At 44.4% G+C, this 288358-nt stretch overlaps 8 protein-coding genes across 13 annotated transcripts in view; 5 read left to right on the forward strand and 3 right to left on the reverse strand.

The window, feature by feature from the left end:
• Window positions 1-25863: 25863 nt before the first annotated feature.
• Window positions 25864-107965, reverse strand: cwc27 (CWC27 spliceosome associated cyclophilin). 3 transcript variants are annotated; one of them, XM_060909070.1, is made up of 14 exons: window positions 107711-107965; window positions 107363-107459; window positions 103030-103142; window positions 102637-102780; window positions 102379-102477; window positions 102203-102303; window positions 101193-101262; window positions 100482-100558; window positions 100356-100380; window positions 100101-100249; window positions 53924-54021; window positions 41211-41320; window positions 40813-40919; window positions 25864-26237 (listed from the first exon to the last, which is right to left on the reverse strand). In XM_060909070.1, the coding sequence occupies exons 1-14, from the start codon at window positions 107750-107752 to the stop codon at window positions 26075-26077; spliced, it is 1395 nt and encodes a 464-aa protein (XP_060765053.1). In that variant the 5' UTR covers window positions 107753-107965; the 3' UTR covers window positions 25864-26074. The 3 variants fall into 3 exon arrangements, with proteins under 3 accessions (XP_060765053.1, XP_060765052.1, XP_060765054.1); XM_060909069.1 differs by having other exon boundaries at window positions 100356-100383; window positions 107711-107964; XM_060909071.1 differs by lacking the exons at window positions 107363-107459; window positions 107711-107965 and adding an exon at window positions 104149-104259 and having other exon boundaries at window positions 100356-100383.
• Window positions 107966-108251: 286 nt separating this feature from the next.
• srek1ip1 (SREK1-interacting protein 1) lies at window positions 108252-111641 on the forward strand. Its single transcript, XM_060908505.1, has 5 exons — window positions 108252-108316; window positions 108925-108972; window positions 109086-109241; window positions 109692-109755; window positions 111125-111641. Exons 1-5 carry the CDS (start codon window positions 108304-108306, stop codon window positions 111285-111287), a joined length of 444 nt encoding a protein of 147 aa, XP_060764488.1. The 5' UTR covers window positions 108252-108303; the 3' UTR covers window positions 111288-111641.
• A 17828-nt stretch (window positions 111642-129469) lies between these two features.
• Window positions 129470-134022, forward strand: LOC132873469 (placenta-specific gene 8 protein-like). Its single transcript, XM_060909075.1, has 5 exons — window positions 129470-129561; window positions 130467-130561; window positions 131761-131885; window positions 133602-133716; window positions 133918-134022. Exons 2-4 carry the CDS (start codon window positions 130477-130479, stop codon window positions 133704-133706), a joined length of 315 nt encoding a protein of 104 aa, XP_060765058.1. The 5' UTR covers window positions 129470-129561; window positions 130467-130476; the 3' UTR covers window positions 133707-133716; window positions 133918-134022.
• A 1704-nt stretch (window positions 134023-135726) lies between these two features.
• cops4 (COP9 constitutive photomorphogenic homolog subunit 4 (Arabidopsis)) lies at window positions 135727-142811 on the reverse strand. The gene is made up of 10 exons (XM_060909074.1): window positions 142726-142811; window positions 140910-140989; window positions 140354-140505; window positions 139710-139813; window positions 139458-139611; window positions 138020-138170; window positions 137764-137934; window positions 137258-137373; window positions 136187-136271; window positions 135727-136101 (listed from the first exon to the last, which is right to left on the reverse strand). The coding sequence occupies exons 1-10, from the start codon at window positions 142809-142811 to the stop codon at window positions 135968-135970; spliced, it is 1233 nt and encodes a 410-aa protein (XP_060765057.1). The 3' UTR covers window positions 135727-135967.
• Window positions 142812-145115: 2304 nt separating this feature from the next.
• lin54 (lin-54 DREAM MuvB core complex component) lies at window positions 145116-169045 on the forward strand. Of its 2 annotated transcripts, XM_060909083.1 has the most exons (15): window positions 145116-145298; window positions 146737-146794; window positions 147870-148590; window positions 151578-151695; window positions 152363-152502; window positions 152909-153052; window positions 156584-156794; window positions 156895-156968; window positions 164226-164423; window positions 164510-164601; window positions 166176-166247; window positions 166336-166438; window positions 166642-166779; window positions 167219-167421; window positions 168233-169045. In XM_060909083.1, exons 3-15 carry the CDS (start codon window positions 147889-147891, stop codon window positions 168429-168431), a joined length of 2394 nt encoding a protein of 797 aa, XP_060765066.1. In that variant the 5' UTR covers window positions 145116-145298; window positions 146737-146794; window positions 147870-147888; the 3' UTR covers window positions 168432-169045. The 2 variants fall into 2 exon arrangements, with proteins under 2 accessions (XP_060765066.1, XP_060765065.1); XM_060909082.1 differs by lacking the exon at window positions 146737-146794.
• A 7934-nt stretch (window positions 169046-176979) lies between these two features.
• On the forward strand, window positions 176980-179394 carry inip (ints3 and nabp interacting protein). The gene is made up of 4 exons (XM_060909086.1): window positions 176980-177134; window positions 177470-177566; window positions 178153-178240; window positions 178331-179394. Exons 1-4 carry the CDS (start codon window positions 177110-177112, stop codon window positions 178424-178426), a joined length of 306 nt encoding a protein of 101 aa, XP_060765069.1. The 5' UTR covers window positions 176980-177109; the 3' UTR covers window positions 178427-179394.
• On the reverse strand, window positions 178895-203391 carry LOC132873475 (uncharacterized protein KIAA1958). Of its 2 annotated transcripts, none has more exons than XM_060909084.1 (5): window positions 203206-203391; window positions 199933-200953; window positions 184013-184180; window positions 180554-180760; window positions 178895-180003 (listed from the first exon to the last, which is right to left on the reverse strand). In XM_060909084.1, the coding sequence occupies exons 2-5, from the start codon at window positions 200936-200938 to the stop codon at window positions 179696-179698; spliced, it is 1689 nt and encodes a 562-aa protein (XP_060765067.1). In that variant the 5' UTR covers window positions 200939-200953; window positions 203206-203391; the 3' UTR covers window positions 178895-179695. The 2 variants fall into 2 exon arrangements, with proteins under 2 accessions (XP_060765067.1, XP_060765068.1); XM_060909085.1 differs by lacking the exons at window positions 178895-180003; window positions 180554-180760; window positions 184013-184180 and adding exons at window positions 184601-186925; window positions 188464-188781; window positions 188919-189029.
• Window positions 203392-222768: 19377 nt separating this feature from the next.
• erbin (erbb2 interacting protein) overlaps window positions 222769-288358 on the forward strand; it is a 144345-nt gene continuing 78755 nt past the window's right edge. Inside the window, exons 1-2 of one of the 2 annotated variants that reach the window (XM_060909099.1) lie at window positions 222769-223332; window positions 270980-271063. The gene's annotated coding sequence lies outside the window, so the exon portion shown is untranslated. The remainder of the gene's footprint in view (window positions 223333-270979; window positions 271064-288358) is intronic. The other variant, XM_060909100.1, reaches the window with a different exon arrangement.

Genomic DNA, 288358 nt, shown 5'->3' on the forward strand with positions numbered 1-288358 from the left:
ACGAGAATAAAACCCAACTGCCCCCTTCATCACAAGAGTAAAACCCAACTGCCCCCTTCATCACGAGAATAAAACCCAATGGCCCCCTTCATCACGAGAATAAAACCCAACTGCCCCCTTCATCGCGAGAGTAAAACCCAACTGCCCCCTTCATCGCGAGAATAAAACCCAACTGCCTCCTTCATCACGATAGTAAAACCCAACTGCCCCCTTCATCACGAGAATAAAACCCAACGGCCCCCTTCATCACGAGAATTAAACCCAACTGCCCCCTTCATCACGAGAGTAAAACCCAACTGCCCCCTTCATCACGTGAGTAAAACTCAATTGCCCCCTTCATCAGGAGAGTAAAACCCAACTGCCCCCTTCATCAGGAGAGTAAAACCCAACTGCCCCCTTCATCAGGAGAGTAAAACTCAACTGCCCCCTTCATCAGGAGAGTAAAACTCAATTGCCCCCTTCATCACGAGAATAAGACCCAACTGCCCCCTTCATCACGAGAGTAAAACCCAACTGCCCCCTTCATCACGAGAATAAAACCCAACTGCCCATTTCATCACGAAAGTAAAACCCAACTGCCCCCTTCATCACGAGAATAAAACCCAACTGCCCCCTTCATCACGAGAATAAAACCCAACTGCCCCCTTCATCACGAGAGTAAAACCCAACTGCCCCCTTCATCACGAGAGTAAAACTCAATTGCCCCCTTCATCAGGAGAGTAAAACCCAACTGCCCCCTTCATCAGGAGAGTAAAACCCAACTGCCCCCTTCATCAGGAGAGTAAAATTCAATTGCCCCCTTCATCACAAGAATAAGACCCAACTGCCCCCTTCATCACGAGAGTAAAACCCAACTGCCCCCTTCATCACGAAAGTAAAACCCAACTGCCCCCTTCATCACAAGAATGAAACCCAACTGCCCCCTTCATCACGAGAATAAAACCCAACTGCCCCCTTCATCACGAGAGTAAAACCCAACTGCCCCCTTCATCACGAGACTAAAACCCAACTGCCCCCTTCGTCACGAGAGTAAAACCCAACTGCCCCCTTCATCACGAGAGTAAAACCCAACTGCCCCCTTCGTCACGAGAATAAAACCCAACTGCCCCCTTCTTCACGAGAATAAAACCCAACTGCCCCCTTCGTCACGAAAGTAAAACCCAACTGCCCTCTTCGTCACGAGAATAAAACCCAACTGCCCCCTTCGTCACGAAAGTAAAACCCAACTGCCCTCTTCGTCACGAGAATAAAACCCAACTGCCCCTTCGTCAGGAGAATAAAACCCAACTGCCCCCTTCATCACGAGAGTAAAACCCAACAGCCCCCTTCATCACGAGAATAAAACCCAACTGCCTCCTTTATCACGAGAGAAAAACCCAACTGACCCCTTCATCACGAGAATAAAACCCAACGGCCCCCTTCATCACGAGAATAAAACCCAACGGCCCCCTTCATCACGAGAATAAAACCCAACTGCCCCTTCGTCAGGAGAATAAAACCCAACTGCCCCCTTCATCACGAGAATAAAACCCAACTGCCCCCTTCATCACGAGAGTAAAACCCAACTGCCCCCTTTATCACGAGAGTAAAACCCAACTGCCCCCTTCATCACGAGAGTAAAACCCAACTGCACCCTTCATCACGAGAGTAAAACCCAACTGCCCCCTTCATCACGAGAGTAAAACCCAACTGCCCCCTTCATCACGAGAATGAAACCCAACTGCCCCCTTCATCACGAGAGTAAAACCCAACTGCCCCCTTCATCACGAGAATAAAACCCAACGGCCCCCTTCATCACGAGAATAAAACCCAACTGCCCCTTCATCACGAGAGTAATACAACTGCCCCTTCACTATGAGAGTTACTTCCTCAAAGAAAACTAAGTGGTTGCCTGATTTGTAAAAAGTGAATCATTCCCATCATGGGGAATCGACTCCAAAGCTTTAGTGTTGACTCTTGGGTTTCAGTTCAGTGAATTGATTCTTTTGGGAATCGACTCAGCACCTTTGATGTGAACCGAATGTAGGATGAAAAGATTATATATATATATATATATATATATATATATATATATATATGTGTGTGTGTGTTTACGTTATGCCGATGCTGTACAGTGTGATCTTCACTTTCAGCGATGTCGCAGCACGCCTCAGAACTCTGATTGATAATAATAAAACTGTTTCCACCACAGAATTTTATCAATCCCTGTTGCATCCTTATTTTTTTCACATAATCCAGTGCATAAAGTCCTGAGGTTCTGTGGTTGCGTATCCTGGTGTGTTCAGAAGCTCACCATCACAGCAGCGATGACGAGCTTCAGACGAGCCATGGATACGAGTTGGAGCTGAAAGGTCGAGTGTGAACACGTGTGGAGACTGCGCTTGTTATTTCAGCAGCGATTCCCGTGTGTACGATTTTTTTTCTTTTTCATTTCCGTTTCCGGTTGAGAGTACGTTGTGTGCATTCTGGCTGCCGCTTCTCACCGGAGCTTTTTTATTTTATTTTCTCTCTTTTTTTATTTGTTTTTTTTCTGTGTGATTGTGTAGTTTGATGTTTATTTGAGTGTTTTGTCCGCCGGTTGTGGCGTAGCTCCGGACCCAGTTTTGGGCTTCGGTTCCCTCCAAGCCTTGGGTCGCTGTGGGTGATGCCTGAGCTCCCAGCTATGGACTCCAGCGAGCTCATTGCTCATTTTAACACTGTGGTTGTCCAGTGCTCTGTGCTTTAATGCTTGGCATGATGTTCCAAGCGATGTTGCTTGGTGGCGTCTCGGCGGCTGTGCAGGCGGTTTGGGACACGCCAGCGCTCTGCGTGGCGGTGCTTCTGTGCTCGCTTTGTGGAGCCATGGCGTGGTGTTCGAGCGATGTTGCTGGCGGAGTCACAGTGGCTGTGCTGGCGGTGTGGGACTTGTTTTCGTGCACCTTTTGGTGGGACTGTGGCTGCTACACCACTGGAATGACATCCTGACCCCTATTTGGTGGACTTTTTTTTTTTCTTCTGTCTATAATTGTAAAGCGACCTTGGGTTTTGAGAAAGGCGCTATATAAATTGAACCTATTATTATTATTATTATTACTGTGCTCTTGGAGAATTAGGACAGTGATGTTTCCAGGCCCAGAGGACCCGAACACAGCAATAGCACTTCAGTGCATCACACATGGTTCTGATAAGAGCAGGATGGGAACCACAAATACCTCGGCTAAAAGGATCCGCCTCCATAAACACCATCATTACAGAGAATGATGGCAACTTGAGGTGATTTGTTCGAGCAGAAAGCACACAGTATGAGATTAAACATGTGCTGGAGTTTACTGTGACCCTCAGGCCAAATGTTCATCAAGAGCCTGAAGAAGAACCTCTCATCAAATCCTGTGGTTACCTCCTGAAATCCAGACCCCCACACAGAGGCATGTGCACATGCAGAATCCGTGGCTGGATTTGTGCTGCTGTTTTCCTGATAAGATTCCAGAGGCTGGTTTTGATCCATAGCACTAAGTCCTGCGCTGGGCCTGCTCTTCTTCTCTCACAGATTAGCTGGTGAAGAATGTTGTCTGTTCAGCTGCAGGAACCTACACCATCAGCCCCGGGTTCTATGAAGACAGAGGTGTGAATAAAAAGTGATGGCGATATCTGGAGGTGTGAGGATTAACTGTAACAGCAAGCAGCTCCTCACCGAGAGATGAAAGTGACACCCAAGTTTTCCCATCGGCACGGCCATAAGGACCCTGAGTGCTGATGTGAACGAACAGAGTGGCGGCTGTTGAGCGGGAAAGTGCTGCTACAGACAGGTATGACAGACAGGAATGCTGATCTGAGGTCAGGTGGTCAAAACTCCAGCACGTCCTATCAGTTCAGCTCATTCAGCAGCCTCGGGCAGATTTAATTCCCAGGAATTTTCCCACAGTCCTAAAAGCAGCTCTCTGATGGAAAGAGAACGATCCGACTCGACACGACTGCTCGGGACACGTCACACACCAGCCATCCTGATTATATCAAGATAAAAGTTTGGCTCAAATTCATTTTTTTAAACTTGCATCCTTTGATTTAAAACTTCTGTATAAACCTGTTTTGAGGGCGGAGCTATGAATAAACATTCTATGAGCAAAATATCATCATATTCATATATTCATATTCATATATCATCAATATCATCTGGAGTTTGCATGTTCTCCCCGTGTCTGCGTGGGTTTCCTCCGGGTGCTCCGGTTTCCCCCACAGTCCAAAGACATGCAGTTAGGTTGGCGTGGGGCGGCCTTGGGCTGAGGTGCCCTTGAGCGAGGTACCGAACCCCTGACTGCTCCCCGGGCACTCTGGTGTGGCTGCCCACTGCTCTGAGTGTGTGTGTGTGTGTGTGTGTGTGTTCACTGCTTCAGATGGGTTAAATGCAGAGGATGAATTTCACTGTGCTTGAAGTGTGCATGTGACGAATAAAGGTTTCTTCTTCTTCATATGTTGAATCAATCCTGATATGAGATCCACATGAACCTGTGAGCTAAGTCAGAGAATTGAGCTAAAATCAGTGTACTCAGGTTGCGACATCACTAAATAACTTCACAGATATGCAGAAGATTAGATGGTGATGGCTTTAACCGGAAACTTGTTGCTGCAGAACCTTTTTAAAGTTCACTAATGAATTTGGTGTATGACATCACAAAATAACCACGTATTTGAACCAATCACAGTACAATATGCAAATTATCTAATAATAATAACAACAACAATGATGATGATTATGTTGATGATGCCACCCTACCTGCAAAATGAATGAATAAAAAAAACAGTTTGCAGTGCTTGAATATCCTTCTAGATTTGGACCAATTATGGTCTCGTCTCGTCTTCTTCCGCTTATCTGGGGCCGGGTCGCGGAGGCAGCAGTCTAAGCATGGAAGCCCAAACTTCCCTTTCCCCAGACACCTCGGCCAGCTCCTCGGGAAGAACACCGAGGCGTTCCCAGGCCAGCCGAGAGACATAGTCCCTCCAGCGTGTCCTGGGTCTCCCCCGGGGCCTCTTCCCGGGGGGACATGCCTGGAACACCTCCCCAGGGAGGCGTCCAGGAGGCATCCGAAAAAGATGCCCGAGCCACCTCAGCTGATTCCTCTCGATGTGGAGGAGCAGCGGCTCTACTCCGAGCTCCTCCCGAGTGACTGTGCTTCTCACCCTATCTCTAAGGGAGTGCCCAGCCATCCTGCGAAGGAAACTCATTTCGGCCGCTTGTATCCGCGATCTTGTTCTTTCGGTCATTACCCAAAGCTCATGACCATAGGTGAGAGTCAGAACGTAGATCGACCGGTAAATTGAGAGCTTCGCCTTTTGGCTCAGCTCCTTCTTCACCACGACGGACCGGTAAAGCGACCGCATCACTGCGGAGGCTGCACCGATCCGCCTGTCGATCTCACGCTCCATCCTTCCCTCACTCGTGAACAAGATCCCGAGATACTTAAACTCCTCCACTTGAGGCAGGACTTCTCCACCAACCTGGAGAGGGCAATCCACCCTTTTCCGGTCGAGAACCATGGCCTCGGACTTGGAGGTGCTGATTCTCATCCCAGCCACTTCACACTCGACTGCAAACCACCCCAGTGCATGCTGAAGGTCCTGGTTTGAAGAAGCCAACAGGACAACATCATCCGCAAAAAGCAGAGATGAAATCCTGTGGTTCCCAAACAGGATTCCTTCCGGCCCCTGGCTGCGCCTAGAAATTCTGTCCATAAAAATTATGAAGAGAACCGGTGACAAAGGGCAGCCCTGCCGGAGTCCAACATGCACTGGGAACAGGTCTGACTTACTGCCGGCAATGCGAATCAGACTCCTGCTCCATTCGTACAGGGACCGGACAGCCCTTAGCAAAGAGCCCCGAACCCCATACTCCCGAAGCACCCCCCACAGAATACCACGGGGGACACGGTCGAATGCCTTCTCCAGATCCACAAAGCACATGTGGACTGGTTGGGCAAACTCCCATGAACCCTCGAGCACCCTATGAAGGGTATAGAGCTGGTCCAGTGTTCCGCGACCAGGACGAAAACCACATTGTTCCTCCTGGATCCGAGGTTCGATTATTGGTCGAATTCTCCTCTCCAGTAACCTGGAGTAAACCTTCCCTGGGAGGCTGAGAAGTGTGATTCCCCTATAATTGGAGCACACTCTCTGGTCCCCTTTCTTAAAAAGAGGGACCACCACCCCAGTCTGCCACTCCAGAGGCACTGTCCCCGACTGCCATGCGATGTTGCAGAGGCGTGTCAACCAAGACAGCCCCACAACATCCAGAGACTTGAGATACTCAGGGCAGATCTCATCCACCCCCGGTGCCTTGCCACCGAGGAGCTTGCAAACCACCTCAGTGACTTCGGCTTGGGTAATGGACGAGTCCACCTCTGAGTCATCAGCCTCAGTCTCCTCAGTGGAAGACATGACGGTGGGATTGAGGAGATTCTCAAAGTATTCCTTCCACTGCCCGACAATGTCCCCAGTCGAGGTCAACAGCTCCCCACCCGCACTGTAAACAGTGTTGGCAGAGTACTGCTTCCCCCTCCTGAGGCGCCGGACAGTTTGCCAGAATTTCTTCGAGGCCGACCGATAGTCCTTCTCCATGGTCTCCTCGAACTCCTCCCAGTTCCGAGTTTTTGCCTCCGCAACTGCCCGAGCTGCAGCACGCCTGGCCTGCCGATACCAGTCAGCTGCCTCAGGAGTCCCGGAGGTCAACATGGCCCGATAGGACTCCTTCTTCAGCTTGACGACATCCCTTACTTCCGGTGTCCACCACCGGGTTCGGGGATTGCCGCCACGACAGGCACCGGAGACCTTGTGGCCACAGCTCCGAACAGCTGCATCCACAATGGAGGTAGAGAACATGGTCCACTCAGATTCAATGTCCCCCGCCTCCCTCGGAAGCTGGGAAAAGCTCTCCCGGAGGTGGGAGTTAAAGACCTCCCCAACAGAGTGCTCGGCCAGACGTTCCCAGCAGACCCTCACCATACGTTTGGGCCTGCCAGGTCTGTCCAGCTTCCTCCTCCGCCAGCGGATCCAACTCACCACCAGGTGGTGATCAGTTGACAGCTCAGCCCCTCTCTTCACCCGAGTGTCCAAGACATAGGGCCGGAGATCAGATGAAACGACTACAAAGTCGATCATCGACCTCCGACCTAAGGTGTCCTGGTGCCACGTGCACTCATGGACACCCCTATGCTTGAACATGGTGTTCGTTATGGACAAACCGTGACTAGCACAGAAGTCCAATAACAAAACACCACTCGGGTTCGGATCGGGGAGGCCGTTCCTCCCAACCACACCCCTCCAGGTGTCACTGTCGTCGCCCACGTGAGCATTGAAGTCCCCCAGTAGCACAATGGAGTCCCCAGTCTGAGCACCCCTCAGTACCTCTCCCAGGGACTCCAAGAAGGCCGGATACTCTATACTGCTATTTGGCCCGTAGGCACAAACAACAGCAAGAGCCCTCTCCCCAATCCGAAGGCGCAGAGAGGCGACCCTCTCGTTCACTGGGGTAAACTCCAACACATGGCAGCTGAGCTGGGGAGCTATAAGCAAGCCCACACCAGCCCGCCGCCGCTCACCATGGGAGACTCCAGAGAAGTGGAAAGTCCAGCCCCTCTCGAGGAGCTGGGTTCCAGAGCCCAAGCTGTGCATGGAGGTGAGCCCGACTATCTCTAGCTGGTACCTCTCAACCTCCCACACAAGCTCAGGCTCTTTCCCCCCCAGCGAAGTGACATTCCATGTCCCAACAGCCAGCCGCTGTGTCCGGGGATCAGGTCGTCGAGGCCCCTGCCTTCGACTGCCACCCAATCCACACTGCACCAATCCCCTACTGCTACCTCTGTGGGTGGTGAACCCACAGGAGGTCGGGCCCACATCACCTCTTCGGGCTGAGCCCGGCCGGGCCCCATGGGCAAAGGCCCGGCCACCAAGCGCTCGCATACGAGCCCCAACCCCGGGCCTGGCTCCAGGGTGGGGCCCCGGCTGCGTCATACCGGGCGACGTCACGGTCCTTGCTTTTTTCTCCATAGGGGTTTTTGGTGAACTGCTCTTGGTCTGGCCTGTCACCTAGGACCTGTCTGCCTTGGGAAACCCTGACAGGGGCATAATGCCCCAAACAACATAGGTCCTAGGATCATTCAAGCACACAAACCCCTCCACTACAATAAGGTGGCAGTTCTAGGAGGGGACCAAGTTCTCTGAGTATCAGATGCTCAGTGTACAGCTCTCACCCAAACCTGTCAGAATATTTTATAACCACATCTGTTAACATTAGTTAAGTTTAAAAGCTTAGTTTCTGGGTAACATCGTCATTCAGGAGTAATTTGCACATCATACCAATTATGGTATGATGTGCAAATTACTCCTGAATGATGATGTTACCCAGAAACTAAGCTTTTAAACTTAACTAATGTTAACAGATGTGGTTATAAAATATTCTGACAGGTTTGGGTGAGAGCTGTACACTGAGCCTCTGATACTCAACTCCACATCTGTGATTAATGTTTACTCTCAGTTAGCTAACCAGCTAACTAAATTAGCTCATGTTCATAACTTTAGGGCTGTTAGGAAAGACAGGAGGACATGGAGATGCTTATAATTTGCATACTCATGAATATTCAAAATATCCTAGCATTTTGATAAGGGTATTTATGAAGTAGAAGCAGAGGAGTAGAGATATTTAGATATTATACAGTTAATTATTCAACATACAATTGTGATATGATTTAAGAATTAATGATTATATTATTTTTAAACTTTACATGGGGTCATTTGATTTACAAAAAAAATAGAGCAGTGAGAGAAACAAACTCATCGTGTGTTTTATTTATACGGACAAAAATGTGCTGAAACACTGAGTGAATAGAAGAAGAAATCTTTATTTGTCACATGCACACTTCAAGCACAGTGAAATTCATCCTCTGCATTTAACCCATCTGAAGCAGTGAACACACACCCAGAGCAGTGGGCAGCCACACCAGAGCGCCCGGGAAGCAGTCCGGGGTTCGGTACCTCGCTCAAGGGCACCTCAGCCCAAGGCCGCCCCACATTAACCTAACTGCATGTCTTTGGACTGTGGGGAAAACCGGAGCACCCGGAGGAAACCCATGCAGACACGGGGAGAACATGCAAACTCCACACAGAAAGGCCCTCGCCGGCCGCTGGATTCGAACCCGGACCTTCTTACTGTGAGGCGACCGTGCTAACCACTACACCACCTTGCTGCCTGATTTACAGATCCTGCAGCCTAAGGCTTGGGTGTGTTTGAGTAAAACACTTGAAAAACCTCAGGGTTGGGTGTAAAATCTTTTGATTTTCTCCTACAGTATAACAAACAGCTAAACCGAGACGCTGTGGTCAAGCTGGTCTTCTGTTTGCAACAACCCCCAGTTTAAGATTAATGATGATGGAGCACCTTTAATATAAACCTAATAAACTCTGTAATGGGGCACGAGCTCAGCCGAGCACAGCAAAATTAAATAAACGCTGTCCAGCACTGCGAAGTCACTTTAGAACACGCCCCTTTACATTACACAGCCTTTTGTTCTTGGAGCATCGACAGATAAGTAGATTAAAGAGCAAAGCTGATCAATAGACAATCACTTAGTGTACGAGAGCTGTGCCAGAACCGAGTCGCACTAACCTCAGCCCAAAGCAGCATGGCGAGAGAGAGAGAGAGAGACAGACAGACAGACAGACAGAGAGAGACAGACAGACAGACAGACAGACAGAGAGCGAAAGAGACAGACAGAGAGAAAGAGAGACAGACAGACAGACAGACAGACAGAGAGTGAAAGAGACAGACAGAGAGAGAGAGAGAGACAGACAGAGAGCGAAAGAGACAGACAGACAGACAGAGAGAGAGAGAGAGACAGACAGACAGAGAGCGACCCCTCACAGCTTACATCTATAATCTCCTTTCAGAATTCATCATAAAGCTAATGATCCATTTCCTGCTTAGCATGCAAAAAGCAGTGTAGAATGAAGCAGAAAGGAAAATCAGTCACACACACACTGGAATTAAGTTCCATATAAAGTGTTAGATTTATGCTGATACCAAAACAATTTAACACACCAGATAGATAATAGAGATTCTGTCCAAGTCTGAAGAGTAATAGATTTTTAAAATGAACATGTAGCTGAGTGAAACTGCAGCTAAACAGGAGCACTAATATTATATATAGGTGTTATATTTATATATTTCATTCACCCTCCATCTAGTGTACGATGGGCGTGGTTCTTGACCTGAGACCCTACTGTAAGGGTTTTGATCTCATCTGACACAGCAACCTCCCAATAACTCAAAATGGAAATTAGTACAAATTATAAACTAATACAACGCCAGTTCCAAAAAAAGTTGGGACAAAGTACAAATTGTAAATAAAAACAGAATGCAATAATTTACAAATCTCAAAAACTGATATTGTATTCACAATAGAACATAGACAACATATCAAATGTCGAAAGTGAGACATTTTGAAATTTCATGCCAAATATTGGCTCATTTGAAATTTCATGACAGCAACACATCTCAAAAAAGTTGGGACAGGGGCAATAAGAGGCTGGAAAAGTTAAAGGGACAAAAAAGGAACAGCTGGAGGACCAAATTGCAACTCATTAGGCCAATTGGCAATAGGTCATTAACATGACTGGGTATAAAAAGAGCATCTTGGAGTGGCAGCGGCTCTCAGAAGTAAAGATGGGAAGAGGATCACCAATCCCCCTAATTCTGCGCCGACAAATAGTGGAGCAATATCAGAAAGGAGTTCGACAGTGTAAAATTGCAAAGAGTTTGAACATATCATCATCTACAGTGCATAATATCATCAAAAGATTCAGAGAATCTGGAAGAATCTCTGTGCGTAAGGGTCAAGGCCGGAAAACCATACCGGGTGCCCGTGATCTTCGGGCCCTTAGACGGCACTGCATCACATACAGGCATGCTTCTGTATTGGAAATCACAAAATGGGCTCAGGAATATTTCCAGAGAACATTATCTGTGAACACAATTCACCGTGCCATCCGCCGTTGCCAGCTAAAACTCTATAGTTCAAAGAAGAAGCCGTATCTAAACATGATCCAGAAGCGCAGACGTCTTCTCTGGGCCAAGGCTCATTTAAAATGGACTGTGGCAAAGTGGAAAACTGTTCTGTGGTCAGACGAATCAAAATGTGAAGTTCTTTATGGAAATCAGGGACGCCGTGTCATTCGGACTAAAGAGGAGAAGGACGACCCGAGTTGTTATCGGCGCTCAGTTCAGAAGCCTGCATCTCTGATGGTATGGGGTTGCATTAGTGCGTGTGGCATGGGCAGCTTACACATCTGGAAAGACCCCATCAATGCTGAAAGGTATATCCAGGTTCTAGAGCAACATATGCTCCCATCCAGACGACGTCTCTTTCAGGGAAGACCTTGCATTTTCCAACATGACAATGCCAAACCACATACTGCATCAATTACAGCATCATGGCTGTGTAGAAGAAGGGTCCGGGTACTGAACTGGCCAGCCTGCAGTCCAGATCTTTCACCCATAGAAAACATTTGGCGCATCATAAAACGGAAGATACGACAAAAAAGACCCAAGACAGTTGAGCGACTAGAATCCTACATTAGACAAGAATGGGTTAACATTCCTATCCCTAAACTTGAGCAACTTGTCTCCTCAGTCCCCAGACGTTTACAGACTGTTGTAAAGAGAAAAGGGGATGTCTCACAGTGGGAAACATGGCCTTGTCCCAACTTTTTTGAGATGTGTTGTTGTCGTGAAATTTAAAATCCCCTAATTTTTCTCTTTAAATGATACATTTTCTCAGTTTAAACATTTGATGTGTCATCTATGTTCTATTCTGAATAAAATATGGAATTTTGAAACTTCCACATCATTGCATTCCATTTTCATTTACAATTTGTACTTTGTCCCAACTTTTTTGGAATCAGGGTTGTACTTTAAAATTTTACAGTGCATTTGTATTCTATAATCTACAGTTCTGTGTAAAAGTCTGAGACACATGCAAAGAAATGCTGTCGACCAAAAACGGCTTAAAAATAATAAAATGAAATGTTTCAGCATTAAAAAAAATACTATAAACAGTAATCACTAAGCCATAATAAATGAAATAAAATCAATATTTGGTGTGAGACGACCCTTTGCTTAAAAAACAAAACAAAACATATATGTATATATAAATCCGTCTGAGGTCCAGTGAGGTCAGTTTTATGCTGAAATGATCTGTAGGTTTTCCTGAGCATCTTCCAGAACCAGCCGCAGTTCTTCTGGACACTTTGACTGTCTCACTCACTTCTTCATTTTACACCAAAACCCAGCAGCCTTCAGTATGCTTTCTTTTTTCATCTGAAAAGTGTCTCTTATGGAATATGCTGCTCAGATACAAACTTTTTTTTCTGTAACATTTAATTTTGTGTTGGAAAACAAATGCTTGGACTCTAAAATGTTTTTGTACTGACTCGATAATGTAGAAATCATAAAATAGAAATCTATAACAAAGTCTGGATGAAAAAAAGGGGGGGCTGAAGACTTTTGTACAGTACTGTATATAAAAGCAAAAAACTCAACAAAATGGGTGAAGCTTCTTATTTAAAGGTTACATAAAGCTTTTGAACATCATGCTTTAATCGTTAAACATCTAAAAGTGAAAAGACACACGAGTTCTTTAGATTTTCCACATTTAACAACAGTTTTCTGTGTCGGGGTGCGTCAGGGTGTGTAACTGCACTTTAATGACAGGGCTGGGCTTGTGTGTCACACTGCAGCAAATCAATATCAGATAAATATCCAATAGCTAATGGTCAGGCTCGTCTGCTTTGTAATATCTCCTTGGAATATCAAACATTTCACACTGAAAGCATCACCTTGGTGGGCGGAGCTTTCATTTCTTGTCCTGCTTTAGTAAATATAACATTTAAATATCTGTATATGATATGATAAACATGGATCTTTGCTGTAGATGATCATGTAAAGGTGGTTAACCCAGTGAGATTTTCTCTTCTACACTCTGTAACAGGTAGAATTTTCAGCAGGTTTGGATTTTAACTGACACCAGAACAGCTGCAGTCCAGCTACAGACTGAAACATCACCGTCACGGTCTGGTGAGATTATACACACACTGCAACATACAGCATGAGGACTGTGTTTTTTGTTTTATAGTTTTGGAGCTATAAACCACAAGTGTACCTCACAAACACACGTCTGTTTTAAACAGCTGCTCTGTGCTGCAGTGTGCGGAGTAACGGCCACTCGGGTGAAGGTGAGAGCACAGAACTACATTCTAAATAAAATCAAGTAAAACTCTCCTATTCACATCTCTCACACACGCACACCTGCACTGTGCACATCCTGTACCGAAATATCACATCAGCGACTGCAGCAAAAATTCCCAGAGTCCAGAGTTTTCCCTTCAGACTGAAAAACGTTGTGGAGAAACTATTCCAAGCGTGGACGTTGGAATGGACGGAACGCTGTGTGGGTGTAAATACGGAAATAAAATACACAGGAAGTGAAGTTGGCAGGGAATGATTCTGGTGAACTCATCACTGATTGACGCTGTCTCTCCTCATCTCCGGTGCCTCGAGAGCGTCCTCCTCCTCCTCCTCCTCCTCCTCATGCCTGCCCAGTGTGTAATAAACCCAGAGAAAGAACAGGATGTTTCACTGAAGACTGAAGTGGGTCAGTCACTATCACAATAGCAGAATCTCTGAAATGCTGAGCTTTTATCCTTTCCAAGAGAAAAATTGGGCTTCACTAAAACATTATTTTTTTTTATTACCACAGTATGTTTAACTGCAGAGTTTAAAAACAACTTTGAGCATAAAATTATAATATTTTCAATGTAATTTTCTGGGTAAAAGTGAACAGTGGGACAGATTATAGTGGTGTAAAATGGAGGATGTTTTAACAGAAATGTTCAATGATTTTGGAAAAAGGAAATTTCTCCAAAACTGTCAAATACTAAAGCTCAACAAAACCTGTAGAGAAATACTGACTGGTGACTCATCAACGATTCACGGCTCTATTTGTTGGTAATAACACAGAAACAGCAGTTTGTTACCTGAAGATCAGCCATAACTGTTAAATCAGATGATGAGAGCTTACACACCGCTGATGCTGCTGAGAGTAAAGGGGATAAAATGACCCCTGGAGTCCAGAAGGCTGTAGAGCGCATCCCTGAGTGTTCTCAATGCACCCTTTGGTCAGTTATTATCTACAATCAAGATAATATTTTGTTAAGAGCAGAAAGCAACATGGCAGATGTAACAGCAGATGTTTATATGAGAGTTAATCTCACAGTGAGGATTTAATCCTGAAATTACACACCTCAGGATTCAGAGCGCAGACGTTACAGTGAGATCTGTTCAACATGAGAGTTGGTCTAAAACAGAGGCATGTCTCAGTTACGCTCAGCTCTGTACTAAACGTATGTTTCTGGTATGATATTGGCTCAAAGTGAAGAGCAGTGTTGGGTCCAGACCCACCATGAGCATTTGATGAAATCACTGAACTTAACCTGGTTGGGAAAAGCTGCACGTTGAACTGAACTTTCATGTTGGGCGTGACTCCACGTTGGGCCGACCACTGAGTTTGGGCAGAAGCCCCTGGTGGTGGCTCCATGGTCAGAAAGTCATGGGGTCAAGCCTCAGTACTGCTATATGGCCACTACTGGGCCCTTGAGCAAGGCCCTTAACCCTCTCTCCTCCAGGGGGCGCTGTATTACGGCTGACCCTGTTCTCGGACTCCAGCTTCCTAACAAGCTGGGAAATGTGAAGAAAAGAATTTCACTGTACTGTGATGTAAATGTGACAAAGTTTTCTTATTATTATTCTTATTCTCTTCCTGCGGGGCAGAAACTGGACGGAGAGTCACTGCTCTCATCTTTTAGGTTTTAGAAGTTGCTTTCTATCACTTTCTATTAAAAATAAAACATAATTGGTAGCCAGACAGTGAAGAGAGTTTACCACAAAACTCTGAGCCATCTAACAAACACAAGCGTTATAACAAACACGTCCTGATGTAATCTCTGACGTGAACATACACTCACGACACAGAAAAAGGAGTGGCACCTTCATGCACCTTTTCATCCTGACTATCATCATCATCATCATCTCCAAAACACTTCTGATGACCTTCTCACACAATGATTCAGTTGTTGTGAAGGTCATCTTGAAGTTTTACGAGATGAGATGAGATATTACTGAAAGTGCAAACTTCAATATCAGGAAAGTGTCTTTACTGAAAACAGGTTGGGGGATTTGTTCTGCAGTAACAGGGGAAAATCTACAAAAAAAAAAGACAAACACGGACTTTAGGGGCTAAAGATTGTTCCAAAGAGTAAAGAATGGGAAGAAAAGGGAAAGGAAAGCTTCCACACCCTGACAGAAACCATGCATGGAGTTTTCACCTGTGTAATATTTTACTGTTTTTAAGCAGATTCAGTCAAAGGTCCCTGTTTGGGCAAAACCCCAGAAGGAAAAGCCCCCTGCTGGGCTCCACACTGAGGTCTGTGACTGGGTGAAGCCCTTGGCTGGGTTCCGGAAATCTTCACCTCCTATGGGAGAGTGAGGCTCCATGTTGGGCCAAATTTTTGAGTTAGGCAAAGTCTCATTTTGTGCAAAAGCCCCTGGTTGAGCAAAATTACCTGATTGGGCAAAGTCACATGCAGTGAAGGAGCCTCCAAAAGGGCAGAAGCCTCCTGCTGGGCGAGCTCTGCTCAGGTAGAAGCCCCTACAGGGGCAGAAGCCTCTGGCTGAGTAAAGCTCAGAGAATAAGAATATCTGAAGGTGCTTCCTGTCGCTGCGCCTTTACCTGTCACTATGAACTACAGCGGTGCCTGAAAGTTTGTGAACCCTTCAGAATTTTCTATATTTCTGCATAAAATGTGTTGGAAAGCATCATCAGATTTTAACACAAGTCCTAAAAGTAGATAAAGAACACAAACTGGACAAAATTATTATACTTAGTAATTTATTTATTGAGGAAAATGATCCAGTGTTACAGCTCAGTGAGTGGCAAAAGTATGTGCACCCTTGTTATCAGTATCTGCTGTGAGCTCCCTGTGCAGTAATAACTGCAGCTGATCATTTGCTGTAACTGTGGAGCAGATCCTGAACATCGTCCTGGAGGAGTTTGATCCCGTCCCCCTGTACAGAGCAGCTTCAGCTCTGGGATGGTGGTGCGTTTCCTCACATGAGCTGCTCACACAACATTTCTACTGAATTAAGGTCAGGACTTTGACTTGTTCATTCCGAAACATTAACTTTATTCTTCTTTACCCATCTTCAGTAGAACACCGTGTGTGTTTCAGGTCGCTGTCTCACTGCATGACCCACTTTCTCTGAGGTTCAGTTCACAAACAGATGTCCTGAGGTTTTCCTTTAGAATTCTTTGGAATAATTCAGAATTCATTGTTCCATCGATGATGGCAAGCCGTCCTGGCCCAGATGCAGCAAAACAGCCCAAACCGTGATACTACCACCACCATGTTTCACAGATGGGATAAGAGTCTTATGCTGGAATGCAGTGTTTCTTTCTCCAAACAGAACACTTCTCATTTAAACCAAAAAGTTCTGTTTTGGTCTCATCAGTCCACAGAATTTTTCCAGTAGCTTTCTGGTTTCTCCACCGTTGGTGTTCTGTGTTCTCCTGATGGTGGACTCATGAACATTAGCCAATGTGAGAGAGGCTGTTAGTTGTTTAGAAGCGACTCTGGGTTCCTCTGTGACCTCGTGGCCTCTTACACGCCTTGCTCTTGGAGTGATGTTTGTTGGTCCACTCCCGAGGAGGGGAACAGTGATCCTGGGGTTCCTCCATCTGTCTGATTGTGGATTGGTGGAGTCCAAACCCTTTACAGATGGTTCTGGAGCCTTTTCCAGCCTGATGAGCTTCAACAACTTTTTTTCTGAGATCCTCAGGAGTCTCCTTCGTTTGTGCCATGATACACTTCTACAACCATATGCTGTAAAGATCAGACTTTGATAGATCTCTCTTCTTTAAATAAAACAGGATGAACTCTCACCTGATTGTCCACCATTGATTAAAAACATCTGACTTTAATTTAGATATAATATTTTTGTCTTATTTGTTTCAGTGGGTTTTCTTTATTTACATTTCAGACTTTTGGGATGTTTTAGGTTATATTTATGCAGAAATATAAAAAAATCTAAAGGGTTCACAAACTTTCAAGCACCATTGTACTGGTCACCATCCCTGCACCTGTTTGCATGTTCTAGGTGTTGCTCTGGATGAGAATATCACAGTAACTAATTGTAAATGTAAATGAGAAAATCCTCTGAGCCCCACAGAGAGGTTTGAGTCTCTCAGGAGGAGCATTATAGAAAACTGGTAACTGTACAAAGAACCCTTGAGAAACTCTTCTTTTCTAACAGTGCAGTCAGAAGTAGGTTTTACCAAATAATCAGAAAATTCTGCAAATTCCATCGAAGTTCTGATTGTGTAATAATCACTTGCGAGCTCTTGTCTCAGGTAAAGCACCATCTGATTTAAGGTTCTCAGTTGTTCCTGTTGCTTCCTGAGCTCTCCGAGTGGTAGACATCTGCTCTGGAGAAACTCCATCTGCTTTTCCACATACCACAATCCCCCGTTCAGTAGCCTACAAATCAGCTGCAGGTTTCTGGGTGACAGTCGACGGGCTGCTGTCCCTCTCACGACACTGCGCTCGCTCCCCCACACCAACCTGGACAGAACCATCAGAAAATGAAATGCTAATTAATTTGAATCTGCCTGAAACATTTCCTGTCAGGCAGCGAGTGGACGTGTTTTTCTCCAGAGAATGAAAATGAGAAGCAGATCCATGCAGCCGTCTCAGTGTGGCTTCGGAGTCAGACGGAGTCTCTCAGCTCGGAGGACGTGTTGTTCCTCAATCAGGGCACCACTTAATCATCCTGAAAAAAATACTAAACAGCTGAAAACATAAAAAAAACATCTGTTTAATATCTAAATGTTCTTAAAGACGTCACCTTTAGCAACTGTTTCAGCCAAAACGTAGTGCACTGAGAGAATTACTGTGATGAAGTGTGCACTAATGAGCTGTCAATTTGCCTATGGCCACCAATTTAACCTTAGCTTGTGCAGAAACTTGCCAACAGCACACACAAGGCCTTTGGGTTCATGGTGAATGAGGTCCAGGTGAAACAATGCCTAATCAGGTGACATTTAAAGAAGTCCTTAATTTAAAGCCTAAAGCACAGCAAGCAAGAAAGAAAGGATGGATTTCGGGTTTCTTGTGTGTTCTGTACTTCAGATGGAATGAGAAGTCGAGGAGAAATTCACTGGCTGCCAAACGGTACGGAGTGAAAGCTTTAACCCTGAAAAACACCCGACTCATTCTCTGACTGTAGCACAGCTGCACAGCACACATTTATTTATTTATAATTAATGCACTCGTCCTAATACTTTATGGTTTCTGTTATTTACTTATATTCAGTGGCTAAAGCTGGAGCTCCTGATGAGTTTATGAGCAAAATATTCACACAAAATCCCCCTGAATAGAATAATAATATTACAGCACTATGAATGAACCATCGAATTGTGTCGTGTTTTTCACCTCAATAAATCACTGCATTGTCTTGTGACAGTGAGACCAATAATGAGAGACACATCACAGTTATAATACACCTTTATTCCTTTCTTTGACGCCGCATGCCCTGCGCCAGGAACACCACCAGCACATTTATTATGGTGTGAGTCTGCTGGGTGCCTGGGGGACAGCAGTGAACCGGCACTTTCACTTTACATCACTACTGTAGAGTTACCATCCAATATCACACTCCGTACGCCAACCAGCTGTCTGGTTTCATCTCTCACAGCCACACACAGCACCATTAGGACTAATCCCCATGCACCTGTTCCTGATTAGAGCTCAATCACAGCGCAGACATTTATATAAGGACTCTGAGTAACTTTGTGAAAGCCTTGTATTTTGTGTCGCTTTTCTGGTTTTGACCCTGTTAGTGTTTTTGGACTGTGAGTATTGTATCCCTCTGATATCCTGTCTGTATCTCACTCCACCACTGCCTGGTTTTCCACTCGGCCTTTGTCTCCGTTTTGGATCTGTTTGCGAGCGTGTTTTCAATAAAACTCTTCCTGCACTTACATCCATCTATCGCCCCTTACACAACACAAACTGTCACCTGTCCAACAAGTGAGTGGACTCATAAAACTGTTTTAACTCGTTTTATATGAAACTGTCGTGAATATTTTCTGTAAAATGTGTTAGTAAATAATCCCACATTATTTTTTAAAAAGCAAATTAAAAATAAGTGCTGGATAAAAACCCATCTGTCTTATGGAAATAAAGATACACCCTTCATTGTCTGGTGGTCAAATGTTTGAGAGATGTTGCCCTGCGCTTAGGATCGGGTTCCCTGTGGTGGGACACGTACATCATTTGTCCGATCAATCCATCAATAATCAGGTCGCTGAATTACTATATTCTCTTCAGTACGGAGCTGTGTGCGCAAGGAGCTCCACTAGTCATGGCTCATTCATGGGACTCGTACAGCAGACGCTCCACTGATAATAAAAACACTTTAATTAACATTGATTTAGTGAAGTTTTCTGCGAGGAGGAATGTGTTTAGTCTCCAGTGTCAGCGCTTTGTAACAGTCAGAGGTGAAGCTGTAACTCTTCCGCCATCTTCAGGACAGACGAGTTTACACTTCTCCTTCGCAGTTTCTCGGTAACATCTGTAACAAGCCGCATTTGGTTTGAGAGAGAAAAGGGAGGCTGTGAGGGAACGACTGCTTGTAGTTGTTGCTCATTTGGATGTTTATGACACAATGTGTGACCTTTTAGGACCTTTGTGGCAGAGCCTGGTATGGTTGGAGAAGATGCTTTGATCCCTTGTCACCTTCTAAAAATCAGATTTGTATAAATGTGTATAAAGATGCGTCACTGCTGTGATCTAGCACAAATTTAAAATGCAAGACCTCGACAAAAATCTCACATCTTCATTGGATTCTTCTGGAGGCCAAAGGTTAAGCAATGGTGACTGGAAGAGCTTCACGTCCGAGTTCCTGAAAGTCTGCAGGATGACTGTAGTTAATGTTTACAGAGATCGCCTGCCGTCTTGTTGGAGGTTGTTATGGCTGTGACTCAGTGGTGAGTAGAGGCTTCTGAGAAGCTGAGCAACAGAGACATGTACTGTACTTCATTACAGCTTCAGTGTAGAATCTATTAAAAGCTCCCGGAACGTGGCGTGTACAAACGTGTACATTTTCCTGAGAATATGGAAAAGGCCTTAAATGGACATATTGAGTGGGAGGTGAAGGAACAACCAACCGGAGTGTTATTTAAAGCAGAATGTTCACTCAGTCCGATGCGAAATATTTCTGAGGTTTCCTTTTTTGACTCTGACCTTGGGCTTGGTGGTAGATTCACAGATTAATTTATTGTTTTGACTGGTTCGTCTCTGCGCTTTAGAAAGTTTGGGAAATGCTCTTCATTCCGAATCGGTCTCATCCAATTCCTCTGGTACCGAGGTTTTTCATGAGCAGTCTAGTCAGGATCCAAAAATCTGGCCAAGGCTGGAGAGAAATGAATGTGTTTTTGTTAATGGTCCAACACCCCCTTCGAAGTGGTGTTATTGTGCAATAAGATCACATTCCCTCTTCCTCTGCTCTACGTGTTGGCAGCTCTTTGGCTCCGGACAGTTCCCCATCCAGCAGCACGTCCTTAATGAGGTGCCAACAGGATGTGTCCATGGCAGCCATCTTTAACTCGGACAGCTGGCACCAAGCCGCAGGGCCACAGCGTTCGGGATGCGACGGAAGGCCAGCAGCTGCCCCACTTCACTTCCCTCAGCAGAGGCAGAAAGAATAGATGCGGAGCGTCTCCAGAGGAACGTGCTGACCACATGAACACGAGGAGGAGAATAAATCGGAAAGAAGGCACCATTCAGAGATATTTATATGAGATACTCTTCCTAAACGCTGCTCTGCTTTACAGCCGCTAATGATCGCCTTTTAAAAACAAATGGAGAAACCAGAAACACAACGGCCCCGGGACTGCACTTTAATAAGGAGAAGATGGTGGAATCATTAGTGTTGGGAATTTTGCCTAAATAGTAAAATGCAGAAAAGCCTTCTGTAAGAATCTGAACAGACATTTAAGGCCAAAAGTATGTACACCCCTAACCATTACACCCATGTGTGCTTCTTTTCAAAACTGTTACCACAAAGTTATAGCTAAAGGAAATATTCAATATTTAAATGATACTGGCTGGCTTTTTTGTGGTCTATCAGATATATTCCATTCAGCTAGCATGATACTGAACGAGTTGAAGACAAGTGGCTGAATGGAATATATCTGATAGACCATGAAAAAAGCCAGCTATTATAATAATACATACACACACTTCCAGTTTTTTGATGTCCGTCGATATGTTTTTCTCTTGTAAACAGAGGGGAACCGTCAGGGCCTTCGAGGCCTTCAGAGAAGCCTAAACATATCAGCATTTCAAATGTTAGATTTAACTGCTTTCATTCTTTCATAATTCCATTATAATTATTCTTTTCTAATTTGGCCTCATTTTCTATCAAATGTGCTTCAGAAATGAAAGGGTTACTGTCCTGAAAACATTAAAATCGAGTTCTCCAATGAGATTGTTTTGTTTGTTGTCTCTAGGCTGAGAAGAGTTTAGAGCTGCTCACTCACTGGTTCGGACTTCATTGCCGGGACAGAAGGCCATGGCAGTGTATGTTTATGTAGACAGATGAATTAACCAAATCAGATTTTGATTTATAGTGGGCGGGACCAAAAATGTATCGCCCTCGGCCTTCTTGAAGGCCAACGTGAGCTTAACCGTGACTCGGCGCCATCAGCGCAGCAGTGACGTCACCTTCCAGCCGGTGTAGTGTTCATCAGTAATGTTAGCAAATGCTAATAAAGCGGTCAAGTCAGTACTATCGAGAGCAAGTAGCACAAGCTAACAACCGAGACTCTTCTTCCACGCTGCACGCTCACCACAGTATTTTTCACTCAGACTTAAGGATTCATTTCCCTGTGGAGTTTACTGAGTTACTTTTAAAATCAACATTGACAGCTACACACAACGGAGCGACCTGGCAGACAAAATTCTCTCAAAATCTTCCATATTTAACGAAGCAAGCCTGGTGGCCATGTTTGTTTACAAACTGTCACAGTCACTCGCTAGCGAGGAAGTTTTACATCTCCAACGTGTCTCTTTTCCAGTTTTTCTATGTCCATTGGTATGTTTTTCTCTTGTAAATACATGTGAAGAATATCTAACGAAGTTTTGGGAGCCTTTTGGGTGTTCAGCACGTCTTTCTCTTTCCTGGCGAACAAAGAAATGATTCTGTGCATGCGCAGCAGAAAACTCTCTCATTGGATATTTACATCAGCTCTAACATGTGATGTCATGTTGTCTTGACAACCATGCAATATCATAAACCATATTCACTGTTCATTCTCCATTGGGTAGAGTGACGGAATACACGTAGGAAAAGCGATATGCTAACAATATTGCATGCTATCAAACCAAATGAATGAAACCCGCTAAAAGGGAATAGAACGTTTTTATTCCATCGAAAAAGTGTCCTGGATGTATAATAATCATGAATATTGAAGGAATAAGAAGAATATTGAATTCATAAAAAAAGAACGATGTGCTTCAGCTTGGGTTCTGGATTCATCAAAAATTACTAGAGATTCTTCAGAACCAAAAAATGGCAATCTGCTGGCTGGTGTCCCACAAGGTTCCCCGTTAGGCCTCCTGCTATTCTTCCTTTGGTCATGCATTTCACAGAATGTTGGTTTTAACTTCTAAAGAAACGCCGATGCTGGGGACCAACTTTATGATGGAGGTTTGTCATTTGATTTCAGTGCTGTTGAGTTCTGAACTGGGATCATGGGAATAAAACAGCGTATCCTGAAGCACTTTGTTTCTTCCATGAAGTGGAGGTTACAGTGACTTTCCCAGACTTGAGTGCTGATCAACAGTTGGAGTTTTTTCTAATTATACATCCATCATGGTGCAGATCCAGGACACATTAGAGCTGTGTGGTTTGTGGTGGAATTATTGCACGAGCTTCATGTCAAGCGCTTTTACGTCTGAGCAATGAAATCATCCATTCCAAGCAGATGGGCCGCAGGAACATCATACAACACATGATCGAGAGCGTTCTCATCGTGATCGTTATCAGACTCCCGGCTCGGGTTTGACGTGGAGCGCTCACGAGACCGCGGCTATGGGTGAGAGCTCATTACTGTCAGTAACGATGACAGAGTGTGTTTGCTCATCTTTATTCTTCACTCTGCAGAAACTCCACTGTGGAGAGACGAGGAGCTGTGTGTTTTTCTCACCTCTCTCTCTCCATTAACAGATGGAATTGGGCTCTAGAGCAGCACATCTCTGTTGAGCGTCACACATGTGGAGAGGTGTGAGATGAGTGAAGTTTTTCAGGAGGTCAGTGATGTACCTCATTCAACGTCCTCCAACATCTTCCACACCTCCTCCTCCGTCCACCAGATCCTCCGCCACTGCTGCATTCTTACAGACAGAAGAATTCAGCGCAGCATCACACACATCATGATAAATCACAATTTGTTGTATTTGATGTATAAAACTGGATGTTTCACAGGACTGGAGTGACGTTACTGTGATTCTCTCTTCTGCATGATGACATCCCAAGCGTCCGGGCAGTTCTTCACCATGTCAGCATCATCATCACGGGAATTTCCTAAAAAAAAAAAAACACCCCAATGACATTCTGAGATCCTGCATACACAAAAGTGACTCATGGAATTGTACACTGGATTCAGGAATCTGGTGAATTCTTCTACGTGAACATGGTTAAGAGCTTCACACTTATATGATCCCAAAGTTGGTCCTGAGTGAGGATTTGGGCTGAGATCCAGCTCGAGACTGAGAGGTGACGTTACCTCGCTTGTGCTTTACTCAGTGGAAGAAGATGGCCTCGTCAGCTGTTTTTACTCTCGGTTTCCAAGGACGGGACGATAGCGGTCAGGGAAGAGATAATATCATTACTGAGCCATTTCATCTCCGGTGAGGTGCAATTAAGTCCATGGGGTGACTAACACGTCCCGATGTCCTACAGACCAAAACCAAAACATTTACCTAGTGATATAGTTCTGAAATAAAAAAAAAAACAACAAAGTCCATGATGAGCTAATTAGTGTTTCAGCTCATCAACAGCGGATCATAGGTTTAAACACAGCAGAGATGACAGATTAAATAAAATCGTTTTTGAACTGTTGAAGTTAACATGGAGCAGTTTGGGTTCTTAAACCCGCTGATGCCTGAATGCCAGGTAACTATGAATAAAAACTAATTGCCTGGAGATAAAATCTCGGCCTGGGTGCCTGGAACACTGATCCGTTCCCTCCTGATTATCATCATATTTTATAAAATCGCAGCCCACACACACACTTTCCCCTCAAGCCTCGTCCTCGACTCCAATGTGACTCAATGAGTTTCACTGCAATTTCATACAAACCCCATGTTTCCTGTTTTACAGTGTTTAATTATCTGGACTAAATAACTGGTACTCTCTCAGCACGCTCTTCACTGTGGGGTTTTTCTTTGTATGGTTCCTCTAATGCTTAAACACTTACTGATTTGTTCTAAACAAACACGTTCAGACGATTCAGAAATCAGATCAGTTTAATTAAAATGTACAGTCGAAGCAGTAGCAGTAGAAATCATTATAGATTTCAAACACGACAGTAATTCAGCAGAAAATACAGGAAGTGTGTGTGAAATGGCCTGTGAAATCGAAGCAAGAGATGCCAACAGTACTGGAGGTAACGTGAAATGTTTGTCATTGTTCGGGACGAGGCGGACAGGTGAAGGGAATCGGCGGAAATAAGTCTGAACTCTCGCCGTGACTCCGATGTTAGAGGAGCCCGTATTCACGTGATGTGACTGCTGCTGCAGCGACGTGAACTCAGTAATAACACGCTGAAAGCTAAGGAGCCTCAGGGTTCTCCAATAGGTCCCCTGTGAGTGGTGGAGTGGAGAGACGGAGCGAGGGAGTGAAGGAGCAGTAGCTGAACTGGCCTCAGTGCTTCAGAGTGTCTTCTCACCTGGTTTGAATTTGCAGCAGCTCCGAGTGAGCGGCTCTCTCACTGTAACATTAACTCTCCTTCCTGTTCCATATGAAAATTTAAGCATGATCTCAGGGGAGCAGTAAAAGGCAGCGTGCTGGCCAAACCGCGCTCCTGGTCACACGTACTTGTGGTAGATCATTTAATGGAAAGCACAGTCAGACGGCATCATCTGTAGGCCCACGAGGCTCCTCTCCTCAAAACACAGTCACAGGCCAATTAACAGCAACGGAGATATTTCAGAACCTCACCACTGGTTTCTGATCATTTATTTCCCACCTTTTTCACCCATTCCATCCAGCAGGAAGATGATTTCATCCAGCACATTCAGCTGCAGGATGGTACAAAGTGAACTCCGTATCTCTATCCGATTTCACCAGACGGCCATCTTACATCATCTGAGGCCAGTCGGGTCGAGCTCAGAGACTCATCTGGTTTCATTTTACAGGTTGGAGGCAGATGGTGAGGGAGCAGGTCCAGGTTTAATACGGCTCTCTCTCAGTGAAGATCTCAGGGAGCAGCAGTGTGGAGTGACGGAGGAGGACGAGGAGAAACGCTGCTGCTTTATCAAGCTCCTTCACCTTCTCCTTCAGATCATCCAGAACTAACTCAACCTCCATGTGCTGGACTACAGCTTCATTCTCCAACATACAGATTTATTCTCAAACAGCTCAGTTGTTGTGAAGTTCAAAGTGAGTAGAAGAAAATTACAGAAACACAAGCAGTGACTTTTTTTTGAAAACATCACAATATACAGTTTTATGGAAAAAAATCTTTTATTAAATGGACAACTCCAGCTCTCGTTTTGACAAGGTCAGATTTCCCATCTTCTCAGACGTGTCCTTTATTTTAAAGCCGTGTTGGTGATGTTGAGCGAGGTCGAGGAGCAAGGTTGAGGAGCGAGGTCCGTCCTAAACAGAGGCGGAGCACAGCAGGACAGGAAGGAGGAGGTGGTGATGGTCAGGAGATCACCTCTTGGCCTTCTTCTCCTTCAGCAGTTTCTTGCTCTCCTCTCGCCTGCGTTTGTTGACAGGGTTACGCGGGTCATAGATCTCGAACGTGTCCTCGTCCTGCATGTTGGCGTCCTTCACCTTCCTGGTTTGTTCATCAAAATGCAGTACATGTGCCATCCTAAACCAAAAGGAAGGAAAAACAAGACCATGAGAAATTCCCTTCATTACAACACCTCCTTCCACCCCTTCGTCTTCCCTTCCTTACACTCTTTCCTCCTTCCTTTATCTGTTCTTCATTCCTTAGACCCCCTTCTTCCCGCCTTCCATCCTTTTCTCTTTCTTTACGTTTCATCCTTACACCTTCCTCCTTTAGTCCCTCCATCCTCCCACGTCCCTCCATCTACCCTTCCTTACAGTCTTCCTTCCTTCTTTTCCATCCCTCTTTATCTTTCAGATCCTTCCCTCAGGAACAGATTTGGAGCGGACCTTCACAATGAAAGCTTCTGCTTTTACAGTGAGATACAGAAATAAAGTCATAAATAAATATATTTACTAAATTAGCATCTGATCCAACTCTGACACCGAAACAGAAAACCTTCTGACTGCCCTGTGACCCTCCAGGTCTGAGGTGTGTGCAGTGAACAGTGCAGAAGGTAAGAATCTTTTCACTGCGAGTTTCTGTTCGTGGGCTGGAGCCTCAGTCAGACAGCAGATGCTCATCTGTCTTTCATTTCCCACAAAACCCCACTCTGTATTCACAGGTCTGGCGTTCCACAGCCGAGAGGACAATACACCAGCCACGGAAAAATGCACAGCTTTACATTTTTGCAACCGAGCACCAACGGAGAGAAAGCCGCTATTGCTTCACAGGGCCTCTTGTGGAGGGAAAGGCACAAAAAAAGACGACACAACAGCCAAAAAACGAGACAAAGACCAGGCACAGACACAGAAAACCAAACCAGCAGAGCAGCTCAGGGACGTGAACACAGCCCAGCCCAGCCAAATCATCTCTGCAGACACATCTGTCACAAATTTCATCAACACTGAGAACATTTTAAACATGATTAACTTCATCTATCACTGTGTACGTCACATTCAACAACCATCCTGAGACCCAGGAGGTTACACACACCACCAACACGTCTGTCGAATCTCAAAGCACTCAACACGTCTTCACCCTGAAAGAGCTGGATCTCAACTGACAATCGTTTAGTTTCTAGAATCAAAACGCCATCTGGAATCAGGAACGCTCGCGTCAGGAATGTGGGACTGAACGCCAAAACAACTCCAATACAATCGTTAAACAACAGTTCTGGACCTTCAGCAACATCACACTAATGTCACATCTTTGTCATTAAACTTCTGAGATGATATTAAACAAAGAAACGTTCTCTCTCACTCAGACGGCCGTCTCGTGAAGCAGATCACAGACAGAAAACTGTGCAGCAGCATTACGTTCACTAAAACACATCACTGAGAGGAGGGTCCAGGTTCAGGCTGGTTCCTCCAGGGTTCTTCCTCACGTTCTTGCAACACCGTCACTTCCATCACCTCCGGCTCGTGCGGTTGGATCTGAACCTACAGCTGGATTCATTCCATCTTGCTCACGTACATTACTGTGTGTAAACATGTAAAAATCTATATGAAGCCCTTGATGCCTGATTTACGGGACGCACTGTAAAGATCTCAGAGTTCATGGAAGTGTTCTGTAGTTGGGAGTCAGTCACGATTCCCGGCGCACAACCATGTATAGAACTCTGTGTGTGTGTGTGTGTGTGTGTGTGTGTGTGTGTGTGTGTGTGTTAGAAGTCTGTGTGAGCAGCGACAGCTCATCTCCAACATGATGGTGGTTCTGCAGCAGCACTCCTACAGTGTGAGACAGGCAGCTCTGATAATCTGTCTGGCAATCTGAGAGAGAGAGAGAGAGAGAGAGAGAGAGAGAGAGAGAGATGAGGGCTCCTTCACTCCTCCTCAAGCCTCGGCTGTGACACCAACGCAGCAGCTCTCAGAAGCCCGTTTCTCCTGGATTTATTTGTCTTGCGTGTTTGTAAAAGAGAGAGAGATGTGAGTGTTTTGGGGAGATACAGACACAGATGGAATAGTTTACACTTCTGGCCCAGATTTTCAGTGTCTGACCTGTTATAACCCATGTTCCGTTCAGTGGGGCACCGATGAGCTACACACACACACACACACACACACACACACACACACAGTATTTTCACTAAAGCTGCTTCAGGGAGGCCCTGTCAACTCCCCCCCCCATCTACTCTCTCTCTCTCCATCTCTCTGTCTACTCTCTCCCTCCCTCCCTCTGTCTGCATTTTCTCCCCCTCTCTGTCTACGCTGTCTCTCTCCCTCTACATTCTCTGTCTACTCTCTCTCTCCACTCTCTCCCTCTCTGTCTACATTCTCTCTGTCCACTCTCTCCCTCTCTCCCTGTCCACTCTCTCCCTCCCTCTCTGTCCACTCTTCCCCCCCTCTCTCTGTCCACTCTCCCTCTCTCTGTCCACTCTCCCTCTCTCTCTGTCCACTCTCTCTCTCTCTGTCCACTCTCTCTCTCTCTCTCTGTCCACTCTCCCTCTCTCTCTGTCCACTCTCTCTCTCTCTGTCCACTCTCTCTCTCTCTGTCCACTCTCCCTCTCTCTCTGTCCACTCTCCCTCTCTCTCTGTCCACTCTCCCTCTCTCTCTCTGTCCACTCTCCCTCTCTCTCTCTGTCCACTCTCCCTCTCTCTCTCTGTCCACTCTCCCTCTCTCTGTCCACTCTCCCTCTCTCACTCTGTCCACTCTCCCTCTCTCACTCTGTCCACTCTCCCTCTCTCACTCTGTCCACTCTCCCTCTCTCACTCTGTCCACTCTCCCTCTCTCACTCTGTCCACTCTCCCTCTCTCTCTCTGTCCACTTTCCCTCTCTCTGTCCACTCTCCCTCTCTCTGTCCACTCTCCCTCTCTCTCTCTCTCTGTCCACTCTCCCTCTCCCACCCCATCTCTTTGTCGTCTTCTCCCCCCGTCTACTCCTCTTCCACCCATCTACTCCTCTCCCCAAGTCTGTGCTGTGAGGGGAGTCCTGAGGTTATGGTGGAGCAGGTGCTCACGGGTGTAGGCGAGTTGGTGGGATTTGTAAACATTATAATCAGCATCACAGATGAAGGTGGCCATCATGTTTTTCGTTAAAGAAAATCCCTGGTTGATTAACCAACTGAACATGGAATCACAGTAAGTCGAGAACATTTTTTTCTTCTCACCACCTTCTGTAACCGGCCGAGTTACGATTTCAAACGTCCCACCTTTCATAACCGATGAGGACAGAGCACGAACTTTCTCACTGCTGAAAGTCAGCAAGTGGCATTAAAATGGTGCCATTAAACCGTAAACACCTGGAACTGAAACACGTCGTGTTGCTCAGGCAACACGTGCTGATATTTCTGAAGGAGCCCTCGTTAGAAATCTTCTCCGGAGTCACACATGAACGTCAATCCTACATGCTGCATCACTGCTGAAAGTCAGCAAGTGGCATTAAGGAACATGAAAACATGAACATGAAAGACTGAGCGTGGAGATATCAGGCATTAAAGGTTCTTCTGCCCAAAGTACAGGCTAGTGAGGAAGCACGGCTGAGGGGTGTGAGGGTGAACACCCGGCAGACTGGGGTCACTACAGGAGGCGTGGCTACTGCTCGATCTGCTGCTGAGGAGGAGTAGGCAGGAGAAAGCAGAGATCCTGAACCTGTGCATGAGGACTGTGCTGAGCTCCAGGCTGAGGGACAGCGTTGCTGAGGAAGTTGGAGTGGACACACAGGATGGTGATGTGGTGGAGGTTCTACACTACAGACAGTAACAGTGTAGCTGTACAGAAAGAGGACATCAGTACAGGAAGTGCTGGTGTAAAAGCAGGAAACACTGCTGCTGTAATGATCAATGGGAGCCTGATAACGAGGGACGCTGGTGTGGTTTACAGAAAACACCCGGATAAAAAACAACTGACAGAAGAATCAGTGCTGATGAACTTGACAGGGTTTATATTCCGAAAGCAGATAGGAACACAATGTTAAGGAGTTTTATATCCCAGTGGCTTTTCAGATCGCCACATGGTCACAGCAGATTTTCTGTTCTCCAGCACTGCAAAGTCCAGATCTTACTGATATTTTAATGTAAAGCTGCTTCATGATCAAGATCTCGGTTTTAAATGCACACTATTTTTGGGAGGGACGGAGACGGAAGGAGGGAAAGTTTGCTTCCTGGTGGGATATTGGGAAAACACAATGTTTTGCCAGAAATACACCACACACACACAAGCAATAACAAAAGGCACAACTGAGGAGCTCAGGAGAGAGAGATGGGAATACTGGAACATGAAATAATTACTCAGAACCACACAGGGAAGAGAAACTGTGTAAAAGGAAAAAAGAAGGCACTAGATTCCCATCTTCATGAACAGGCTCAGGAAGCCCTCATCAGAGCTCACATCTCTAACATCAAAGACACCGACGCCCCCAAGCTCATACTTCTTCAGCCTACAACAGAGAACCAGAAGCAGACCTCACAATCAGATGGTGTACCCAAAGCGCCCTGATGGAACCACAACATCAGCAGAAATGAGAAAAAAAAGTGTCAGTAAACTTTTATAAAGATCTATACCATGCAGATGTCACTGACCTGCAATGCAGAGAAGAGCTTCTGAAAGATCAAATAGAAACACTGGACTTGGACACCAAACTCCAAGAACTAACCGTTGCGGTACAGCAGTGATCCACTGAGCCACCAGAAACACTAAAATCAGAGAGCTCCAGAGGAGAATAGTGGACTTTCTGGACACGAGTCCCTGTCTGTACCTGGGGTACAGGAAGGAGGTCAGGGCTGGATCGACCTGTCCACTCAAATAAGGGTTTTGCTTCTGCAGAGAGTACAGACTCTGCTCTGCAGAAAAGGACTGACGTAGACTACAAGAGCCTGTCTACTCTTCCATCAAGTAGAGAACATGGGATACGACAGACACCTGTTTATCCTGAACTTAAGTAAGATTGATACATCAAGGGCTACTGTGTGTTTGAATCTCAATGATGCCATAGCCATCTGTGGCCGGGAGCCCAAGACAGCAAAATTGGCCTGTGCTCTCAGGGAGGGAGGGGCGGCATACTCTCATTCTCCTATCAATTACAACAACACAAACCAATCACGGGCGTCTGTGAGCTCATGCATATGGAAGTGGGTGGAAAGAGCTTTCTTCCGAGTGTGTTATGTCACCCCCTAATGTTGCATAAGCAGCAGTTTGAAAAGATGCAGTTGGCTGGCATCACATTCCTCGGAGGAAGCACGTGATAACCTTCACCCTCCCTGGTTGGTAGCTGTTGTGTGATAGGAGAGACCTGTCTGGTGGGTGGGAACTGGCCATATCTAAACTAGGGAGAAAATTGGGGGGGGGGGGGGGGGATCCACAAATCAACAGGCAATCAACCATGTTCCTGTCTGAACGAGGAGCCCTGATTCAACAACTCACTGATCACAGCAAGAGTCTTGACATCCAGGAGGGTTCACCAGCACCTTCACACAGCTGGACTAGCCGAGCTCAGAGGATTGAGGTCTGGTGACTCCTGGAAACCTCTCACTGTCCTGAGTGAGGAGACAGGAATCCAGTCCTAACATCTACTGCAGGGAACGCTGAGAGAGGTGATCCTAGCACTAACTCCAAAGTTTAGGGAGGCTCTAGAGCAGGGATCTGGAGGAGATTGGTTACACTTCTTCTCCCTCTCCATTTCTGCAGGGGTTGAAAAAAGGAAAGAAGACAAAAAACTCCTCTCCTTTAGGACACCACGGCTGATGGACACTGAAAAGCCTCCAAAAAGGCTTTGTATGCAGTCAGTCCATCGAAACTCTGTGGTTGGTGTGAAGGAGTCGAGGGGATCAGACGTTCTAGTCCCAGGCTCTTCCTTCCCCATGAGGCTGCTGGAGGTCCCTGTACAAGCCCCCTGTGGAGACGTGTAAAGCTGATCTACAATGCCTTGCAAAAGTATTCATACCCCTTGAACTTTTTCACATTTTTCCACCTTACAACCCCGAACTTAAAAGTTTTTTATTGAGATTTTATGTGTAGACCAACACAGAGTAGCACAGAATTGTGAAGTGAAATGAAAATGATAAATGGTCTTCAAAATTTTAAACAAATAAAAATCTGAAAAATGTGGTGTGCATTAGTATTCAGCCCCCTGTACTCTGATACCTCTAAATACAATCCAGTGCAATCAATTGCCTTCAGAAGTCGTCTAATTAGTTAATAGAGTCCTACTGTGTGTAATTTACTCTCAGCATAAATACACTTGTTCTGTGAAGGCCTCAGTGGTCTGTTAGAGAACAATGAAGAACAAACAGCATCATGAAGACCAAAGAACTCACCAGACAGGTCAGGGATAAAGTTCTGGAGAAGTTTAAAGCAGGGTTAGGTTATAAAAAAATATCCCAAGCTCTGAACATCTCAAGAAGCACTGTTCAATCCATCATTCAAAAATGGAAAAAGTATGGCACAACTGCAAACCTACCAAGACATGGCCGTCCACCTAAACTGACAGAGCGAGCAAGGAGAGCACTGGTCAGAGAAGCAGCCAAGAGGCCCATGATCACTCTGGAGGAGCTGCAGAAATCCACAGCTCAGGTGGGAGAATCTGTGCACAGGACAACTATGTCGTACACTCCACAAATCTGGCCTTTTTGGAAGAGTGGCAAGAAGAAAGCCATTGTTGAAAGACAGGCATAAGAAGCCATGTAGGGGACACAGCAAACATGTGGAAGGTGTTTTGGTCAGATGAGACCAAAGTTGAACTTTTTGGCCTAAATGCAAAGTGCTATGTGTGGCGGAAAACTAACACTGCTCATCACCCTGCACACACCATCCCCACTGTGAAACATGGTGGTGGCAGCATCATGCTATGGGGATGCTTTTCTTCAGCAGGGACAGGGAAGCTGGTCAGAGTTGATGGGAAGATGGATGGAGCTAAATACAGGGCAATCCTGGAAGAAAACCTGTTGGAGGCTGCAAAAGACTTGAGACTGGGAAGGAGATTCACCTTCCAGCAAGACAATGACCCTAAACATACAGCCAGAGCTACAATGGAACGGTTTAGATCAAAGAATATTCATGTGTTCGAATGGCCCAGTCAAAGTCCAGACCTAAATCCCATTGAGCATCTGTGGCAAGACTTGAAAATTGCTGTTCACAGACGCTCTCCATCCAATCTGGCTGAGCTTGAGCTATTTTGCAAAGAAGAATGGGCAAAAATTTCAGTGTCTAGATGTGCAAAGCTGGTAGAGACATACCACAAAAGACTTGCAGCTGTAATTGCAGCAAAAGGGGGCTCTACAAAGTATTGACGCAGGGGGGCTGAATACTAATGCACACCACATTTTTCAGATTTTTATTTGTTTAAAATTTTGAAGACCATTTATCATTTTCGTTTCACTTCACAATTATGTGCTACTCTGTGTTGGTCTATCACATAAAATCTCAATAAAAAACTTTTAAGTTCGTGGCTGTAAGGTGGAAAAATGTGAAAAAGTTCAAGGGGTATGAATACTTTTGCAAGGCACTGTACAGTGGAGGGCTGTACATGGAGCCATGGCCACAATCAGACACATAGCGCATATTGACTCCACCACAGCTATGGAATGCTCAGTCTGTGATCGAGAGGAAACGCCACACCACCTGTCTCTAAGGTGTGACAGACTGGGGCTGATGTTTAATACACTGCAAACATGGACAGGGAAGTTGGGTCAAGTACTGACAGAGAACCCATTCGTCTTTGGTCCAAAATACTCAGCTGCACAGAAAGAAACCATCAGTGTGATCAGTTTTTGAATGTCAGGGCAGACGAGCGACCTGCCTCACACAGGCAGTGGAGCACTGAACCCAGAACACCAAACCCTTCTGAAGGTCAGACTTGGGACTGAAACTGTTTAAACATGCAGACTGCAGGACGTCTGTAAGGGTCGGGGGCAGGACGAGGTTTTATACTGTGATTAAAATTAATTACTAATCTGAACGTTTTAGCAGAAACACTTCCTCGGGATGCCTGCATTTCACTAATAAGGTTTCATTTGACTTTTAAAACCAAAGTATTTTGGATCGATTCGTTATGTGTGTGTATTTATTTATGTTTTTATTTGTCTTCATTTGTGGATTTGTTTTGGAATCGCTTTCCTTCAAGTCATTACTATGAAGCGACACAATTTCACTAAATGTTCCTTAAAGTGAAATGAAGAGATTTAAATGGGAGTTTAATCTGTAAATTCGGTGTTAATTTTAGCCTAAAGACAATCTGAATCATTTTCACTCCTCATTAGTGTAAACGCTACGAACCCATGCGTTCATATCCAGAGCGATATACGGGACCCAGAGACGTCCTCGTTTACTCCTAAAGGTCCAGAATTATCAGAAAATATATCCCAAAGACTTTTCAGTGCTCTGTAATAATAAGTTTAATTGATATAGCACCCTGCTCAAAACTCAAGGACACTGAAAGAAAAAAGAAAAGCACTTGGAGTGAGAGAGTGATCTGCCAGAAGCTGCTTCCTGAAATCATCTGGAAGGAAAGGGCCGAGAGAGAGAGAGAGAGAGAGAGAGAGAGAGAGAGAGAGAGAGAGAGAGAGAGAGAGAGAGACAGACAGACAGACAGACACTGGGCCCAGAGGAAAATACAACTGATTACAACATGGCTGAGGAAAAAACAAACTAAGTGATAAACATCTGTGTGTGTGTGTGTGTGTGTGTGTGTGTGTGTGTGTGTGTGAGTGAGTGAGTGAGTGAGTGAGTGAGTGAGTGAGTGAGAGGGAGAGAGAGAGAGATCTTTGATAGCATGAGGACACGAAAACAACAAACTCATCACACAAAAAGTAAAGTGTATGTCCTGCTGCTGCACTGGGGTCAGAGAGCACGTCAGTGTGTGTTAATGATCTACTCAGCGGTTCACGCCATTTGCCTCCCCCCCCCTTTGTTGTACCGGAGCCCCACCCCCTCCGAGCAGGGCAGGATGAAAACACATCAAGAGCAGCGAAAAATATGCAGTATTTAGTCTTAATATTTAACCAAGTGTGAAATGAGACCCAGCAGACTCAACATTTGCTCAGTGTGTGTGTGTGTGTGTGTGTGTGTGTGTGTGTGAGAGAGAGCGCGCGCCTGCTGCTGAGACACGGTAATTAGTTCATTTTTGTTGTCCTGAGCAGTAGCCTGCAAATGGATAGGAATGTGTGTCGGAGTGTATAGACAGCCAGGAAGTTGGGGGGCTCTCTGTCCACACACACACACACACACACACACACACACACACACACACACACTCAGCCGGGACATTCAGCAGCCGCACCAGTAGGTGATACTATGAAAATAAACAGTGTGGAAGTTCATTAGTGCTGCGCCAGTCAAACCTGCAAGTGTGTGTGTGTGTGTGTGTGTGTGTGTGTGTGTAAGCAGCAGCTGAGTATTTTTTCTTTCTCTCTCTCACACACACACACACACCTGTACTTCTATCTTTGTGGGGACTCTGACATAATACATTCCCTAGCCCCTTACCCTCGGAGCTAAATGACTAACCCCACCCCTTACACTAACCCCACCCCTTACCCAAACCATCACAACTAAATGTCTAACCCCACCCCTTACCCTAACCTAAACCTCATTCTAACCCAAACCCTAAAACTGAGTCTTAACCCTGAAACAGCCCTCTGAAGAAGTGAGGACCAAACAAAATGGGGGCAGCCATGCCTTAAGGTTAGAGAAGCAGCCTTGAGTCCAAAGGGTCACTGGTTTGATTCCCAGGCAGGAAAAACGAACAGCTGAATGAACAGCACTTTCCCCTCCCTCTATATCATGGCTGAAGGGCCCCTGAGCAAGGCCCCTAACCCGTAACTGCTCCCTGGGAGCTGTAGCACAGCTGCCCACTGCTCTGGGTGTGTGTGTGTGTGTGTGTGTGTTTTCACTGCTTCAGGTGGGTTAAATGTAGCGAGGAATTTTCACTGTGATGGAGTGTACATGTGACAAAAATAAAAGCTTCTTGTCTTAAAAAAAAATGTCCTCACTCTGTTGGTAAAAAACATATGTAGCAAGGACACACACACACACACGTGGTGAGAAAAAATTAATGAGCATGAAAAGAAAACACACACACATACACACACACATATATATATATATATATATATATATATATATATATATATATATATATACACACTATATTATATATATATATATATATATATATATATATATATATATATATACACACACACACACATACACACACACACACATTATATATATACACACACATATATATATATACACATATATATACATATATATATCAGCTGGATAGTACAGTGGTAATGCTCACTGACTACGACGCAGGAGATCAGGGTTCGAATCCCGGTCGGGGCAAAACATCATCCAGTAAGGGTCCTTAGGCAAAACCTCATGATACATCAGCCTACCTCAGGAATGAGTGAAAACATAACTGATAGAGTCATCTGCGTCAGTTGCTAGGGAACCAGGGCAAACTGATGAGAAATGGGCTACTGGAACAAGACATCGATGGACGAGGACAGAAAATACGGATTTGCTGGAATGCTACTATACAAGCAATCCCAGAGAGAGGGGATACATGCAGAGAATGTGGGACCATTGGATACTTCGAAACCCACAATCAAGGCTAACAAAGAAACAGCTATTAGCCCAGTGTTCCAACACTTTAATGAGAGATTAATGAAATACAACAACGATGCTACGGCAAGGGGGAGCCAGGAAGACAGGTCAGCGGGGAGATGTCATCATCCCCACAACCAGAGATTGGGTACCAAGCCCCAACACAAGCCTCAACACAAGAGCTGCTGACCTGAGAAGGAAGATCGTGACCCAACTGGAAACCTGGAGCCCCCGACGAATACCGAAGCTGAGTTGCCAAGTACCTTCAGAAGATCTACTAGTAGATGTGAATGCTGCTCTGAAGACAATCTCCACAAGAACCATCACTGAGACCAACAAGCTAATACACAGTACAGCAACAGTAATCATGGAGATGCTTGGACACAAGGTGGGCTCGGGACATAACAAACAGTATCCACCATGGAAGAGACGATTAGAGGCCAAGATAAAGGCAGCAAGGAGAGAAGTTAGCCAGCTAGCTGAACTACAGAAAGGGAACATGGTGAATAAAGGGGCGCCCAGGAAGTACAACTCACTCTCCATACCAGAGGCACTCGAAACTGCCAAACAGCGACTAACAGCTCTGGCCACCCGGTTGAGGAGATACACCAAGGAAGGAGAGGCCAGGAGAATAAACAAGCTGTTCTCCACTGAACCAGCCAAGGTGTACTCTCAATGGCAGGGGAACAACAACCGGTCAGACCCACCAAGAGCTGAGGTGGAAAAATACTGGAAAGACATATGGGAAAGAAAGGCATCACACAACACCGATGCCCAATGGTTAGTGGACCTAAGAGCTGGCCACAGCAACCTCCCAGAACAAGAACCAGTAACCATCTCAATGGCAGACGTCCAAGAAAGAGTGTCAAAGATGAAGAGCTGGACAGCACCAGGCCCCGATATGATCCATACGTACTGGCTGAAGAAGCTAACTGCACTCCATGAACGCCTAGCAGCACAGATGAACCAGCTGGGACCCACCCAGAATGGCTAACCCAAGGCAGGACAGTCCTAATCATGAAGAACCCCCAGAAGGGACCCATCGGCCAAATACCTGTCTCTGCACAACATGGAAGGCCCTGTCAGGCATCATTGCGGCAAAAATGAGTAAGCATGTGGCTCAATACATGAGCGAGGCACAGAAAGGAATTGGCAGTAACACCAGAGGAGCCAAGCACCAGCTACTGGCCGATAGAACAGTCGCCCGAGACTGTAAGAAGAGACAGACCAACCTGTGCACTGCCTGGATTGACTACAAGAAAGCCTACGACTCAATGCCACACACATGGATACTGGAATGTCTGGAACTGTATAAGATCAACAGGAACCTAAGGACCTTCATACAGAACTCAATGGAAATGTGGAAGACAACCCTAGAGGCCAACTCAAAACCCATTGCCCAAGTCAACATCAAGTGCGGCATATACCAAGGAGATGCGCTATCACCACTGCTGTTCTGCATAGCCCTAAACCCCCTCAGTCAGATCATCACGAAGAGCGGCTACGGGTACCGATTCCGTAGTGGGGCAACAATCAGCCACCTGCTCTACATGGATGACATCAAGCTGTATGCCAGGAATGAGCGAGAAATAGACTCGCTGATCCACACCACCCGGATCTACAGCGATGACATAGGGATGTCATTCGGATTGGACAAGTGTGGCCGGATGGTCTCAAAGAGAGGCAAGATGATCCGGACTGAAGGGATTGACCTACCAGAGGGCAACATAGGTGATATCCAAGACAGCTACAAGTACCTTGGCATCCCACAGGCTAATGGAAACCATGAAGAGGCCACAAGGAAGTCAACCACAGCCAAATACCTCCAGAGAGTAAGGCAGGTCCTGAAAAGTCAGCTGAATGGTAAAAACAAGGTCCGAGCCATCAACATGTACGCACTACCAGTCATCAGATACCCCGCTGGTATCATAAACTGGCCAAAGGAGGAGATAGAAGCCACAGATATCAAGACTAGAAAGCTCCTCACCATGCATGGAGGGTTCCACCCCAAGTCCAGCACCCTGAGACTATACACTAAGCGGAAAGAGGGAGGCCGAGGGTTAGTGAGCGTCAAGACCACGGTCCAGGATGAAACATCGAAAATCCGAGAATACATCAGAAAGATGGCCCCAAAGGATGAACTGCTAAGTGAATGTCTCAGGCAGCAGAACCCTGATGAGAGTGCAGAGGAGGAGGAGGAACAGACAACCTGGAGAGACAAACCCCTACATGGCATGTACCACCGTCAGATAGAGGAAGTGGCTGATATCAAGAAATCCTACCAGTGGCTGGATAATGCAGGACTGACAGACAGCACAGAGGCACTAATCATGGCAGCACAAGAACAGGCCATAAGCACAAGAGCCATAGAGGCCAGGATCTACCAGAGTAGATCAGACCCAAGATGCAGACTGTGCAAAGAAGCCCCTGAAACAGTCCAGCACATAGTAGCAGGGTGTAAGATGCTAGCTGGATCAGCGTACATGGAGAGGCACAACCAAGTGGCTGGGATAGTATACAGGAACATCTGCAACCAGTATGGAATAGAAATACCCAGGTCCCAATGGGCCATACCACAGAAGGTGGCTGAGAACAACAGGGCCAAGATTCTGTGGGACTTCAGCTTCCAGACTGACAAACAGATCCTGGCTAACCAACCGGACATAGTGGTGGTGGACAAAGAGCAGAAGAGGGTGGTGGTGATAGATGTGGCGATCCCAGCTGACGCCATCATCAGGAAGAAGGAACATGAGAAACTTGAGAAGTATCAAGGGTTGAAAGAGCAGCTGGAACGGATGTGGAAGGTCAAGGGTTGCGTGGTCCCCGTGGTAGTGGGGGCACTTGGGGCAGTAACCCCCAAACTGGGAGAGTGGCTCCAGCAAATCCCAGGAACAACATCTGAAGCCTCAGTCCAGAAGAGCGCAGTCCTAGGAACATCGAAGATACTGCGCAGAACCCTCAAACTCCCAGGCCTCTGGTAGAGGACCCGAGCTTGAGGATGACATGGATCCCCCCCCCGCTGGGGGTGAGAAGGAGATTTTTTATTTTTTATATATATTTGTGTGTGCGTGTGTGTGTGTGTATATATATATATATACACACACACACACACACACACACTATATTATTTATATATATATATATATATATATATATATATATATATATATATATATATTTTTTTTTTTAATATATTTGTGTGTGGTGTGTGTATATATATATATATATATATATATATATATATATATATATATATATAATATATGTGTGTGTGTGTGTGTGTGTGTGTGTGTGTATAATAAAAGAATGACAGAGAAAGTGTGTGTGTGTGTGTGTGTGTGTGTTTTGTCTTGTTGAACTATATTTTCCCAGAGCAACATATTCAAGTATTTTCTTCATAGAAAGCAAGAAACCACGAAGAAGTATAAACTCCTCTGTGCTGAAGAGGTCAGAGATCTTAAAGTTCCAGCTTCACCTCTGACTGATACACAATGCTCACACTCGAGACTCCTTAGAGACAACACACACACACACACACACACACACCTCCTCACAGTGAACTTCACCACACCCATCATTTTGTAAACCTGTTTGTGTGGAGTGTGCGCCGTAAATGTGACCAAGCCGTTACTATAGAAACGATGATGTATTAGAACGAGCGTGTTGTGATTTGCAGCTTCAGCCTCCAGTGTGTCTGTGGGGATGAGAGCAGAGATTAAACTGTAACTCAGCAGAGGAACATCTGCACTTGTGTGTGAGATAGAACCACATTAAAGCCAGGATACAGAACCGAGAGTAAAAGGGGGCAGGGCTATGTTCCCTCGATACAACACCACACCCAACCTGCCCTTATTAACATACCCACATTCATATACTATACGTTAAAGACACACCTATTTCCTGTTATTTCCATATATGGGCTGGACTTTATTTACAGACAATGCTGGAAATAATTTTGGGAACCGTGTCAGGAAGAGACGCTCTCACTGCGCCAACTATGACACGTGTTTGTGTTACGAGGCATCACCATGACGACACTCGTTAACGTAAATGAATAAAAGTCTCACCATCCTTTATCATCATCCTCTCCCAGCTCTTCATCCTCAGGGGTGTCTGGAGTTTCAGAAATAGCTGATGACAGCTTGGACCTAAACCGATCCAGAAGAGCGAGTGTCTTCAGGCAGAAGAGAAAAAAGAAATGTTGATTTGTTCAGGACAGAACCCCCCCCCCGACTTTAACATGTCCATTTTAAAAAGATGTGCTGTTTCAGTCCAGCAGGTGGCGCTGCAGAGTACAGCTAATTTCATTGATCCTGATTAGTTTTGTAAAATAATAATAATAATAATAATAATAATAATAATAAATACATTAATAAATAGATTTTTAAAAAAGAACATTGGCTCTAAAGTGCGGCGCCACCTGCTGGACTGAAATGGAGCTCTGTTTGATGTTTCTGCTCCTCACCTGCGCCTCTCTGCCCGAACCCTTCTTCAGCTTCTGCATCCTCATTTCCTCGTACTTCTTCTTGCTCTGCAGGTACTCGGACACGGCCTCGCTCACCGCCGCCTTCTCACCTTCATAACACAACATCAAACAGAGGTCAGACGCATTTCTGTGTCACATGACAGTTCTGAGTGAAACTGGCGCTGCGTTTAGCTCAGTGATGGAGATAAAATATCAGAGCTGCAGTATTTTATGTTGAGATTATAATATTTTGTTGTAGTTACTGAATCATGTGATTTAAGATCAACAACTGAATAATAATCTGAGGTTAATGAGGTGAATAAGTGATGCACAGACTGGAACGGTCTGATTTCACACTGACTTTCAGACAAAAAACTAATTATAGCACAGTCAGAATAAACAACAAAGTCAAAAGGTCAAGGTCAGGATCAAAAGGCAAAAAAATTAGCTAGGTCAGAATAAAAAAAAAAGGACATTTGAAAGATCAGGATGAAAAAGAAAAGAAAAGAATTTGTAAGATTAAAAATAATTTTAAAGGATCAAGAAGAGGATCAAAAACATCTGTACAAGGAGGACAGAGAGAGAGAGAGAAAAACTGGATCAAACAATTCAGGATTAAATTTTTTTTTTAAGTCCTAGATAAGAAAAAAAATTGCTTCTAAACCATATTTAAAAATCACGTGAAGTTCATCAAGGTGCTGGATTTAGTTCCGATCCCATGGTTAAGAGTGTAGAGTCCAGGTCTGTCCCACAGCATGCTTTACTTTTAGAGTAAACATTTTATTGAGGAAAGAAGTTCACAGATTTCTCCAGACTTTCGATAAAAGAGTTCTGGAGGTGTAAAGGGTCAAAGTTAGGGTTAGAGCCCAAAACCTCCATCTCTGCCCTTCAAAACACCGTGCTGCAAATGCACAGCGTCACATCCCGTCAGAGTAACACACAGGACAGAGATGATGACGTACTGACATCCAGAACCGGTCCATCTGCAGCACCGTGTCCAGGTGAACAGGAGAATCGAGCCGTGGAGCTGAAGAAGCGACAGCTCCATTACAGAGTTCTCCAAAACAACACAGCTGTTCCTGAAAAAGCGACGCTGGATGAAGCAAAACACCAGCTGGTGGAGATGAAACGGGAAAAGTGAGTAAAAAAAACACAAAGAGACACAGAGACTGTGATGGACTTCCTGTCAGGACAGGACGCAGGTTTATAGAAAGACAAACATTGATGATTTAATTCTTTAAAGCTGCAGGGAGTCTGATGGGGACGAGCTCACAGACAGACATCAGCTTGGAACAAGAGAAATAAAACAAATCAGATCATTAAACACACACACACACACACACACACACACACACACACACACACTACACTCCTCAGTTCTTAAGTTCTCCCTGTGAGGAACACTAACCCTTTAGTCTGTTTTCCTACAGAAAGTTGTTTTTTTTTTCCCCCCAAGAACCCTGAATGATCCAACAATCTCTTAAAGAACCCTTTTGTTCCGAGTGTGTGTGCGCAGTGCAAATTACTGCTCTTGATTTTCTTCTCCAAGTTCAGACCCAGTCAGAAGTTTAATATTCAGTTCACTGTTCCACTCAGAGAAGAAAAAGGTTGAAGGTGAATTAAACCAGATTCTTGTTCTGAAAGATGAAACTGTACACTTTAGAACCTGGTTCTTACACTGGTGCAAGATGGTTCTGTGGATCATTAAGTGTTGTTAGAGCTTTAAAACAGTTCTATATGGAACCTTCTCTGAAAGGGAACCAACTGGTGGAGGGGTTCTACTGGAGACATGACCAAGGAACTGTCAAGAGTCAAGAAAGAAACATTCTACATCAAACCTCCTCTGATTTTATACCAAGCAACTAAAAACCCAGCATCTGAAGTGTGTGTACGTACACACACACACACACACACACACACACACACACACGTGTGAGTCCAGGCTGCGGTGGATTTGGAGGAGACAGTGAGGGCGGAGTCGCTCTGTTGACTCTGGTGTCTGGAAGCGTTAATGCACCGGTGTAAATGTGGGCAAGCAGATGGCTCTGATGTCACACAGGGCGTGGCCAGTCCTCACTGCACTGCTTTTCAACTACACCTGCAGTACACTGCTCACCTGCTTGTGTCAGGTCTTACACACACACACACACACACACACACACACACACACACACACACACGTATTCACCTCAACGCTGCCGTTCCTCCTCTCAAATGGGACATTTATTTGTTTTTCATATTTATGTCACACTGAAAAGCACACGGACGAGAGGATGGAAATTTGTTTTTCAGCCACACACACACACACACACACACACACACACACACACACACACACACACACAGAGAGAGAGGCCTTCAAGCCACCACGACGCAGGGTCTGCTCAGCACCAACCAAGAAGGTGGACATTCATAAACTCTCCTCCCCATCAGTGTCCCTCCAACTTCACGAGAAGACTGAAAACACACTCCACAACATTAGCACTGAAGGACCATCAGTGGAGGAACATTGGAGGACACTAAGAGACGCTATTTATCAGTCTGCAGAGGAAGTACTGGGTTTTGCGAAACGCTCACACCATGACTGGTTTGATGAAAATGACACCACCATCCGCAACCTCCTGGATCGTCTTCACTAAGCTCACATCAGCTACATCACAGAGAAGACATCACAAACAAAAAGACACGTACCTCAGACTGAAAAGAGAAGCACAAACTGTACTGAGAAAGATGAAAGATCGCTGGTGGCAAGACAGAACTGCTGATCTACAAACAGCCTCTGACAGAAAAAGACACTAAGGCCTTTTACGACGGACTGAAAGCTGTGTATGGACCTACCTCCCGAGGTAGCACACCACTATACACAGCTGATGGACAAACCCTCATCAAAGACCAAGCTGGCATATTTTCTCGATGGGCTGAACACTTCAACGGAGTCTTGAATCATGTGTCAACCATCTCAGACAATGCCACCTCACAACTTTCCCAAAGACCCATGCATCAAAAACTCGACAACCCTCCCACAGTAGCCGAAACCATCAAGGCCATCGAACAGCTCTTTAAAGGAAAAGCAGCCGGTGCTGATGGGATACCAGCAGAAATCTACAAGAGTGGAGGAGACCTCTTAGCAACTAAGTTGTGTGGCCTGTTCGGTTCAATCTGGGAGGAAGAATCTGTCCCACAAGACTTCAAGGATGCACTTATCATGCACCTCTACAAGAATAAGAGAAATAGACACAGTTGTGATAACCACAGATGCACATCACTCCTCTCCATAGCTGGTCAGATACTTGCGAAAATCATCATCAAATCACCTCACCAACTCCACTGCCAATAAAGTCATCCCAGAGAGCCAATGTGGGTTTCGCACCTCACGAGGCACAACAGTCATGCTCTTCTCAGCCAGACAAGTGCAAGAAAAGTGTGTAGAACAAAACAGAGAACTGTTCATGGTTTTTGCAGACCTGACAAAAGCCTTCGACTCGGTCAGCCGAGAAGGCCTCTGGAAAGTTCTCACCAAATCTGGATGTCCAGCACGAGTCACCAATATCATTTGATCCTTCCACGAAGGCATGGTTGGTTGTGTAATCGATGACCGCTCGGTCTCAGCTCCCTCTGAAGTCAGCAGTGGCACCAAACAAGGATGCGTCATGGCTCCCTTGCTGTTCAGCATTATCTTCTCTGCCATGCTGGATGTTGCTTTCAGCAAGTGTGACACTGGAGTGATGATTTGCTTCAGGAGCAATGGAAGCATCTTCAACTTGAGGAGACTAAAGGCAAAAACCAGAACCTCTTCCATGCTTCTCCATGAATTACTGTATACGGACGGTTGTGCTCTGATTGCTAATTCCTTCGAAGATGCTCAGCACATCGTTGACGCCTTCTCAAGAGCATGCACCCAATTTGGACTCACGGTCAGCGTCAACAAGACTGAAGTGCTGCACCAACTAGGACCTGGATCACCTCCTTCTACTCAAACCATCACTGTGAATGGAGAACCACTGAAGTCCATGGAGAAATTTTGCTACCTTGGAGGAATCCTAGCACAGAATGCAAAGATCACCACACACATCACCGCACGCATCAGCAAAGCTAGCTCTTCTTATGTTCGTCTCCAGCACTGCCTTTGGTCAGATCACAGCATATGACTGAGCACAAAAATTCAAGTGTACAGGACAGTGGTTCTAAGCACATTACTATACGGCTGTGAAACGTGAACACAATACCGATGCCACAAAGAGGCTGGAGCAATTTCACCAGCGCTACCTTCGCAAGATCTGCAACTTGACATGGAAGGACAAGGTCCCGAACACCACCATTTTAGAGCATTGTAACATCACAAGCGTGGAGACCATCACCCGAGCCCAACTGCGATGGTCAGGACACATCACGCGCATGGGAGAGGAGCGAATTCCAAAGGCCCTTATGTTTGGGGAACTGGCATCAGGCAGCCGATCCCAAGGAGGACAACGCAAGCGCTGTAAAGATGTCCTGAAAGCCACCCTGAAGGCCTACAACATCGATCCTTCATCTTGGGAGAGGAAGGCCCAAGACCATGCCCAGTGGCACAAGATCTGCTAAGATGGCTGCAAAACTGGGCATGGTCTTGGGCCTTCCTCTCCCAAGATGAAGGATCGATGTTGTAGGCCTTCAGGGTGGCTTTCAGGACATCTTTACAGCGCTTGCATTGTCCTCCTTGGGATCGGCTGCCTGATGCCAGTTCCCCAAACATAAGGGCCTTTGGAATTCGCTCCTCTCCCATTCTTCTCCGTGCTCTCGCAGAAGGCGGTCGCATTTCTCTGTCTCTCCCTTCCCTTATCTTTCCTGCTTCTGCTGTCTCGTCTGTCTAGTGTCTATACTTTGAGACTCTCTCCGCACTGCTCTCCAAACTAAAAACCATGGAATTGATAAACTGGTCTCTTCACGCAACTGACACAATCTTCTCGACGAGAAGCCTGGGTTCGGGGGAACCAGCCTGTCCTGCCGGAACGTTCGCAGCTGGCTACATGATAGATGCGTGGGAGCGGTGGCAGGTCATGTGCCTGGCAGTTCTTTCTGTGGAGGACATTGAAGACATCTACCTATTCGGAACCATGATTACAGGACTTTTGCTGATTGGATTAGGCATTGCCCTGGTTTATCGAGGAAATCAGAAAACGGTGACAGCTGTTCAAAGCCCCATAAAGCTGCCCGACATTATTGAAGCGGTGGGCAGAGCTGTCGGCACTCAGAATGTGGCTATTCAGAACTTGAACTGCAACATGGATAACATCATGGAGAAGCTTTCGGCTTTGCAGAGGAAAATGGATTCGAGAGACCAGTATTGACAATCAGAGTAGTCGTGTAAAGGAATGCGTCTGCTCGACCCAAGACCAAACAAGCCCAACCTTATCTGCTTTTGGCTCCCTCAGACAGCACTGGCCTTGGCCAAGGCTGTTGCTGGGACAACAATTCCCCCCGGAGGTCACTGCTGTTAGACTCTCTCGTATTCCTCCCCCCTCTTCCCGTGGTCGCTGCTGCACCCCCAGTGTGACAAGCGGATGCATGACCAGCGCCATCATGGCTGCAGGAGTGGCTTGCACTGGGTTACCTCTACCTCTTCCCCTCCCTCCCTTTACCCCCCACCCCGATCGCCCCCCCTCAAGTCCCGAGTTTTCATGTTGTAAAGTGTACTTGTGCTATTTTGTGCTTATGTGCTGAGTTTTTTTTTTTTAATGTTCCCACACTGTACTCTTCACAGGAGCATAGTGTGGGGGTTGCTTTGTTCTCCTCCCCTCTCCTCAGGTTACTCTATATTTTTTCTTTTCATCCCTGTCTTCCTGTCCTGTTACTCCCCCTCTGTCGATTGTGTGTGTGTGTGTGTGTGTGTGTGTAAGGACAGGTTGATGGTCAATTTCACTGGTACTTGTGACTAGTGATAATAAAGGGTTCATTCATTCAAAACCTTTGAAGAAAAGAGGACTACCAGGCTGATAGAGAAACACCTGCGAAGGCATCATACTGCTGCTGCCCCCGCCGCTGCCCCTCAGCTCATCACCATCACTTCATCACTTCATCTGTGATGACTGCCAACGCGTGTGTGCTTTGGACTCCTCAGCCATCACAGGCATCATCACTAAATGACCGGGAGAATGAGATTCGTCGTCTGCAATGACTCAGTCCACCACCACCATCAGTCCCCGCAGTCACACTGCTGCCCCCCTCCCCACCATCAGTCCCCTCAGTCACACTGCTGCCCCCCTCCCCACCATCAGTCCCCGCAGTCACACTGCTGCCCCCCTCCCCACCATCAGTCCCCGCAGTCACACTGCTGCCCCCCTCCCCACTATCAGTCCCCGCAGTCACACTACTTCCCCTTTCTTCACTGACAGTCCCAGCGGCAGCAGCCAGCTCTGCTACATGCTGTCTGTGAGGACAAGTGACCCGCTTGTGGCCCACATCCCCACATCCAAAACATGGGTGGCATGGTGGTGTAGTGGTTACACGGTCACCTCACAGCAAGAAGGTTCTGGGTTCGAACCCAGCGGCCGGCGAGGGCCTTTCTGTGTGGAGTTTGCATGTTCTCCCCGTGTCTGCGTGGGTTTCCTCCGGGTGCTCCGGTTTCCCCCACAGTCCAAAGGCATTCGGTTAGGTTAATATGGGACGGCCTTGGGCTGAAGTGCCCTTGAGCAAGGCATGTAACTTCCAACTGCTCCCCGGGCGCTGTTAGCATGGCTGCCTGCTGCTCTGGGCATGTGTGTGTGCTCATTGCTCATGTGTGTGTTCACTGCTTCAGATGGGTTAAATGCAGACAAGAATTTCACAAGTGTGTGATGAATAAAGTTGTGCTTTCTTTCTTTTCTTTTTTTCTTTCATGCTCCCTGAACTCGCACACACCATGTAAAACCTTTCCTCATGTTTAACATGGAAGGAAACTTCCAGTATTTGAGTTGGGAAGTCCAGAAACAAACACTTGTCTCCGTAGAGACCGAATGTGTTTTAGTTTATTGTTCTTAAGCCCCGTCTACACGATCATACATTCGTCCAAAACATTATCATACAAACGTATGATGATGTTCAAGTTTGTATGATCATATTGTGGATTTCTGTCCACACGATCATACATTTTGTATGTCACATGACAGGCAGTGTAGATCACATGACCCGAATTAACAATCTGATTGGTGGATGACCCAAAGTGTTGTAAGATGTTGTGAACATTTGTTGGAAAGTAGAAACACGATTCTAAAAATTTGAACATCATCATACAACGTCATACAAGTATGACGTTGTTCAAGTTTGTTGGGAAAACCGTCCACACGATTATACATTTGTCCATGAACATCATCATACATTTGTATGACGATGTCCATGGACAAATGTATGATCGTGTAGACGGGGCTTTACAGCCTAAACTCACCATCCGGAATCCGCTCACGAATTTCCCAAAGCGCTTCAGTTCTCGCGCCAGCACCTCATTGGGAATAAACGGAGGGACTCTGGCCACGGTGACCTGGACAGAGGGCACCGCCAGCAGGGAAACTTGTATAAACTCATTGTTAATGTATATATTGCTCTCTGTGAGCTGATTAACAAGCTCCTGATGTTTCATAAACACCACCACCGCTTTATTCACGCGGGAGGCGCACACGATGTTTCCATAACCCACCTGTGTTCCGACCACGAGCAGCACCTGCTTTACCGGAACCGTAGGTTGTGGTGCCGCCCTTACTCCATGCTTCAAGGACAGGGGCAGCATCCCGGAGGACGCCATCCCCGACAAACAGCCAACAAACAAACACACACACTAAACCACACTACCAATAACTACAAAATACTCAGAAATTAAATATCACAAGAAAAAACCAAGAGAAAAGTTTAGAAAAGAAAGTTGCAGGCTCTCAGCCAACACTCACCACACCCTCCACCAGCAATCTCCCAGCATGCAGTGCAGCGAGAGAGAGACAGACAGACAGACACAGGAGAGAGAGAGACAGACAGATACACACAGACAGACAGTGAGAGAGAGAGAGAGAGAGAGAGACACAGACAGAGAGGAGAGAGACAGACACACAGACAGTCGGAGAGAGGAGTTGTGTTGGTGTGAAAGCCAGTGGCTGCAGTTGGTGAAATGTTTCGTCTCTGGTGTGAGCGAATAGAAAAATAAACAAACAGAATGGAAAACACACACAGAAAAGACTAAAGCCCACGTCTGTATAAACGTCTCAACAGCACAGAGACATGGAGATACAATCAGTTTGAGTTTCTGGAAGTTCTGCACTCTGATCAGAAGGTGTTGATTAATTCTCTACAACAGGAGCTCTGACTGCAGTGCAGCTTCACATCACAGGGTTATTTATAATTAATGCGCTCACTCTGACACATTATCATTTCCATAGTAGCAGTCATTCACAGGGGCGTGTCCATAATTTCTGTAAGGAGAAATGTGTGTGGTTTCTGGAAGGAGTCTCCAGTGTAAGCGCTGTGTATCAGTCAGAGCTGAAGCTGGAACTGTAAGATCTCTGAGGTCTTCAGCACAGAGGCGTTTACACTTCTTCTTCTTGGTTTCTGTGGGTTTTTGTCTTATTAACTTGGAGAGAGAGTAAAGCGAGACCAGTGAGGGAATGAGTGTTTATCGCTGCTATCACATCCGTGAAAACAGGAACTCATTCGTTTCATGAACATTAAATGTAACTAAATAAATAAAATTGTAATAGTTGGTAAGTTTCTGTGGTGCAAGAGGAATAAAACACTTGGGGATGTGTTCTTAGAGGAAAATAATCAACTCCACTTCATCACAGCACCCTGTTACTCAGTATTTCACTGTAACACACACACACACACACAGAGAGCCTTTGTGTTTCTGAAGGTCCACTCTCTGAGGGCGTGTGATGTGATTTATGGGAGTGGAGCAGTGGCGTGTTCCGTGAGGTTCTCCTGCGTGTCAGTGGAGTGATGAGGCCTGGGGATAGTTCAGGAGCAGTTTCGGTTCTCTGCTCTGACGGCAGCATTCCTCCCTCCTCCTGTCACTCCAACACACAGACGTGCTACAAATCGCTGCCTCATGTTGTAGCAACGCCGGGTTGTTGTGAACGACAAACACCTCATCATTTGGAAGGTGGTTTATTTTTTCTTCCATTCACATCAATCATCACTTTCATTTTTCTGAGAGTTAAAAGGAGGTGAGATGTCATCAGTCTCTGGAGGATCAGAAGCTGTAGGAAACGGTTCTCGCTGCTCAGCGCTGGCATTCAAGGCTTCAGAGATCAACACCTTAGTGGACTGAACCATTTCTCCTGACTCGGGGGGGGTGACAGCAGTAATCTGCTCACGACTGAGGGACTTCAGCAAATACTGCTCTCAACATTTTAACAACAACAACAACAGTTATGTGGGAAAAAAATATAAAATCACGTAAAACACAATGTGCTTTATTTTAAAAACACAAGATGGTGGTGTGATGAAGTCAAAGGGTTTTTTTTTATTCCTCTTATCCCACAGCAGTTTAACAACTATTACAATTTTATTTATTTAGTTGCATTTATTGATCATGAAAGGAGTGAGTTCCTGTTCTGTCTGATGTTATAGCAGCGATAAACAGTCGTTCCCTCACCAGCAGCTCTTTATTCTTTCTCCAAGTTACTAAAACAAAAAAATAAAAGCAGTTTGTTCCATCATGTTCTTGAGAAATCATAAAGAAGAAGAATAAACTCCTCTGTGTTGAAGATCTCAGAGATCTTAAAGTTCCAGCTTCACCTCTGATTGATACACAGCGCTCACACTGGAGACTCCTTACAGAGACAATACACACACACACACACACACACATACACCTCCTCACAGAAATTATGGACATGCCCTGTGAATAAGCCGTTACTATAGAAACGATAACATATGTGAATGAGAGCATTAATTAGAAATAACCCTGTGATGTGAAGCTGCACTACAGTCAGATCTGCTGTTAGAGAGAATTAATCAACACCTTCTGACCAGTCAGAGTGCAGAACTCAGCGGCTCTGGGCTCTGCAGATTGTCACAGAAACACTGCAGAGCTGCTTTTAGTATCAATTCCACTGAAATGCTAAAAGATTTTTTAAAATAAATAAATAATCATCTTTGTACTATTGTCTTTCCACATCGGCGGTTTTGACGGACAAGGCGCCGCTGAAATAAACGGCCCCTCCCACACGGAAGCATAATCCATATAAATAACTCTGAGCGGTAAAAAGAACGCTGCCACATCAATTAGAGCGGGTATGAAAGTGGACAGCGTTTTTAGCGTGTCTTATTTTTGGCTCTGACACACAACGGCCGAGCCAAGAAAGAGAAAACCAGAGCAGACAAACATGCTATAATTTATGTCCTGAAAATTGAAGAGATGCCTGTCGAAAATAATAACTGCAACCCAGAAAATAGGTACAAACGTCTCTTTCGGGGGGGGGGGATTGGTCCTCCGGGCTGGTCCATTTCAGAAAAGACAACTGGCTTTGTCCTCAAGCAGGACAGCAGCTGCGAAAGCAAGTGAGGCGACTTTATCATCAGGACTCCGAGCTAGTGCGGAGCTCAGAGCTCTGAGTGGAGCAGAGAGGACGAGAGGACAAGAGGAGACGGAGACTGAACTCCACGAAGAACAGAGTTAAAGCTGGAAACCACTCACAGGACTGTTCCATTAGTTTGTGATGAAAAACAGAATAAAACACTCTGAGCTGCTGAAAATGGAAGATTGATGGATGTGGCATGAGAGAAGCAGCAGCATGTGCTAATAACCAAACACACACTCAGGACATCTACACTGGGTTTTATTCCACCACCATCCCTCCCCCCATCTGTGTGTGTGTGTGTGTGTGTGTGTGTGTGTGTGTTTTAGATTCCTCGATAAGTAAATTTATCAGATTGAATTTAAATGTGTGTTCGGAGTTCCAGTGCTTTTCCCTTCAATTGCTTGTTTTTTTTGTGGTATTTTCTTAGCAGTTGCCAGCACACAAACACACACACACACACACGGGTAAACCCACCTCGTTCAAATGGCCTGTGACCCCCCCAGTGCGGTGGCGGCTGTGGACGAGACGATGTCCAATCTCCAACCCAAACAGCAGTGTGAGCGAGCGAGCCGAATTCCTCCTGCTGTAATTTCATTCTTCTAAATAATGAAATAAATACAGAAATTCCGCTGGGGCTGTTTTTCATGTTGGCACAATCTGATCCACGCTTCCACCACAAAATATAAACACAGATATATTACAAAAGAACCCTAAACGTTTAAATATTCCATACCTCAACATAAAGACACGGAACACTTTCATTTATATTTTTATTAAAGATTTCTGAAATAGTATAAACACGCTCGAGGCTGAGCCTCAGGAATGAACACAACGTCCACGAACTGCTCGAGTTAATAAACTTTACAGTGAAGAGAAGGAGAATGAAGAGAAGCAGCAGATCAGAGTTAAAGAATAAACAGAGCTGTACACCGACATGAAATAAACAAACAAACAAGTAAATAAAATTGCATACACATAAGAGACACGATAAACAACAGCAGGATCTTTATTTCCTCAACACAGGATCGATTTCACACAACCATCACACCTGCACCTCTGTTCATCACCAAGTATCCATAACAATGAGGCTGTGTGTGTGGTGTGTACACACACACACACACACACACACACACACACACATCCTGAAACACTGAACACGCCACACTTCAATCGAACCCATGCCGCGCTCCAACCAGCCGGCCCCCATGCCATGCTTTTACTGAAACGTGCGGTTCTACACGACACAGATGAAGCAGTTAGAGAAGAAAAACTCTTCTGGAGCTCACAGCGTGAGAAGTACGAAGTCACACAGAAGCTCTGTGCTCATGTTTAAGCAGTTCTGCGTGCGGTACATGCGGAACCCGGGTGTGTTTGACAGCAGGGAGTTAGAGTGTGTGTGTGTGTGTGTGTGTGTGTGTGTGTGTGTGTGTGTGTGTGTGTGTGTGTGGCCTGACAGAGAGCAGGAACACACTTCATCATCAGCTGACAAACACCAGAGAAGCAACACCAAAAAACCCTGTCTGGTCACACAGTGAGAACTCCACATTTAGCCTGGCTGAGTTTCAGAGCGCACACACACACACACACACACACACACACACACACACACACACACTCTTAGCTGTTCCTAACCCTAAAACACAGGGCCAGATTTAGAAATACAGCACTGTTTCAGTTTCCTCAGTTTGGCTTGTTTTAATTTAGTTTTAGCCTTTTGAGAAAAATAAATAATAGTTATAGTCATATGGCTTTTATTAGTTTGGGTCTATATTAAATTTACAAAAAACTAGAGAAGTTTTATATAACAGCACATCAGGGCCATTGTAGATTTAAAAAAAAAAAAAGAAAAAGTGTAGCTGAGAGAGGGGGTAATATTCCGAAGGAAAAAATACAACTCAGAATTCCTTTTAATTTTGAGATTAAAGTCATAAATGTATGAAACTCGGATGTTTTCTAAGATCATAAAGTCATAAATTTCACAAGGGAAAAAAAGATTCTCAGAAACAACAATCACATGCTGCAGTGCATTCTGGGAAATGTCGTTGCAAATTTCAGTGCTTTATTCCTTTACATTGCACAATAGAGGAGGAAAGACTAAAGTCTCTGTAAGTCTCCGCTCACCCGCGGCGTCTGAAAGGTGGATTATTATTCAGCTGTCGCTTAGCTTTGGTCAACAAACTGGTGGTGCGTTACCTGCGCTGGTCTCCTCTGGCTTCTTCGTCTCCTCTTTCCGCTGCTTGATTGCGAGGAGTTCCTTCTTCAGCTGACGAGCTTCTTTACGGAGTTCATCTCTGCAATCAAAAAAAAACACAAACAAACTCCAGCCTGGATTATCTAAGAAAAAGTAATGAAACAAAAAGCACAACCTTACAGCATTCTCTGAAAAACAATCAAATTTCATAAACATTTTAATGAACCACATTAAATTAAATCACTCTGTTCACTGAAGTGCGACAAAGCAGGAAAATAATCAGAAAAAAAAAGTGTAAAATAAGGAAACAAAATTTTCTGGTTTCATTTTAAAACCATCTCAGAGAACACACTCTGGGATTTTTTTTATTTCACACTCTAGCTACAAATTTAAATATGCACTTTATTTAAAGGAGTAGAAAATGCAAAGTAAATCCATGCACGGGTCGGTAGCTTGTAATATTGAGAGGCCGTAAGAAAAGTTTCAGGCATGTTTGACCATTTATAAGAAAGTTGTGAGTGTTTTCGTATCGCTGCTCTAATGCCACCAGGACGCTGCCATGTTGCCTGTTGGAAGGGCGATGCGTGACGCCATTTGGGCGCAAGGCTGAGTGTCGCTCTTCAGTACTGAAGGGGCAAAGCCAAAGGGCTGCTAAGGTGACGATGTTGTGTTTTTGTTTTTTTTTTCACTAAACATCTGAAAGTGTATTAATGAGCTGCAGCCCTGACTTATGGACAAACCTGAACTCTTTACCATAAAACGAGGCTGAAACTGTGTGTTGTTCTACTCATTAGCACGCTTAGCACGCTCTCGACTCATTCATGAAAAACTTCATCAAGATGTCCCCAGGCTCGCCTACCGTAATTACCGTAGTAGACAGTCCAACCCCCGCGGCAACACAGAAAGAGGGGAAACGCACACTGCTTTACTCTACAGGATTCACGTGAACATTACAGGAAAATGCACTTGTACGGAAAAAGGTGGAATTATTGCCAGAAAGCCCCGAGCTGCTGGTACGGTCTGGATTTATTTGGTAAAATTCATACATGTAAAAGATACAGTATAAATAGCACAGAGGACAACACAAAGTATAAAACACACTTATTTCCAATGTGGTCCTCTTGATAACCGCAGGAAACAGAATATAAGAGACAATAATAAATTGACAAAATTGTATAAACAATGATGAAAGTCATCAACAAAAAATATGCTAACTGTAATCATCACAGAGTGCAACTAGATTACAGAAACGGCACCAAAATGATTAAAAATTAGTTATAGACATCATAAAACTGGGTTTGGAATTTACTCCATAAAAACCGTTTCACCTGTTTCTTAAAATTCTCACGTGTTTGACTCGGTTGCAGTGATGGAGGTCGGCTATTCCACAAACACATTCCTGTAAACCTAAAAGAACTCCGAATGGTTTCCGTAAAGTGTGACGTCACTTATGATACACGGCCGTATTCGACAAAATGGACCACAGCGCCAGCGACACTTCACTGATTTCCTCGAGTATTTTGGACAACGACACGAATAGCGATGATGATCGTGATAAACAAGCATTACCGTATCAATTAGTTACACACAAGTGAACAATATTTATAGAGTTGTTTAGTTCGTCATTACCGAGGCGTTTCTGACAAACACTGAATCAAAGCAAGACACCCAACAAACATCAAGCTGCTTCGCTTCATCAGCAGTTATTACGTTTATGCCCAAAGGAACTCAAAATAACAATCACGCTTAATAAAAACTTAGGGAAGCCATAAAAAGTGTTTTCTTACCCTTTGAACTTCTCTTTTGCGGACTACTGACCGTGCTGTCTCGTTTGTCTTGTCCGCTTTTTGGCTGAAGATGGTGGGAACCGCATCTGGACTCGGCGCTGGCGTGTACGGTATTCCTAATGCCGGGGCATCAGAGTTGTTCGAGTGAAACAATTTTCTTCAAAATGTTCCGAGCACACGAGCTGCGTAAAGCAGTGTTTGTTTCCCCTCTTTCTGTGTTGCCGCGGGGGTTGGACTGTCTACTACAGTAATTACGGTAGGCGAGCCTGGGGACGCCTTGATGAGGAAGTTTTTCATGAATGAGTCGAGAGCATGCTAAGCGTGCTAACGAGTGCTTATGCTGCCAGGAACGTGGAAAAACTCGCGCACTTGCCTCTTCAACAGATTTCGGTCAGTCAGATTGTGTGCAGATCTGTTTGTAGGTTGTCTCGCGAGGTTACAGTCCGCAGAATGAGGCGTCACGGCAGCGCGACTCGTACCGGGGATAGAAATATGAAAAGTTACCTCCCTGCATTCAGTCACATAGGAGTAGATCAGCTGTTCTCTCTTCCCTCACTGTTTATCAGCGACATCAGTATTATCTTTCCCCCTACACGTTTCTGTTAGAGAAATAGAATTTTTAAAAAAAAAATTTATATAAACTTTTAATGAAATAATCTCCAGCTAGGGGCAGCTTCAAGTCTTACTCGCTATGCGGAGCTTCCGTGTCTTGCGCCCAAATGACGTCAGAGCACTGCCGGAAACGATCGGGGGGATTTTTCTGATTTGGTTAAAATATTTTCAATGGCGGCTTCCATGAAATCGTCCATTCTGCATAGAAACTGACTTTCGGAGATGGATATCTTAGTTGTGTGAGCTGCTTATTTTCAATTATTCTCATGAATCGTTAGTTTATATCATCATCTATCTTCATAACTGTATTTTAAAAATGGGTTTTCTTTTCTTTTAAATTAACCAAATGACTTCTAACACACAAACCCCGCATTCAGACTTTAGGCCACACCCCCACCTGAGCCTGATGCTGATGTGGAGTGACTGAACCGTGTGCTAAGGTCGAGAACCCCACAACTGGGCTCTTCCTTTCAGAAAAGGTTCCAAGTAGAACTCCAAGAAGCCTCAAATATCCAAACAACCCAAAAAGGTTCCTGTGTAGGACACTGTACTAGAATGTTTCCCCATCAGTAAAGGTTCCTTATGGACCTCTTTTAGAAGTATAGGACCATTAAGGAATGCTTCTCTTAGGACACTATGGGGAAAATAAAAGTCCCCTAAAAGGTTCTTCAGGTCATCTCTCTGAAGTAATGCTTACAAGCTCTATGTAGAACATTTTTAGAAATCTACATTTCGAAATTATACAAAGAATCCTTGAGGAACCCTTTTTCTGAAAATGTTAGGTGCTCGAGTTTGATTGCCAAGTATAAATTATGGGGGGGGGGGGGGGGGGGGAGTACTCAAATAGTTGCAACTCTTTTTGGAACCCAAGAAACCAAGTTCTTTGGTTCATCCTTCTGAGGTAACATTTTAAGGGAGGGTTCCCCCCCCCTTTCAGAAATGGTTCCAAGTCTTTGAGAAATTTAGATCCCTTTGCAATTCAAAAAACCCTAGAAGAACTCTTTTTCTAAAAATGTTGTGCTCCTAAAATTGGATTGCCAAGTATAATTCAGGGGGAAAAGGGTCCAGAAAAGTCTCAAAGCAGATCTATTTTAGGAAGCCAAGAACCGTTAACTAATCCAAAGAACCCTTGAGGAATATTTTTTCTAAGTGTGTGTAGTCCCAGAATTGGATTATGAAGTACACTTTTTTTTTTTTTTGGGGGGGGGGGGGGGGGGGGGGGTGGACAAAAAAACCACAACACTGGGGTAAATTAAGCAGACTAAAGTGTTCTTCAGTTTATCCCTTTTAAAAGGTTCTGTGTAGAACCATACAACAGAGTGATTCCCCATCAGAGAAGGTTTTAAGAATTCTCTTTAGAAAGCTAGAACACTTAAGAACCCAAAGAACATTTCTGAGAGTATAGCACTGGTCCAGAATTTGATCAAGTACACTTTTAGAAAATAGCGGGATAAATTATTCACTCTAAAGGGTTCTTCAGCTTGTCCCACTTAAAGGTTTTCTGTAGAACCCTACAACATGAGTCTAATCTTTCAAAAACAGGTTCCACTTTAGAAATGTAGAACCCTTGAGAATAAAAGGGAGATGCATTAAGCACCATAAATGGTTCTTTGGCTTGTCCCTTTAACGTTGTATGTAGAACCTAAAAACAGATTTTCCTTTCAAAAAAAAGGTTCTAAGGAGAACACTGAGGAAATGAGAACTCTTAAGAGTGCAGTCATCAGTTCTAATCTAATAGACTTTTTGTCAAATTCAGTGCCTCTCCTCATGGTCTGTGAGCTCCCCATTCTGTGTGCACTTAATAATTAAAAAAAAAAAAAAAATACCCTCTGGTGTTGACACACAGCCCTGGTTCTTTAAATGGGAAACAAACAAAAGTGGTTCAGACTGAGACACACAATACTACTTCAGCCAATCAACACCAGGGGCAGTGTGTTCATGCTCATGCACAGGACAGGGGGAAGGGGAGGGGAGAGATATGGGAAAGGGGACAGTGGGAGCAAGAGGGACGCTGATCCACACTCCAGACCAATTGGTGGCAGTAATGCACCAATTCAGTCTTTGCCAATCACCAATAAACCTCAAAGAAGAAGAAAGAAGAGCGGCCCATTGGCTGAGAGCAAGAGAAAGCATTGTAAGCAGTGGGTGTGTGAGGAAGTGGAAAAAATAAGCTGTATCCAGCCAGTTCTCCCATTCATCCTGCTTTCCAGTGGCTGCTCCCTGGACAATAAACTGAACTACATCCGACTCCAGTAGACTCCTCAGAGGAGTTTATTCAGCTAGACAGCTTGCCTTGGTTCGTGACAGAAATGCATCTCTCTGTGTTAGGGCTCACAGCGGGTACTTGTGTGTTTACATCAACACAGAATGGTGCAAGAACTTGGTGCTGGTTTCTAGTTACTGCTAATCGCTTCATTCACACTAGAAATGCATACTTTTTTCTTTAGTAATTACTGTATTGTGATATTTTCACATGTGCACTTTATGTAGACATGTGTAGTTCTGTGGTGTTGTATGCAGCACCATGGTCCTGGAAGAACATTGCTTCTTTCACTGTGTACCAGCTGTAGATGGTTGAACTGACAAAGCCACTTGACTTGATCATGGTATTTGCTCATAAACAATTGTGAAGGGTTTTATAGCCACAAACTTAAAAGCACAAGTTTCCTCGCACACCGGGGTTATTTGGATTGATGCATAATTCTAAAATGCTATGCTAGGTAATGTTACAGTCCTTGTTAGCTTAGCGACAAACCTATGATCCACTTTTTGGTCACTGTAGTTCTGTAAAAACAAAAACAAACAAACAATCTAAACAACTAACTCTCGCTAGTTTTTACATACTTGTGGTTTGGATGGTGTGTATATATACAGTGGGGCAAAAAAGTATTTAGTCAGCCACCAATTGTGCAAGTTCTCCCACTTAAAAAGATGAGAGAGGCCTGTAATTTTCATCATAGGTACACTTCAACTATGAGAGACAGAATGGGGGGGAAAGAATCCAGGAAATCACACTGTAGGATTTTTAATGAATTAATTGGTAAATTCCTCGGTAAAATAAGTATTTGGTCACCTACAAACAAGCAAGATTTCTGGCTCTCACAGACCTGTAACTTCTTCTTTAAGAGGCTCCTCTGTCCTCCGCTTGTTACCTGTATTAATGGCACCTGTTTGAACTCGTTATCAGTATAAAAGACACCTGTCCACAACCTCAAACAGTCACACTCCAAACTCCACTATGGCCAAGACCAAAGAGCTGTCAAAGGACACCAGAAACAAAATTGTAGACCTGCACCAGGCTGGGAAGACTGAATCTGCAATAGGTAAGCAGCTTGGTGTGAAGAAATCAACTGTGGGAGCAATTATTAGAAAATGGAAGACATACAAGACCACTGATAATCTCCCTCGATCTGGGGCTCCACGCAGGGGCTCCACGCAAGATCTCACCCCGTGGGGTCAAAATGATCACAAGAACGGTGAGCAAAAATCCCAGAACCACACGGGGGGACCTAGTGAATGACATGCAGAGAGCTGGGACCAAAGTAACAAAGGCTACCATCAGTAACACACTACGCCGCCAGGGACTCAAATCCTGCAGTGCCAGACGTGTCCCCCTGCTGAAGCCAGTACATGTCCAGGCCCGTCTGAAGTTTGCTAGAGAGCATTTGGATGATCCAGAAGAGGATTGGGAGAATGTCATATGGTCAGATGAAACCAAAATAGAACTTTTTGGTAAAAACTCAACTTGTCGTGTTTGGAGGAGAAAGAATGCTGAGTTGCATCCAAAGAACACCATACCTACTGTGAAGCATGGGGGTGGAAACATCATGCTTTGGGGCTGTTTTTCTGCAAAGGGACCAGGACGACTGATCCGTGTAAAGGAAAGAATGAATGGGGCCATGTATCGTGAGATTTTGAGTGAAAACCTGCTTCCATCAGCAAGGGCATTGAAGATGAAACGTGGCTGGGTCTTTCAGCATGACAATGATCCCAAACACACCGCCCGGGCAACGAAGGAGTGGCTTCGTAAGAAGCATTTCAAGGTCCTGGAGTGGCCTAGCCAGTCTCCAGATCTCAACCCCATAGAAAATCTTTGGAGGGAGTTGAAAGTCCGTGTTGCCCAGCGACAGCCCCAAAACATCACTGCTCTAGAGGAGATCTGCATGGAGGAATGGGCCAAAATACCAGCAACAGTGTGTGAAAACCTTGTGAAGACTTACAGAAAACGTTTGACCTCTGTCATTGCCAACAAAGGGTATATAACAAAGTATTGAGATGAACTTTTGTTATTGACCAAATACTTATTTTCCACCATAATTTGCAAATAAATTCTTTAAAAATCAGACAATGTGATTTTCTGGATTTTTTTTTCTCATTCTGTCTCTCATAGTTGAAAATTACAGGCCTCTCTCATCTTTTTAAGTGGGAGAACTTGCACAATTGGTGGCTGACTAAATACTTTTTTGCCCCATTGCGTGTATGGGGGGGGGGGGGGGGGGGGGGTCTGCATGTTGATCGTTTAATGATGTTTATTATAATGTTTGTTTTACTTCAGATATAAGAAAGAAACATTCACTAGATCCCACTGTATTTCTCTTTTGGTCAGTGAGGCCAGCTGTTAGCGCTGTTGCCTTGGCAATGTGGACCCATGGATTTGGGGTGGAGCTTCTGACAGACCACTGAAGGGAGGTGTGTATTTGTTTTGCGGTAGAGTTTGAAGATCAACAATCTTTCTCTGGAATTGAAGACTTGTCCTTTTAAGGTTAAAGATGATGGGGTTTTGTGTTACGACATTAACCACGCTGAGCATCCTGCAGGAATTAAAGGGTTAAAGGGAAGCAGGGTGACTCAGTGTGGTTGGCACCATTCCAGTGAGGACCTTCACACCCAGGAAGAGAGAGACTCTCGGTGTGTGTGTGTGTGTGTGTGTGTGTGTGTGTGAGATCAGTTGTTCAGTGGTTTCATCTGGGAAGCTGCCAGTTCCCGACTCTGTGCTTTGCTTTAATGTGGTTCCATGTGTGGACAGGCGTGTCTCTGAGAACAATGAGAACACTGAGTGCTCTCCCTCCCTCCCTCCCTCCCTCTCAGTTTATTACCTCAGGTGTGAGACAGGTGAAAGCAAATTTGATAAAGTGTTGCTTGTTATTATAGCTCGTATATCAGCGCTGTAACAGTATTGTTATTGTGTTGTGACGGATGTGCTGGCTCGACGCTCGGAGATCCGACACACCTTTAACCTCACTCCTGTCTCTCACTCTTCCTGTGTACTCACGGCTAGAATGCAGCTTTGACACCAACAAAACGCAAATAAGTGCTAAACTGCAGTTTTAGAGATGTTTTTCTTCTTCTATATCTTTTTATTTTTCCTCGCTAATTTTTTCCTTTCTAAAGGATGCAAGAGATGTTCTCAGCTCGAGTTTTACAGCTCCAACCACAGCATCCTTTCTAACAGTGCCAGAACCCTGGCCTGCCTGGAAGCCACATAGAACACTCACTCTAATAAGGCGCCAGTCGATTTATTAGAGCGGTTCATACTCTTAATGTACATATTATCCCCCAACACAAAGGGAGCAGAGAAGATTGGATTCTCTGCCTGAGGTGCTTGTTCGTTTTATATGAATGCTCGCTAACCATTAAGTGCAACATGAGCGCGCAAGTTGGAACAGGGTGCGAGTTCAGCTCTGGAGACGTTGGCACGGCGTCCTCATGTTCTCGATTCACTGTCCTACACTGCTCCGAGAGAAATGAGCTGTAAACCTCAGGACCAGCGCTGCGTTCCACTGCATTCTGCTTCACTGAGCATGGAGCAGATCTGCGCTGTCATTCTGCAGCAAATAATCTTCACACAGGAGTTTCATTGGAACTGTTCTATTCACAACGTCTTTCCTCTTTAACCCAAATGAACTGCAGGAACAAGAACGTGTTCGGACAGTAAAAACGTGTTTATTTTGGTTCTGGAGCTACAAAAAAAAAAAAAAACAACACTTACAAGAAACTGAATCTTCTAGATTGCACTCATTACCCAAAAAGCTGCAGCTATTTTGGTCAGCTAAACTGAAGAACCTTTTTCCATCAAATTTCCCTAAAAAGTCTTCATGTAGTTGTCACCTTTATGAGTAAGATGATGCTGATGGGTTTCCTCTTTGATCAAATCAATTGTTTACAACTTTTTTTTTAAATGCCCCTCGAGATCATTTTACACTTACAAACGTAAATTTACACTAATAACCGCTCATCCTGCATTCTGGATTCCGATTTACCCAAATATGTTGATTAATTTTCTATGACAGCAGTTCTGACAGTAATCAAGTAAAGTTATCGTTTCTGTAAAAACAGCTCATTCACAGGGACTTTAAAAATGGATTAAACACACGTGTAGTCACGGATCTGGTGACGCGTTCTCTAATTTCTGTGATGTTTCTGGAAGGAGTCTCCAGTGTCAGTGCTGTGCATCAGTCAGAGGTGAAACTGGAACTGTAAGATCTCAGAGATCTTCAGGACAAAGGAGTTTACTCTTCTTCTTGGTTTCTCAGTAATGTGGTGGAACAAGCTGCATTTATTTTGTCTAACTTTAAGAGGGAACAGAGACAGTGCGGTGAGGGAACGAGTGTTTATAGCTGCTATAATGTAAAAATCGAAAGTGATAATTTTTGGTAAATTACCGTGGTATAAGAGAATAAAACATGGGGACGTGCTGTTAGAGGAAAATAATAAACCTTGCGGTAGGAACAGTAACTTCGCTTCATCACACTCATCTAATATTTGAAAATAATAATAAAGTCCAGATCAGATGGCTGCGTTTGGTTTCAGGTTGAAACATGACTACAGAGTTCAGGTGAAGCTACTGAGTTCAGGATCAGAGCCCAGAAACACACCAGAGACGTGCAGCAACAACGACCATCTTTGTTCATTTCATCTGCTTCTTTTGAGCTCGAGCTCTCTCACACACACACACACACACACACACTCCTGCAGGTCTTTGATGTTCCTCCTGTTGGTGTTTGCTGGACCCGAGCACACAGCAGGGATCAGGGCTGTTTATCAGAAGCTCACAGTGGCTCCACTGAGTGACTACAAGCACGTTTTATCTTCACACAGAGCTGAAACGACACACAGCGGCTCATCCACAGTCATGTCTTAAACGTAATGCAGAACTCCAAGTTCCACACTCTTCATTAAAAGACTCTTCATGGGCAGCGCTCGAAACTAACGGTGTCCCGACGTCCCGGGGACCATAAAAAATGTCATCGGGACACAAAATTATCATATCTGGGACAATCCCGGGACAATGGAAAAAAATAGATCTAGAAAAAAAGTTCTACATTAATATTATTTACAAAGCCGTAACACATACGTAGACATTCACCTAATTTGTCAATTTTAATTTTAAAACGTTAACAGCGAAAAATACATAGTAGCTACACTTTCGATGCACCTGCATCCGTAGGCTACAGAGCAGCGCATTCTGTTCTAGAATCTTCGGCCGCATTATATGGACTTGGAATGGAATTGCTACCGCACACGCTGCGCCGACTCTTGCCAGAACAAAAATGCTTAAGTGGTTGAAGCGGACCGACCGCGGGGAAGAAACTGAAAGCCCAGACATAACGTCTCCGGGACCTTCAGGATCCAAAGTGTCATCGCCTGGTCTGCAGGCAACGCTAGCAACTGAATGAACTTAATGAACACTGTTAGACACGTTATAAAATACAACAGGAATGATGTGGATGATATTGACGGAAGATACCGTTCAACAGAATAAGTGAGTTTTCTTGGTGTCTTTCTAGTTCAGAAAGTTTAGTCAGTCAGCAGCACAACTAGGCTCGGACCTGCTGGCACTATGCTGATGTTGCTAACATTTGCACCCACGCTTCGGCAGCGAAAGTTCATAAAATGGATAACGGAAAGTTCATAAAAATGGATAACGGTAATGGTGAAAATTATAAGTTGGCCTTATAAGTGCCAACAGATATTGAAGGTATAAGTAGATGAAATGAACATAAAAGGGGTCTTATTTTCAACTAAAGTGTACTGCAGATGTAGGGAGTTGAAACATTTTCTGAATGAGCTAGTTGGCCCCTTTAAATAAACGGGTATCTATTCATACAGTGAGATCGCCAAAGTTTAATAAACTGAAAATGCAATAACTGTAATTTTGAAGTAGATGATGTATTGGACATGCGTCGCTTGTGTCTTGTGACTTATTGTAAAAATGATATAAAGGGTTCAAAATCGCATAGTTACAAATATAATAGTAACTTCATATGATAATATTAACCACTGGTTATTTCAGAGAGGAAAAAAATGGGGACACTATTGCTTCCATTCGGGACAATACAACACAGAATTCGGGACCACTGGGGGACACAAAGAAAAAAAGTTAATTTCGAGCCCTGTTCATGGGTCCTGCCACTGCTGAAGCTTCTAGAGTTGTCCATCTCACTTCAGGCTCATGAGGTCATTTCCTGCTTCAGACTGTTGGGTTTTTTTGGAGGTGATGGAGAAGGATCAGCTCAGCTTCAGGTGCTGATCCATTTATTCCAAACCAAGTCATGCAAGTCTCTCGCACGGTCACTGTCTGTACTGTATATCCAGTGTGTCTGCACACGCTCTTCATGATTGAGGTCAGTGTTCACTTGGTTCCGGTTTGTTCCGTGGTGTGTTTTTGTGATTTAGTCAAGAATTTCATGAGTTGCTTTGATGGACACGTTGTGCTGGTTCTCCTGAAACTCATGTTAGTTCTGTGGAAGCAATTTTACCTCCACCAGCGTTGTTGTAAGAGGTGATGTTTTCATCTCTGTTTTGTTCCCAGTGTAACTCAAAAAGTAGTGAACAGATTTGGATGAAATTTGGAGGAAAGGTGATCCATGGGCTGAGGAACAACTGAGGAGATTTTGATGCAAATCCAGATGTAAGTGGATCCAGGGCGTGTTTGTCTATTCCCAACGTAACTCAAAGTATTGAGCAGATTTGGATGAAACTTGGTGGACAGCTTTCATATGATCCAAGGTCCAAGTGACTATTTTGATGTTGATCCTGATCAATTTATTGTGATGAAGATAACTCAAAAAGTAGTGGATGGATTTTGATGAAGTTTGGTGTGTAGCTTTATCCTCACTTTAAGAACTAATTAACTTTTGGAAGTGATCTGAATCTTACCCAAACTGGTCTTTGTGCAAGTAATCGGTCAGATTTCACTGCCCGTCTATCTATCTATCTATCTATCTATCTATCTATCTATCTATCTATCTATCTATCGATCTATCTATCTATCTATCTATCTATTTCTGGATCCACATCCCAGATTCATAAACAGCTGGATATTTTAATATGTGGCTTGGTGGAGGTATACACGCTACTGAGTGCCCTTCTAGTTATTAGAAATGGTACGGTACCACTTTCTCCTTTTCCAATACTGCAGACCCTGAGGATCAGCCAGTTATTTTAAAAATATATATTTTTAACCAAAGCTCCTAAAATACAGGAATAGTACAAGTTTAAATATCATTTAAAAAAAAAATTTAATTTATTAAATTGTAATATTTAACTTCATTAAACATTTCTTTTCCGAATCCAATTTCAAATCTTTTCCATTTGTTACAAGACTGGACCAAATTTAAAAAAATAAATAAATAAAATAAAGGGATTTTTTTTGTTTGTTTGTTTCATGTATGAGCAAAATTTTTTTATTTTTGTATCGACCAGGTACTGATTCTGGGTATTGGATTGGTGTCATCTCTAATTTTTATAACAAAAATTCAATAAACCAAGTTCTAAACTTTCTAAACATATTTCTAGACCCATTTCTATGGTTCATTGTGAGACTAAACAAGAATAAAAATGTATTTCAGCTTATGCGTTGAGCTTTAGAAACAAAGACACACACACACACACACACATTATACACACAGTGGTGCTTGAAAGTTTGTGAACTCTTTAGAATTTTCTATATTTCTGCATAAATATGACCTAAAACAACATCAGACTTTCACACAAGTCCTAAAAGTAGATAAAGAGAACCCAGTTAAACAAATGAGACAAAAATATTACACTTGGTCATTTATTTATTGAGGAAAATGATCCAATATTACATATCTGTGAGTGGCAAAAGTATGTGACCCTTTGCTTTCAGTATCTGGTGTGACCCCCTTGTGCAGCAATAACTGCAACTAAACGTTTGCGGTAACTGTTGATCAGTCCTGCACACCGGCTTGGAGGAATTTTAGCCCGTTCCTCCGTACAGAACAGCTTCAACTCTGGGATGTTGGTGGGTTTCCTCACATGAACTGCTCGCTTCAGGTCCTTCCACAACATTTCCATTGGATTAAGGTCAGGACTTTGACTTGGCCATTCCAAAACATTCACTTTATTCTTCTTTAACCATTCTTTGGTAGAACGACTTGTGTGCTTAGGGTCGTTGTCTTGCTGCATGAGCCACCTTCTCTTGAGATTCAGTTCATGGACAGATGTCCGGACATTTTCCTTTAGAATTCGCTGGTATAATTCAGAATTCATTGTTCCATCAATGATGGCAAGCCGTCCTGGCCCAGATGCAGCAAAACAGGCCCAAACCATGATACTACCACCACCATGTTTCACAGATGGGATAAGGTTCTTATGCTGGAATGCAGTGTTTTCCTTTCTCCAAACATAACGCTTCTCATTTAAACCAAAAAGTTCTATTTTGGTCTCATCCGTCCACAAAACATTTTTCCAATAGCCTTCTGGCTTGTCCACGTGATCTTTAGCAAACTGCAGACGAGCAGCAATGTTCTTTTTGGAGAGCAGTGGCTTTCTCCTTGCAACCCTGCCATGCATACCATTGTTGTTCAGTGTTCTCCTGATGGTGGACTCATGAACATTAACATTAGCCAATGTGAGAGAGGCCTTCAGTTGCTTAGAAGTTACTCTGGGGTCCTTTGTGACCTCACCGACTATTACACGCCTTGCTCTTGGAGTGATCTTTGTTGGTCGACCACTCCTGGGGAGGGTAACAATGGTCTTGAATTTCCTCCATTTGTACACAATCTGTCTGACTGTGGATTGGTGGAGTCCAAACTCTTTAGAGATGGTTTTGTAACCTTTTCCAGCCTGATGAGCATCAACAATGCTTCTTCTGAGGTCCTCAGAAATCTCCTTTGTTCGTGCCATGATACACTTCCACAAACATGTGTTGTGAAGATCAGACTTTGATAGATCCCTGTTCTTGAAATAAAACAGGGTGCCCACTCACACCTGATTGTCATCCCATTGATTGAAAACACCTGACTCTAATTTCACCTTCAAATTAACTGCTAACCCTAGAGGTTCACATACTTTTGCCACTCACAGATATGTAATATTGGATCATTTTCCTCAATAAATAAATGATCAAGTATAATATTTTTGTCTCATTTGTTTAACTGGGTTCTCTTTATCTACTTTTAGGACTTGTGTGAAAATCTGATGATGTTTTAGGTCATGTTTATGCAGAAATATAGAAAATTCTAAAGGGTTCACAAACTTTCAAGCACCACTGTATGTGTGTGTGTAAAACATGATTTTTAAAGAATGGTCTTAACTTTTCATTTCTCATCGTGTTCTACTGCACCATCCATAAGAATTCACTGTACAAACACTTTACATTTCATCATCATAAAGTTCTCAAGTCTTGAATATAAAATAAATGCCAAGTTGTACATTAAAATTTTACTAAAACTGCAAATTGCTTCTGACTTGGATGAGAACCCGACCCCATCTCCTTCACCAAACAAGGTTCAACATTCCACAGGCAAAAAAAAAAAGAAAATCCACTGATAACAGCGTCGTGTTGTACAGCGTCACCGGGCTGTGGATGAACGCTGCTTAGCGTAACCTTATATCGCTGATATTCAGGGATCAGTTCTGTTATTAAAGCAAGTGATGCTGAAACCACGTCATCACCATGAAATGGCGTGATGACTTTTTGTTCTGAGGAGTTTACTCGGGTAAACGATCACCGACACAACACGCTGGTTCATCACCATGAGACGGTCCCTCACTGTAAAACCACCTGCGTTAGATTAACACCTGCACGACGTCACGCCTCAAAGGCAGCCTCATAACTAGGGTTGCCAGGCCTCAACAAAACTTCTACCCCAAATACACCTCAAAAACCACACACACACCAACCTGAAACTACTCCGGAACCTTTGCTTTGGAAGAAGGAGTGAAGTTGTTGTCTTCTTTCTGAGGTAAATGAGGTCACTGTGGTGCGTGTGCGCGTTTCTGATCCCATCTATAATCCCCTTTCACTCTGATCTCTGAGCAATTCCAGCGTTATGGACGTGACACTTGAACTCAAAATGGCAACAAATGACCCAGTGCATGTTTTATTGTCTCCCAGTATTTAAACAGGTGTTGCATATTTTAAGGCTGTACCATACTGGAGAAGTGATAGAACAAGAACAATTCCCATAGTGCATCTAGGGCATGCCAGAAAACGCCAATAAAAGATGCGTTATGGATGTGACAGAAAAAGTATCACTTTTCTTGGGTGACTGTACATTATTATCAAACTCTGTGAAATTGTAAACCTAATGTCGAAATGGAGATATCCATTTGATAGAGGGGTCCAAGGTGAATATTAAAAAAATCTTTGTTTAAAATATTTTGTATTTCATGCAGAGTTTCGGAAGGAAAAGTCAGCGTTATGGATGTGACGAAATTCCGTTATGGATGTGACGCGCCTGAAATAGACATGGCATATGTTTAGAAAATCAGCAATTTAACCACCATAACCCTTTGAAAAACTCTCTAAATATCAGCTAAAACTATCAAAGTTCTTAAATAATATTTAGGATGGCTATTGTTTTGCTGTTTTGTGGATTTTAGCATACATTTCTGTGGCTTGTGGCAATGATATAGAATTGTACATGATCAAAGTTGATTTTAGCTTGGGGTTTACATTATAAGAAAGAAAGACTGACAGTGACACATTAGGTTGGTTACAAATTGGTTCAACTTATTCACATCTGTAAAATACAGGCCTAGGTGATATCTCTGGGAGTGGTTTTGATGTATTACATGTTCCTTTATTTTTGCATGGTGAGGTTGACATTTACATGGAATTGCCCCTCTGTAAGATTTTCTTCTTCACTGAAACTATTTCCTCATCGTCCCGACACTGAGTAAATGATCACTGGTACTGCTGGTCCATTTGAACACGTTCTCACAACCTGATGTAGTTCGCCTCCCTACGCAAACAGAATCTGGACCCGAGTCACCGTAATCCTGCAGCTGTATGGTTCTCCCTAAAACACAAACGACTCTGTACATCACAGATGCACCTGCTGCACCGACACGGACCCGCGTCTGCAGATGTTTCAGTTTCAATTAGATTCTGATTGTGCTTTAAAATGGGACGTAGAAATAACTATGCTGTAGTTTTTAAACTAGACCCAAAAATTGCCACCTTTTCAATTTAGCGTTTATAAACCCTACGATCCTGGCAACCCGGAGGAAGCAGTGTATTGTATGGAAATAAACAAACATCAAAGCTTTTTGTTTGGTTAAAAAATGAAACGATAGGAAATGAAGCTATGATCATCCTGTTCTCAGAAGAACCCACAGATTACATGTGGAAACACCTCAGTGATGAACAGCCTGCCTCAACACGCTCCCCTTTACAAAACAAGGATGGCGTATCCATGGCAACAGCAAAACAATGGGTACCTGGCCTTCATGCCAATAAAAGCAGAGAGAAAGAAAAAGAAACTCCACCTGCTCATTCTCTCCAGGGTTCAACAAATTCCTCCCTGAAGCAGCGAGAGCTTCACCATGAAGTATTCTTTTGTTCCTCAGGTGAAGTCCAACAGCTTCCTCATCCAGAGACGCAGAAAAAAGTTGAGAGAAGAAACTAAAGGTGTTCGATCAGTTTCACTGAATTCCTGTTTCAGAGTTTTGGGTCTCCTACAAACACGTCAGAGACCGTGACCAGCGGTCACACAATTCTTACTTACAATAAAGAGGGGGAAAAAAACAAACAAAAAAACACCACAACTTTCAAAGGTCTCACACATCTCCAGCCCAAGTGTCTGCAGTCTTCAAGATTAACTTTATTGTCTCACAAAGTGAGAAATGTGTTCTGGGCCATTCGCCCATGCTGCGGCCACAACACAGAACATACAATACAACACAATACACACACAAAGACATACAAAGGTGCCTAAAAGTGCAAGAAACATTGTGAATGAAAAAAAATAAAAATACAAAAAATAAATGAGTGAATAAATAACACCTAATAGGTGTAATAAAATGCTAAAATTCTAATAAGTAAAAATACTAACCTGTGCAAAACAAACCACCACAAGTCACCTGTGCTCTGGTCTTATCTGACCTTGTTTACCAGCTTAATTGACACCGGAACAAACGAGTTTTTAAATCTGTTCATTCTGCAGTGAGGAACTCTAAACCTTCTACCAGATGGTAGCAGCTCATAGTCGCCATGCATGATGTGTGATGGATCGCAGATAATCTTACTTGCTTGTTGCAGAGTGGCCTGATCATAAATACTCTGAATGGAGAAGCGCTCTTTAACACCAATCATTTCCCAGCAGCATGAATTAGCCGAAGCAGTTTGTTCTTTAGCTGCACGGAGAGGTTACCAAACCAAGCTGTGATACGATACCTGATCAGACTTTCCAAGACTGCCTTATAAAAAATCAACATAAATCTTTGATCAACACCATGAATTCTCAGACGACGACGAAAATGCAACCGTTGCTGTAGTCTGCAACAGAGGCTGTCGACGTGTGTGCTGCAGGTGAGTGCGTGCTCAATAAAGACACCCAGATATTTGTATGACTGCACCTGGGCAACGGCTCGATTGTGGATGACCGCGGGCCTGTGGTCACCCACTCCTCGAGGGTCCAACACCATTTCTTCCGTCTTATTCACATTCAGAACGAGGTGGTTATCGTCGCACCACTCAACAAACCTCTGAATTTCCAGAAAGTGGTCAGATATATCATGATTCTTTTTCAACAGTGATAAAATTGCAGTATCGTCTGAGAACTTAACGATGTGATTGTTTGTATAAAAACTTCTACACGCATCTGTGTACAGAGTGAACAGAACCGGTGAACTCACGCATCCCTGTGGTGCACCTGTGCTCAGAGTTTTAGTTTCAGATAAAGTTCCATTAACACTGACCCGCTGTCTATGATTTGTTAAAAACGAAAAGTACCATTTAATAATAAAAGGATGAACATCAAAATCATTTAATCTGCTAATTAAAAGATGTGGCTGCAGCGTATTAAAAGCTGAACTAAAATCAACCAATAAAAGACGTGCAAATGAGCTCGAATCCTCCAAGTGCTGATTGATAAGGTGGGTCACAGCTAAAATGGCATCTTCAGTACTTCTGTTGCACTTGTGCTGTAAGCAAACTGAAAGGGATCTACAAAACCACTAACTAATGTCTTCAAGAAACTGATCATGATTTTCTCAAAACCCTTCATTACCAACGAAGTCAGTGCAACAGGACGGTTGTCATTATTCTCTTTACAGCTTGCTTTTTTAGGCACAGGAATGATAACAGAACTTTTCCAGATAGAGGGAACAGAATGAGCGTCTAGTGATTTCTGGAAGATGGGACACCAGGCTTCTGCCCGTTCTTTGCTACAGGACTTCAGTAGGCGCCCAGAGATGCCATCTGGACCAGAGGCCTTTCTGGGGCAGATGCATGAAAAGAGTCTCTCCACAGCATGCTGGTCAATAGTGATTACTCCAGGGCCTGATTCAGGTACACCATCCATAGCTATTTTCTTCTCATATGGGAAGTCTCTTGAGTCAAATCGGCAAAAAAAGTTATTCAGCTCGTTAGCCTTTTCCTCCTCATTTAACACACTGATACTCCTCTTAGCTGGAGTCATGTTTGTCATGGTTTTCATAGAGTCCCATAGTTTTTTAGTATTCATACCTGAGCAGTGAGATTTAAATTTCTCCCTCTCCTTCCTCCTAGCAGTCCTTAGTTTGTGATTAAGTTCCTTCTGCGTGTTTTTCATGCTTAGTAAGTCCCCATTCTTAAATGCTACTTTCCTCTGTGCTATGCACTCTTTAATCTCCTTGGAGATAGAAGATTTATTATTTGGGTCCATAGTGATAGATTTTTGAGTTACCACATTATCTTTACAGAACTTGATATAATCGGTGATGGTATCTGTGGCCTCCTCTAGTTCCAGACTATGAAAGAGGTCCCAGTTGGTGCAAGAGAAGCAGCTTTTCAGAGTTCCTACACTATCATTGTTCCATAGAAACAGTTTTAACTTGTGGTTTGTTGCTGTTAAGCAGGGCCTTGTAAGTAGGGATTAAATGGACAGCGTTGTGATCAGAGGACCCTAAAGGAGGTTTAACCTCAGCAGTATAGGCGTTTTCGATATTTCCATAACATTTATCCAATGTGTTTTTTCCTCTGGTATTACAGTTAACGTATTGGCTGAACTCCGGTAAAGTAGCCTCAAGTTTACAATGATTAAAATCACCTAGAATAAAACATGGTGCTTCAGTTGTCTGTGAACACAGTCTGCTATGATATTAGCTGCCTTAGCAGCACTACCCCCAGGCGGGATACATGCAGTACATAATAAAATATTCCCAAATTCATGTGGCAGGTAGAAGGGTCTCAAGCTTAAACATACCAGTTCAATGTCGGGATTACAGACCGACTCTCTCGTGGTGAACTGCGAGCACCACAGGTTGTTGATGTAGACACAGGTGCCACCACCTTTGCTCTTGCCGGAGTTGTCGTTCCTATCGGAGCGCACCAACGAGAAGCCATCCAGGGAAACTAGCGAGTCGGGCACTTTCTCCTGCAGCCACGTCTCAGTGAGCACGAGCAGACATGATTCCCGGTACTCGTGGAGAAACCTGGCATTGGCTCTGAGCTCCTCAACCTAGTTCTTCAGGGCTTGGACGTTACAGAGAAGCATGGAGGGCAATGGTGGTCTATTAGCTCTTCTCCGTGGTCTCTGTCGTACTCCACCACGTTTCCCCCTCTTCTGTGTCCGTCTCCTGCAACCTCTCTCCGGGCGTCGAGCCAGCAGTTCACACGGTAGCTGGGGGGCCGATGTGTAGCTGGTACGGAGAAGCAGGAGCTGGTCCCGGATGTAACTCAGTAGCGCAGTTGGCATAGCGCCAGCACCTTCTGATGAGGGATGGCATGATATAAGCCGGACGATAAAAGCCACAAACAGTCCTCTTAATAAAAGCAACATTGTTTTGCACAATCAGACACCGTGTTGAATGAATGAATGAATGGTTAAAAAGTTTAAAAAGACCCCACAAATAACGAAAAAAAACCCACTAAAACAGCAGCACGAGGTGGCCCGGGTCACAGCAGAGCAGCGCCACCAAGTCTTCTAAAGAAATGCTGTTCTGGAGAAACGCTGGTTCTCGCTCTCTAAAAGAGGTTGATGTTTTTGGGGATGTTTGTGGTCACAGGGTCAACACTCCTAATAAAATATAGGGTTCTTTGGGTCTTTGTGTTGTTCTACCTGAACACTTTGAGAAAGAGAACCCTCCTGTTACAGGGTTCCACACAGAGCTTTCTCCAGAGAAACGAACCAGAGAACTCCTGAGGGAACCTCACTCATGCTCCTTTACAGACATGTAGTTATGAAAGAGAGAGGTTTTATTGTAGGGATGTGCAGAGAATCTTCCCACAAAGGAGAAAAACTGAAGACCTCTCTCTCTCTCTGGTGCCCTCTTTCAGACAGAGAACCACGAGTTTTGTTAGTTTGGAGGAGAGAGAGAGAGAGAGAGAGAGAGAGAGAGGATGAAAAGAGTAAAGTGACAGAATGAGAGTCAAAGAGAAAAACAGAAAATTTACTGAGGAATGAAAGCAGTGTTATGAATAAAAAGGGATGAAAAGAGATGAGGCTTTCGAGAGGAACCAGACTGTCCCTTCCCCCGCTGTCCCCCCAACACGCACGCAGCAGTTACAGTGACGGCCGTGACGGGCTTTTCACAGCTCAGTCTGGCTGCAAGTGTGAAGCTCAAGATGGTTCTAATGGGTTCTGTGTGCTCAGGCACTCACAGGGTGCAATTCTGCAGGAAAACCTCACCCCCTCAGAACCTCACCCTGTTAGGGTTTTGCTGGGATTCGAACCTGGTTCGTTGGTGTGATAATCCAGCAAACCCCCACTAGGCCACCAGGGGGATGACTCAAATGCAGAGGCGTGAGGCGGAAGTAGAAAAAGAATCAAAAGGTTTATTTAAACTATATACACTATATACAGGGCAAAACAAAAGACAAAAAAAAAAACCAAAGAGTATAATCCAAAAGAAAAGCAAAGTGCAAAAATACAAAAGCTAAGAAGATCAAAAAACACAGTACAAAGGAAACTGGAGATAAACATAACAGCACAAAGACTCCGTGACAAGAGGACTGAACTCAGGGGTATAAATAGACAAACTAATTAAGGACACAGGTGAAGATAATTAGGCAATTAACACAAACACAAGACACAGGAACAGTGGCGGCCTCTAGAGGCCAAAATAAACACGACATGAAAAGGAAATAACAGCGGCCTCTAGAGGCCAAAACAGTCCTAGTCCTAACAGGACCCCCCCCTCTAGGAGCGTCTCCTGACGTTCCCAGGGCGATCCGGATGGGCCGAATGGAAGTCCCGACATAGTTCTTTATCAAGGACATCCCGAGCAGGAACCCAGCAGCGCTCCTCAGGACCATAGCCCTCCCAGTCCACCAGATATTGCAACCCGCCGCGGACCCGGCGGGAGTCAAGCAGGCGATTCACAGTGAACACAGTCTGCCCCTGGAAGATGCGGGGGGGTGGGGGGTTCCTAGGGGCAGGGGCATACGTAGACGTCAGTACGGGCCGTAACAGGGAAACATGGAAAGTGGGGTTGATCCTCAGAGTCCGGGGCAACTGGAGCCGGTAGGAGACAGGGTTCACCCTGCGCACCACCTTGAAGGGGCCAATGTAGCGAGGAGCAAGCTTGCGGTTCTCCACCCGCAGTGGAAGGTCCTTAGTGGACAGCCAAACACGCTGCCCAGGGCGGAAAGCGTGTGCAGGTCTTCTATGGCGGTTGGCCTGAGTCTGGTTGGTTCTGGAGGTCTGTATGAGGGTCTTCCTGACCTTGCTCCAGGTCTTGCGACACCGTCTCACATATTGGTTGACCGAGGGCACCCCCGCGTCCTCCTCCTGGTCCGGGAACAGAGGTGGCTGGAACCCGAATTGGCACTGGAATGGCGACAGCTTGGTGGCCGATGACTGCAGGGTGTTGTGGGCGTACTCCGCCCATGGCAGCCAGGTGCTCCACGATGTCGGGTTATCCATAGCCAGGCCTCGCAGGGTGGTTTCCAGGTCCTGGTTGAGCCTCTCCGTCTGACCATTGGACTGTGGGTGAAACCCAGAGGAGAGGCTGGCAGTGGCTCCGATGACCTTGCAGAACCCGTGCCACACTCGGGAGGAGAACTGGGGCCCTCGGTCTGAGACGATGTCCTGTGGAAGACCAAAGACTCGGAAGACATGATTAAACAAAAGTTTCGCAGTTTCAAGAGCAGAGGGGAGTTTGCACAGTGGTATGAAGCGGCAGGCCTTGGAGAATCTGTCAACTAAGACCAAAATGACCGTGTTACCTTGTGACTCAGGGAGACCCGTGATAAAGTCGACTGCCACGTGGGACCAGGGACGCCGGGGAATGGTCAGAGGATGCAGGAGACCCTGGGGACGCTGTCGTGGGTTCTTGGTTCTGGTGCAAACCTCACAGGACAGGACAAATGACCTTACTTCCTGCTCCATGTTAGGCCACCAGAAGCGTCTTTTCAGGAAGTCCAGGGTCCTCCGAGCTCCCGGGTGGGCGGTGAGAGGGGAAGAGTGACCCCACTGGAGAACCTTGGCCCGGGCTTGATGTGGGACGTACAAGAGGCCTGGTGGCCCCGTCCCAGGACCGGGGTCCTGGCGTTGGGCTCGTCGGACAGCCTCCTCAATACCCCAGCGGACAGGGGCCACAATCCGGGACACAGGGATAATAGGCCCGACTTCATTCTCCCTGTTAGTGGCAGAGAACAGTCTGGACAGTGCGTCAGGTTTGGTGTTCTTGGAGCCGGGGCGGTATGAGAGGGTGAAGTCAAATCGACTGAAAAACAGGGCCCACCTAGCCTGTCGAGGGTTCAGTCTCTTGGCTTGCTGGAGGTACTCCAGGTTCTTGTGGTCAGTCCAAACCAGGAATGGATGTTGTGCTCCCTCCAGCCAGTGCCTCCACTCCTCAAGGGCCAGTTTGACCGCTAGCAGTTCTCGATCCCCCACATCGTACCGGGACTCAGCAGGACTCAGGCGGTGGGAGAAGTAAGCGCAGGGGTGCAGCTTTCCTTCCGAACGTTGAGAGAGCACCGCGCCGACACCACTGTCCGAGGCGTCCACCTCCACGATGAATGGTTGGGAGGTGTCCGGGAGAACCAGAATGGGTGCCGTGCAGAAGCGGTCCTTGAGGTCTTTGAACGCCTTTTCTGCCTGAGGAGACCAGCCATAAGATCCACCTGTCCCTTTGGTGAGGTCTGACATGGGTGCTGCCACAGAACTGAAGTTCCTGATGAACTTGCGGTAGAAGTTAGCGAATCCTAAGAACCGCTGAACCTCCTTAACGGACTTGGGAGTAGGCCAATCCCGGACGGCCAGGGTCTTGGCAGGGTCCATTTGGAGTTGGCCTGTCCGTACAATAAATCCCAGAAAGGAGACCTCGGGAACATGAAATTCGCATTTCTGGGCCTTGGCGAACAGATTGTTCTGTAGCAGCCTCTGGAGAACCTGGCGGACATGGTGGCGGTGCTCCTGCACGGTCTTGGAAAAGATAAGGATGTCATCGAGGTAGACAAAAACGTATAGGTTAATCATGTCCCTTAAGACGTCGTTGATTAGGGCCTGAAAAACAGCTGGTGCGTTGGTGAGTCCGAAGGGCATCACCTGGTATTCGTAGTGCCCAGACGGGGTGTTAAAGGCAGTCTTCCACTCGTCTCCCTGTCGGATACGGATGAGGTGGTATGCGTTCCGTAGGTCCAACTTGGTGAAGACGGTGGCGCCTTGGAGCAGGTCGAAAGCTGTGGACATCAGCGGAAGGGGATATCGGTTGCGCACAGTGATCTTATTCAGGCCCCTGTAATCAATACATGGTCGGAGCCCCCCATCCTTCTTGCCGACAAAGAAGAAGCCGGCTCCAGCAGGTGAAGTGGAGGGTCGAATAAACCCAGAGACCAGGGCATCTTTGAGGTATTCCTCCATGGCCTTGCGTTCTGGCTGAGAGAGTGAAAACAGTCTGCCACGAGGAGGGGTAGTCCCAGGGAGCAAGTCGATGGCACAGTCGTAGGCCCGGTGCGGAGGAAGAACGGCGGCCCTGCTCTTGCTGAATACCTCCTTGAGATCCCAGTACTCTGTGGGAACTTGAGATAACTCGGTGAGATCAGGGGGCTCGGCAGGAGACACAGGAGAGCTAGAGAGCAGACAAGAGGCATGGCATGCAGGGCCCCATTCCACAACCTGGCTTGTTACCCAGTCTATGCGAGGGTTGTGGCGAGTAAGCCAAGGAAGGCCTAGAATAACTGGGAACTCAGGTGAAGGAATCAGGTGCAGGGATATTTCTTCCTTGTGACCTTGAGACTGGAGGAAAACTGGAGAAGTAACTTGGGTGACTCTTCCATCACCTAACGCTTGGCCATCGAGGGCAGACACAGACAGTGGGACTTCAAGAGGTGCAGTCGGAATATTGATGCTTTGGGCGAAGTGAATATCCATAAAGTTCCCAGCCGCCCCTGAGTCTATCAAAGCTTGACAAGAGTGGACAGACTCACCCCAGGAGATGGAGACCGGGATGTAGATTCCTTGGCCAGGGAGTCCGGGAGAGAGGGTAGGCCCCGTCACAACCCTCCCTCGGCTGGACGGGGCGGTCCTTTTCCCAAGAGTTCGGGACATGATGCTCGGAAGTGACCAGGCTTGCCACAGTAGATGCAGCACTTGTCCCTCCTTCTGCGCTCCCTCTCAGATGCGGAGAGGCGAGTACGACCCACTTGCATGGGTTCTGGACAGTCACTGAAGGAGGTAGACGGTCTCCAGGTAGAGGTAGGGAGGCTGGGGGGGCTCAAGGCTTGGTGGCGTTCTCTCATCCTGTTGTCCAGACGAATAGCATGTGAGATGAGGGTTTCGAGGTCACTTGGGCATCCAATAGAGGCCAGACCGTCCTTGATGGGGTCAGACAGACCATGGTGGAAGGCTGACACCAGGGCAGTCTCGTTCCATCCACTTACTGCTGCGAGTGTTCGGAACGAGATGGCGTAATCTGCGACGCTTCCTCCTTGCCGGATGGACATGAGCTTTCGGGCTGCGTCGGTACTGATGTCTGCCTGATCGAAGACCCGAAGCATCTCTTCAGAAAACAGCTGGAAATCAAAGCACTCAGGTCCCTGTCTTTGCCAGATAGCAGTAGCCCAGGCTCGCGCCTTACCACCTTATTAGCTGGTAAGGCGCGAGCCTGGGCTACTGCTATCTGGCAAAGACAGGGACCTGAGTGCTTTGATTTCCAGCTGTTTTCTGAAGAGATGCTTCGGGTCTTCGATCAGGCAGACATCAGTACCGACGCAGCCCGAAAGCTCATGTCCATCCGGCAAGGAGGAAGCGTCGCAGATTACGCCATCTCGTTCCGAACACTCGCAGCAGTAAGTGGATGGAACGAGACTGCCCTGGTGTCAGCCTTCCACCATGGTCTGTCTGACCCCATCAAGGACGGTCTGGCCTCTATTGGATGCCCAAGTGACCTCGAAACCCTCATCTCACATGCTATTCGTCTGGACAACAGGATGAGAGAACGCCACCAAGCCTTGAGCCCCCCCAGCCTCCCTACCTCTACCTGGAGACCGTCTACCTCCTTCAGTGACTGTCCAGAACCCATGCAAGTGGGTCGTACTCGCCTCTCTGCATCTGAGAGGGAGCGCAGAAGGAGGGACAAGTGCTGCATCTACTGTGGCAAGCCTGGTCACTTCCGAGCATCATGTCCCGAACTCTTGGGAAAAGGACCGCCCCGTCCAGCCGAGGGAGGGTTGTGACGGGGCCTACCCTCTCTCCCGGACTCCCTGGCCAAGGAATCTACATCCCGGTCTCCATCTCCTGGGGTGAGTCTGTCCACTCTTGTCAAGCTTTGATAGACTCAGGGGCGGCTGGGAACTTTATGGATATTCACTTCGCCCAAAGCATCAATATTCCGACTGCACCTCTTGAAGTCCCACTGTCTGTGTCTGCCCTCGATGGCCAAGCGTTAGGTGATGGAAGAGTCACCCAAGTTACTTCTCCAGTTTTCCTCCAGTCTCAAGGTCACAAGGAAGAAATATCCCTGCACCTGATTCCTTCACCTGAGTTCCCAGTTATTCTAGGCCTTCCTTGGCTTACTCGCCACAACCCTCGCATAGACTGGGTAACAAGCCAGGTTGTGGAATGGGGCCCTGCATGCCATGCCTCTTGTCTGCTCTCTAGCTCTCCTGTGTCTCCTGCCGAGCCCCCTGATCTCACCGAGTTATCTCAAGTTCCCACAGAGTACTGGGATCTCAAGGAGGTATTCAGCAAGAGCAGGGCCGCCGTTCTTCCTCCGCACCGGGCCTACGACTGTGCCATCGACTTGCTCCCTGGGACTACCCCTCCTCGTGGCAGACTGTTTTCACTCTCTCAGCCAGAACGCAAGGCCATGGAGGAATACCTCAAAGATGCCCTGGTCTCTGGGTTTATTCGACCCTCCACTTCACCTGCTGGAGCCGGCTTCTTCTTTGTCGGCAAGAAGGATGGGGGGCTCCGACCATGTATTGATTACAGGGGCCTGAATAAGATCACTGTGCGCAACCGATATCCCCTTCCGCTGATGTCCACAGCTTTCGACCTGCTCCAAGGCGCCACCGTCTTCACCAAGTTGGACCTACGGAACGCATACCACCTCATCCGTATCCGACAGGGAGACGAGTGGAAGACTGCCTTTAACACCCCGTCTGGGCACTACGAATACCAGGTGATGCCCTTCGGACTCACCAACGCACCAGCTGTTTTTCAGGCCCTAATCAACGACGTCTTAAGGGACATGATTAACCTATACGTTTTTGTCTACCTCGATGACATCCTTATCTTTTCCAAGACCGTGCAGGAGCACCGCCACCATGTCCGCCAGGTTCTCCAGAGGCTGCTACAGAACAATCTGTTCGCCAAGGCCCAGAAATGCGAATTTCATGTTCCCGAGGTCTCCTTTCTGGGATTTATTGTACGGACAGGCCAACTCCAAATGGACCCTGCCAAGACCCTGGCCGTCCGGGATTGGCCTACTCCCAAGTCCGTTAAGGAGGTTCAGCGGTTCTTAGGATTCGCTAACTTCTACCGCAAGTTCATCAGGAACTTCAGTTCTGTGGCAGCACCCATGTCAGACCTCACCAAAGGGACAGGTGGATCTTATGGCTGGTCTCCTCAGGCAGAAAAGGCGTTCAAAGACCTCAAGGACCGCTTCTGCACGGCACCCATTCTGGTTCTCCCGGACACCTCCCAACCATTCATCGTGGAGGTGGACGCCTCGGACAGTGGTGTCGGCGCGGTGCTCTCTCAACGTTCGGAAGGAAAGCTGCACCCCTGCGCTTACTTCTCCCACCGCCTGAGTCCTGCTGAGTCCCGGTACGATGTGGGGGATCGAGAACTGCTAGCGGTCAAACTGGCCCTTGAGGAGTGGAGGCACTGGCTGGAGGGAGCACAACATCCATTCCTGGTTTGGACTGACCACAAGAACCTGGAGTACCTCCAGCAAGCCAAGAGACTGAACCCTCGACAGGCTAGGTGGGCCCTGTTTTTCAGTCGATTTGACTTCACCCTCTCATACCGCCCCGGCTCCAAGAACACCAAACCTGACGCACTGTCCAGACTGTTCTCTGCCACTAACAGGGAGAATGAAGTCGGGCCTATTATCCCTGTGTCCCGGATTGTGGCCCCTGTCCGCTGGGGTATTGAGGAGGCTGTCCGACGAGCCCAACGCCAGGACCCCGGTCCTGGGACGGGGCCACCAGGCCTCTTGTACGTCCCACATCAAGCCCGGGCCAAGGTTCTCCAGTGGGGTCACTCTTCCCCTCTCACCGCCCACCCGGGAGCTCGGAGGACCCTGGACTTCCTGAAAAGACGCTTCTGGTGGCCTAACATGGAGCAGGAAGTAAGGTCATTTGTCCTGTCCTGTGAGGTTTGCACCAGAACCAAGAACCCACGACAGCGTCCCCAGGGTCTCCTGCATCCTCTGACCATTCCCCGGCGTCCCTGGTCCCACGTGGCAGTCGACTTTATCACGGGTCTCCCTGAGTCACAAGGTAACACGGTCATTTTGGTCTTAGTTGACAGATTCTCCAAGGCCTGCCGCTTCATACCACTGTGCAAACTCCCCTCTGCTCTTGAAACTGCGAAACTTTTGTTTAATCATGTCTTCCGAGTCTTTGGTCTTCCACAGGACATCGTCTCAGACCGAGGGCCCCAGTTCTCCTCCCGAGTGTGGCACGGGTTCTGCAAGGTCATCGGAGCCACTGCCAGCCTCTCCTCTGGGTTTCACCCACAGTCCAATGGTCAGACGGAGAGGCTCAACCAGGACCTGGAAACCACCCTGCGAGGCCTGGCTATGGATAACCCGACATCGTGGAGCACCTGGCTGCCATGGGCGGAGTACGCCCACAACACCCTGCAGTCATCGGCCACCAAGCTGTCGCCATTCCAGTGCCAATTCGGGTTCCAGCCACCTCTGTTCCCGGACCAGGAGGAGGACGCGGGGGTGCCCTCGGTCAACCAATATGTGAGACGGTGTCGCAAGACCTGGAGCAAGGTCAGGAAGACCCTCATACAGACCTCCAGAACCAACCAGACTCAGGCCAACCGCCATAGAAGACCTGCACACGCTTTCCGCCCTGGGCAGCGTGTTTGGCTGTCCACTAAGGACCTTCCACTGCGGGTGGAGAACCGCAAGCTTGCTCCTCGCTACATTGGCCCCTTCAAGGTGGTGCGCAGGGTGAACCCTGTCTCCTACCGGCTCCAGTTGCCCCGGACTCTGAGGATCAACCCCACTTTCCATGTTTCCCTGTTACGGCCCGTACTGACGTCTACGTATGCCCCTGCCCCTAGGAACCCCCCACCCCCCCGCATCTTCCAGGGGCAGACTGTGTTCACTGTGAATCGCCTGCTTGACTCCCGCCGGGTCCGCGGCGGGTTGCAATATCTGGTGGACTGGGAGGGCTATGGTCCTGAGGAGCGCTGCTGGGTTCCTGCTCGGGATGTCCTTGATAAAGAACTATGTCGGGACTTCCATTCGGCCCATCCGGATCGCCCTGGGAACGTCAGGAGACGCTCCTAGAGGGGGGGGTCCTGTTAGGACTAGGACTGTTTTGGCCTCTAGAGGCCGCTGTTATTTCCTTTTCATGTCGTGTTTATTTTGGCCTCTAGAGGCCGCCACTGTTCCTGTGTCTTGTGTTTGTGTTAATTGCCTAATTATCTTCACCTGTGTCCTTAATTAGTTTGTCTATTTATACCCCTGAGTTCAGTCCTCTTGTCACGGAGTCTTTGTGCTGTTATGTTTATCTCCAGTTTCCTTTGTACTGTGTTTTTTGATCTTCTTAGCTTTTGTATTTTTGCACTTTGCTTTTCTTTTGGATTATACTCTTTGGTTTTTTTTTTTGTCTTTTGTTTTGCCCTGTATATAGTGTATATAGTTTAAATAAACCTTTTGATTCTTTTTCTAAAAAAAAAAAAAAAAAAAAAAAAAAACCAAAGAGTATAATCCAAAAGAAAAGCAAAGTGCAAAAATACAAAAGCTAAGAAGATCAAAAAACACAGTACAAAGGAAACTGGAGATAAACATAACAGCACAAAGACTCCGTGACAAGAGGACTGAACTCAGGGGTATAAATAGACAAACTAATTAAGGACACAGGTGAAGATAATTAGGCAATTAACACAAACACAAGACACAGGAACAGTGGCGGCCTCTAGAGGCCAAAATAAACACGACATGAAAAGGAAATAACAGCGGCCTCTAGAGGCCAAAACAGTCCTAGTCCTAACACACCCCCTCAGAACCTCACCCCCTCAGACACTTCTAATCAGAGACATGAGAAGCTGATCATGTTTACTGTTCATGAACAAAACACACTCAGACTGTCGACCCAAAACTGTCTTCAGTGCCTCCCTGAACCTCTTTCACCTTCTGTTTTTCATTCCCACTCCCCTCGGTCTCTCTGCCTGCCTGCCTGCTCTCCTCTCCTCTCTCGCGCGCTCTCTGCCTGCTCCTTTCTCTGCCTGCTCCTCTCTCTCTGCCTGCTCCTCTCGCTCTCTCTCTCTGCCTGCTCCTCTCTCTCTGCCTGCTCCTCTCTCTCTCTGCCTGCTCCTTTCTCTCTCTCTGCCTGCTCCTCTCTCTCTCTGCCTGCTCCTCTCTCTCTGCCTGCTCCTCTCTCTCTCTGCCTGCTCCTTTCTCTCTCTGCCTGCTCCTTTCTCTCTCTCTGCCTGCTCCTCTCTCTCTCTCTCTGCCTGCTCCTCTCTCTCTCTCTGCCTGCTCCTCTCTCTCTCTCTCTCTGCCTGCTCCTCTCTATCTCCTCTCTACCTCTCTGCCTGCTCCGCTCTCTCTCTCTCTGCCTGCTCCGCTCTCTGCCTGCTCCTCTCTATCTCTCTCTCTGCCTGCTCCTCTCTATCTCGCTCTCTGCCTGCTCCTCTCTATCTCCTCTCTACCTCTCTGCCTGCTCCGCTCTCTCTCTCTGCCTGCTCCGCTCTCTCTCTCTCTCTCTCTCTGCCTGCTCCGCTCTCTCTCCCTCTCTCTCTCTGCTCCTCTCTCTCTCTCTGCCTGCTCCGCTCTCTGCCTGCTCCGCTCTCTCTCTCTCTGCTCCTCTCTCTCTCTGCCTGCTCCGCTCTCTCTCTCTGCCTGCTCCGCTCTCTCTCTGCCTGCTCCGCTCTCTCTCTCTCTGCTCCGCTCTCTCTCTGCTCCTCTCTCTCTCTCCCTGCTCCTCTCTCTCTCTGCCTGCTCCGCTCTCTGCCTGCTCTGCTCTCTCTCTCTCTGCTCCTCTCTCTCTCTGCCTGCTCCGCTCTCTCTGCTCCTCTCTCTCTCTGCCTGCTCCGCTCTCTCTCTCTCTCTGCTCCTCTCTCATCAGTTCATCAGGTTTGCTCCTCCTCTTGTGTGGCTTTACAAGGTTAAGTGTTTTTATGATTGTTCTATAATTACAGCGGAGCAGAGGACAGAAACGCGTCCTCAGTGTCCCTGAAGCAGATGGCTAAAGCAGAGAGAGAGAGAGAGAGAGAGAGAGAGAGAGAGAGAGAGAGTAATAACAGATCATGTTTCAGTTTGGACAGTTCGGGATATTAGTTTTGCAGGTTTGTGCGTGCAGTCTGCAGCACCCGTACACACCAGCCTGAATAACTCAGGAACACAAACATCCCCAGATCTGAACAAACACCATAACGAGCAATAATTCATCACAGCACACAAACGCTGAGGCAGCACTCCACAGCTCCACTATCCAAATGAAATCATCTGTTCATCCGAGGGCAGTAATCAACAAGAACCGAACAGCCCGAGCACGAGGACGAGCACACGGCCAAACGCCACATCCAGAAAATATTCCATTAGAAAGAGAGGCTGGTTAAAGGGCTGATCAGGAATCTCACACACACACACACACACACACACACACACACTCAGAGTGTGAGAATCAAGAACTTCACACAAATGAACACACACACACTCCTGTGAGAAAGCAGCACTGACTGTAGTCTGAGTAACACTCTTTAAAGGTGCGGTCAGAAATTTAACTTCCACACCCTCTATAATAATTATTATTTTGGGTGCATTATCGAGCCGACTAATGATCCAGTAATAATACCCGTTCTCTCTTCCTGTTCATTTCATCAGTCTTTCACCTCCTCCTCCATTTCTGCTCACAAGTGACGGTGTCATTTTTCCATCATTCCACACTCTGTAATCCCGCCTTCAGGACAATAAAGCTCAATTTTCAGATGGCCGCTTTAACCAGGTGGCACATTTTCCACATCCATCAGTGGGTAATTAAACTCGCTAACGGTGCTTTAATGATGAGCTAATTCCACAGCGCACTTATAGACTCCTATTAGCGCCGAACGTATCAGAGGTCTGTTCAGGAATTTATCATGGGCTGATCTTTCCTCAGAGAGAACGTGCGTGCCATTCACCGTGCGCTCTAGAAGCTGGTCATTATCCACGGCTCCAGACTAACAACTGACCTTCAGACTCATTAGCTGGTCATAAAAATATATCCCCCCCCAATCGGTTTAATTAAAATAAGGGTTTTTTTTGGTTTTTGAACGCCAGCTCAGATTGCTTCTGCAGGTGTTTTGTAAATACCCAGTGCATTAGTGGGTTTATTATTAGGCTCTCTGAACCAGCGTCATTTCTCTCTGTTAATACGCTGTGCTTTAGATCTGGGTAACTGAACACTAACCATCACTGCACACCATTATAAAACTATGAAATGATCATCAATAAATATTAATTTACTCCATGTTTATTTCAAAAATTTTGCAGAAACCAGTGAGTGTAAGATAGATTTTAAAATAATTAAAGTGAAAAATCTGGAGGAATCTCAGTTTCCGCTGGAGTCCATGAGAGAGCGCTGGAGAGGAGCGAGGTGAAGAGCATCATTATCATGTACGATGAACAAAATTCCCCAAAAACAAACTAAACCAGGTACAGTAACCCCCTTCCCCCTCCGGTGTCTCCATCAGTGAAAAGCTGACTGGATGTTCTCTCTGGTTTGACCTCTTGCTTCTGCCTTCACGAGCTATTCAGAAGGTCCTACTTCCTACTTGTGAGTCAGAATTACGAGTAAACGTCACATTCATGTTTTATTTTTGGAGTGAAATGAAAAATATCGGTTGCCAGATTTCTTCTCACCATTATGACAGTATGATAGTATTTTTTCTGTACTGCTTAAAAAAAATAAATAATTACATTGCATCCGTTACTGAAACGGTCATCTTCTCCGCCATGTTGGAAGGTTAAAGGTCATCGCAACTGAGAACCTCAGGTATCAAAATTATTTCCTAAGTTCCCATTAAGGTTTACGAGTTGAGTGGGTGCATGTGCAACTTCCAGGTTGGAAACTCGGACTTCATCATTCCTCTCACACGTGAAGGCAGCATTTATCCAACTTCCTGTTCGTCACTTTTTCTTCTTCACTCTTTCGGTTCTTGCTTTGTTTAGCAGCTCAAGCTGTTATAGGTTTAACGCTGGGACTGGAAATTCTGGCCGTGCTCTCTCTGCCACTTGTGCATCTCGATCACTCACCGTAGTAACACGTCTGCAGGATGTCGTCTAACCCTGTGGAAGACTCGGGTCACGCCCACAGGTAGACAGGCAGGTAGACCATCCAATCACTTCATTCAGACCGAAATGGGGGCGTGATGAGGAGCAGGGATCTGAGAGAGACATTTCAAAATGAGTGCAGTTTCACTCAAGGGCGGGGCTTGGGGAGGTGCTCCACCCATCTCTGGTTAGTTCATAAAAATTTCACGACGTAGAGAAGAACTGAATAGTCGACTCTACATCAGCCTTTAAAGTTTCAGGATGATTTTAATCCATAGATGGTGTTCGGAGCCCTTTTCAACCCATAAAATGTTTACTTTTATAAAAATGGTCATTTTGTCAGTATTAACACCAGTAATGATGTTTTTCACCACAGTACAGGCACATCATTTAGTTTACAGCTCAGAAAACACATTTAAATCTGCAGCACCTCTTTAAATCTGCATCTAACAGACCTGAGGAACTTAATAAAACATCACCGGATCGGAATCTGCGCCCCAGGCAGGTAGATCAGGGTCACGAGCCAACTAGTCTTTTTTTAAAATTAGTCAACTCATCATTTTTCCAGTTAAATAAAACACTGACTTACTATTCTGAGATGATTTAATAGTGCAGTTAAATAAAAAAAATAAAGAACACGTCGTACTTGTTATCCGTTTATAGTTACGTTTAATGTGTGTCGAACACGTTAGTTCCAGTTCTCACGGCTGTTAGAGCAGCGACAGTGGGATATAAAGTAGCTCAGATGTAATAGTGTGTGTGTGTGTGTGTGTGTGTATTGTTGCTGCGAGCACCTGCGCCAACTCGATAATCTAAACCACTTTCTTTTGCACTAATCAGATCCCACATGTGAGCCCTGAGGAATGATGAAGAGCGTACGCTCCGCTGGCAGGAGCCGTAAAACGCCGCGTCCCAGAGCCATATGGAAGCGTTTTGTCCCCCTGGTCTCAGTCATGCCCCGTCGTGTTTCACCAAAGTGGTGGCTGCTGCGTTGCCACACCAGGTCTCGCCTCTGACATGGTTTTTCATTAACTCCCCCCCCCACACACACAAAAAAAAAGGCTCCAGACTCACAGACACGGACAACGACGTCAAGTGCTTATTAAGTGTTTTGGGTAGCGAGAGCACACTGTAAAGTTAAATGTGATTTATATGTTAAGAGAGCAGCAAAAGAGTCATGACTTCAAAATTTTATTAAAAAAAAAAAAACAACACTCTGAAGCCCTCAGTGTATAAACTCCAGTCACTGATTTACAGAAAAACAATATGGAATTTCTTCAAGTTACTAACATGTATTTTAATCCCGTGTTGCTGAGGAGTCCTGCACTCTGATTGGTCAGAAGGTGCTGATTAATTCTCTCTAACAGCAGCTCTGACAGTAGTGCAGGTTGATATTAATGCTCTTGTTCTGATACCTTATGGTTTCTATAGTAACAGTTCATTCACAGGGGTGTGTCCAACAGAAGCTTCACTGATAAACTTTAAAAAAAAAAAATTTAATTAATTAAAAAAACAATTTGTTTATGTATGGAAGGAGTCTCCAGTGTCAGCACTGTGCAAGTCAGAATTGAAGCCGGAGTTATGTTTTCTGGCATCTTCAGGATAGAGGAGTTTATTTTTTTTTAAATAAATAAAATGAATAACTTCTCTTCTTCTGAAGTGAATGACTGTTTACAGCTGCTACAATGTAACCGAGAATTGGAACTAATGTGTTTCACAAACATGTACAATGTGTTATTTAATAACTAAAAAAAATATGTAATTGATGTTAAATCAATAAAAACATGTCTTCCACATAAATTTATGAAGTTTCATTCCAAGCTTCCAGACCTACGGTCCATCATTAGCGACAGAATGGAAAGTGTATTCACAAACGTCAACAAACTAGTTCAATCGAAAATTGAAGACGACACATTTTTATTGACTTAATATAATTCCCACATAAAAAGAAACTTTGGATAGGATATTAAATTGCTGTATAAAGAGAATAAAAGTCAGTCAGTCTTTTACTGTAACAGTGAAAACCTCAGTATAACTTCAAGCTCAATCACCTTGCTTCTGAATTTTCGATGCCCCCGACTCCCCTGACCCTGTACGAACCGTTCCAGCAGGACGCAGCAGCTCCACCACACACTCACACTCCATGGTGCAAGATCCTCTCTAGCACTCAGAGGCCACCAAAGCTCATTCTCTGCACCTCCAAAGCACCTGAAAAGCTTCCCTGGGAAACGAGTCGGTGCAACAATGCCGTCTTTGTCCCGCACCAACGCCGTAACACACCAGCCGAGCCTTTGATTCCCAGCCAAGACAAACTGCTGCGCCGGGTTACAGGCCTTGTAGCCAAACATTATGCTTGTGTTTAATATTCTACAGTCTGTCTGCATTTCGCCTGCTGTCAATCAGAACAGCGGGTCGCTGAGGGACGGTGCGGCCATGACTTCATCCTGCTAAATAAGTGCAGGAGCCGCTTTATTACCACTGGAAAATTATTCACACTGACAAACAGCCGATCGGACAGACGATAAGACACTCGTGTGTGTGTGTGTGGGGGGGGGGGTGTTGGTGTGCTGCTTAGTGAGGAGTTTGAGGTTTAAGATGTTAACAGCATGTTTAATCAAAAGCATAAGGACGACCCAAACACACCAGAATGTGAGCAGTGTCTCAGTGCTCGCTGAAGGGAAGTGCACACTTCTCTCTCTCTCTCTCTCTCTCTCTCTCGTTTAAACACCATGATGTTATTTGATCAGGTGACCTGTATTATTAGAGGGATGCTGTAGCTCCTCCTCTGCTCTGCTGTAATTACTCATTCTAAAACCACACCCATATCGCCATCATCTCTTCATTACAAATAAAAATAAACGACAGCAGCATTGATTAACAACAGACATCACAAAAACACTTTACAGAAATCCAGATGTAGATTTGATCCCTAATGCCCCATTCAGAGGTGCAGGAAATATTATGCAGCACATGTTGATTCTGTGATAATCGAATGATGAAAATCGATTATCATGTGATTTTTCAGCACTCCTCCCACAATGGAGGGAAAACAGCAATATTTTCCCCTTTTCTTCAGGATTAAATACAACCCCGATTCCAAAAAAGTTGGAACAAAGAACAAATTGTAAATAAAAACGGAATGCAATAATTTACAAATCTCAAAAACTGATATTGTATTCACAATAGAACATAGACAACATATCAAAATGTCGAAAGTGAGACATTTTGAAATTTCATGACAGCAACACATCTCAAAAAAGTTGGGACAGGGGCAATAAGAGGCTGGAAAAGTTAAAGGTACAAAAAAGGAACAGCTGGAGGACCAAATTGCAGCTCATTAGGTCAATTGGCAATAGGTCATTAACATGACTGGGTATAAAAAGAGCATCTTGGAGTGGCAGCGGCTCTCAGAAGTAAAGATGGGAAGAGGATCACCAATCCCCCTAATTCTGCGCCGACAAATAGTGGAGCAATATCAGAAAGGAGTTCGACAGTGTAAAATTGCAAAGAGTTTGAACATATCATCATCTACAGTGCATAATATCATCAAAAGATTCAGAGAATCTGGAAGAATCTCTGTGCGTAAGGGTCAAGGCCGGAAAACCATACCGGGTGCCCGTGATCTTCGGGCCCTTAGACGGCACTGCATCACATACAGGCATGCTTCTGTATTGGAAATCACAAAATGGGCTCAGGAATATTTCCAGAGAACATTATCTGTGAACACAATTCACCGTGCCATCCGCCGTTGCCAGCTAAAACTCTATAGTTCAAAAAAGAAGCCGTATCTAAACACGATCCAGAAGCGCAGACGTCTTCTCTGGGCCAAGGCTCATTTAAAATGGACTGTGGCAAAGTGGAAAACTGTTCTGTGGTCAGACAAATCAAAATTTGAAGTTCTTTATGGAAATCAGGGACGCCGTGTCATTCAGACTAAAGAGGAGAAGGACGACCCGAGTTGTTATCAGCACTCAGTTCAGAAGCCTGCATCTCTGATGGTATGGGGTTGCATTAGTGCGTGTGGCATGGGCAGCTTACACATCTGGAAAGACACCATCAATGCTGAAAGGTATATCCAGGTTCTAGAGCAACATATGCTCCCGTCCAGACGACGTCTCTTTCAGGGAAGACCTTGCATTTTCCAACATGACAATGCCAAACCACATACTGCATCAATTACAGCATCATGGCTGCGTAGAAGAAGGGTCCGGGTACTGAACTGGCCAGCCTGCAGTCCAGATCTTTCACCCATAGAAAACATTTGGCGCATCATAAAACGGAAGATACAACAAAAAAGACCCAAGACAGTTGAGCAACTAGAATCCTACATTAGACAAGAATGGGTTAACATTCCTATCCCTAAACTTGAGCAACTGGTCTCCTCAGTCCCCAGACGTTTACAGACTGTTGTAAAGAGAAAAGGGGATGTCTCACAGTGGGAAACATGGCCTTGTCCCAACTTTTTTGAGATGTGTTGTTGTCATGAAATTTAAAATCACCTAATTTTTCTCTTTAAATGATACATTTTCTCAGTTTAAACATTTGATATGTCATCTATGTTCTATTCTGAATAAAATATGGAATTTTGAAACTTCCACATCATTGCATTCCATTTTTATTTACAATTTGTACTTTGTCCCAACTTTTTTTGAATCGGGGTTGTATAATGAGTGTTTGTGCATTAAGTCAGGAATAAATGGGGTGTTAAAACACACTTCGGTGCCCAAACTGAATTTAAAAAAAAATATATATAAGCCTCTTCACCATTATTCACTGTGAGAAAGACAAAAATCACAGGCACCGGGTTGCCAGATTGGGTTATAAGTGTCATTAGAGCTCGTTAGTACCCCGACTGAGAAGACGAGGGAGAGGGATTCCCCAAGAGAGTGCACATTCACTGCACGCACACACGCACCTCAGCAGAGTTCTGTTGAATAAAGTGGGTTTGGGGGTTAGTACCCATCACGCCCCAGGGGCTGAAACAGATGAGGTTTGGGGTTAGAAGTGCTCTTTTTGTTCCTTCACACATCAAGCCAAAATCTAAACAAGACCGAGCTTAACACAGACAAGTCATAAACCAAAGTGCAACACACACACACACACACACACACACTCTCATCCAACACACTGAGCGCACTAACGAGAGCAAAGGCCACCATCATTGTCAGCAAATTCGATTGTTTCGACTCGATTCAGAGCTAATGAGGGTCACAAAGGTCTGAGGATCTCACTAACACTAAAGAGCAGCCTGGTAAACAACAACAAATAAACAGGGAGGAGATACAAAACAGAGTTACTGGAACCAACCTGCAGCTGATTATTTTCCTCCAACAGCACGACCCTGAATGTTTTACTCCTCTCACACCACAGCAACTTACCCACCATCACAGTTCATTATTTATGATTAAACTTCTCACCACACTTCAGCCACGTTTCATACTTCACAAAATGAGGTGAGTTCCTGTTCTCACTGACATTATAGCAGCTATAAATGCTCATTCCCTCACCAGTCTCTCTTTACTCTCTCTCTCTCTCACACAAAGTTAATAAGGCAAAAATCACAGCTTCCATCAGATTATCGAGAAACCACGAAGAAGTGTAAACTTCTCTCTGCTGAAGATCTCAGAGATCTTACAGTTCCAGCTTCGCCTCTGACTGATGCACAGCACTCACACTGGAGACTCCTTACAGAGACAACACACACACACGCACACACACACACACACACACACACTTCTGACAGAAGTTGTGGACACCCCCCTGCGAATGAGCCGTTACTATAGAAACTATAACATCAGAATGAGCGCGTTAATTATAAATAAAGCTGTAATTTGCAGCTGCACTACAGTCAGAGCTGCTGTTCAAGAGAATTAATCAACACCTTCTGACCTGCTGAGGTCTGCACTCTGAAGTGTGTAAATGGTTTTTATAAAAAAAAATAAAAAAAAAAAGAGCTAAAAAAGCTATAAACAGAGAATAGAGTGTAAACAGGACGATTAAAAGTGTCAGCCCAATTCCACATAAATATCAGTCTTTGATTTTTATTTCTGTGTTTAATACAGAACTGAACATGCAGCTGATTCGGACTTTCACACACTCGAGTTTCTTCAATCAGTATTTTAAAACTGCACTTCTAGTTTTGAGTCGAGATTTATTTCTGATGTGTGTGTGTGTCTGTGAGATGCTTCACCTGATTCACAATACTGCTGAAAACAAAATTAAAGAAAGTTTTATTACAAAAAGAGCAACATTTATTTTCCTATTCAAGTTATATATTCTTTTTGTTTCATTTTCTTAATAACCAACAATAATTTACTCACATTTGTAAAGGTTGGAGTAAAATATAATAGCCTATTAACTAAAACGAGGGTTATGTATATAACCGCGGTTCTATGAGTTTCGGATGACCGCCAGAGGCGGTGCTTTCAGCACATGGATATCCATCACACGAACGTGCAGGTCGAGTAATAGTAACAACAAAGTCACGTGTGACCTGGGTGACGTCACCCCGTGACCCCGGCACAAAAGACCGGTGAACCCAGGAAGTGACCTCTTGGCAAATCTTCTCGTGTACACTCCGAGTGACTGCCAAGCTCTGGCGGTCATCTGAAACTCATAGAACCGCGGTTATATACATAACCCTTGTTCTATTTCGTTTCTCCTGACCGCCAGAGGCGGTGCTTTCAGCACATGGATGACTAATACCAACCAGGTCATGAGGAGTGCCTACCCGTACTCAGTGCTGCTGCGACGTGCCTGGAATGACGGCCGTCGCCACAGGATTATGTGGAACGACATTAAGACGGTAAAACCTGGTGAAGGTGCAGCTGGACGCCCAGGAGGCTGCGCTGCATATGTCTGAAAGGGGTACGCCCTTCAGTGATGCCCATGAGGCCGCCACGCCCCGTGCAGAGTGCGCCCTGACAGCCGGAGGAATCGGGGAGCCACTGTGCCTGTAGGCATGTAATATGGCCTCGACTATCCACTTGGATAGCCCCTGTTTAGAGAGCGCCAGACCCCTCCTCGGCCCTGTGTGGCACAGAAACAGGGCGTTACTCCTACGGAAGCCCTCCATACGGGACACATACACCCTGAGGGCGCGAACTGGGCACAAAAGTTCCGACCTCTCACCATGGCCCGCCTCAAACGCCGCAAGGCTAAGGGGCTGGTTGACGAAGGTGGCAGAGAGGATCTTCGGGAGGAAAGAGGGGTTAGGCCACAGAGTGACCCCACTGTCGCCAGAGTGCCACTGCAGGCACTCCCCACTGACTGACAGCGCGTGTAATTCCCCGACGCACCTCGTCGATGTAATGGCCAGAAGAAAAGCAGTCTTCAGGGAGAGCCATGAAATGTCTGCCGTGAGCAGGGGCTCAAACGGTGCGTCGCAGAGAGCCTGCAGCACCAAGTGAAGATCCCATGTGGATACCCGGCTCCGTCGGGGGGGTCTCAACCGGAGAGCACCCTTCAAGAAACATGCCACCAAGGGGTGGGACCCCACGGTCCTTCCCCCAACTCTGGCATGCTGAGCAGAGATGGCAGCTGCATAGACCTTGATGGTGGAAGGAGTAAGACCCTTATCAAACAGAGACTGGAGGAACAGTAGAATGGTCGGCAGGGGGCAGCATGTAGGCTCCTCCCCCCCGAGTCAAGCACCAGTTGGAGAAAAGCCTCCATCTGTTGGCATAGAGGGCATTGGTGGAGAGTGCCCGAGAGCTTGCAATGGTGTTGACCGCTGCCGGCTCACAAAGACCTAGCAGGGGGTCCGGCCCTTCAGCGGCCACACCCAGAGCTGCAGACGGGCTGGATCCGGGTGCCAGATCTGCCCTCCCAGCTGTGATGGCAGGTCCGTCCTCACTGGCAGGCACCAGGGGTCGCCGTTCAGAAGTTGCCACAACTTGGGAAACCACACTCGGCCCGGCCACCGAGGGGCGACAAGCAGCAGCCCGTGGTGGTCCGTCGCAACCCTGTGTAGGGTTGGCACGATCAGCGGCAGAAGGGAGAAGGCATACAGCAGTTGCCTCGGCCAAGCATGCGCCAGCGCGTCCTGGCCCAGGGAGCTGGGGCCGTGGAGGCTGAACCACAGAGGGCAGTGTGTCGACTCCAGGCAGGCAAAGAGGTCCACCTCTACCCTGCCAAAACGTTCCCAGATGGCGAGAACCACCGCTGGGTTGAGTCTCCATTCCCCAGGATCGGGGTCCTGGCGGGACAGCAGATCTGCTGCCCTGTTGGCAGTGCCTGGCAGGTACATGGCACGCAGGCTCAAGAGATGTCGATGGGCCCACCGCAGAAGTTGGCCGGCCACTTCCAAGCACTGGAGGGACTTGGTGCCTCCCTGGTGGTTGATGTAGTACACTACCGTAGCGTCGTCCGTCCGCACAAGAACGTGTCTGCCGGCCAGGCCTGGGAGGAAGTGCTGTAGGCCGAGGAACACAGCCCGTAGCGCCGGGTGGAGGTGGAGACCGATGAGCCACCTCTGAAGCGGACGCAAGTCCAGGAGCCCCAGCGGGACCAGAGAGGAGGCTGCCGTAAGCATGCCCAGCAGGCGCTGAAAGGTCTTCAGGGCGAGTGACCTGCCCCGTCCGAAGCGGCCAAGCAGCAGGCGGATGTTGTGGATCCTGGTCTGGGAGGGGGTTGCCATCAACGACCTCGAATCCAGGTGCCTGCCCAAGAAAATCGTCTCCTGGCTGGGCACCAGCGAGCTCTTCTTGTAATTCACCCTGAGCCCCAGCTCTGCGACATGTGAGAGCACAGTTGCGATGTTGGTGTGGGCCTGAGCTGCTGACCGTGAACAGACGAGCCAGTTGTCCAGGTAAGGCAGGACACGCAAACCCCGTGCCTGAAGTGGTGCCAATGCCGCTGCCACACCTGGTGAACACACGGGGTGCCAGCGATATCCCAAAGGGCAGAACATTGATCTCGAAAGCCTGGCCCTTGAAGGCAAACCGCAGGAACTGCCTGTGGTGTAGCGCAATGGGGACATGGAAGTAGGCGTCTTTCAGGTCGACGGTGCAAACCAGTCGCCCGCCTGGATGTGGTGTAAGACATCCACTGTACGCAGCATGCGGAATCTCATGGTCTTCAAGTGGGAGTTGAGGGACCTCAGGTCGAGGATCGGGCGGATACCGCCGTCCTTCTTCGGAACCAGAAATACCTGGAGTAGAACCCACCTTGCTGTCTCTGCCTGTCGACGGGAGAAATTGCTCCTTTCTCCAGGAGGGTGGCGATTTCCTGCCGGAGGACGGGGGACTTCCCCGGATGGCTCACGGTGGGGTGTTTGACCCCATGAAAACGCGGCGGTCGGCGGCAGAACTGGATGCGGTAACCTTGGGTGAGGGTCATCAGCACCCAGGGGTCTGGGGTCAACGCTCTCCAGCGTTGGAGCTGTTCGCTGGAAAAGCGGCCGACCGCCGGCGCGTTGATGTCAGCGCCGCCCAGACCGCCCCCGTCGGTCACCAGGGGGGCGACAAGGAGCGGACTGGGTGTAGGGGGCGGCGCCGCGGGTCCGGGAGGTGGTGGGGCGACGAAAGTCATCAACCCGTCTGGTCTCCTGGCGGGTGCGTGGCCGAGACGGAGTCGGTGTGGGCCCCCTGAAGGACTGGGCAGCGTTGCCGTGGTGGTCGACCTGGCGGAGGCCAGCGAACTGCTGTCACGCCTGGACGACCTGGGCACTCCGGTCCAGGGCTTGTTGAGCGGCCTCGCCAAACAGCTCCCCGGGGACAACAGGGAGAGAGCGCAGCACATGCCGGTCGGGCTCGGCCAGAGGGGACTGCGCCAGCCATATCTGCCGGCGGGCGAGGGTGAGATACGACATCAGCCGGCCCAGTTCCCGCGACGAGTAGGCAAAGGCCTGGAGAGCCGCGTCGCACAGCTCCCGTGATGCCACGCTCGTCCCCTCCAGCGTCTGGGCGAGGGCCAGCAGCAGGTGGGACATGGAATTGTCGATACGACCCATTCGTGCCGCCGTGTCGTATCCCCGCACGATGAGGTCGTCGGTCACACGGCATTGAGTGCGGGGGCATCGGGCGTCAGGCCGCAGAGCCTCGTTGGGCGAAAGGACGAGGGCAGCCACGGAGGGCTCAATGTTGGGCATCTGCTGGAGGCCGTAGGTGGGGGCGTCCTGCATTGCTGCCTGGGCCCTGCAGTCACTAGGGAGGTGGGAAAGGCGTCTGGGGTTCGCCCAACACCTCTGTAACTCCTTGATGTATGGGGCCGAGGGCGGAACAGACAACGAGGAAGGCTGTGTGGAGCCTCTGAAAAAAGCGCTCTGATGCTGGGCCACCGGGGGCGTGTCCAAACCCAGACGGGCCAATGCAGCCCTCAGCGTTGGCTGGATGGATGAGCGTCCGCCTTCCGACGCTGCCACGGTGCCATGGCTGGTGGCCTGGGAGCCGGCCGGAGAGGTGGAGTCGTGACTGTCAGACCCACCGCAGTCAAAGCTCTCCGACGCCTGGATCGACAGCTCATCCAGGCCGCGTGCATCGACGGCCGGTGGCAGAAGCGGTGGTGATGGCGAACGGTCAGGCTGCCAGGCAGATGGGGTGGCTGCGGGAACACTGCTGCCCTGTGGCGGAGGCTGGAGATTCACCAGCAGGGCCTTCATCTCCTCCAGCTCAGCGGACATCACCTCCACCTTCCGAGCCAAATCGCCCGAGCGCTTCTTTTTCGCCTTGGAAGCGGAGACGCGTGGGGGAGCCCCACGGCGCTTGCTGAGCCCCGCTGCTGCAGCCGGCACCATGTCCTGTCCCCCCGAGGCCCGGGGGATGTCAGACAGAGGATCCATCCGAGCTGGCAGAAGGGAACTTAAAAAATAGGGCGAGAACACCCCAATAATTAGTAAGTAACACAAAATAAGCAATCAGGCGGCAACGAAAAACGACCGGGCGAACACACCCGTGGTCGGGAAAAAAATGGTGCGAGGGCCTAAGCGGGAGCACCCGGACCTCGCAAACCCCGAGCCTACTGCCGCGGGTTTAAAAGACAGCCGCAACTAAACAGTCACTCACTAGCGTGAGAAGACATCATACGCCGCTAAAACACACAAGACAGCCGGCCCGTGAGCAGGCCGGAGGCAAGGTTACACAAAACAAGGCAGTCGATAATATTAACAAAGATAGGCGCCGTGCGCCACAGAACTGATAAACAGCGGCGAGAAACACCGCTTTAATTTAAATGAATGAAAACCGCTTACCTGAACGAAAACAAGCCGGCCTCCAGCGGCGAGGACCCCGCCTCGGAGGGCTAGTCAGCTAACTCCACCGAGCGAGAGCGCTCAGCTTAACGGAGTAACAAACAATACGAATACAACACACAAGACAGCCGGCCCGTGAGCAGGCCGGAGGCAAGGCTACACAAAACAAGGCGGTCGATAATATTAACAAGGATAGGCGCCGTGCGCCACAGAACTGATAAACAGCGGCGAGAAACACCGCTTTAATTTAAATGAATGAAAACCGCTTACCTGAACAAAACAAGCCGGCCTCCAGCGGCGAGGACCCCGCCTCGGAGGGCTAGTCAGCTAACTCCACCGAGCGAGAGCACTCAGCTTAATGGAGTAACAAATCAATACGAATATAACGACAAGAGAAAAGGAATTGGTGGACTTAACGCAGTTTCTTGGAGGATGCGTAAGCACAGCCCCAACCCTACGGGTAACGAAACTAACATGGTGCTTTGTCCAAATTCCAATCCAACTCGCAACCTGCAAACGCGAGAAGATGCAAGAGGTCACTTCCTGGGTTCACCGGTCTTTTGTGCCGGGGTCACGGGGTGACGTCACCCAGGTCACACGTGACTTTGTTGTTACTATTACTCGACCTGCACGTTCGTGTGATGGATATCCATGTGCTGAAAGCACCGCCTCTGGCGGTCAGGAGAAACGAAATAGAACATTCTTTTTATTAAAAATGAAAAAGTTTATAATAAAAATCACCCCTTTCTTTAGAAACTTTTCTGAACAAATGTTCAGCAGTCTGGAGAGAGAGAAAGAGAGAGAGAGAGAGAGAGAGAGAGAGAGAGAGAGAGACACAGAGAGAGCTCCAATTTCTTGTTAAATCTATTTGTAGTCAATCACAGCAGCTCCTTCACACCTGTTTTCGCAGCATTAGAGCTGTGTTACTTCCACATATGGTGACGTCGTGTGTGTATTCCCACTACTGTACATTATAGCGCCCTCGGCTGTCTGAACAATGCAATTACAGTGAGGAAACACTAAAGGCCAATTTATGCTGACAACCCAGTCCTCGCAGATAGCGTCTGCGTAGCCCCCCCACCTTCGCAGACGCTCTGCACGCACCTCCCAAAAATTGTGACCACCGCAGAAGCCTCGCAGACAGCGTCGCAGACAAGAGGGCTCTGATTGGTCCACTCTACATCTGCTGTACACGCACTTCTGCTTCCCTACTTTCCCGGTTTGTTTTGTTTTCACGACCGCCATTTTTAAAAACACGAGCGAAGATGGAGCAGCACGAAGAGCGGTTGATCGAGGAAGTGAGGAAGTACGTACATCTATACGACTCCAGTTCTAGTCATTATAAGTAACCGGAGGATAAACACTCCACTAACCACACCCACCAACTACTCCTAGCGATTTCACGACTTTGCGCCCCCTTGTGTTGTGGCGGTGAATAACATCGCGCACGCCTATTACTCCCCGCTCAACGATAAATTACAACTGTCTTGCGACAAGGCTTTCGCAGACAGCTTTTCGCAGAGCATGCAGAGCCCCTAAGATTACACAGCCTGATAATCACCATACATGTTTTTCATCGATTCAAATAATCATAAATTTGTATTACAATTTATCATCATTTTACACACACACACAACTTTTATACATCAGTAACACGAAGTAAACCTCTGATTTCTGTTGAACATTTAATCAGCGGAGGAAAGATGCCGTAGTGTTTTATATTTGGACTGACATTTGTGTTACTGAGGAGTGTCATGTGATTCACTTGTTTCTGACCAGTTTAAAGCGTATTCACATGTCAGAATTAAGATCATCATTATTATTATTATTATTATTATTATTTAGACTCGTACAGCAGCAGTAAGTGACAGGAACAGCATGTTGGATTCTGAAAGCTCGATGGAGAAAGAGTGAAGATCTGCGAGCCCAGGACAGAACTGTGTTCACTTCTGGAACAGCCTTCAGGTTAGACAGTGGTGTAAATCACATCACTCCTCGAGAGGAGACAGAAGAAAACGAAGAACAGAACATACGGCGCCTGCTCTCACTGTTTATGGTGAAACTACAATGCCCCCTGCAGGACACCAGATGAATTACAGCTTTAACACAACCGTGGAAAAGATTTTAGGAATGAGATTTTCGATAAGCTACTCGGCCAGTGAGTGAGAAACGGTGGAACATTAACCTACAGCCCAGAACTCAGAATAAAAGGTCAGGTTTATCTCCTGAGCTTCAGAACAATGTTCTTACCTGCGACTGCTCCTCTTTTCTGTCTCCTCACGCACCTCAGACTTCTCCTCCTCTACTTTCTCTTTCTTCAGCTTTTTTGAGATGCGATCTCTCATTTCCTTCTTCCTCACACTTTCATCCTCCTCCTCCTGGTCCTGTGTTTCATCTCCCTGGACAGCAGGAAGGGAGACAGAGACAGGGACAGGTTTCATTTCTAGTGATAAAGTTGATTAAAAATATATATAAATGCACCAAATAATAAAAGCGCACACACACCTCTGAAGCATCTCCGTGACTCGTTCTGCTGTGAAGAGATTTCAGTTTTCATAACCAGCGTTTCATCCAAACATCATATCACATCCATCCACATTACAGAGACACTGAGGCGTGGCCTCTGCTCACCTGTCCACTGCAGGTACGGAACTCAGCTTGGGGTCATTCAGAAGGTCATGACTGCTTTTACTCTTTCCTTTCATGGTCTGGAAGAAAAAGTGTTGAATAACAATTACACCAAGAACCAAAAAATAATAATCGCCCTGACACCAACAGTACTGACACGCTCCAATAAAACTAGTGTGCAATGAGCGCGCTCGAGGTTAACTCTCTCCAGGAGGCTGCTGTGTAATTTATTTCATAAAAATTATATTTTGATGCTTTTGTACTGTACAATTTAAAACATTTCTTCACATCTTTGGGTGTGTACATGTAGCCGCCCTCCTTCATTCAAACATTTCTGTGTTGATTTAAACGTGTATGCAAGATCTCCTCCTGTTCAGAAATTCACCTGAAAGCCCAAACCTCCTGGCAGAGGCAACCAGGCTTTGCGTTAAATTGTTCTGGTACCAAGCAGAATTTCAGATCAATCTTCACAAGCGGCACTGATTCACCTCCACATTTCACAGGGGATCAGAAACAATCTGGAGACACACTTCACTAACCTCATAGCTCAATTATGATATAAAAAAAACTAAAGCAGCAAAACGTCAAAAATCAAAACAAACCAACTGCATCTGAGGGAAAGCAGCGACTGTGGAGAGGGAGATATTTTACAGGAGATTTCTCTGCCTGATTTTAGGTCCATTTGGATGATTAGCTATAAATATAAAAACTCACCTGGCTGACTTGAGTGACCATCTCCTCGTCCTCTTCCGCCTCCTCGCCAAATGACAGCAAACTGAAATTTCTGATCGGAAAGAAACAAAAATTAAAAAAAAAAAAAAAGCATCAAAAGCAACCCTTTAGTATTTATAATTAATAATAAAAAAAACTGCATTTTAAAAGGTAAACTCAAACACTTTATTCTTTTTACTCTAAACTCACATCCAGTGAAAGTCAACAGGCAGCTGTTCAAACTGTCATTAAATTCTTCAGTTAAAGGTGTAGAAGATGGAACTACTTTTCTTGGTGTGTGCGCGTGTGTGTGTGATGGCGTATGGATACCACAAACGCTTTAGGAAAACCAGAACTACTTTTTACAGGATTCCAACAGATCCCCTTTGGGAAGATTTTCTCTGACGTTCATCTCATCTGATCCTGTGGAACTCCTGCAGATTTACACTTCTGTTTTATAGTCACGTCATTTAAACGTTTATTTAATGACAGAGTTAAACATCTGCCCTGATGCTGTGTGTACAACTCAAACCACTGCAATTAAAGAGTTATTTGGTGAGGGCTTCATTTATTTTTAAAGTGGATAATAATTCACTGTTAATGGTGCGGAAAATGATATGGAAGTACAGTTTCATCCAAAAAAAAAAAGGAAATACTTTAATAATTAAAATGTTAAAGTATCAGCCAGTATTTAGTGAGTTCTAATAAAAACAAAACTCAAAACAACAGTTTCAGATCCTTAAATCATGCTTTATATTTCTCCTAACGGTTCACTATGAGCACCACCACGCTGAAGATACACCACCAAATCACGACTCGGAGAAATCAGAGCTCTTTCTGAGCGGAATTACAACCTGTACAAACAAACATCTTTCCAACTGGGAATTCAGGAACTTCACAACTCCAGCTTGGTCATGAACACAGCATCAGACAGTCAGAGTCTGGAGTTTGAGTTCTTATCAGTAATAATCTCTCTCTCTCTCTCTCTCTCTCTCTCACGCACGCTCTCTCACTTCGTTGCCTTGGACTGAGATTTCTTTCCCTCCTCTTTGTGTTTCTCTTTCCTGACCCGTATCTCACGAGGCACGATGTCATCGAAGGGGGAGTGTAAAACCTGTGGAAGAGGAACAGCTGTTTTAAAAACACGTCACAGATTATCAGATGCTCCAGAGATCAGACGTGGGCGTACCTCTGTAGATCTGATCTTGTGTGGCTTTAGCGGTCGCTCGTCGCTGTCACACTCCACCTCCGCTAATCGCAACATGTTGTACAGCGTGTCACCCGTCACCTGGAACCACGAGCTTCAGTTATTTCTGACAACATTAGCACCGAATAAATCCTCCACATGTTTCAGAAAAGACTGAGGAGGAACTCAAATCATCTCCAAAGGCTTATTTGTATGTGAGAGAGAGAGAGAGAGAGAGAGAGAGAGAGAGAGAGAGATCACCTTTCCAAATATTGTGTGCTTGTTATTGAGTTCATCAGCTCGGCCCAGAGTGAAGAAAAACTGACTGCCGTTATCGTGAGGTCCAGCATTCGCCATCGCCACCAAACCTCTCCGGATAAATCGCAACCTGGAGTGGAACTCATCCTGTACACACACACACACACACAGCTCAAACAAGAGACACACAAACACGTACCGACAGGGACACAGGCCACACCTCCATCAATACCGACAGGGACACAGGCCACACCTCCATCAATACCGACAGGGACACAGGCCACACCTCCATCAATACTGACAGGGACACAGGCCACACCTCCATCAATACTGACAGGGACACAGGCCACACCTCCATCAATACTGACAGGGACACAGGCCACACCTCTTTCGCACCTTAAAAGGACGACCGTAGATGGACTCCCCCCCGGTCCCAGTGCCAGTTGGATCACCGCCCTGAATGATGAAATCCGGAACCACACGGTGGAATATGGTTCCGTTGTAGTAACCTGTCAGAAAAGGTTCTGTTAGATTAGTTTTTATAGCATCTGTGTATTATTCAACCATGACTTCAGATACCATAGTAAATAAAGGTAGCAGGGCTTTACATTAGCACCCGCCCACCCGCCAAATGCGGGTAAAATTGGGCTTTGGCGGGTAATGACTTTAGTCCCACTAGCCACTTTGGCGGGTGGTTTATTCTGTGGTACGACAATATATTTTAATTGTAGTTTTCTCTGAAGGCATCTGATATAATAAACACATTGCAATGTAATATTACGCGCCTACAACTCCCATGAGCACCTGCATAAACATTCTGACACAGCATGTTAGAATTGTTTAGAACGTTCGTTAACGTCTCAGATAAAATCAGTGATGCGGTAACCTGCGGTTAATGAACAAAGCAACAAAAGTTGCTGACGACTGACAAGCGCACTATGTGGCGGCACACAGCTGAGTTTCAAACCCTGCTGCTGAGGGAAAAAGGGGCGGAGATGATCAGGGCTGGAGCAGCATTTTAAAATCACCGAGATCCGTGATGCACAAAGCGCGCCAAAACATTGACATATTTAAATGAGAGGGTGAATTACACATCACACAAGAGATCTATTCCTGAAATTACTTTTAATGGTGTTTGAACTGAATATCGTCAGTTTTGAAAAAAATCATGTATGTGGCAAGAGTAGGAATAATTGAAGCGTGTTTAATGGTTTGATCTGGCCCAAGCAATGAGGACAAAAGATCCCCTAACCATGTAGCCTATGGAACTGAGATACATTAACAATCTGGCATCCGTTACACACAAAAACATTCTGGGGGAAAAAAAAAAAAAATCAGTATACACCACCATGTTTTAGGCAAAGTTATCCAAGGCAAACATAAGTTGAAACTTTCCACTCTATTGCTTTGGCTTATCGAATGATTTATTTTTAAAATCACAAACAAGGCAGGCTACAACTGCGCTGCTTCGAAAATGTAAATTGAACAGCTTGATGAAAGTGCGCTGATGGTTACCATGGAAACCCCGTGTCTGCTGCACTGTTCCTCCCCCGAGTCGCGCGCTCATTCACTTTTGTGTTCTTGGTCTCAGAGCCGCGCGCACCAAACACACACAGAAGACAGAATCAACATTTAACATAATTAACAATGCACTTTTTACGGAGACGTTTTAATGTTATTCTTTATTTTTTTATCCAGTTGAATATTTAGCGTACAAATGTATTTTCAGCTCTTAAAAATGACCGAGGTCCGGACCACAGGGGCCTCAGAGCTGGCTACGGCCACGGAGATAAACAAGACGCTAATAGGAAGATAAGACAGTTCAATGACAAATGGAAGTTCGGGTGAGATTGGCTAGTTCATAGCAAAACCGAAAATACCCTGTACTGCGAAGACTGTGGAAAGTCTGGCAAAGACAGGCACCAGCAATTTTAAACTCGAAACTATAAAGGACCACAAAAAGTCAAATGCACACATCGGTACTATAACATCAAAACAGGTGAAGACGGCTGGTCACTACAGGACAGCATTGCTTTCAGTCCCTGGCTGTCATGAAGTCGGCTGAGCTGGAGAGGATGGAGCTGCTGTTTAGAAACGTTCACGCGAATGGAAAGAAGTTGATCCGCCCCAGCTATCAACTTACGGCCTGCTGGAAGCCTCAGGTCACGAAGACCATTTTTCATGGACCATTCAGACTCATCTGATGATGAATGTAATGAGGACATTTAATGTCTCTCTCTACACATGTTCTCTCACACACACACACACACACACACTATTAATAGATAATACATAATATACATAATAATACTTGATAATGCACAGAATACTTGCATATCAAAACATCAAATATTTTTCAATGATAAATATTCTGAATTGGACTTTTAATATTAGAATCAGTTCAGTTGTACTGAATGATATTTTTCATATTATACGATATTTCATATTGTAAGGGGCTTGAATTTGAGTTCAATAAACAGAATACTCTGTTTATATTTTTGTCTGAACTGGTTGCATGTTTTCATACAGGGAGCGACCTTAACAGCACTGAATACCTGAGTGCTACTGTAGAGATACATTATACGCTGCCGTTCATAATTACATCTAGATCTTCCAAACTTTAAAGGATATGGGACATGAAACATAAAAGCACGCTATATCAGTTTCTTTCCATTAAAAATATGAATTAATTGCATCAACAAATACAAAATCATCTATTAAATTTAGCAAAATCGTTATATTCGTGATGATTATATGGCATTTCTGCTCGACTTCCGATATGCATTTTTTGCAACCGGAAGAGCCGCTGTCACGTGATCATACGTCGCAAAAACTTTCGGGCACAGCACAAGCGGGTAGATGAATGGAGAAGTGGATGACAAGAAAATTGTTTTTATAGTCTTTAAAGTACATTGGACATCATGGTGTATTGTGCTGCTTATGGCTGCAATAATTCCAATGGGAAATGCCCTGGAGTAAGTTTTTTTGCATTCCCCAAGGACCCGAAGCTGAGGAAAGTGTGGGCTCACTACTGCCGTAGAAAAAACTTTGCACCTACTGTTTCCCACAAACTGTGCTCGGACCATTTCACTGAGGATTCTTTCAACATTAATACTCAGGTACTGAGCGATATTAATTGCCAAGCCAAATTTAAGAAGCCGTATAGCCGGGTGCATGGAGGCAGTGATAGCGCCATAATATACAGGGCCTAACATTCCTACAACTGTAGAGACAGTCAAGAAATCCTGTAACATTAATGGACATTTAAATAGGAACAGTCCACCGTACTTCCATAATGAAATATGCTCTTATCTGAATTGAGACGAGCTGCTCCGTACCTCTCCGAGCTTTGCGCGACCTCCCAGTCAGTCAGACGCAGTCAGACGCGCTGTCACTCCTGTTAGCAATGTAGCTAGGCTCAGCATGGCCAATGGTATTTTTTGGGGCTGTAGTTAGATGCGACCAAACTCTTCCGCGTTTTTCCTGTTTACATAGGTTTATATGACCAGTGACATGAAACAAGTTCAGTTACACAAATTGAAACATGGCGATTTTCTATGCTATGGAAAGTCCGCACTATAATGACAGGTGTACTAACACCTTCTGCGCGCTTCGACAGCGCATTGATACCTTCACTCGGAGTTGTACCATTATTTTTTAGACAGGGCGGACGGACCAGGGCATTCGCCCGCCTGGCCGTGCCCGACGAGGAGCGCTCTCAGCCAGCTTGGGAGGCAGACGGCAGCCCCTCCTGGAAGTGTGGTTTTACCATGGGCCTCATGCGGAAAAACGCCGAGGTGCATTCGCTAAGCGACTGAAAGCCGAGGTAAGGATTAGTATTATAATTTTGGGTGTATCAATTATTGATTATCATAATTCTGACTCGTTTCGCCATTTTGAATGTTTTCATCTCGGACTCTGGAAGCATTGTATCTCAATCAATCTCGAAAAATATCAGCAAAAAAAACTAGCTTGCAACGGACTTTAGCTAGATCTATGATGAACTTTCAATGTATGATACAAAAATAATACTTCTTTCAACAGATCATTGGCCTTTGAGCAGAATTGTTTTTAACTTACCAGGAAGTGTTATCCAGCCGACCGCGTTCAGTTTCATGAGGGCTGAATGAACTCTCACTCTCAGAATCATCTGACCCGTCAGAGTAAAGACAAGATCCATGTTCATGTGAATTTCCAGCTATCGGTTCGAATTGATAGGGTCTAACTTCACATCTCTGTGAAACATCGGGAATGTCACTGTCGATGGTGTCCATTTCGGTAACCTGTTTACATTAGATTCCCAAGCGCTGGCTCCTTGGAAAGTTTTTGTGACGTCATGGGTCACGTGACCACCTAGCTCATTAACGAATCATTGTTTTACGCTGATGTATAAAAAAGTTGAATAATGTGATGATTTTCACATTTTTGACGCCCTGCAGTGATTTAGATGGCATTTCTTATGTCCTTTATACATAATTATACCCAGAAAAAAAATCCATGTCCTTTAACGCATCATGGTGAAGAAAAAACTGCGATTTCCTGGCAACAAAATTGTGGCTAGTGAAAAGACTGAATGGCTAGTGACTCGGGAAAACCACTAGCCACAGTGGCCCGTGAGCAAAAAAGTTAATGTAAAGCCTTGCAAGGTAGATGTGTGTGTGTGTGTGTGTGTATATGTGTGTGTGTGTGTGTGTATATATGTGTGTGTGTGTGTGTGTGTGTGTGTTACCTTCCATACAGAGCTGGATGAAGTTCCTGCAGGCTTTAGGAGCCTCTTTAGACCAAAGTTCTACATCTATATCACCTGCTGTGGTCTTTATTAAAACCTGAAGAAGGAATGAAGCTCGTTATTTATTCAGCAATCATCATTACTTTATATTTTCACTCTTATTTTAGACTTTTGCTTCCTATTACTCGTTTCTTACTTAAATATTAAACCATATAAAGCTGGAGTGTCAGTGCGCCGCTTCAGCTGCCTCAACACTCGCTTTAAACACATCAGTTTGTTGTTAATCGTAAAGGTGACAAACAAAAATTTACGTTTACAAATCTCCATGTTGTTGAATTAGTTGCTCACCTTGCCGTTCGTTGGCGGCTCTTGAATATAAATATTACTCATTCTGAAGGTTTATTAGCTGCTCAGTTAATTTCAAAGAGAATAAACACCACAGCACAGAACTGCGCGCTGTTCAACAGTCAACCACTGGTCCAATCCTAAATAACGCTACACTCACTAAACAAAGGGCACTACATATTAGAATTAAAGAGAGATTTCTACACTCTGTAGTGCACTTCACGGAACAAAAGCCGCTATATAGAATTTATTCATGGTGTCACAGTTTTTTGTCCCCCACAGCAACATGCAGAACAATGGCGAGAACAGCGCATCAAGTCAATGTACTGACATCTAGCGGTTCGGAGCTGAAAATCTTTTTAGGGTATAATATATTTTATAAAGATAAAATATACTTTGTGCTTTATTAACTAGAGAATGTATATATTTTTAAAAGAAATACATATTTAGTAAGATATTATAAGTAAGTTCAGCTCCTTCTTTAGCGGCACTGTTTGCTGCCCTGTCAATATTTCCTGTCGGACTCATTTATGCGACGGATCGAATATATTACCGGAAGTCCTGCTGTTTACGAAGATTCGAGAAATTTCGAGTTAATGGCTCTTCCAGGTAAAAACTTTTTATTGCATATATGTATATGTGTTGATTAATAAAGTAGTTGTTTTATAACTTGTATAGTCTTTAATAATTATTAATTGCATGCTTGAGTGCAGTTTTATTATCAGAGGAGTTCATAATCCTGTAGAATTCAGTAAACTTCACTGTTTGGAGTTTTATAAATATTTTTTGATTTATTTGTTTATTGTTAAAGAAGCTCTATAGAAGTTTCACAGCACATAAATATATAAAACAGGTGAAGGATTAAATTCAGGATTGAGTTTACTTGTTCTGGATGCTGCAGAGGATAATAAATAATAACGACAAAGTGTGTGTGTGTGTATATATATATATATATATATATATATATATATATATATATAAAACAAAATATGAATGCATTTAAAGAATAAATGCGAATAAATGTAAAGAAATGGAAACCAGAAGTATTTGAACAGATTGATAAAGATGAATGAGTTTTGTGTGGTGAGCAGAAGTGCCGGTGGTGTGTGTGTGGGGGGGAACAAGCACCACGCCGTCATGTTCACATGTACAGTATTGTGTGTTGTAATTTATGTGGAAATAATAAGTGTTTATTAATCATAACGATGTCCCAGCAGGTATGAATAAGGACAACATCCGTGCTGGGTGTAAAAGATGTGGTTATCGTGAGTATTTATGGAGTTTGTGTCTCAGCACAGTGTTTTTTAATAAACTTACACTGAGCTGTGACTGAGTCAGTTTGGGTTTGTTTGGTTTTTTTTTTTCTTTTCCTCATCAGCTGGACACCTGACGTTTGAGTGCCGTAACTTTGTGCGCGTGGACCCGAGGAAGGACATCGTGCTGGATGTGAGCAGTACGAGCAGTGAGGAGAGCGAGGAGGAAGGACAACAGGAAGTCCGGAAGGAGAAGATCTTCGGGAGCAACCACTCTAAAGGTGAGGAACAGACAGTGAGCAGCTGTGTCATGAAAAATAAGACAAAATTCAGGACATTCATATACAGGAAATTCTGAAAAGAGCTTGTCTGAGGACTGAAAGCACCATTTTATTCATGAAAAATGTTGTTTTCATGCTATAGTGTGGATAATGGATGTGTTGTTTGATAATCAGGTGAATTTTGAGAGCTGAATAATAAAACATTAGAACTGCAGTCACACTAGGGAGAGAAAGTGAACCATAACCCTACAGTGCTGCTGTTTATGGTTGACCTGCAGAAGACGTTCCACACAACGTCACGGCACTGGTGAACCAAACGCTGACTTTGTGTCAGAAGTGAAGAGTCTGTGTTTTATATTTAACATGGTTTCACTGCTGTGATGAGTTTCTCAGTAGAGTGGAAGCTGAAGGAGCCGATTGTGTAACTCTGAGGGTTTTGTGTGTACACAGAGTCAAGAAGAGAGAAACGGAAAAAGAGAAGTAAAGAGAGAGCTCACCAGAAGGCAAAGAAGAGGTACACACACACACACACACACACACACACACATATATACATACATACATACATACATACATCAGTGTTATAATTGCAAAATATCTCCCATTTATTCTGCGTAACACTTGTTGGGTGTTAAACACATCGCTGTCCTCCTCCATAAACACTGTGTAAGGCCAAGTTTACATTAGACCGTATCTGTCTCGTTTTCTTCGCGGATGCACTGTCTGTTTACATTAAAACGCCGGGAAACGGGAATCCGCCAGGGCCGACGTATTCAATCCAGATCGTGTCTGGTCCGGTGCTGTGTAAACATTGAGAATACGCGGATACGCTGTGCTGAGCTCTAGCTGGCGTCGTCATTGGACAACGTCACTGTGACATCCACCTTCCTGATTCGCTGGCGTTGGTCATGTGACGCGACTGCTGAAAAACGGCGCGGACTTCCGCCTTGTATCACCTTTCATTAAAGAGTATAAAAGTATGAAAATACTGCAAATACTGATGCAAATACTGCCCATTGTGTAGTTATGATTGTCTTTAGGCTTGCCATCCTTCCACTTGCAAGTGGTAAGTGACTTGCGCACAGCGGCTCAGTCCCGAATCACTGCTCGTGCGCTTCACTCGCGCGCTCTGTGAGCTGCGCAGGGCCGGAGTGCGCACCCTCCAGAGGGCACTCGCTGTTCAGGGCGGAGTGATTTGGAGCGCAGCCGCTGAGGAGGAAGCGATGAGCCGCACTGACACATTTCAACTTGCGTGCCGAATTAGTCATGTGATTAGCGTATCCGTGTATTGGCGTTGCTGTGTGCACGCGAGTCGTGTATTGTTGTTGCTGTGTGCACGCTAATCGTTTTTAAAAACGTTAATCTGATGATCTGCTGATACGGTCTAATGTAAACCCCACCTCAGTCAGTACATCTGTTTCTCAGGTCTTTATCCTGCCATCCTCACACATGTCCTTGAGATAACGTCCATCATGAGCTTCTGAATTGGACCATCATGCTTTTATTGTGTGTTTGAATAGTTTTCAGTTATATTCCTGTAACAGTGCGTCCCTGAGTGCTTTATTCCCCCTTACACCACCGCAAGCTAATGAGCGTCAACTTAATAAAATACAACCTGAACAGTTCCAGCTTTCCCTCACACCACTGAGACGCTTCCATACATAATAAAACGCCTCCTTAAGTTCAGAAAACGTCACTCTATCGGCAATTTACACACATTTTTAATCTGTTTGTTATTGATCTGTTTCTATAGAAACAGTGATTACAATTTTATAGTAAACTAATCAACAGCGTCTCCCAGAGCAGCACAAGTGTCTTTATCCTTCATGTAATATTTATTGTGTTCTAATTGGTTCACGTTTTTATATTATTCCTGTGTTCAGGTCTCATTCATCCAGTGATGATGAGGTGAGCAGGAAGAAAAGCCACAAGAAGAAAGGCAAAAAAGAAAAGCGAGAGAAAAAGAAACAGCACTTGAAGAATAAGAAGAAACAGACTCAGACTTTGTCCTCGAACAGCTCGAGTGGCTCCTCAGATACAGACTGAAGCTCTCGCTGATCTTCAGCTCCACTTCATCCTGCAAAAGAAAGCGACTCACATGAGACGGCGATCACATCAACAGCGCGTGGGGCTGAGTGCAAAAGTTAGTGCACCCTTGGGACTAAAGGAAGACACTTGACTCTCTTCACTTTCACCAACATTCCTCGCGATTACAGCGTCCTGAATGTGATTTTCTATTTCCTCCTTATTTTAACTCCAGAACCATACCGGGGGGTGCAAACTACTGCACTCAGTTGTCTGTGTAAATGTTACTGTTTCAGCAGTGAATTATTTTCATTTCTCTTCCTCTGTAATTATAGATTGTTGGATTTTGTACAAAAATAAAATCATAAATTCATAGTACTGTTTGTACTTTTTTTGGAAGCTGCTGGACTGCGCAGTCGGTGACGTCTCTCGGAATCCTCTCGCTTGGAAATAAACTTTGGAGTCGAAGCTGAAGCGGTTGAGCGTTAGCGTGAGTTCTGATCGTCTCCAGTGGGCGGGGCCTGTTCCAATTGCACATCCAGAACGTGAGTGTTTTCGGGCCCTCAGTCCGTCGTCGTTAGGAGTGACTCTACACAGGCTTTTGATATCCAGGAAAAATGTAAAGGACTGCTTTTCAGGGACTTTTTTTTTTTTTGACGAAGGATTTGTAGAAATTTTTTTTTTTTGGTTTTTTAAATAAAAAGACTGAACAATGGGCTGGAAACCGTCATCCAAAGGCCGAGATATGATTCCTGACAGAAGAGAACGGGCCGAGACAGCGGGACGTCCAGCACCGATTCTCTCATGTATTTTGGGAAGCTGATAGAAACAGCTGCAGTTCATCAGACTCCATCAGTTCAGTCCAGTTTTGACACGATTTTGTCAGAGCTGACAGATTTCCAGTGCTGGGCTTCGATACGAGCGTCAGGAACGAGGAGTGAGGCTTACAGCGTGACATCATTGTAGAACAGCAGTGTGGCGTCTGGGACGTCCCACGACACCCTGATGAAACGTTGAGGATGTCAGGATGTTTTCCTCGCCCACTTTGGCTCCTACGCCGTGGGCCTTGATGTTCTTCCTGTTGCTGTGGGTGATTTGTTGACCCTCGAGGACGTGAACGATGATCAGTCAGGGTCTAACTTGTGAATTAATGTTCCCAGTCCCCACCCAAAACACAGCAAGAACTTCTGGCACCATGATTGTCCAATCTGAACCTGGTGACTATCATGAAAGATAAAATGATCGCATATCTGATCCCAACATTTACGGAGCTGTCCTGCTGAGATGGTGTGGGTCAGTCAGTTAATTATTGAAATTAAGTGATCAATCTCGTTAAATCAGTCTCATTAAATTTTGAAGGTCAATAATTAAAATGAATCAATCCCATTGAATCGTTTAATTTGACTCGTTTGAATTGAATCATACCATAGAATCAGTCTCATTTGAAGTGAGTCATTCAGTGAATCGCTTAGTGAATCATTTAGTGAATCGTTCAATGAATCATTTAGTGAATCATTTGGTGAATCGTTCAATGAATCATTTGGTGAATCGTTCAATGAATCATTTAGTGAATCATACCATTAATCCTGGTGCTTAATAATAAATTAACAAACAGCTAAATTATGGTATATTTCCAAATTATTACAATCACTTACCATATTACATAACATATGCACCCTTTTTGAATTCTTTGAGAAGATTGGGGACTTCAGATATTGTTGTTCACAAATAAACACAGTTTGTTTAAGAAATGACTTTATTATACAAAGATAAAAAGATAAAATAAATCAATATATACAAGCAGTGAGGTGTGTGTGTGTAGGACTTGACCATGTGTTTAGCCTCGTGTAGCTAACTACAAGTGGTGGAGGCCTAGCTTGTTGGTAGCTAAACAAAAGAATGTTATGTAAACAGAACAAAGGATTAGCTCTGTGTTTAGCCTTGTGTTGCTAGTGTGAGTTTGCTAAAGGCCCTATGGCCTAGCTAAAGTGTGTTTGTTAGGCCTGGTGAGGCCTACTGAGCACGTGTTGCTAAAGACAAGGGTATTAGCCGTAGCTAACTAAAAGCTAGCTTGTGGATTTCTAGCTGAGGTGTGGTTTATCAGGCCTGATGGCCTGCTGAGCACATGGTAGGCCTTGATTAGCTTTGTGTTGCTAAGCAGACAAAAGGGAAGCTGTAGCTAACCCACTAGCTCATAACATACTGAATCCACTGAAATCTTGAGATCAAGATGTATGATAAGAGAACTATATGTTAGTAGTAAAGAAAAGCATGCACAGCCTATCTATTAAAAAAACAATTGAGAGAACATAGATCCAAAATAAATCAACACGCTTAATGTCTAACAGTGTAACAGATAAACCTGGGTTTAAATTCACACTATTTCAATAAAAGCAAATTCCTAAGACTATCCTAATTATGCCCAAATGCCAAAATCTTACTTAATCCTGCCTTTAGCAAGATATGAAGAACTATTCGCCGGTGTAGCTTCGGGCCTCGCCGTGGGAGCACGTGAGCCGCTCGTGATGGAGGCGTAGAAACTTTCGGGTCCAGCGGAGCACTTGGGTGGTTCCCGTGGAAAGCAGAGGATTCTTGGTCCGAACCTCAGCGTTCGTGAGGAAAAGTCTCTGATCAGAATCAGATGCACAGCGCTTTTGAGTTAAAAAGGATTCAATCGCTTCTTAACTTTTAACTGCCTGGGCTGCAGTCGTGACGTCACTTCTAATGCAAGTAAACCGGTTATAACTCAGGTTGAGTTTAAAGATCGCGCGACTCTAGAGTTTACCTTTGCCAAGGGTAAGAAAGAAAATCGCGCTGAGTGATGGATCTTGCAAGAAAGAAGACGTCTTTTGGGTGGAGAGCGCCTCTTTATACGTCCAGATTCATCGGAAGCCAGACGTGAGAGACAAAAATGGTGGAGCTTCCGCTTGGATTTATGCGTGCATGGCAGACTGACGTAGGTGATCCCGCCCACGCATGACGTAGGTCACACGGAAGTTGCTTGGGAATTGTAGTTCTGACACAAGATGTCGGCATGATACCTACAGTCCCCCTTTTGGTCTCAGGGGTATGACGGAGTCGTAGCACTGAGAGCACCGTATCGTATCATTGCCGTGTCCATAGTCCTTGAGGTAGACTTGTCCTGTGCAGTCCATGGTGTCCTGTGAAGACTGTAAACTTGTGAGTTCCAGTAAGACAGTTGGAGACAGAGGCATTTTGGGCATAATATAATCACTATGGGCATTTTGGGCATATAATCACTAACTAACTAGATCAAAATCACATCAAAAAAATTAAACATTGAACATGAAACATGTAGTGTTCAATTTTCTATGCATAAAAAAAGAAAAGAAATGAAGGAAGGAAAGAAGTATTAGTGTTTGGGTTGGCAAACCTAATCTTCTGGGAAGGTGATAGCAGTGGTTGGTCTGGCTAGAAAGCGTGCGCTACTGCGGCTAGCTGTCGGGGACACAGACCATCTTATCTAGCTAGGTGTGTAGTGTTATGTATGGGTTGCCTGGGCAGACCCAGTGGATGTCTTTCGTGAAGGTGCACATCTCTAAGTTTTGTGGATTCACAAAAGTGAGGATAGCACTGCCAAGACTATATGCCAGGTGTATTTGCGATGAATACACACTAGTAATAATAGCGGATTTTAGTATTTTATCTACCATGTTATACTGAAGGGTTACTTCATTGTGTTGGTGAAGTCTGACCGGGAATGTTAGTGTACGCTTATGGTTGAGTGATGCGTACAAGCTAGGTGGACAGGATGGGCCTAGCTGTCGTCCACCCCCTTTTGGAGTGAGAACTGTTCAAAAGGTTTGATTCGATTATCATGGAAATCGATATGAAGGTGTTTGATTAGGCCTAGATGTCCTAATGTGATACGCGACGGGGAACGGTTTTCCCACGATCGAAAGGTCTCGACCAGGGTGGTAGGAACTTCTCTAAGATTCGGGCGTAGTAGGCTTTGTGTCCTTCTACTCTCGAATCGAGATTCTTTTGGGCACCTGTAAAGGTTGACTGTAGGTGGCGTCGTAGGTCGGCGACATGTTGATGTGCGGTGTATGCAATCGTGACGCTCATGGCCTCTGGTTTGTATAGGAGATGCGGGGGAAGAACCGACTCTCGCCCGGTCATCATCCCAAAGGGTGTGACTTCAGTGGCGCAATGAGGGGTGGACCGAATGGTCCTTAGCACCAAGGGAAGTTTCACGTCCCAAATTTTACCATGGTTTGTGATATACTTTCGCAGCATGCTCACAATGGTTTGAATGGCTCGTTCAGCCTGACCAGAGAATTGAGGGTGGGACGCGATATGGAATTTCGCCTCGATGCCTAACATGTTCCACAGCGCAGCCATTACACCAGCAGTGAAATGGGTGTCTGTGTCTGAGTCGATGGATAGAGGGAGATTTTTGCCACTAGGGGGAGTCGCGATGTCAGGTGTTTCGACATCGAACTCGGTGTGCAAAGACATGAACTGAGGTTCATACGAAATTTGATCTCGCGTGGCGCTCGGTTGATCGGTGTTCGCACTAATCTCGTCGCAACGGTTTTGTGCATATTTTGTGGGATCCAACGACTGTGGGGTTTTGTTTTGTGTGAAGTTGACTAAGTTTATGTCGCAGGGCTTGGTTGGGATTGGGTCGCCTTGTGAGAGCCGTGTGTCTGAGAAATGGTGGTGAAGACTTTAGCGCACATGAGAGGTGCGTTTTGTGTTTGCCTTCACCACCAGGGGGGGCCCTACATCCTGACCCTCGCCTGCTGTTTCAGAGGGATCTCCTCCCCCTTTCATGAGATATACCCGTGGTTCCTGGCCTAGTCATGCCAGCAAATAGCTTTTTGCCATTTTTCTTGGGCTCTTTTGTTTTATCTGTTGAGGGGTCTGACGTCTCCTGTAACAGTTCTTTAATCTCAGCCAACTGGGCTTTTAAAGAGTCCAGCTCTGAGGGGAACTCACCAGGTTGGTCTGAGTCACTGTGTTGGTCGTCTCTACCCTTACATTTAGAGCTACGGTCGGACCGCTTCTGCCGTTTCTGGTCAGAGCGGGGATGACGGTTTTGCTGCCAACCGTTTTGTTCCCTACGACCCTTTTCACGTGATGGGCGATTGCCATTGTTACTGTGGACTCGCCCTCGGTCCCTCCTGGCCTTACCTTGTCGATTTTTCCACTCACCCTTGTGATGGCTCGGCAAGGATCGGGCTGGACCGGAATTTTTCCAGGTGGGTCCCCCTTTCGGTGCTTCACCTCCTAAGGTTAGCGGGGGCTTGTCCTCACCCTGGAGACTAAGGACTCTGGGTTCATCATTTCCGTTTGCGGTTTTGACAATGGTCTCCCAGGTCATTTGGGCTAGTCGCCTAATTTCCCTCATCGAATAGCGACCTTGTCGACACGTCAGTGTGACATGGGTCTGCACGCTTGGGTGGAGGTTATGTAAGAAGAGAGATATGAAACCTCTATCTTCTTCCAACCCTGGTGCGCTACTACCTTGGAAATAGGCAGTACGTAGCCGTCTGTAATATTCACGAGGCGCCTCAGACAGTTTTTGTTTGATTTGTAATGCACACAATATCGCGGAGGTTTCGTCCGTGTATGGCGCATATTCTTCCCTCATGTAATTGCGAAGTTTCGAATAACTATCGCGAATGTTTGGGGGTAGTGTCTCTAAAAAGGCACGAACGCTACTACTGGAGGTCTTCCAAATTAGTCTAAGTTTTTCACGTGTTGTGGCGTTCGGCAGGTCCATCAGGCATCGATCAATTTCTCGTAAATAGTTATTTACATTAGTTCTTTGATTGTCGGGATCGAATCGCTCGACATCTTGGGCAAGTAGGTCAATTTGCCGTAGGCGGAGGGCTTGGTGCGCGTCCTTACGCGACGACCTTTGCTCTCCTGAGTACTCACTGTCTGAGCTACTCTGGAATCGCTCCCGCTTCGCACGAGATGCGTGGTCTGATTCATCTGGAGATGGATCAGTGAAACTGAAGCGCACTGACCTAGGTGTGCTACAGGCCTGGGCTCGGGATGAGCACAGGGCGGCTCCATCCTGGCTAGACGACGACGGAGTCATGTAGCGAGTTGATGGAGTTTGGTGGGATGTCTGGTTCTCGACCAGATCATTTACGGTGTCCGGTTCGGACGCCTCTTCCCGCTCTGAGCTTTGGCGCATTGTTGGGGGTCTTTCACGCCCCTCGCGCTGCTCTTGGGGGGTCTGCTCCTGGGCAGCCCTCTTAGCAACCATTTCGGCTTTCTCTAGCCGTTCGGTGCAATCATCAAGGGAGGTCTTCAAGAGCTCACACTCCCTATGTAAATCATTATTATCGGCTGTCAGCTTGGCGTTGCTGGTGGTCAGCCTTTCAACCTCTCCGCGGAGGCATCTGATTTCTGAATCAGCATCTTGGAAGTATGATAGGAATAGCTTACCTAGTGCCGCTTGGACACAAAGTTGTTCTTTTTGGATCTCTCATATGTTTGAGTTATCCAAGTTGTTTTGGCATTCACACTCACTCGTGTACTTAATGTTTGCCTTTTCGGAGGCAGAGTAGTGAATGAGGTCTGCGATGACCTCAAGGAGAGACACATCTTGAGCGTTGTCTTCCATTTTTGAGACACGAGGGGATGCCATTTTACTTAGGCTGGATGCTAGATAATTAATCAAGTTAATTATTAATTTAATCATTATTAATTAACTATGTAATTAATTAATAAGGTTTATTTGGAAATGCTCTCTTATCCTAAGTTGAATAGGTTATGAGTATTGGTGATATGGTTATCACACTACTGTTAACTGTTTTAACACACCTGGAGATATACCTTAGCAGTTGCTGAATCAACTGATAGTTTATTTGTTGTTGAACAATATCCCAGAAGTCAACAAACCAATCTGCCTCACACGGGGCACCAATTTAACTGTGGGTGCAATCAGTTAATTATTGAAATTAAGTGATCAATCTCGTTAAATCAGTCTCATTAAATTTTGAAGGTCAATAATTAAAATGAATCAATCCCATTGAATCGTTTAATTTGACTCGTTTGAATTGAATCATACCATAGAATCAGTCTCATTTGAAGTGAGTCATTCAGTGAATCGTTTAGTGAATCATTTAGTGAATCATACCATTAATCCTGGTGCTTAATAATAAATTAACAAACAGCTAAATTATGGTATATTTCCAAATTATTACAATCACTTACCATATTACATAACATATGCACCCTTTTTGAATTCTTTGAGAAGATTGGGGACTTCAGATATTGTTGTTCACAAATAAACACAGTTTGTTTAAGAAATGACTTTATTATACAAAGATAAAAAGATAAAATAAATCAATATATACAAGCAGTGAGGTGTGTGTGTGTAGGACTTGACCATGTGTTTAGCCTCGTGTAGCTAACTACAAGTGGTGGAAGCCTAGCTTGTTGGTAGCTAAACAAAAGAATGTTATGTAAACAGAACAAAGGATTAGCTCTGTGTTTAGCCTTGTGTTGCTAGTGTGAGTTTGCTAAAGGCCCTATGGCCTAGCTAAAGTGTGTTTGTTAGGCCTGGTGAGGCCTACTGAGCACGTGTTGCTAAAGACAAGGGTATTAGCCGTAGCTAACTGAAAGCCAGCTTGTGGATTTCTAGCTGAGGTGTGGTTTATCAGGCCTGATGGCCTGCTGAGCACGTGGTAGGCCTTGATTAGCTTTGTGTTGCTAAGCAGACAAAAGGGAAGCTGTAGCTAACCCACTAGCTCATAACATACTGAATCCACTGAAATCTTGAGATCAAGATGTATGATAAGAGAACTATATGTTAGTAGTAAAGAAAAGCATGCACAGCCTATCTATTAAAAAAACAATTGAGAGAACATAGATCCAAAATAAATCAACACGCTTAATGTCTAACAGTGTAACAGATAAACCTGGGTTTAAATTCACACTATTTCAATAAAAGCAAATTCCTAAGACTATCCTAATTATGCCCAAATGCCAAAATCTTACTTAATCCTGCCTTTAGCAAGATATGAAGAACTATTCGCCGGTGTAGCTTCGGGCCTCGCCGTGGGAGCACGTGAGCCGCTCGTGATGGAGGCGTAGAAACTTTCGGGTCCAGCGGAGCACTTGGGTGGTTCCCGTGGAAAGCAGAGGATTCTTGGTCCGAACCTCAGCGTTCGTGAGGAAAAGTCTCTGATCAGAATCAGATGCACAGCGCTTTTGAGTTAAAAAGGATTCAATCGCTTCTTAACTTTTAACTGCCTGGGCTGCAGTCGTGACGTCACTTCTAATGCAAGTAAACCGGTTATAACTCAGGTTGAGTTTAAAGATCGCGCGACTCTAGAGTTTACCTTTGCCAAGGGTAAGAAAGAAAATCGCGCTGAGTGATGGATCTTGCAAGAAAGAAGACGTCTTTTGGGTGGAGAGCGCCTCTTTATACGTCCAGATTCATCGGAAGCCAGACGTGAGAGACAAAAATGGTTCTTCTTCTTTGTTGTTTAATGGGCGGGTGGCGCACAACATTTTAGGCGCATTTTCGCCCCCTACTGTCTACTGCTTCTGAGCCAGAGTTTCACTTTCCCCTTAATACTAATGAGTTACATGTGTGATGTGTAGAGTGATGCTTATTCAGATTCTGTTCAATAATCCTGATTCTTTAAGAAAAATTAAGTGTTTTCTGTCTGATACCTGTGAGGATGTTCTTAAGACTAAGTTCCTTTCGCTGAATCCTGAGTTCATGAATTATGTGTCTCCTTTGCAATGCATACCTGCTACAGTGAATTAAGACATGCTCAACTGACTCCTGCTCATTGCACTGCGCACAGAGGCCTGATGGGTGTTTTCCAATGAGATGGAGTGATTTATTTAACTGGGTGTGACCTATTCTAAGCCGGGTGATGATTCTCTCCTCCTTTGTGCCTCCCAACGCTACCCGTCCCCTTAAACCCACTGTTTCCTGCAAGGTAAACAAATGCTTCCCCTTAACTGCCCTTTCCCAGTATCCCTGCCACTCTTTAATGAAGTACTCTTTAATGATTGATTTACTTTCGGATCTACTTAAAGCTACATTCATTATAGGGCTGTCAGATACCACTGCCTGCTTAGCCAGCTGGTCAGCTTCTTCATTACCTCCTATACCCCTATGTGCTGGAACCCACATAAATGAGACCTTTGAGTTTCTTTTATGAAGCCTGTACAGGGTTTCAAAAATCTCAACTATTAAATCCTGTCTGCTAGTAGACCTGAAAGATTCAATTGCCTTCAGTGAGGAGCTTGAGTCAGAGCATAGTATCACCTCCATCACTTGGACACTTTCCAGCCACTGGAGAGCTGCTAGAATTGCCAATAATTCCACTGTAAACACAGCCAAATTATTTGATGTCTTCTGTTGTACTGAGATATGCAGAGATGGGATAACAAATGCAAATCCTGTGCTACCCAACTTGGGATCTTTTGAACCATCGGTGTACACTGGTACACAAGAGCCATAAAATATTCTTATTCTTTCATCCACGACCTGCTTTACATCTGCAGGTGGCTTGCTTGACCTTACTTTATCTAGGATACTGAAGTCCACTGAAATCGTTGGAAACAGCCATGGAGGGGTAACAGATAATGCCACACTGGGGGAGAACTGCTTCTGGGTGAAGAGCATCGTTTCTGCTATGCTACCGCTTCTCCATGCAAAACACTCTTGCTTTGCCCCCTCACTCTCCCAACATGGCTGCAGGGTACCAACTGTGGGGTGGAGAGAAACTGAGTGCCCTCTGAGGTTCACCCAATAGTGCATCATCAGTTGCCTCCGCCACAACTCTAGGGGCATTTCTCCCACTTCCACCTGAAGTGCTGCTACTGGGGATGTCCTAAACGCCCCACAGCACAGTCTCAGGGCTTGCGCCTGGATCACATCCAACTTCTTTAGGCTCATTATTGCCGCTGAATCATACGCCACACATCCATAGTCCAGTACAGATCTAATTAGTACTATATAAATCTTTTTCAGGGCCGACCTGCTGGCTCCCCAGTCCACCCCCAATAGACACCTCATCACATTTAGGATTCCCTTACATTTTGTAACCACATGCAATATATGAGTGTTCCATGTTAACCTAGAGTCCATCCACATACCTAAAAACTTAAACTCTTTAACTTGCTCTATTACTTGATCATACATTCTTAGTAGTATCTCAGTGTTCCTCTTCTTTGTGAAGAGCAAAACTTTAGTTTTTTCAATCGAGAACTTAAAGCCCCATGCGTATGACCACTTCTCCACTAAATGAATGGCCTCCTGCATTTTTGATACAATATACTTGATATTCCGCCCCCGCTTCCATAGTGCCCCATCATCCGCAAATAGTGAGCGACCAATACCATCATCAACCTGTCTGAAAACTTCATTTATCATTATAGAGAATAAAATTGGGCTAATCACACTCCCTTGGGGAGTCCCATTCTCCACTGGATATCGCCCTGACAAAGCTCCTCCTACTCTAACTTGGATAAATCTTTCAAATAAAAAATCCTTAATCCAGTTAAATGTGCGTCCTGATATGCCAATTTCACTTAACCTGATCATAAGGCCTTCCTTCCATACCATATCATATGCCTTTTCTACGTCCAGGAACACGGCTACGACTGACTCCTTGTTTGCCTGGGCTTTTCGAACATCTGTCTCCAAACATATGACCGGGTCCATAGTCCCCCTCCCCTTCCTGAACCCACTTTGATACACTGACATCTTTCCCTTATGCTCCACATAATACACTAACCGCTCTGTAATCATTCTCTCCATTATCTTTCCCATGTGTGATGTAAGCGCAATGGGTCTATAATTACTTGGGTTGGAGGGGTCCCTACCTGGCTTCCTGATAGGGACAATAACAGCCTCCTTCCAATTTGTGGGCAAGATGCCCATCTCCCACACCTTATTATAGAATTCAAGGATCTTCATCATGGCCCTTGGTCCCAGCTGTTTGAACATGCTATAGCAAATATTGTCTTTCCCAGGAGCCGAGTTACCAGACCTCCCTATCGCTCTCTTTAGCTCATCCAGGGTGAACAAGGCATCCATAGTACCCCCATTTCCCTCCCTCCATCTAAACACGTCAGGGTAAGCTGCTTTCGTTTCCCCACGTCCCCGTTTACCCAACTCTGTCAGATTGTCAGAGCTATGTATTTTAATCAGAGCCTTGGCTATCATCTCAGCCTTCTCTTCATCATTCACTGCTACTTCATCTTGTAATTTAAGTACAGGGTACTGCCTCTCTTTACGAATCCCCTTCATACTTTTAATTGCTCCCCAAACCTCCCCAACCGCTGTTGATCTGCCCATCCCATCACAAAATTTTCTCCAACTTTCCCTTTTTGCCTTTCTAACCACCCCTCGTGCGATAGCTCTTGCCTTTTTATATGCCATTAATTTATCAAAAGTTAAAGCATCTCTTAAAACACCCAGTGCTATATTCCTCTCTTTGATTGCCTTACTACATTCATCTGTCCACCATGGTATTGCCTTTCTATTCATTTTTCCACTACTTTTTGGGATACACTGCTCTGCCGCCTCAATTAAAATTGTTCTTATTTCATTATCAGTGGTTTCAATGTCCTCATTAACCTTTACTTTATCAATCTCCATTTCAATTATGTATTTAAAAACACTCCAATTTGCCTTACCAAGTATCCATCTATTCCCAATCCCCCCCCTGTGTTGCCATCCCCCTTAATACAATTCTGCATTCTACTGGAAAGTGATCACTACCAACTGTTGTATCCTCCCTCACCTCCCATTCACAATGGCTTGCAATGTTCCTACTCACCATAGTTAGATCAAGGGCTGACGTGTTTCCAGTGTGTACATCTATCCTGGTTCCCCGCCCATCATTAAGACAGACCAGGCCCCTCTCCTCCATCAACTGTTCCACCACACCCCCATTTAGCTCATTTCTAGTGCTCCCCCATAAAGTGCTGTGTGCGTTAAAATCACCACATAATACAATCTTATTACCCCCCATACCCTCTATGGCCAACAGCTTATTCAAATCCAGTGCTTTGCATGGGTTGTAATAATTAATAACACTTAGCTCACCTTCTCCTGTCCAGATTTCTATTGACACATACTCTTGGTTCTTTCCTATCCCAGCTTCCTTAAATGAGACATCCTCCCTTATAAATGAGGCACACCCACCTCCACCCCCCTCTGCTCGGTCACATCTAACACCCACATATCCTCTAATTCTGAAATCTAAATTTGGCCGCAACCATGTCTCCTGAACACACACCACCTCAGGTTTACTAGGCAAATCATCAATAAATTTCTTCAGTTCCTGCCCATTGGCCAGTAGACTCCTAGCATTCCATTGTAGGATAAGAACCATTACAAGGGCTATCAAGTACCTGACTTCTCTGCTCTAGTCTGATAATACAGCTCCTTGCTTACATCCTCCCATGTCAAATCCTTCAGCCCTAGATTACACACTGCAGCTTTCACTATAATTTGTGTCCTCTCTGATTTGGACTTCACTTCCATTGTTGAGTTCAAGACCGCCACGATAAATGTCACTAATTTCTTCAAGTCAATTATGATCTCCTGATTTAGCCTATCCGGTTCCTTCCTAGGTCCTTGGCTGCTTCGGATAGCTTCCTCACACCCTCTGATTGGTCTTACCATTCTAGCTGCCACCGCATATGTGATCTTCTGTTGAACTCTCACCTGTTGAATTTCCTTCTGCCTTTTTAATTCATCACAACCTCTAAACGCTACACTGTGATCCCCCCCACAGTTGCAACACAGAGGCTTCTCTCGCGCACACTCAGAGTACTCATGATCTTCCCCGCATCTAGCGCACCTGCGTTTCCCATTGCACACTTTTGCCACATGGCCAAACCTTTGGCATTTATAGCACCTTACTGGCCCAGCCACATATTCCCGCACCTTATAGCTTAGGAACCCCAAGAACACATTCTGTGGCAATATTTCATCCTCAAATTCCAGGAGGACGCCTGCACTGTCTCTTCTTTCTCCATCCCGAGTTACTTGCATACGCTTCATCCCTCTTATTCTCCCCCCTTGCAGGTTAGCTCTTATCTCCTCCATTGGCATTTCCACTGGGACTCCCCATATTACCCCTTTTTTAAATCGGCCCCTCACACCAACATAGCTAGCACTAACCACTTTTCGTTGCTCTATGGACTTCAAACCAAATGCACGTTCACTTTGTTCCCTATCTCTGCATATGATCAGCAAATTCCCGTCATTTAAGACCACTCCTCGAATAATGTCCCCCACCTCTTTCCTTAGTACCTTTGTCAGTGTGACAGGATTCATAGTTTTGAGTCCTCCCTGCTCCTCAAATCTTAAGATGACCTTAAACTCATTGTTTGTTTCCTCTCTGCCATGTGTGCTTGTGATTCTTACCTTCCCTACACTACTCTCTGCCCCGAACCCTCCACTGCCTCGTACCTGTTCCACCTGGCTTCCTGTCTGTCTGAATTCCATTGCCTCTTCATTGCCACTTGTCTCGTCTCCCCCCCCACTCTGGCTCCTCCGCAAGACAGATTAGCTTATCAACCGCAGCAGCGGCGTTTTTCTTTCCTTTTTTCTCCATTGAGCTATCTGTAGCTCCATCCGCATTACTTTTCCTCTTCCCCGTCGTTAGGCCAGTTTGGTGTCGCTGAATCATACGCCTCAGAAAATAAACTTACAAAAGCCTCTCTCCCACTTCCTTGATGAAAACAAGTTTAAACCTCGCGCTTCGCAGCCAACCAGATTAGCGGCCAACAAAAATGGTGGAGCTTCCACTTGGATTTATGCGTGCATGGCAGACTGACGTAGGTGATCCCGCCCACGCATGACGTAGGTCACACGGAAGTTGCTTGGGAATTGTAGTTCTGACACAAGATGGCGGCATGATACCTACAGATGGTGTTCGTGAGAGCAGACAGGATGGATGGCTGGAGCTGGGAGGGGAGTGATGTCAGGGTTGATGCACCTGTAGAAGAAGCTGCTTCAGTGACAAAGAGCTTTCCTCCAGATGAAATCTGCCTCACTTTATCTGCTGGTTTGACCACCGTGTCATTCCTGTTGCTGAGATCTTTCAGGGCTGTGTGGTGATCTTTAGCTAGGTTTTATTTATTTATCGATTTGTACAGTGATGGTGCTGTTGATCTTTCACAGGTATCAAAGGTGTCCATGATGAGCTGCTGGAATTATATTTGGAGAAGTCGACGAGAATCCCTGGGCTTCAGGAAGTGTGGATGATGCAGCTTGTTGATTTTTCTTGAAATCAAATTGTTGGTGTTGGTCGTGGTGTAAATTTACTGCAAGTGGTTCTCGTGAGGAGAACACGGAGACCTCGCTGGGTTCTGGTGAGAACGGGTTTCAGATGGGAATGAACGGGTGGAACGGTTCTCCTAAGTCCAGAAAGCTTTTTGCTTTTCATGACTTCCATAAAATGAACATGTCTGACTTGAGTTGCTGGATTAATCCACGACAGTCGTAAAGTAGACTGTGATCAGAAGCAAGAATGTTCCTCACATCGCTTTTAATTATCATTATTTTCTCAGATTGATGGATTGTGTTCACACGCAGCTGCGCTCTCTCTCTCTCTCGTGATTGATGGAGGATTTTTGCAGAAAATGTTCTTTTTCACTGGGAACATTGCAGACTTTTTACTGAACCTTGACCGTCACTGAAGTCGCTACAGGTATCTGTTCACACAACGCAATATTATTGTACGTTTATTTTTAAGGTAAATATAGAAACATTAAATATTTTACATCCGCGTTGTTACTGGAGTGAGCTTCAGTGTTCTTATTATCTCGCGTTTTAAACGGAGTTTTTGTTTCATGGAGGAAGATCAGAATGAAGGCCAGCTCATGGTCTGATTAAAACTATGTTTAAAAATAGTTTTACAGCACATCTCCGATTAAAATAAACCAATAAAAAAATCCTTCATGTAGAGGTGTGTGTGTGTGTGCGCGCGCTCAGTGTTTGGAGCTGAAGGTGTGTGTTGTGGACTTTTGATCCTGCAGCCCGAGGCGTGTCCTCAGGTGTGACCTTCTCCTGAGCTTCTGATGCTTTTATAATGTAAATAAATTCAACATGTGATCAAACAAATCACATGGTTTATGATTTATCACTCAGGCAGAAAAAAACTCTTTCTACGACACGCCGACAAAATACAGGCGTGAGTTTTCCAAAAGCATCATAGCACAAAGATCATCGTTAAATGGTAGATCGAGCATCACACTGAACACACTCTCTCTCTCTCTCTCTCTCTCTCCCCCCCCAGTTAAGAGGCTTTTGGGAAACCCACCGCAGATCAGGATTCGTGCTGAGAATCGGAGACACGAGCACTGAATAAACTACAGATGAAATATAAACGTAAAGAACCGTTTTTTTCTCCCTGTGTGTAACTGGGTTCATGTTTGGGATAAACTCTAAATCACTGCTCACAATTTCCTTCTTATTACCTGGAACCTGTCAGAGTTCCACATAGAACCCATTTAGGAGGCGGTGATCCCTTACCTGTCTGATTAGTCTTTTAAAGAACCCTCTCATTTTAAGTGTGTGAGGTTCAGGTTCTTCATCTCCAACCAGGCGTTACTGGGAAACTCTTCCTGAGAGAAAACCACACTGCTATTGGGGTCCACAGTCCACAGAACCTTGAAAGGTTCTCTCAGACGGTGTGCAGCACAAACTCCAAACTACTGCTCATTACTTTCTTCTCTGTATCTCGAACCTGTCAGCAGTGAAACATGTAGCTCTTGATACACACTTAAACACAAGAGTTCTTCTGAAAACTTTAAACAGATTCATGTTCAATAATTGGAATTTGTGTACCTGTAGAGAAACGGTTCTTTCTAGAATTAAACTGCCTTAAAAGGTTCTACGTTTAGTTTCTTGGGGTAAAAAACCCAACAACTTCAAGGTTCTACTTGAAACTCTGTATAATATGCAAGCACTCAGCTGTACAGATCGACACAGAACCTGAATGGTTCCTCCGAGGGCCAGGGCTTGTTTAAGGTTCTTTGCTTCCTCAGAGAACAGATACAGTAATAATATAATAATTCAGTATCAATAATAAACATGATCAATATGACCCATTCATCGCGGTGCCTGGAAACCCGTGTTATCTTATCAACTGCGTGTCATTAAACTCCGCAATCCCATAACCTCCTTAATGACATGGGGGGAAGAAAACAAAAAACATCTTGCTCAGTGTTTGAGTTCCCTGTAACCCTGCGCTGTTTCTGCAATTTACTGGAACCGTTTATTCATTCAGTGAATACATTTACACTCACTAGACACTTTATTAGGAACACCCTGTTCATACATGTAAGTCATCTAGTTAGAGGAGAACGAACAGCCAGATGGGTTTGAGCTGACAGGAGGCTATAGAAACCCAACGAGCCACTCTTTACAAACAAGGTGAGCAGAAAAGCATCTCAGAACCCACCATCCATCCAACTCTGAGCGAGAACAGCAGGAAAGCAGATTGAGTCTCACTCCTGTCACACAACAACCCGAGTCTCAGGCTACAGTGGACACGGACTCACTGAAAGATCAGATGACCAGTGCCTCAGAATTCACCGTGGGCTCTTGGAGATGCTTTTCTGCTCATCACAGCTGTAAAGAGCAGCTATTTGAGTTACTGTAGCCTTCCTGTTAACCTGAAGCAGTTCAACCAGCCAGTCTAGCATGCTACGGCCAAAGCATGTAGAACTGAACACATGGAGAGTGATTTTCTGTGAGAAAGAACTCCAAGAAGAACTTTATTAGGGAGTTAAGAACCCTTAATAATAATGCAATCAGGTCTTAAAGAGCCTTTTTCTTCCAAAAGGAAAATACTAAATTTATACTTAAACCCCTGCAACAAACCTTCCTTATCTTTAAAAGGAAGCCAAGAACATTTAACGCTAAAAAAAAAATTCTAAAGAACCTTAATGTCCACTTTCAGAAATAAATTATTCTTCACTGGTTCTTTGAATTATTTATATTTAAAAATTCTACACGAAACACTGAAAGGGTCGTTTTGATGACACTCTTCGATCATTCATGACTGGTAAAGGTTCTCTAGTTGTCCCTCCAATGGAACTCCAAAAGGTTCCATGTACAACTCTACAACGAGTGCTTTCCTATCAGGAAACAGAACCTCTTTTTTTTTGGAGGGAAGTTTAGAACCTTGAATTATTCCCTGTTCTCTTGAAGAACCTTGTGTGTTAAATGGGTGAGGGTTAAAATGGTTCTCCTTGGGGTTGTACACACAACATTCTTTGGTTGTTCCATAAAGGTGTAGAACCCTCCAACAAAGACATGGGAGGTGTAAGTGGTCATCACTGTCACCTCACAGCAAGAAGGTTCTGGGTTCAAGCCCAGAGGCTGACGGGGGCCTCCCTGTGTCTGCGTGGGTTTCCTCCGGGTGCTCCGGTTTCCCCCACAGTTCAAAGACATGCGGTTAGGTTAATATGGGACGGCCTTGGGCTGAGGTGCCCTTGAGCGAGGTACCGAACTCCCAACTGCTCCCCGGGCGCTGTTAGCATGGCCGCCCACTGCTCTGGGTGTGTGTGTGTGTGTGTGTGTGTGTGTGTGTGTGTGTTCACTGCTTCAGATGGGTTAAATGCAGAGAGGAAATTTCACAAGCATGTGATGAATAAAGTTGTTGTTGTTGTTCTAATAAAGTGTTCTCCTATTAGAAAGGGTTCCTAGCAGAACTTTTTTTTTTTCTAAGAATGTAACGTTACAGGGTAAGAGTGCAGCACAAACTCCAGATTGTTGCTTTTTAAAACCTCAAACCTGTCAGGAGGTTAACGTTCTCCTGATCATAGCTCTCTTAGGCAAAAGGGATGAAGTTGAATTCAGAGAAACTGATACTGCATCATGTGAATATCTTCACTCTGAGGAAAGGGTTCCTCGTGTTTTGAGAGGGTTCTTCAGAGAACCTTTAGGATTACTCTGAGAGAAGGAACTATGCATCACTGTTGGGTTCTCCTGTAATGTGTAATAACGGGTTAAAGTGGGCGTGTCTGAGCAGGTAAATGAGTGGATGAATAAGTGAACCCCAGGTGTGGAAACTCTGATCCTGGCTGTTATAAACGCCTGTCTGTTTGTTTTATGTTCAGGTGGAAAAAGTAATAAATCTACAGTGGCTTTGACCCTGTGGATGAGTTCAGCACCACCATCACTGGTTATGATGATTATGACGATGATGATGGACTCTTGGACTCTGGTTGTAAAAACTTCAGCGTGACTATAAAATACTCGTCTGTGAGCTGGAAACTTAAACATCGCTGTTTCTTCAGGTGGATCTTCAACCAGGTGAACTTCGTTCTTCTCTCTTTGTCATTTCTTTCAGGTAAATTCTTTATAATGTGGGGTTTATTTCATGTGATGATGCAGTCAGAGTTTAATGAGTTAATTTACTGAATCTTACACGTCTTCCTGTAAATGCTGAACAGGGATCAGCTCTAATCTTCCCCCCCGTGAGACTTCAGCCAGTTCTGATGGAGAGTTTTATACCTTTATCATTTATATTATGATGCAGGAGGGCGGCACGGTGGTGTAGTGGTTAGTGCTGTCGCCTCACAGCAAGAAGGTCCGGGTTCGAGCCCCGTGGCCGGCGAGGGCCTTTCTGTGTGGAGTTTGCATGTTCTCCCCGTGTCCGCGTGGGTTTCCTCCGGGTGCTCCGGTTTCCCCCACAGTCCAAAGACATGCAGGTTAGGTTAACTGGTGACTCTAAATTGAGCGTAGGTGTGAATGTGAGTGTGAATGGTTGTCTGTGTCTATGTGTCAGCCCTGTGATGACCTGGCGACTTGTCCAGGGTGAACCCCGCCTTTCACCCGTAGTCAGCTGGGATAGGATCCAGCTCGCCTGCGACCCTGTAGAACAGGATAAAGCGGCTACAGATAATGAGATGAGATGAGATGAGATTATGATGCAGGAATTTGAAACTTTTGTAAATTTTGTGTGTTAAAAGCTGCTTCGTTTATACAGATGTGTAGATACAAGGACAAAATAAACATATTGACTTGGTGTTTAATCCAATGTTCAAATGCTCAGTCATTAATGTAAAGAACTGAGTGTAGAGACCTAATATTCCTATCAAGCAGTTTATTTATTTATATTAAAAATATTTATTTACATTTTTTTTTTATTTTACACACACACAGACAGTGTGTTGCCGGTTTGTATCGTTGCACTGAGAGCTGTGTGTGTTTCTCAGACAGGAGACGATGGCGGTGACGACTCAGCCCGGACACTTCGTTCCCTCAGACTTCCAGACGGGGCTGTTCGAGTGCTGTGACGACTGCTGCACATGTACGCTCACTTTATTATAAACTCTCACCACCTTCTGCCTCACACCAGCACTGAGTGAATCACAAACCAATCACAGCATTCAGGTTAAATTTAGAGTCACATTTTATAAACCACCGCCCACTTTAATAGAAACGTGTTGTTGGTTCTAAGATCCCTGTTCTTGGCTGCAGGAGTGGAACCCAAAGTGTTCTTCTTTCTGCTGTTGCATGCTGAGATGCTTTTCTGCTCACCACGGTTGTAAAGAGTTGCTATAAGTTACTATATCCTTCCTGTCCATTTCCCTCTGACCCTCTCTTATCAACAAGGCGTTTGTTTCCACCCACAGAACTGTCGCTCACTCACTCAGTGTTTTTTGTTTTCTGCACCATTCTGTGTAAACTCTAGAGACTGTTGTGTGTGAAAACCCCAGGAGATCAGCAGCTTCTGAAATACTCAAACCAGTCCATCTGGCTCAAACCAACACCCAGACCACAGTGACAGAAAGTCACACTGAGATCACAGTGTTTCCCGTTCTGATGTTTGAACATTGTGAACATTAACTGAAGCTCTTGATTTGTATCTGTGGGATTTGATGCGTCGTGCTGCTGGCGAGGGATCGGCTGATTACAGAACTGCAGGGGGATGGAGGGGTGTTCCTAATAAAGTGGCCAGTGAGCGTATATTAGGAATGAGAACGTGATGAAGTGAAAATGAAAAGTGTCGTGCTGCTGCTGAGATCTGACTGAGAATTCTGTCCATCTGATTATTTTAAATATTAGATCCCAGGGCGGGTGATTCGGCTCAACTCCAGCGATTTAATCCGTATTAGTTCATGCAACTTCTCTTCAAAATCAACTTTTAATACTTTTCACAAAATGAAATGGTAAAATATCACGTTTTAATAAAATGACTGTAACTGGTGATGAAACTCTTCTCAGATTCCATGTACATGGACAGATTTATTACTCGCCTCATGTTTATCATCGCTGTAAATGTTCTGTACAGGATTAATCATTAACCCGTTACAGCTCTCACCATCAGCGACGAAGATATGAAGCTCATTGAAGCACAACATCTGGAGATCGGATGGTTTTTAGTCTCTTTAGGTTCTAAACGGTTAAAACTTTCCTTTAGATCTGAGAAAAAAAAAACAATACTGAGGATTCATCCGTCACTGAGAAGCATTCACACGTTCCTCTGTGTGTGTGTGTGTGTCTCAGGTGTGTATGGGTATTTCTGTCTCACCTGTCTGGGCTGTTCCATCGCCAGAGATATGGGGGAGTGCTGTCTCTGTGGAATGGGAATGACCATCCGCAGTGTGTACAGAACCAAATACAACATCAAGGTCAGTCACAAGGTCACGCAGAACCCAGCTCCACCCTGAGCAGGGTAAAACAAATCCGAACTTTCTTTAAAAACAAACAAACAAACAAACCACTCTTTTCTGAAAGGCAAACACTCTTCCACAGGTTCTCCACAGAACCCAAAGGACAAACAGAGGAACAGGTCTCATCTGTTCAAATTCTTATTATTATTACTATTAGTAGTAGTATTATTTAGAATTAATAATAATTAATTCGTTCTAATTAGTAACTGCTAGTTCCTAATAATTCATTAGGAACTAGCAGTTCCTGTCTGTATGACAAACTTAAGGTGTTTTTTTAATAATAATTATTATAATTAATCATTATTATTATAAAATAATTTTAAAGCTTTATGGTAGTACTTCTAAAATGACCTTTGGATTTCAGTCCTGAATGTTTTATGCTTTATTGTGAAACTGAACTCGGGGTCGGACTGCTGATCTGCAGGATCATATCTGACATTTCAATCTGAATTTGATTTGATAAACTGAAGATAAACTGGAAAAAAGGGGGGAAATCTAGAACCCTTAATGTTTTTTTCCAGGTTCTATGCAGAACCGTACAGAAGAGCGTCTCCCTCTCAGAAAGGTTTCCAAACTAGAATTATTTTAGGAAGCTTAGAACTCAACAAACCCTCCAAGAACCTTCTGAGTGTGTGAAAATTATAATTACGATTAAATATGAATTTTTTCTTTTAATTCAATGTTAAAGTTTAATCAATAAGTTCAACAGCAGCACACCGTCAGTAGCGTCAGTCGCGATGCGCTGATCTGGAGCGTTGATGAAAAGCGAACATGTTTAATGTGTTATAAATACAGACACGCTGATGTAAGGATGATGTAAAATGTTTTGTTGACTTTTTTTATTCTCAGTTTGTGATTTATTGCTTCTTGCTTTAGTTAATTTTGGTGTATAGACTTTGTGAAGTGTGGAATGGCACTTTAGAACAGTTTTGAAATGCAAATAAAATTACAACTGTTAATTTAACACTCAGTTCTACTCCTGACGAAAGGTAAACCACTGATGGACGTTTTATAGACTTTTTTTTCTGTCAAAAAGATGTTTGCGGTGTTCATGAATTCCTCCGACTGTCCAGGACTTCAGTGGTTAATCCCAGCCTGCAGCTGAACCTCACCCGGCTCTGGGAGGGGGTTAATATTTAACAGTTATTCCCTGAAATCGAGTCGTACATGAGCCGATTGCGGCTATAATCCGCGTACGATGAGATTGAGTGGAATAACTGTCTATCCACATTCACTGGGTTTTGAGAAACAGAGCGTTTGTATTTTTTTGCGAATTCGATAAATAAAAACTTTATACAAAACATCCAACAAAATCATTTCCGCTTAGAATGTAAACAAACCGGCGAAACGACAGGAGCAATTTGTGAAATATGTGATAATTCTTGAAAAATTTAAAAAAAAAAAGATATGTTCTTACCATCAAATACTTTTATTCCATATTTTGTTGCTTTTTTTATTTTGGGGGGGGGGGTTGTTTTCGAGTAGAGTTTTTATTTCATCCTCGGTTGGTTCAGCAACATGCTCTGCCATTTTGTTTTTCTCTTCTCACAGTATATGAGCTGATATCCGAGTAGTAGAGTAGCCAATCAGAGCGCACATTCTATCCAGTGAATGTGGAGAGAATAATTAATATAATATTTGTGATGATCTGAGGTGTGTGGGTTCTGTTTTCAGGGTTCCCTGTGTCAGGACTTTCTGGTCAGTACTTTCTGCTTACCGTGTGCAACCTGCCAGCTGAAGAGAGACATCGACAGGAGGAAGGAGCAGGGAATCTTCTGAAGCTCATGAGGTGAACTGCATCACACTTTATAGGACACAAATATACACACAGTGTAATGCATACAATATACCGAATATAGTTTAAACATAAATGTACACACACACACACTACAGTGAGTGGTTTGATTCAGCATTAAAGCAGCGTGTGTATTTTATTTCACTCCTGATTGAAGACTCACAACAAACCCTGTGGTTTTTCTTCTTTTCCCAGAATCCTTACACCACTGAAGCTCAATCAGACCTGCGATTTCCCTCATTTTGTGCTCTTTATTAACAGAATTGTGCTTAAAGTGTAAATGTGTGAAAGATACGAGGAACAAATACAATGATTTTATATCGACAATGTTTTTGTGCATTTATTAAAACTGTAATTGTTGATAAAACACTTTACACCATGGCAATGCTGAGTTCTGGACTCTGATTGGTCGGAAGAGAAGGTATTGATTAATTCTCTCTAGCAGCAGCTCTGACAGTAGTGCAGGTTTATATTAAATGCACTCGCTCTGATAGGTTATGGTTACTATAGTAACAGCTCATTCACAGGGGTGTGTCCAGCAGACCCTCCACCAGGGGCGTGTTTAGCCTATTTTTGGGGGTGCTCAAGCACCCCCAAAAACGAGTTCAGCACCCCCTAGCTCAGCACCCTCAAAAACACTGCTTTTGGACATAATTTTCAGAAATAAGTGCCCTTGCGCACTGCGCAATGAATGTGTGCGCGGGCGTGTGTGTGTTCTTGAATTCACCTGTTACGTGATAGTTCTATGAGCAGTAAAATACCTCCCCCCCCCTTGCGTCCCCTCTGATTGGGTTGCCTGTCCGCGCGAGTGCTTGCTACGACATGGTGTTTTTTTTAACTGGATTCCACGCCGATGAGGAACTCGAAGTAGCACCTGAGTATTACTGGCATAGCGAGATGTGAAGGTACGGACTGGAGTTACAGTTGTTAAACACAACACAATAATATGCATAATGCAATATTGATGTTCCCTGGTCTATGAACAGAATGATAAAAACGACATTTATCATCCATATCGAGATACTTTTGTGCAGAGTACAAGTGCTATGGTGCTAGACCACCGTGTGTTAGTCAATTTTATTTAATGTAACATAGCGTTTACTAATGTAAACTAATGTAAAATCATAATAATACACGCTTATTACACAATAACACATTAATTAACAATTACCACTGTTCAAAATGAATAGCTCCAACATTACAAATGCAGTAGTGGGTCTTGTTTAGTTAAAAATATAACGTAAATATCTGTGTCAGTGGTTGTAAATGTGTAGATATCATAGTTTATTGGGTCAGCTTCTGTTAAAACATTGCATAAGTCTAGTCTTGGCTAGTCTAGTTAAGTCTAGTCTAAATGCGGAATAAACGTGGAAACACTGTCGTTCAAGCCAGGTGCCTCTGTCAGCTCTGGGGGCTAAGCACCCCCAAAGATCAGATGCTAGAATCGCCCCTGCCCTCCACTGATGATAAACAGATGAAATAAACGTACGTACTCAGTGATACGGTGATGTTTTCTGTAACGTTTCTGGAACTTTAAGTTCTCCGAGATCTTCAGGACAGAGGATTCTCAGTAATATAAAAAGAGCTATGCACTTTTTTTCTTAACTTCAAGAGAGAATTTGTTCACTTGTAGGTGTGTCCAGTTTTGTTTTTATTTATTTTTAAATCAGATGAGAAACAGTCAGCTATATCATTTCTAACTCTAACTAGTTAAATAATGCGTGTAGATCAGAGTGATTTACACGCTCCATGCTCAGATAAGATTAGCCAAACATTACTTTTCTCTGTAATCTCTCGACACGTTTATGATTCGTGAGGTCGTATAAACGGTCGTGGGTGGTGGTTCCTTTTCCTGAGCCAAACAGTGGTTCTGTATAATTCTGGGATTTGAACTTATAATGTTCTGATGGATTGTTTCAAGGTACAGAAATAATAACTTATCACAAAGGAACATATTTTTTTCTGTTCACATCAATAAATGAGCAGACAGACCAAAGCGAGGCGTGGAGATTTACACACAGGTTTATTCAGGCATCAGGTGACCTTCACATGCTGTGTCCATGTTCACATGGCATGAGCCTCGAACCACCACTCACAGTGAACACACCATCACAGACGTGCTGCGAATCCCACTGCTCGAACAGGAATAAACCAGACGACTCGCTCATGTTTCATAAAGCGTCCTTTAGGAGTGTCTCTGTAAAGCGTGACCTGGAGGAGGTGTGATGTTGGGGCGTGTCTCGGTTTATTGGGACATCTGGGCCTCCATGGCCTGCGCCGTCCACTCGGGTGCCGCCTGACTGATCTTCTCCAGCAGGTTGTTGACCTGGAAGCAGAGCGACTGGATCTGTTTGTCCCAGGTGGGCAGCGGCTCTCGAGCTGACGGGAGAGAACACACAGAGCTCTGTAACTCCTGAAGCCTCCGAGACACCAAGCAGCACAGGGGAGAGAAGATCAGACTTACTCTCAAAGTGGACAATGCCGTCGATCTGATCGATGAAGCCGTTCATACGACCCTCTGTGATCATCTGGGAGGCGATTTTCTCTGCCTGCGTACAAAAAGGAGTTTTAATCAGCCAAATTTATTTCTCATTATGACGTTTAAAATAAATCCACACGGGAATTTTTCTAAGGTTCTGTGTTTTTCTTTAAATCACAGAATTTCTACTGAAACACAAACTTTTTGGCCTGAATAGCTCCTTTGGGTTACACGTCAACTTTCGGGTCATATGACCCCCCCCAGGTGACGCAACTCCACTGGCATCAGGACTCGCTACATAACTCTTCTTAAACAAAATTATTTGATTTATTTAAAAGAGCTGTGTTTTCTCTGTGGCCAAATTATCAGGAATTCATTTATCTAATTATATATATATATATATATATATATATATATATATATATATATATATATATATATATATATATACACACACGCACACTTCTGTGTAAGTCTTAGACACATGTAAAGAAATGCTATCGACCAAAAATGGCTTAAAAAAAAAAAGTTTCAACATTTAAAAAAACAAAACTCTAAACAGTAATCAGTGAGCCATAATAAATGAAACAAAGTCAGTATTTGGTGTGAGACGACTCTTTGCTTTAAAAAAATGTTTTTAAAAAAATCTCCATCTCAGGTCCAGTGAGGTCAGTTTTATGTGGAAATGATCTGTAGGTTTTCCTGAGCATCTTCCAGAACCAGCCGCAGTTCTTCTGCACACTTTGACTGTCACACTCACTTCTTCATTTTACACCAAAACCCAGCAGCCTTCATTATGCTTTCTTTTTTCATCTGAAAAGTGTCTCTTATGGAATATGCTGCTCAGATACAAACTTTTTTTTCTGTAACATTTAATTTTGTGCTGGAAAACAAATGAATGTTTGGACTCTAAAATGTTTTTGTAATGTTTTGACTCGATAATGTAGAAATCATAAAATAGAAATCTATAACGGCCTGTATGGAAAAAATAAAAATTGGGGGGGGATTTTGCACAGTACTGTGTATAGAGCCGAGATGAGGTTTCTTCAGTCGTACCTTTGCAGGTGGGATCTCCAGAAGTGCACCCAGCTCCTCAAACGTGATGTTGTTGTACAGTTTGCTAGCAGAGAGAAGGTTGTGTTCAATAACCGCTCGATCCAGGATACTCGAACCTGAAGTGACGATACAAGTCAAAATAAACTCATCGCATCCCAAACTCTCCATAATCACCCTGGATCAACACTGACTTCCTGTTTCCAACCTGACCCAAATTCATTTCCTATAAGCGCACACCCCCAAGTGGTTTAAATCTCGTTTACTACAGAAACATTCCAACTATTCTTTACATTTAAAAAAATGACAATTTACAGTTAAATGTAAAAAGATCAAATCCTTACTGTAACGTTAATCTTACTGAGACCTGGTTTTGGGTACACGACTCTCTCCTGGTGCCATGCGACTGACTCTTTATTCAGTGTGTGTTCCAGTTTGCATGCAGCACTTTATTACGCAGTTCAGGTTTTTCTGAATCGTTTAACCCGTTTACTTCTCACTCCACTCACCATCTGCTGTGGTGGCTTTCTGATGGGGCATCAGCATGGCAGCGAACTCCTGCAGCTGGTTCCCCCGGATAATCCGATCCAGATACATCTTCTCGAGAATGCCGTAGGCCGCCAGCTGCTGACATCGCTCGTCCTTAAAGAGCGTCGCCAACATCCGAGACCGCTGCTGCCCTGAGGACCCACCGGACCCAGAGTCAGCCATCAGAGCACAAACCTGCAATACACTAAAAACTCGGCAGAAAACGTGCCGTCTCACCTGCCGAGGCCAGGATGGTGCAGTGCAGCGCGTGCTTTAGAGCCTCCAGGCGCTCGCTCTCGTGCACGATGGATTTATAAGAAAGTTCGTTGTAGCGCTGGGCCGCTTCGATAAACTTCCTCCTGTAGTCCAACACTCTGGCATAGCATACCTTTAAAAAAAAAAAGAACGAGACAGTATTTATCATTACTCGGAGGATACAGAGCACGTCTCCACCACTCCACCTACTGTCCGCAACCTCAGACACCTGAGGTTCAGGATTAATGTTCTACAGATTAGACAGGAATTACATGAAGAAATCTTTATCTGGGTTCAGATTACTGACATCACCTCCAGCTCAAACCGACAAGGAGAGCAGATTTTTTTTAAAATAGCACTTATCAGAACTTTAACAACATTACATTTTTTTTTTGTTCAGTTCTGAGTTTAAACACAAAAAAGTCCTATTACACATGCATTTTACAAAATTAATATTTTTAACAATTATTCACCAAAGGTGAAGTGAATATCGCTGAATAATAATCGAGACAAAGTCAAGTTGAAGTCGAGGTTATTATTCCCCAATATTCTGAGCTTGAGGCAGATAATTGTTTTAGTAAAAACACACAGGAGATTACTGCAAAAAAAAAAAGTTTCAAACTTTAAAATCTTCATGTAAATGTAATAACTTTGCGGCGCAGTCTTGTGTCACTTCTCTACACCGAGTCACATAAAATACTTTGTTCTGAAAAAAAAAAAAATCGATAAAATAAATCCCAATCCCACTTCCCTTTAAATAGTTTTAGACCAAACTTCGGAGCATCTTTAGTGTTTTTAGGAACAGCATTTTCTTTCATCTGTAATTCTTCACTTATGGTGACGAAGTGATTGGACGCCATTTTGCCGAGTCACTCGAGGTGATTATCGAGAAATCGTCTAAATACAGAGGTAATTATTGAGAAATCGTGTGTGATGATTGGTCAAGAGATTCTGATTATTTCTTGATAATCACCTCGAGCGACTTGGTGTCCAATCGCTTTGCAGGACAATGTTTTTTTTTTAAATAATCACCCGTATTTATAATAAAACAGTTATCTGCCTCAGTGAATAATTGTTATCATCCAAATTTCTCGACCAATCAGTGCATGCGATTTCCTCTAATCACCTCCGTATTTTTATTTATTTACATGTTTTCAGTAACGAAACGGCGTTTGCACAAAACATTAGTATTAAATGAAACCTAGCACCACTATTATAATACTGGTTACACTGGAATAATCCTTGCTGTATACCTACTCTTGCAGCCCCCGCGTGTGTGATATATGAGAACACATGATAAATTAGACATCTGTCTCGTTTACTGAAACACAAAAACTCTGGCCAATTTAAATTGGTATTTTAAACCATATAACCAGATTTATAAAGCTATTAAAAGTTGAAGCGTGTGCAGTCTGTGCACCTTGTAGTGGATCTGCAGCTGCTCGTTTGTGGACTCGTTCTGCAGTAAGGAGGCGCGGTTGATGTAGGCCTCGGCCTGAACCGGATCGTCGTCCTCCAGGTAGAGCCGAGCGATCTTCAGGTACGTGTCTAACTTATAGTCGACGTTGTACTGTCTGAGAGGAGAGAGGAGACAGCAGGACACTGTTTTGGATCACATTACACGAGTCAAAAACAGGACATGTGGTTTATATCCATTTATAATAAGACTTACTTCTGTCCCGTCTCGAGTGGAATGCCCACTAAAACCTGTGCAGCGTTCCTCCAGTCCTCTTCCTTCTCATAGATCGTGGCTAAATGCTGTCTGATCGACGCCACCTGCAGGAGTGTGCATCATTTAGGACATCATGTTTTACTCCATACAGCACCACAGGTTTATATTACAGTGTGATGCTTATGGAAGGAGTCTCCAGTGTCAGAGGGAAAGCTGTAACTCAGTTTTTCCTCCATCTTTAGGTTTGTCGTTTCTGTGATTTTTATTTTAATTACTTAGAGAGAGAGAGAGAGAGAGAGAGAGAGAGAGAGAGAGAGAGAAAGGCTGGTGAAGGAATGACTGTTTATAGCCATTAGAGAGAAGAGGCGCTAACTTGTGTTCCTTTCAGAAATAAAACCTGGCTGTGGTACAAGAGGAATAAATCAATTTCAGGGTGCTAAAATTAACTCCACTTCATCACAGCACCATCACTCACACTGATCTTTAAGTGAACTAGAATCTCCGGGAGCTTCTGATTCACTACACACACTAACAACAGTGCTGGACCGAGAGGAGTATTTAATCTAACTGATGAGAAGAACACCACCACCACCCCGAGGGGAGCTCTGTGTCAGATCAATACAGAAACAGAGTCTGAAACTTACCTGCTCTTCAAAGGAGATGACCCGGGGTTGGATCTTCTCGAGGGTGAAGTGGTAGATGGATTTCGCAGTGCCGTCGGGTAAATTTGGGAGGTGTGTGCAGAAGTCGGTTAGGAGCTGCCGGGATATGACCAGACTCACATTCTCATTGACCACTGCAGAGGAAAGAGTGAAGAGAAAAAAAAAAAAGTCTGTCTCTGATTATTTTCTCTCCTTCTCCAGTGTACGGAGTGTGAGAGCTGTGTTCCTGTTTCACATCGACTCTCAACTCGACTGCTTGGAAGTCTGACTCTGTTCAAACTTTTCATGCTTTAAACTTTAACAACATGGATATTTACTGGTTTCAACTGAAACCTGTCAGAAGGGGGTACAAACTTTTGAGAACATTAAAGGAAACTCCTGACTGAGAGACGCTGTAATATTTAGACATAATAATATTTTCTTTTATAGAGAAACTATAAAACATTTTTCCCCACCACATGTTGAAACCAAGAGGGTGTAAACTTTTTCACACCACTTTTCCCCCATTCTCTTGTGTTAGCGGTGCTGGAGAACTTACTGGCTTCCACGAAGGCTTTCAGTGCTTCGAGTTGTTCTGTATCTGCTAACTGAAGAGCTTTCTCCAGAATCTGACGGTACCTGAAACACAAGACAAAGTCATATTTATGGGTGGCACGGTGGTGTAGTGGTTAGCGCTGTCGCCTCACAGCAAGAAGGCTCTGGGTTCGAACCCAGCGGCCGGCGAGGGCCTTTCTGTGCGGAGTTTGCATGTTCTCCCCGTGTCTGTGTGGGTTTCCTCCGGGTGCTCCGGTTTCCCCCACAGTCCAAAGTTAGGTTAATATGGGACGGCCTTGGGCTGAGGTGCCCTTGAGCGAGGCACCAAACTCCCAACTGCTCCCCGGGTGCTGTTAGCATGGCTGCCCACTGCTCTGGGTGTGTGTGTGTGTTCACTGTTTCAGATGGATTAAATGCAGAGAGGAAATTTCACAAGTGTGTGATGAATAAAGTTGTGCTTTCTTTCTTTTTTCATTTAAATTCCACATGAAACATGTCGAGAGCCATGAGGTGATTCCGTATGCTGATGAGCTCATGTTCAAGATACACCATGCCTCATCTAAACACACCCAACAGTAGATCAGATAGCTGAACATGGTGTTTATAAAGAGAGAGAGAGAGATGATGGAGCTATGGAGGATCTCCGAGTCCCACCTCTACCCACGCCTGTCCACTGGAACCAGGACGACTTTAATCCGAGGCCAACAGATGCCATGTGTTTTGAGTTATGGTGGATGTATGATTTGAGGTCACGCGTGAACGTTGCTGATGGCAACAGAGATCCCGTTTGTCACCGGGAGACATCGGACATGACTGAGTGGATAAAACATCACCACTGACTCGTACTGATAGAGACGGGGTGTGAAGACGGAATTCTCCATCAGTCTGAGGAAGCCAGGCTGAACATCCACAAGCTGGTGAAATGCCCCCAAAAGTCATATGACTACCTACTCTAACTCCACCCCCTTCCACACGAATAAACTCCAATCACAGGCAGAAACACACTGAGGAACACTCCAGCCCAGTTGGTGGCGGTAATGCTCCTTTAAGTTGGTCGCCAACCGCCATAAAACCCTAAAGAAGAAGAACACTGAAGAACATGTTTACTGCTCATGAGCTGCACTGAGCCAGGGGGCGGGGCATACACATTCTACAGAGAATTTAACTGGATGAACACAAGACTAGTACAGGATGAGTCATAAAAATTGTTTGGTGTTTTTTTTTTTCACCCTACAAGTTTAATTATTTTCCCCCCTCTAGATGTACTGCCACACTGGTGCTACACTCAGAGACTGCTCTGGGACACTAATTTGTATTTCAGGAGCACTTTAAGGGAAAAAAAACACCTCTGAAAATAAAGACTAATGCTCTGTCGCATCATAAAGCTATTATAACCTGAAACAATTATTAACTAGCTAATTATCCATTTAGCATAAATGTGCTAGTGCATTATTTTAGCTACAAAACCCGACCGAGTCAGCCTGCTAACTGCGAAATACACACACAACTCTCTAAAAACGTACAAAAACAAACATTTAAAATATATATATTAAATCCTCCTTAAACACGTCCCTGAGCTCTTTGTCAGATCTCCTGGTTTATAACAGAGAGCTGAGCTAAGCTAATCTGATCTGATCTGATCTATGCTAAGCTAACCGGTAAACTGTAGCTAAATACAGCTGCTTAGCCACTCCACTAGCATTACCAAGCGAGCTTAGAGCGTCATTCTTTTGCACCACAGCGTCAAATATCAGCACCGCTTCCCAAACATCTGGCAGATTAATGAGTGGAAACCCCACAGCTGTAATCTCAGCACATACTTCCCAACGAGGTCTTTGTGAGAGCCGGTAGAGTTCATGAGCTGCGCGAGCTCCTGCCGCACACCAGACGCCATTTTCCTCCTCATACACAGGCAACACTGAGAGCCGCGTTCCAAACACCCCTCTAATCCCTGCGTAGTGAACTACATAGTGTGCAGAAGCCAATAATCCAAATACCAAGGTAGTGCACCTCAGTAGTTATGATGGAGCCGTTTGGGATTCAGCCTATGATTTTTGACAGCATAATCAATGGCGAGACAGAGATCATGAAGATTCTGAGGAAAAAATGCATTTAATCTATAAATATGTCCTTTAAATCAGTGAATAGTCTAACTACACAAAATGCTGAATAAATCATTTTTTAAACATTTATTTCATGATGTATTGATAGAGATATTTAAATATTTAATAATTTAATGAGAGAAAAATAAACATGGAGGTACATCAGGTTCCTGTGGGACTTCATGAAGGATGTTTTTGGTTACTGTTAAATACCATCAGAGTACAGCACGGCTTTCTGTCAGGAGATGGGAATAAAATGAGAGAACTATCAGGAACCATCCAGTCCATTAAACTCCAGAACAAACTCCCAGAAACACTTAAAGTTCTGTGGGTTTCACATCCATGTGCTGATTCAGACACTGAAACCTCTCAATAACAAACTTCTACTATTGAGTCGATAGATAGATAGATAGATAGATAGATAGATAGATAGATAGATAGATAGATAGATAGATCTAATCACCTTTCATTATGAGTCATTTTACGTGTTTATGAAGGGTTTTTTTCCAACAATACCTTGTTTGTTTGTTTGTTTGTTTGTTTGTTTGTTTGTTTGTTTGTTTGTTTGTTTGTTTGGCCATAAACGTACAATAAAAAACGGTACAGGTGTGGCAGGGATGACACAAAAAAGCGTAAAAACTTGTTTCCATTGTGGTCCCTTAAGTGAAATTTCTGTATAACCTTGTAATTAAGAGTCTAAACCATAATAAACCACTGCATTTGGCTGATTTACTCATAAAATCTTTAAAAGATTTATTTTATAATGTGTTATATGGGGTCTTTCAGGATAAAGAGATCTAATATGAAAAGTTTATACACCCCTCATCCGTGATCAATTCCCCTGAAAGGTTTATGTTTATATAAACCTATGTTTATATGTATATAGGAATCATTGTATATAAAATCACTTCATTTTGCTTTTACTTAAGTTTATTACTTAACTTATTTAAATTTATTTTATTTTTATTTATTCTTTTTTTAAAGACTATTTTGTCTTCTATTTTTAGACATGTTTACTTCTTTGATTCAGGAGCTTGGTTGCAAATTTGAATTTCCCTCCGGGGATTAATAAAGTAATTCTGATTCTGATGTTTACACACGTGTTTCCACTGATTATCCAGTGAAGGAATAAAAACTACAAATAAAATTAATTAATAATTCAGCACGCAACTAATGTAGATCTCATGGCTCGAAGATATAGTGTTTATTTATATCTTATAGCTATAAAGATATTAATACTTCAATCAATATTCTACATATTAATATATCTTATTATTGTCTCAATTAAATATAAAAAAGCAAAGTAACAGGATTCAACTCATTTTGTACATATTTTCATCTTTTATCTGTCTTATTTTAATGTTTTTTATTGTTTTATCTTTTGTGTCTTATTTTTTAATATTGTTTAACATTTTAATCTTTATATATCACTAGTGTATATCTATATAAAGTATCAGCAGACAAATGAAACGAATTTTCTACATATTTTCATATTTTGTGTCCTGTTTAAATGGATTAATAGTTGTATTATCTCTACTTATAGCTAGAAGATAAAAAAGATAAAGCATTAATTGAGAAATGAAACTTATTTCCTAGTTTATTCTATCTATCTATCTATCTATCTATCTATCTATCTATCTATCTATCTATCTATAATTTGTACAAGACACAAGATTTAACAGGTAAAATTAAATACAGTGGACAAATTCAACTAATTTTCTGCTTATTTATTATCTTTTATTTGTTTATGTTCATGCTTTAATGTTATTTATTGTTTTTAATCTTCTATCTATTTGATATATTAAAAACTAAAGTATTATCAAACTATTTCAGTTACAGTTTCATATATTATCTGTCTGCTGTTTTTAATTTAATGTTTTATTTTTACTTTTTTTTCTCTTGTTTTCCCCCGTGTATCTCCGCGGATGAAGGCGTCAGCGGAAGCAGCACGAAAAACAAGTTATTTCCCAAATCGCTCAAATTTGGAAATCTGGTGCACTTCCAAAGCTGTGAAATCCGCTTCTTTTTACTTAACGTAGTGCGCCTAAGTAGTGAGTAATGCGTTGTTTAGGATACAGCCGTCGTGTGTCGTCTCCCGTGAAGGCGGGGCCATATTATGGGCTGTTAGAGGTGAAATGGCGCTCGGCGCGGTATTTTAAACAATCCTATTCGATTCCGAAGCCAACTGTGGAAAATGTCGCTGCGCCGAGGCGGACTCACGGGTGCCTGAATGAAGCAAAAAGCGCGTCCATAGTTCCAGAACTCGGCTGTGACAGAGATTTGGCTGCAGTGTAAGGATTGCGGTTCTCCTCAGTGTGGTGTTCGCTGTGAGGCGATATGATATTAGCATGCTAGTGCTAAAGCGGCTAGCGGGCTGAGCTAACAGCTGATGGCTAGTCAGAGTCGCGAGCTCAACTGGCGCTTATTTATTCTCTGGGAAATTCTGTGACTCACAGCAGCGCATGTGGAAGATAATAACTGTAGTCGGTAGTTAAATCGCAGGGAGTCAGAGTTATTTGATTATTGTACGGAGTGTGTTTGTGGAGCGCAGTTCGCTAGCAGGCGGAGATTTCTGATTAGCCTCAGATGCTAACTTGGTGAAGTTTGACAGTGCGCTAATGACAGCAGTGTTTATCACAAGCCGCTTCAGCACTTTACTGAGTTTATATTTATTCAGCAATCTTACTAAGCGTATATTTTTATAGAATCAGTGTGCAGGTAGTGATTGATTTTTTTCAAACCGAGTATATTCGGTTTGTATTTTATTTTTGTTCACTTTTTTACGTTAAAGCTCCAAGTGATAATTGATATCGAGCGTTTTATTATTTTATAGTTTTATTCCTAAACAGAGGTGGCTGTTGATCATGTTACTGTGATGTGATTGTTCCAGATTTATAATCATTATTGCTTTAAAGCTAATAATTGTCACACTAACAGAAGCAAAGTTTGAGGTGTGAAGCTGTGAGAATTTGTTTTTGTTTGTTTGTTTGTTTTCATAATCGCTTTTAAATTTCCTCTTCTTTAACTCGATCCCTGTTTACTTCGAAATAAAAGTGTAAAGATGAATATAAAAAGTGTGCCAACTGTACATCAGCAGTGCACAGGTTCCTGGTTTATGATCAGAAGCTTCTTAAATTCCTTTCCCCTGATCTCACACTCCCGTTATTGGGATATTTATGGTTTTTAGTGTGTGTGTGTGTGTGTGTGTTATTTTGGGATGAAACCCTCCCAGGGTGAGCTCTGTGCTGTTGTTTCTGTGCCTCATACCTACACATGATGTGATGACGAGGTGAAAATGGCGGATCTTTCGAAATCCAACCCCGGGCCTGAAATAGACCGCAGAGGCGCAGCGCCCGACTTGACTTGTCCGGGTTGTTTACTGCTCTTGAGAGCTCTTTTCCCACCGTCTGCACGGATATCTCTTACACTCCGTCACTGTAGCTCCTCAGGATGGAGGTGTAGTGTGCTCTAGTCCCGGGGTGAAGTTGAGTCGGATGCGCGCTCTGAGGCCTGAAAGTGCGACACTGCGATTGTGTTTTATTTACACACTTTGTCTTCTGGTTTATAATCACAGTCTAATACAAGAACAAACACTAAACACTACTCCATGCTTGGAATTGTGTGTATGTGTTTAGTCTTTGTGTTTTATCCTGCACGTCATCTCATTTTTGCAATAACTGCTGTATTATAACGCTATTGATGTTAACTGAATAAAATGATGCCCATCAGGAGCAGTTGGCTGTCCAGCCCCAGTGTTTACGGGCTTTAGGGATTAAAACTAAACGAGGTTGGTTTGAAAAGCAGCTTTCTATATACTAGTGCATCTCAAAAAAATTCGAATAATATGAAAAAGTTCATTTTTTTTCATGATTGAATAAAAATGGAAACTTTCATCTATTCGTTACATGTAAAGTGAAATATTTTGAGCCGTTTTGTTTTGATTATGACACAGCTCATGAAAATCAGAAATCCAGGATCTCAGATTATTAGAATATTTCCTAAGATCAGTCCAAAAGGATCTTATTTAGGATCATTCTCGGGCTGTGTGAGCTCTTAGTTTTTTTTTCTGAGCTTTAATTGCATTGTTTTGTATAATGCTGGGAATACATGTGATGTCACCATAGGCAGAATTAATGCTGGGAAAACGTACAAAAAACAGCATGTGAAAGAGCTGCAGTGAGATTGTGTACAAATAGATTTAACAAGAAATTGGAGCTCTCTCTCCTTTTACAGACTGCTGACAGATAAAGAAAAGAGAAGCAAATGGAGGCAGAGCAAATGTTTATAAGTTTTATTAAGAGAAGACTTTATGAACTTAATTTTTAATAAAAAGTGTTTTGGTTCATTATTTTACTCCAAATAATTGTTGGTTATTAATAAAATAAGTTTTTATTTAACCTCCTAGGGCTTAGCGGTCACATGCGTGGACAGCACTTTATGGAAATTCGGAACAAGAATCCACATATGTGGACATACTTTTTCTCTAAAAGTACATCTTATCAAAATATGATGCTTAGTTTTTATTCTAATCAGGTTCTAATAAGCCCAAATAGCAAAGAGAAATAAAAAATGCATGTAAAAAAACAGCTTGGGCCTTAGGAGGTTAATGAAGAATATTTAAGTTGATCTTGAATTGAATCATGAATAGTTACATGTGTAGTAGGCTAAATGACAAAAGATTTAATAAAAGCATTGACACCTAATTCTTACAAGACACTTTTTTTTTTTTTAAACAATCATATCACTAATATAACAACATGCCTATAACTCGCTGTAAATAGAAACTGACTGGAAATTAAGAGCTATTGCTTAAATGTTTGCTTCTGTTTTTCCTCAACCACTTTTTCTCCCCACTTTTTCAGTGACTGTGTGTGTGAAAACATGGACGTGGTGTCTCCTGACCTGAACAGCATCCTCCCCGATGAGATCATGGACACCGAGGCCATGGAGGAGGACCCCCCTGGCGAGACCTCGACCCCATCCTCCCGCTTGGCCCCTGAGCCGGCTCAGGTTCCTATGGAAACGGAGGTGCCTGAAATGGTCAGTTTGTGTCCCGCTACCACACCGACGCAGAAGACGGAAGCTCTGACTACAACAGACTCGACGCTGTGCAGCATCAGCACCGGGACTCAGCTCGTCATCACCTCTGCTTCCTCCTCCGGCTCCAAGATGGCTACCACTGTGACCACCACGCTGCCCAGCAGTCCAGTAGTAGGTCAGAGTGTCGCTAAGCTCTCTGCCCCATTTACACCAACCAGCCCAGCCAACCACCAACTCATCATCAACAAAGTGGCTGCAGACGGCAAGTCTCCTGGTACCACAGTACTCAAACAGGAAGGACAGAAACTCCTGGTCACAGGTCTGAGTAAAGCGGGCCAGCCGATTGTCCTGGCACTCCCGAACACATGGAGCAAACCAGCCACATCTCAGGGCACAGGGGGTGATGTGAAACCTCAGCCCACGCAGTTCAAAGTGATGTCAGCAGGAGCTAAGCCTGTGATTGGAGTACAAGCTGTGAGCTCGGCCAATCAGCTACTGGGATCCTCCTCTCCTCTACAGGCCCAGCAACTCAAAACTGTACAGGTGTGTGTGTGTGTAAAATGGATCTTGTATTGCTTGGTGTAGTAAATTATTGAGTGACAGGGTGGTGATGAGGCGGGGTTACTATCACCACCCTCAAGTATAATGGCGCATCCACAAGTGTTTTATTCCTCTTGTACCACAGGGCTTACCAGTTTTGTTTATTATCGAATGATGCATCGCACTTTTTTTCATTTGGTTATAAGGCCACACCAATTTAATTAGTTGGTTCTCAGATTTTTTCAGGAAAAATATGAAGCGAGCACGCGAAATAAAAATAAAATTTAAAAAATGCTCTGATGGTAAAATTAGCGGTGGAAATAGAGGGCTTTCATAAGAGAGAGACAAAAAAAGACAATACATTATTGTTACACATTTCATATGGCTCTTTTAATAGCTTATCTTATTTCCACCCATATGCATTAAGGGCTAGCTCTGGCTGCACGTCTTTTATCAGGCAAACCAGTAAACAGAGAGGCTAAATAAACGATTGAATTACAGTCAATTGAACATCTACAATGCACAGAAAAAAAGATTTGACCAGAAGTAGGCTACTTCTGATGGCTAAATACTTTGAATGATTTTTTGTTTGCCCCTCACATCAATCAGTGAAATAAATATATATATATATATATATATATATATATATATATATATATATATATATTAGTGCTGTCAAAAATGTCGCGTTATTAACGCGTTAACTTGACTCAATTTTAACGGCGATAATTTTTTTATCGCGAGATTATCGCTCTGTGACATGATGTAGGTTTTTCATAAGCTTTTGAAACTGCCAGGAACTTGGAACAGAGACTTTGCTTAGAAAAACGATAGCAGCTAGACTGTAATGCCACGCCCCGAACAGCCAGAGTCCTCTGCCCTCCCCCGAAGAGCCATGGTGCTCGGCTTAGGTTTCGTTTTCCCATCGGCGGCTCCAGCCCCACTTTGCAGTGGCTGTGACAAGACGTGTTATGCTCTGCAGTAAAAAAAAAAACATTGGTACAACCAGTGTTCGATCTATGCCGATATTTTCGGGGGGTCCCTTTTTTCCCCTTGGGGGGGTGCTTGCGCTTGTCTCAGAGCGCGGATCTCCATCGCGCGCTCACTTCGGATATGCAAATGCTTCCTGTTACACACGATTGCTATGTGAATAAACATCATTTTGCCAATATTTTAGAGACCCCCCAACATTTCCCAAATCATGTTTTCAAGGGATCTCATGTCTGTTTCAGGGGATCTTGGATCCCCCGAGTACCCCCGTAGTTCGAACGGTGAGCAAGCCCATTCACTTTTTTATGCTGATAAGAGAATTACATGGTTTTTCATGTGACAAAAATGTGCGATTAATCGCGAGTTAACTATGACAGTCGCGACATTAATCGCGATTAAATATTTTAATCGCTTGACAGCACTAATATAAATCAAACCCACCTCCACAGAGCTGTAGTCCAAGTTGGCACATCGCAGGGTAACAAGCTCACGGCATCTTGAGTACAACTGTGCAAAGTTTTCCCCCTCTTGAATTTCGACACACCTGTCAAAGATTTTACGCTTCTGTTCGCTGAATATCCTAACAATCACAAACAGGCTTTGCAGGATTCCCCTCCACAGCCATGTTTCTTCCACAAGCCTTTATCTAAATTGAAAGGGGCGATTTGATTGGTTTTCGATGTCACGTGACCTCAACCTGCAGTCGATTTCGATTTTTTTTTTTTTTTCATTTTGCATTTTCTTCAAGCGGCAATTCCGAGAACCAACTAATCGAATTGGTGTGGCCTAATTGTGAAATATCATCTGTAAAATAATTTAATTCCTGTTATCAGTTGGATTTATAGCTGCTAGAACCATAGATATATAAACATAGACGCCGCATTGAGCTGGTGGCCCGTTGCTGGGATACGTCAGAGTGTCCGTCATATTTGATGTGGCAAATCTTCCCTGTAAACCAATGCAAGTAAATGGACTGAACTTCATAAAGCCCCTTTCTACAATAATATTTAACTCGATGCCTTTTATTCACCCATTAAGACACACACGTATATATTTGGGAAACAAACAGGCATCAAAACAATACACAACTTTTAATGTGATGGTTATAAATAGTGTGCGAAATACCCTGTACACTGCAAACTAGTGACAGATCCGCGATAGATAGCTCAGGTAAGCTAATCAGTCAGCATACCGTAGCAAGCTACCAAAACCTGAGGCCACAATAACCAACCGACAAGACTGAATATGATAAATGATGGAAATAGTGGAAAAACTGGAAATAGTGAATGAAAATAAAAATGTACTGTTTTATTTATTGAGTCGCCACACAGACCTGCTCTCGCTGAATAAAGTGAGCTGAATGAGCGCCAAACTGAGTTCGGCCAGGTTCTAACGTCATACCAAAACAAAATACATCACTGATTCCTTCACATTCAGAAAGGTTAAAAACGTTCATCATACGTTCAAAAACGTTCATCATAGTGTGGCACTGTATTCTCTAATTCTCACTGCTTATAACTCTACACCCCCCCTGGTGGAGATGAGCTGGGAAACTGAAGACTGAAGGAACAGCTCCCTCTCTGATCCTGACTGCCTCACCTGTTCTGTCAAAATCCTTCATATTAGCCACAAAGTCAGGAAAATCTGCTCGTAAAATTACGTTATAATGACCAAATACAATGAAAAGTGTTTTTTTCCAGTCTCACCTGTGAAAGGTAATCCCATGTGATCTCGTTTGGACGGTAAACCTGTTGGTACAGTTAAACGCAGCACATGAATGAGGCATCTTTATTCTCGGCTACTGTCTAGACGCTATACCAGAGACGGTTGAAGAATCTCCACTTTGCCCCATCCAATATGGCAGCGAGGATGACGTATGATTCTACGCAGAATGCGGCGTCTATGTTTATATGTCTATGGCTAGAACACTTGTGTCCATAACATTTTATGTTAATTGTGTGTTGGTGTTGTATGTTCCATTTTCTCCCTGCTTCTGACAGATTACGAAAAAGACCCCAGTCTCCACCGCAGGGCCGATGATCACCAAGCTGATCATCACGAAAGCTCTGAACAACAAGGGACTGACGAGCCAAGCCACCGTCACTCCTGTGGTCACAGGTTGGTCACATGATTTACCTGAAATGTGAGCATGAACCTCACTGACTGCAGTGACGATTCAGGAAGTAATCAGTAATTAATCAGTTTTGGAAAATTAACAATGATTACAAACAGATTCAGTGTTTTCAATGTTGTTCTTCACAAAGTGATTTGGAGGATCAGATAAATGAGACAACTTTCAGATACCCCACGACAACACGGGTGCAGTTACCTGTGTCCTTTTCTCATCACATAACAGCACCTGTAGAAGGAGGAGGAATTTCAGAGAGGACTGGTTTAGAGACTCTCCAAGGCAAAGCTGAGGCCCAATTTAAAATGAATAAATAAAAGCATGGCATGGTCGAGCACAAACCTCAACTGGCATTTTTCAGTGCATCTCATAGATTCTGCGGCATTGTTTATGTTGTACCCTGTGTAGGGAGTGTATATATAGGTTACATTTGGGATCTGGTTAAACTTTTTGGCTAAAGATTATATTTAAAAAAACAATATTCAAACTAAATATTTGTCTTGGAGAAAAGTGAGATGATAAGAGAGAATTTTTTTTGAGATGGTCCACTTTGCGTCTCAAGTCTCGCTTTAGCAGCTCGCAAAAAGACACTCTCAGACCCAAGAGTGCTCGCTGTGTTCTCACCTGTTAGTGAGGTGTTCCTGTCCTTTTCCACAGGACGGGTTCTGACCCAGAGTACACCAATGACCCCTCCACGGACCATCACCATTGGAGAGACCATCAGCACAATGCCTCAGAGTCTCCCCTCCAGCAGCAGCAGCAAAGTGGCCATTTCTCCTCTGAAATCTCCCAGCAAGGTGTGACATTAACACACTGGACATTTAACACACTGTTTAAAGGAGAACTCCACCCTCACACACAGGAAATCACATTTGTGATGGGATTAGTCACTCGGGTGCGAATTTGTTGGTTGGTACGGTGTCTGTGAGAAATTAAAGGTTGTGTGTTACTTAAACATGACAGGGGTAAAGAATTGGAGAAGAAATGAACAATAACGTAAAGATGAGTTACAGCAGAGACTTGGCTCAGCTAGTTAGCAGTGTACGAGATGAAGAACGCAATGGAGAGATGAATGTTTGTTTTGTGAGCTTTAGTTTTATTAATCATCCTGTAATTAAATTATTTGCCGCCTCAAACTTTTCTGCTGTTTGTTCTGTTTTGTGTTCTCTCTCTCTCTCTCTGTGTGTAAACCTCGTGGTGAAGGGAACTGTGGCAACTCAGCCTCCAAACTCTCCCCAGAAACCTGTGGCTGTGCCTCTGAACATGGCTCTGAGTCAGCAGATACTCACTGTGCAGCAGACACCTCCTTCACCAGCTAAAGCAGGAAGCAGTCAGTCCACTGCCCAGGTGTGTGTGTGTGTGTGTCTGTCTCTCTCTCTCTCTCTCTCTCTCTCTCTCTCTCTCTCGCACGCACACGTAGCCCTGACCTCATCTCAAAGTGCTTTGACAATTTGGCACACAAGAAGGAGAAAAAGGGGAAATGATGATAAAATAGAAATAAATAGACCACATGGTGTAAAAAGGGGAAAAACAAATAATGTGCAATCCAAGGAACATAAAACAGGAAAAATCATAAGAAAAAGAATGAATAAAATTGGGGGGGAATAAGAGAAGAATGTTGTAAATTAAAAAGGTATGTTTGCAGCTGTGGCCTCACTAATATTCCCCCCCCTGCAGTTTAGGTGCAGAATGAATGAATGAATGAATGAATGCTATTCTTTTATTTTGGGGGACTTTTGGAATATTTTAAAGAGGCTGATTAGATTAGATAGAACTTTATTGATCCCTTTGGGAGGGTTCCCTCAGGGAAATTAAAATTCCAGTAGCATCATTACAGGATAAACAGAAAATAGGAAAAAAGAGAGAACTTCTGGATAAATTATTTACATATACAAATATATTAAAGATATGAAAAAGTCCAGCAGGAGAGGTATTGCTTATTGTCAGGCTAGGCTACTGCTCCTTCCCGTCCTCTGTCCTCCTGTTACCCCTCCTCCCCCCCCAGAGAGGAGTTGTACAGTCTGATGGCGTGAGGGATGAAGGAGTTTTTAAGTCTGTTCTTCCTGCACTTGGGAAGGAGCATTCTGTCACTGAACAGGCTCCTCTGGTTGCTGATGATGGTGTGCAGAGGGTGACTGGCATCGTCCATGATGTTCAATAGTTTGTCCATAGACCTCTTGTCTGCCACCATCACCAGAGAGTCCAGCTTCATGCCGACCACAGAGCCGGCCCGCCTGATCAGTTTGTCCAGCCTGGATGTGTCCTTCTTGGATGTGCTGCCCCCCCCCAGCACACCACGGTGTAAAACAGGACACTGGCGACCACAGACTGATAGAACATCCACAGGAGTTTCCTGCAGATGTTAAAGGACCGCAGCTGCCTCAGGAAGTACAGCCTGCTCTGTCCCTTCCTGTACAGGTGGTTGGTGTTGCAAGTCCAATCCAGCTTGCTGTCCAGCCACAGCCCGAGGTACTTGTAGGAATCCACAGCCTCCACCTCGACTCCCTCGATCAGAACTGGTCATGACCTTGGTCTGGACCTCCCAAAGTCAATGACCAGCTCCTTGGTCTTCGAGGTGTTGAGCTGCAGATGGTTCCTGTTGCATCACACAGCAAAGTCCCTCACCAGGCTCCTATACGCCTCCTCTCTGTCATCACTGATACGCCCCACTATGGCTGTCATTGGCGAACATCTGAATGTAACACAGCTCCGAGTTGTAGCAGAAGTCCGTGGTGTACAGGGTGAAGAGAAGAGGGGCCAGCACTGTGCCCTGGGGTGCTCCGGTGCTGCTAATCACAGTGTCAGACGTGATGTCCTTCAGCCTGACGTACTGCAGCCTGTCAGTGAGGTAGCTGGAGATCCAGGTGACCAGGCAGGGGTCCACTTGCATCCTGTTCAGTTTGTCCTGAAGCAATAGGGGCTCGATGGTGTTGAAGGCACTTGAGAAGTCCAAGAAGAGGATCCTCACTGTGCCATTTCCCTTATCCAGATGCGAGTGGGCTTAGTGTAGCAGGTAGAGGATGGCGTCTTCCACACCAGCACCTGCTCGGTATGCAAACTGCAGACAATCCTGGGCATGTTGCACCTGAGGTCTGAGGAGGCTGAGGAAGACCCGCTCCAATGTCTTCATCAGATGTGAAGTGAGTGCCACTGGTTGGAAGTCGTTCAGCTTGCTGGGCTGATTCTTTTTGGGGAACTGGAAGGATGTATGATGTCTTCCAGAGGGTGGGCACTCTCCCAGCTGCAGGCTGAGGTTGAAAATACGTTGGAGTGGTTCACCCAGTTCAGTAGCACAGGTCTTCAGTAGTCGGGGACACACCACCTTGTCTGGGCCTGCTGCTTTCCTGGGGTGAAGCTTCCTCAGTTGACCTCTGACCTGGTCTGCAGTGATGCATGGAGGAGTCTGTGTTGAGGAGGGGGCTGCTGTGATGACTGGGGGGAGGTGTGTTGAGGGAAGAAAGAGAGATGGCTGCAGTGAGGGGGAGGGTGGGGGGGACATGGACTGGTTGAAGAAGTCACTCAGTTCGTTTGCCCTCTCTACGACTCTGGTCTTTGTACTGTGGTCTGTGATGGTTTTCACACCTTCCCAGACCTCCGTCATGCTGTTCTCCTTCAGCTTCTGCTCCACCTTTCTCCTGTAGCTGTCCTTAGCTTCCCTCATGCAGCGTTTCACCTCCTGCTGTGCTGCTTTTATCGGCTCCCTGTCCCTGCTCCTGAAGGCGGCCTTCTTCCTGTTGAGGACAGTTTTGACTTCCTGTGTTACCCATGGCTTATGAGGGTAACACTGTACAGTCTTAGCGGGGGAGACCACGTCTGCACAGAAGTTGAGGTAATCTGTTATGAAGGGACATAAAATGACAATCATTAATCAAAGAGAGATGCAAAACCATTAAGAGCTGCTTTAATTAGTTTTATTCTTTAACCAGACAGCTGTTTATTGGTGAGCATTGCCAGGTGCACAGTAAATCAGCCAGTCTGTGTTTATTAAGAGGATGTTTAAACTATGTAATGGGTGGAATTTGATCAGAATTACTTTATTAATCCCCAGAGGGAAATTCAAATTTGCATCCAAGCTCCTGAATCAAAGAAGTAAAACATGTCAAAAAATAGAAGATAAATAGTCTTAAGAATAAATAAAATAAATTTAAATAAGTTCAATAACTTGGAGTTTATTTATTTAAACTTATCAAATTAGTTTATTAGGGTGGCACGGTGGTGTAGTGGTTAGCGCTGTCGCCTCACAGCAAGAAGGTCCGGGTTCGAGCCCCGTGGCCGGCGAGGGCCTTTCTGTGTGGAGTTTGCATGTTCTCCCCGTGTCCGCGTGGGTTTCCTCCGGGTGCTCCGGTTTCCCCCACAGTCCAAAGCCATGCAGGTTAGGTTAACTGGTGACTCTAAATTGAGCGTAGGTGTGAATGTGAGTGTGAATGGTTGTCTGTGTCTATGTGTCAGCCCTGTGATGACCTGGCGACTTGTCCAGGGTGAACCCCGCCTTTCGCCCGTAGTCAGCTGGGATAGGCTCCAGCTCGCCTGCGACCCTGTAGAACAGGATAAAGTGGCTAGAGATAATGAGATGAGATGAGAAATTAGTTTATTAGAAAATATGTCAGCTGAGTGAAAGTAGGAAAAAAAAAAAGCTGGAGACATTACAGGAAAAATGGTTCAGGTTACAACCCCAATGCTACTGGATTCACTCCTTTACTCAACGAGTCAGAATCTTCCTCCTTATTATACCTTTTAATCCTTTTTTTTTTTTCTCTGGAAATTCCAGAACAGGTCACTGGGGTTCTCCTCCTTATCATAAACTTAGTGAGGTTTGAGTGTTTGTGAAAAACCATAATGACATGTCTGGTGTGTGTATTTGCCTCACTTCTCCCACAGACAGTGAAACCGGTGCAAACTGTGGCAGTGGGCGGAGTTAACACACCTCAGTTTAAGACTATCATCCCCTTGACCACACCCCCAAATGTTCAGCAGATCCAGGTCCCTGGCAGCCGCTTCCATTATGTCCGCCTGGTGACGGCCACTACTGGGAGCACGGCCCAGACGGCCAGCGCTAGCACGACCAGCAACCCCACCACCATCCAGCCTGGTACGTACGTGCGTGTGCACACAGAGCTGGAAAAAGTTGTACATTGATTATTTTTATTTAAAATAATGATTGTTGTTGGTTTATTATTATTTTTATCAAGCCAAGCCCATGGTGATGAACCCGGCTGCAGTGAGGATGTCCGTTCCCATCGTTCCAGCTCAGACTGTCAAGCAGGTAGCATCACTAAGTTGGCAATTCTGTTTATATTACAAGCATTTGAGCTTGTTTTTCAGTTTCTCTCTCAATCCATGCAGTTTTCTCAGAGTCGGTTATTGACTGGCTGATCAGTAATCCATCTCAAAGATGCTGGAATTTCAAATCTGACACATTTAACCCCATCACCATTAATTATTAGGGATTTAAAGCAGCGGTGGCTAAAGTGACCTGAACTCCATCCATCTTAAGAGTTGACTTACTCTGGGTCTCTGATGTCATTATGGGCGGAGTCTCTTCACTTGCTCTGAATTTGTGGAAGTAACGCACACGAGTTCAGCGTCTCATCCAGAGGTCATGAGTTCGAATCCCCACAGCCATCTGTGGCCAGGAGTCCAAGAGAACAAGATTGTGCTCCATGATGTCTGAGTGGGAGGAGCATATTCTCTCTCCCCTATCAATCACAGTGACACTCACCAACTGTAGGTGTCTGAGTTCATGCGTGCACGAGGGATCAGAGCGAGCTTTCCTCAGAGTTATGCTGCCCTGTGACGCGGCACAAGCAGGAAAAGGTGCACTTGGCTTCTTGTGTCTCAGAAAAAGTATGGTAGCCCTCACACTTCCTTTTTTGTAGGGTAGGGCTGGCTCGTGGGCGGGAACTGATTAGGGCCATCAGGGAAATCCAAAACAAAGTGAAACGAGGGTTATGTATATAACCGCGGTTCTATGAGTTTCGGATGACCGCCAGAGGCGGTGCTTTCAGCACATGGATATCCATCACACGAACGTGCAGGTCGAGTAATAGTAACAACAAAGTCACGTGTGACCTGGGTGACGTCACCCCGTGACCCCGGCATAAAAGGCCGGTAAACCCAGGAAGTGACCTCTTGGCAAATCTTCTCGTGTACACTCCGAGTGACTGCCAAGCTCTGGCGGTCATCCGAAACTCATAGAACCGCGGTTATATACATAACCCTCGTTCTATTTCGTTTCTACTGACCGCCAGAGGCGGTGCTTTCAGCACATGGATGACTAATACCAACCAGGTCATGAGGAGTGCCTACCCGTACCCAGTGCTGCTGCGACGGGCCTGGAATGACAGCCGTCGCCACAGGATTATGTGGGACGACATTAAGACGGTAAAACCTGGTGAAGGTGCAGCTGGAAGCCCAGGAGGCTGCGCTGCATATGTCTGAAAGGGGCACGCCCTTCAGTGATGCCCATGAGGCCACCACGCCCCGTGCAGAGTGCGCCCTGACAGCCGGAGGAATCGGGAAGCCACTGTGCCTGTAGGCATGTAATATGGCCTCGACTATCCACTTGGATAGCCTCTGCTTAGAGAGCGCCAGACCCCTCGTCGGTCCTGTGTGGCACAGAAACAGGGCGTCACTCCTACGGAAGCCCTCTGTACGCGACACGTACACCCTGAGGGCGCGAACTGGGCACAAAAGTTCCGACCTCTCACCATGGCCCGCCTCGAACGCCGCAAGGCTAAGGGGCTGGTTGACGAAGGTAGCAGAGAGGGTCTTCGGGAGGAAGGAGGGGTTAGGCCACAGGGTGACCCCACTGTCGCCGGAGTGCCACTGCAGGCACTCCCCACTGACTGACAGCGCGTGTAGTTCCCCGACGCCTCGTCGATGTAATGGCCAGAAGAAAAGCAGTCTTCAGGGAGAGCCATGAAATGTCTGCCGTGAGCAGGGGCTCAGAACGGTGCGTCGCAGAGAGCCTGCAGCACCAATGAAGGTCCCATGTGGGTACCCGGCTCCATCAGGGGGGTCTCAACCGGAGAGCACCCTTCAAGAAACGTGCCACCAAGGCGTGGGACCCCACGGTCCTTCCCCCAACTCTGGCATGCTGAGCAGAGATGGCAGCTGCATAGACCTTGATGGTGGCAGGGGTAAGACCCTTATCAAAGCAGAGACTGGCGGAACAGTCGAATGGTCGGCAGGGGGCAGCATGTAGGCTCCTCCCCCCGAGTTAAGCACCAGTTGGAGAAAGGCCTCCATCTGTTGGCATAGAGGGCATTGGTGGGGGGTGCCCGAGAGCTTGCAATGGTGTTGACCACTGCCGGCTCACAAGGACCTCGCAGGGGGTCCGGCCCTTCAGCGGCCATACCCAGAGCTGCAGACGGGCTGGATCCGGGTGCCAGATCTGCCCTCCCAGCTGTGATAGGTCAGTCCTCACTGGCAGGCACCAGGGGTCGCTGTTCAGAAGTTGCAGCAACTTGGGAACCACACTCGGCCCGGCCACCGGGGGGGCGACAAGCAGCAGCCTGTGGTGGTCCATCGCAACCCTGTGTAGGGTTGGCACGATCAGCAGCAGAGGGGGGGAGGCATACAGCAGTTGCCCCGGCCAAGCATGCGCCAGCGCATCCTGGCCCAGGGGACTGGGGCCGTGGAGGCTGAACCACAGAGGGCAGTGTGTCGACTCCTGGCAGGCAAAGAGGTCCACCTCTGCCCTGCCAAAACGTTCCCAGATGGCGAGAACCACCGCTGGGTTGAGTCTCCATTCCCCGGGATCGGGGTCCTGGCGGGAACAGCAGATCTGCTGCCCTGTTGGCAGTGCCTGGCAAGTACATGGCACGCAGGCTCAAGAGATGTCGATGGGCCCACCGCAGAAGTTGGCCAGCCACTTCCAAGCACTGGAGGGACTTTGTGCCTCCCTGGTGGTTGATGTAGTACACTACCGTGGCGTTGTCCGTCCGCACCAGAACGTGTCTGCCGGTCAGGCCTGGGAGGAAGTGCTGTAGGCCGAGGAACACAGCCCGTAGCTCCAGCACGTTGATGTGCTGCGCCCGTGCAGCACCGGGTGGAGGTGGAGACCATTGAACCACCTCTGAAGCGGCGTAAGTCCAGAAGTCCCAGCGGGACCAGAGAGGAGGCTGCCGTAAGCATGCCCAGCAGGCGCTGAAAGGTCTTCAGGGCGAGTGACCTACCCCGTCCGAAGCGGCCAAGCAGTAGGCGGATGTTGTGGATCCTGGTCTGGGAGGGAGTTACCATCCATGACCTCGAATCCAGGTGCATGCCGACGTCTCCTGGCTAGGCACCAGCGAGCTCTTCTTGTAATTCACCCTGAGCCCCAGCTCTACGACATGCGAGAGCACAGTCGCGATGTTGGTGCGGGCCTGAGCTGCTGACCGTGAACAGACAAGCCAGTCGTCCAGGTAAGGCAGGACACGCAAACCCCTTGCCTGAAGTAGTGCTGATGCCGCACACCCGGTGAACACACGGGGTGCCAGCGATATCCCAAAGGGCAGAACATTGAACTCGAAAGCCTGGCCCTCGAAGGCAAACCGCAGGAACTGCCTGTGGTGTGGCACAATGGGAGCATGGAAGTAGGCGTCTTTCAGGTCGAAGGTGACAAACCAGTCGCCCGCCTGGATGTGGTGTAAGACATCCACTGTACGCAGCATGCGGAATCTCGTGGTCCTCAAGTGGGAATTGAGGGACCTCAGGTCGAGGATCGGGCGGATACCGCCGTCCTTCGGAACCAGAAAATACCTGGAGTAGAACCCACCTTGCTGTCTCTGCCTGTCGACGGGAGAGACTGCTCCTTTCTCCAGGAGGGTGGCGATTTCCTGCCAGGGGACGAGGGACTTCCCCAGATGGCTCACGGTGGTGTGTTTGACCCCATGAAACGTGGTGGATGGCGGCAGAACTGGATGCGGTAACCCTCGGTGAGGGTCACCAGCACCCAGGGGTCAACGCTCTCCAGCTTTGGAGCTGTTCGCTGGAAAAGCGGCCGACCGCCGGCGCGCTGATGTCAGCGCCGTCCAGAGCGCCCCCGTGGGTCACCATGGGGGCGACGAGGAGTGGACTGGGTGTAGGGGGTGGCACCGCGGGTCCGGGAGGTGGTGGGGCGACGAAAGTCATCAACCCGTCTGGTCTCCTGGCGGGTGCGTGGCAGAGACAGAGTCGGTGTGGGCCCCCTGAAGGACTGGGCAGCATTGCCACGGTGGTGGGCCTGGCGGGGGCCAGCGAACTGCTGTTACGCCTAGATGACCTGGGCACTCCGATCCAGGGCTTGCTGAGTGGCTTCGCCAAACAGCTCCCCGGGGACAACAGGGAGAGAGTGCAGCACACGCCGGTCGGGCTCGGCCAGAGGGGACTGTGCCCGCCATATCTGCTGGCGGCTGAGGGTGAGATACGACATCAGCCGGCCCAGTTCCCGCGACGAGTAGGCAAAGGCCTGGAGCCGCGTCACACAGCTCCCGTGATGCCGCGCTCGTCCCCTCCAGCGTCTGGGGGTCCATGACACCTGGCTGGCAGAAGGGAACTTAAATAGGGCGAGAACGCTCCAAGTAAGTAGCCCAAAATAAACTATCAGGCGGAAATAAAAAATAAATGACCGGGCGAACACACCCGTGGTCGGGAATATTAACAAGGATGGTGCCGTGCGCTACAGAACTGATAAACAGCGGCGAGAAACACCGCTTTAATTTAAATGAATGAAGACCGCTTACCTGAGCGACAACAAACCGGCCTCCAGCAGCGAGGACACGCCTCGGAGGGCTAGTCAGCTAACTCCACCGAGCGAGAGCGCTCAGCTTAACGGAGTAACAACCAATACGAATATAACACACAAGACAGCCGGCCCGTGAGCAGGCCGGAGACAAGGCTACACAAAACAAGCGGTTGATAATATTAACAAGGATAGGCACTGTGCGCCACAGAACTGATAAACAGCGGTGAGAAACACCGCTTTAATTTAAATGAATGAAAGCCACTTCTCAATGTTGGGCATCTGCAGGAGGCCATAGGTAGGGGTGTCCTGCATTGCCGCCAGGGCCCTGCAGTCACTAGGGAGGTGGGAAGGCATCTAGGGTCCGCCCAACACCTCTGTAACTCCTCAATGTATGAGGCCGAGGGCGGAACAGACAACGAGGAAGGCTATGTGGGACCTCTGAAGAAAGCGCTCTGATGCTGGGCCACCGGGGCGTGCCCAACCCCAGACGGGCCAATGCAGCCCTCAGCGTTGGCTGGATGGATGAGCATCCGCCTTCCGACGCTGCCACGGTGCCATGGCTGGTGGCCTGGGAACCGGCCGGAGAGGTGGGGCCGTGACCATCGGGCCCACCGCAGTCAAAGCTCTCCGAAGCCCGGATCGACAGTTCATCCAGGCCGCGTGCATCAACGGCCGGTGACAGAAGCGGTGGTGATGGTGAACAGTCGGGCTGCCAGGCAGAAGGGGTGGCTGCGGGAATACTGCCCCCTGTGGCGGAGGCTGAAGATTCGCCAGCAGGGCCTTCATCTCCTCCAGCTCGGTGGACATCACCTCCACCTTCTGAGCCAAATCGCCCGAGCGCTTCTTTTCGCCTTAGAAGCGAAGACGTGTGGGGGAACCCACGGCGCTTGCTGGGCCCCGCTGCTGCAGCCGACACCATGTCCTGTCCCCCCGAGGCCCGGGGGATGTCAGACGGAGAATCCAGCTGAGCCAGCCTGGCGGTCCGCGCAGCCACGCTCAGGCACATGCAGTCTGCGCAGGCCATGTCCGTCAGCCCCTGCCGCAGGTGATCAATACCCAGGCATGAGGGGCACTCGCGGTGGCCGTCCTCCGGTTCGAGGGGGACCGGCAGTTGGCACAGCGAGAGAAGAGGTCCATGACGCCTGGCTGGCAGAAGGGAACTTAAAAAATAGGGCGAGAACACCCCAAGTAAGCAGCCCAAAATAAACAATCAGGCGGTAATGAAAAACGACCGGGCGAACACACCCGTGGTCGGGAATATTAACAAGGATAGGCGCCGTGCGCCACAGCACTGATAAGCAGCGGCGAGAAACACCGTTTTAATTTAGATGAATGAAAACCGCTTACCTGGGCGACAACAAGCCGGCCTCCAGCAGCGAGGACACCGCCCCGGAGGGCTAGTCAGCTAACTCCACCGAGCGAGAGCGCTCAGCTTAACGGAGTAACAATACGAATACAACCCACAAGACCGCCGGCCTGTGAGCAGGCCGGAGACAAGGCTACACAAAATAAGGCGGTTAATAATATTAACAAAGATAGGCGCAGTGCGCCACAGAACTGATAAACAGCGGCGAGGAACACCGCTTTAAATTAAATAAATGAAAACCGCTTACCTGAATGAAGACAAGCCGGCCTCCAGCGGTGAGGACGCCGCCCCGGAGGACTAATCAGCTAACTCCACCGAGCGAGAGCGCTCAGCTTAACGGAGTAACAATACGAATACAACCCACAAGACCGCCGGCCTGTGAGCAGGCCGGAGACAAGGCTGAATGAGGACAAGCCGGCCTCCAGCGGTGAGGACGCAGCCCCGGAGGACTAATCAGCTAACTCCACCGAGCGAGAGCGCTCAGCTTAACGGAGTAACAAACAATACAACACACAAGACCGCCGGCCTGGGAGCAGGCCGGAGACAAGGCTACACAAAATAAGGCGGTTAATAATATTAACAAAGATAAGCGCAGTGCGCCACAGAACTGATAAACAGCGGCGAGGAACACCGCTTTAAATTAAATAAATGAAAACCGCTTACCTGAATGAAGACAAGCCGGCCTCCAGCGGTGAGGACACCGCCCCGGAGGGCTAATCAGCTAACTCCACCGAGCGAGAGCGCTCAGCTTAACGGAGTAATAAATCAATACGAATACAACACACAAGACAGCCGGCCTGTGAACAGGCCGGCGGCGAGGCTACACAAAACAAGGTGGTTAATAATATTAACAAGGGTAGGCGCCGAGCGCCGCAGAACTGATAAACAGCGGCGAGAGGAACGCCGCTTAATTTAAATAAATGAAACCCGCTTACCTGAAGCGAAAACAAGCCAGCCTCCAGCGGTGAGGACACCGCCCCGGAGGGCTAATCAGCTAACTCCACCGAGCGAGAGCGCTCAGCTTACGGAGTAATAAATCAATACGAATATAACGACAAGAAGAAAAGAGTTGGTGGACTTAGCGCAGTTTCTTGGAGGGTGCATAAGCACAGCCCCAACCCTACGGGTAACGAAACTACCACAGCGCTTTGTCCAATTTTCAATCCAACTCGCAACCTGCAAACGCGAGAAGATGTAAGAGGTCACTTCCTGGGTTTACCGGCCTTTTATGCCGGGGTCACGGGGTGACGGCACCCAGGTCACACGTGACTTTGTTGTTACTATTACTCGACCTGCACGTTCGTGTGATGGATATCCATGTGCTGAAAGCACCGCCTCTGGCGGTCAGTAGAAACGAAATAGAACTTCATGTTTTGTTGAGTACTTAGTGAGTGTGTGTGTGTGCACGCGCGTGTGCATGCATGTGTGTTGTGCCGTTTCCTTCTCAGGTGGTGCCGAAGCCGATGACCTCAGCAGCTCAGGTGGTGAGCAGCAGCCAGACGCAGCAGAGGCTCATCATGCCGGCTGCGCCGCTCCCTCAGATCCAACCCAACCTAACCAACCTTCCCCCGGGCACCGTGCTCGCTCCAGCTCCGGGGTCAGGGAACATGGGCTATGCTGTGCTGCCGGCCCAGTATGTCACTCAGGTGTGTGTGTGTGAGAGCTGCACTCTAAGCATGCAGGTGAGGAGACACTCACATGGCTCATGGAGTCTTATTGACTTGTTTTATAGCTCCAGCAGTCGACATTTGTGACTTTAGCGAGTAGCTCGGGTTTCACCGCCCCCAGCTCCATCCAGACGCAAGCCAGACTTCCTCTGAATGGGTAACACCTTTTTTTTTTTTTTAAATACGTACATACATGCATGATATAGGCATCTTATTTTATAGTGACGTCTGTTTTAATTACAGAACAAACAAAAAAGTCAGCAGAAATGTTAGAGATGCAGATTTGTCAAATATATTTTATCGCAATATAAGATTAAAGAATAAAAAAGGATTCTTTTTTTTTAATGTTTTCAGTATATTATGTAATAAGCACAATGTTCACACTATAAAGTTAGTTTTCTAATATTAAAGCCTCTACAGGGGGCAAGGGGGGGGGAATTAAGATGAAGAATAAAAATACAATAAATTTGTTGCAGATTTTTTTTATTTTTTATTTCTTTTCAAGGAAATTTCTCTCACTCTCAACAAGCTCCGATATTTGCCTCCACATTTTTGTATTACAGTTTGTTAAAATAATTTAAGATACTGTCTAAAGAAGGGAATAGAAATGTTTCAGGGGGTTTAGGCAGAGACTGGGATCAAGGGCAAGAACCAATGTTCTGAAACACAAAGGCATGATTAAAGAGTGGAGGGAGAAAAAAAACCCCACCAGGTTCACAAAAATGCAAACCAAACAGAAAAAGGTGTTCAGAGGCGAGTGGAATAAAGATCTACATTTCTAAAATTAGCGTTAAATCTGAGGTTGGAGTTACAGTATGTGTGCGAACGATTTTGTGGTGATGGTTGTCTTTGCTGGTGTTTTTATGTGACTGATGGTTACATCCTGTTTGAATAGAGCTATACAGTCCCTGTGTCCGAAATCACGCCATGCTCGCTATATAGTGGACTAGATAGTGAGTTCACCATTTTGTAGTGCTGTCTGAATGTATAGTGAGCATTATTACACCCTATATAGTGCACTCAAAGTATCCCACAATGCATCACCAAGAGTAGTGTACAACTGATGGTCACTAACCAAGCAGTATATCCCATCATGCATTGTGGTCACACTGAAAGAAATCAAATCAAAAGCCTCAAATGTGACTTTAATAAAAGGCAGCGGCAAAGAAGAAAGGATTCAGCATTGATTTTTAAAAAAACTGAAAGATGCAGCAGACACAAAGTACTTTATTGATTAATTAATGTGGGAAATACACTCAGTATAATAGGAATTTATCACAAAAACACACGCAGGTATTTATTATTCTGAGTGAAAACCCACCAGCCGACTGATCTGGCACGTTTTGATTGTGCGGCAGTAATGACGTAAAGAATGGTGTGACGGAGTAGTGTCAGTGTTTTTTACATTTTATCAATGAGCTCATTATATAGTCCTCTATATAGTGAGTAGTGAATGAGCGAGTGATTTCAGACACTGGGAGTGTAAAATTATCATGCTGTGGGCTTTTTTTTTTTTTAAATAAATCATTTTGCCCCTCAGTAAGTTTTCTCTGCAGCTTCAGTGTAATCTTTTTGTTTGGTTTTCCAAACCCCCCTCATTGCTGTGTTCAGGTCCTGTCTCTATAGGATCTCCATCTGTTTAAGGAAAAATAGAATACACACAACATTTTCTTATTTTGTCCCACAATGGAAGTAATAAACTCTAATAAGGATTGTTTGACATTTTTGCAGTTTATCTCCATCAGAGACGACCTCTAGACCACGAAAGCCTTGCAACTGCACCAAGTCACAATGCCTCAAACTGTATGTGTGCTCAGAAAAACTCCAGTTTATTCCCAGCACTCATCTGTTTGTGAAAAATCAGTGAATCTCATCTGCTTTAATCTTTCAGGTATTGTGACTGTTTTGCAAATGGAGAGTTTTGCAACAACTGCAACTGTGTGAATTGCTTCAACAACCTTGACCATGAGAGTGATCGCCTTAAAGCCATTAAGGTACTGAAGATTTATTTCTGTGATTTCTGTTAGTGCTTGTTTTCCTGATTTAGTTGAAATGTGTGCTTGTTTTAGAGCAGGATCAACACGAGGGAGCCGTGCAGGACACCAGGCCTCCTCTAGGACCGGAGCTGAGAATCACAAGAGATAAATATGGCCTCATGAAGAACCACTAACAGGATTTATTTGTTTGACGTTTTCAGGCTTGTTTGGACAGAAACCCAGTGGCCTTCAAACCGAAGATTGGGAAAGGGAAAGAAGGAGAATCCGAGAGGAGACACAGTAAAGGCTGCAACTGTAAAAAGTCGGGGTGTTTAAAAAATTATTGCGAGTGTTACGAGGTGAGTTTACTGTCTGACAGATACATTTTTAATTTTATCGGTTCAAATGGTAAGAAGTCATATTGCAACTTATCATTGCAGAAGATATTGTTACATGCCTAGTTTTATAATTCTTGAAAAATCAGATTGGAAACAGCTGATGAGGGTTTCTTTATGGATTTTATTTATTTTTTTATTTCTCCTTTATATCATTTTTGTAGTAAAGGTATCATGATTACTTTTAATGCAACACTACTGTTTTGACTAAAAAACTAAAATATTTTATAAAAGTAATTTCATAAAGCATTTTTCCTACTTTAGTTGCGCACTGAGCTACAACATGCATAAAATATTAAATACAAATTGAAAAATAAGGAAATTGAGTTTTAAGATGAAATTTCTGTAGGTTGTAGGAATTAAGTGTGTGTGTGTGTGTGTGTGTGTGTGTTCGTTCTCCCAGGCGAAGATCATGTGCTCGTCAAACTGTAAGTGTGTGGGCTGTAAGAACTTTGAGGAGAGTCCTGAGAGGAAGACTCTGATGCACTTGGCCGATGCGGCGGAGGTGCGAGTGCAACAGCAAACTGCAGCTAAAACCAAACTGTCCTCTCAGATCCTAGAGCTGCTGCCCAGAACCACACCGGCCCTCAGCAGCAGCGGGGGAAAGTACGACTCACTAAACTCACAACTCTGTGTGGGAGGGAGAGAGGGAGGGTTCACATCAGCTGATATTTCTTATGAGGTGCAAACTCAATGTTTTGAGTGTTAAAGTATCTCTAACCCCCATTTCCGGTCTGGGCTCAGTGAGTGGACTCCAGGTTTGACTCCACTACACTTCTGTTGACATCGTTAGCCTGAGGGTTCACATAATTCTTCCAACATGCACTGGGACTGTTTAATCATGTTCACTACGGACAAGAACAAAGTGATAATTTGTGTTATTGGTTAAAAGATTTTGTTTGTTTGTTTGTTTGTTTGTTCATTATTGTAACTGAAGATCAGACCCTGATTTCATAAATTCCATTACATGCATTTAGCAGATGCTCTTATCCAGAGGAACATGTAATGTATCCAGAGCAGCCTGGGGGGCAGGTGGGGGTTAGGTGCCTTGCTCAAGGGCACTTGAGCCATTCCTGCTGCTCCAGGGAATCAAACCAGCAACCTTTTTGTCCCAAAGTTGCTTCTCTAACCATCAGGCCATGGATTTCCCCCTATATTTAGGGACTTTGGGGGGGGGGTGTTTTTTTTTTTTTTTTTTTTTAAATTAGATATAAATGCAGGTAGTTCCAAAGGGTCCACTTACTTTTTCTTGCCACTGTAGATCTTCACTTGCTTTTCCTACCAGAGCATGTTTACACACTAATGATCAGATTAGGGGTGTGTGCACAAAGTTAGAGAGAATTATTGGTACCTTTTAGTCAGGCGGGGGTACAAAACTGCCTTTTGGTTATTTAGCAGAATCTCTCTCTCCCTCCAGGTTGCCGTACACATTTGTAACGAAGGAGGTTGCCGAGGCGACGTGTGACTGTCTCCTGGAGCAGGCGAGGAAGGCGGAGCGTTATAACCAGCCCCAGGCGGTGGCAGAGAGACTGATCCTGGAGGAGTTTGGTCACTGTCTGCGCAGAATCATCAGCTCTGCTGCTAAAGCAAAGACGGACTGCTCCATCAACTGCTAGAACCTCACGCACTGCACTTCTGGGAAGGGCTTCAGTGGGGAACTGATCCTGGATCAGATTTACAGACTTCCTGGAACACACTCGGCGTGACTTCCAGGATGGAGCTCATGCTTTTGTACAGAGTGAGACTTCTATTAGCTGACGTGTGTGTGTGTGTGTGTGTGTGTGTGGATAAGTAAAGTGGACACAGAGACAAACTTTATAAAATGAGAACTGCAGTTGCTGCCAGCCTCCTCTGCATTGTGCGCGCGCACATGCTTGTACAGGTTACTTGTGTAGAGAATTGATTTTAGTTATTTTTATGCTCATTAGCCTTTTCATTTTAAACCCACCATCTCATTTTAATTTTTTTTCTCCCTCTGTGCTGTCTTCTCGTCTCCTCTTGCTGTTTATTTACCGCTAATAACCTCAGCTACAATAATCATGACTTGTATACAGTATGTAGCCTTTACTGTAGCCTCTTCATTATGCATCAGTATTTATTTACTAATTACAGGAGTTCCTGAGAGGACGTGGAGTCGGCTTCACTCTCATGTCTGCTTTGTACGATTTGAGTTCCTACTGATGTGAAGGAAGGTTAAAGCATTATTACTAAACCCTGCTCCTCTCTTTCATCTCGGTCTCATTTATTCTCTTCTTTACAATGTTTTTTCTCCTCTGATATCTCTCTCTCTCTCCCTCTCTCTCTCTCTGGAGTGTGTAGACAACGGTAGGTTTGTATCACATTGAATTCCCCCCCCCGTTCATGATTTAACACTTTCAGAAATCGTGATAGTTTAATCGTCTAAACCTCGACATGTCCATGAGGTGAGTAAAAGGGTGTAATCATGTCAGCAGTAGTGATGAACTCAGCTGGCTGATTGTGCAGTAAAACTCAGTAGACAGGAAGTAAATCACAGCAGTAAGTTGAGTGTAAATGTTTAAGTAGCTGATGTGTAAATGTCCACAGGGTCGTGCCCCCCCCGGCTCCGAGTGCTGACTGCAGAAGAGAGAGAAAAAAAAGTGTATTTAATTGCTATTTATTTATCAATCATTTGTAAAATGTTAGATTTGTTTCTTTGAAAGATGATTTAATCCCTTCAGTCATATTCATTTATAAGTTAACTCTTTCCAAATGTGTCATTTTTGACGCATTTCATCAGCATACTTTAATAAATACAGAACTGTGAGCCAAAGTCTTAGGCACCCTATCTTTTTAGTACAAATACCGTTAGTGATGTTTCTCCCCCATTCCTGTATCAGCTCAGAAATTCATCCATCCATCATCTGTAGCCGCTTTATCCTTCTACAGGGTCGCAGGCGAGCTGGATCCTATCCCAGCTGACTACGGGTGAAAGGCGGGGTACACCCTGGACAAGTCGCCAGGTCATCACAGGGCTGACACATAGACACAGACAACCATTCACACTCACATTCACACCTACGCTCAATTTAGAGTCACCAGTTAACCTAACCTGCATGTCTTTGGACTGTGGGGGAAACCGGAGCACCCGGAGGAAACCCACGCGGACACGGGGAGAACATGCAAACTCCACACAGAAAGGCCCTCGCCGGCCACGGGGCTCGAACCCGGACCTTCTTGCTGTGAGGCGACAGCGCTAACCACTACACCACTGTGCCGCCTCCTCAGAAATGTAATATTTCTAAACATCTTTTCTAACAATAACATTATTACACACCACTATTTGTCTTCCAGTAAAGAAAGCAGCACATTTCAGAGAAACATATAAAACAGGCGGCTGCTGGGTTTTACTGCAAAAAAACTGTACTGTACATGTAACTGATGGGATGGAGGGGAGTAACTGCACAGAACACCGACTGGGTCAGGCCTCACCTTATAGGCACCGTGTGAATGAAACTGCAGACACGTTCAGGGTGGATTAGTGACAAAAAAAAAAAAAAGTCTTGGAAAAATATACATACATAGGTCCATAAGTATTTGGACAGTGATGGTTTTGGTAATTGTGACTGCGTACACCACCACAGTGGATTTGAAATGAAGTCATCAAGATGTGAGTGAACTGTCGACCTTCAGCTTTAATTCAAGGGGTTTAATGAAAATATCACGTTAACTGTGTGGGGATTAGTCTTTTTTTTAAGTCCCTCCATTTTCATAAGCTCAGAAATAATCGGACAATTGACAGATGCAGTTTCATGGCCAGTTGTGGCCCATTTCCTCGTTACTTCATGACAAATTAATGAGAAAAGATCTGGAATTGATTCTAAGTGTTGAATTTGCGTTTAGCAGCTGTTCATGGGAACTCTCAATACACAGTCCAAAGAAGTGTCGATGTAAGTGAAGGAGGCCATCATTAGGCTGAAAAAAAAACAAAACGAACCCATGGGACAGAGAATAGAAACTTTTGGAATGGTCACATCAGCAAACTGGTACATTCTGAAAAGGTAGGAAGGAAGGAATGCGCCAGTGAGCTCAGCAACACCAAAAGGCCTGGACGACTACAGAAGACAAGTAAAGTGAATGTAGCGGTTCTCGTATAAGGGTGGAGCACAGAAGACGGCAGGACAGAGTTCAGGTTGGTACAGCGTTTTATTGCTACACTTTTCAGTGAACACTTATTTCGAATTTCACAGACACACACACGCACACAGAATCGGCATCTGGTTCGGGGAAGAGCTCCCTCTGCTCTCGCTCTCCCTCCTTAAGTAGGGCGCGGTCACTGGGAAGACACACAAACACAGGTTAATTGCCCTCAGGTGTAGTGATTCTGCCACTTACCTTCCCTGACTCCACCCTCCTGTCACGGACCAGCGCTTGACCACGCCCCCGCTGCCACATACCCCCACCGCCCGACTCAGGCCGGGTGGCCGTCCGGCCTGCAGCCGACTCCCCTCCCCGACGGGAGAGGAAGTCTGCCACGACCATCTGTGCCCCCGGCCTATGGACCACCTTGAAATTAAAGGGTTGGAGTGCCAGATACCAACGGGTGATCCGCACGTTGGCATCCTTCATGCGGTGGAGCCACTGGAGGGGCGCATGGTCCGAACAGAGGGTGAAAGGGTGTCCCAGCAGGTAGTAACGGAGGGCGAGGACCGCCCACTTGATCGCCAAGCACTCTTTTTCGATGGTGCTGTAGCGCCCCTCATGCACCGACAGCTTCCTGCTGATGTACAAGACTGGGCAGTCCTCCCCCTCCACCTCCTGGGACAAAACAGCCCCCAGCCCTCTGTCCAACGCATCCGTCTGTAACATAAAGGGGAGAGAGAAGTCAGGGGCGTGTAAAAGTGGCCCCCCGCACAGTGCAGCCTTTACCTCAGAGAAGGCCCGCTGGCATTGCTCCATCCACTGAACCGGATCTGTTGCCCCCTTTTTAGTCAGATCAGTCAGCAGGCTGGTGACGTCCGAATAATTAGGTATAAACCTACGATAATAGCCAGCCAGCCCCAGGAACTGTCTCACCCCCTTTTTGGTCTTGGGCCTCGGGCAGACCGCAATTGCTGCTGTCTTGTTAATTTGGGGACGCACCTGCCCGTTGCCCAAGTGGAAGCCCAGATACCGTACTCCCACCCACCCAATCACACTTCTTTGGGTTGGCTGTGAGACCCGCCCGCCTCAGCGACCTAAGGACGGCCCTCAGATGTTCGAGGTGCCTCAGCCAGTCATTACTATAGATGATAATGTCATCGAGGTAGGCGGCCGCATAAGTGGCGTGGGGGCAGAGGACCCTGTCCATCAGCCGCTGAAACGTAGCGGGCACCCCAAACAGCCCAAAAGGAAGTGTGACGAATTGGTGTAATCCGAACGGTGTCAAAAAGGCCGTTTTTTTCTCGGGATAGTGGAGTCAAGGGGATCTGCCAGTAACCCTTTGTTAAATCCAGTGTCGAATAAAAGCGAGCCGTGCCTAGTCGATCGAGCAACTCATCAATATGAGGCATTGGGTACGCGTCAAATTTAGACACCGCATTGACTTTTCTATAGTCCACACAGAACCAGACCGACCCATCGGCCTTTGGTACCAAGACCACCGGGCTGCTCCAGTCACTGTGGGACTCCTCGACGATGCCCATTTCGAGCATGGCCTCGAGTTCTATCCGAACCACCTTTTTTTTTTTTTTTTTTTTTTTTTTGTGTTCGGGTAGCCCGTAAGGGCGGCTACGCACTACCACCCCCGGGGGTGTCTCAATGTGGTGCTCTATGAGGTTGGTGCGACCGGGCAGGGGCGAGAACACGTCCGAAAACTCGGTCTGCAACTGGGCGACCTCCGCGAGTTGGGTCGGGGAGAGGTGGTCTCCACAGGGGACCGGAGAGGTACATGACGCCAATGCCCCTTTTTGAACCTCCGGTCCCAGCTCCGCCTTCTCTGGAACCACCGACACCAACGCCATGGGGACCTCCTCATTCCAGAGTTTAAGCAGATTGAGGTGGTAAATCTGTAGTGCCCCACCCCTGTCCGTTCGCCTCACCTCGTAGTCGACGTCCCCGACTCGCCGTGTGACCTCAAAGGGTCCTTGCCACTTGGCGATTAATTTGGAGCTCGATGTGGGCAACAGTACGAGTACTTTATCTCCCGGTGCGAACTCCCTAAGGCGCGTACCCTTGTTGTACAGGCTGGCTTGCCGTTCTTGGGCCTGCCGCAAATTCTCCTGGGTTAGGTGGGTGAGCGTGTGGAGTTTTGCGCGCAGGTCCATAACATATTGAATTTCATTTTTACTTTGTGAAGGTCCCGCCTCCCAATTTTCCGGCAGCACATCTAGAATGCCGTGCGGCTTATGCCCATATAATAATTAGAACGGGGAGAACCCCGTGGAGGCTTGGGGGACCTCTTGCACTGAAAACAACAAGGGCTCGAGCCACTTATCCCAATTACGTGCGTCCTCACTTACGAATTTTTTAATTATATTCTTGAGGGTGCGATTGAACCGTTCAACTAAACAGTCCATTTGTGGGTGATAGACGCTGGTGCGGATCGGCTTAATCCCCAATAACCCATACAGTTCACGCAGTGTCCATGACATAAATGTGGTGCCTTGATCAGTCAGAATCTCTTTCGGGATTCCAACTCGGGAGATGACGCAGAAGAGCGCCTCCGCAATACTGCGTGTTGAGATATTGCGAAGAGGCACTGCTTCCGGGTATCGCGTTACATAGTCCACCAGAACTAATATAAAGCGGTACCCTTGTGTTGACTGATCTAATGGCCCGACGAGATCCATCCCAATTCTTTCGAACGGGGTCTTGATTAATGGTAGAGGGCGCAAAGGCGCTTTTGGAATGGCCACTGGATTTACTAACTGGCATTCGCAGCACACCGTACACCACCTACGAACATCGCCGCGAATCCCTGGCCAATAGAATAGGGCCATTATTCGGGCTAGTGTCTTATCCTGCCCCAAGTGTCCAGCCATGGGATTAACGTGGAATACCAATTCCCGGCGGCTCTTTGGAATTAAAAGCTGCGTGATTTTCTCTTTCGTCTGAGTGTCCTGCGTCACTCGGTATAATCTTCATAATAGAAAAATAGGGGAAGGATGGGGTGGTGTTTGGCTGGAGCGTTTGACCATCGATTACTCTCACTTGGTCAAACGCATGCCGCAGAGTCTCGTCTCGTGACTGTTCTAACGGGAAATCCGCAAGGGATTCCCCGAGAGAGAGAGAGAGAGAGAGAGAGAGAGAGGGAGGAGGAGCCTGTGGCTCCTCACTCTGACGCGATGACATAGACGGCTCTGTGACAGCTGCTCCCGCCAAGGCGACACTGGGACCTCCCCCTGCTGACGTATGGCAGGACCCACTCGTCACTAAACGGCTCCCCAAATCCCGGCCAATCAGTCCCCAAAATTGAGTGGGTGAGGCGAGGATTAACCGCTGCCTTTACTCCTAAATTTTTCCCCTCGGAAAAAAATGTGGACTGACACCAAAGGGTAGCTGTGAACATCCCCATACACACACCACACACACACACACCTTCACCCCCTGTGCTCCCCCCAATGCCTCGTTTTGCACCAGGCTTTGGTGAATTGAGGTCTGATTACAACCGGAATCCACCAATGCCTGATATGTATCCCCTTGAATACTCACCGGTATGCGATATGCTCCGGCCCGATCGAGGGCGGCTCCTGGTGCATCGGGGATCCGAACCACTGCGCCCACCTCCATTGCCGTGCACTGCTGTTGGAGGTGGCCCGGCTCCCCGCAGTGCCAGCAAACCGGTCCGGGCTTCCTCTCTGCACCAGTGTTCTGGGGCTCACTCACCTGAGGAGGGGGAAGAGACAGACACAGAAGGGAGAAACGGGAGGGCACCGCGGGTGCGGTGGGCCAGCTGGGGTGGTGCCGGCCCCCGCGGTGGGGGAATGGGGCGAGGACAGGACACAGGAGGAGAGGGGGAGAGAGAGAAAAGAGAAGAGGCTGTCTGCTGTCCTGCCACCGGGACAGCCGCCAAATGGTCCTCCACCAGCTCGATGGCCTGATCCAGCGAGGCCGGGCGGTGGCACTGGACCCACTCTGCGGTTCCTGCTGGCAAGCGTGCGATGAACTGTTCCAGTACTACCTGGTCGACGATCTCCTTGGCATCGCGGTTGTCGGCCCTCAATCACCACCAGCAGGCGTCCCGGAGTTGCTGGCCAAACGCGAACGGCCGGCCAACTTCCTCCAAGCGCAAAGCGCGGAAGCGCTGGCGCTGCTGTTCAGGGGTGCGCCCCACACGCTGGAGGACAGCCCGGCGAAGGTCCACGTAGGCCATTCGGCGGGGAGCTGGAGCGTGGCCAGCTGCGCCTCTCCCGTTAGCAGGGGGAGGAGGCGCGCTGTGCGCTGATCCATCGGCCACCCCGAGGTCTCCACGACTTGCTCAAAGAGTGTGATAAATGCCTCGGGGTTGTCCTGTGGGCCCATCTTTGTTAGGGTGAGGGGGGACGGGCCCGCGGTGGGAGCGTTGGTAGACCCCGCCAACACGAGGAGGTGCCGGAACGCCTGTCGATCCTCTTGCTGGGCCAACACCAGGGCCTCGAACCGCTGTTCCTGCTCCTTACGGAGAGTCACTAGCACCTGGTGCTGGCTTTGCTGGGCCGTGGCGAGGGCATGGACCAGGTCAGCGAACGGGGAAGACTCCATGGGGCTGTTTGGCTTCTGCGCTCCAGATCCCGGGTTTCAGCACCACTGTAGCGGTTCTCATATAAGGGTGGAGCACAGAAGATGGCAGGACAGAGTTCAGGTTGGTACAGCGTTTTATTGCTACACTTTTCAGTGAACACTTATTTTGAATTTCACAGACACACACACACACACAGAATCGGCATCTGGTTCGGGGAAGAGCTCCCTCTGCTCTTGCTCTCCCTCCTTAAGTAGGGCGTGGTCACTGGGAAGACACACAAACAGGTTAATTGCCCTCAGGTGTAGTGATTTCTGCCACTTACCTTCCCTGACTCCGCCCCTCCTGTCACAGACCGGCGCTTGAGCACGCCCCCGCTGCCACAGTGAACAAACAGAATTCTTTCCTCAGTGAAGGAAAATCCCTTCACAACATCTAACCAAGTCCAGAACACTCTGGAGGAGGGAAGCTGTTCATCGTCAGAGTCTCCAATCAGGAGACGCCTTCATAATTGTAAATACAGAGGGTTAACCTCAAGGTGCAAACCACTGGGAACATTCAGGAACAGAAAGGTCAGATTAGACTTTGCAGGAACACTTGCTTAGTTCTGGGACAAGATTCTTTAGGCAGATTAAAGCCAGATGAACTTTTACCAGAGTGATGGGAAGAGAAGCGTATGGAGAAGGAAAGGAAGGGCTCATGGTCCAAATCAGACCACATCATCTGTCAAACACAGTGGACATGGGCTGCCAGTGGAGCTGCGTCACTGGTGTTTATTGGTGACGTGCCTGTTGATAGCAGGATGAATTCTGGAATGCAGACAGCTTTACTTTCTGCTCAGATTCAGTCAAAACACTTCAGGTTTTCCTTTAACAAACCCTGAGTTTCTAATGAAACTGTCAGCCATGAAGTGTCCTTTCCTCTTTCACTCAACTGAGGTTGAAGCCGAATTAATTAATTAGGGGGTGTGTCTAATCTCACCCATAAAAACCCCGAACAAACAGCAGCTACACTCAACTATTGTGTATTTATTTATGAATTAAATCCAGCTATAAATTTATTAAAATCAAATTCTTAAATATTAGAATCCTTATTTTCTACGTTATTTAATGGAAAAAAATTAGACAAAAAATAATTATTCTGTCAGGTAACTTATTACACATGCTGAATTTAAAATAGCACTTTATTTACTGATATTTACTCACTCGTGATTATTTGTAAATATAATAAATGCTTTTTCTACAAATGATACTAATTCCTGTAGCCCCACACCATCGAGCGCATAATTTATCATTTATTGAATTTAGTAATCTCACTGTTTGATTTAAAAATAAATAAATAAATAAATAATAAAATGAACAGCTGCCCCAAATCTCACACCCCTGCAATAAAATGCCCGGATGTTTCTAAAGCGTTGTGAACTCTCCCGACCGCTAGGTGGCAGTAGGCGTAGTTTAATAGTGCGTAGTTTATAAACTCTCCCGACCGCTAGGTGGCAGTGTGCGGCGCAGTCTCTCAGAGGAACAATATACAGACTTGAAAACAGAGCATGATTCCGGTATCTTTAAATTAATTTATTCGCGTTAACAGATTTATAAATTAATCAAATCAGAAATATAAATTTACGGAAACTTAACGATGGCGTCAAATCCGCCGGGACAGGGTGAGTTTACATTCCGAGTTCTGTTCGGAAAATCAGTTTTATATCCGTGTGGTTCAGCTGCAGAGTGAAATCAGTTTACTGAAGGTTTATTTTAATTTTCTGAGAACAGTCGGAGTCATTCGGGCAATAAAGCTGTTAATAATAACTTTGGTGAATAATATTAAACTGTAGGAGTTAGAATTCTGACTCTCAGCGCATTTCAGTCGGAATAAAGCTTTAAGCTCTCAGCTGTTACATTCATTACTTTGTTTTTACAGTTTCCACAGTTTAAACCCCTCTTTTTTAGGTAATAATAATAAAAGTCCAGATAAATGTGTGGAATTGTGCTCCCGCAGGATTTCCCAATAAAAACCGAGTGGCCATTTTAGCCGAGCTGGATAAAGAGAAGCGGCGGCTGATCCAGAGTCAGTCCATGAACAGCCCCGGGGCCAGGTGACGCTTTACAATTTGTCTTCTTTTACAGCCGAGTGCAAAAGTTTACACACCGTCAACAAGATGAAGAGCGGTTTAAAGCCGCGTTTCTCAATGTGATCACATTTCTAATAACCCTCGTGTCCACTGGACTGAGAGACTCGGAGCTGCTCAGCATTTTCCTCTTGGGTAGAAACAATGCACCCAGACCACACTGACTCTCTCTCTCTCTCTCTGTTTTACCTCCTCATAAACACCTGATTTACCACCTGGAGTGCTGTGGATTTAATTGTGGTGTGAAATGTGCACCAGTCTCTGTTTCTCTTATGAAGGAAAAAAACATGTTATTGAAACATTTATCAAACGTCATGTTTCTGAAAAACCACAGAAAAGTGGTGTCAACTCCTCTGTGCTGAAGATGTTCAAGAACTTGAAGCTCCAGCTTCACTCCTGACTGTTACACAGCGCTGACACTGGAGACTTCTTCCAGAAATGTGACATCATAGAGAAAAGTTCCCCTCTGAGCATCAGACTCGAGCAGCTCTTGTGTAATTCTGTTTAATCTGCGTCGTGATAATGAGGGTTTCTCTCTCTCTCTGTGCCTCAGTATTCCACTCTCCAGACCTCCAGTGAAGGAGTTTCGGGATCACGCGGAGCAGCAGCACATCGCTGCACAGCAGAAAGCAGCTTTACAGGTAACAACTTGGATCTCTAGTGTTTCACTGAGTGCCGCTAAAATAAAAGTAAATGCACTGTAGCTGAAAAACTGTGATTTACTATTTCAGCACGCACACGCTCACTCTTCAGGCTTCTTCATCACACAAGATTCCTCGTTTGGAAACCTGATCCTTCCTGTGTTGCCTCGACTCGATGCAGACTGATTGGGGGGGGGGGGGAGTAACACTTAAGACATTTTGTCTTCTGCAGAAAAAAAACCCCTCAGTTATTTAAACACCATGTCAGTGTTAACGATGGGTTTGAAACAGAAAATCTCCACCAGTTCCACACTGACTGACGGTTTACCGAGTTGTACTTTTTTTTTTTCATATAAAATTTAAGAAATGTTGACTCAACTGCTGTTGTACATCATCGTATCGCAGGACAGAGGAGTGTTTCAGACCTGAGGCTGGAGTCTGTGGATGGACTGAGGAAGCCCTGCTCTGAAAAATGCACTGATTTAGTATTCAATCAGTTTCTAGTAACATTAACCTTTCTTTAACAAAAACATTTTGTTAATGAGATCAGTTACAAATCTGTCTTTGATTGAATAATTTAGTAATTTTAGTGAACACTGTTTTAGTTGTAATGGTTGTCAGCTATTTAACTAATAACCAGAGCACACATCTGTATCTGTTGATTAAAATTAAGTGACTTTTTTTATTTGTTCTTTTAAATTAATTGTGATTAAACCCTTAATTTAATGCACAGATTAACCAGTGTGTGAAAGTCACAAGGAAGTGAAATCAGTTTTTCAACAAGTGTTATTGCATCATAAAATATCAGAACCAATCAAATATGAATATGCAAATAAAGGCAGTGTCATTTAAAGGGTTGATGTAAACGTACACTGTTTCACCAGCCCCTTCCTCTGGAGTTTGTGGGTGTGGTTTATCATGTGCATTATTCATGTAGTTGAGATGCTTGTGGTTTGTTTTTTTCTTCTCCCCTCTACCCTTTGTTGTGTCAGGACTGGTTTGTAGAAGCAACGTGGAGATGCTCAGGAACACAGTAGGCTGATGATCTTTGTACGCAGGGCAGTGATCCTGCTGGAAACTCTCAGTTCCTCAGCATTAAAATGAGCGCAATATGTTAATGCAATAAAGTGACGTGATGCTGATTTTATGGTCTATGAAGGGTGTGTGTTTTGCATGCAGTGAACGTTTTTAACCCTTTCACTATTGCAGCTTGCTGTTCCAGTCTCACTGTAGAAGGGAAACTCCCATCTGGGAAAGGTTACGCAGTGGTGAAAGGGTTGAACCGTGCGTGTGTGGAACACCGGTCCATATCTGGCACATAGTTAACATGAGACCGAAATCCATCGTCTCTGATGCTGTAGTGTAAATGTTCATGTTAGACTGAAACTGACTCGAGGTAAAGTCAGGAGGAAGTTGTTGCTCTTCCAAACCTGCAGAGACGCTGACAGTCATGTTTTATTTGCTGACGATGGGTAAAAGCTCCCCCTTGGCTTTCATGGCTTTAATCTTGGCCTTGATGTTCTCGTCCATGGCCTGCCTGCACCTCACAGCGTAGTGCGCCAGCGTCTCTTCCTTCTCATCCCACGGAGGCAGAGCGTGAAAAACCTCGGGCGCGGCCAGACTCAGCTCTGCAATGGCTGCCGTCCTGGAGATGGTGTTCCTGTCCACGCCCACTCGGTCAAAGGCCACCTTCATGGAAACACTGCGGCGGAATTCCTGCAGAGCTGTCATGTAGCGTGCAATCACGCCCACCACGTTCTTCACTGCAGGGAACAGGAGAGAGAAAAACGTTCATGAAACCCCACCCTGAGCAGGTTCCCTCAGTTCAACATCAACACCAGCAGGGGTTCATTTCTCTCTCCTTCACTGTTCCACTGCTGCCTTTTAGTCATTTACACTCTGGGATGGTTTTTAAATTTACACCCTGTACTTCCTGTCACGCAAACATCCAACATGCAGAAATGAGACGCTTTTAGAAACGCAAGGGCTTCAATCACTTTTAGAGGAATTACAGATTACTGCTGCTATCATTAGTATGAGCTTTAACAGTCACATGCAGCTCAAAAGGCAATAATTCTATAAAAATATAGTAAAAAGGAATAACGTGGTTAATAAAAACAAATACCTGTAATCCTGTTAAGTAAAATGGGAAAAAAGAGAGAGAAATACACAAACATAACTGAATAAACAAATGAGTAAAAACAGCTGAAAAAAAAGGATTGTAATGTAGTTGTGAGTTGTTTGTGGATTAAAGGGTTTCTCAGGCGTCTGCCCCCCCCGTCCTGAGAGTTTAAATGTTAAAGCCTCACGTACTCCTGACGCGGGTGTTCTCTCCGTCCCGGCTTCGCTTGGAAGAGATCTTGATGGTTCTCTGTCGGTCCAGCGGGTGAACCTCCACCTCTTCAAACGAGTCAAACAGCACCGGAGACTCGAACGGAACCCCTTCATCAGGAAACGAGCTGATCAGCTGGTGAGAACTTCCTGCCTCCATCTGACTGGAAGGATGAACTCGTCTCTTATCTGACGGCGACACACAACACAACACAGAGGTTTAAAAACACTGCGTTCATCCTCCTACAGGACCCCGTCTGCAGATCAGAACCTTCCCTCACGGATTTTATTTGGAGCTTCACTGTGTTTAAATGGAGAAGTTAAAAGATTTAAACACTTCAGAGCAGGCTGTACTTCCTTAGGAGGCTGCGGTCCTTTAACACCTGCAGGAAACTCCTGTGGATGTTCTATCAGTCTGTGGTCGCCAGTGTCCTGTTTTACACCGTGGTGTGCTGGGGGGGCAGCACATCCAAGAAGGACACATCCAGGCTGGACAAACTGATCAGGCGGGCCGGCTCTGTGGTCGGCGTGAAGCTGGACTCTCTGGTGACGGTGGCAGACAAGAGGTCTATGGACAAACTACTGAACATCATGGACGATGCCAGTCACCCTCTGCACACCATCATCAGCAACCAGAGGAGCCTGTTCAGTGACAGAATGCTCCTTCCCAAGTGCAGGACGAACAGACTCAAAAACTCCTTTGTCCCTCACGCCATCAGACTGAACAACTCCTCTCTGGGGGGGGGGGGGGGGGGGGGGGAACAGGAGGATAGAGGACAGGAAGGAGCAGTAGCCTAGCCTGACAATAAGCAATACCGGACAATGTGCAATATAATGTGCAATATCTCTCCTGCCCCCCCCACACACACACACACTTACCCTAACCCCACTTCCCCCCCTTCCTCTCTTCCCCATATCTTATTCTTTTATATTTGTATATGTAAATTATTTATCTAGAAGTTTTCTCTCTTTCTTTTCTCTGTTTATCTGTAATGATGCTGCTGGAATCTTAATTTCCCTGAGGGAACCCTCCCAAAGGGATCAATAAAGTTTTATCTAATCTAATCTCATTATGTCACTAAGAAGCAGTTACAGAGTTACACCGTTACACTCAAACATCGTTAGCCCCAAACACCATTACACACAAACACAGTTTTACTGTTACCCTCAAACATCGTTACCCTCGAACACCGTTATACTGTTACACACAAACACTTACACTCAAACATCATTACCCCAGTACACCATTACAGTCGAACACCGTTACCCCAGTTCAACGTTACACTCGACCACCGTTACCCCAGTACACCGTTACACTTGACCACCGTTATACTGTTAGACACACTTACACTCGACCACCGTTACCCCAGTACACTGTTACAGTCGAACACCGTTACCCCAGTTCAATGTTACACTCGACCACCGTTACCCCAGTACACTGTTACACTTGACCACCGTTATACTGTTAGACACACTTACACTCGACCACCGTTACCCCAGTACACCATTACAACATTACCCCAGTTCAACGTTACACTCGACCACCGTTACCCCAGTCCACCATTACAGTCGAACACCGTTACCCCAGTACACCATTACAGTCGAACACCGTTACCCCAGTACAACAACGTTACACTCGACCACCGTTACCCCAGTACACCATTACAGTCAAACACCGTTACCCCCGTTCAACGTTACACTCGAACACCATTACCCCAGTACACCATTACAGTCAAACACTGTTACCCTAGTTCAACGTTACCCCAGTACACCATTACAGTCAAACACCGCTACACTCAACCACCGTTACCCCAGTACACCGTTACACTCGACCACAATTACCCCAGTACACCATTACAGTCGAACACCGTTACCCTAGTTCAACGTTACCCCAGTACACCATTACAGTCAAACACCGTTACACTCGACCACCGTTACCCCAGTACACCGTAACACTCGACCACAGTTACCCCAGTACACGTTGCACTCGACCACCGTTACCCCAGTACACCATTACAGTCGAACACCGTTACACTAGTTCAACGTTACCCCAGTACACCATTACAGTCAAACACCGTTACCCCAGTACACCGTTAGTCAAACACCGTTACCCCAGTACACCATTACAGTCAAACACCATTACCCTAGTTCAACGTTACCCCAGTACACCATTACAGTCGAACACCGTTACACTTGACCACCGTTACCCCAATACACGTTGCACTCGACCACCGTTACCCCAGTACACCATTACAGTCGAACACCGTTACCCTAGTTCAACGTTACCCCAGTACACCATTACAGTCGAACACCGTTACACTCTACCACCGTTACCCCAGTACACCGTTACACTCGACCACCGTTACCCCAGTACACCATTACAGTCGAACACCATTACCCTAGTTCAATGTTACCCCAGTACACCATTACAGTCAAACACCGTTACCCCAGTACATGTTGCACTCGACCACCGTTACCCCAGTACACCATTACAGTCGAACACCGTTACCCTAGTTCAACGTTACCCCAGTACACCATTACAGTCAAACACCGTTACACTCTACCACCGTTACCCCAGTACACCGTTACACTCGACCACCGTTACCCCAGTACACCGTTACACTTGACCACCGTTACCCCAGTACACCGTTACCCCAGTACATCATTACACTCGACCACCGTTACCCCAGTACACCGTTACACTCGACCACCGTTACCCCAGTACACCGTTACACTCGACCACCGTTACCTCAGTACACCATTACAGTCGAACACCATTACCCTAGTTCAACATTACCCCAGTACACCATTACAGTCAAACACCATTACACTCTACCACCGTTACCCCAGTACACCGTTACACTCGACCACCGTTACCCCAGTACACCGTTACACTCGACCACCGTTACCCCAGTACACCGTTACCCCAGTACACCGTTACACTCGACCACCGTTACCCCAGTACACCGTTACACTCGACCACCGTTACCCCAGTACACCGTTACACTCAACCACCGTTACCCCAGTACACCGTTACCCCAGTACATCATTACACTCGACCACCGTTACCCCAGTACACCGTTACCCCAGTACATCATTACACTCTACCACCGTTACCCCAGTACACCGTTACACTCGACCACCGTTACCCCAGTACGTCATTACACCATTACTGTGTTTCCCCTCTTGCCCTGTTATCACTGTTACATCTTTAGTGTCGCATTGTTATACTGTTACAGCTTTACATTGTTGCTCTATTACATCATTGTTGCGTATCTTTGATAAAACTGAGCAGGTGAACTAAAATTTTCAAAAAATTTAAATTTCCTGAAGAATCACTTACTTGATTTGGAAAATAATAATCACAACTGAACTCCACCTGCACAACAACAGCAAACTATTTTTACGTTTTTGCACACAGTTGTGTGTTCAGATCCGTACCCGGGCGGAGCTGGTCCTGGAGGAACTCGCAGATGAGCTCAGCTTTCTTGGTGAGTTCCTGCTGCAGCAGCTCTTTATCCTGCTTCAGGCTGCTGATGGTTTCTCCCAACATCGCACTTTTATTCCTCTCCACCTGCAGAAGAGCCTTCAGCCTCTCAATCTCATACGCTGACACACACACACACACACACACACACACCTTGATGATCTTGATCACAGATCTATAGGAGGTGATACTGAACACAACCTTAAAAACATTAAATATTTGAAATTATATTAAATTTATTCTTATAATTTTAAATGGACATTAGTTTCAAAGAAAACACAGAAAAAATCCAAACCTGATTTTTTTCAATTATTTTTATTAAAATATTTTGTTAGAAAATAAATCCTAGCGCTGAAAAAGCAAACAGTTTTACAGACATAAGTCCAGACTGTAGCACTCTCGCTCACTCCTGTGTACAAGGACGTTGTTCACGTGTTCACTTACAGTTTACTACCATCTTAACTTTTCACTCTTCACCTCCCTGTACAGACAGAAGGTGCAGGTGTAACGTGCAGGTGTAACATTTCTCAGAGTAAAGAAGATAATTAAAAAAGTGTTTATTCTCTGATGTGGCGACACAACACACACAGGGAAACTTACACAGATGTTGAAGCTCAGCCACTGTTTTATATTATAAACAATAACATGAATAAGATCATTAAAGGGGAAAAAAATGCAAAAGTTTCATCAAATCTGTACAGTGCTACAAAACCAAAATCTATCTGAATAAAGATTTGTGCAAAAAAAAAGACATCAGAAAAATGTGCACACTATTCATCGATTAGAGCAGAAATCTGAACTCATTAAACCATCATCACTGTTCTGAAGTTTATGATAGATAATAAAATATGATGAAATATGCTACAAGGTTCACAAAGAAACTATAAAAAAAGTAACAGTTTATCATCTCTATACTGGCGATAAACGACTCAAACGCTCACACTCTTAAAAGTTCATGTTAAATAATATTTTCTTAGTTTTCGTGTAACAACACGCCCACTTTCAAAAGGGATTTTACTGAAATGTCATTCAACTGCTCCGTGTGTGTTGCAGCCACACGTCTCAGATGTTATCCGACAGAAATGGAGCCGATTTGAAAAGTGCTGATGTTGGTGTGTTTTCACTCACTGTGGTGCTTCCAGACTCATCATCCTGAAGTCAGGAGCTCAGACTCTGATGGTGCCACAACAATCTGAGTAGGAGGGGTCTATACTCTCTCCCATCAATCACAGGGACATGAGCCAATCATGGGTATAGATCTGGATGTACTGTATAAACGCACCTCTATACATACATGCCATCAGTGATTTATTTTAAACCTGCTTCCCCTCTGGACTGTAAATATTTGATACTCTTTCTTTTTAACCTGCTATATGAATATACTGTACTATATTTATTTACTTGGTCCTGTTTGATTTTTTTTTTTTTAGTTAAACATGGCACTTGATGAGGGGAGTAAAACCAATTTCATTGTGCGGGAAACTTGTTCTTCTGTGCACAGGACAAATGACTGACTGTGAACTAATGCATGTGGAAGAGGGCAGACGGCACTCTCCTCAGAGTGGGACGCAGCAGAGCAGCACTTCGAAAAGATGCGATTCATGTGTCTCATGTTAGGGGGCACCTTCACCCTCCCTGTGTAGTGGCCAAGCCCAAGTTAGGAAGAAAATAAAGGATTTAAAAAAAATAAATATTTTTTTTTTAATCTCTTGACTGACCAGGTCATGGTGAGAAAATGAAACTAAGTGCTGGAGAAAACTGAATCTCATTCGCGAGTGAATATGAACAGATTTACTTTGACATGCCGAATGGAAAATATTTCACCGCTGAAGTAGAACTCGGTTCTGTGGCATGGTGTGGTGTGGAGGGGAATACAGTACCCTCACCACACACTCATCTGGTTCTTCTTGGGCAGACTAAATACTATTAAAGTACACTTCAAACAGGAAGGAGCTACTAGACAAAACCTATTTCAGACATTTGACCTTTGACCTGTCCAGCTGGATCAAATCCAAAATCTAATCAGTTCCTCTGCTGGTTATAAAGATCATTAAATCCTGCAAACATTAACCCATCTGGTATGGAGAGATCCTGAGCTATAAGGAGAATCTCAGATGGACAGACAGCCTGAAAACCCCAGCGCGTGTCTCAGGGACCCCGTTAAAGTCCCAGTTTATCTGCGGTGTGATTTTGTGCCTCTGAAGCTGCAGTAAAGACGAACAGCCTCCTCATCCCCAGAGCTGAGCGAGTCAGAGAGCCGATATCAGCCAGGATGGGGAGGAGGGCCATGGGAGACGATCAACACAAACAATACACGGGAAAAATTTCAACCAGCGCGTGTGAGAGCAGCTTTAGTGAAGTTAATATCAAAATGTGAAAAGACAACAGATCTCATCTCGAGTCTTGGTTTCATTTTGTTTTTATAACAGCAGCGTGACGAACACTTTCACCTCATAACATTTTCTGAATTTTCCCAAACATCTGGAAACAAGTGTCAAGCTGTTCTCCAGAGGAAACTCCGGAGATTGTGATGATGATTATACTGCCAGGTGTGTTTCACTCAGCTACACGCAGCACTAATATGATACACACACACGATGAAGCGGATTTAAGGTATTTTTATAAACAATGTTTTTAAAACCTAAAACCTTTCCCTCCGGTACATATCTGAGCGATGACAATAACACCACGCCGCAGAGCCGGAACTCAGATATACGATGGACCCGACTTATGGAACAGATACGGCCCCTGCGCGAGCTTCTTCCTCTGGCCGATTCTCAGTCTGCACTTGTTGATGCATGCTTTCTTCAGTTTTGCCGATTCCACTGGCGTCCAGCCATCCAGCGTGGAACACCGCAGAACGTACGCTGTGAAGGAATTAAAACGAGTTTATTTTAAACAACAAAACAAAACCAAAGCATTCAGAGCTGATCATCTCCAAACCAGTCCATATTTATACTTCATGAGCTCTGGGTCTTTCTGATTGGTCAGAAGGTGTTGATTCATTCTCTCTAACAGCAGCTCTGACAGTAGTGCAGGTTTACATTAATGCACTCGCTCTAATATGTTACAGTAACGGCTCATTCACACGGACTCGAGTATAATCAGTGAAAAAGTCTGTAATCACTGATACTGAAATTTCTGGAAGGAGTCTCCAGTGTCCGCGCTGTGCATCACTCAGAGGGGAAGCTGGAACTGTAAAAACAGAGGAGTTTACACCTCTTCTTCTTCATGGTTTCTCAGTAACATGATGGTATGAATTTTGAGAGCGAGTAACGAGACCCTGCTGAGGGAGCGACTGTTTATCACTGCTTTAACGTAACGAGCTCATTTCAGGAACATTAGCTGTAGCTATAAACGGATAAAAACAATGACATTCCTGAGTAGGTTAAACTGGTAAGGGCTGGTAAATTGCTGTGGTCTAAGAGGAATAAAACACTTCGGGACGTGAACTCATCCTCATCACAACACCCTGAGGCTGATTATTTTCCTCTAACTGCACACCCTCATGGGTTTTATTCCTCTTACAGCACAGCAACTCATCAACAATTACAGTTTTATATTTATTAAAGAACATCACGCCAAACTGGGCGACACGGTGGTGTAGTGGTTAGCGCTGTCGCCTCACAGCAAGAAGGTCCTGGGTTCGAGCCCCGTGGCCGGCGAGGGCCTTTCTGTGCGGAGTTTGCATGTTCTCCCCGTGTCTGCGTGGGTTTCCTCCGGGTGCTCCGGTTTCCCCCACAGTCCAAAGACATGCAGGTTAGGTTAACTGGTGACTCTAAATTGAGCGTAGGTGTGAATGTGAGTGTGAATGGTTGTCTGTGTCTATGTGTCGCCCTGTGATGACCTGGCGACTTGTCCAGGGTGAACCCCGCCTTTCGCCCATAGTCAGCTGGGATAGGATCCAGCTCGCCTGTGACCCTGTAGAACAGGATAAAGCGGCTACAGATAATGAGATGAGATGACGCCAAACTCTTTATAGTTACAGTTGTATGCAAAAGTTTAGGCACCCCTCACTTATTTACACATTTTGTTATCTGTGACGTGAAAAAAACCCAACAAAAATCCCTCCACATTCTGCAAATGCTAATGAACCTGAAGTATTGAAAAGAAAACGCAATTCTTGCATGTGAAAAAGTTTGCCCACCCTTTGGACAGTAAAGTCTAAGAACTTAATTATTTACATTTTTTCCACGAGTAAACTTCCCACAGTGCCTTCAAACATTTATACATTATGTTTCTTTGGTAAAGAATCTGTTTTGTTCAAACCCTTTTATTATTAGACGACAATAAACGTATAAAAACTGGAGCTGCACTGCTGCAGAGCTGCGTGTTCCTGGGAAATTCATCAACACCTTCTGACCAATCAGAATTCAGAACTCAACAGCACTGATGAACTACTTACAGATAATACCATCAACTTTTCTTCTGTCCAGGATTTTTTTACCGTCCGGCACTTTGCCCCTTTTCCCGAAGGCCACGGCTCCGATGAGGTCCTCCTCGGTGAAGAAGTGCTCGAAGAGCAGGTGGAAGAGCCGCATGCTGTCCTGACGGGACTCCTGGTGAATACAGGCCAGTTTATACGGCGGGAGGAAGAGTCCGGATCCAGGGAACAGTTCTTGTTCTCCAGGACGAGGAGGGCTGTGAACCTGCACACGGGTCTGCTCGTGGAACTTCAGAACCCGTGAGATGACGGCCTGGAGGTTCCGTAATGTTCCCGGATCTGTCCAATAATAATAATAATAATAATAATAATAATAATAACAACAACAACAACAACAGATACCGCTTAGTGTCTTAAATAATTAATTTCCTTTGCAAATTTAAATTACAATAAAAGGAAATTTGCATAAATCTCACCCACGCTGGTGATGTACTCCTCCAGCTGCTTTCTCTCTTCAGAATGACTCTCGGCGTTTGGACAGAGCTCGGATGTGGACGGCCAGAACGGTTCCTCCGAGTTCAGACATCCTGCGATCAAGTTTCACACTCAGTTCAGCTCGTACTGTACCCCGGCAACACTAACCACATTTACTGCATGGAATTTAAAGATGAAATCCGTGTTGCAGAAACGTGTGCGTGAGACGAAACAGGTTTGTGTTGAATTTGTGTTTAATCCAATTTACTTGACAGCGTCCATACTGTTAGAGCACTCGCACCAAATACATGTTAGGGAGTGGACGAGGGGATTTAGGTATACACAGAGTAAAAATAAATAAATAAATAAAACAAAACATTTTCAACAAAGAAATTGGAAATGTTTTATTTGCAATTATGCAAAGCTTCATCCAAATTATTTTCCCTAAAAATACAAAAATCTAAAGATTACAGCAAGTACAATAAAAATATAACAAAAGTCTTGCACAACTAACCCTGAGAGGCATTCAGGACGTTTACGCCATCTGCTTTTCAACCTGTAAACATCATCAAAATCACATTTTACCCACAAGACACACGACACACTTCACCAATTCCAATAATCCAAGAAAAAGGTAGAGACTTGATGAAGACAGTAAAATCCACTCACCATTTCTGAGCTCTTATCTCATCGTTATAAACGAAGCTGAAGCTGTCCGTTTTTCATCTGGAGTAAAATTAAAAACGTCCACAGAGCGTCTCGAGTCAAAAAAAAAAAAGTCCTTTATTTTAAAGAATAATAAGAGCTCCGTTGACGGGTTTTTTTTTTAAAATGCTGACCAACTGCTTGAAATTCAGCGTCTTCACGTTTTCAGTAACAATAAGATTTACTGGCGCATTTAATATAAATTTAACTTATAAATATATACACATGTAAATTATGTACAAATGATTTCATATACCGGTATTTGAAAGTATATTAACATGTTTAAAATAATACCACGGTGACGAGAAATAACACTCTCCAGAGATTCAACTGTTAACTGTAAAATACAAACCATACGATTGGCCTTGTGCTCTTTCATAAAATACAGTATAAAATTACATTCTATTGGAACTCTACAGTCAGTCACAGGGGTGTGTATTAGATTCAAATCAGACTGACGATTTTTGAGTCTCCGATGATGGAATCTAGGAGGCATTCATTACAGTTTTCATGTTAAACCTGATGTTTTTTTCTTACTGTGTGTATTTTTGGACATGCTAAAGATGAACATCTTTTTTTTGTTCAAAACACAGAATCGGAGTTTGTTGTAATGACACCACAAGATAAACATCAGTGAGCTGCAGGGTGAATGGTGCCAACTGTACATACACACACACAATGGAGAGCTGTCACAAAAGACAGGCTTAAAGGGGCCTACTTATTTCCTACGTTCAAAAAATAACCAGGATATGTGTAGAACATAATAATAATAATCCACAGTCTCAGTACAATTGTATGATGAGTCTGAAAAAACCTTTTTGGAAAGCTGTGTTTCGGGACGTCGTGCTGTCTGTCAATCATTTACACACACCTTACAGACCCTCAGCACCACCCCTTCACACCACGCCCATCTCAGTCCAAACTCAAGAGTGTAAAAACTCATTACACAGAGAAACAGGAGAGCAATAAAGCGGTTTTGTCTTTAGATTGTTATAACTTGACTTTAAAACAGCTGAACGGCCAGATGTGCTGAAACTGATGTCATGACAGTCCTCGCTAACGCGAACTCTCGTCCCCCCCCAGTTTCTGGGGAGGAGCTTTGTGTGCACAGGTGGGAATGAGGGTGGGGGTCACAGAGTTTAAAAAAAAATTAAATCTTGTTCATCTTGACATATTTAACCACCAGAGATCTAATCTTAAATTTTGACAAATCTTGCCTAATGTACCTTTAAAGGTTATAAATAAGAAAAAAAAAGTGCTTGTGTAAAAATTAAGCTGTAAAAGTGTCATATCACTTCCTTCAGAGATGGAACTACTTTTATTGACATGGTTGTGCATCTCTTTGACCTTCAGGAAAGCGTAAAGTAACCGGAATTGCTTTTTACTGTTCTGCCGTATGATAAGAGATTAAAAGTGCGTAAGCTCACCTTTGGGAAGATTTTCTCTGTTGTTTGTCTCATCTGAACTCTGACACTGTTCCTGTGGAACGTCTGCACTTTTATATTTTTGTTTTATCGTTGTGTAATTTACATATTTAAGTCATATGAACTCACCAGCTGCCTACAGACTTCAGTTCTGCGTGAGTTTGGGGTAAACAGCTTTTCTTTGTTGTTTTTTAATTCCAATTTATAAAGAGCAGAAACAATATGGAAATGTGTCCCACAGCAACTACATTTTCTAAAAATTCTTCTGAACCATCCATCATGTGATGATTCAAATAATAAATGAATTATTTAAGTGAATCATTTAGATAACTACTCGAATCAAACAACTGCTTAAATTGATCACTCAAATGATGTTGTGTTTTCAGAAGATATCTGATTCATGGTCTAAACATCAGGACCTTTCTTCAGGAGATCATACTTTAATGCTTTCAGACCGAACCATTCTCGGGTCTCATTGAGAGGAAAGACCCCCTGGGAATCTCCCCCGAGAACTACACACCTTCAAGGCTTTTTTCTCTTTGCATTCTCCGCTTCAGTAGGAATTCTGAAATGATGCAAGCCGGAGTGCTCGTGTGACTTTAGCAGGAAATGCTAGCAAAGATTTTTATATTTCACTTGGACACATCAAAATCACACTGCGTTTCCTCCGTTTCATGGACGCTCGGTAAAGCCTGGAATTGACTGTCACTGCACTTGTCTGTGTTTTTTTTTCTTTCCATTTTTAAATGCTAACATTAAGAACTGTTATTTGCACAGATTTTTAAAAAGTGGCGGTTCCCACTGCTGCACTGGCCCATGTTCGACCACTCACCATCTGACATCACTCATGGTTCTTCTTGTTCTGGGAGAGAAACTAGGCATGTAATGATTTGCCCAATTCATGATTCGATTCAATTCACGATATTATGTTCACAATTTGATTTTCCTCCATGATATTTTTTAAACAAATTAAATGAAAAATTTTATTACCCAAAAAAAGCAACGTTTATTTTCCTATTCCTTATCAAATTAAATAATCCTTTTATTAAATTAAAAAACCTTTTGTTTCATTTTCTTAATAAACTACAATTATTTACCCACATTTATAAAGGTTGGAGTAAAATATAAAATCACCTATTAACTAAAATATGCATTTTATTAAAAAGTTAAAATTAAAAAGTTAATAAAATTAAAAAGTTAATAAATTAAAGTTAATAAATTAAAAAGTTAATAAATTAAAATTAAAAAGTTAATAAACAGTCTTTTTCTTAATAAACTTTATAAACATTTGTTCTGCCTCCATTTGCTTCTCTTTTCTTTATCTTTCAGTAGTCTGTAAAAACTGAGAGTTCCAATTTCTTGTTAAATCTATTTGTACAACCCCGATTCCAAAAAAGTTGGGACAAAGTACAAATTGTAAATAAAAACGGAATGCAATAATTTACAAATCTCAAAAACTGATATTGTATTCACAATAGAACATAGACAACATATCAAATGTCGAAAGTGAGACATTTTGAAATTTCATGCCAAATATTGGCTCATTTGAAATTTCATGACAGCAACACATCTCAAAAAAGTTGGGACAGGGGCAATAAGAGGCTGGAAAAGTTAAAGGTACAAAAAAGGAACAGCTGGAGGACCAAATTGCAACTCATTAGGTCAATTGGCAATAGGTCATTAACATGACTGGGTATAAAAAGAGCATCTTGGAGTGGCAGCGGCTCTCAGAAGTAAAGATGGGAAGAGGATCACCAATCCCCCTAATTCTGCGCCGACAAATAGTGGAGCAATATCAGAAAGGAGTTCGACAGTGTAAAATTGCAAAGAGTTTGAACATATCATCATCTACAGTGCATAATATCATCAAAAGATTCAGAGAATCTGGAAGAATCTCTGTGCGTAAGGGTCAAGGCCAGAAAACCATACTGGGTGCCCGTGATCTTCGGGCCCTTAGACGGCACTGCATCACATACAGGCATGCTTCTGTATTGGAAATCACAAAATGGGCTCAGGAATATTTCCAGAGAACATTATCTGTGAACACAATTCACCGCGCCATCCGCCGTTGCCAGCTAAAACTCTATAGTTCAAAGAAGAAGCCGTATCTAAACATGATCCAGAAGCGCAGACGTCTTCTCTGGGCCAAGGCTCATTTAAAATGGACTGTGGCAAAGTGGAAAACTGTTCTGTGGTCAGACGAATCAAAATGTGAAGTTCTTTATGGAAATCAGGGACGCCGTGTCATTCGGACTAAAGAGGAGAAGGACGACCCGAGTTGTTATCAGCGCTCAGTTCAGAAGCCTGCATCTCTGATGGTATGGGGTTGCATTAGTGCGTGTGGCATGGGCAGCTTACACATCTGGAAAGACACCATCAATGCTGAAAGGTATATCCAGGTTCTAGAGCAACATATGCTCCCATCCAGATGACGTCTCTTTCAGGGAAGACCTTGCATTTTCCAACATGACAACGCCAAACCACATACTGCATCAATTACAGCATCATGGCTGCGTAGAAGAAGGGTCCGGGTACTGAACTGGCCAGCCTGCAGTCCAGATCTTTCACCCATAGAAAACATTTGGCTGACTACAATCTAAGCTAAGCTCTTCCTGGTTTACGCACTTCCTGTTTCCTGAGTTGTTCGCGCCGAGTCCTTTTTCCCGCGAGTGCCGGCGTTAATTACTAATCCTTTTTTAACTTTTTTTCGATAAATAAATTTCCAGTATCCTCTTCATTTTTATTATACTGTCCCTTTAATTTTTGTACTTTTCATTTTCGCTTTCCTTTTTCCGGTTTTTTTTTTCCCGGTTTTTTCTCTTTCTTTTTTCGGAAGAACGCCGAGACCGGAAGCTTTCTTTTTCTCTCCTCCTGTGTAAAGTCCACAAGCGGAGGCCATCTGATCTGCTTTAATATCAACAGATCTTCATTTAAGGTACGTGAATCTTTTCATCATGGCACACCTTCAGCCTGTTCAGTGTGCTGAGTGCAGGATGTTTAGTCATTCTTCCTCCGTCACTAGCGATAGCTCTATTAGCTTTACTTGTGATAAGTGCAGATTAGTTAGCTCTCTGACAGAGAAGATTACAGTGCTAGAAGCGCGTGTCCAGGCTTTAGAGCAGGTTAGTGAGCGTGAGAACAGTGTAGTTTCTGTTAGGGAAAGTCTGGACGCCCTAGGTGGAGTTAGCAATCCCCCAACTCCGGCATTAGAGCCCTTACAGCGGGGCGAATGGGTGACGGCTCGGCGGCATAAGCGTAGAGCCAAAGCTACTGCTGAGGCTCGCCCACGGGAGCACCACTCCTCTCCGCGTCACGTGTCGAACAGGTTTGCTCTCCTTAGTGATGCACCCACTGAGAAACCTGAAAGAGCTCTGGTTATGGGGACTCTATCATACGGCACGTGAAATTAGCTCAGCCTTTAGGGGCACCAGCAGCTTTAGTCAGGTGTATACCGGGAGCCAGGGCGCCGGACATAGCAGGTAATCTTAGGGTCCTAGGCAAGCACAGGTTTTCAAAGATAGTTATCCATGCAGGAGCTAATGATATACGCCTTCGTCAGTCTGAGGTTACTAAGAGTAACTTTGTAGAGGTGTTTAAATTAGCGAAAGCGATGTCCGATGCTGTAGTATGCTCTGGCCCCATCCCAATGCGGCGTGGCGATGTAGCTTACAGCAGGTTATGGTCGCTGAACTGCTGGCTGTCCAGGTGGTGCTCTGAAAACAGTGTGGGCTTTATAGATAATTGGGCTAATTTTGAGGGCACTGCTGGCCTGTTAGGGCGGGACGGTATCCATCCCACTCGGGAAGGTGCTGCTCTCATTTCCTGCAGCATAGGTCATAGTCTCAGAACAGGCCTAGTTAATTTCTGACAATCCAGAGCCAAGGCCAGGGAGCAGACGAACAGGCTAAACCGACTGTCTGCTAGCTGCACAGAGTCGTCACTCAGGGTCCACTACATCGAGACTGTGTCTGTTCCCCGAGCTCAACAAAAAGGTAGAAATATTCAGAGAGTTTGTTCCAGTAACCTAATCAATATAAAATTAGATCATACTGACTGTACAGCTGCTGCCAGCACCTTTGATCTAAAGGTGGGGCTATTAAATATTAGATCTCTTACATCTAAAGCACTAATGGTTAATGAACTCATTACTGATCAGGAGTTTAATGTACTGTGTTTAACTGAAACATGGATTAAGCCAAATGAATATATAGCATTAAATGAAGCGAGTCCTCCTGGATACAGTTATATACACCAGCCTCGTCTAACTGGCAGAGGAGGAGGCGTCGCGGTTATTTATAACGATTATCTAGGTGTAACACACAAACCTGGTTATAAATTTAATACATTTGAAGTTCTTCATACTCATAATATATGTAGCCTCGAAAAATAAGTCTACCCAGTTAATTCCATTGCTTATTATTTACAGGCCCCCGGGGCCATATTCTGAGTTTCTTTCTGAATTTGCAGATTTTATCTCAGATCTGGTCATTTCCTTAGACAAAGCTTTAGTTGTCGGAGATTTTAATATTCACTTCGATAACCCAGAAGACTCTTTAAAAACAGCGTTTGTGTCCATCTTAGATTCAGTAGGGATTAATCAGAATGTCATAGGACCGACCCATAATGGTGGTCACACCCTCGATCTAATACTAACATTCAGATTAAACGTAGACAATATAGTCACACTTCCACAGTCTGAAGTTATCTCAGATCATTGTCTCATCTCATTCAAACTATGTCTGAGTAATAATATATGCACCTCACCACGCTACTGTATTAAACGTACTTTCACGTCAACTACTGCACAGAGCTTTATAAATGATCTCCCAGAGTTATCAACTTTGATTGGGTCACTGTCAGCCCCTGCAGAACTTGATCAGGCAACTGAATGCTTAGAGTCAACATTCCGCCATACTTTAGATAATGTAGCTCCTCTAAAAAGGAAAATGGTCAGAGACAAAAAATTAGCACCCTGGTATAATGATGACACTCGCACATTAAAACAGACCACTCGAAAATTGGAACGTAAATGGCGTCAAACAAAATTGGTAGTGTTCAAATTAGCTTGGAAGGAGAGCTTCCTGAAGTATAGAAAAGCTCTTAGTGCTGCGAGATCAACATATCTCTCCTCCCTAATAGAAGATAACAAAAATAATCCTAGATTCCTATTTAATACTGTAGCAAAATTAACCAGGAATAAGTCCACTATCAACACATGCACACCTGCAGTATGTAGTAGCAACGACTTCATGAATTTTTTTAATGACAAAATTGAGAATATCCGACAAAAAATTCAAACTACTAATTTAAGGTCAGACAATGTAAGTGACCCTGTAGTTAACAATATAACTGTATCAGATCATCAGTTAGAATGTTTTACTCCCCTAAAAGAAACTGAATTACTTTCATTAATCTCTACATCAAAAGCCTCAACTTGCGTACTAGATCCCTTACCTACACGTCTATTCAAACAGATAATACCTGGAGTAATTGAACCGCTTCTAAAAATAATAAATTCTTCTCTTATGATTGGCTATGTACCCAAATCCTTTAAACTAGCAGTTATCAAACCCCTGATTAAAAAACCTGACCTTGATCCCTGTCAGCTGTCCAATTATCGGCCAATATCAAACCTCCCCTTTATCTCCAAGATCCTAGAAAAAGCTGTGGCACAGCAGTTATGCTCATATTTACATAGGAATAACATCCATGAAATGTATCAGTCAGGATTTAGACCTCATCATAGCACAGAGACAGCACTGGTTAAAGTAGTAAACGACCTACTGTTGGCGTCTGATCAGGGCTGTGTCTCGCTACTTGTGTTGCTTGACCTTAGTGCAGCATTTGATACCATTGATCATTCCATTCTTCTGGATAGACTAGAAAATGTTGTGGGAGTTAAGGGAATGGCCCTCTCCTGGCTCAGCTCTTATCTAACTGATCGTTATCAGTATGTTGATATAAATGGTGATATTTCTAGACGTACCGAGGTAAAGTTTGGTGTTCCACAAGGTTCTGTCTTGGGTCCACTGCTTTTTTCTCTATATATGTTCCCTCTGGGCGATATTATTCGTAAACATTGTATTAGTTTCCACTGTTATGCTGATGACACACAGTTGTATGTCTCTGCAAAACCTGATGAGAGACACCAGCTTAATAAAATTGAGGAATGTGTTAAGGACATTAGGCACTGGATGCTTATAAATTTCCTTCTGCTTAACTCTGACAAGACTGAAGTACTTGTGCTAGGACCACATACAGCTAGAAGTAAGTTTTCTGATTACACAGTAACTCTGGATGGCCTTTCTGTTTCTTCACGTGCAGCAGTAAAAGACCTCGGAGTGATTATTGACCCCAGTCTTTCATTCGAAACTCACATTGATAACATCACCCGGATAGCTTTCTTTCATCTCAGAAATATTGCTAAGATAAGAAATTTAATGTCATTGCATGATGCAGAAAAACTAGTCCATGCTTTCGTTCCCTCCAGGTTGGATTATTGTAATGCCTTACTGTCTGGATGTTCCAATAAGTGCATAAACAAGCTCCAGTTAGTTCAAAATGCCGCAGCAAGAGTCCTTACTAGAACTAGAAAATATGACCACATCACGCCTGTCTTATCCACACTGCATTGGCTCCCAATCAGATTTCGTATTGATTATAAAATACTACTATTGACCTTTAAAGCACTAAATGGTCTCGCACCACAGTACCTGAGTGAACTTCTGCTCCTCTATGACCCGCCACGCCTACTTAGATCAAAAGGTGCAGGCTATCTGCTGGTACCTCGTATAGTGAAGGCTACATCAGGGGGCGGAGCCTTTTCTTACAAAGCCCCACTGTTATGGAACAGCCTTCCAAGTAGTGTTCGGGAATCAGACACAGTCTCAGTGTTTAAGTCTCGGCTGAAAACAGATCTGTTTAGTCAAGCCTTTTGTTAATGGTGTTTATGAGGTAAAGGAGTAGATCTGGAGGATCCTCAGACAGAGTGTTTTGGTAAACTGGGATGTATGGATGCTGTCAGTCCCCACTCGCTTGCTCACTCGAGTTTGTTGACGGTGTAGTGGCTGCTGCTTTATGTCCCGGGGCTCCCTCATGCCTGTGTTACCTTCTGGCTCTCCCCTTTTAGTTATGCTGTCATAGTTAGTTGCCGGAGTCCCTGCTTGTACTCAGTGCAATATGTATACTGTTCCTACTTATTCAGGTGACATTGGGCATACCTAACCACCTGTGTTTTCTTTCTCTCCCCCCCACCCCAAATCTGTCCCTCTGAGTTACATGGAGTCAACAGGAAATCTTTTGGTGGAGACGGTGGGGACCTCGACTGGCTATCGTAGCCTGCAGGGAATCGGCCGTCAGACATTCTGTCGCATGTCCCAGACCCGGTGAAACGTAACTGAATTGTCTTGGCCAGGCCTAAGGGTCCCATCTGCATCTCATCATTGCTGAGGAGTGTGCTCCCATCACCCAATCAAGCATCCAGCCAGAGCAGGTCATGATATATTTTTTACCATATTAACATGCCATTGTGTGTTATGCTTGATGTAAAGACTCTCATCTCTGCGAGCCTACCACACAGATTTAATACTTGTCATTTTTAGGGCATACCTAACAACGTGTTTTCTTTCTCTCTCTCTCTCTTCCCCCCCCCCATCTGTCCCTCTGAGTTACATGTTGATCCTGGGATTGAGATGCTGGCCTCTTCTGCCCCTCGGACCTGCTTGATCCATCCTGGTGCCCTGTGTCTGGTCGGAGTTTTATCGCCCCACTCCTGTGAAGGACGCCCCCATGAGGACAGTTGAGGGTTATACCTGTTAAAACTGCTAATATTATAGTCAGGCTGTCTGTTGTTGCCCAAATGAGGATGGGTTCCCTTTTGAGTCTGGTTCCTCTCGAGGTTTCTTCCTCATGTCGTCTGAGGGAGTTTTTCCTTGCCACCGTCGCCACAGGCTTGCTCATTGGGGATAGATTAGGGATAAAATTAGCTCATGTTTTAAGTCGTTCAAATTCTGTAAAGCTGCTTTGCGACAATGTTTATTGTTAAAAGCGCTGTACAAATAAACTTGATTTGATTTTGCGCATCATAAAACGGAAGATACGACAAAAAAGACCTAAGACAGTTGAGCAACTAGAATCCTACATTAGACAAGAATGGGTTAACATTCCTATCCCTAAACTTGAGCAACTTGTCTCCTCAGTCCCCAGACGTTTACAGACTGTTGTAAAGAGAAAAGGGGATGTCTCACAGTGGGAAACATGGCCTTGTCCCAACTTTGAGATGTGTTGTTGTCATGAAATTTAAAATCACCTAATTTTTCTCTTTAAATGATACATTTTCTCAGTTTAAACATTTGATATGTCATCTATGTTCTATTCTGAATAAAATATGGAATTTTGAAACTTCCACATCATTGCATTCCGTTTTTATTTACAATTTGTACTTTGTCCCAACTTTTTTGGAATCGGGGTTGTACAATCACACAGCAGCTCTTTACCATTTTACATGTTTTTGTGAAGTCATTTACATTATGCTGTCTGAACAACGCAATTAAAGCTCGGAAATCTAAGATCACGCAGCCTGATAATAATCACCATTCTTTTTTTTTATTTCATTGATTCAAATCATAAATTTGTATCATGATTGATTGTTGCTCTAATGTACCAACCCTGAAGTAGGAGCTAAATACGTTCCTCAGAATGGTGCCATAACAACTCCAATCATCCTCATTTCCTGCAGTGTGGACAGAAAAGAGGAGGAACTTCCTCCAATAGTTCTAATAACTATGAAAAAGTTATTATGGTCCAAAAGCACCTCATGGAGGTCTTTGTGAAGAGTTAAAGAATGTAAGATTTATTAAATCTTATCTACAGTATAAAATGTCTTTACCTGTGTCCCCTTTGGGCTCTGTGCTGAGACTCCGTGCTGCTAAAATGTCCATTTCGGGGTGCACCACACCCGAGGGATCCTCAAAGGGCAGACTGAAATCCCCGTTAGGAAGCACTTCCACCATGTCGCTCCTTCCTGGTTGGCTCAGAGACGGAGTGCTCTGATTGGCCGCCACATTGACGTGCGAGTTCACGTGTGTTCTGTTTTGTGAGCCACTGATTGGTGTGTGTACATGTTTGGTCATAGATGAAGAGGAGTTCTCTGGCGGTGAGGAGGACATGCCCACCAGCTCTCCATCCTCCAGGAGCTGTGGATTGTGTGGTGCTGAAGATCTGGATGCAGGTCTAATCTGAGAGGTGGGTTTGGGTGACTGGGAGATGCTACATGATGGTGCTCCCTCTGAAGCAGCTTGTGCTTGTGCATTAGCCACCGTGTAATAGTCTTCAGCTCGCTCTTGCTTGATTTTCTTCGCTCCCAGATCAGCAGAGTCGCCTGAGCTCGGCCCCTTGGTACTTCTTTTTCTGGGCGTGACCCTGGGCTCGGAATCGCCCTCTTCGTCAGTGGCTGAGGACTCACACACGATGTCGAACAGGTGCTCCTCGGCATTGTCGTCCACCTCGGACGGCTCGCTGCAGTTAGAGAAGTCGTACGAGTCTCGGGTCTGGTTCGAGTCACCCTTGCTTGTTTTGGCTGCGCTGCTCAAGAACCTCGGTGCTGAGCTGCTCTGCATGGCCGCTGCTCCCTGCATCAGAGATTCGGAACTGATCCCTCGGCTGCTTCGCTCGTAACACATACGATCCTTGTGGGCAGTTTTACAGGAGGACGTTAAAGGCCAGTGGTAGGCGTGGCCGGCGCCGCAGCCCCACAGTGCGGTCAGGTTTCCGTGAGTTCCCTCTGTCAGCAAGTGCTTCAAGCTTGGGATCAGTGTGCAGATCGTTCCGTGACTGTGCGCCCATTTCACCAGTTTAGATAAGCCGTCAGCCGAAGTGTGTAAGCAGTCCCCCATGATCAGCGTCCTCGCCTGAGAACATTCACAATCTGATTAAATCTTAATTAAATCACAGCTGCTGTAATGTCAATGTTCATTTGTTTCACAGATGCTCCACAACATTATATAAAATATAAATAAACAGAAAATTATCCTTTATCCTGACTGAGTCTCTGTGCCTGATTCCCATCACATAATGGTACCTGTGAATGAAGGAGGCGATTCTCTGAAAGTCTGCAGTGTGGTGACTAGTGTGTGTTAGTGTAACCACCAAACAAGTCTAAATATTACTCAAATTTATTACTTTTTTTTAATGTTAAAGAGCATGTTTTTATTGTGGGTCTCCTTCATAATATGAATCGCTGAACAAAAGAAACTGAGGGTGCCAATACTTTTGTTAAGTGCAGACTTTGTTAGATATTAAAATATGACACAAAACAAGTAACTGTGTCTGGATTTTAAATGCAGTTCTTTCAGGTGTAGACAGTTAGTTAGAATCCTCAACATCATCGTTATAGTCCATGTGATGAACAGGACACAAAGGAAGGGATTAGTCACGGTATTGGAGCACAGTGTCTGATAAAAAGGTGCTATGAATTTCACAGGACCGATGGGAAGCCAGTGTTTAGCTCAAAATATGTCCTTTAGTTCACCGTTTCTCAATTCTGATCCTAGAGAACCCTTGAATTCTCTAGGATCAGAATCAGAAAAATCCATATGTGTTTGATGAGCTTCTATGTTGTGTGGTTAGAGAGAGAGAAGGGAAACACACAGGGCTCGAGTATAACAGAGCTGCTGTGGCTGTAGGCTTTCATTCCATCTGAATAAGAGGCACTTGGCAGCTGATTGAAGATAAACTGATTCAACAAGTGGAAGCACATGTGGCTCCAGCTGTTTGGTGGGAATGAAAGCCTGCAGCTCCACCGGCTCATCTCATTATCTGTAGCCGCTTTATCCTGTTCTACAGGGTCGCAGGCGAGCTGGATCCTATCCCAGCTGACTACGGGCGAAAGGCGGGGTTCACCCTGGACAAGTCGCCAGGTCATCACAGGGCTGACACATAGACACAGACAACCATTCACACTCACATTCACACCTACGCTCAATTTAGAGTCACCAGTTAACCTAACCTGCATGTCTTTGGACTGTGGGGGAAACCGGAGCACCCGGAGGAAACCCACGCGGACACGGGGAGAACATGCAAACTCCGCACAGAAAGGCCCTCGCCGGCCACGGGGCTCGAACCCGGACCTTCTTGCTGTGAGGCGACAGCGCTGACCACTACACCACCGTGCCGCCCCACTCCACCGGCTCTTTCTGGATAATATTAGTCTCCTGCTCTACAGCAAGATTAAAAATAGTGATGGAAATTCCTGCGCTTTTCAGTGAGTCGGATCATTTGGCTCAGCTGATCAATACGAGTCGACTCTTTCTTTCCCAAATGACTCACTGCATTTATCATCTCCTCCTCTGATTGTTGTTCTTTGCATAACTCTGGCTGAACTGTTTAATGAAGTCCGCCTCTACCTTTTAGTTACCAGAATAACATTATGGCGTTTTATAAAATCTATAAACAATCGTTAAATCAGTAAGGTGCTAAAGATGTGTCCTTGAAGCATTTTATTTATATTCCACAGCTACAGGAACAGCACTGCCTACATCTAAAATCCAGAAAGAGGGAAAATACTAACAGCTCATAGATCATATCCACTCTAATCGCTTACCAGAAAGAGCCGAGCCAAAGAGTCGACTCCTACAGGCACTACAAACAACATTAGATGAAAACCTGACTGATGATCTACAGGACGCTCCACACGCAGAAGAGTTATCAGCTTTACAACTTTAGCTCATGGAGTTTTCGTTGATTATTTTGCACATAACGTTTATTTTGGATAAATACCTCACCTCACACTGACGGCACTGAGTCGTTTATCAAGCTAGCATTAAATAAGTCCAAAACGATTTGGCGATAATATTAAACGAGTTATTGTCCATTTCTTTAAATAAGGATGTAACCTCACAGGAAACCGTGTTTTTTTCCTCAAACCTGAGGTATAAGCTGTGAGGTTAGCGCTACCTGAGCGCACAGGTGACCGCTAAATCACACAACTAAAGCTAAGCGCGCTCTTTAATATATCAGTTAAATAAAGACTATTAAATCTGGTTATTAATATGTACACGGAGTCGAGTGCATCTGAATAACAGCAGCGAGCTCGGCAGGGAAGCTAATGAGCTAACAGCGCTTAACAAAGAGCGCTAGCATCAGAGCTAACACAAACATTTACCTTCACACAGGAGAGTAAACACTGACCCAGCTCACATGTGGTGACGTGTTTAAGTCTTCTGCGATATCAAACACCACTTAATTCCTCTTCATCATCGGGTTATACTTTTATTTATTGTTTAAAATAAAACGATGGATATTTTTACGCCAAACAAAAATGGATTCTAGCTCTTTTATTCGGATGAGACTTTTACTGAACGTCACTTCCGGTTACGAATCGCTGCGACATTCATCTAATTATTAATTCTCAAAATGTTTTTGGTTAACAAACTCGATCGTTAGAGGACAATGAGTGGTTATTTTCATTTGAATATTTACACTTTTTATTAAATATGTCGAATAAATATTTTTTTAATGGCCGAACTCCAAACGACTTCCTGTTCTCTGTGAACTGCCCTTTAGAATTTTCTATATTTCGGCATAAATATGACCTAAAACATCAGATTTTCACACAAGTCCTAAAAGTAGATAAAGAGAACCCAGTTAAACAAATGAGACAAAAATATTATACTTGGTCATTTATTTATTTATTGAGGAAAATGATCCAATATTACATATCTGTGAGTGGCAAAAGTATGTGACCCTTTGCTTTCAGTATCTGGTGTGACCCCCTTGTGCAGCAATAACTGCAACTAAACGTTTGCGGTAACTGTTGATCAGTCCTGCACACCGGCTTGGAGGAATTTTAGCCCGTTCCTCCGTACAGAACAGCTTCAACTCTGGGATGTTGGTGGGTTTCCTCACATGAACTGCTCGCTTCAGGTCCTTCCACAACATTTCCATTGGATTAAGGTCAGGACTTTGACTTGGCCATTCCAAAACATTCACTTTATTCTTCTTTAACCATTCTTTGGTAGAACGACTTGTGTGCTTAGGGTCGTTGTCTTGCTGCATGACCCACCTTCTCTTGAGATTCAGTTCATGGACAGATGTCCTGACATTTTCCTTTAGAATTCGCAGGTATAATTCAGAATTCATTGTTCCATCAATGATGGCAAGCCGTCCTGGCCCAGATGCAGCAAAACAGGCCCAAACCATGATACTACCACCACCACCATGTTTCACAGATGGGATAGGGTTCTTATGCTGGAATGCAGTGTTTTCCTTTCTCCAAACATAACACTTCTCATTTAAACCAAAAAGTTCTATTTTGGTCTCATCCATCCACAAAACATTTTTCCAACAGCCTTCTGGCTTGTCCATGTGATCTTTAGTAAACTGCAGACGAGCAGCAATGTTCTTTTTGGAGAGCAGTGGCTTTCTCCTTGCAACCCTGCCATGCACACCATTGTTGTTCAGTGTTCTCCTGATGGTGTACTCATGAACATTAGTCAATGTGAGAGAGGCCTTCAGTTGCTTAGAAGTTACCCTGGGGTCCTTTGTGACCTCCCCGACTATTACACGCCTTGCTCTTGGAGTGATCTTTGTTGGTCGACCACTCCTGGGCAGGGTAACAATGGTCTTGAATTTCCTCCATTTGTACACAATCTGTCTGACTGTGGATTGGTGGAGTCCAAACTCTTTAGAGATGGTTTTGTAACCTTTTCCAGCCTGATGAGCATCAACAACGCTTTTTCTGAGGGCCTCAGGAATCTCCTTTGTTCATGCCATGATACACTTCCACAAACGTGTCGTGAAGATCAGACTTTGATAGATCCCTGTTCTTTAAATAAAACAGGGTGCCCACTCACACCTGATTGTCATCCCATTGATTGAAAACACCTGACTCTAATTTCACCTTCAAATTAACTGCTAATCCTAGAGGTTCACATACTTTTGCCACTCACAGATATGTAATATTGGATCATTTTCCTCAATAAATAAATGACCAAGTATAATATTTTTGTCTCATTTGTTTAACTGGGTTCTTTTTATCTACTTTTAGGACTTGTGTGAAAATCTGATGATGTTTTAGGTCATATTTATGCAGAAATATAGAAAACTCTAAAGGGTTCACAAACTTTCAAGCACCACTGTAAGTAGTGCACATGACTCCAATAGGGAGCAATTTGGGATGTAACAGGTTTCATGTGAAGAAGAAGAAGAAGAAGAAGAAGAAGACGCCTTTATTTGTCACATTTACACTCAAGCACAGTGAAATTTATCCTCTGCATTTAACCCATCTGAAGCAGTGAACACACGTACACAAATACCCAGAGCTGGAGACCCTGGGTATCCAGAGTATGACTTTGGGCAGCTATGCTACAGTGCCTGGGGAGCAGTTGGAGGTTAGGTGCCTTGCTCAGGGGCACTTCAGCCCAAACTCAGCCCATGGCCACCCCATGTGAACCTAACCGCTTGTCTTTGGACTGTGGGGGAAACCGGAGCACCCAGAGGAAACCCACACAAACACGGGGAGAACATGCAAACTCCACACAGAAAGGCCCTGTTGGCCACTGGGCTCGAACCCAGAACCTTCTTGCTGTGAGGCGACAGCGCTAACCACTACACTACTGTGCTACCCAAAAAGATAAGTGTCAACACCACACTTTTTAAAGCTGCACCAGACACTTTATATTTATGGAACACTTTATTTATTCCTGCTACAGATAAAGTTAATATAATACACTACTAAATATTGAACAGTCTCCAGTTTCCAGCCCTCATTCCCTGTATGTTTATTGTGTTGTTCTGTGTATTCTTTGTCCTGAATCATCTCACACTGTTCTGGAGTCTTGTGTACTGTTGTGTTGCACTACGGTCCTGGAGAAACATCATCTCACACCAATGTATACAAGCTGTATAGAGGAATGACAATAAAAACCCACTTAACTTGAAATATATTTTCAAGTGCATGCATGGTTTTGATGCCACATGAAAATTTTCATTTAATTTTTTAAGAAACTTTACTGAAGTGTGCTGATGTGTGAATTGAACTGAAAAGCCTTTCTCTTTCCCATAACTCCATAAAGGGAGTGCTCCTATAATATCATACAATCTGTCTCGTGCTAAATCAGTGTGTATGTGTGAGAGAGAGAGAGAAAATATATATGAATATATTACACAGTGGTGTGGGTGCAAAGATATGAAGTTTCTCTTCGAGAGGTGAATGCATATATCACAAGTGAGCAGGGCTTTACATTAGCACCCGCCAAATGTGGGTAAAATTGGGCTTTGGCGGGTAATGACTTTAGTCCCACTAGCCACTTTGGCGGGTGGTTTATTCTGTGGTACGACAATATATTTTAATTGTAGTTTTCTCTGAAGGCATCTGATATAATAAACGCATTGCAATGTAATATTACGCACCTACAACTCCCATGAGCCCCTGCATAAACATTGTGACAACATTAGAATTGTTTAGAATGTTCGTTAACATCTCAGATAAAATCAGTGATGCGGTAACCTGCGGTTAATGAACGAAGCAACAAAGTTGCTGACGACTGACAAGCGCACTATGTGGTAGCGCATAGCTGAGTTTCAAACCCTGCTGCTCGGGAAAAAGGGGCGGAGATGATCAGGGCCGGAGCAGCATTTTAAAATCACCGAGATCCGTGATGCGCAAAGCGCGCACCAAAAAATGTTCGACATTTAAATGTGAGGGGTGAATTACACATCACACGAGATCTATTCCTGAAATTACTTTTAATGGTGTTTGAACTGAATATCATCAGTTTTGAAAAAAATCATGTATGTGGCAAGAGTAAGAATAATTGAAGCTTGTTTAATTGTTTGATCTGGCCCAAGCAATGAGGACAAAAGATCCCCTAACCATGTAGCCTATGGAACTAATACCCCGTTTACATGTAGCCGGATATCTATGAAGACTCATATTTATTTATGCGGTTGCACCTCTCATTTACACGTAAACGGAGGTTTGTCACTGAAAACGGATATCTTTGAAAACTCCGGGCAAAGTGGAGATTTCTGAAAGCTCCGTTTTCATGCCTGCGTGTAAATAGCGGAAAACGGAGTTTTAGGGTCGCGGTTTTTCAGGCACTTTTCCTCCCAACAAGACAAAGGCTTGCTGCTTACCAACGTTGCCGCCGTCATGTCATTTTGTATTTTCATGATTCTGATAGGCTAATATGGCTTTATACTTCTCCTTATACTGCCACCTATATGTTTGGCATGCCCATAATAGCGCTTAGCCACGTATCTATGCGGATCCGTGTAAATGCAGATATTTTGGAGAACGGTCTGGTGTAATCGTGGATATTTTTGAAAACGGAGAGGCGGGGTTATCCGTTTCTATACATACCCGGGTACATGTAAACTAAGCATAAGATACATTAACAATCTGGCATCCGTTACACCTACACAAAAAAAAAATTCTGGGAAAAAAAATCAGTATAGAGTGCTTCGAGGTCAGCGCGAACCCAGCGGCGGCCATATTGGAAGTCAAAGGTCGCTGTGTCAGTGCATTGTTGTTGTTCAGCGAAGCAAAAAGGGGTGACAATGCCGAATATGTGTGTCATTGTTGGCTGTAGTAGCCGGGGGGAAAAGGGTGGCAAAAGCTTCTACAGACTCCCTAAAGTCGTGACTAACCATGGAATTGCAGCACAGGAGAAAAGCGAGCGGAGGAGACGACAGTGGCTGGCTGCCATTAACCGATCAAATTTAGGACAACTTGACTGTATCCGGATTTGTTCTGATCACTTTGTGACAGGTAGGTTAATATTGTCTTGAATTTCATAGTTACTAAAATAAATGTGATACAAACTATTATCTTTTCTATGTACTTTCAGCAATGATTAATGGATATATTTGTCACATTAGGTAGCTTATGTCTACTGCAGTGCATTGTTGCATCAAATGGCATTTAAGATCTAGGCCTAGTAATGTTTATGTACACATGCTTTATTTCACAAAATGGACTTGGGTGAAACACTAGATAGTTCACAAGATCGATGTATGTCACATGTGGCAAGAAGCTGGGGTCAGCTTTCCATTCCTTCTCACTAACAGTGTATGGATCTACATTCCCAATGAAACGTACCTTCTCAGCATAACGCTCCCGTGCCTGCTTATCCAAACTTTCACAGTAGTGCTCCATCACTTCAGATGTCTAAATTCTTAAAAAATCCAAGCTTCTAAGCCCTCTAACGTGGAAACGAATCGGTGAATGTGTACTCTATGATGTGTACTCTATGAGCGCTCTGGAGCGAGTGACTTCCAAGATGGCCGCGCAGACCGCAGTGTTACTATTTTTAGCATCATCTCGGAGCACTCTATACACCACCATGTTTTAGGCAAAGTTATCCAAGGCAAACACAAGTTGAAACTTTCCACTCTATTGCTTTGGCTTATCGAATGATTTATTTTTAAAATCACAAACAAGGCAGGCTACAACTGCACTGCTTCGAAAATGTAAATTGAACAGCTTGATGAAAGTGCGCTGATGGTTACCATGGAAACCCCGTGCCTCCTGCACTGCGTTCCTCCACCAAGTCACATGCTCATTCGCTTTTGTGTTCTTGGTCTCAGAGCCGCGCGCACCAAACACATACAGAAGACAGAATCAACGTTTAACATAATTAACAATGCAATTTTTACAGAGACATTTTAATGTTCTTTTTTTTTTATCCAGTTGAATGTTTAGCGTACAAATGTATTTTCAGCTCTTAACAATGACTGAGGTCCGGACCTCGGTAGCCTCATAGCTGGCTACGGCCATGGAGATAAACAAGACACGAATAGGAAGATGTAACACTTCCTGATGTGGTTGGAGCACAGAAGCACGGCAGGCTAGAGTTAATGTTTATCCAAACTTTATTGAACTTTTCAGCTTCCTTTTTATCTATCATTCGTTCATTCATTCATTTACTCACTCACTCACACACACATGCATTGTGGTTGGGGAGAGAGCTCCCTTCCTTTGCTCTCTCTCTCCTTTTATCCTCCATCCCTGTAACAAACAGTGACACACACACTAATTGACAGCAGGTGGAATGACTTAGCCACTTACCTTCCCCAACCCCGCCCTCCATTCACAGACTGCTGCTTGGCCACGCCCCTGCTGCCACATACCCCCACCGCCCGACTCAGGCTGGGGAGCCGTCCGGCCTGAAGCTGACTCCCCCCGACGGGACAGGAAGTCCGCCACCACCATCTGCGCCCCCGGCCTGTGGATCACCTCGAACTTAAATGGCTGGAGGGCGAGATACCAATGGGTGATCCGCGCATTGGCATCCTTCATGCGGTGGAGCCACTGGAGGGGCGCATGGTCTGAACAGAGAGTGAAAGGGTGCCCCAGCAGGTAGTATCGGAGGGCGAGGACCACCCACTTGATGGCGAGACACTCCTTCTGGATTGTGCTGTACCTGCTTTCATGCATCGAGAGTTTCTGGCTGATGTACAGCATGGGGCGTTCCTCACCCTCCACCTCCTGGAACAAAACAGCCCCCAGCCCTCTGTCCAATGCATCAGTCTGCAAAATAAATGGGAGAGAGAAGTCAGGGGAGTGTAAAAGTGGCCCCCCACACAGTGTAGCTTTTACCTCCGAGAAGGCCTGTTGGCACTGCTCCATCCACTGGAGCGGATCTGGAGCCCCCTTTTTAGTGAGATTGGTTAGCGGGCCGTAGGGGATTGGTGCAGTGTGGATTAGGTGGCAGTCGAAGGCAGGGGCCTTGACGACCTGATCCCCGAACACAGCAGCTAGCTGTTGGGACATGGAATGTCACTTTGCTAGGGGGGAAAGAGCCTGAGCTTGTGCAGGAGGTTGAGAGGTACCAGCTAGAGATAGTCGGGCTCGCCTCCACACACAGCTTGGGCTCCGGAACCCAGCTCCTCGAGAGGGGCTGGACTCTCCACTTCTCTGGAGTCGCCCATGGTGAGCGGCAGCAGGCTGGTGTGTGCTTGCTTATAGCTCCCCAGCTCAGCCGCCATGTGTTGGAGTTTACCCCAGTGAACGAGAGGGTCGCCTCTCTGCGCCTTCGGGTCGGGGAGAGGGCTCTTGCTGTTGTTTGTGCCTATGGGCTGAATAGCAGTATAGAGTATCCGGCCTTCTTGGAGTCCCTGGGAGAGGTACTGAGAGGTGCTCAGACTGGGGACTCCATTGTTCTACTGGGGGACTTCAACGCTCACGTGGGTGACGACAGTGACACCTGGAGGGGCGTGATTGGGAGGAACGGCCTCCCCGATCTGAACCCGAGTGGTGTTTTGTTATTGCACTTCTGTGCTAGTCACGGTTTGTCCATAACAAACACCATGTTCAAGCATAGGGGTGTCCATAACTGCACGTGGCACCAGGACACCTGAGGTCGGAGGTCGATGATTGACTTTGTTGTCATTTCATCTGATCTCCAGCCCTATGCCTTGGACCCGCTGGCAGAGGAGGAAGCTGGACAGACCTGGCAGGCCCAAACATATGGTGAGGGTCTGCTGGGAACGTCTGGCCGAGCACTCTGTCGGGGAGGTCTTTAACTCCTACCTCCGGGAGAGCTTCTCCCAGCTTCCGAGGGAGGTGGGGGACATTGAGTCTGAGTGGACCATGTTCTCTACCTCCATTGTAAATGCAGCTGTTCGGAGCTGTGGCCGCAAGGTCCCCGGTGCCTGTCATTGCGGCAATCCCCGAACCCGGTGGTGGACACCGGAAGTAAGGGAAGCCGTCAAGCAGAAGAAGGAGTCCTATTGGGCCATGTTGGCCTCCAGGACTCCGGAGGCAGCTGACGGGTATTGGCAGGCCAGGCGTACCACAGCTCGGGCAGTTGCGGAGGCAAAAACTCGGAACTGGGAGGAGTTCGGTGAGGCCATGGAGGAGGACTATCGGTCAGCCTTGAAGAAATTCTGGCAAACCATCTGGCGCCTCAGAAAGGGGAAGCAGTACTCTGCCAACACTGTTTACAGTGCGGGTAGGGAGCTGTTGACCTCGACTGGGGATATTATTGGGCGGTGGAAGGAATACTTCGAGGATCTCCTCAATACCACCGTCACGTCTTCCATTGAGGAAGCAGAGGCTGATGACTCAGAGGTGGACTCGTCCATTACCCATGCCGAAGTCACTGAGGTGGTTTTCAAGCTCCTCGGTGGCAGGGCACCGGGGGTGGATGAAATCCGCCCTGAGTATCTCAAGTCTCTGGATGTTGTGGGGCTGTCTTGGCTGACACGCCTCTGCAGCATCGCGTGGCAGTTGGGGACAGTGCCTTTGGAGTGGCAGACTGGGGTGGTGGTCCCTCTTTTTAAGAAAGGGGACCGGAGAGTGTGCTCCAATTATAGGGGAATCACACTTCTCAGCCTCCCCGGGAAGGTTTACTCCAGGGTACTGGAGAGGAGAATTCGGCCAATAGTCGAACCTCGGATCCAGGAGGAACAATGCGGTTTTCGTCCTGGTCGTGGAACACTGGACCAGCTCTATACCCTTCATAGGGTGCTCGAGGGTTCATGGGAGTTTGCCCAACAAGTCCGCATGTGCTTTGTGGATCTGGAGAAGGCATTCGACCATGTCCCTTGTGGTATTCTGTGGGGGGTGCTTCAGGAGTATGGGGTTCGGGGCTCTTTGCTAAGGGCTGTCCAGTCCCTGTACGAACAGAGCAGGAGTCGGGTTCACATTGCTGGCAGTAAATCAGACCTGTTCCCAGTGCATGTTGGACTCCGGCAGGGCTGCCCTTTGTCACCTGTTCTGTTCATAATTTCTATGGACAGAATTTCTAGGCGCAGCCAGGGGCCGGAAGGAATACTGTTTGGGAACCACAGGATTTCATCTCTGCTTTTTGCAGATGATGTCGTCCTGTTGGCTTCTTCAAACCAGGACCTTCAGCATGCACTGGGGCGGTTTGCAGTCGAATGTGAAGCGGCTGGGATAAGAATCAGCACCTCCAAGTCCGAGGCCATGGTTCTCGACCGGAAAAGGGTGGCTTGCCCTCTCCAGGTTGGTGGAGAAGTCCTGCCTCAAGTGGAGGAGTTTAAGTATCTCGGGATCTTGTTCACGAGTGAGGGAAGGATAGAGCGTGAGATCGACAGGCGGATCGGTGCAGCCTCCGCAGTGATGCGGTCACTTTACCGGTCCGTCGTGGTGAAGGAGCTGAGCCAAAAGGCAAAGCTCTCGATTTACTGGTTGAGCTACTTTCCGACTCTCACCTATGGTCATGAGCTTTGGGTAATGACCGAAAGAACAAGATCGCGGATACAAGTGGCTAAAATGAGTTTCCTTCCCAGGGTGGCTGGGCGCTCCTTTAGAGATAGGATGAGAAGCACAGTCACTCAGGAGGAGCTCAGAGTAGAGCCACTGCTCCTCCACATTGAGAGGAATCAGCTGAGATGGCTCGGGCATCTCTTTTGGATGCCTCCTGGACGCCTCCCTGGAGAGGTGTTCCAGGCATGTCCCCCCGGGAGGAGGCCCCGGGGAAGACCCAGGACACGCTGGAGGGACTAGGTCTCTCGGTTGGCCTGGGAACGCCTCGGTGTTCTTCCCGAGGAGCTGGCCGAGGTGTCTGGGGAAAAGGAAGTTTGGGCTTCCATGCTCAGACTGCTGCCTCCGCAACCCGGCCCCGGATAAAGTGGATGAAGACGAGATGAGATGAGACAGTTAGCAGGCTGGTGACGTCCGAATAATTAGGTAGAAATCTATGATAATAGCCAGCCAGCCCCAAGAACCGTCTCACCTCCTTTTTGGTCTTGGGCCTCGGGCAGGCTGCAATTGCTGCGGTCTTGTTAATTTGGGGACGCACCTGCCCATGGCCCAAGTGGAAACCCAGATACCGTACTTCCACCTGCCCAATCGCACACTTTTTTGGGTTAGCTGTGAGGCCCGCTCGCCTCAGCGACTTTAGGACAGCCCTCAGGTGTTCCAAGTGCCGCGGCCAGTCATTACTGTAGATTACAATGTCATCTAGATAGGCGGCCGCGTAGGCAGCGTGAGGGCGGAGGACCCTGTCCATAAGCCGCTGGAACGTAGCAGGCACCCCAAACAACCCAAAAGAGAGTGTGACAAATTGGTGTAATCCAAACGGTGTGGAAAAGGCTATTTTTTCTCGGGATAGAGGAGTCAAGGGGATCTGCCAATATCCCTTTGTTAGATCCAGTGTTGAATAAAAGCGAGCAGCACCTAACCGATCAAGCAACTCATCCATGTGAGGCATTGGGTATGTGTCAAATTTAGACACCACATTGACCTTTCTATAGTCCACACAGAACCAGACCGACCGTTGGTCTTGGGAACCAGGACCACTGGGCTGCTCCAGTCACTGTGGGACTCCTTGACTATGCCCATTTTGAGCATGGCCTTGAGTTCGTCCCAAACCACCTTTTTCTTGTGTTCAGGCAAGCGGTAAGAGTGGCTATGCATTACCACCCCCGGGGTCGTTTCGATGTGGTGTTCTATGAGGTGGGTACGACCAGGAAGGGGCAAGAACATGTCGGAAAATTCCTTCTGCAACTTTGCTACCTCCGTGAGTTGGGCCAGTGAGAGGTGGTCTCCACAAGGAACTGGAGTGGTCCGCGATGTTATCTTTTTTACCTCCGGCCCTAGCTCCGCCTTCTCTGGGACTGCCTATGCCAACACCACGGGGACCCCCTCATTCCAGCATTTTAAAAGGTTGAGGTGGTAGATTTGCCGTGCCCCACCCCATCCATTCGCTTCACCTCATAGTCGACGTCCCCGACTCGCCGTGTGACCTCAAAGGTCCCTTGCCACTTGGTTACTAATTTAGAACTTGACGTGGGCAACAATACGAGCACTTTATCTCCCGGCGTGAACTCTCTAAGGCGCGTGCTCCTGTCATACAGCCGGCTTTGACATTCTTGTGCCTGCCGTAAATTCTCCTGGGTTAGGTGCACGAGGGTGTGGAGTTTTGCACGCAGGTCAAGAACGTACTGGATTTCATTTTTACTCTGTGAAGGTCCCTCCTGCCAATTTTCCCGTAGCACGTCCAGAATGCCACGTGGCTTATGCCCATATAATAATTCGAAGGGAGAAAACCCCGTGGAGGCTTGCGGGACCTCTCATACTGCGAACAACAGGGGCTCGAGCCACTTATCCCAATTACACGCATCTTCACTTACGAATTTATGGATTATGTTTTTGAGTGTCTGGTTAAATCGGTCTACTAAGCCATCCGTTTGTGGGTGATAAACACTGGTGCGGATAGACTTGATCCCCAGTAACCCATACAGCTCGCGCAGTGTGCGTGACATAAACAAAGTGCCTTGGTCTGTCAGGATTTCTTTCGGAATCCCGACCCGCGAGATAAAGCGGAAGAGCGCTTCCGCAATACTGCGTGCTGAGATATTGCAGAGAGGCACTGCTTCCGGATATCGCGTTGCATAGTCCACTGGAACTAAAATAAAGCGATATCCCCGTGCTGACCGATCTAATGGCCCGACGAGATCCATCCCAATTCACTCAAACGGGGTCTCGATTAGAGGAAGAGGGCGCAAAGGCGCTTTTGGAGTGGCCACGGGATTTACTAATTGGCATTCACGGCATGCCGCACACCACCAACGGACATCCCCGCGAATCCCTGGCCAATAGAATCGGGCCATTATTCGGGCTAGTGTTTTATCTTGCCCCAAGTGTCCAGCCATGGGATTAAAGTGAGTCGCATGGAACACGAGTTCCCTACGGCTCTTTGGGATTAACAACTGGGTTATTTGTTCCTTGGTTTGAGTGTCCTGCATCACTCGGTACAATTTATCTTTAATAATGGCAAAATAGGGGAAGGTCGGTGCTGGCTTGGCTGAAGAGTTTGACCATCAATTACTCTCACTTGGTCAAACACATGCCGCAGAGTCTCGTCTCGCGACTGCTCTAACGGGAAATCCCCAAGGGAATCCCCAAGAGAGGGAGGAGGAGCGGGCTGCTCCTCACTCTGTCGCAGTGTTGATGTAGACGGCTCTGTGACAGCTTCTCCAGTCAATGCCACACCAGGACCTTCCCACGACCTACTAGTGCAGGACCCACTGCGTGTTAAATATTCCATTAGGTTTTTAAATCCCGGCCAATCAGTACCCAAAATCAACGAGTGGGTGAGACGGGGACTAACCGCTGCCTTTATTCTATGCATTTGACCCCTGAATAGAATTTGGACAGACACTAGAGGGTAATGGTGAACATCCCCATGCGCGCACACAATACTTTCACTGCTTGTGCTTCCCCCGATGCCTCACCTTGGCATTGGTGAATTGAGGTCTGATTGCAACCGGAATCCACCAAAGCGTGATATGTAGCCCCTTGGATACTCACCGATATGCGATACGTTCCAGCCTGATTGGAGGCGGTTTCTGGCACATCGGGGATCCGGATTACAGCACCCACCTCCCTTGCAGAGCTCTGGCCTCGGAGATGCTCTGATTCCCCGCCGCGCCAGCACACCGGCCCAGGCTTTCCCTCTGCACTGGTGTTATGGGTGTCACTCACCTGAGGGGGAGACAACACAGACGAGGGAGAGGGGAGGACACCACGGGTGCGACCAGCCGGCTAGGGAGGGGCCAGCCGCTGCCTCCGTGGCAGGGGAACGGGGTGGGGAGGGGGACGAGAGACAGGGGGAGAAAAGAGAGAGAGAGAGAAGTGAGGGGAGACGCCTCATCTGCCTGCCATCAGAGCCGCCTCCAGATGGTCCTCCGCCAGCTCGATGGCTCGCTCCAGCAACACCAGGTGATAACACTGGACCTATTCCACCCTTCCTTCCGGAAGTCGAAAGACAAACTGCTCCAGTGCCACCAGATCGATGATTCCGTCTGCGTTGCGGTTTTCCACCCTCAGCCACCACCGGCAGGCGTCCCGGAGTTGCTGGCCGAATTCAAACGGCCGGCTGACTTCCTCCAATGCCAGCATCCGGAAGCGCTGGCGATGTTGCTCCGGGGAGCGGCCGAGCTGCTGCAGGATGGCTTTTGTCAGGTCAGTGTAGACCAGCCGGCTGTCAGCAGGGAGCTGCGAGCTGCACCTCGCCAGTCAGGAGCAGGAGAAGGCGCGCCGCACGCTGCTCCTGTGGCCACCCCCACGCCTCGGCTGCTTGCTCGAAAAGAGCGAGGAACGCTTCCGGATCATCCTGCGGTCCCATCTTTGTGAGGGTGGCGGCAGCGGTGGTTGACGCCCCTGCTGACACGAGCCGGTGCCGGAACGCCTGGCGATCTTCCTGCTGGGCCAGCATCAAGGCTTCGAAGCGTTGCTCCTGCTCCTTTCGGAGGGCAATCAGCGCTTGATGCTGGTTCTGCTGGGCGGTAGCGAGGGCAAGGATGAGCTCTTCGAATGGCGGGGACTCCATGGGGTGGTTCTCTTCTGTGCTCCCGGGTCTCAGCACCACTGTAACACTTCCTGATGTGGGTGGCGCACAGAAGCACAGCAGGCGAGAGTTGATGTTTATCCAAACTTTATTAGCTTTTCAGCTTCCTTTTTATCTATCATTCATTCGTTCATTCATTCGTTTACTCTGTAGGTGCAATTGGTAATTAAGTGATCAATCTCATTAAATCAGTCTCATTAAATAATACCATTAATTTTGGTGCTTAATAATAAATTACCAAACAGCTAAATTATGGTATATTCCAAATTATTATGATCACTTACTGTATTACACAACTCATATGCACCTTAGAATTCTTTGAGGTTGGGCGACTTCAGAAATATCGGAACAACAAATAAACACACACAATTTCAATAATTAATTGAATTTATTATAACAAAGATAAAAATGAATGGATAATAGCAGTTGGAATCATTATATACAAATATGATATGGTATGTGTGTGTGTTTGTGTGTGTGTGAGAGAGGCCTTATGACCACGTGTTTCTAAGTACAGCAAGAGAGTTAGCTTTGGTTGCTAATTGAGATGTGTTGGCCACGTGTGGAGACACAGATTAGCCTTGTGTCGCTAGCTAAGACAAAGGAGTGCTAGCTAAGGTGTGTTTGTGTGTGGCCACGTGGCCTGACAAAGAGTTAGCCTGTGTGTGGCCTGAACAAAAAGTTAGCATGGATTGCTAGCTAAGGTGTGTTTCTGTGTGGCCTGTGGCCTAAGCAAAAGGTTAGCCTAGCTTGCTAACGAGACAAAGGAATTAGCCGTGTGTTTAGCTAAGGTGTGCTTGTGAGGCCTGTGGCCACGTGTTTCTAAGTAAACAAGAGAGTTAGCTTTGGTTGCTAATTAGACAAAAGAATTAGCCGTATGTGGCTAACTAAGGCCCAAGGATCCTACCTCGTGGAGTTAAGACAAAAGGTGTGTATGTGAGTGTGGAGGAGGGCCGCCACGTATTCCCTTGAGACAATACACTTAGCCCTGGATGCTAAGGAGACAAAATAATTAGCCGTAGGCTAATTTCACTAGCTTATAACATTACTAAATCCACTGAAATCTTGATGAGGTCAAGATATGTGTAATAATGAAATTAAAGTGTTAGACAGGAATAAGAGAGAGAGAGAGAGAGCATGCAAAGCCTATCTATTAAACAATTGAGAGATTAAAACAAAATAGAACAATCATCAATTCAACACGCTGCGTGCCTACAGTGTACACAATTAAACCGTTCCTGAGTTTAAATTCACACTGCTTTATAAAAGCTAATTCCTAAGACTAGGTTTTGCCCAAAATTGCCAGTCTTACTTAGTATCTCGCCTCTACGCGAGATTATGAGATGATGTCCCGAGACTTTTGGAGTTTCACCGTTGTGAAGCACGTGAGTCGATTCCGTGGAAAGCAGAGGATTTCTTGGTCCGAACGCGTCATAGCTCGTGGGAAGAAAGTCTCTGATTAAAACGATGCGCACAGCGCTTTGTTAGAAGGGATCCGGCCGCTTTTTAACTTTAAATTAAACTGCTTTGGGCTGCAGTTTTGTACGTACTTGATAGTAGACAAACAAAACCGGTTGTAACTCTATCTGAGTTTAAAATCGTGCGATTCTGGATTTTTACCGTGGCCAGTGGTAAACAAGGAAATCGCGTTAAATCGTGGATCTTGCAAGAAAGACGTCTGTTCTTGGGTTTGCTCGGCGGAGCGAGCGATCCTCCTTGTGTCCGTGTTGAATTCACGGCGCCAAAAGAGGAAGTAGGAAGCGTTGCTCAGTTGCTTATAGCATCATGGAGGATGTGACGTAGGAAATCCCGCCCAGGCGTGACGTAGGTCAACGCGGAAGTTGACTGATGGGAAATGTAGTTTCTTAAAGGGACTGTGTGTGTACCTACAACTCACACACACATGCATGCATTGTGGTTGGGGAGAGAGCTCCCTTCCTCTGCTCGCTCTCTCCTTTTATACTCTGTCCCTGTAACAAACAGTGACACACACACACACACTAATTGACAGCAGGCGGAATGACTTAGCCACTTACCTTCCCTGACCCCACCCTCCATTCACAGACTGCTGCTTGGCCACGCCCCCGCTGCCACAGAAGATTAGATAGTTCAATGACAAATGGAAGTTCGGGTGAGATTGGCTAGTTCATAGCAAAACCGAAAATACCCTGTACTGCGATGACTGTAGAAAGTCTGGCAAAGACAGGCACCAGTTATTTTAAACTCGAAACTATAAAGGACCACGAAAAGTCAAATGCACACATCGGTACTATAACATCAAAACAGGCGGAGACGGCTGGTCACTACAGGACAGCATTGCTTTCAGTCCCTGGCTGTCATGAAGTCGGCTGAGCTGGAGAGGATGGAGCTGCTGTTTAGAAACATTCACGCGATTGGAAAGAAGTTGATCCGCCCCAGCTATCAACTTACGGCCTGCTGGAAGCCTCAGGTCACGAAGACCATTTTTCATGGACCATTCAGACTCATCTGATGATGAATGTAATGAGGACATTTAATATCTCTCTCTACACATGTTCTCTCACACACACACACACACAATTAATAGATAATACATAATATACATAATAATACACAGAATACTTGCATATCAAAACATCAAATGTTTTTCAATGATAAATGTTTTGAATTGGACTTTTAATATTAGAATCAGTTCAGTTGTATTGAATGATATTTTTCATATTATACGATATTTCATATTGTAAGGGGCTTGAACTTGAGTTCAATAAACAGAATACTCTGTTTATATTTTTGCCTGAACTGGTTGCATGTTTTCATATAGGGAGCGACCTTAACAGCACTGAATACTTGAGTGCTACTGTAGAGATACATTATACGCTGCCATTCATAATTACATCTAGATCTTCCGAACTTTAACGCATCATGGTGAAGAAAAAACTGCGATTTCCTGGCAACAAAATTGTGGCTAGTGAAAAGGCTGAATGGCTAGTGACTCGGGAAAACCACTAGTCACAGTGGCTGGTGAGCAAAAAAGTTAATGTAAAGCCCTGCAAGTGAGTGAAAATATTTTCAACATGAGAAGATAAACTTCACATCTTCACACCACCGTGTAATGTGCTTTATAATATATGGACACATCCACAAAAAATGCACAAGTTAATCAAAAGAATTTTAATTTTGAATCAGTTCGCCATTTTGACGATGCGTCTCGTCAGCTGGAAAACACTGGGAGTGACATCATCGGGGTGAAATATTGGGAAATATTATACATACAGGACACTTTTTCTATGGAATAAAAAACGTGTTCTATTCCCTTTTATTGGGTTACTGATAGCATGCAAAAAATCCTCCATGTATTACACCACTCTCCCCAATGGAGAATGAGCGTACAATATTGTTATAATATTGCACGTTGTCAAGACAACACGACATCACACATTGGAGCTCATCCGAATATCCAATGACAAAACCCTTCTGATGCGCATGCACACAATCATTTTTTTGTCGGCCAGGAGAGAGAGAAGACGAGGCTAATCCACTGCTAGGTTTAAGCACTAAATAAATAAACTGAAACTAAAGACGCATTGAACACCTGAAACGCTACCAAAATTTCATTAGATATTCTTCACACATATTTACAAGAGAAAAACAAACGGACATTGAAAAACTGGAAAAGAGACATGTTGGAGATGTAAAACTTCCTCACTTACCCAATTACCTCTCTGATATGTTGCAGCGGCCTAACCCAATCAGATCTACCAGATCGCAGCAGCAAAATTTACTGGTAAAACCTGTTGTTAAAACAAAGTGTGGTGAAGCAGCGTTTAGCTACTCTGCAGTACAGCTATGGAACCAACTCCCAGAGGACATCAAAAATGCTCCTGCTGTTGGCAGCTTCAAATCTAGACTAAAGACCAAGCTGTTCTCAGATGCTTTCTACTCACTGATAAATATCATCATCTTTACATGTTTTAAACTTTACTTAACTTTTATTCTGTTTTATTCTGCTGTTTTTTTTACTGAACTTTTACTTCATTTTATAATTTTATTTCTACTATTGTTTAATTCTTATTATTTTTCTTCTCCATTTATTTTATATAATTTTATTTTCTATTGTTTACTGTTTTGCTTTTACTTCTGTAAAGCACACTGAACTGCCACTGTGTATGAAATGTGCTATAGAAATAAACTTGCCTTGCCTCACTAGCAAGTGACTGAGACAATTTGTAAACAAACATGGCCGCCAGGTTTGCTTCATTAAATACGGAAGATTTTGAGAGAATTTTGGCTGCCAGACACACACACCTCCCTAAGAATATTAAAAAAATACAGTATTGTAAATGCTGTGTCGATGATGGTCTGAGATCCTCGACACACTTCTCCAAGCTTCACAGGAGTTACAGGAAGAGACTCTGTTGTTCTGTCCAGAAGAAACAGAGCTTTACTTCATGGAGATGCTGATCACAGGAAAACTCTGAAATATTTCTGTTGCACAAAAAGACATTAAAATATAATACTACAGTGCAGCTGCAATATGTTTAAACTCAGACAATTATTTGTTGGATATCTGTTTATAATGAACCCCCCGCAGGGTGCCAATAATTTTGGAGCTGCCTGTAATCATTTGTTAATGCACTAGAATACTTTACTGGCAGTATTTTTGAGCTAAATGGAACATTCTCCCTGCAGTGATGTCTTCCTCCGTCACTAGATGGAGATCAGAGGCTGCGGGTCCCTGAGTCAGGCGCAGCTGCCCGCTTTGCGTTTCTCAGGTCGCGGGGATTCAGTAACTCTGCAGGATCTCCATATTTACATGACTGACAATTATTTATATATAAACAAAGTAAATGATTTATTTAGTGAGTTTGTTTATTAATTTCGAGAGCATTTCTGTGCTTTATCTGTGGAAAATGAACCCTTCAGCTTGAATTACAGCAGTTCAACCTACCCTGGTGACTATGTGTAAGCCCCGCCCCCTCTCTGTGTCTATTGGAGCATTGTGATTGGTTCACGCCTTCCAGACCGACGTGCGTTTGTGTTAAATGAGGAGGAATCGGGGGTGATTTCTGCTGGGCTGAATCTTAAACACCTCCTTATTCCCTACAGAGGCGCCCTACACAAGGTATAGTATAATGAGCTGTACACTCAGCCTAGTGCACTTTATATGAAATTGGAATACAGCTCTTTTTCTTTACTTCTTTTTTCCCATTCGTGCTGATGGCCTGGTGTTTGGGGTTGCCAGTTCCGTGGTTATCCTGTAACTCTCTGCAGACTGAGTCTCATTCTCATCTCATTATCTGTAGCCGCTTTATCCTGTTCTACAGGGTCGCAGGCGAGCTGGATCCTATCCCAGCTGACTACGGGTGAAAGGCGGGGTTCACCCTGGACAAGTCGCCAGGTCATCACAAGGCTGACACATAGACACAGACAACCATTCACACTCACATTCACACCTACGCTCAATTTAGAGTCACCAGTTAACCTAACCTGCATGTCTTTGGACTGTGGGGGAAACCGGAGCACCCGGAGGAAACCCACGCGGACACGGGGAGAACATGCAAACTCCGCACAGAAAGGCCCTCGCCGGCCACGGGGCTCGAACCCGGACCTTCTTGCTGTGAGGCGATGGCGTAACCACTACACCACCGTGCCGCCCGTCACTACAACGTATTAAAATGTAATATTAAAATGAGTAGCATCTTTCCTGTACAAATCTCACTCTTGCTTTTCCATCGATATCACGCACATAATGATGTACAGAACAGTTGGGTCTGATCTCCTGATCAGATTGGATGAGTGGTGTTCTGAGAGTGCTGGTCTCCAGGGATGCGTCACTGTGTGCATCACTCTGCTTGTGTAAAATTACAATCCTAACGATCATTCATTACACTGAACCCGTTACTACACTTACTACGGCGGGTCCATCCAGGTGTTACCATGGCAACATGCACCGCTCTCTCCACCTGGGGATTCTTTGGGAACTTTTTTCAGTGATGGAGCAAAATATAAACAAATTATTTAGCCACACTGGGTCTGAAATGTCACCCACTTGATATTAATTTCTTGTTTATAGAGCTGTTTTATAAAAGCGGCATAATGCTCGAGGTCGTGCTGCTGTACTGAATGTCAGCACTCTCAAAACACTGCTGGTCCAATCAAATTACTGCAGCACAGCTAACTGCTGTACAAAGCTAAACATATCATATAAGTGTTATATATTTGTATGCAGCCCTGTGATGACCTGGCGACTTGTCCAGGGTGAACCCCGCCTTCCGCCCGTAGTCAGCTGGGATAGGATCCAGCTCGCCTGCGACCCTGTAGAACAGGATAAAGCGGCTACAGATAATGAGATGAGGCATTATAGTGACGTCATAGTAATTATTTTGCGTTAATATGTTTTTTTCGGCACATCTGGCAACCCTGCTGATGTTGGTGTGTGTGCGCACTCGAGCTGCTCCATCAGTGGTTCAGCTGCTGTTCGCTTCTCCTTTTCTCTCTGGAGTGTAAATTATATATTTAACAGATTAATTAATGTTTAAGTTTTGATCAGTGAGACCTGAAGCGCTGAATATACCGGACTGCGGCGGGAACACGGTTCTTCTGTGGGCTTTTTTAAAGTTGTGGTGTTTCAGCTTTTAAATTTCAGTCATTGTGGAGAAAAAAACTGGGCTTTTAACTAAGTTAATTAATATTTATCATCTTTAAAGCAAAAAAAAATTTGGGAGTGTTTGTTCTGGAATCGCAGGACACATCAGAAACTAATTTTACGTTGTGAAGTTAAACTTCTCCGAATCCAACTTTTTTTTTTCTGAGGTGAAAAAAATGCTAAGCTAATTCATATTTAGCCAGAGCTAGCTTAGCATGCTAACATTCCTCCTCAGAGAAAGCCCTCGGACTCGGCTACTTTCTCTCACCGCGATGCTTCTGACCTGACTGGATTTAAACATAAAAAATTCGTCATAGAAAGAGAAAAGGTGAAGAACAAAAAGGTAAGAATTAAGCATTAATATAATGTTTGGTGTGTTTTTTTTTAATCGCTATTTTTCTCCTCAGGTAGCGGTGTGTGCGCGCGCGTGCGTGTGTTTTTTTCTGTTCTGCTTCCTTGTTAGCCAGTCAGGCTAATCCTGTCAGGGAGTTATCTTTTTTAAAGTCGATTTTACGGCCGGTTTTAGGAGTAAATTCAGTTGGAATGGCGAAGATGATGTTTTTACCCCCCTGTCAGAACAGGTGAAATAATGTGAAAACACACACACTTCCCGTCTGTCCCCTCTCTCCACTGAGTCGTTACTATGACAGAGCTCTAGCTCTCAACGTTTACCTCAGATTTCACATTTTTGTCAGTTTCTGTGGTTAAATCATAATCTAATTCGCCTAATTATGCTATTTGTGTGTTTCATATACATGTACACATTTATTTATTATTAATCAGAGGTGAATGTTTTGGGGATTTATAAAGGCACATATACTGAATTCGATTGTAGTTTGTCATTTCCGGTTCAGAACAGATCTTGTTTATTTCTAATAAAATAATCTGTATCTGTTAAAACCCCACAAACTGGATTTAGCCCTCTGTCTCTGCTGAAACGAACAGCTTCTATCTACACAAGGACAAGCAGAAAGAGGAAAAATAAAACCATGAGAAGAGAGCTCATCTCTTACAGTGCACTTGGTGAAGGTATTTAATTGTAGATGATTGTTTTACATCATTACCAATACCAACACCATACTCGTGTATAAAACACACGTCACTGGGGTGGTGTTTGTGTTCATTCCACTTTTTTTTTTTTAAACCAAATACAAAATGGTTTCACTTTTTGTATACATGTTTTTAAGGTCATAAGTTTAACCGGCATCATATCACCATGTTGTAAAAAAACAGTCGTCTGGTCGTGAGTTGAGATCCGTGGCCATTTCAGTGTCATTGAGACCAAACACAGCTGACAGTGAAGTTATATTACAGCTACAGAACATAATAATGGACAGAAAAATCCCCTCAGAGCTGACTCTGGAGAATGTGTGTGCTAATGCGAGCACTTTTTCTGTATGAGCTGATTTCTGGATGATCAATGATGGGAGCAGAAATAAGAGTCTTTAATCACAGGTATATCATTAGAGGATCTTCGTCATATAATTTGATGTGGAGAATACACACCATCACACAGTGCTATACACTGATCAGCCATAACATTATGACCACTGACAGGTGAAGTGAATATCATTTGATGATCTCATTACAATGGTGCCTATCAAGGGATGGGGATGTATTAGGCAGCAAGAGAACAGTCAGTTCTTGAAGTTGATGTGTTGGAAGCAGGAAAAATGGGCAAGCATAAGGATCTGAGTGACTTTTTGACAAGGACCAGATTGTGATGGCGAGATGACTGGGTCTGAGCATCTCCACAATGACACATCCTGTGGGGTGTTCCCAATATGCAGTGGTTAGTACCGAACAAAAGTGGTCCAAGGAAGGACAACCGGTGAACCAGTGACAGGGTCGTGGGTGTCGAAGGCTCATTGATTCACATGGGGCAGGAAGGCTAACCCGTATGGTCCAATCCCACAGAAGAGCTACTGTAGCACAAACTGCTGAAAAAGTGAATGCTGGCTCTGATAGAAAGGAGTCAGAACACACAGTGCATCACAGTTTGCTGCGGAGTGCCCATACTGACCCCTGTACACCATTAAAAGTGCCTACAGTGGGCATGTGAGAATCAGAATTGGACCATGGTGCAATGGAAGAAGGTGGCCTGGTCTGATGAATCACATTTTCTTTGACACCGTGTGACCAGCTGGGTGTGTGTGCATTGTTTACCTTGGGAAGAGATGGCACCAGGATGCACTGTGGTCAGAAGGTGAGTTGGCAGAGGCAGTGTGATGGTCTGGACAATGTTCTGCTGGGAAACCTTGGGTCCTGGTGTTCATGTGGATGTTACTTTAACATGTACCATCTACCTAAACACTGTTACAGACCAAGTTCACCCCTTAATGGCATCTGTATTCCCTAATGGCACTGGCCTCTTTCAGCAGGATAATGCTCCCTGCAGTGCTGCAGAAACTGTTCAGGAACATCACAAAGAGTGTTCGCTGGGTCTCCAAATTTCCCAGCTCTTAACCCGATCAAGCATCTGTGGGATGTGCTGGACAAACAAGTCTGTTTCATGGAGGCCCCATCTCACAACTTGCAGGACTTCAAGGATCTTCTGCTCACATCTTGGTGCCAGATACCACAGTACACCTTCAGAGGTCTTGTGGAGTCCAGGCCTCAGTGGGTCACGGCTGTTTTGGCAGCACAAGGGGGACCTACCCAATATTATCCAGGTGGTTTTAATGTTATGGCTGATGGGTGTAGAGTTCACATCGGAGTTCATGACAATTATTTGCTGTGTTCATTTAGCCTGTTTAAAATTAAGCTGCGAGTTTGAATCTTTTTTTTCTTCTTCTCATAATTCATTTAAATCAGTGTCACAAAAGTGGATCATGTTTAATCTTTCATTTAAGGCTAACCTGAAAACTTTCCTCTTTACCTCACACTACTCTTCCTGTTTTGTTTTTTGTCTAACTCCTGTGTAAAGCATCCTTGGGTTTGTGAAAGGCGCTATATAAATTTAACATCTCATCTCATCATCTGTAGCTGCTTTATCCTGTTCTACAGGGTCTCAGGCGAGCTGGATCCTATCCCAGCTGACTACGGGTGAAAGGCGGGGTACACCCTGGACAAGTCGCCAGGTCATCACAGGGCTGACACATAGACACAGGCAACCATTCACACTCACATTCACACCTACGCTCAATTTAGAGTCACCAGTTAACCTAACCTGCATGTCTTTGGACTGTGGGGGAAACCGGAGCACCCGGAGGAAACCCACGCAGACACGGGGAGAACATGCAAACTCCACACAGAAAGGCCCTCGCCGGCCCCGGGGCTCGAACCCAGGACCTTCTTGCTGTGAGGCGACAGCGCTAACCACTACACCACCGTGCCGCCCTAAATTTAACATTATTATTATTATTTTTTATTATTATTTAATGCAACTCTTCCAGTGATTCCAGTGCTCCCTGGACTCCTCTAGAAAAAAATACATTGAATTCTAATTCATATCGCTTTTTATTTGACTCGCCATTGTAGATCAAAATCTCTTATAATTCCTTATACAACTCTGCTCACGGGCGGCACGGTGGTGTAGTGGTTAGCGCTGTCGCCTCACAGCAAGAAGGTCCGGGTTCGAGCCCCGTGGCCGGCGAGGGCCTTTCTGTGTGGAGTTTGCATGTTCTCCCCGTGTCCGCGTGGGTTTCCTCCGGGTGCTCCGGTTTCCCCCACAGTCCAAAGACATGCAGGTTAGGTTAACTGGTGACTCTAAATTGACCGTAGGTGTGAATGTGAGTGTGAATGGTTGTCTGTGTCTATGTGTCAGCCCTGTGATGACCTGGCGACTTGTCCAGGGTGTACCCTGCCTTTCGCCCGTAGTCAGCTGGGATAGGCTCCAGCTTGCCTGCGACCCTGTAGAAGGATGAAGTAGCTAGAGATAATGAGATGAGATGAGAACTCTGCTCACTCAAGTCATTAATGTACTATTAACATTTGTTTTCTTTATTAAACCTTTATTAGTTTTATTATCTATGTAGAGACAGTTACTTCCTGTCTCTACATAGATTATAAATGAAATGAGATCCAGGTGCTTTAATTTGTGTCTGTTGTCCCGGAGAATCGATTCAGCAGGTAACAGGATGCTGAAGCTTCAGAGGGGTTACGGACTCTTGGTACGATGACTTTCACGGTCATTTTATGTCATTAAGGTTCTAAAAATCACTAACTCCGCTCCTTTTGTCTCTGGGATGTGTATCAGGGGTTAAAGTCCCATTACTCTTTAGCTCGTTGCTATTGGTTGTGATTTTGTAAGGAGGTGTGTCATGCTGTTATTATGTGGAATAGCGGGTGCAGGTGGAGCAGTGGTGAGTTTAAACTGTGATCATGATCAGGACGTTAGCTGAAGGTGTTCAGTGGAACAGGATCGCGATGTATTGACCCTTCCCACTCACGTGACCTTCGTAAATGCGACCGCCATTTTGGACATGAAGAAATAACGGTTTATGGCACAGACCCTTTCGGTTCTCGCTCATCTAGCTGCTACAATGACTGCTTAGACTGCAACAATAATACCTAACACACGTTTAAGTATCCGTCGTAAAGACGTGAAACTTGTCGAGTGACGAGTGTGTTCATTGATAAGCTAACACAATCTAAAAGTAGACATACCATCACACTGCCCTGGCGCTGTGTACAGTTTACCTTCTATGGTTTGTGCACTCACTATTTGCCATTACTTTCTCCAACCCAGTGTTCGAACTATGCCGATATTTTCAGGGGGGTGCTTGCGCTTGTCTCAGAGCGCGGATCTCCAAACACATGAGAAGCCTATCTTACACACATCACGCGGACTCCACACACGCATCGCGTCTGAAGTCATAACTCATCAGGGGAAATCGTGTCCGCATTGGCATGTTCAAAAAACAACCTCGCGTCAACAATGATACCACACGCAAGAAAAAAAAACAGTCAGGCTACTCAACACATCTGATCCACAGCAGCACCAAAGCATCACTGGAAATCATGTCAACCACCAGTGTTCTATTTCAACACGCGTCAACAAACAAATGGCACCACAAACATGAACGAATCGGTCAGGCTACCGATTCCAAACCCACAGCAGACGAATAATTAAATGCATCTTACCTTAAAGCAGAATCGACCACAAAGGAAGTGTGTTGGCACTGTTGGCACACTTCCTTTCTACTAGTTTGTGTCCCCAACCTGGCAGCAGCAGCAGTCGTCATATCGGTTTATTTTATCTTTGATGTAAACACAACACTTCGGATATGCAAATGCTTCCCATTACACACGATTGCTATGTCAATAAACATCATTTTGCCAATATTTTAGAGACCATCCATCTTCTCCGTCGGTCAGCATCTGTCGGGATCCGATAAAATGATAAATCTTGCCTTGTGTGTTGATGGTTACTACATCCAGGTGCACAACAATATAATGGCATGATGGAAGCCTTGCTGAAAATAAAAACTTTCTTTGATGGCTATATTCCTTTCGATGCTTCGCTGTCGTTCCTCGTTGTTGGCTGTGGTAGACTACTGGTAGTTCATGTCCAAAATGGCAGCCACATTTGTCGTGACGTCACGTGGGATGGGTCAATACTGTAAGTTTGTCTATAACTCTGAGAACATGCGTCCAAATTATAAACAAAGCTTTTTTTGAAATCTTCCAAGTTATTTGCTGAAAATTTTTTACCCGTAAATGTGCTGTTGTAGTGTCTGCTCAGTAGGGTATTAGGCAGAAAAAGAAATTTACCAGTCAAAAATAATATTTTATATAATCCTGATAAGCGCCGCAGGTGCGAAGACGAGCGCCGCAGGCGTGAAGTCCCTCTAGGGGGGTCTGGGGGCATGCCCCCCCAGAAAATTTTTGAAATTTAGACTTCATTTCCTGCATTCTAGGACATTTTCAGGGTGAAATGGCGTGTAATTTTTGATCAGAAATATTGCATATTTTTACTTTGTATTTTTTTCAGTTTCACTCCTGAATGTATCAGATGTATGTATGGTGTTTGATTTGGTAACAAAAGTGAAAAGAAAATAAACAACAATGAATTGTATATAATCTTTTGATCTAGTTACAGTATTTAATAAAAAAAAAAAAACCAACAGTATTCTATTTTACCATACCCCAATGAACCCCCCTTGTTAATCAATGTATCACACATACCTTTTCTGTCTTTTTGTGGAAAAACGAATCAGTTTTTGTCACATTCAATTTGGGGCGTTTGTTGGGATTCATCTTGATCCAGAAGAGTGAGTCAGCAAAAAAAAATGCGGTTCTCCCGCCAAGAAAGAGGAAACTACAACGCAGGGTGTTTGGCAATTTTCGACCAATCAGAATTCGCGATTTATTCAGTCCGCATGTTACAAGATTCAGTGCGGGCCAAAATGGCGGAAACGATGAAATATTCTGATTTTTCATTTCAAGTTTTCAGTATTTTTCGTATTAAACTGTGTTTCTTACGATTTGTAAATGATGGCGGAACCACACACGGACTGGCCATCGGGAGTAGCGGGAGTTTTCCCAGTGGGCCGGTGGTTCAGTGTGGGCCAGCGGAGGAAAAAAAAAAAAAAAAAACAGTTGCGCGCTGGCCTTTAATATGATAAGCAATGTTAACAGTTTCTTTAACAAACTGTTAACATTGCTTATCATATTAAAGGCCAGCGCGCAACTGTAATAAGCAATGTTAACAGTTTGTTAAAGAAACTGTTAACATTGCTTATCATATTAAAGGCCAGCGCGCAACTGTTTTTTTTTTTTTTTTTTTTTTCTCCGCCGGCCCACGCTGAACCACCAGCCCACCGGGAAAACTCCCGCTACTCCCGATGGCCAGTCCGTGTGTGGGCGGAACATAACTGGATTTATCGGATGACATGTGGGAGTATTCATGTGCGAAAATTTTCGGCATTATCGTCCGTTTCAGTATCCGTCTGTGTGTATACTTGCCCGTTGAAATCGGCAATTGCCCGTCAAATTTACGGGTGGACGGGTCTCTGCCTAATACCTTACTGCTCAGTCAGAAGGTGTTGATTTAATTCTCTGTAACAGCAGTTCTGACAGTCGTGCAGCTGCACATCACAGGGTTATAAATGTGCTGGGTCTAATACATTATCGTTTCTATAGTAACAGCTCATTCACGCCACATAAACAGATTAAAAATGTGTAAGTTTTTTTTTTTTTTGTAAGGAGAATGTGTTTTATGTAACATCTCCTGAAGGAGTCTCCAGTGTCGGCGCTCTGTAAGCATCAGAGGTGAAGGTGAAACTTTAAGTTCTCTGACATCTTCAGGACAGAGGAGTTTACACTTCTTTTTCTTTGTGGTTTCTCAGTAACCTGATGGAACAAGCTGTGATTATTTTTTTATTAGCTTAGAGAGAGACTGATTAGGGAATGACTGTTTATAGCTACTATAACGTAAATGAGATCAGGAACTAACTTGTTTCACAAATGTCACTAAAATAGGTTAAAAAGTATGATGTCATTTTTAAAAAATGAATAAATGGTAAATGTTGGTAAGTTTCTGTGGTATCAGAGCAATAAAATACGTAATGTGCTCTAATTGGAAAATAATCAACTTCCGAGTGGTAACTAACTCCGCTTCATCACAGGACCCTGTGTCACTTATTTTACTGTAACTGCCCCCCCCCCCCCCCCCCCAAAAAAAAAAAAAAAAGTGTGTATTCCTTCTGTAACTGAAATGTGACGCAGGGTTTCAGATCACACCACAGTGAATTGTCTCTCACTCTGATCATGTTCATAACGATTGACTACAATGTTTCCTGTTGATTGTAAATGATTGAGTAAATGATGAAACTTGGTGTTGGTCACCAGGGTTTTTATTCAGAGCAATCAATCACATGCACACGTGTGACTAGTGTTTGAGTTTTTAGTGATTTATTCTCAGGGTGATGCTCTTTATATTACAGTCCTATAGGAATCACAGGGCTTGAGCTCTTTAGCTCGTCTTCCTGACACGCAGCATAGCTCCGACCCAGATGCGTGCAGATGTACGCAGACACTGCAGACGTCTTTCTGATACGTAGGACAGAGGCCCAGAGCCAGGAATAACACTGATGTAAACGTTTGTTGTAGCACTTCAGTGCAGAAGCTCAGTAATGTATTCATATAGTGTTCAGTAATGAGTATAGCTCCTCCTCCTCCACAGGCATCGACAGCAGTAATGCTCAGGTATGTTCACACTCACGAGACAGGTCTCTTGTGCCACTTGTAGTGGGCATGGCCTGTACATATAGTAGTAGCGATATGTACAGGATCCTCTAAAGTTAGTGGGTTAAACAGACATTAAATCAGTTGTGTGGTGATCGTGTTATTCATTCGGCTTCGTTCTTGGAGTAGATTAGCAAAACGAGCTAATTGTACTAGCCATGTACACTCACCAGAGACGCCAGCACTAAGCTTTATTTTTTCTTTCTAATGTTAATGTGTGTGTATATAACAGGAGGAGATAAGAAATATTTCTTCCCTTTTTTCATTTTTATTGTTTTGGTCCAGTTTTTAATGACAGAAAAAAAAATGGTACCAAGCTTTACATTCTCATCATGTTTAAAAAAATCTCTTTAGTAGCCTTAATTAAATATTAATCTTACAAACGAGCATATTTTATGAAATGTTTTATAATTGATTATAATAGTCTGTAAAACATCGGTGTAATCTGCTTTAAGGTCATGTAGTTTTACACATATGTTCTAATAACATGAGGAAGTGAATAAGCCATCACTGTACACGCACTCAGGGTGTGTTCTGTGACCCGACCTGATGTTCTGTGATACACAACATGCACAGTGCATTACTGGGTTAGTATTGAGCTCATAAAGCTGAATAAACCTGAACTTTGTTCTTTAGGGCAAATTTTTAAATACCATCCTGTGGGTCTTCTTCAGAGAAGGCAATCCCATAATTCTGTTCACCGGACATGAGTTTCATGAAAGTCTGAAAGATGTGAGGAAATATAAACTCCACGAGACACATCTGAAATGATAGATAGGCATGTTTATTTTCTCTTCACTAACGTGAATGGGGATGAGTAGTGTGATTAGATGAAGGATAAATGGCTCTAAACACAATGACGCATGAAGAGTTGTGTGGAGAATGAACTGGGCCAGTGTGAGTGTGTTGTAAATTCATCTTTAAAATCGAAATGGATGAACGATCACATCGACTGCGAGGGAATTAATTCTAGAGTTATGGAGCTATAACCGGCCGTGGACAAATCAGTAGCCCAGATTTAATTTCCTGTCTATTAGTTTTGTTAATCGTTTTTGCCTGGTGGACAAGAGGGATCCAGGTCCAGAAGAATAAACCCTGCTGCTTATCATCCTTCATTTGGTGTGTATGGAGTTTAAAGGAGATACGCAGAACCTTTTATTTTTAAATAAATTTCTGAGTGGATAGTATCTCCATGCTTGACTCTTGTGTGCTGCATAAATGAGAAGAAAAAAAATATTTTTTTGAGAGTTAAAACTGACTGCAAAGTTGTCATTGGAGCTGCCCCGCTGAGCCAGCCAGCCCTGAGCGTGACATCACAGCAGGAACCGGTTTTAAGGCCGAGGCCTTTGACAGCTATAGACTGAAGTCATATAAATAAAAATTTATGGTGAAAGTAAGAAATAGCGTTACCGACTTGCTCAGCCAAGACTGATTTGACTTCACTGACTGTGGGTTGACTCTTGTTAAAACAGGATGGGTGTTATAACTTATGCATGTATGTTGCATTTTCACTGATAAAACGTAAAAGGCTAATTAAATAATCAGATGAACTGAGACAATCACATTCTGAAGCAAATTAAATAATCTTATACCGCTAACTTAAACACACAAGTTATATGTATTAATCTAAATGCAGGTAAACAACGAGTGGTGTTTTTGTTGTTTTGTATCCAAATGAGAGTCGGAGCTTACCTGTCTGTGTTCTCACTTCTTGAAGGCCGATCTTGTGGCCAATTTGTTTTGAGACAATCTGACTTTTGGTTACTGCTCGGCTCAGACAATTACTAAAACCCGGGACGGGACGTCACCGGTTTTAGCAACAACTACGGGGAGGTCACTGCCCGAGAGATAATATGTCCCGTTCTGTCCCAGGTTTTAGCAACAACCCTCGGCTCACGCTCTGGGAGAACTGGTGCAACTGAACTTACTTTCCTTTTTAAAAATAAATAAATAAAATAAATACTTTCCCTTTCTTGTAGTTTTCCTTTAATTGTTGGTACTGCACCCTCTTTTAATCCAGGCTTATAGCCAGCGCTCCTCAACAGGTCCGAGGTCTCGTACGAGTCTTCAGTAAAATGTGCAGAGCAGAGGAGAGACCACTTTGTAGGCGTCCAGTGTGCCCATGAATCATTTTAATTGTAAAAATTACTATATTAGATTTATTGTTAATGCTTAAAACTATTCTTGTGCCATTCTTGAGGTCTCAAGGCATTTATAAACAAAAAGTGAGGCCATGGCTCTGCGTATATGCTTTAACCTTCAGTGTTGTGATGGCCATCAATTTTGTAACGCTGTCACACGCGATTCGGATGATTTAACTCTGAGTTTCACAACCCGTCTGCTGTGTGCAGTATCCTTCAAATGTTTTGAAAATATCAGAATAATAAAAAAAAGTTGTTCCAATCAGGCAGTAAATATCATTATAATGCAGATAATACCAAGTCTGACTTTTACTGAATTCCAACACGTCACACAGATTAGAACATTAAACGGTCATGCAGCTTTTCTGAAAAATCTGAGTTAGCGGAGTTGGTTTCAGGTGAGGAGTGATGTTCAATGCTCCCCTACTTGGCCCCTGGTTTTTGGCATCTTTACAGATTAAAGGAGAAATTTCCAGGAGTTTATTCTTCAGTGAGTTTCAGATCTAACTGATGGGTCAGTGTTTATTAGGTGGATTAAAGCTATACAGCCTTTCGATTTCATAAAATCGGTGAAATTTAGTTCCCTCCGAAATGTGGTCATTGTGATTTTATATTTTTATTTCTGTAATATCTCACAAAATATCAGGCTGTTCTGTGGCTGGGAAGTTACTTAATTTGAGGGGATTAAAGCAAATAATGTGCATGAAATTGCTTGCTTTGCGCAGTCAAGGAGACAGGAAGTCCATCCCTGTGTCCAAAATCACTCCATACTCACTATATAGTGGACTATATAGTGAGTTCACCATTTTGTAGTGCTGTCTGAATGTATAGTGAGCATTATTACACCCTATATAGTGCACTCAAAGTAGGTATCCCACAATGCATCACCAAGAGTAGTGTACAACTGATGGTCACTAACCAAGCAGTATATCCCATCATGCATTGTGGTCACACTGAAAGAAATCAAATCAAAAGCCTCAAATGTGACTTTAATAAAAGGCAGCGGCAAAGAAGAAAGGATTCAGCATTGATTTTTTAAAAAACTGAAAGATGCAGCAGCCACAAAGTACTTTATTGATTAATGTGGGAAATACGCTCAGTAGAGCCCTGCACTCCCGCGGGAGTCTCGCGGGACCCGCGGGACCCGCCGCAAAGCAGCGCGGCGCGGGACAAATTTTGAAAGCTCATTGCGGGCGGGACCGGAAGTGCACATATGCGGGCGGGAACGGGAGTGCACATATGCGGCGCGGGTGGGAGCGGTGTTAAGCTGCAGTCCCGCTAACTAAAAACGTGCTTGAAATAAAATTTATAAATTATTAATTTATGTCTATCATATACAATTTGTGCTGGATATTTTATTTGGCATTAATAAAACATTTTAAGATGCCTAAATTTGCAGAGAAAGTCAGATTGCCGGATTGAGTGAGAAATAGCATCTTAAACTTGCCATTGATCACTCTAATGACTCGCAGTTCACACCCAGCTAGCAAGAGAACCATGAGTAAATTGATTTACTTGTTGCGTTAGTCTACAACTTTAACCGGAGAGACAGGTTACACAGTGACGGTAGGCTTGACTCAGTGCTATCCCAGAAATCCTTCCTGTAATATGCAAATTTGGCTGTCCAATCAGAGGCGGCCAAATTTGCATATTACAGGAAGGATTTCTGGGATAGCATTGAGTCAAGCCTACCGTCACTGTGTAACCTGTCTCTCTGGTTAAAGTTGTAGACTAACGCAAGCAGGAAATCAATTCATTTCTTTTACTAGCTTTGCTTTGCAATAAAAAAAAACAAACATTTGGTATAAAGCAAGCCCATTCACTTTTTTATGCTGATCAGAGAATTACAATGGTTTCTCATGTGATAAAAATGTGTGATTTGCGATTAAATATTTTAATCATTTGACAGCACTAATTGTTATTATTAGAGATACTACATGCTGAATTCAGAAATAAGGTAAATAATAACAAACGTGAGCTGTAGATATTTATGCTCAAATCCACTCAAAGTAGGGGGCGGGGCACCATCACGCTGTGTCAAGACAAGAACTTTCCTGAGAAATAACGCGAACGTCTGCATCATGCAGGATTTGCGGGCGGGAGCGGGACAAAATATGGCGGGAGCGGGACTGAAAATCATAATTCTTTGCGGGCGGGAGTGGGACTGCACAATGCGGGCGGGAGCGGGACTGAAAAATCTGACCCGCGCAGACCTCTAACGCTCAGTATAATAGGAATTTATCACAAAAACACACGCAGGTATTTATTATTTTGAAAACTTACCAGCCGACTGATCTGGCACGTTTTAATTGTGCGACAGTAACGACATAAATAATGGCGCAACGGACTAATGTCCAAAAGCGTTTTTACATTTTTATCAATGAGCTCATTATATAGTCCTCTGTATAGTAATTCCCTATGTAGGGAGTAATGAACGAGTGAGTGATTTCGGACACAAGGCATGGACGCATGTGCAGGTTTACCTCCTTCTTCTGGGTTTTACAGCAGCTGGCATCCACAGTGTTGCATTACTGCCATCTACAGGTTTAGCTTTGAGCGTGCACTGACTGTTCCATCATTCTGTCGCTAAACGAACAGCTGATCACACCGAGGTGCTCGCTGAGCGCCCATATTTATTAGTTTGGTCCTGTGTTTCCTTTCCTTCGTATAGGACATAACGTCTTTTCTTCTCGCTTTCTTTCCGTTACTGTAGTCGCTCTTTCACGTTTCATTCGTACACTCATGTCCTCCATTTTTCTCTCCTGTTTCAAATTTGTATCCCACAATGCCTTGTGCAAACGGGGAAAGCCCATCATGTGATGCATGACGTAGTATCTTGAATTGGGTCATGGTGAAGCAGGAAAAAAGTGGAGAATTTAGGGCCATGTGGCGATAAACTCATTAATTGTTCTATTAAAAAAAAAAAACTAATAAAATTGGAAGTCTTTGATTTGAATTCAGTAGCTTTCGGTCACTAAACAAAAATAATTGGGTGTTGGGAAAATTCTTTTTATGACCTACACTTAAAATCTGAAAGGCAGTACAGCTTTAATTGGCACAAACGGATGATTGATGTGAAATAAAGTGCAGCACAAAGCCGTCCTGTGTACTCCGCCTCATGCACGGTGAAACACGTTGAGAGAAAATAAAGAAGCTAATCAGACTCGAGTGTCTTTTTATATGTGTCATATGAGGACAAAGCTCCTCAGCCCAGAGTTGAACCACCGGCCAACCACTTCCTGACTTGTTCTTTCCTCTCAGTGCATTTAAATAAATAAATAAATAGTGTATTTTTAGGCACCGCCTGGAAGCGGAGCTCCCGATGTGTGTAAGTGGTGGCCAGAGCAGTCACTCATCGTTATTCATGCTCTGGGCGGAGCTGTCAGCCCAGGAAGCTGTATTTGTTATACTCCAGATGCTCGCTATTGTGTTTATATTCCCCATGTGCCTCTATCAGAGGTTTAGTGCAGTGTGTTATAAAGCTTTGCTGTGTGTCATCCTGATACAGGGCTTGACATTAGCACTTGCCCGATGACCCGGCGGTGTTTTTTACGTCTTTCGGGCCAGTTCGGGCCACTAAATTTGGCCAAACAGTGGCCCGGGCGGGCCAGTATGTTTTCGATACAAATTAACAAATTTTATTACTCATATTTTACCCAGAATTGTGAAGAAAGTGTTCGTAAAATGCACCTTTTCGATCCGAGGTCCGGCATCTTTGTTTTCGTCACGCTCCGCTCTGCGGCAGGAGTGTGTCGTCTTCGTGCATCTTTGGAGATGTTCGGCACTGTTTGGAAGCATCATTTTGGCGGGAAAATAGCATCTTGTAGACGAAGACGGTTGCGGCAAGGAGACCATCAGAATGGTGAAATTCAAATAGAAATATGTTCAAACTCCACGCTCCCCAGCCTGGCCAAGGCCAGGTAAACAGTTTAAATACGATCGTGCATAAATTAACTATCAGGTGTTAACGAACAGCTTCATTTTGAACTCGGCAGCCAATCAGAGCGTGCGACGTCACGCTCGGTTTACAACTCGCCAAATATGGCGCCGAATCGTAAAACAGCATTTCAACACGCGCGCTTTAGCTTCAGATGGTGTAAAATCATTCAGACTTTGTATAGTAATATCAAAATTTCAGGATACACTGCCAAGAAATATGGCTACATGTGTATCAACTTTTAGTGATTGAAGTATAAATGTTGGTTGCTATGACTGAAATAGAATAACAGATAAAATAATGTGGTAAATTAGATCTGATCCCATATATTATATTATTCAAATATCCAAAAATGATGAAATCTATCAAAATAGCCAAACTCGGTCTACATTAGTTCATTACAACAAATAATAACTATTCTGACCCTCTCTGGTACAACCAGACCATGCTAAACCCAGTATACCCCCAGTTGCTAGGGTATCTGCTGTTGCCATGGCAATGGTTTATGCAAATAAGCTGAATTTACAAAAATTTACTACTAGTTCCCCCAAGGACATATCCTGAAAATTTGGTGTTTATATCTTGTCTTATTAAAAAAAACACATTTCACCCCTTTTTGGCTCACCTGAGCATACCTGTTAATTAGGGTTATAAATCACCCCTGAGCAGGTAAGGCTTTGCAAAAATCTCACTAGATTATTCCCCAAAGTCCACCCTTTCAGGAAATGTATGGTTTGTCAGTGATTCTCATGATATTTTATTAATTAAGAAATAAAACTTCTTCATGGGCAATAAAAATGCCCATTTAAATCCAGCATGATAAGGGTTAGTATGCCACCCTCACCTTTCATCCAGACTTGGGACTGGCCTGTGTGTGTCTTGTGGCTATTATATAAAGGTGTATATATAAAAAGTTAATTGTACCTCTAATTCTGTTAGAATATCTACAGTGGTGAGAATTCAATATCTACAATGCTGAGAATATATGAGCCAAAGTTGAAACCATGACAAAAAAGGAAAATATGTCTCCATCACACAGGGTGGGTTACAGGCAAAGCTTATTCTATAAACAAGTTAGTTGCATGGTGAGGCAAAACTTAGCTTATTCTAAAACTTATACAATCATTAATGTAAAACAGTAATCAATAGCATGTGTTAAACGAACAGAGAACAAGAACAAAGGAAATTTTAAAATGTAACTAAGAAATTGATAGAACAAGAAATGCAAACAATAAAATATCAATGTGAACAAACAATAAAGATATAATAATGTTAGCAAAATATGAATAATCTTATTTTCATTAATTTCACCTTAAAATGCACCAGAATGCACGAATATGAATTGAAAAATCAAAATTTTCCAGGGGAGGGCCCCCGGACCCCCCTCTTTGTGCAAGCACCTATGGTGCTTGCAGCGGCTGCCTGCGGCAGCTGTGGTTCGGGTACCGCGCGCATTCGGGCCACCACATTTTCCATTTGGGCCAGTAACTTTTCAATTCCACTGGCCCAATGGGCCACCAGTGGTAAATGCTTAATGTCTAGGCCTGCTGGTATCATTCATGCACAATGTAAAGTGTGTGTGTTGAGTGTGTTTGGTGCACTGGTTGAACTGTGGTTTAGCATGAGACTTGGTGCGGAGAGGTGCACGCTTGGTGAACTTGTAGAGTTTTGGACCCTCAGTTGAGCGGAACGAGGTGTGTCATGTTCAGAGCAGAGTCTGTCAACATTACTCTGCAAAATTGTGTATTTGTTTACAACCATGTTATGGTAATTATTTTTGTCTTGTGTTCTTTAGTTCTCACGGTGTTTGGTGTTTAGTGTATGGTGTTTAATGTCCGGTGTTTGATGCTATACTCGTGTTCAAGAGGAATAAAACACATCTGCACTTGTCAGAGACTCTCTGCTGTTGTTCTTGATGCCAAGGACTGCTGTAGTGTTAGTAGATAATCTCACATTTATTTTTAATTTGCTTTTTAAAAAATAGTGCTGGATAAAAACCCATCTCTCTTATGAAAATAAAGGTACAAATTTCATTATCCAGTCTTTGAGAGATGCTTTGCATTTACGATTGGGTGCCTTATGATCGCAAAAGCCATCAAAAATCAGGTTGGTACTTTACCATGTTCTCTTCAGTATGGAGCACCGCTATTAATGTGCTTAACTCGTTCACTATATACATTATTACATTCAGTTAGCTATTAACATTTAGTCTAGTTGTTTAGGTTTCTGAGCTAAGACTGGACCGTTCACTTGACCCGTGGATTCGCTGATCTGAGTATAATTGAATTTCTTTATAATAATAATAATAATAATAATAGGTTGGATAATACTGCAGCAGGTTAGTTAATTACAGTGATTATTGGGATGAGTATTGCTCTGAGTTACTGATTTAATTAAAGGACACAGTCTGAGCGGGTGGTGTTGAGTGTCTATCACATTAAACACTGTTTTCTATAAATATTTCTGACCTTCAGGGTTTATTAAAAACACCTCATTAGTTCATTAGAGTGAACCTGCAGCATTTCTAGCTCAGCTCTGTGTATGTGTGCGCAGTGGAAAATTCTTTAATTACACAGCACAGCGTATGAACTGATTATTCTCAGTCAATTAACTGCAGCCAATATCCAATCACGTAATTAATTTGATTTAAAAAAAAAAAACCCTGTTTATTCCTATCTGATGCCGTGAAGATTTAAATTCTCACCTATTCAGGACTTAAAATCTAACACAAGCCATATTCAGATGGGATTAGTTTATCAGCAGGGTGTTAGTTATACTTTTTTTTTTTAAACACGTCTCCTCAGGGATAAAACTCTCAAACATAAAGGAGGAGAGAGTTTCCAGCAGGTTGTATTTTCTGTGAAGCTGGATGTTTGCATCACATGGTCATTTGAGCCGCTCCGTTAGCACCATGGTGGTTGAAGAGGCGCTGAGTGAAGACCAGACACTGACTCTTATTTCAATTTATTTTCTCTGCTCCTAAAAATGCTTCCCAGGCAACATGTAGTCGAGGCCTCTTTTAAAACATCTATTTTTCGTTTGGCGAATCAGGAAGGGTTTAATATCTGGGGGAGGGTCACTGATACATGGGGGATGAGACGAGAGGTGTGTTCATGTGCTATGGGAATTATGGTAAATACCAAACGCCGACATGGAAAGCACACATGAAGCCCCCTCTTGTGGTATTTTCCACTGGGCAACTCGTAGAAAATTTTGATACACGAGTTGCCGAGATGAGATGAACTTTAACCTTTTCAACATGGCGGCGAGCGGTACAAGACTAGCTTATGAACCAAGAAAGAAGTGGTTTTCACCTACGGAAAGCTGACTCTCACCTTTTAAACGGGTCATGTTATATTATATTATTATAATATGTATATTATAGCCCAATACAAAATATTCTGTGGCTGTCCAAAGAACGCCAACAATGATCTAGATACTGGCTACACTCATTGTGGCTGCAGCCAAATTTCCAAAAACTGCGTGGCATTCAATGTGTTAAGAAAATCTCTATTTGTCATGATGAGGAAATATTCAGCATTATTTACCTTTTGACTTTTGATAACTCGTATTCCTGCTGCAGCTGATGAACAAGGCAATCTATAATTGTTTTAGCCAAATAACAGGCCTGATTCTGAATCTGGTCCACCATCTTTAATTTGTCAACAACAACAAAAGCATGTGAACACAACACACTGGTAAATACCACTTCCCAACTGGAAAACATCATCTTCCCATAGCACATGAATGCAGCATAACTACGGCCAGCAGCAGCAGTTGGATGTCATTTCGTCAACTTGCCTTGTTGTTGTTTGGTGAGAAACAGTAGGTCTGTAAAAACACACACGGTTAATCCTGATGGAAATAAAATCAGAGTAGCTTCTGTGAAATGGGAAATGATACCAGGACACCATGTTGGTTTAATCCCGTCTGAATAGGGCTTATAATGAGTGCCACTGTCTAACACTAATGATATACAGAGTTGTTTCCTATATGATATATATTAGAGGTGATAATGAAATCCGATGCGGAGACGGTAGAGCTAATGTCAGAGAGGAAGTGCTTTAAAGCCGTTCTCGCTCTCTCTCTGCAGATTTATCACATTTTCCATGTGACCTCTGTTCTGCTCCACAATCGGGCTGCAGTAAGGAAATACGTTTTGGATTCATAATTCCAGGCGTGTAAGCGTTTTAGTGTATCGGACCTGATACGCTTGCTCTGCCTGCCGAGACACTTAGTCGCTTTAGTTAAAATCCGATACGCTTAGGTTTATACTGATACGTTAAATTTCCTACCCACAAGTAACTAGATACATAGGAAAGCAAATAACAGATCCATTTACATATTGATTGCTATTTGTGTTAAACAAGCGGTCTTTTTTTTTTTTTTCCCCCCCCAATGTTTGTGTTGATTCTGTCAATCTGTTGGCTATGTCAAGATCACGTGTTCAAACCGTCCAATAAAAATATCGAAAGAAAATGTCAGACATCCCGGAATTTTCCGATTCGTTATAAGCGATCTCATTGGCTGCCGATGTTGTCCCCCACCGGACAGACAAAGCCGACTGATTTTAATCACAAAAGCTTGACCTAGTCTATTATCATTATGGCTCCAATCAAAGATTGGTTGACTAAACGTCGACAAACCCACATGAGTGATGGCGCACAAAACCAGACAAATGTCACAACAACGAAAACGTCGTCAATTCTGATCACAGCGACTGGCTCAAAAAGCACTCGCTGGACAATTTGATCCACATCAGCATGGACGACAGCGAGACGGACTATGAGAGGGCTGCCCAGCATTGGGCCGAGCAAAAGCCAAGGAGAATTAATCTGCTTTAAAGGAGTAGAAACTTAATCCATTAGTTTGGGTTTGCAGAAGGATTATGTACTTATAAACACTCTCACGAAGTGAAGTTGTCCAAATGTGTCAAATATAGCATCATTTCAAATAATAATCATAAGCATTTTTGGCAGTGTGATGTCACTGGGATCCATTTAACAAAGGGCGGCTCCGGATTATTCTTTTGTTAAAGGCTCACCGTGACATCACACTGCCAAATACATTTATTATTATTCGCAATTATGCTACATTTGACACTTATTAACAAATTCTCTTCATGAATGTGTTTATAAGTACATAATCTTTCCGCAAACTTAAATTTATGAATTAAGTTTTCTTTTCCTTTTAAATATGTTTTAATCTTAATCTAGTCCATTTAATAAAGTGCCAAAATGTAAACTTTATAATATGCAGTTGCCTGACTTTTCTTTTCAGTGTATCTTAATTATTCATATATTACGGTAATTGCATCAGAAACATTCTAAATCATTACAGTTATAGTAATACAGCAACTTATTTTAAGGTGGCAGGTCTTCGGTTCAGATCCCTTTGTGATCAACAGGAGGTCATGATGATCGATTCTCTTCATTGGGTTGCATAAGATGGAGCAAAACACTGTTCATATTTTCATGCACATTTTTGTTACAACACGACTTGATCATGGATAATTAAGGGATCCCCGTAGATTTTCAGTCGATCATAGACCTCAGTAATCGATAACAAAACAGTTTAACTTGCATGTTGAACTTACCTCATCTCATTATCTGTAGCTGCTTTATCCTGTTCTACAGGGTCGCAGGCGAGCTGGATCCTATCCCAGCTGACTACGGGCGAAAGGCGGGGTTCACCCTGGACCAGGCTTTTAGGCAGGATTTTTTTTTAGGGAGTCTAACTTTTTTGCAGGTGTCACTGTATGTGGCGAGGTGTAGCGGCGCGTTGAGCGCCGCTGGCACGAGTGTTTTAGGGGGTTCCGGGGGTACTCCCCCGGAAAATTTTGAAATTTCTAATGCTCTCAAATGCTATTTTTTGAGCTGGAGTTGCATATTAAGCATGACAAATTAGCTATAAAGCTTTCTGATCGCAGAATACTACATAAATAAAGCTTGTTGTAGCTGTGTTTGTCTCAGTCAGTAGTGCACCTATTGCAATTGCATTACATGTGACAACCAACCCCGAACACAGTGTGACAACCAACCCCGGCTGACCAGTTTTGCTTTCAAAGCCGCTAGCGTCCAAAGATTTAGTATAACAAAGAAAAAAACACACAGGAAATATGGCTAAGTCTTCAAACATTATAATGGTATTCGTTTTTTCAATAGAAACCCATTAATTACAAAGCTAGAAGGTAAAAACCAAGGTACTAAAAATTTACAGAAGAAAAAAAAAAACTTACATGAGTTCTCTTCTGAAAGAAGTTGGAAATCGTTGTTTGCCTTCCTCTTTTCTTCATTTTCTTCCTGTCATGCCCAAAAAACTCAGAAAAATCTATCTTCTATCTTCCTTACCAAATATCCCACGTGTTCGTCCTTTTCACGTGCGTTCTTTGGAATCCCAGCATCCTTTAGAACGTGTCGTATTTGATTATTGTTTAGCCTACTAGAAATACTACCCGCCGGCTCGACTACCACACTCTCCACTACGTAGCCTGTAATGTTGGGAAAATCTGCATGAAAATGTTATTTACTGTTAAAAGGATTTATTCGGGATAAATAACATGTCAGGTAAGGCCGGTTTTCTATAGACTACATTCCACATTTAGCTGCGGCAATATAGTCTACGGCTATATTGTCTGGATATTTATGCCAGTGTCTCCTAGGCATACATCTTTTCCCCCTCTGCTCTGGGAACGCATATTACAAGTGCTTTGTACACCAAATTTATTTAATAACCCATTTATTTATAACGAGGGCTCTCACAACTTTGAAATTAGTGCAGCCATAGAAACGCGTGTTTCTGTAGCTCTGCGGCGGGTGCCTATATTTTGTACTCTGGGCTCGTGCTGTTGCTATGGTAACCCTGGGCGTCTTCGGGAAAGACAGCTGTCAAAGCGAGACTTCTGAAATTTCCAAAATGGCGGTGTCAACAAAGCTTGTAGATCCTCGGAAAGCTCAGACTCGGCGATTTTTTAACATATTCAGCTAAGTTACCGGACATAACACGGGCGGAAATATTAGGGCGTCTTTAGGGCGTCGTACTAAAAAGTAGGGCGTCCAATTTCTTGTTTTTTTCAGTACAGGGCGTCGAAAAGACGCCCAGACGCCCCTCTATCTAAAAGCCTGCCCTGGACAAGTCGCCAGGTCATCACAGGGCTGACACATAGACACAGACAACCATTCACACTCACATTCACACCTACGCTCAATTTAGAGTCACCAGTTAACCTAACCTGCATGTCTTTGGACTGTGGGGGAAACCGGAGCACCCGGAGGAAACCCACGCGGACACGGGGAGAACATGCAAACTCCACACAGAAAGGCCCTCGCCAGCCACGGGGCTCGAACCCAGGACCTTCTTGCTGTGAGGCGACAGCGCTAACCACTACACCACCGTGCCGCCCCGCACGTTGAACTTCAAGGTGAAATTTCAAATGTGTTTACATTAATACTATTTAGGTCAGAAATCATTGAAACACTGGTAAAATCTATCCTATAATCATCATGGATCTAAAACCTCTGAGACCCTGAAAATGCATCTGAGAGCATCTATTTTCAAAAAACTTTCCTGGGGGCATGCCCCCGGACCCCCCCCAGTTTTGCCTCGCATTGTTGGCGCTCAATTGTCTGTGTATTATCATGCCAGAATTTAGGGCTTTAATTTTTTTCTGGGGAAAACACACACACTGTTTTTCTCCATTAAAATGGAAAAGGCTGCTTCAGTTCTAAGTGTGTTAAATTTAATTCACAAATTAATTAAATTTAATTCACTTATACGCATGTGACATTTCTGTTCTAAACTCTATATTCAAAGACATGCATTTAGGTTAACATGGGGCAGCCTTGGCCTGAGGTTGGGCTGAAGTGCCCTTGAGCAAGGCCCCTAACCCCCATCTGCTCCTGGGTGCTGTAGCATAGCTGCCCACTGCTCTGGGTGTGTGTGTGCTCATTGCTCACTTGTATGTGCATGTGTGTTCACTGCTTCAGATGGGTCACAAAATACTTTGTTTCCGGTCCCCGACTCCGACCCCCCCCTCTCAGTCTACAAAACGTTCATGCGACGCACACAGCGTGGTTGTCCCTGATCATAGACCAACGTCCATACGTTATGTATAGCGTGAGTATCTCGCATCATAAACGGGCGATTGTACGCATGCGCGTGACTACCTCTAACAGGAAGCAACGAAAATGGTGGTGGTTCGTGTGCTGAAAGACGCATGTCTTGCACATCGCAAGCCCAGTCTTAGACAAATTATGTCGCTAGAAAAAGACATTTAAAGACATTGAAGATTTGTTCGCTTGTACCAGTAGTTCTAGAGTAAAAATAGAAAATCTACGCGAAGCATCGGTTGACACACCGACAACAAACAGCACTCACTGTGTTGCTTTCAGAGTTCGAGTACTCTTGTGGGGCGCCAGTAATACCCCCAAACATTTTCTTGCGTCAGTTTGTGGTGTCAGAATGCCTCTCAACTGTGCAGATCCTGTTGAATTAGCCTACTATAGCAGTGGATTTGGAAGAACAGACATTTGTCCATATTGTCTTAAAGACTCTGTGTTTAAACCAGATCTGAGAAAAAGATTTAACAGTTTGTGGCAGTGGGGGTGTGGCCAAGCAGCAGTCTGTGAATGGAGGTTGGGGAAGGTAAGTGGCTAAGTCATTCCACCTGCTGTCAATTAGTGTGTGTGTGTGTGTGTGTGTGTGTTACAGGGATGGAGCATAAAAGGAGAGAGAGCAGAGAAAAGGTGCTCTCTCCCCGACCACAACGCATGTGTGAGTGAGTGAAAGAGAAAGAAAGCTGAAAAGCTCAGTGTTTGTGTGTAAACATCAACTCTCGCCTGCCGTGCTTCTGTGCTCCACCCACATCAGGAACTGTTACAGTCCGACAGCAGGTGGAATGACTTAGCCACTTACCTTCCCCGACCCCGCCCATCCATTCAAAGACTGCTGCTTGGCCACGCCCCCGCTGCCACACAGTTATTGAAGTATGTGACGAGTGCCTTCAGAAAGGCATAAAAGACATTTGCTACTCTACTCAAAAGTGTCATTGCCGAATCGGCGCTTGGCGAACCATATCATGCCATGTTTCCCTCTGTCTTGCCAAGACCCAGATGTCTGCAGGGGTGAGATCAAAGTTCTTGAGGAATGTTTTCCTCTGACCTCCCCGGGCTTTCTTTCCCACGATCCTTCCACTGAGGCTGAGGTCTTCAAGTGCTTGTTTTCTCACACAGTGACCAAGAAACTTGAGCTGCCGTTGATCAATCGTATGGAGTAGCTCGCGCTCCATACCGACCTGTCGGAGGACCTCTTCGTTTGTAACGTGGTCCACGTATGAAATGCGGAGCATCCTGCGGTAAAACCACATCTCTGCTGCCTCAATATTTCTACGAGTCTCAGTGGTGAACGTCCATGATTCATAGCCGTACAGAAGAGTTGACCATATATAGGACTTGAGCAGCTGGATTTTGATCTTCATCGAGAGCTTGCGATCAGTGAAGATCGAGCGCATGTTGCTAAAAGCGTCCTTCCCTATTCCAATTCGTCTACGGATCTCTTTCTTACATCGCGCGTCCGAGGTGACAATGGCGCCGAGGTAATTGAACGAGGATACTTGGTCAATAGAGTTGTTTCCATGGCGTAGCTGGCACGTCGGTGGGATCTCCGATTTCGAAATGACCATGGTTTTTGTCTTCTTTGTATTTGACATTAAGACCAAGGCGCTGGCTGGCATCAACCGTAGCATCGAAGAGGGACTGGAGCTCTTCCTCGGACCAAGCCAGCAGGACGATATCGTCAGCGTATCTGAGATTGTTTATCTTGACGCCATTGATAATGATGCCTTCAGGTCTTTCTGCAAGCTCGCGTAGGATCATTTCTGAATAAAGATTAAAGAGGTCCGGGGACATGACACAGCCTTGTCGTACTCCTCGTTTGATTTTGAACCAGTTCGTTGTGCTGCAAGGGAGACGGACGGCCGCTAGTTGGTCGCGATATACCGACTGTACAATGCGGAAGTCCTTGTCATCTACTTAGATACTGATGAGCATCTTAAACAGTTCAGAGTGGCGCACCTTGTCGAAAGCCTTTTGATAGTCAATAAAACAGAGATAGATGTCCGTCTGGTGCTGGATGGCTCTCTCAGACAGCATTCTCAAGACAAAAATCGCGTTCCTTGTTCCTCTGTCTTTCATAAATCCGAACTGGACCTCTGGTATTTCTGGAAGAAGCTTTCGTCTAATGCACTGTAGGACAATTTTCAGCAATAGCTTCAGCATGTGCGACATGAGGCTGATTATACGATGCTTGTCGCAGTCAAGTGTACCAGAGATTTTCGGCAGGGTGACAAAAATTGACTTGAGCATGTCCTGTGGAAAATTTCCCATTTCATAGATCTGCGTGAGAAGTTTCCACACAAGGTTGATGCCTTCCTCATCCAACGCTTTTGAGCATCTCAGTGTATATGCCATCGGGTCCACTTGCTTTCCCAGGCTTCAACTGATGGAGAGCCCATCTTACTTCAGACTTCAGAATGGGCGGACCTGTCACTGCGGACTCCAGGATAACCTCATCGCCTGGTTGGTTGTCGTCGAAGAGGTCCTGGATGTACTCTTCCCACCGAGTTGTCACCTCAGATGTTTCTTGTAGCACTCAGCCATCAGCTGCCTTGATGAGCCCAGAGGAGGGCGTGGCTCGTTTTCCAACAATCTCGTTGATCTTCTTGAACATGCGTTTCGCGTTGAGACTCAAATTCTCGACTTCTTGGCACTCCTCTTCTAACCACTTCTCTTTGGCTTGTTTGCATTTCCTCTTCACTTCCACATTGACTTGACGATATAGCACTGGATTAGACTTTGAAGCTCTACGTTTTTCCATGAGATCTTTAATTTCAGGTGTGAACCACTTACTTGATGGTCTCTTTCTCTTCTCTTCTTTGGGGATGTTGCTTTCGGCCGCCTCAGTGATGGCACTTGTGACATTTGCTACAGGCCATATGGGAAATAGACATTGAACAGCTGATTTTTACAGTTCAACACACACTTTCAGTGTGAAGTTTGTGTATGGTTCGAAATAAATCTTTGAAAGTGGTGTTAAGTGTTTATCTCTGAAAACAGAATACCTGCAAACATGCATTCAAACAGAGTGCTGGGTGGGTGGATATTTTATTGTGAATATGGGGGGGAAAAAAAGAGTGGTGATAGCCATGGAAACATTTCTTCACAAAAAAAAAAAATCCCTACCGACCTACCCTAATTTTTCAAAGCATGTAATAGGAAACAAAATTTTTTTTTTGTTTGGCTTGAGTATATGTGTGATAAATAAAGGCTTCTTGGCTATATCAGGGGTTCTCAACCTCTTCTGCTTTAAGCTCCAGCTATTCATACTTGTAATGAGTCAAGGCCCATTAAAAAGATCCCCAATTATTTTGGCCCATCTATTCTATTAGACTCTAATCTATTGTAAAGTGTATTAAAGGGAGGCGACATCACTCCCTGTTACAGATGGGAGCCCAGAAATTTAAATAACTGCAGTAAAAACAACCTGTTTTTAATTGTAGGTGTTGTATTTAAAACTGTATGGATGTGCCAGAAGCCAAACCCCTGCATGCAGGTCATTCTCAGCCAAAAGGGATTAATGATCCAAAAGTGGAGTCTGGTCCATTAACACGAACTTACTGCCATGTTTGTGTTCAGCAAACAAGCAAGTTATTAAAACCATAAAGTACACTCAAAAGAAGTGGATATAGAAACCACTCAATGGGATTAGATCCTTACACGCTAACAAAGAAGGATTTTTCCCATGAGTTGGAATATTATCCATCTGTTGCATTCCCTGACACCTCAGACTACCTGGTGCTGCAGACATTGTTCTACATGGACACACAGATGAGAACCTGAAAGAGCATGGAGGAGAACAACTTTTTATATGTGGCTGGGTTAAAGATCTGGGGCTCAGGACACTACAAAATAGACAGCGGGAGACGGATCTAAGTGCAGGAAGAGTGTTTATTAGCAGGCGTGATATTTACAAAAACAACACAAACGAAAGCAAAACAAAACCATAAAGTAGAGTATTTTAAACGGCATTTAAACTAATCCACAGCCCAGTGGTGTGATAGTGATATGCCCCCTTGTCAAGCAGAGGAACCTGATTTACACTTGGCATAGGATTTTTCGTGTGCGTGCAGAAGTAGTAGTAACACGAGCAGTATTGTTCACACGCTCTTTGCGTATCTTATGTACATCTGGAAGATTTTAGAATGACATTCACGAGACAGAATCTCGGAGCCAAAACAGCTGAGTCGATCTGTGTCTCTTCAAACTTTCCTCCGTCATTGTGAGTGATGTTATGATCTGCGTCTGAAATCAAAAATTTTAACCTTACCCTCAAATATTTACTAATCTAGAAAATCCAGAAGGCTGGAACACAGAGCAGAGCTTTCTATCCGTGTGCAGGGGACACGAGTGGATTTTAAAACTCAAACCCTGTTAGTGTTAGTGCTCAATAATGTGCATAAGTGTGATTTGAGAGATAACGCAAGTGTGTAGAAAGATGGAGAAATTTGTCACTGAAGTATACTTGTGCAGTGTGAAAAAGAAGAAGAAACCTTTGTCACATGCACACTTCAAGCATAGTGAAATTCATCCTCTGCATTTAACCCATCTGAAGCAGTGAACACACACACACAGAGCAGTGGGCAGCCACACTACAGCACCCGGGGAGCAGTCAGGGGTTCGGTACCTCGCTCAAGGGCACTTCAGCCCAAGGCCGCCCCATATAAACCTAACTGCATGTCTTTTGGACTGTGGGGGAAACCGGAGCACCTGGAGGAAACCCACGCAGACACGGGGAGAACATGCAAACTCCACACAGAAAGGCCCTCGCCAGCCACGGGGCTCGAACCCGGAACCTTCTTGCTGTGAGGTGACAGTGCTAACCACTACACCACTGTGCCACCCAGAAAAAGACTAAAATAACGTATGATATTGATTTAAATGTGTCTTGTCTCAGTGTGAGATGTATTTCAGAATATTAACACACAATCTCTCTTCAAAATCTCAGATGTTCATTTGTAAAATGAATGAAAGACCAGAGCAGATTGAGTGTGTTTTCCTCACAACCCCAATTGTAAATCAAGTGACTCCATATGGGGTCATGACCCCTAATTTATGAGCCTCCTGGTGTCGGGTGTGTTTCACAGCACTGTGGTGTTTTCTTCTTCCTCTGCAGGAGGTTAGAGCACTCAGGCTCGTGACTTGTGACCTTGAGTCTGTAATGTCTAAAAATAAATGTCATTAAAATAAAACCCATAGCTGCAGCTCCATAAATAGATTTGTGTGTGTGTGTGTGTGTGTGTGTGTGTGTGTGTGAGAGAGAGAGAGGAGACTGTGCGTTATTGATCGGCGGCTCTGAGCCCGTCGTCGTCCTGTGTTCCAGGCTGCAGTTCCCTAACACACGACTGATGTTTGTCCTCTTTAACACAGCGCTGCTGTGTGTTCATGTCCTTTTTTTTTTTTTTTCTCTTTTTCTTCTGTTTGTCTCCTGCTGAAATGTGCTCGTGATGCAGCGGTGTGACGTTACACTGCCAGAAAAATCCACAATACTGCAATTAAGATCAGCTACAGATAGAAATAATTACATCACAACTAAACAAAATCATCCCAGTGTCTCATATTGAAGGCTCAGAACCGTTTTCCATTCGTTTAGTAGTAGTAATAATAATAATCGAAAGGACTTATTTTGGCTCATATTTGGACCCTTTTCATGGACCTTTTGAAAATGCAATACAGTCACTCCCTGCAGTGTAGGATGGTGATAAGGGGATTTATGTCCTGTACATCACTGTAGTGTAAATACATCCTAATATAAACTGTCCTTTTTAATGTCTAATTTTATTTTATTTGTTAACTTTTGTGGGTAGTTGCATCAATGTAAATGTTTAGTTATTAATGCCTGTTCATTCTATTCTTTTAAAATCTCAGTAAATATTGGAAAAAAATATTAATGGCGTTAGATTTATTTGTCAAGTTTACACACATCGTAAAAATATGAAAGTGAGGTGAAATTCTTAAGTTGCATTAAACTCTAAGTAAAATATTATACATCACGATTCTCCAGGGCAATTCTACGATGCATGATTAGCTTTGCTAGAAATTTCCCACCAATACTGTAGTAAAAAAAAAAAAGAAAAATCCTGTTCCTTTATTTATATTCAATTATATATTGTTTATTTAATGTCTAAAAAAGGAATAGCTTTAAAAAACCGAAGCAAACAAAAAATAGAGAATCTCCAAATCATCTAAAAAAAAAAGATGCAAAATGTTAATCAAATGAGCTGCTTCGAGTTAGTGCATAGCTGCCAAGTACTATGAATAAATCGTATTTATTACGATTTGTCGTTTTGATTACGAAAATACGAATTTACTACAATAAAATACGATTTTGCCAATTTTCATGGGTCATTTTCAAAGTCTATCACTGGTGGGATTCGTATTTGATAAAACACCGCTTCGTTCCAAGCGGCAGATGCTACGCCAAATTTCATTGGCTATTGCTTGTTCTCTCAGCCAATCAATGATGCTATTAGATCATCCATGGCACGCTATCGTCTGGCCTTTGTTCACGAAGTTTCTGAACAAAGCATGGCGTTTCAAGCTTTTGTTATGAAGATGTAGCGTAGTACTAATCTCTAAAGAAAGCATGGCTAAGGGGAAGGGCCAGCGCTTCAAGGACTCGTACCGAGAGGAGTTTCCCTTCATTTCTAAGTCAAGTAAGGGCGTTCACTACGCGTTTTGTGCTCCATGTCGGCGAGACATTTCTATCAGTCATGACGGGCGTTCTGATATCATAACACATGTGAAAACCTCCATTCACAAGGAAAGCACGGACAATATTTCAAAGACTGCAAAACTAACTAATTTTGTTTTAGTGTGATTTTTCAGGGTAGTTTTGCTAGAAAGCTTTGGCGGCGGGGGGGCCCCGACCCCCCACCAAGACTCAGTACCCAACCTTGTATTACTATTTACAATTTCGGAATGTTGGCAGCTATGTTATTGTAATCATAAAATAGAAATGATATTTAATAAAAAATAATCATGCTATATCAAATTATATTTATCACCATACTGAGATTATACAACCCCAATTCCAAAAAAGTTAGGACAAAGTACAAATTGTAAATAAAAATGGAATGCAATAATTTACAAATCTCAAAAACTGATATTGTATTCACAGTAGAACATAGACAACATATCAAATGTCGAAAGTGAGACATTTCGAAATTTCATGCCAAATATTGGCTCATTTGAAATTTCATGACAGCAACACATCTCAAAAAAGTTGGGACAGGGGCAATATTGCCGCTTTTCCACTACCAACATGGCTGAGTGGGGCTGTTGGAGTTGCATTTCGACTACAACCGCGCTGAACCGTGCTGGCTGGAAGTGGGTGGACACACTGGGTGGAGTTAGCGAAAGTGGGTGGACATCACGTGATGTCGTTAGGTGGCGCAAACAGTGACATCAGTGACCTTTTAAGCGGTAGTCTCACGACCCGGATAGTAAACAATAAACATGGAGGACATGGAGTCGTTAGTGTTGCTGGTCTTGGTGCTGTGGCTTGTTGTCACTGACAACGCCAACAGATACTGGCAAGAGCGTATAGATGAGGCGAGGCGCATAAGGCTTCAGAAATTCTCGTAATTCGTAATTCTTTTTCTTCCGGGTTTACGGTGTTTACAGATCCCAGCGTGCTCGCGGGGCGTGTGTGGGCATGTGAGGGCACTCCTCCTCACCAATCAGTGCACAGGGGAGTGTCTCCTCACGCCCCTAGCCCCACTCCAAAACCGTGCGAGTTTTGGGTGCTGAATAGGGCTGAAGCGAGCTGAGTCGTGCTGCTCTGAGGTAGTCGAAACGCGAGCCGTGTCGGGCTGAGGTGAGCTGAAAAAGGGTAGTGGAAAAGGGCCATAAGAGGCTGGAAAAGTTAAAGGTACAAAAAAGGAACAGCTGGAGGACCAAATTGCAACTCATTAGGTCAACTGGCAATAGGTCATTAACATGACTGGGTATAAAAAGAGCATCTTGGAGTGGCAGCGGCTCTCAGAAGTAAAGATGGGAAGAGGATCACCAATCCCCCTAATTCTGCACCGACAAATAGTGGAGCAATATCAGAAAGGAGTTCGACAGTGTAAAATTGCAAAGAGTTTGAACATATCATCATCTACAGTGCATAATATCATCAAAAGATTCAGAGAATCTGGAAGAATCTCTGTGCGTAAGGGTCAAGGCCGGAAAACCATACTGGGTGCCCGTGATCTTCGGGCCCTTAGACGGCACTGCATCACATACAGGCATGCTTCTGTATTGGAAATCACAAAATGGGCTCAGGAATATTTCCAGAGAACATTGTCTGTGAACACAATTCACTGTGCCATCCGCCGTTGCCAGCTAAAAAACTATAGTTCAAAGAAGAAGCCGTATCTAAACATGATCCAGAAGTGCAGACGTCTTCTCTGGGCCAAGGCTCATTTAAAATGGACTGTGGCAAAGTGGAAAACTGTTCTGTGGTCAGACGAATCAAAATGTGAAGTTCTTTATGGAAATCAGGGACGCCGTGTCATTCGGACTAAAGAGGAGAAGGACGACCCGAGTTGTTATCAGCGCTCAGTTCAGAAGCCTGCATCTCTGATGGTATGGGGTTGCATTAGTGCGTGTGGCATGGGCAGCTTACACATCTGGAAAGACACCATCAATGCTGAAAGGTATATCCAGGTTCTAGAGCAACATATGCTCCCATCCAGACGACGTCTCTTTCAGGGAAGACCTTGCATTTTCCAACATGACAATGCCAAACCACATACTGCATCAATTACAGCATCATGGCTGCGTAGAAGAAGGGTCCAGGTACTGAACTGGCCAGCCTGCAGTCCAGATCTTTCACCCATAGAAAACATTTGGCGCATCATAAAACGGAAGATACGACAAAAAAGACCAAAGACAGTTGAGCAACTAGAATCCTACATTAGACAAGAATGGGTTAACATTCCTATCCCTAAACTTGAGCAACTTGTCTCCTCAGTCCCCAGACGTTTACAGACTGTTGTAAAGAGAAAAGGGGATGTCTCACAGTGGGAAACATGGCCTTGTCCCAACTTTTTTGAGATGTATTGTTGTCATGAAATTTAAAATCCCCTAATTTTTCTCTTTAAATGATACATTTTCTCAGTTTAAACATTTGATATGTCATCTATGTTCTATTCTGAATAAAATATGGAATTTTGAAACTTCCACATCATTGCATTCCGTTTTTATTTACAATTTGTACTTTGTCCCAACTTTTTTGGAATCAGGGTTGTATCATGATGTTGCTCAGCCCTACACCAGCGCAGAGAGTTAACACAGGAGAACCTCAGTAAGGGTTACTGTAAAGTAAAATAGAGGTATAAAGTTTGTGTGCTTAAAAATGAACCAGTAGAACTGGTCTGTGTGCTGAACTGTAGAGTAATGGTGTATAACTTCACCTTAGTGTTTAACTGTATTAAAACGTTATGAAATCCAGAGAATTTATTTATTTTTGCTGTGTTTGCACGTCCTTTACTCTATATAATTTCTTTTCAGCACAAATGAAGCTATAAAGCTGATTTTTTTTTTCCCTCAATTAAATGTGTTGTGAAGCTGCAGAGACACCAAAAACTGAAGTGTCTGTAGAAATGTGTTGATATTTACAGCAGAACTGTTAAACATCTAAATGAAGTAATATAATTTTGCAGTTATTACTAAATTTAAAGAACAGATGAAAAATCTCAGTAGAACCTAATAATAAATTACTTTAAAAAGTGTGTGTGTGTGTAGAAACAGGTTATCATGTTTCCGGTGTAATAGAATGACCGAGTGTGTGCTTCTATTTAGTAATAACGGTGACTCTTAGGTGAAATACCTTTGCAAGGTGTGTACTGTCACTGTGATGGAATGATAATGTGGTGAGATTAGTGTTTATTTCTCTGTATTCCTCACTCGGTGGTGGGGATGTTATATTTCCGTTTCTGTCTGAGGCTCTTGTTGGTGTGACGTCTTGAGATAGTGCTGATGAATGTTTGTAGGGTTTATATGGGATGACGACGATTAAAACCAGCAGATGAACTGATTAGATTTTGATGAATGTGTGAAATCCGGTTTTCTTCATTCGCTGACTTCCTGTTTTGAAGTTTTATTTTAATGGTATTTCAGGCCCACATCAGTCACCAGAAGGACGAGAAGTGACTTGTTGAGCTTGTAGTGTTTTGATTCTCTTTCTCTTCAGGTTGTTGTTTGACAGGAATTTTTTCTCATGTTCTCACCTGTGGTGTTGAGTAATTCCGTGCCAAATCATCAGATTTTAGAGAAAGTTCCCGACTGACCATCTCAGATTTTGTTCATATTTTTTTATTTTAGGCCACACCAATTTAATTAGTTGGTTCTCAGATTTTTTCAGGAAAAATATGAAGCGAGCACGCGAAATAATAAAATAAAATAAAATGCTCTGATGGCAGGGCTCTACACCAACTTTTTTTTTTCAGGAGCACACGTGCTCCTAAGTTAAAAATTTTAGGAGCATAGGGAAAAAAATGGGGGCACAAGTAGGTTTTTATTTTGGAGGTTTATTGCAGCGCAAACCTTAGACACACCAACACATAAAACGCAAAATTCAATTGAGAATGAATGAATGAACGAATGAATAAAATGAATAACGAACAACTGAATGAATGAACAAACAGTAGCTAAACAGAGAGCAGAGCTCAGCAGAGCTAACATCATCATCAAGGACAGCTCCCACCCTGGCTCTGAGTTCTTTGACTTGCTGCCCTCAGGCAGGCGTTACAGGTGCATCAAAGCAACGACCAACAGACTCAAAAACAGTTTTTTCCCACAGGCCATAACCACCTTGAACAATTAGCCTTTTTCACATTACGTCACTTGCAGGGGAACTCGTATCCGTTTTCAACCTTTTGAATGGAAGAAGAGGTATATGGCGGCAACATATGTTAACAAAACTGTGTCATTCACAGATAAGGCCAAAAAAAAAAAAAAGTGTGTTTCAGGTAACACGAAATTCTAAAATAGGGTCGGTAGGTAGGAAAAAGGTTTTTTTTTTTTTTTTTTTTTTTTTTCTTTTTTTTTATTGTTTGAAAAATTTAACACAAACATCTTACAAAATAATATTTTGGCACAGAATTCTTTCAATATACCACACACAAAATGTGTTTTAAACAAATTTTTAAAAAACTTGAAAAATTGTGACTAGTCAGTATATAAATTGAAACACTGAAACATTCAGCATTTTAATACTATAATAGCAGGGTTTTTTCTAGAAAAATTTAGTATGAGGGCGCTCACCATGGTGAGGGAGCGAAGTGGGGGGGGTGCCGGTTGTCCGTCCCCCTCGCCGTGTGAAGCCTTTGAAAAACTGAGGCTACAATGGGACATTCTGAGGCTGAGAGGGAAATTGTAACAAATCGTCTGTCAACATTGAAAAAGAAAGAAGTAATCTTCTTCTGCCCCGGACAGTCTTCGGCTTTCTTCCGCTTCGTGCCGCGGGATGACATCTTTAAATGCCCAAGTGTCAACAAAAACAACTCACGAACTACTTCTGTCAAAAGCTCCCGCGCCGGTGGGTGAAAGGTCATTCAGTCTCGAGAAATCTCGCTCTACAAGTCAGCTGACCTTGTATGTAACCCATGTCAAATCTCGTGAGAGCAGCCGCGACAAGTAAACAACTAAACAACATGGCGCCTCAGTCTGGAAAACGCCAATTCGGATTGTTTTTGCACCGTCTGGTGGTGTATCTACTATGATTGGAATATTTTTGGAGCAATTATAATGTATTTGATGATCAGACACATTGTCACGTGGTGTTGCTGGGATGTTTTCACGGAGTCGGTAAGGGGGCGCATGCCGAGAGTAAGCGGGCGCAGCGCCCCTGTTCCCCGGTTTAGATGAAAGCCTGAATATCGAGGAAAATTTGTAATAAAAACTTTACGGTTGGTAATTTCGCCGCCGAAATTCTTGGTCGGTCGGGTTACCGGAAACACCTTTTTTTTTTTTTTTTTTTTTTTAAATTTATTTGGCCTAAGATTGATGATAATATTGCGCATTGTTGTTTATCATTACATATTGTTAGCGACCATTCCAGTCACCTATCTGCCTTGTTTTGGAAAGGAAGTTTACTGACTTTCTATGGTTGCTACTTGTTAGCCAGCAGATTAGCATGCCGCCTCTTCTTCCATTCAAAAGGCTGAAAACGGATGTGAGGTTCTTCTGCAAGTGACGTAATGTGAAAAAGGCTAATTACACGCACTGACTGATGCCACTTCTGGCAGGTGCAACAATGCACCAACAAGGACCTAAAAGGACAATATTCTCACACTTACCTGATGCAGTGCAATACTTATTACAGTGCAACCTCACAGAGCAACTTTTTAGTTTTTATAGCTTTTGTATATTTTATATTTATATTTCTACACTTTTACATCCATACCCAATACAATGCAATACCAAATACAGTGCAATATCCTGAGTTTTGTAGCTGAACTGAGTTTCTATAACTAATGTGCAATTAACATCTGCAGCTCATCACGCCCAGTTGTGTATATATTCTTTGTTTTTCTGCTGTGTTGTGACATGCACCATTTGTATATACTGTATATTATTTGTTTTTCTGCTGTGTTGTATGTTCCCATCTAAATGTTTGCACTGGGGTGTGTGCTTTCCATCTCGTTATATAATTTTCCCGCACCTTCTCCCGTCGTTCTAGCTTTCTTCACTACACTTTCTTCCTCGTCCGTTCTTTTATTCTTGTTTCCACCATCATTGCTTTTAAAAAAACGCCGTTATTCTCTGCATAGCGAATATATTTCTCAGCTCGGTCCGAACCAGCTCTCAGTTATCTCTCAGTTGAACGATCTGATGAATCCCTAAAAAGCACTTTTCCCACCTAATGCCACACCCACAACATACAACCGTGGGAAAGAGGGGCAATCACAGAAAGATGTGGCAGAACGGCAAAAAAAAGTAACTTTTTCACTTTTTTTTTCGTCGTTCACATGCTGAAAAATTTGCTCGCAAATGCGAGTGAAATGTGCGCACTGTAGAGCCCTGTCTGATGGTAAAATTAGCGGTGGAAATGGAGGGCTTTCATAATAGAGAAACAAAACAAAGGCAATACATTATTGTTACGCATTTCATATGGCTCTTTTAATAGCTTATTTCCACCCATATGCATTAAGGGCTAGCTCTGGCTGCACGTCTTTTATCAGGCAAACCAGTAAACAGAGAGGCTAAATAAACGATTGAATTACAGTCAATTGAACATCTACAATGCACAGAAAAAAAGATTTGACCAGGAGTAGGCTACTTCTGATGGCTAAATACTTTGAATGATTTTTTGTTTGCCCCTCACATCAATCAGTGAAATATATAAATCAAACCCACCTCCACAGAGTTGTAGTCCAAGTTGGCACATCGCAGGGTAATAAGCTCACGGCATCTTTTAGTTCCCCCTCTTGAATTTCGACACACTTGTCAAAGATTTTACGCTTCTGTTCGCTGAATATCCTAAGAATCACAAACAGGATTTGCAGGATTCCCCTTCACAGCCATGTTTCTTCCACAAGTCTTTATCTAAAGTGAAAGGGGCGATTTGATTGGTTTTTGACGTCACGTGACCTCAACCTGCAGTCGATTTCGATTTTTTTTTTCCTTCATTTTGCATTTTCTTCAAGCGGCGATTCCAAGAACCAACTAATCGAATTGGTGTGGCCTTAATGTCCTTGTTACTAATAACTGCTGTGCAAAATTTTAGGCCAATATCTCCACTAGTTTCGGAGATATTAAGCCTTCAAAAAGGGGGCGTGGCCCCATATTTAGCATAAAAACAAGTGTTACAATCAAAACATCCATAGTTTGATGGCTAATAACTTTTGAACTGTTCACACTAAATGGTTCAAATTTTCACACGATTCTTTGATATAACAAGACTCTGTACACAGAAGGAGAGCTTTGTATGTGACATATTTGCAGATTTATGGCGTGCCAAATATGGCTTCCTGGAACGCGCATTTGTTCATAGTAGCACTTTTGGCTCTCTATATCTCCAGATTTAATGACACCAGATGTCTGATCCTTTTTAATATATGAGACACGTTATCGTACTCCTATATTAAAAAGGATGCGGTCGCTTTACCGGTCCGTCGTGGTGAAGAAGGAGCTGAGCCAAAAGGCGAAGCTCTCAATTTACCGGTCGACCTACGTTCCGACTCTCACCTATGGTCATGAGCTTTGGGTAATGACAAAGAACAAGATCGCGGATACAAGCGGCTGAAATGAGTTTCCTTCGCAGGGTGGCTGGGCGCTCCCTTAGAGATAGGGTGAGAAGCACAGTCACTCGGGAGGAGCTCGGAGTAGAGCCGCTGCTCCTCCACATCGAGAGGAACCAGCTGAGGTGGCTCGGGCATCTTTTTCGGATGCCTCCTGGACGCCTCCCTGGGGAGGTGTTCCAGGCATGTCCCCCCGGGAGGAGGCCCCGGGGAAGACCCAGGACACGCTGGAGGGACTATGTCTCTCGGCTGGCCTGGGAACGCCTCGGTGTTCTTCCCGAGGAGCTGGCCGAGGTGTCTGGGGAAAGGGAAGTTTGGGCTTCCATGCTTAGACTGCTGCCTCCGCGACCCGGTCCCGGATAAGCGGAAGAAGACGAGACGAGACGTTATCGTACTATCAGGAAAACGTTATATCTGTGACAAAAATTATACTTGTCTCATATATAGGCCCCTAAAAATGGAAAAAAGCTTGTCGTGTCTGTATTTTGAATGCTTATAGCAAAAAGCTGACAAGGTCTACCAGAAAACAAATTAGCTCAGTGAAAAGAGCAAGGTCTAATTGATGTATGTACCAAATATGAAGTTGGTGCTGTGAAGAAAACTATTTTATTCAAGCTGTTGAATATAGAAGGTTTTAAGATGTGAAAATGCCATTCACAAGGTTACATCACATGCTACATCATTATTAATTCAAATTCTCTTGACTATACATATATGTGGGGCAGCACGGTAGTGTAGTGGTTAACACTGTCTCCTCACAGCAAGAAGGTCCTGGGTTCGAGCCCCGTGGCCGGCGAGGGCCTTTCTGTGTGGAGTTTGCATGTTCTCCCCGTGTCCGCGTGGGTTTCCTCCGGGTGCTCCGGTTTCCCCCACAGTCCAAAGACATGCAGGTTAGGTTAACTGGTGACTCTAAATGCAACAGATTTGTACAGTTTTTGTACTGGGCAGCTGATCCATCACTAAAGTATATAAGTTTTGAAATTTGGGGACTGATGGCGTATTCACACCTACGTTGTTTGGTCCGGACCAAACGAACCAAATTTCCCTTGGTCCGGACCTTTTGGGTTGGTCTGAATACAAACCACCGAACTCTGGTCCGGACCAAACAAGCGGACCGAGCTGCAAGGTCGGACTCGGTCCGGACCGAACTAACCCTGGCGCGGATCTTTTGGAGGTGTGAAAGCAGACCGGATCTAATCCGACGGTTTTGCTTTTTTGTACCTCGGGAGCTTCCGTCATTTGTCGAGCATTATGGGAAACAGAGTCTTGACACTCCACCGCAAAGTGCAAACACTGTTTCGGTTGTCAAGGGAACCTTACAACAGTCGTTCAGTCATTCAGACCAGTGGTAGGCTAGACTACAGAGTACAAAAAATGAGTAGGGGGCAAACGTGGGCCAAAGAAGAAACGCGTACTCTTGTGGATATATGGGCAGATGTCCACATATCTGAGCTTTTGGAGAGAACACACAAAAATGCCGACGTGTTTGCTGTATTCAGTGAGAAAATGAAGGAGAAGGGGTTCACGCGCTCCCCAGAACAATGTCGGCTAAAAGTGAAGAAACTCCGTCAGACCTACATTAAAATCAGGGACATTCTTTCAAAAAGTGGCGGTACCAGCGACGCAAAAAAGAAATTCATCTATTGTGTGAAGAGCCAGAACTGTCACAACATGATGTGCGCTCATCAGCGCTATCCTCCGTAGCCGCCTTGCCCTTTGTCGTCGTCGTTGATAAATTACTTGTACAACAGCATAGTAATCGCACAATTGTGAAAACAGTAAAAACTGGAAAAAACATATAGCTTTGATGACATTAAAAAGAATAACAGCACGGAAAGCCTCCATGACTACTTATGAACTTAACGCTTTGTGCGCGTGTCGTCTCTGACCAATAGCTGAACGACCTCAGGGTGCGTGGCTTTGTTGACAGATTTTGGTCCGCTTACTAAAATGTACAGTGTGAAAGCGAACCGCACCAAAATGAAAAAATAAAAAAAACATTTGGTTCGGACCAAAGCAAGTGAACTATCGAACTATCCTGGTCTGAATACACCCTGAGTTGCTGAATGTATGGAATCACTGCTTTTAAGAATTGTGTGAATGGCTACAGTGTTGTGCTTCAGGCAGTCACTTATGACACATATAGATATGCATGTTGTTTCATATGTCCAATCATCTCTGCTCTTCATGTAAACAGCAAATGGATGAAGGGTGCACTGGCTGTTGTCCCAGTGGTACCCCTGCGCTGCATCCTGTACCAAGAAAGAGTAGTTCTCAGCGAAATCCAAAAGTACAATGATGTAGCATGTGATGTAACCTTGTGAATGGCATTTTCACATGTCTTAAAACCTTCTATATTCAACAGCTTGAATGAAATAGTTTTCTTCACAGCACCAACTTCATATTTGGTACATACATCAATTAGACCTTGCTCTTTTCACTGAGCTAATTTGTTTTCTGGTAGACCTTGTCAGCTTTTTGCTATAAGCATTCAAAATACAGACACAACAAGCTTTTTTCCATTTTTAGGGGCCTATATATGAGACAAGTATAATTTTTGTCACAGATATAACATGTTTTCCTGATAGTACGATAACGTGTCTCATATATTAAAAAGAATCAGACATCTGGTGTCATTAAATCTGGAGATATAGAGAGCCAAAAGTGCTACCATGGACAAATGCGCGTTCCAGGAAGCCATATTTGGCACGCCATAAATCTGCAAATATGTCACATACAAAGCTCTCCTTCTGTGTACAGAGTCTTGTTATATCAAAGAATCGTGTGAAAATTTGAACCATTTAGTGTGAACAGTTCAAAAGTTATTAGCCATCAAACTATGGATGTTTTGATTGTAACACTTGTTTTTATGCTAAATATGGGGCCACGCCCCCTTTTTGAAGGCTTAATATCTCCGAAACTAGTGGAGATATTGGCCTAAAATTTTGCACAGCAATTATTAGTTACAAGGGCGTCAAAATAAAAAAAATTATGAAGCAAATCTGAGATGGTAAGCCAGGAGCATTCTGGTGATTTGGCACAGAAGTACCCTCTTGTGAGAAGTACAGTGTCAGGATCACGAGATGCTGCTTAAACCTGATCTTGCTCCGTCGTCACCGTCTGAATGTGCTCTTGCATCACGTCGCAGTCGAGAGGCTGTACTCTGGCAGGTAGTGTTGGAATGTTCAGCTACCAGTCAGACTTTATTGTGTGTGTGTTCAGAGGACACAACCCCCCCCCCCCCCCCTCCCCCCGGGGATGCATGACATCAATTCACAGGTGCCAATATTTATGGTTTAGCTGTAGTAGTTTTGACCTGTTGCTCTGGTGACACTGGAGACACCAGAGCTTAAATACAAACACAATTGTCCGGAGTAAAGATGCCTGGTTATCTTCTGTCTTACAACACTGATACCGGTAATCTCACAGGTCAGAGTTCATCCAGATAACGCCTCTCTGCAGTGCACGTCTCTCCCATCCCATTCACTTGGTATCATTAATCATGAATTAGGTGTAATGCTAACTGCGTTACACTCTTTCTCCCACACACACACACACACACACACACACACACACACACACACACACACACACACACACACACACAGACTCACTCAGCTTTGTGTTTAAAAACTCATTACAGTGTTCATTTTACTGTAAACTAAATGCTTTTTAGCGATGGCTGGTGCTGGTAGTTTGGGTATCAGCTGATACCTGTCAGCTTTTTGTGTACATGCAAATATATTAAATACAATAAATCTGTTTATACTGTATGTAAACATTTTCAGAGTCTCAGTTCTCCAAGTTCAGTTGTAGTCTTTTCCCTTTGTTAAACTGAATGTGTTTCTTTTCCCCTCTGATCCACCATTTTGTGCCGGAATCTGCCTGAGTTGGATCAGTGCTGTTTGTAGTATTTTGGTGTAAATGCATCTCATACGTAGTTTAGGTTTTCCCCCTTGCACTTTTCTGGACTACTTGTTCTGGTTGATGTGGATTGAGCTCCACCTCTGAAGGTGCTTTCAGACCGAACGGTTCTCGGGTCTCATTGAGAGGAAAGACCCCTGGGAATCTCCCCTGAGAACTACACACCTTCAAGGCTTTTTTTCTCTTTGCATTCTCCGCTTCAGTAGGAATTCTGAAATGATGCAAGCCGGAGTGCTCGTGTGACTTTAGCAGGAAATGCTAGCAAAGATTTTTATATTTCACTTGGACACATCAAAATCACACTGCGTTTCCTCCGTTTCATGGACGCTCAATAAAGCCTGGAATTGACTGTCACTGCACTTGTCTGCCACACCCCCTTGTTTGTTTGTTTGTTTGTTTTTTAAGCTGAACACTTGTGCTACTCCTGGTTCCTCTTGTGCTGGGAGAGAACCTACCCTTAAATAGGAGCTAGAACAGTTGCTCAAAATGATCACAAATTGTTTGTTTGTTTGCTTTACACTGATGCCAAAATTAAATTCTGTATATTTTTGCTGCTTTATAAATAAAATATAAAATATTTAAAAGCTGTACACTGAAACAGGAAGTGACAAAAACCTAAACACACACACAGTTTCTGTCAGTCTCATCGTGTGTGTGTGTGTGTGTGTGTGTGTGTGTGTGTGTAGTCCTGCTGTGTTACGCACTGTTGACGTGAGGATGGGTTAAACAGAGATGATTGTTCTGCAGGAATGTTGCATGGGCCGTTTCACACGAGTGTGTGTGTTCTGGCATTAGTGATGTACAGAGAGTTCAAACTCTCTTTACATCTGATCTGGGGTCAGTGTGCTGAGTCTTTACTTCAGTGGTGCAGGAACTTCTCTAAAGAAAAGTCTAAAAGGTTACGACAGTGGCAGCACTGTATCCGCTGACTCGGTAACCGTGGTTTCAGTATCCGTGGTTTACCCTGGGCAGAAAATATTAAGTGGAAACATCAGAATCTCATTAATTCAAGGGGGAGCATATAACTTTTATTACCGTATATGGTTATAACCATTGTATTTTATTTTATTTTTTACTGTTGTCATATTGTGTGTAGTTTACAAAATAAAACTTTATCATGTGTACAAAATAACAAACTTTTACAGTTTGCTCCTATCCATGATTTTATCTCTCTGTGTTAGATCTTGGGGCGTGTCCCCCACGAATATGGCGGCAAAGACGTTGTAAGGGAGGAGACATCCCACTTTAAGAATCCTGAGTAGAAATCTGTGGGACAAGTCCAAAATATCAGAGATGGTGGTTGTACACACACCTCCCACCCCCTCTCCCCAAAAAAACAATCATCTACCAAACCAGGAAACACATTAGACCAGTCGTGGTGTCGCACTGATGCAAGTGCGCAGTTGTGAATGTGTAGTGGAAGTATACCTTCTGGGGGGGGGGGGAGCTTTTTAAACCTTATTTTGGGGCAAAGACACCAAACTTTTTTTTTTTCTTTAAATTAGATTTGAGTGGTGACTCTGTGCATGCAGGTTTTGTTTGTTTGTTTGTTTGTTTGTTTGTTTGCTTTGGTCCCAGTGGCTGTAAGTGCAGTTATTGCTCCCTCCCTGTTCATTTAGCTGGGCAGTGAGGCTGAAATAACTGCCCCAGGGGCATTACCAAGATATCTGCTGAGTTTGGAGACTTTCCTATCAGGACTCTGACGGTCCCACTATAACACTGATGTACAGTTATCTGTATATCGCCTTCCTCTAACATAATAAAAAGGAAATACAGAATTGAAATACATAAAAACCATGAACCATACTAAAGGAGTGCTTCATGACTGCAAGCTGTTGGATATGGAGTTATATTTGCGTTCGTCTGATTTGTACTTGAGTTTGAATTGGCTGACAAGCTGCTGAGTGAAGAGCCACACTGAGAGCTTTAACCCATCATTTCTAAACACTCCCGAGAGATTTTGTACGATTATAAACACTGAATTGAGATTTTTATAGCACTTTCTCTACAGTATAAACATTTAGTTTTACCCAGGTGATGCTCCTGCTGCCTTTGTGACCCACTTGGCACCTTGTCTGTCTGTCTGTCTGTCTGTCTGTCTGTCTTGCTCTCTGTCTCACTTTTGCTGTGAGCTGTGGTTTTAATCCACACCACAGAGTCCTGCGTACATCTGCCTTCAGTGAGGTAAACGCTGACTCAGCAGTGTCGTTCTGAGAGCCGCCAGCCCCTGCTGAGAAACTCTGATGGAAACTCTGCTGAACACTCAGAGACGGTGTCTCATCTCTCAGAATTTGTGCCTCCAGCAAACACAAGAACATCACATTCTTGTGGAGAACGCGGCAGTCTGTGGACTGGGCCTTCGGTTCCTGTGTTATTAAAGAACAGAAACATCTCATTATCACACGAACTCTTAGTTTCACACACAACAGCAAACTGACAATTATTGATGCTGCTTTATCACCAACTCTGGATTAAACTGATTTTTTAAAAATTTTTGATATTTCTATATCAAATAATGGAAAGAATATTTTTATTTTAGCTGAAATGTATCCTTAAACCTGTGACTCCAATCATTAATATGAAGATTTCTGTAAGGTAGCGTGCGTGCGTGCGGTAGAGGCAGGTCACATCCACACACTATACTCGGCTCATTTTCACTTCCCAGCAGACGAGAGGAACGCCGAAGGATTCTCATTTCCATTTCTGTCTTTCTCTCTCTCTCTGTGTGTGTGTGGGGGGGGGGGAAGGATTTGGAAACAAGTTTCCGCTAAATGCGGGTGCTTTTGTGTAGTGACTATTTATTTATTTATTTATTCATTCATTCATTCATTCATTCATTCCTCTTTCTTCTCCCTCAACCTACCAGCCGCAATAATGGGTAAATAAAAGTAACACAATAAACAAACGATGCAACTGTAACAGAGCTGTTTGTGTCAGTACAACATGGACTGAATCATGACTCGGCTGGTTTCACTCGGACACTTGAACGAGGAGAGAGACTGTCTTCAATTCAGTGTAGGAACTTCAGCACAGAACAGTGACTGGCGCTTAATGGGAAAGAGAAAAAAAAAAAAATGTGTCGTGACATGATGGAGGTTAAGAGGGAAACCTCCCAGGAGGAGAGACCGACCAAAGAGGTGAAGGTCAGAAAACTTTTTAATGAGAAGTGGAGAAAAGTTAACAACGGAGAGAAGGTTTTTTTTTTGTTTGTTTTTCTTATCTGTCCAACTCATCAGCTATAATATAACATCCATCTGTTTGTGTGTGCGTGTGTGTGTGTGATGAATCTTTAACACATGAAACGGATTAAAAACAGTCTGTGTGTATGACGTAACCTGAAGACTACAGAGACATACAACTGTTTAATTCAGTTCAGTGTAACTTTGGACTGATTCCCTCCTCTCTCGTCTCGTCTCGTCTCCTCTCTCTGCTCAGTCAACGCGAAAGGCCCGAGTTTGATTCCTCTTCCCATGGGGAATGAGCTCAGTGTCTGCTGTGACCTTTGACCTGTACTCCAGCCAACACTGTGCTGTTTCAGGATCACACCCGGATCATGGAGTCTTGTGAAAATATGAGCACTGGAATGTGTCTTTATCAGCACTGGTGTGTTTACTGAGTCCTGTAGCATGCGCAGTGAGATTTACAGCCATCCTCCCACGTGCCAGAATGTTGTTCATACTTTCACCCTGCTTCATAAAAACACGCAAACGTCACAGCCCCGCCCTTAATCTCTGCAGTCTGAACTCCGATATCAGAAAGAACAGTTTTATATGTGGTGTAGAAGACACAGGGCTTGCTTTGCGTCTGTCTAACGCTCCCTTCACATGGTGATGAAAAAATAATCTGTTTAAATTAGGGCTGTCAAACGATTAAAAAATTTAATCGCGATTAATCTCAGAATTTCATATAGTTAATCGCGATTAATCGCATTTTTTAAATCTATGTAAATTAATAAGGCTTTTAAAGTGAAATGCTACAATTAAAATGGTGAACACATTTTATGCTAAAAGTACTTGTTAAAAACTGCTGGGACAAGAGAAAATGGTAAGGGAGTTTATTCACTCACATACTAGGCAGTACTGAACATACAAAACACAAAATTGGATTGTGTGATGGATTAGGGAGCTGCAGTCTCAAATATAAAACATGTAGTCACATACTACTGTGTCTCAGTTCAGACGTGTGACAAATGAAATAAAACTTCAATTGTGCTGGAGTTGTATTCAGTCACAGCCTATTGAGGTATTTCACCCACGTGACCAAGTCACGTGATGCAGCCATTTTGGACGGCACGCTTAAGTCCTTCAGTGCAAGGCGGTATGAGGTGGTGGAGACCTTTGCACATTTTAACAAGAAAGTAAGCTGTGATTCGTGTTAAATTGGATCTGTCTTTTATCACAAACACTGTACCCAGCCTTGGTATGGAGCCAAGGTTGTCGACAGAAGTCAACAGTTTGATGAAGGATGACCCCAGCAGTTTGAAACGGTACAAGGTAGGCTATGTTCACAACACTGTCTTGTTACTCGGGGGATCCGAGATCCCCTGAAACAGACATGAGATCCTTTTGAAAACATGATTTGAGAAATGTTGGGGGGTCTCTAAAATATTGCCAAAATGATGTTTATTGACAGCAATCGTGTGTAACGGGAAGCATTTGCATATCCGAAGTGTTGTGTTTACATGACAACGACTGCTGCTGCCAGGTTGGTTGTTGAGTAGCCTGACTGGTTTTTTTTTTTTTTTTTTTCTTGCGTGTGGTATCATTGTTGACGCGAGGTTGTTTTTTGAACATGCCAATGCGGACACGATTTCCCCTGATGAGTTATGACTTCAGACGCGATGCGTGTGTGGAGTCCACGTGATGTGCGTAAGAGAGGCTTCTCATGTGTTTGGAGATCCGCACTCTTTTTTTTTTTTTTCTTCTTTTTTTTTTCTCTTTTTTTCTTTTTACTTAATTTCCCCGTTTATTTCTGTGTCCCGTTTCTTTCTAGCCTCTGTTATTGCGTTTTATGTCTGATGTCTGCTACATGCAACCCTAGACAAATTAACACTGCCTTGTTTCACTGCTCAGATGGGTTAACAAACACTGACCCATTTACTTTTTGCTATATATTTTATTAAAATTGCATTAACTGATAAACTAACCTGAAATGAAATGATCACTGCAAAGTCTGGAGTACTCTGTTGGCTCCCAATCCTGTCTCTTCACAGCTGCAATCCCTCTTGTCTGGGTCAGTAGTAAACCGGTAGTGATGTGTCGGTCGCGAACGATCCGGTTCAAAGAGCCGGCTCTTTGAAGTGAACGACGGGAGCCGGCTCTTCGGTGGGAGCCGAATTAGTTTTTGTCCTTAGGTGACTCAGGTGGGGTTTACATTAGACCGTATCAGCGGATCATCAGATTAACGTTTTTAAAACGATTAGTGTGCACACAGCAACGCCAATACACGATTCGCGTGCACACAGCAACGCCAATACACGGATACGCTCGGCTCCGCAGGCATCCTGCGCTCCAAATCACTCTGCCCTGAACAGCGAGTGCCCTCTGGAGGGTGCGCACTCCGGCCCTGCGCAGCTCACAGAGCACGCGAGTGAAGTGCACGAGCAGTGATTCGGGACTGAGCCGCTGTGTGTGTGTGTGATATCTCAGTGCATATTGGGCATGCGCGTCACTTACCACTTGCAAGTGGAAGGATGGCAAGCCTAAAGACAATCATAACTACACAATGGGCAGTATTTGCATCAGTATTTGCAGTATTTTCATACTTTTATACTCTTTAATGAAAGGTGATACAAGGCGGAAGTCCACGCCGTTTTTCAGCAGTCGCGTCACATGACCAACGCCAGCGAATCAGGAAGGTGGATGTCACAGTGACGTTGTCCAATGACGACGCCAGCTAGAGCTCAGCACTGCGTATCCGCGTATTCTCAATGTTTACACAGCACCGGACCAGACACGATCTGGATTGAATACGTGGACCCTGGCGGATTCCCGTTTCCCGGCGTTTCCAGGCGTTTTAATGTAAACGGACAGTGCATCCGCAAAGAAAACGAGACAGATACGGTCTAATGTAAACTTGGCCTCAGAGAGAGAGAGACTTTCACAAAAAAAGTTGCTGTCCGATTGCGTCTTTGTGTTGTCTATTACCATTCAAAGGAAAAAAAGTAGCATGGTGTACGCCTCCTTTTTTTTTTGGTTGATGTCATTCACAGCTGCGAAAATACGAAAATTGGTGTAATGCTTAAAGCTGTGGAGCGCAGGGGAGAGGAGTCTGTGAGGCACCTGAGGAGGGGAAGATCAGCTGTGTATTTTATATTGGTAATATAACACAGTTTTGCATTATGTTTGTGAGAAAATAATTTATTAATTGGTAAGTAAGTTTTATTTCTATAGCTAGAACATTGTTACACTGCTATACTTTTACAAAGCTTTACAATGGCTACAAAAACTAAAAAATAAAATGGAAAACATCCTATTGATAAAATATAAATAATGTAATTAATTAACTAGTTAATTGCAGCAATTAAATCAAAAATAAAATCTCAGGAGCCGTTCGGGAGCCGAAAGAGCCGGCTCCTTATAGTAAGAAGAGCCAAAAGAGCCGAAATTCCCATCACTAGAAACCGGTAAAAGGAGCGTCCTGCACGCTGTCCCTGTCTGTTGTGGCAGCCCACAGCACAACAAGCAAACACCATGGTTATTTATAGAGTGCTTACTGACAAATTAATCTATTCTAGGTGTCTGTAACACGTTTTTTTTTTCAAGCCGGTTCTCCCTCTCTGTCTGCAGCGTTAGTATGTAGCTTGACGTTCAAAATGGCGGACACCGGGGCGTCACGTGACCCTGTGACGTCAGGTGAAATACCTCAATAGGACTTCACAGTGTTGTGCAAACAAAAATAAATTGCAGTTGGACTTCAATAAAGACATTTAGTGTCATATCACAGTGCTACAGCATACTGACATCTCACTTTACAAAAGTATTTTAGAACTGCAAAGTGCATTCCAAAACCAACTCAATCACACTCTGCTTTTGAAATGAAACTTCCCATTTAACAGACCTTTCGCCATCACTCACACTTACTCTTATTGAAGCAGCACGCGACAAGCCTCAACAGGAACTACGGGTGACTCGCAGGGCCAAATTAGAATTTGCGTTAACGGCACTATTTTTTTTTAATCGTGATAAATTGAGATCGCATTAATGCGTTATTATCACGTTAACTTCGACAGCCCTAGTTTAAATATAATGACGCTGTAATGAGGAGCTAGTGACGGACACAGGGCTGTGGTGAGGTAGTGAGAGGGAGAGCTGAATCAGCTGTTACACTTTCATGATATCTGACTAAATTTATCACAATATCGATATTATATCATATTGCCCAGCCCTTTTAAACATTTCCCTATTCCTGCTGAGAATCTGTTAATAAAAAACCCCAAATCTGTTGTTCTCAGGTGGAGCTGCTGATTTATTCACCTTTGTTGCATGCCTCTTCATTTGCTGAGTGAGATCTTGAGACGTGGATCATAAATGAGAAGGTAAGAGAACTTTGTCTTTCTCCTGCAGCCTCTGTGGATAAGTATGACTTTATAAACATCCTGGAGCTCCAGTTTAACCAAGAGCAACGTCCATGTGATATTAGTTTACAGTTCTGAGCTGATGATTGAGTTTAGTGTTAGCTGAGACTCTGTATATTAGACAGAGGGGTTATATTATCCTGCTGGGCCTCTCGGTTCATCTGTGCTCAACTCGCTGGCTTTTAGTGCGGCTGTTTGATGATGTGTAATAAAAAGCTGAGCGGTTCCAGTGTCGGAGCTCTTTGCTGGCTCTTGTTTTAATACTGTGCTGTAAACGGAACGGTCGACTCTGTAGGTATGTGCTGTTCATACAGAAAGTACAATCGTTCTGCTCTGCATGCTCAAGTGGTCACGACCATAAGTACATGTTGTGCAAGCATCCATTCCTGAACAGGAAGTCCAGACATACCGTAGATGTTTTGTCAGGGTGCAGTGTGTATGTGGTGATTTTATTCTTTTTAAAGATTTTGTGTTGAACACGTTCACTCAGGGAAACGTCTCGACAGCCTCTGAGTGTACAACCCCAATTCCAAAAAAGTTGGGACACTGTGTAAACTGTAGATAAAGTCAGAATGCGATAATTTGCAAAACATGGAAACCCTGTTTTTCATTGAACATAGTACAAAGACAACATTTCACATGTTGAAACTGAGAAATTTCATTGTTTTTTTGAAAAATATATGCTCATTTTGAATTTGATGTCAGCAACACATTTCAAAAAAGTTGGGACAGGGGCATATTTGCCACTGTGTTGCATCACATCTACTTTTAACAACACCCTTTTAACAACAGTTCAGGGTCTCCTTTGTCTTATTTTGCACTTCATAATACACCAAATGTTTTAAATGGGAGACAGGTCTGGACTGCAGGCAGGCCCGTTTAGCACTCGGACTCTTTTTTTTTTTTTTTTTTTTAAACTATGGAGCCATGCAGTTTTAATATGTGCAGAAAGCGGTTTGGCATTGTCTTGCTGAAAGAAGGAAGGTCTTCCCTGAAAAAGATTTTGTCTGGATGGCAGCATATTGCTCTGAAACATGTAAATATCATTCAGCATTAATGATGCCTTCCCAGATGTACAAGCTACCCATGTCATGTGCACTAATGCCCCCTCATACCATCACAGATGCTGGATTTTGAACTGTGCACTGATAAGCCGGATGGTTCCTCTCCTCTTTAGTCTGGAGGACGTGGTGTCCATGATTTCTAAAAAGAATTTCTACTTTTGATTTGTCAGACCTCGGCACAGTTTTCCACTTCGCCTCAGTCCATCGTAAAAGAGCTCGGGCCCAGAGAAGGGGGTGGGGTTTCTGGATATTGTTTATATCTGGTTTTAACTTGCATTTGTGGATGCAGTAATGAAGTGTTTTCACAGACGATGGTTTTCTGAAGTGTTCCTGAGCCCATACAGTGATTTCCACTACAGACACGTGTCTGCTTTTAATGCAGTGTCTCCTAAAGGCCTGAAGATCACAGGCATCCAATGTCAGTTTTCAGCCTTGTCTCTCGCATACAGAGATTTCTCCAGATTCTCTCAATCCTTTAATGATATTATGGACCATAGATGATGTGATCCACAAATTCTTTGCAATTTTACATTGAGGAACGTTATTCTTAAATTGTTGTACTGTTTGCCCATGCGGTCTTTCATAGAGTGGTGAACCCCGCCCCATCTTTACTTCTGAAGGACTCCGCCTCTCTGGGATGCTCTATTTATACCTAATCATGTTACTGACCTGTTGCCAATTAACCAAATTAGGTTTTTTTTTTTTTTTTTTTTTTTTTTAGCATTACACAACTTTTTCAGTCATCTGTTGTCCCTGTCCCAACTTTTCTGAAACATGTTACTGACATCAAATTCAAAATGAGCACACATTTTTCAAAACCAATAAAATGTCTCAGTTTCAACATTTAATATGTTGTTCTTGTACTATTTTCAATGAAATATAGGGTTTCCATGATTTACAAATCTTCACATTCTGTTTTTATGTACAGTTTACACAGCGTCCCAACTTTTTTTGGAATTGGGGTTGTAAATGTGTGTTGTGTTTGTTGTGAATATTAAATTATAGAAAGTTTTTAAACTTTGATGAGGAGGAAGTGATCTGCAGTGTTTATTTCTTGGCTTTTCAGTTGTAATAATTTGCTACATTAAGTACAGAAGTATTTGTAGCTCTTGTTTTTGTTTTTTGCCCTGGTTTTAAATCAGAGCTAACAGCTTGGTTTTGTGTAACGAGGGCGTCTCTTCTGTGAAATGCCATGCCTTCATCTGCACTCAGCTGATTAACCCATTGAGGAATTCCAGACGCTGAGCCAGCTCGCCCCCGGCACTCCCTCCCCCCTCTCCCCAGACTTAACTTCCTGTGAGTTTTGTCCATTTGAGATCACATTTTCTCATACAACTGCTAGACACATTGGACATGAGGGGAATAAAAAGGTGCTCGATTATAGCTGTATTCGTGTCCCAGGAGTGTCGTCAGCATTATGAGTCATGACTCGTGGCTGACGAAGGCGTGAGTTGCCGAGCTCAGGCATAACAGTGCGTGCACACTACTTCCATTAGTGCCGCTATGATCGGGTACAACAGTTTGCCAGTCACTTTAAACGCCGGCCTCTAAACTTCGTGTCTCTGAGATGAGAAACGTGAGAACAGTCAGTTTAGCAAGTTTTTTTTTTTTTTTAATGTAAAATTGTTGAGTTTTCAGTGACAGCAGAACTGAGAAGCAAGTGTGTGTGTGTGTGTAATAACAGCATAGAGACGATGAGAGTGACATCATCCTGACACGTTTATTCACGATCATCTATAATTCACTACAGATGTAAGGAAACTTTAGCTGAAAATGGCGTCAGAGGAAAAAAGGCTGAACATTTGTACCAAAAAAGTGAACTTAGCACTTTACTGGTCATTTTTATGGTGATGAAAATTATAAACTGATTCAAACAGTTGAACAGTGAAAGTAGCAGCCTCACGGCGGTGTGGAAGCATTTCTCAGTTTCTCTGAGAGACACCAGTCAGACTGGGGGAGCACCAGGGGGTTCAACACCCAAACCCTTCACCACTACTGCAATGTTGGGGTTATGTAGTAAATATAATACAGTAAACCAAATATAAGCTTATTAAACATATATTTCTTGACATTTTTACTCTTCAAGCTTTGTTTTCTTAATCTTGAAATAAACACTTAAAATGTAAAAAACAATCCACCAGTAGAACATGAACGTGTAAAAATGTCTATGAAGATGATTAATGATCTATTATAATAATTTGGTTAGAAATAAATATTACTATAACAATTTGTGAATGGTTTTTTGAGTGTGTGAATGGTTGTCTGTGTCTGTGTCAGCCCTGTGATGACCTGGCGACTTGTCCAGGGTGAACCCCGCCTTTCGCCCGTAGTCAGCTGGGATAGGATCCAGCTCGCCTGCGACCCTGTAGAACAGGATAAAGCGGCTACAGATAATGGATGGATGGATAACAATTTGGTTTACTTTAAAACTGGATAAATCTGACCTGTGTAAGATATTTCCACTTGCTGAGACGTGTGTTTTTGTGATTGTGGTGAGGGGAGAATTGGGCTGATCATGTTGTGGAGTTTTGCCAAAATTTATTTGCATCTCATTAACTGAAGGAAATGTTTCTGTGTTTAGAACCTACACACAGATCCAGCACCATTTATAGACAAGTCAGCAGTGAAGGGTTTTATTTTCTGGCTGAATTTCCCACAGGCTGCATTTGTAGTCCAGTTAAGTGCGTGTGTGTGTGTGAGAGAGAGAGAGAGAGAGAGAGAGACCAACAGTAAAAGATGAAATCAGTAAACGCCTCCTGGAACCATAAATGAAACTCTTATTGATGTTTTAAACAGCAGTGTGGCAGCTCCTCCTCCTCCTCCTAAAGATTTAAACTGAGTAATTGGCCCATTGGTGACTCTGCAGAGCTGCCAGGTCTTGAGTACGTTACGTAATACACAGTCTGCCTTGTTTTGCCGGGCCTTTGGCCATGCATCACCATGGATCTGTGAGGTGTTTTGGCGCTGCTTCATGCTTGGCAGCGAGGCTTTACCCGGAAACTAACAGCACTTAAGCGCTTCTTGGTCCAGCCTGTATGTGAGCACTGACTGAGTAGCAGTAAGAGTTCCTGAATGGCCCTGAATTCCAGTGGGTGTCCAGTCTGATCCTGCTGTATTCCATGACCATCTCTGGGCTGTGACAGCTTTTCCTTTTGGACTTTTCCCCTTGTCCAGGCTCCAGCAGAGAGTCTTTATGGATTTAGGCAGGCAGATGGCAGGCGTTTAAGTGGGACATGTTTATGGTCAGTGGGTTCACTCGAGTGAGAGACTCCCTCCCAATCCCATACTGGTCCCACGCTGAAGCTCCAGAGCTGCACAAACACTCGCACTCGGCATACTGTTTATCTGCCAGTGGCCATGCGTCGGAATAAAAATTCCTGCCAGAGAGGAAACCAAAATTCACAACACACTGATGGAGTCCTCATGCTTTCTCAGGGTGAAGAATTTCTCCTGCCCTCTTACTGAAGCAGAACATCACCACACAGTTGATTGGGTGCTGTAACTGGCGTTCTGTGCACACAGACAGAAGTGAGCACAGCTACAGTCTTGTTTCCAGTAAAATAAGGGTACTGTATGGGTCGGGTAGTACCAGTAACTGGTGCAGTACACATGAGGAAGTGTGAGCAGATGATAGAGGGGAAGTGGAGTAGAGCAAATTGGATAAGAACACTGCAGTATCAGTGTTAACAGGTGTGTCTGCCTGCTGGGGCTGCAAACATCACCAAGGGCAATCGTGAAGTGAGAAAACGAACCTGACATCCAGCTTAATCACAGAGGGATCTGCTAATCATCTAATCATGCACCACGTTCTCTACAGACTCCTGCTGCTCCACACACACCACTGATCACACAACAGAGCAACACACACCACGTCCTTTCAACTACGGCTGAACACAAGTTTATTCATGAGTACACCTTTATAGTTTGTGGGAACGTGAATGTGATGTGAACGTTGTGATGACTGTCATGGCGCTGAAAGCTGAGGTGCTGTGCAAACAGATGCTGTAAACTGGTTTATAATCTGAATAAAGTTAGTGAGGTAAACACATCCATTCCAGAAAACTCCTCAGTAAGGACTAGTGTTAACTCTCCAGTTTGGTGATGTTGTAGATTTGAGCTGAGTTTCTGTCTGTAGGTGTTCAAGCAATATAAATTAGGCATGTTGGCTAAACTAGCAACCTTCACCCATTAAATTCTTTACTAACAAGCAACTTTACTGACATGATCGTTAGATATTTATCTGAAATGAAACGAGCGTGGCAAAAACATACCCTTTCTCCCTCATCACCTGTAACCACAACAGTCTTCTGTTGGCATGGAAACATGTGATTCAGTGATATCCAGTAAAAACAAATATTTATGAACACTTTTCCAATTCTGACCTCCAACAGCACAACATGACCTTTTAGAAAAAAGAAAATCCTAAAATTGCGGTGTTCAGTGTGATATATTTTCGTTCCTGGTTTGGAAGATGTGCAGTTTGATTTTGTTTGTTTTCTTTTCCCATCAGCAAAACACGGTTCATGTCTCTGCCTGTTTGGATCGTGTTTTCGTCTCTGTAACTCTGAGAACTTGCTCACGCTGACTGTGTTTCTAACTGAACTAATCGTCACCAATTCCACTCCACTGTATAGTCCTGTCCTGCTGCATGTCCTCAATCATCCTCAGAGAGTGACGGTTATCACATGCTTCTTATGAGATGTTACATCACTGATAACGTCTTCCCAAACTGCTTGTGCAGCACTGTGTAGAACCATGTGGAGAAAAAACTGTAAGCAGTGTCAGAAATCAGAACGTTTGGATCCCGGTACTTGTAATCTCTGCTCTTCACTGGGCTTGGGGGGGAAAATATAACAGATTTATAAATGAAACAGAATTCCTCGAGAAAGATTCAACATCGATTCACAAAACATCAGACTTCTAATTCTACTTATGCATATGCACACATCTATATAAAGTGTGCACCAGTCCTGAGCCTACAGTGGAGTTCTGGACTCTGATTGATTGGTCAGAAGGTGTTGATTAATTCTCTATAGCAGCAGCTCTGACAATCGTGCAGGTTTATATTAATGCACTTGTTCTGATACTTTATCATTTCTATAGCAACAGTTCGTTCACAGGGGCGTGTACAGCAGATGCTCCGCAACCATTTTAGGAGTCTAAGTATCTTTATTCCTCCATATAGAACCCTTTTACATTTGTGTATTATTATTATTATTATTATTATTATTATTCAGGATATGACATGATGGGTCGTGTAAACTGCATATTCCATTCGGGTATTCTGGATTTAGCATGATCTGATTAAGATGTATGGGTGATGCTGATGATATTCGGGTTTTAGGAGCGTTCTATGGATGTGTACACAACACATTCGGACCAACTAGACAATCGGTGTCTGTACGTAAACGGGAATATTAGCGAAATATTAATTTTCGTTATCCACGTACACAGCTTGGTCGGGTTTTTTTGGAATAAGGACAAAAACCGGGATATTTTCAGCAAGTAAACACAGTGAGTGAGTGATGATATGGTGAAGTTTCTGTCAGGAGAAATGTTTTTTTTTAAACATTTTATGGAAGGAGTCTCCAGCGTCGGGTACTAACTTGTTTCATGAACATTAAATGTAACTATAAATAGTATGACTCCTCATTCTTTTAATAAAAAATAATTAAGTTGCTGTGGTTCAAGAGGAGTAAATGCTTGAGGACGTGCTGTTATAGGAAAATAATTGAACTTGTATGTTTTTAAAAATCCACAAGAAATATATTAAATATTTGACATTATATTTATTTCTTTTCCCACAGAAACATTTTGTAAATTATCACTTGATTTTATTTTCCTTAGAGACTGGGAGTTCTCCTTCCTGCATTGTCCTAGTCTTAATAAAAATATATCGTGTCTTGTTCGTTCACAATGGATGAAAATAATGTTCTGTTTCAAAAGCAGCAAGAATTCATAAAAATGTACGAGAAGTAAATAATCCAAAGGTTAACAAATATTTTTGAAACATTTATTTAAACGGCAGACTGTGGAGATTCCATAAAACCTTGCAAAGCAAAACAGTGGAGCAAATTAAATTCCTCTTGTTTGCTGTTGTGCACCTGAGCGCTTGTTGGAGAGCGGCGAGGTGCGTCTGGATGCCTGGGTGAACGTCTTGACCGTGTTGGTGGTGGAGCAGGAGCGTGCCACCGCTGATGGCATTTCTACAAACCCATCAATTACACACGTCTCTCAGAGCCGAGCTGCTCATCCGTCCCTGTCCCTGCTCCGTCCCTGTCCCTGCTCCGTCCTCGGTGCTGAGGAATATTCATCACACCACCCAGCTCAGAGTCTGCCTGCTAATGAACATCACACTCATTCTAGCTCTTAACATTATGCACGTTAAGTACAGACCTGTGCCGAGGGAGACGTCTTCACTGTCCACTTCACTGACAGTGTGTTAATGTGGTGCTTTATTCAGCATTTAACATGTGGAGCTGCACTGAGACACATTTATAATGATAGTGTGTCAACACACAAAAAACAAGTAAAGAGGAAGGCAAAGAAAGTGTGTGTGTGTGTGGTCTGTTCAGGATGTATATCTGAGCACAGAGCTAATCATCTTGTTTCTATAGGAAAGTCTGCGATCGTGATCTCTTTAGTCATATACAGTTTAACAGGTTTTTTTTTATATATATATATATATATATATTATATATACGCACACACAAAGTTTTCATTCAGACTCCTTAGTTGTGTGTGTGCACATTTTACCATTTAAAATGGTAATAATTTGTGCAGTAATGTTTATAAACACCCAGAAAATGAGTAAAACACCTTTATAAGTTTGACCTCATTAAAAATGCCAGCATCACCATGAATATACATGAATATGCAAATTTTGAAACGCCCACCCCATGTCCTCCTCCCAAACCAATATCCAGAATATCGCTAACATGATTTCACTTAGCTGTCCATAAGGAGTCTAACCTGTTAGAACATAATGTTACCATGACAACCACACTGTACATTACTAACATTAAACGTGTCGGATAAGCATGTAGGTTCCACAGCTAAATGTTTCTGGCATGTTGTCCTCAATTCATTCGCATATCTGGATCATGATGGGTTCAAATCATAAGCATTTCAGGACAAGCACATGCATAGCCCCACCCCCTGATTAATAATTATCATTTTAAAAAATGTATTTGAATCTCAAGTATTGATATGTAAGTCAGCTTTGTAAGAAAGAACGTGAATTTAGACCTGCAGTAACCTGAAAATCCAAATCTGTGTAATCAGAATGAATATTTCAGGCCTAGACATTAAGCATTTACCACTGGTGGCCCATTGGGCCAGTGGAATTGAAAAGTTACTGGCCCAAATGGAAAATGTGGTGGCCCGAATGCGCGCGCTACCCGCATTCGGGCCACCACATTTCATGCAGTTCATAATACACTCTGATCATTGATTTTTGGCTAGGAAAGTAGACTTTAGGGGTACATGTTGTTGCCGAGTGTAGCGAGGCTGAAAATTTTTGCAGAATATCCCCAAGCCACATCATTGTAGGAGGCAATAATCATCTCATCTCCATACAAAGTAGGGTCACGTTTTCATGAACCCCCTCCCCCATAAATAATGACCGCCCCCTAAAATTAAAAAGAGCCTTCTCAAGATTATCACAACTTATATTTTGATTTTGTACCTGAAAACAAGACTGACAAAAGACAGTAACTCAGTCCAAATTACCAGCAATGGACTCAAAAACAGTCAAATCAAATTGAAATAAATATATAAAATGTTTTTGCTTCTGAAAATGTGCACTGCACTGAAATAGCAATAAAGTCAATTTAAGGTTTATAATTTAGTGCAATAGCTTTCCTCTTCCACACTCTCATCTAAAATGCCAGGGCTGTACGTTAACTTTTGAAACCGCTTGTCCTGTCGGGCAAGTTGAAAGGAAATTTATTTGTCCGAATGTGAAGTTGACTTGCCCGAAGAAATATTTGAGAAAAAAACCCCACAAACTATTTGTAACCCAACAATCTTTATTGCATTTGTTTCCGAATTCACAACATATGCATAATATCTCTGAATCAAAAGTAATCAATACTTGATATACTGAGGCAAAAGTTCAAAAATATAGTAAAACAGACTGATTGATACCATAATTCACCAATTATTCTGCTGAAGTTCAGAAGCAATATATCCCAATAGAATAGAAATTATGAACATAAAATTAAGAACAAAATGACTATACTATGAGATCCAGAAACACTAACCATTATATACACACAGATCAGCACTCTGCAGTTCAGCAACAAATATCACAAAAACTAACATTAGCATAAAATTTATGACTTGAAGAGATATCACTAGTTTGGACAAGGGAAACAAATAACAATGCTACAAATAAAAACTAACAAAATTGACTAGTACTGTAAATCACTGATTATTATACACTGAAATCGAGTTATCAAATGACAAGATAATATATCTTAACCTCCACACCTCTACTGACTCACAGATGAATGGATACGAATACAGTTTCTATTCATCTTCATCTATCAACCCTTGAGTTCTGCTCCATCAGTTGGACTCCATCAATCATTAATTTATTTTTGAGAAATTGAAAACCAGAAAATTAAAATTATCTATATTTTCATTTTTAAATTATTAATTTTGAATATATATCCTCCACTGATTAATTGCTGTCTAATTATTCATTGTGGCTCCTGTATGGTATTTAATGGTAAAAAAAAGATAATTACAAATAAACCATAATTATATCTAAATTATAGAGCCCTATGTTTCAAATCCCTAAACTCCCATTACTAATTAGTTAATTAATACAGCCGGTAACCTAATTAGCAGCCATTTGACAGCTTGGTATTTCATAGATAACTTTCCCCACTCCTCCCTCACTCCGTCAATCCACACGCATGCAGGCGCGCATTCCCCTCCACACACGCTCGGCTATATAACGAACACCATCAACAACAATTCAAACATTTGGAAATTACCACACACTCAACGTAAATATACAGTTGAATAATGATCCCGCCAACAGAAATGTCGTCAAATCCACGTGTATGACACAATTAAAACCAATCATAAACGACCGTTTACTTTTCAGCTCAAATACACGAAGCGGTATTGGCTGGTTTCGCAAGTGGAATATTGTGCATGCGCACATCGCTCTTTCTGAAGAGAAACATCTGGCGATTCATCAAAACAGTATGTCGAGTGAGATGCTTCGGAAATCGTGTGAATAAACTGATAAATTTGATCTGTAACCCGAATATCGGCGTATTTTGGCACTTTTCCGATTGGACAAGTAACTGAGACGATGAACTTGTCCAACATTAAGCATCACTTGTCTCGGACAAGCATTAATGTCGAGCCCTGAATGCGTGCACATCCTGTTGCCATGGTGTTACATACACTACGTTCAGACTACAACCTGAAACGACCCATATCCGATTTGTTGTGAAATCTGATTTTTTTGTTAGGCCGTTCACATTACCAATTATATGAGACTTGTATGCGATCTCCAATATGAACGGAAAACGACCCAAAAGTGTCCCGCATGCGCAAATTGACACGTAATAAGCACATCTACGTAATACGTAAACAAAAAAAAGTGCACTCTTCAAGTTTGCAAGTAAAGCATGGAGATGAGGCGAGACCTGGCGATGTGGTTTTTGTGGCGGCGGCGGAACTCACACAATAATCTGATTAATGTGGGCAGCAGACTAATGAGACCGAAGGTGTCAAATTACTGGAAATTTCCAGAACAATCTTATAATCTTGTAATACAGGATGGTTTAAGTTATAAATCAGTTATAGAAACTGTTTTATTTAATCAGGCTAACAGATCAACATCCAGGTCCCTACCAAATCCACCATTAGCTCGATCAGTTCTATAAAAGTCTATTTAAATTCTGAAAAGTGTACAAATGTTGTTTTCCACCAAAGAGGCGGGATTAGCCAACGCAGAATAGTGACGTTTGTCTCTTGTTGTTGACGTGTAGGTCGCATGAATGCGACCTGTCCGGTCAGACTGCAGTCGCATGTGAAAATAACGGATATGCATCGGAATTAGGACCACATATCCAAGCGGCCTGGGTCGCATGTGAAAAAAATCGGATCTGTGTCGTTCAGATTGTCAATAACAAATCGGATACAGGTCGCATATGGGCAAAAAAATCGGATATGGGTCGTTTCAGGGTGCAGTCTGAACGTAGTCTAATGGCCCTTTTTCCACTACCCTTTTTCAGCTCACTTCAGCCCGACACGGCTCGCGTTTCGACTACCAAAAACCAGCATGACTCAGCTCGTTTCAGCCCTGCTTAGCCCCTAAAACTCGCACCGTTTTGGAGTGGGGCTGAAGCGAGCCAAACCGTGCCGACTGAGGTTGGGGGCGTGAGCAGACACTCCCCTGTGCACTGATTGGTGAGGAGGCGTGTCCTCACATGCCCACACACGCCCCGCGAGCGCGCTGGGATCTGTAAACACCGCAAACCCGGAAGGAGAATAATTATGAATTACGAGAATTTCTGAAGCCTTATGCGCCTCGCCTCAACTATACACTCTTGCCAGTATCTGTTGGCGTTGTCGGTGACAACAAGCCACAGCACCAAGACCAGCAACACTAACGACTCCATGTTTATTGTTTACTATTCGGGTCGTGAGACTACCGCTTAAAAGCTCACCGAATCAGTGACATACAGAGCATCGTGGACGAGTTCGCGGAGCGCAAGGCTCGCCGTATGCCCTTCAAATAATGCGCGCAGTAGGCTATTGATGTTTTATTATGAGCCATGTACAGTATGTCACCTAATGTTTTTTTGTTTCTGAGTTACATGTTCGTTTGAAGGACTTAATGTACAAAATAACATAGTTGCACCCCGTAGTGTTGAAATTGGTAAACACAGTGCATTCAGTGAGGTTTGCACCGCCCTCCTTTTATTTCTGACTCTTCCTGTCACCGTTGCAACCTCTGAGCGCTCATTCGTATGCCCTTCAAATAATGTGCGCAGTATAGGCTATTGATGTTTTATTATGAGCCATGTACAGTATCCTAATGTTTTTTGTTTCTGAGTTACATGTTCGTTTGAAGGACTTGATGTACTAAATAACATAGTTGCACCCGGTAGTGTTGAAATTGGTAAACACCGCAGTTGCGGACATTTTGTAGCCTAAAATGATGTTATGATAAGCTTTAATAAAGGGCCCGGTCATTTGCCCCGCCCCTGGCCCGGCTCTGACTTGTTCCGCCACTGTCACTGATGTCACTGTTTGCGCTGCTTAACGACATCACGTGACGTCCACCCACTTTCGCTAACTCCACCCAATGTGTCCACCCACTTCCAGCCAGCACGGTTCAGCGCGGTTGTAGTCGAAATGCAACTCCAACAGCCCCGCTCAGCTCGACTCGGCACGGCACGGCTCAGCCGCGTTTGTAGTGGAAAAGCGGCATAAGTGTGTCCCGATGGTCATCTGAGACTTTGGTAAACTCAGCCCTTCTCTCCTCGATCTGGCGCTCGACCAAAATGACACTTCCGAACAGCGCCGAACATCTCCGAAGATGCACGAAGACGACACACTCCTGCCGCGGAGTGGAGCGAAAACAAAGATGGCGGACCTCGTATCGAAAAGGTGCATTTTACGAACAATTTCTTCACAATTCTGGGTAAAATATGAGTAATAAAATTTGTTAATTTGCATCGAAAATGTACTGGCCCGCCCGGGCCACTGTTTGGCCAAATTTAGTGGCCCGAACTGGCCCGAAAGACGTAAAAAACACTGCCGGGCCATCGGGCAAGTGTTAATGTCGAGCCCTGTATTTTCAGATCAGATTCTCTGAAGTCTGATTTTTATAAGTGCTTTTATTGGAAGATTTGTTAAGAAGCTAAACGTAGAATCCCACATTAGCGTCTTAGCTTGTTATGTCCAGTTTCCTGTGTTGAGTGACACTGTAATACACACGCCAACAGAAAAAAAAAAACACAACACACCAGACGTTTTGTCTGAGATTTGGAGTGTTTACACGTGCTGGCACTTTGTGTTGGAAAAAGGCGACACGGGCACGGCTCCACAGCTGGATCCGGGGCTGAGATGAAAGGATTCCGCAGCTCTGTGTGGAAGTGTTTACGGTGTTGGGAGACTGGAGATGTTTCCCAGTACTCCGTTCACAAGCTTCTGTTTTTCCTCCACTTAATCCTACGCCGCTCTCACCGATGTCTGGCCCGAGACGTGCATTAGTGTCCTTTTGGTTATTGTCCTGGATGGACAGTGGCGGATTGGAGGCTCCCACGCCACACTCGGCACTTCTGGAACAGAAAAGCAGGATCTTTTTTCTTCTTCACCTTGAATGGAGTTAATTTGTCAGCTTGACTTCAGTCTCGCTCAACCTTCTGTCTCACTTTCTGTGTCTGTCAGACTGTCTCTCACAACAGGGGTACACTTCTCACTTCCTGTGGTACAATATGGCTCTTCTCAGCAGGCACTTCCTGGGCACCATGTCAGCGTCTCAGTAACACTCATAGTAGCAGAGATGAGAGCAGAAAGGAGACGCGTCCTGACTGAGAGACTCGCTTCATTTCCGTCTCAGTGCCGCTGCATCACGTCTTCAGTTTGATACGGTTTCTTCAGGGGCCTTCAGTTTGCTGTGTTTAGTTCAGAATTGACCGCAGATACACACACACACACACACACACACACACACACACACACACACACACACACACGCCTCCTGACATCTCGTTTATTATTTCACTTGGTCATGTATTGGATCATTGTTGAGTTATTTATGAGTGTGTCAGTCAGCTGAACTCGCCGCATTTGAACCTCATGTCCTGTCACTCAAACTGATCACGGCAGCGTTGAGGAAAGTAACCTGCTTGTGCTTGTGTGAATTTTGTTCAGCTTCCTGCCACATATCCTGTCACTGTACACTCTCTCTCTCACACACACACACACACACACACACACACACACACACACACACACACACACACACACCAGTTTGATGCAGTCAGTGTGAGGCTTAATGCATGTAACATATGTTGGATTATAAGTGAATTTACACTACATAATAATGTTCCCTTTCCAAAAACGGCTCCTTTCATTTCCAGGGGAAACCCCCACCCCCCACCCCCCACCACCATTTTACTCAGATTGTGTGGTTTTTAAAAAAAAAAATTATTCTCCAAGTGCTTCTGGATTGATTGATTTTGATTTATTTATTTATTAATGACAGTTAAATAGTCCAGCACTCTCTTCGGTCATGATGTTAGTTGTTGCATAGTGACTTGTTTGCGGAGATGTTGGCGCTCAAAGTTTCAGAGAGAGAGCGAGAGCGCAGATGACAGAATTTACACACAGGCAGACTCAGTGTTTTGTTGTGTTTTTGTTGGTTGGTGTCGACTCTAATCAGTGGATGTCACTAGTCACAAATCACTAGTCTGCGTGTTCAGGATAAACATTTACTTATTTTATCTGGTGCTTCTTTACAAAGTGACTTGAAATTGAGCAGTTGAAGGTTTAGGACTCAACACAGGCAGTTTAGCAGTAATAGGATTTGAACTCTCAACCTTCTGATCAGGAGCCCAAAGCTGTAACTTCCCAGTAGCGGTTGATAAAATGATCGGCATTGATCTATGGTTGTTTGTTTGTTAGCCAGAGAAAGAAGCACTGCTGTGTGTTGTTGTCTTTAGTAAAAAAACAGCTTTTCGTTTGAAGTGTTTAAGATCGTGAGTTTGAATCCCAAAGACACCACAGCCATCATTGGCCAGAAGTCCAAGAGAGCAAAATTGTCCATGCGTTCTGCATGGGAGGGACATTCTGTCTCTGACCCATCAATCACAGTGATGCTAGCCAATCATGGGCATCTGTGAGCTCATGTATGTGGAAAAGGGCGGAGAGCTCTTTCCTCCGAGTGTGTTTAATGCTGCATGTTGTTGGCTTCATGTGTCTCAGAAGAAACATGTTTTAGTCTTCGCCCTCCCTGTTCAGTAGCGGTCATGTTGATAGAGGAGGAAAAAATATTGGAAAAACATTCCAGAATGAGGAATCTGATGGGGCATGGAGACAGTGATGAAACTGCAAACTACAGCACGGTGTAGAACAAAACCTGTTCTATAACTCGCTCAAACACTTCACTGAGCCAAAATAAAGACCGTAGCCAGGAGGAAATGACATCTTTATGTGCGATGGGAAAACACCTCAGAGTTGTTCATCGCTGAATAAGTAAATACTTTCTGCCGAGGGCATAAACACAATCCTTCGAGGTGTTCTCACGAGAGAATTAAATCAAATCAAATCAAGTTTATTTGTACAGCGCTTTTAACAATAAACATTGTCGCAAAGCAGCTTTACAGAATTTGAATGACTTAAAACATGAGCTAATTTTATCCCTAATCTATCCCCAATGAGCAAGCCTGTGGCGACGGTGGCAAGGAAAAACTCCCTCAGACGACATGAGGAAGAAACCTCGAGAGGAACCAGACTCAAAAGGGAACCCACCCTCATTTGGGCAACAACAGACAGCCTGACTATAATATTAACAGTTTTAACAGGTATAACCCTCAACTGTCCTCATGGGGCCGTCCTTCACAGGAGTGGGGCGATAAAACTCCGACCAGACACAGGGCACCAGGATGGATCAAGCAGGTCCGAGGGGCAGAAGAGGCCAGCATCTCAATCCCAGGATCAACATGTAACTCAGAGGGACAGATGGGGGGGGAGAGAAAGAAAACACGTTGTTAGGTATGCCCTAAAAATGACAAGTATTAAATCTGTGTGGTAGGCTCGCAGAGACGAGAGTCTTTACATCAGGCATGACGCACAATGGCATGTTAATATGGTAAAATATATCATGACCTGCTCTGGCTGGATGCTTGATTGGGTGATGGGAGCACACTCCTCAGCAATGATGAGATGCAGATGGGACCCTTAGGCCTGGCCAAGACAATTCAGTTACATTTCACCGGGTCTGGGACATGCGACAGAACGTCTGACGGCCGATTCCCTGCAGGCTACGATAGCCAGTCGAGGTCCCCACCGTCTCCACCAAAAGATTTCCTGTTGACTCCATGTAACTCAGAGGGACAGAATTAAAGACTTTCACGGATTCAAATACTTACTTATTTCACTCTTTCTGTATTATTTCATGTAAGTAGCTCCTCATATTTATCTAAATAATTTCACTGTGGAGCACCAGACCACAGGACTGAGCAGCTCACTGGAGCTGTGACTTGACTCATTAACGAGGCTCTGAGGAAGGAGTCTCCGTTCCCACAGCTGTGTGTGTGACGCCTTTAACGCCACACCACGGTTCAGTCTGTGTTCCTGCGAAGCTGAACCCTGTGCTTCTGTGTGCTTCTTGAGAAGTGGGTCGTTCGCATGTCCTCATGGAGATCTCGTATCTCAGTGTTGCATTAATCATACAGTGTAACGTCTCCTTTAATGGCTCTCCTACAGTGTGTTTAGGAAATGGAGAATGTACACCATCACAATTTGCTTCACAGGCAGAGGTGTGTGTGTGTGTGTGTGTGTGTGTGTGTGTGTGTGTGTGTGTGTGTGTGTGAGAGAGAGAGAAAAGGCCAGACTAAAATTGCTAATGAGGCACGTTGAGTGTATTAATGAGTTGATTTTAAATAGCGCTGGAGATTAAAGATGGCTGACGTCATGAGTGTTTCCTGTCTCGCCGTTAGAATCTGAAGGAGAAATGGGATGCTGAGCTGTGAGCGGTGGTGTGTAACGCTGCAGCTTTACTCATTAACCACTCGTTTAAAGCGCACTCATCCATCACCTCTATTTATCTAATCCAATTCAGTGTTTGTGAACAGATATTTATAAAATGTCTCATCTTTTAATTTTTTATCCCCTGGTGCTTGTTATTACTTTTAGATGTAAGACACTGATCTTTCTCTTGAGCTCCTAATCAGATGATCTCATCCCATCTCATTATCATGATGATGATTATTATTATTATTATTATTATTATTATTATTATTATTATTATTATTAACCTTTATTTAACCAGGAAAGACTCATTGAGATTAAAAATCTCTTTTACAAGAGCATCCTGGCAAAGGCCGGCAGCAGCACAGTTAAAACTTAGAGCCAACACATATCCTTACACACAACATTAAATAATTTACAGAATAAATTACACAAAAATAATTTGTAGTAGGTGTTACAG

Source organism: Neoarius graeffei, chromosome 25, assembly GCF_027579695.1.
Source record: "Neoarius graeffei isolate fNeoGra1 chromosome 25, fNeoGra1.pri, whole genome shotgun sequence".
Classification (NCBI taxonomy): domain Eukaryota; kingdom Metazoa; phylum Chordata; class Actinopteri; order Siluriformes; family Ariidae; genus Neoarius; species Neoarius graeffei.

Bases quoted from the DNA above. Each gene is read 5' to 3' on its own strand.
- cwc27 (XM_060909069.1), bottom strand. From the start codon at position 107,752: ATGAGTAATATTTATATTCAAGAGCCGCCAACGAACGGCAAG. The intron at 103,143-107,362 runs GTAACACACACA...CTTTTCTGACAG, and splicing joins CATCCAGCTCTGTATGGAAG to GTTACTACAACGGAACCATA. The intron at 40,920-41,210 runs GTGAGGAGCAGA...TTCTGCCTGAAG, and splicing joins GTTCGGGCAGAGAGGCGCAG to ACACTCGCTCTTCTGGATCG.
- srek1ip1 (XM_060908505.1), top strand. The intron at 108,973-109,085 runs GTGAGTATTTAT...TTTCCTCATCAG, and splicing joins GTGTAAAAGATGTGGTTATC to CTGGACACCTGACGTTTGAG. The intron at 109,242-109,691 runs GTGAGGAACAGA...GTGTGTACACAG, and splicing joins CGGGAGCAACCACTCTAAAG to AGTCAAGAAGAGAGAAACGG.
- LOC132873469 (XM_060909075.1), top strand. From the start codon at position 130,477: ATGGCGGTGACGACTCAGCCCGGACACTTCGTTCCCTCAGACTTCCAG. The intron at 130,562-131,760 runs GTACGCTCACTT...TGTGTGTCTCAG, and splicing joins CTGTGACGACTGCTGCACAT to GTGTGTATGGGTATTTCTGT. The intron at 131,886-133,601 runs GTCAGTCACAAG...TTCTGTTTTCAG, and splicing joins GAACCAAATACAACATCAAG to GGTTCCCTGTGTCAGGACTT.
- cops4 (XM_060909074.1), bottom strand. From the start codon at position 142,811: ATGAGGAGGAAAATGGCGTCTGGTGTGCGGCAGGAGCTCGCGCAGCTC. The intron at 139,612-139,709 runs GTAAGTCTTATT...CTCTCCTCTCAG, and splicing joins CCACTCGAGACGGGACAGAA to ACAGTACAACGTCGACTATA. The intron at 137,374-137,763 runs GTGAGTGGAGTG...TCGTCACTTCAG, and splicing joins GAAAGCCACCACAGCAGATG to GTTCGAGTATCCTGGATCGA.
- lin54 (XM_060909083.1), top strand. From the start codon at position 147,889: ATGGACGTGGTGTCTCCTGACCTGAACAGCATCCTCCCCGATGAGATC. The intron at 153,053-156,583 runs GTGTGTGTGTGT...CTTCTCCCACAG, and splicing joins GCAGTCAGTCCACTGCCCAG to ACAGTGAAACCGGTGCAAAC. The intron at 167,422-168,232 runs GTACGACTCACT...CTCTCCCTCCAG, and splicing joins CTCAGCAGCAGCGGGGGAAA to GTTGCCGTACACATTTGTAA.
- inip (XM_060909086.1), top strand. From the start codon at position 177,110: ATGGCGTCAAATCCGCCGGGACAGG. The intron at 177,135-177,469 runs GTGAGTTTACAT...GTGCTCCCGCAG, and splicing joins GTCAAATCCGCCGGGACAGG to GATTTCCCAATAAAAACCGA. The intron at 178,241-178,330 runs GTAACAACTTGG...TTACTATTTCAG, and splicing joins AGCAGAAAGCAGCTTTACAG to CACGCACACGCTCACTCTTC.
- LOC132873475 (XM_060909084.1), bottom strand. From the start codon at position 200,938: ATGGGGGACTGCTTACACACTTCGGCTGACGGCTTATCTAAACTGGTG. The intron at 184,181-199,932 runs GTAAAGACATTT...TGTGTGTGTCAG, and splicing joins AGAGCCCAAAGGGGACACAG to CGTATGAGATTGAGAGGCTG. The intron at 180,761-184,012 runs GTACGGATCTGA...TGTCGCCGTCAG, and splicing joins CCAGGACCAGCTCCGCCCGG to ATAAGAGACGAGTTCATCCT.